Source organism: Pectinophora gossypiella, chromosome 14 (genome assembly GCF_024362695.1).
Source record: "Pectinophora gossypiella chromosome 14, ilPecGoss1.1, whole genome shotgun sequence".
Taxonomy (NCBI): domain Eukaryota; kingdom Metazoa; phylum Arthropoda; class Insecta; order Lepidoptera; family Gelechiidae; genus Pectinophora; species Pectinophora gossypiella.
Window position 1 is genome coordinate 6,391,228 of NC_065417.1, and position 238,265 is coordinate 6,629,492.

A 238,265-nucleotide genomic window follows, 5' to 3' on the forward strand; every position below is an offset into this window, starting at 1 on the left:
TCAAAATTGAATCACTTATAAAAGTATAAAATCCGGTGTCGGAATACGAGTTTGTATGAAAACCGGCGATGGGTCCAAGCGGCGGAGTGACAGTCGCCCCGACAGGCGCGAGCGTACGACTGACGGCGCGCGCGGTCGGAGTCGGCGCGAGACACCCCGCGCGGCGCGCCTCCACGGCCCTCGCCGCGCCGCTATACCGGCGCACGGGCGCGGGGTCGCTCCACAGCCTCCTTCATCTCAGCCCCACGGATCACATGGACACGTGCGCTCGCCACGGGCGTAGTGCGGTTATCGAGCGCGAGTACACATGCGCACTCCGTTGCACTATCGCCGAGGCTCATTCATTTGTACAGGTCTCGCCTCGCACAATACACACCTGAGCAAATAATGTGGAACTTCACAATAGACGCGTTCTTTCAACGCTGTTCAATTAGCTGGACCCGAACTACTTAACATTACACTTCATTACACAAGTCAACGCGTGCACTCTCCTGCCTATATTTGTTTACATTATGACTAGGAGACAGGATTACAATTTCTGGAACGCCTTCGCAGCAACGCGCGTAACGCATGCACTATATCATATTATAAAGTCACGTAATCAATCAATGTCAAAGTTTCTTCATCTATCTTCCAGCAATATGCTACGGTTTACGTCAGCAGAACAGTACGATAATATTATGCGATAAATGTAAGGATTTAAGAATTTGTGCACATTAGTGTAAGTATTGTATTAGACAGTGATCCTTTTCTATCATCAACATACCTAAATAGAGAATAAATAGTTAGCCAGAAGCTGACAAGTAGCTATTTTCAGAGGATGCTGCAAAAAAAATCATCACTAATTTAAGAGCCACGCTCTTATCGGTGTAGCATTTTGCATGCTACTTTTTTGGGAAAAATAATACAGTGGTTTCCCTCTTGCCTTCCGCCCCGCAGTACTCTGTCTCACGCGAGGGGGATGGCGCCCAGAGTACTTAGTCAAAAAAGTAAAACTTAAAAATCTGTATAATAATCAAACCTTCAACCAACCAACAATAAAAATGCATGCAGTCTCCTCAAGACATGTATCAAGGGAATTAAATTTTGATGGGACTGACGTAAAGAGGAGAAACAGGTTTACGATTCTATACAGTAGTATGTGTTAGTGACATCGTAACGAATATTGAGGAAGATGTTTCAGACCATGATTCTGGGTTAATGTCAAGTAGAATTTTCCGTCGCAAAATTCATGTTATTTTTTTATTTATTTTTTAATTATTTTCAATTCTATACTTTTGCGAATAATGACCTGAATCATCAGTCCCAAGTATTCTTTGCGATGTCACTTACATCCCGTACAAGTACATAGTACATGTAGCCATACAAGTAGGTATGGGTGTTAGTGACACCGTGACGAATACTGAGGGGGATAATTCAGACCATGATTCTGAATTGATATCAAGTGAAATTTTTGTTTTTATTATTTTCAGATCCATACTTTTGCCACGGAAAATTCCACTTGATATCAACTGAGAATCATGGTCTGAATCATCCCTCATAGTTTTCGTTACGATGTCACTAATACCCTGTATTTTGCTGAATACGACGTTAAGAGTGTAAATTCTGAAGTCGGCGCAAGTTTGAAAGAGAGACGGTTGAATAGTATGTTCAGCACCTGCATCCACATGAATTAAATAACCACTAACGGCTTCATGTTGCCTAAATGCCTACTAACACTGATAAGGGATTCCTTCATACAAAAGACATCAACGAGTTCATTGTTTTTCTTCCATAATGTGTAATTACCTATTTTCCGCCGTAACTTTAAAACTACTAAAGCCATTATAATGAAACTTGCTCTTTTTCTTAAGTTTAATAATAAAAAAAGAAATATTGCGCTACGAATAGTAGTTTCTGAGAAATTTGACAAATATTCACCCGTGAAATTTGTCACACGTGTTTCAGAAGCCCACATAGACTAACATGTACAAATTTTATGCATTTCCAACAAAATCACTGTATACATACGGGTCAAATTGATAACTCCCTTTTTGTTGAAGTTGATTAAAAATCGTCACAGATCACAGATAGATAAAACAACGTCAATAAGTAGATGGCCAGCTACTTAAATCAGTAGATAAACTGAAAGTTTATTGCCAAAATCGCTAAGGCATCGTATTGGAATCTGTACCGATTTTACGACGCCGATCCAGATTCCCTCGCCATTCTACAGCACTAAACCATTTGCAATACCATCAAATTGTATTACATTGTCACACATGCGAAGGGTGTTGAGCAGGGAGTGTCGGCGTGGGCGGCGAGGCTACGGTAGCGCGCCCACTTTTCCTTTCCGCGACGTTCACTGATCCAGATTACGTCATTAGCATATCTAGGTGTATTGGGCTATAGCCTTCGGTGGCTGCGTGGGCGCCAGGACCTACTATATCCTTCACAAACCCGCAAACTTAAGTCATTCATATTTAACTTCGTACTTTGTAACATTCTGACCGAGTGGTAGAGTCGATCGTAGGTACCTATTGCTCTGTCAAGCCACACTCGTTTTCTTATAAGTAGCTTTGACATAAGATAATTTCACGACTATATCCCAATTGAGGTAGTCAGAGGTACATTCATCGCAAGATGAACTAAAAGTACGCACACCTCACAGTGCTTTCTGTTCGACCAACAGGATAGATACAACAGGAGGACCCGTATCGTCATTTATTAGATAATGGTCGAGCCAACTGTGTCAGTGAAAACCGCACTTAAGACAAATGAATAACTCATTGGTGTAAATCCGTCACCGGGGTTCGGGACGCGCTCCTCGTTTGAGAAGCAAACCAATGAACCACAGGACCATAGCGGCTGTAAAAGTAGGTTTGATGGCATTAAAAAACGTTATTAAAAAAGTTCATTTAGGTAGTTGAGCATTAGTTTTCAATTTTACGTGTGTTTTTCATCTGCATTTCGTATGGAAGTTAACACATCTTCTTCTATCGTGTGGGTTGTGAGGTGGATTACCAACCTCATCAACCCTGGTGTCAGTTAACACATGATACACACTTATACCATTTGCCAATTGAGTAGGTAGATATTTTAATAATAATAATAAAACCAATTCTTATTTTTGTACTTCTTTCTATGTAGGCGTCTCTGTTCTTCCGGAATGCTCCCGGAAGTTGGTAACGTGAAGTTTACACCGCAAAATTAAAGGCTAACCAGCTGTCACCCCTACATTATGTTACCTACACTTCCGTTTTTCTACAAAGATCGATTGAATTCCAAACAAATGTTCATCATAACTCATAATAAAATCGAGTCACAGAAAAATGCAAACAGACAATGACAATGTCGTCTCGTGTTACAATTTCTAAACAATGTTACCTACTTATATACCTATGTACAGTCACTAAAAGTAGGTAAACGAATTAATAAAATATCAACTTTGAAGAAAACTTCTAAAACATGATGCGTAAACCCTAATTATTAGAATCTAAATCAATCCGGTTAGCAGGTAGGTACCTATATGCTAGTAAGTATACAACTAATTCACACAAATTATATCTTTTCTTCGGAACTTTATTCTTGAGGATCGCTACCACATAGGTATGACATTTCACAATGAGGGACTATCCAGGCTATGTTTCCCAAAAATAATATAGATGGCACTGTCGGGATTTAACATATTTCCTTCTGATATTATTACTTGGCCAGGAAAATGACCGCCGAGCGGTCACATCTCGGTTCACCAAAACGCATTGTTTGAAGCAAATTCTGACAAAAACAATCAGTATTGCATCAGCTTACTTCAATAATGGTTACTGCAACGAAAACACCGAGCCGGATAATTTATAAACCAACGCAATTGTTTTGCAAATTATATAATACAATAGTTACCTGAACTCCTTCCATTCCACCATCGTATAAAGTCCAACGTCCGTACGTGGTCATCTTGACACTTCACTGGACAACACACATCACCTTAAAAGTCCAAAACTTTGTTTCCAAGTCCAAACAAATATTTTTCCCACAAAAACTAATATTTTTACTTTTTTTTGACTCGTAGCAAACAAGTGTGCGCGGACGCAGTTTCGATACAGCTATGTGACATGGCCTCGAGAAATAAACTGTTTAGTGCTTGATTAGCACAACGTGTGCAAATCAGTGCCGGCGACCACTGCGCTGGCTCTCGCAGATTGGAACTATTGAAATTGATTGCTGCAGGCCACCGCAGGCACGTAACTAGGCGATAAAGAGACGAAAATTGTAAAGTACGTCGTGCTGCCTCCGTAAGGAACATCTTACCTACGAGAATTTAATCTTAACCCGATTAGAAAATTGTTATAATAAGCTTATAATAATAAAGGAACTGATTACATATCAAACAATGCAACGTAATTACGTGATTTGCTATTCTGTTACTTACCTAAATTTAAAAAGAAAATTTTGTGAATGTTTATTTGGCAGAGTAATCTTTAACCATTTAAGAGTGCTTAAAAATTCATTGTACTTATTATTTTGTATTTATTGTAGTTTTAATAAATTAAATCAACGTTCAAGACATTGGTATTATGTACATATTACCTGTTTTCTGACGATCTGTGGCTACCTACCCTCAAAGGCGTGTTCACCCTTAGATTGAACGAATTCGAAGGATCACGACACGACGACATCACAACTAACCTTACAAGACTTACAACTTTACTATCCCTTTAGAAATTATGAAAACGGCGTCCATGGTCTAGTGGCGGGCTCACGATCTGGAGGTCTCGGGTTCGAATTCCAGTGCGGACACAACACAAAAACCACATAGTGTTTTAGTTAGGACATAACAGGCTGATCATCTGATTGTCCAAAAAGTAAGATGATCCGTGCTTCAGAAGGCACGTTAAGCCGTAGGTCCCCGTTACTAATTACTGATGTAATTGTGTAGTCGTTACACGAGCCATCTCATAATAACACTAACACCAGGGTTGCTGAAGTTGGTAATCCACCTCACAACCCACACTTGGCTCAAGCGAGCTCACCACCTATCACGTAGGTCTGAGAGGTGGGTACTTAGTTCACGTTGCAATAGACCTCCGACTACCCCGGGATATAGTCAATCAATCAATCAATAATACTTTATTGCACAACGACATAATATACAAAGGACATAAACATACGAATAAAAACATAAGTACGTACAATAGTCAATAGTAGTAGTAGTATAGTCGTGAACTTATGTTTATGCAAATGTTAACATGGCATTTTTTAACGTGCCAAATACATCTCTGAGCGTTCACTCATTGGCATTATTAAGAAGATTGGATGAAATGGACCTTGCGGACTTGTTTACTACTGGCACAGTCGACACACATACACGGTGCACTGATATTAGACCCCATTGTTACACAATCACTGTGGGAGCAAACAATTGAATAAACACAACGCTAATAAATAAGCAATTTTAAAATCTGCCTCTTAATCACATTTTTGTGAATGCTCTTGTCAATGATATTACACACTTATGACGAACGTAGATGCTTCAATGCTGGATTGCAAATATGAATCAAAAATTTGAATCAGAAATCAGAATCAGAATCATTTATTTACGTCATTTCCCGAGGTGTTATGGCTGAGGAGAAGAAATGACAAGAAACTGCAACAGCAACACATCTTTTAAGTACAAGTTATTTAATAACTAGAGGAAACACGTTCAATAAGTAATACCAGACATTTTCATCATTTAGGTAATAAATAATCTTATAAGCTTTTTTACATAAATTTATTTTCTGACAAATTTAAAATATCATCTTGTATTTTATTGTAAAAACGATAAGTAATATACATACATAAAACCACGACTATTTCCCAACGGGGTAAGCAGAGACTGGAATTCCCTTTGCTTCGATCCTAATATACTTCTTTTGCTTTCTCCACTTTCATCAATAGTTTCAAACACGCGTGTCGGTTCATATGATAAGAATAAGAATAAGAATAAGAATAAAATAAATTTATTGCCAGTAACAATGTACATTTGCTATTTTTAATGTCATTCCCGATAAGAAATATACTTGGAACTTAAGTACAGCCGCAAATTCCTGATATCCGCGATAGCTCGGAGAATGTGTGACATACATCTTAGTGTTTGAGCAAATAAAAAACATAGAACACGTTCAGCTGCTTCTGTTCCCGGGTATGTCGTAAAAACCGACAGAGAGATTGTGTCCTCTAACATGTTGGACTAATGTTATGGGCGATAGGCTGACCATAAGGTTCATCATATCCATCTTTAGACTTCGTATCAACAGTGGCTGCAAGTTGTCTTTGATTACTTGTGGCTCTGCCCACCCCATTAGGGATTACGGGCGTGAGTTTATGTATGTACATCTTAGTGTCACGGGTTCGAATGCCAGCTCGGACTCTAAACCCTATAGTAACATATAAAATACGGTTCTAAAGTGGGTACATGATAATAATGAGCAATATTATGTACCCACTTAGAACCCTGTCGCACTATCATATTTGAGACTTACGGTTTAATTTGTCAAAAAAAGTTAATGTGACATGATTTCAAAGGACATATGTCGTGGCCATCTACATCATGATGTGGCCAACCAGTGATATTCTATTTCATGAAATATGACCATTTTCGTCGAACACATCATGAAATGATCAATTCTACGATCTGGCCACGACATATACATATTAGTACTCGTGACTTTGAGTTTGAATTCGTGTTTGGATCATAAGATTATGAATATCATTTGGTTTCCAGGATTTATGCTCGGTTAATGGCAATAGGTTGTTAACCTCCAAGTATTCTGTAATGGCTTTTGTTTCTTGTCTCGAGCCTATCACGATCAAGCCGCATGATGAAGAAGTACATTTCATATTGGATCTTTCTGTGAAATAGGTCATCGATATAGCAACAGATAATGTGAAAATGCTTTGGCTCATGTATCGACTCCTAATGCTATGTTTCTAATTTATTTGTACCGAAATGGAAGAACCAATAAAACAATCAAGTCGGTGGTAAATAAAAAGTTAATTTAAATGCAGCAAATTGAATTTAATCTTAAAGAGACGGACATTAGTAAGAGTATCGGAAACTGCTACGCTATGGCATCTATGACATCGTGTGTTGTATTTATCGGTTGCTACGTCGACTCATACGCAACTCCCTCTCGATCTCGTATTGACGAAGATCTGCTCGCTCCAGAAAGTCCTGGCGCTCCAAATACCTGAAGGAGTAGAGAACAATTTGTTAAATATTTGTTTTTAGTTTATTTATTTATTATCACCCCCAACCCGCAGTAGGGGTACCCCAATTGGGAAATTGGGGTTGTCAGAGGTACATCCATCACAAGATGCACTGATTACTAACGCTTCGACAAGCTTTCTATTAGACCAACATGATAGTCGAGACAGTGGTGCGTGTTCTCGCTTTAATTTGTCCAATATTATAAACAAGTATTACAGAACACTATAAAAGTGGATGATCCACAACAATAAAATCGGTACTTTGGTTTTGTTTGATGTTATGTTTGGTATATGATTGTATACCAAAGGGGAGTTGCGAGTCATTCCCAACACAAGTACTCTAGTTACTTACTGGGAAGTCTCGACAACAAACTTCGTTACAATTATGTGAAATAAAACTATTTTTATTTTTTTTTATTTTTTATTATGACAAACGTCATCATTTGAATCATCGATAATTTTGATTATTTACACCCAAAACCAAATTCCTCTATATACCTTTTAGTAGATGTATTGACTACATATAAACATAGTAAATAGTAGAAAGCTCGGTGATGCGTGCGTACTTTCTCCCTCTTACGATGGATGTACCTCTGACTGCCATGATATAGTCATGAGCTTATGATGTTTAATGTTTTATTTGTTTGTTTTGCTTTTGTGTTTCGTTAGGAGTGGGTGTACTATAGAGACTAAGTCTTCGAGGACACAGATGTGATACTATGTTGTGTTTAAATATTATTTGCACAACTTACCCATGTTTTCCTTTATTGTGACTTTGTATTTCCTCTTCAATTCCTTCCTCCTGTTTGTACGTAGCCCAGTCTAGCTTAGACTTCTCTAGGGTAGACAATTTGTTCTTCTGGTTGAGCTGGCCCAGCACGTTAGACAACCCACCACCGCGACTGCGCGACGGACCACCCAATTTTACTAAAATCGTAATTGGAAAGATATTATAAATTGTATAAAATATTTAGATTTTTCAATGTTTAAAGCTTTGATTACTTTTACGGAGGAGCTGGGTTTAGTTGAGCTAAATAATTTCATGCATAACGTTCTACGCAAAATAGAGCCTATTAATATACCTATATAAATATAGTAGTATTACTGCTTCATTTTAAAAGTAATGAAAACTCTTTATAGTTTTAATTACAGATATTTACCTGCAGCAGGGGTATCTGCTGCTTTGATCTTCTCCTTAATAATATTGTTTTCAACAACTATTGTTTCGCCGGCAAATTCGAAGATCCTCCGCTCCCGAGCCTTGTCATCCTCCTTATTTTGTTTAACATCAGCAGTTTGAGGTTTAATGGTTGAAACTGTTGGTTTTGGTGCTTCAGCTATGGCACTTACTTTAGGTTTAGGCTTAGTATCTGTTCCTTCTAGAAACTTCGCCCACAAATCATCTGCTTTCTTCTTTTCTTCTTCAGGACTTAACACTTCAGGTACAGGTTTTTCTTCAACTGGTGGTTTTACTTCTTCAACCTCTTTGACACCTCTCTTAGTTTTACGTTTCTTTTTGTCCGTGGCTTCTTCAGCGGCTTTTCGTTTCCTTGCCTTGTGTTCTTGTTCTTTTTCATATTGTAAATCGGTTTCGTCATCTGCCGACTCCTCCTCTGATAGTTGTTCAGGCTCTCCTGGTACGAAATCTTCGTCACTGTCGCTGCCTGACGACATCTGAAATACATTTAATAGATTGTTAGTTGTCTTAGTACTTTGATTTTAGATAAAATAAAATAACAAAGTAAAAGTTGAGTATTACCTTAAAATTCTAGATACATAAAAAATATATTCTACAAAATAAAGTTTTGTTAAATAAGAACATACAATTAATGTGATTAAATTACAATTTATTGAGTAAATAACACAAGGTTAAGGTATTTTCTTGTTGCGGTTCCTATTTTTGACATTAGATACTTCATAAAAGTTGCTTCCAGTCTTTGTCCGACGTTGAGCCCTTTCAATGGCTCTTCTTTGTTTTGCAGTGACTTTTTTACCAGCAGCAGTTTCACCTTTACGCCTTTTTCCTCCATGTGGGACTTCTTCCACTGTGAATACTCCACTGGCTGCTTCAAGCTTCTTTCTTTTTAATTCCTTAACAGTTTCTGGGTCATTTGTCAAATGATCTTCAACATCACTACATTCATTTTCATTCACATCACTATAAAATTCACTTATGTCTGATGAATCACCATCATCATCTTTTTCTTGTTCTCCAGTTTCTGAATCTTTATCTGACTCATTTCCATCATCTATGTTCTTTAGTTCTTCTGGAATATCAATCTTTTCAAGGGGTTTAACATCATCTTCATTGTCAAACTGTAGACCTACTCGAATTTTTGCAAAGTCTTGTGCTATTACAAGTTTATTCACAGTAAGTACTGGTTTGTCTTTTATATCTGCCTCAGCTTCTGGTTCTGTAACTTCTTGTAAAGCCTCTTCCTGTATTTTATTATCGTCAGATTTTGCTTCAGGTATACTTGATTCAACTTCTTTGTGTTTTGAGAGTGGCACTTCAAAGCCTTCTGGAGCTACATAAAATGGCAGCTTACCTCTCTGCCAATCATTAAGAACCATCCTTGCCACCTGGTTGACATCAGGCTCTCCTTTTTTCAATAATTTGCCAGTTCTAGCTGCCAACTTCTCTAAAAATTCAGTTGATGTATCCCAGTCATCAACTTTGTATGTTTTGATCATATAATCCTTGCGGACCCTCTTGATAACTTCCTCTATATAGTCCTCTGGATTCTGTACCAACTCAACTCTTACTACACCTTTAAGAACCTTTTCTGTATCAGTTTCAGCAGAAGGATAAACAATTCCTGGGCAATCTATAAGGAATATCCTTCTCATTAAGGTGATGTACTGCCAGACTTTAGTTTCACCAGCTATAGGGGCAACTTTGCACACTTTTTTAGATCTCAATGTGTTGATTACTGATGATTTGCCAACATTAGGATAACCAATCAATCCAACACTGATCTGTTTCTTGTCAATATGTAATTTTGCAAACTGACGCAGCAAATTAATAAGTGAGCCTTTACCAAATGGATGAGTTAAAGAAGCATGGAAAGCTACAGTAGGATACTCGGCACTTAGTATAGCAACCCAACGCTGGGTTACCCAGTTTGGAACCAAGTCAACTTTGTTTAAGATAAAAATTAAATGCTTATGAGGCTTTTCTTCTCTGAGGTATTTTTCTACGTAAGGACACCTAGTGCCCATAGGGTCACGAGCATCAAGCACTTGCAGCAGAACATCAGATGAATCTACAACTTTATATAGTTCATTCCATATTCTCTTACTCATTCCAGCACCAAATACCCAGTCTCTTTGCCCTTCCCTGACACCATCATCCTCCTTAACTCGGTCCACGTCTTTAGTTTCATCATATTTTTCAGAACTTTCTTCAACGGCTTTTGACAGTGAATGTAAATCACCAAACTTAAGGTTGACTCTTTTCCTTTGTTTTTTAGGTCCAAAAGTTTTATCAAAGCCCTCTGTATCTAGAAGATGAACTCTAGCATTCTTGGCCTTTTCATTGAGTAATGTGATTGGCAAGTTTGTGGGTTTCATAACAACTTGATAAGGATTTTTCACAGCAGCTCCAAATTCCTCCTGGAATTTCTGCAATGCATTTTGTGATATGACTCTAGAGTTACCAAACCATTTTTGATTAGGTTCCACGCGAGCCGTGGTACCAGAGGGCAACCAACCTTGGAAAGGCGCAGGAGTCAATATTTTTCCAGTTTTATCTCTTTTCGCCTTAAAATTGCGGTACATCTGCAACCTTTTGATGGTTCCTTTAGTTCTGGGGTTCCCTACACCTTTCAATCCTTCAGTCGGACGATCCGGATTCATAGAGTGCCCGGATTTGTTGAACCCCTGTTTCCGGGGTGCCCCCGGGGCTGACCGCACTTTTACCATTGTAAATGAAGCTTTTCTATTCTTTACACTATCTAACTTCCAGATTCTTAGCACTCACACGCGGTTTAGAAATTATGTTACAGGTTAGCATGCAAGCACGTACTCTTTTGACAGTTTTCGACAATGGGAATGGGAATTGATTTAATGCCAACTTCATGTCAATACCAAGAAATATTTCATCAAAATTAATAAACAACATGCTTACTTTGAATTTTGTGGTTTACGCCCTTACTATCACCTAATTACACCAATGAATAAAGTGTTATTTCAATTAACGAGAGCAATTTATTATTTACAATAATAATAAAATCCCACAACTAAAACTTGGAAAGCACACACAACGCTAACTTCAATTGAATGAATGAATGAGAACCATAGTGGACTTAATTATTTTTCTCTATTTGTTGTGCTCAATATTTTTTTTTAGTATACTAGTGTTGTAAACACTGCCGACCCGACATGTTCGACGAGTTTTTGCATCGTTACCGGAAGCGTATATACGGCATCGAGGTTCCATACACGAAGATATACGATTTTATTTTCTACAGCAAATCATTCACTCTCACGACGACTGTCGACAACTGTTTTGTTTGTTTTTATTATTCTTATATCTTACTATCGTAGAAGTGTCGATTCGTCTACACGACTTGTCAGTTTGGCTGAAACAAAGGCCTGAAACTGAAAGCTTACAATTTGGTACAAATATTGAAATAATTGATTTCTAGTTATAGTGTTAGATACATACCTATATGTTAATTGAAAGTGTTACATAAGTGCTACTTTTAAAGATAAACCATGGAGCCGAGTGGTACTACACAAATATTACAATTTATAATGGAAGAATGGAAATTACTATTATTTCTAACATGCATTTTCGCTTTGTACTTTTATTATACTAGTACATTTGACTTTTTTGAAAAGAAAGGCATTGCATTTATGAAACCCAAAATATTTTTGGGGAATTTAGGTCCCAGGCTTTTATCAAAAATATCTTTCCATGAATTCCAATTATATATTTATAATTATTTTAAAGGAAAACCCTATGGAGGTAAGCGCTGACCAAATACCTATATTTCTATATCTTTTCTTTTACAAAAATCTTATATTGTAAAAAGTGAAAGTATATGTGAAATTAGCTTTAATATTATAACCCAGTTATATGATCGCAAATTAAAAGTGAACACAGATAGTCTGGGAGGGAAAACTATTTCAATAATCACCATTTTTACTAAAAAACAATTTATTTAATCATATTTAATAAAAAATATTTTCAAAAAAAAAAATTTAATAATAATAATAATAATTAATTAAATAATTAATTATTTTAATTTAATAATTTCATAATATTTTTTTTTTAATTTAATTTCTTTGATTTTTTTTTTTTTTTTTTTAATATTTGTTTCTTGTTTATTCCTTGATTCTTGCTACGTTGAATTGTAACCGAATATCATTCATCATTAATTAGAAAGGTACTTACTAAACATGAATGAGTAATTTTGTTAATGTCTTTTAGGTATGTTTGAAGGAAGAAGACCTACTCTGTATTTGTTGGACCCTGACCTTATCAAGGCTGTGACTATTCGTGACTTCGAACACTTTGTCGATAGAAACGCTCTGAGGACCAATGAACCGAGATATATGAGTCGCTCACTCATTAATTTGAAGGTATTTGAACACTATTAAAACAGGTTTATAATCATAATAATTATTACAAACCAATTGCACTGTTGGTTGTGTTTATTTGCAATAAAGCATTTTGTAGTGTGAAAAACAATGAAATCAAACAGGGAGGAGAATGGAAAGGAGTCCGGAGCGCAATTACACCTTCATTCAGCTCTGCGCGTCTAAAGAATATGTTGCCTCTTATTGAAACCTGTTCACAGCAGTTGGCTGAGTTCTTAAAACAGTATGGTAAGTGATGGTTTCCAAATACACTTGCAATAAGGCTTGTCACACTCAAGCTATTTACAACAAATTGTCTTTCAGATGGTAAAGACGTCGAAATGAAAGACACAATTGGTCATTTTACATTAGAAGTTATAGGCGCTTGTGCTTTTGGCATCAGATGTGATGCTTTTAATGATGAAAATGCTCATTTTGTTAAGGTAAGATAAAATAATATGCAACAGTTTCATTACTACCTGTGACTACTTAACAGAGAATGTTAATGCATGAATGTTTAAATATATTTCTAGGTAGCTGAAAAGTTCAATTTCATGCCCAAAGGAAAGAGATTTCTTATATTCTTCCTTCTGATGTTTGCGCCTAAGGCATTCGGACTTTTGAACATATCGTTTATGTATCGTGAGTCAACTGATGAGCTGGTGAGAATACTTAAAGCTGCTAAAGCAGAAAGAAGGTCTTCCGGAATTAAGTAAGTATGAACTTAATATTAGAATTTAAAAATGTAGTTTGCTTTGTATGTCTAATGTTTATTGTGGTAAAATTACAGAAAGAATGACTTTCTCCAACTTTTGATTGAAGCAGCAGAAAAAGAAAAAAGTGATTCTGAAAACACGACATCAGAGACACGTAAGTCTTAAATCTTTAATATTGTTAGTACTGCGAATCATAATAACGAATATACCCGTGTCCTAAATACAATGTTTGTCATTGATACAGGTATGCCAGAACAATGCTCTTCTAAGTCTGATAGTTAATATTGTATTTAGATAAGAATGATATGAGTGTCTAGCTACTTTATCAAATATTGTGGAATGAGTTAACATATACATACATACTGTTTGTATTTTCAGATATGGATGACGATACTATAGACGCACAGTCGTTACTTTTCCTTATAGCAGGATACGAAACATCCAGCACACTCTTGTCTTTTGCCATCCACATACTCGCTACTAAACCTGACCTGCAAGAAAGTTTACGAGCTAAAGTACAAGAACAAACCAACGGAAAAGACATGAGCTATGAACTGCTTACACAGCTGCATTATCTCGAAGGGTTCTTGTTAGGTAAACAAATGACATTAAAAATGTATTGAATCCGATATTATATCAAATAATATGCTTTTAATATAAAGCCGGAAATTGAACCTGATACGCTTTTCCCAGCTGAGCTGTCTTCAAATAAATAAAATATACCTACTTGTATTTCAGAAACTCTACGCATGTATCCGCCAGTATCCCGAGTCGACAGAGTGTGCACGAAGAAATACATTCTACCTGGAACTTCAGTATCTGTAGACGTGGGAGATGTTGTGGCAATACCCGTATACGGTATACACATGGACCCTGACTATTATCCCGACCCACATGAATTCAAACCGGAAAGATTTATGTATGATGAGAAACGTGACCGACCTTCTCATTTGTTCCTAGCTTTTGGGGCTGGGCCCAGAAACTGCATAGGTAAAAATGAAAAATACTTTTAAAGCCTTTTAGCCTTAAAGTTAGACCGTTGGGCTTGCGATCTGGAGGTCCGGGTTCAATTCCCTAAGGGACATTATCTTTGGCAAAGTTACAGCATGCTGAATCATCTGATTATCCAAAAAAGTAAGGTGATGTGATGCTTTGGAGGTGAAGCCCCGGGACACAAGCCCGAACACTTCCACCAACCAACGGTAAAGTATGCACCGTATGTTGTCCATAGATTGTGAAACTGACCACCTATACGTATTTGTTTCAGGTTTACGTTTCGCCATGTTCTCTGCTAAACTAGCAATGGTAACATTGCTGAAGAATTTCAAGTTTTCAGCTTGCTCTAAAACCGAAGATCCCATTAAATTCGACAGCAAAGGTTTTTTGTTGAAAGCAGGTAGCGGACTGTGGGTGCATATTGAGAAATTGTAACTTGCATAATATCATAAAATATACTAATAAGCGTTCGGTTTCGGCATAGAATAGGTATATACCAGATATATGTGGTGTTTGGTTACATATATAAAATAGAAGTGAGAAAGGCCTTAGAGATTCTAGGAAAAAGACTAACCAGTAAGATACTCTTAAGAGCTTCGAAGACAAATGAGAATATTAAGGGATGAGAAAAATGTGCCAGTAGAAAATAAAATGTTATTTATTGTATTTTAGTAAATGCTGCAATGAAAAATCCTATAGTATCTTTAAAGATAGCATCAACCTGTCGAAGAGGGTCATCTTCTGGGCCGAATCTTTGAACCAGTAATCTGAAACAAATTATATATAATTACATGTGATATACCAACAATTAGTGTCATGTAAGTATTAAATATTATATAAGTATCGATCAACCTACGCATTTTCTCTAGTACAAATGTTATATTGCGAATCACAAAAAAGATTAAAGAAAGCAGTCACAGAAATTATAATTTTACACTATGATGGAATAAAAAATATATATATTAAATTTATTATGTAAGTATATTCGGAAAAATATTCGAGACGTGGTTTGTACCATTCATGTTTCAATTATTTTCGGAAGTATAAAATCTTGCCATTTTAAATAATCCTCAAATGTTACTATGATCTACTTTACTAATTTTACTTGCCTTTGGTCATCGGTAAGGCCGCAGTTTGCCAACCCGGGACCACCAAGTAGTGGCTCAGCAGGTATAAGCTTCATAAATGGAAACTTTTTGAGAGCCCATGCAACTAAAGCTTCATTTTCATCCACTGTTACTGTACATGTGCTGTAAACCAGCTTACCGTGAACTTTTAATACTTTCGCAGCCTAAAATCAGGAAAACGTATATTTAAATGTGGAACTATCACCTTTTTTATTGATATAATTATGATATTTAAATAATATATATATGGCACTTACTGCTTCAAAAAGTTTCCTTTGCATAAACTTGTAAGACTGAAGCATTTTAGGCGTCATTTTATTGTTTAACTGCGGTCTTTGGCCCAAACCGCTGCAGGGAGCATCTAAAAGTACTTTGTCAAAGGTTTTAGGCTGGAATGGTGGTTCACCATTTAATCCTCTTGTGTTAGAACAAATTTTCGTTGAGTCGTAGAAATAAATTTTAACACAAGTTATCGCTTGTAATTCACAATTTATACGAATTTTATCTGTTTTTAGTTTAGTTTTATCTATTGCAATAATTTTTGCCTGTAAGACAAGGTGATAATATATTACAATGTATTTTATAGATTTTATTATACACAATAAATTATACTATAAGTGCAAACCTGGTTATTTGACATTTCCGCCAAATGTGTAGTTTTGTTGCCTGGAGCTGCACACATATCTAAGATAAAATCATTAGGCTCGGCATCAACAACCCATCCACAAACTATTGATGGTAGATTTTGCAACAGAATCTCTCCTTTTGGACTTATTGATTCATTCACCACAGGCAGTCTTGAAGCTGGGAGTAATGTGTGGACGGCAATACCACTGAAAAGAAGGAAGTTAACTGTTATATTGCATTTACAGTACAGCTAATAAAGGCAATTATTTAAAAAATTAAGATAAAAAAATTGTCACCGGGGTTGAATTCCGTTGTCATATAATTCATAGCGCGACATTTTTAAAATGCCTGTGCCCACATACACTTTCTTTCCAGTGTACTTAATCTTCAAACCCCTCTTGCAGTGACCCTCCAAATCTCCATAAATATCGACTTTTTCACCTACTTTGCAATCTGGAAAATGGTCCACCGTATTTAAAAACTACGTAAATGCAGAGTAAAAATATTTTATCCACAATAAACTGTTTACCCAATGCTTACCAGGGGATAGACCCATGACTCCTGGTGCAAAAACATGTGCTCCTCTTAGCACAGCAGCTGCGCACAAAGCATCCACAACTACCTCATGTTCACATTTTAGTTTATCAGGAATTAAATAAGGAGGCCACTGTTCTACCACTAGACAATCAGGCCTCAGGAAGTAAAATTTGGGCAATTGAGAACAGTTCAGTTCCTTGCTTTGCTGGAAGATTAATAGTTATATAAATATTACTCTTATATTTATATAATACTCTTCGGCTTCTTGTGTCCCAATTTTAAAGATATATATATTTTTTGTGTATTACCGAAATGCACGGAAATAGGTTATATTTCCCGGAACTGAAAAAAGTTATTTTTTTTGGGAATTGCCGTAAATACAATACCGGGAATTCCCAGTGGCAAACCCCAGTAACCACAAAAATAAAAGTAAAGAATTCATAACAAATCTGCTTTTATTTGTATTTTTACCGGGATTTACGAACATGAAATTCCGGGATTAGAAAAGGGACTGGTATATAGGTACACATTGGCCTGAATTGAGACCGCCTTGCCTGGATGTAAATACCTATTAAAATAAAATTAAACTTACTGCAGACAAAAAATTTACTAAATTTTTCAAATCAAACTTTTTTAATTTATTTACTCTAAAAGTTGTGTATTTTGGAGGCTGTGAAAGCCAAATCTCATTACTAGATCCTTCCACGTGTTGCATAATTTATATGTGGTTTTATAAAATTTTATAGGAAATTAAGAATTTATTTATCAAAACATAACCTTTAAAATTTCTCTTTAAATTCTATTTTAAATTAAAACCAGTGTTGCCGACAGTAATTTGCTAAAATCCCCAAACGCATTGTCGAAATTCCCCACGTTTGGGGAAAGAAAAATGATAATTCCCCACATATTCCCCACAGAAATAAAACAACCAAAAATGTAGGTAAAGTTCGGTCTCTGTGAGAATGCATTTCTGACGTATGTCAGATATCACTAGTGTCACATTCACTGTAAAGTTCTTTTTAATATCTATATTTTCTAATTATATTTTTCGTTACGTTGAAGAGCAAATACCATCATTTTTTTATTTTTTACAGAAATTAAAAAATGTATTTTTTCCCGCTAGGTAGAGCTACTTGAAAGCTAAATTCTGCCGGTAGGTCGCGACGTATTCCATGTGATTTTTATTTCTGCCACTAGCCGCCTAGTGATAATAGATAATACTTAACGTTAAATTCACCGCAAGTTTCCGTCAAATTTTACTCTCCAGATTCTGCTGTAAACTTGACGTCAATATACGGCAGTAGTTGGACGGCAACTTGACCATTATTCTGACGTCAACTTACGGAATTAAAGGCTATCAGGGAAATCAATCAAGACTAGCAGAAATTTGATGTTAAATATCGCGTATTTGTGTTCATACTTAAAATCCCCGCATTTTCCCCGAATTGAAGCTCTCCCCACACATTCCCCAATCAGCTTTGCTTTCCCCGCAGTTTGGGGAATTCCCCACAGATCGGCAACACTGATTAAAACATTCATTCATTTTTTTTGTTGCCGATCTGCCGGTGGTAATATATCAATCTGACATGTCGGTCGGACGGCGAGGGAGGAGCCGCTGACGTGAAATTGGTCATACTCATGATCGGTCGTTGAATGTATGGTGCAACAAATGTGGAATATGTTACTCTATACTATAGAGTTATAGAACGTAAAGTAAGTGAATGATTGAACGAATAATTTGACAGTAAAAAAATAATACAAAAACAAAATGTCAGATTACTTGCTTCTGTCTGAGATTAAGTGAGATTTATCGTCGATATATTTTAAGAAATGCTCTTTTCCCTGCTAAAAATCTTTGTTGATTCTTTAGATAGTATTTACAAAATCTGAATAAATCCATCTAGTGAATAATAAAGGTGTTCGAAATTGGATGATACGACGAAGTGCTACGAAATTGAAATGTTGAAGTAAACTTATTATCAGGAATTTAATGAAATCGCACGCAGCCCCGATGCCTACGAGCATCAGGAAATGTAAGGCAACATGTATGACATGTTGTCAGAGTTCCGAGTATCTGAATTCGATTCCTTTGTGGATATACTGAAGTTAACTTCTGGTGACCCTCTGGACACATTTGGCGAGATGTGGTACCCTGTGTTTTTGTGGTCCTTGTGTTCTTCTGTGTTCGTGCATACCTGCGCTGCTCTCGTGTCGTTTGGAACCCTTAGAAAACATAAATATGGAAAGTTTTTCCCTGTTCTCTTAATAGTGTTTGGTGTTATAAACCCAGTGACTTCTGGCGTCGCAAGTAGCGCCGCAATTGCGTTCATATACCGAGCCGCTAACTTAGCCATGCCCCCCATACATGCTATGATATGGGGAATTGGACAGACTGTACTGGGAGCGGGGATTGGTTTCACAAGGATTCTAGCAACATTGTAACCCAATTATAGTTTTTGATTAGTTAATTAATAATATGTACCTCCTTTTAAAGTAATAATAGTCCAAGAAAGAAAATGAAAAGTCAATTATTATAGTTATTTGTATATGGGAATCATAAAGGAAAGGTGCTTATATGTATATTGATGCTGGATTCTCATGTATGAAATCCCATGTTATGTATAATCAGACAGCATGTTTAATACTCACTAGTTGTACTTTGATACACCTGCTGTATTGTTTGATTGTCCTAAACCCATAAAAATGTTTGTATATTGCAATAAAATAGTGGTCTTAAAATATGAACTTAATTTTTCAATGACAAGTCAACAATTATGTATAGAGAATAATTGGTGTGGCTATGTAATATCTAGTTAACAGTATTACGGCCTATAGGTAATTGGTAGAGGTGTTAAACACTGTATGGATTGAAGTTGCTTGTAAATAGTGTAAAGTACTCCTTTTATTATGACTGATACTCTGCAATACTATGTATGTACTCCCTTATATTCCATCCTTCATGTATAAAAGGAGATACATTCCATAAATTATCACTTTAACTTATTATATTACTATTAGTTGTCTGAAAGTAATGTAAGTCTAAAATTTTGACTTTTAAGGTTTCATACATTATGTAATAAATTGCTCATATTTATTTTTTATATGAAAGACTTCATTAGACCCACCGATAGGTCCATTACAATTTAACATCAAAATAGTTTCCTTATGACATCATAATTAGAAATGTTTATTTATAGATTTTAATGCCAAAAACACTTGCTATAATAGTCAAACTTGGTATGCACAAATACTTATGTTATCTTTGCATACTTGAAACCTATGTACTTACATACAACTATAGAATCATTAAGATGAAACATTTTGTATAAGCTCAACATTACTAGAAATAGGTGGTAATGATAAGCCACTGCATATTCCTGTTTGTGTACTTTCAAGCAATAAGTGGTGGGGGCTATATTTAGTTTTATTTTGATCCTAGTCACCATGGCAACATAGTTAAATTATTTTTTAAATTGATATTATTCAAAAAAATAATTGCTTATGAAGTTATGTTATACAATGTTTTGTCTAATTATTTTTTTAACTGGTGACATAAACTTCCTATTATTATTATTGTAATATAGTGCAGATATGAAAAATCATTGTTTAAATGTACAGTGTTTTATATTCGGCAAAGCTAGTGTGATTATTTTTCATTGTCGATATTTAGATAATGTATTTTATTATAAGTCTTGGTAATGGAGGAATAATTTTCCATATTTATCCAAAGGTAATAAACAACTTGAATTTTGTATATTATTTCCTTGTTTTTATTGATATTCTTAGGCCAAGTTTCATAATATAGTATATTACTTTTCTCCGAAATCACACACATTATTCTGAGAATTTAAAATATTAGAAAATAAACATATTCAATTAAAATACAGCTGAGTAAAGTTGTTATCACATCTTTAATTATCTTTTTAAGTTACAGACAATATAATAATGCAGATAGATCCATTAAAAGTTCAAGATCCATTTGTTATTTTTAACAAAATGTTGTCACCACATTTTTATGTTTAAGAAACACATTTAAAACTTGCACCAGTGCATTAAACTATAATCATATTACAACAATTATCTAAAATATAATAATATAACATGTAAAAGTATACCTGTAAAATATTGTATACATATTGAACACATTAATGGGGCAATGATTTTACAAAGTACTGCCATGTGTGTACTTAGAGAATCTTTTTCTAACTTCATGATATCTCAAGCTATCTTCATCTTCCTCATGGCTGACTTCATGAATGGTTTCTTCCAACATGAGAGGTAGTTCAAGCTCCTCCTTTGTCAAAGTTGTCTGGAAAGATAATATATTTTGGTAAATTAAAAATAAACCCTAAAGAAATCATACTACAGATAGTTTTTTTTTAAATAGAAACAATCTTACATGCAATTCCGTTTCTTCCCTTCTGCTCAATCTTCCGAGACGCTCTTGCAGTGACTTAGTTTCATCAGTAGCATCTTGTAAAGCAAGTTTTAACTCTACAATTTCATTTCTAGCATTGGACAACAACTTTTCAGTTGTTTTTAAACTTTCTCTCAACTCATTTTTTTCAACCTCTATCCTTGATTTAGCTTTGGTCAGACTTTTTATTTTATTCTCATACAGTTTTAGTTCTGAATCTGTTTCACACATTCCAGTAGTCATGCTGGCATGTTCTGAATGTAAATTATTACACATTTGTTTCAGATATGATACATTCTGTTCAAGGATTGTCTTTTCTTCAGTAATTAATTTGATTTCATTCTCTAGTGATGTTACTTTACATGTAAGTGCTGCAATACGTGTTGATTGACTGTCAATAATATTATCCTTATCTAGTAGTTTTGATTCCAAATTTTCTATTTTATTGATATATGTTTGCAATTGAAGAGATTTTGAGGCTGATTCACTTTCTAGAGAATGGTTAGTATTTTCCAATATATTCGCTTCTACTGAAAGACTAGCAAATTGCTCTAACATGTCAGACCTTTCAGCTTCTTTATGTGATAACATTTCCTCAATTCGCCTAATTTCAGCTACATAATGTTGTAGTTGCTGTTTCAGTCCATCAACTTCTTTCCTGGACTTTTCATATTCAATCTTAATTATTTTTAAATTGCCATTGGCATCAGCCAAGCTGTTCTGTAAGTGTTTGTTTTCTATAATTGCACCATCCAGTTTTTGCTGTAATCTCGAAATTTCACCATTTAAGAAAGTTATTTGCGCCTCATTATCTACTATTTTATGTTCAGAAACTTTATGCACATTAAGTTTTCGTTGTAGTTCAGATACTTCACTTTCCAGTCTATTTATTTCATAGGCTTGAGATTTCATTTTTTGTTCAAGAACACACATGTTTTCAGTTTTATGATCAAGTTCTATAATTAACTTATCACGCTCTTGGTCAACTTTCTTAATGTTATCAATTAAATTAGATTTATCATTTTTCAATGTTGATATTTCTGATTGCAATTCTTTGCATTTCCTTTCTAAAGCTTCAATTTTATCTGTGGATAAGGTAAGTTTCTTTTGAGTACATAATAACTCATTTTGAATTTCATTGCTGCTTCTTTCCGTTTCTAATTGTATATTTTTAATTTGGCTAGCTAATGTCTTTTCTTTAATAACGTCACTTTGCATTCTCTTTATCTGCTCCCTTAAAAAGTGACACTCATCTCTGAGGTGGTCTGCTGACGCTTTTCCAGTTCTTGTTGACATTTTATATGAACAATTTTCTTCTTCTAATCTCTCAATTTCTTTCTGTTTACATGCTAGATCTCTCTTCAACTTGTCTGTCATCTCAAGAGCGTCTTTGTATCTCAAATTATATTCTTGCTTATCTTTTCTTAGTATTTGTATTTCGTGAGTTAGGCTTTCTATTTGATCTTGAAGTTTTGATACTTCCCTTCTGAAATGATTATCAGACACTTCACCACACTTTTCAGTGTTTTTATAATGGCTTAATCTTTGACTTAAAGATATGTTTTCCTTTGATAATTCTGCATTTTCAGCATTTAGTTGACTTATAATATCTTTGTAATTTTGCTTATTTCCTTCCGTTTCAGTGAATGTCTTTGATTTTAATTCATCATTTTCTTTTTTAAGTGTAAGGATTTTCTGTTCACAATCACATAATTTTTTATGCAAATGTTTGACAAAAGCATTTTCATTATCATGAGAAGCATTTATCCGACGTTTAGGACTAACATCTCTATCTTTGCACTTGGACAAATGTTTATTGAAATTATGCATGGTTTCAGTTAATTGTGTTTGAATGTCTATAATATGCAGTTCATACTTCTTTCTCTCTTCCTCAAGCAATGAATGTAATTCAGCTTTTGTGGGGCATTGTTTAGATTCTTTAATGTTTTGACACTCACTGATAATTTTATTTTTCAATTCTGTGTTATCTTGTGAAAATATCTCAATTTTGTCTTGTAAATTCTTGTTTAACTCCACTAAATCTTTTATCTCCTTCTGTAATGCCTCTTTTTCTATCATCACTCTTGTTAAGGATTCTTGATATCGCTGACCATTATGCACAGGTGATGTCATCTTCCTTCTTGATAGTTCTCTTTCTAATTGAGAATTTTTTAAACTAAGATTTTCAATTCTGGCTTGCAAAAGATTAATATCATTCATCATTGCTGATAACCTTTTATTGCAGTCCTCTTCCACTTTTAATGCTAGTGCATCTACTTTTCGCAACTCTTCTTGTAAACATTTATTTTTGTCTGCAAGATTTAGAGCTCTTAGCATTGCTTCATGTTGCTTTTCTAGACCACTATCAAGTTCTTTTTTTAGCAAGTCATTAGAACTTTCTACTTCTGTTAACTGTTTCTTAAGTTCTTCAATTTTAGCATCAGTGTTTAACTTGCAACAATCTTTATTAATAGCAGTAATAGGTCTTCCACCTTCTAACAAGATATTCAACCTAATAATCTCATTATCTCTGTGTTCAATTTGGCTTTTTAGAAGTGCAATTTCATCAGAATACTCTTCATTTTGATGCTCTAATGCAGACATTTTTCTTGTGATTTCTATTGTATCTTGGCTATAATTTTTAGATTCATTGCACATACAAGCTTTATTAATTACCTCTACTTCCTTCTTTTTGCTTTTATTACGACTACTTTGAGTGTCTGCACACAGTCCTCTAAGGCTCATGTCTCTCAGATCATGCTGCAACTTTGTAATTAAGGCATCTTTCTTCATTATCTCTTCAGTCATTGATTTTATCTTCCTCTTAGTTTCTCTAGTAAGTCTTTCATATTCTTCCCTCGCTTCTATTAGTTCTCTGTGAAGGTGGCTGTTTTCTTGTATTAGCTTAGCATTCTCACACTTATAAGGTTCGGCTTCCAGCATCAAGACATCCCGCTGCTTGAGCGCATCTTTGGACAAATTCATATAGTGTTGTAAGCTTCGTGTGGTTTGTAGCAGGTCTGCGAGTATACATTCTACTAATGGAACAGCATCAATGGGTAAAGTATTATTATAACCAAGCTCTTCAAGCTTTAGTTTGAGGTTGAAATATGGTTCACCCATCTCGATGAAGACAGAAACACTGGGATGCTATAGAAACACAACTTGCTGCCGATCTATCAAATCGGGTTTCTCAAAATATCCCAAAGATGCTAAACATAACGGAGTTCCAAGTATGTAAGTACTTCATCATAAATCGAAAAACTCGTCCCCCGAAACGTATATTTGTTTGCAACTGTCAAAAAATACAAACAAACGAATGTCAAAAAAATAGAGTTTACCCGTTTCAAAACCGGTAAATGTTAAGATATTTTTACGGTTCATGAACTGTGCATAAAAGGTGTTTTATGATGGTGCTACGGCTTTGCTACGGATAATTCGTTGATATCATTCATTCATACATTCACTTTACGTACGTTTATTTGTCAAAAACATTGTCGTGTATTTCACATATTTTACGTACGAAAAATTTGCTTTAGAAATTATTAAAATTACTATAAATACTCCTAGGAATAATCTGTATCAGTATATAAAGGCGAGCCCTCGTATAGAAGTGTTTACTAGTGATGTTAGAAATCAGTTATAGCCATGAATCCTTATAAGGATGTGGACGATAGCTCTTTCTCTACTCCACCTTTTAGCTACGAGGATATAGCTACAAAGTTGTTAAAAGACCACTATTTCCTGACTGCTTTAGAACTGCACACAGAGTTGGTGGAAAGTGGCAGGGAACTGCCGCAGTTAAGGGAATTCTTTTCGAATCCTGGAAACTTTGAGCAGCATGTCTCTAGGGCGTCAGAATTTGTTTCTATGCGTAAGTTCTTTGTTTATAGTTTTTGTTGGATAAATGCGCTACGCAATAGTATATTCATTTTATATTCTATTGTATTTGTACGTAGTGTCGTCATAACGACGCAAATAAAAGTAACTATCTTTTCTGATACGTATTATACTGTCTACAGACCGCACTCCAAGTCAGGCCACCCTAGACTCTCTGGATACCGCAAGATATTCAGAGGATGGGGGTGGGGACCGAGGAGGGAGCGGGGGAGATGTGGCTGTCTTAGAGTTTGAGTTAAGGAAAGCCCGTGAGACTATTAATGCATTACGGGCAAATCTCACCCAGTTTGCAGGTAAGCATCTACAATATTGATTCTGCTATCTGTTGCGTTTATTTAGTTCTGATAAGTTTAAGTAAGCCAAAAAAGCATGATATAATCAATTACCTACTCTGTCTAAAAAATAAAAATTAATTGATTAATATTTATTATTTATTAATAGCTTAGTGAAGCTCAGGTAATTAGTTCATCTTGCGGTGGATGTACCTCTAACTAGCTCAGTTGGGAATGTAGTTGTGAACTACTGGTATTCTAACCAAAATATGCATTTTAAATATATAATACGTCATCTATCCACTCAACGAAACTGCTTATAGTCTATAGGACTGATTGTAGTTTAAACCAAGAAAAAAAAAAAATGTAATATTGTTTAAAATGTATTGCAGATGACTCTCCAGCTCTGGACAAAGATTGCAAGGACAAGTTCAACGAGAGGACCCTCAAACCTCATGAGAAGAGAGCTCTTAACTTCCTCATCAATGAATACCTCCTCTTGCAGGGCTACAAACTTACTTCCATTACATTCTCTGATGAAAATCCTGATCAGGTGAGCTAAGCAGCTTATTACATAACAAATGCATATTACCTACATACTACAAAATTGTTTCCAATATTAGAAAGGATAGAAAACATACAGCCTTACTAAAACTTTAATACCTAACCCATCAGTTACTCATTCCTAGTCACTACATAAAGAAAGAAAGTATTCATCTTCTGTCACATCATTTCAATCACAAATGCAGAACCCTGTTAAAAAAATTGTATTGTTTTCTTTAGTTTAAGTTCATTTTATATTTAGATTTATCAATTTGGTAGCAGTTCTTATAATAGGCCAATTTCTAACTAGTCATATCAGTTACTTTTTACTAAACATCATAACACGAAATTACTATGGAATTTGTATGAAAAAACACACTGTGATATCATAGAAAACATAATAAAATGTTTTAACTTATTTTAGGCATGTTTTTCTTGATCAAAATTATTCACAAACAAGTAAAATTGAAAAAAGAATTTTTTTTCGTTATTTTTAGCTCAGTCTTTATTTAGGAAATTCATAATTTATCTTGAACCTAGTACATGATCCAATTTTCATTAAATGAGCAATGTAATAATAATAAAAAAATAATATAAAATTTATATTAAAAAGCCAATATTAAAAAACATATTAAATATTTAAACAATCAAAACAGCAGACAAGCTAGACACCTTGTGATAACCTGTAACAACATTGTAACCTTATCATAGCACAAACTTTCATTTATCAACATAATCTGTTTCTTTTTACTAATTTTATATATTTCATTCCTTTTTCTAGGAGTTTGAAGACTGGGATGATGTAGGTCTGAACATGCCAAGACCGGCCGGTCTGGTGTCCTTATTCTGGGGGAACACCAGCGCACTGACTGTTCCTAAGGTTGATGCATCCACACAGATGGAAGAACTTATAACTTGTGACACTGGCTGTCAGATGGACATGGAAGAAAATGTGTGTGCTAGCTGTCAAACCTCCCTTGATAATGATACTGATTGGAATCATGAGGTAAGGATTTCCTTATTGTTAAAATAAAAACAAAACTTAATGAAAAATTTAACCGCTAACTGGATATCTAAATCTTACAATTTAATAGAGCAAAGGTCAAAAGAGGTCAAGTCAAGGTTCGCTAGCTCAGAAAAGGACAAAACTGGAGGGCTTTGCTCAACACTGTGATCTTTACTACTATATTTGTCAGCTGTTTACAAATTTTCTGTATTTTTACTCTAAACATAAAAGTTATGACTAATTTCAGGCAAACACTTGCGTCATTTAACATAGCTATGTTTACTGTTACCTGTTGTTTTTCCTTGTCTCACCTTGAAGTTATTCTGATAGGAAATTAAATGTTTATAATAACCTTTTCTTTATTGTGTATTACAGTAGGGCCAATTTAATAGATCACATTTGTAGTTGCCCTCATAGTCATAAGGTTTGTTTCATTTTCCATGTTTTTATGAGTCATACCATACTTAAATTTGATTTGTTCTTCAAGTCCATTTTTACTTACAGCTTTTAATTCAAGCAGAAGAAATAGAACTTCTCAAACTGAAAGTAATAGCACTAGAGACTGAAAAACTGAACTTCCAGAAACTATATGATGCTGCCATTGTTAGTTTAAACTCCCTCACAAGCCCTTCCGATAGCAAAGCGCTGGACCTTCAAATACCTGAAGACCGATTAATATCTGCCCAAATACAAGGTTCGGCCAATCAGAATCCCCAGTCAGTCAGTGAAACTGGAGAAGTCTGTCAGATGGATATGACTGAACCGACACCAATAACTAGTACAGCTACAGAGAACCATTATGGCAGTAGCAACTCTACCCACAGTGCAACACCTGAACAGTTTGAGATGATTGATAATGAAAAGAATAGTATGTAAGTATTAGCCCTTAAATTATTAATCCATTTATTTCAACCACCTAGGTCAGCCAAATGAGAGCTCTCAGGCATCTAGGCAACATGAGAGCTTTCAGCACTCGCAATTTAGCAGGGCATCAGCCACCTTACAATCCACACGCTAGAAGAAGGGCATCAGCCTATATACAGGGTGTTAGTGACATCTTAACGAAAATTCCACTTGATATTAACTGAGAATCATGGTCTGAATCATCCCCCTCAGTATTTATTACAATGTCACTAACACTCTGTGTATGTCCCACTCAAATATTTGCATGAACTGTATTATATGCAAATGTTGACACATGTTAGTGCTGCTCGATCGAATCAGAAATGAGGAGATCCGCAGGAGAACTAAAGTCACCGACATAGCTCGGAGAATTGCAAAGCTGACGCGAGCGAGCGAGGAGAACCGATGGCCGCTGGGGCGGAAAGGTTCTAGAATGGTGACCACGCGTCGGACGACGCTCAGTGGGTAGGCCCGCTACAAGGTGGACCGACGATCTGGTGAAGGTCGCGGGAAGCAGCTGGATGCGGGCAGCGCAGGACCGATCGTCGTGGAGATCCTTGGGGGAAGCCTATGCCCAGCAGTTGTCGTCGTATGGCCGATGATGATGTTGACACATGTTAGTATGCTGGCGCTAGAGATGTGACTGACCGTAAATGGTAGACTAATGTGTATATCTCATATAAGGCCTCTTAATTTATCGATTTTTATAGCTACAGTAAGAAGTCTAACAAGACCATCTACTCACAGACCTATGAAATAAATACATAAAATAATTCATAAATAAATTTGTGCATGGGCACTTTATGTGGCTTCTGTAATCATCCAAAGCCGTCGCCGTCAGACCACTTACCACTTACATCCACAGGGCAAGAAAAGAAGGTTCAAACACGAGTTCCTTCGACCCAGCAGTGCTGAACGACACAAGTATCCGTGATTCTCCGCGTCGAGGCAGCGTCACCACCCTGGATGAGACTCTGAGCATCAATGACGCCAGCGAGTGGACGCGAGTGCCCTATGAGTACTCCAGCATTGAAAGCACTAACAAGGAAATGTGGATTGATAGGTAAATTGCATTTTACAGAAGCTTATATCATGTAGTAACTGATATATAACGTAACTTATAATATAATTCCAGTACACTAATGAAATTCAGCTTGTCCTGTCCAGTTTAGAGCTTGATTCTCTATCACGTTACTCCTGACGCAACTTTAAAGTCGTGTTCTGCGTTCCCACTCTTTTTTCATCTGAATAGTTAAATGATAGATAAAATCTTTATTTAGGTTTAAGACGTTACATAAATGATATGTATATCCGTTTAGCAAATTTCTTTTGATCATTGCACCTTATTCTTGCCATATGTTTTACCCATCTCCATTTAGGTTTTTTTTCTTTTCCAGCGGTCTTCCGAGCAACTTGAAGATGGCAATATTGAACTGGTGTTGTGAGGCATTGAACCTAAACGAGCCTTTAGCTAACGACCTGTTGTCAGAACTGATCAACAATGACAAGCCCATCACTCTTACTGGACTTCTGACTTTGACTGCTGATACTCTACCTAGAGTAAGTATATCACTACATAGTATAAAACAAAGTCGCTTTTTCTGTCCCTATATCCCTATGTACGCCTAAATCTTTAAAACTACGCAACGGATTTTGATGCGGTTTTTTTAAATAGATAGAGTGATTCAAGAGGAAGGTTTATATGTATAATAACATCCATTAAATAGTGGAGAAATACTGTTATTTTTGAGGTTTTAATGTGATGTCGTAAATAATTTCATGTTTTCCTCAGCATTGCACCCGAGCGAAGCCGGGGCGGGTTGCTAGTTTAAAATATTACAAAATAACCTATGAGTGTTCTATTACTGGACATTATCAACTATTTCGCATTCTTCTCGGGTTTAGTTTCAATGGTCTTCACTCACCGCTAAATTATCGAACTTTGAGTGAAAAGAAAGATAAAACAGATCATGCAGTTGTGTATCGTCCCGGGAATACTGTCAGAAACGTCGAATGAATTATGTTCACTTAAACACAATTAAATATGTATAATTGTATATCCTGTGCGAATTAACTGAACACCTCGCGGTGATGACGTGATACTCATGTACAGTAAATGTATCGGTATATATAATTATAACTATGTACAACATAAGAGCGGAACTAGTGGCGTGACTTGTGTCTAACTGTTGACCTTGGCCGATTACACGGCGCGACTACTATCGCGAGTTTTGATCAGGAGCGACCTTTATCTGCGTAGATAGAATTTTCTGCGTTTATTGGTGGAAAGGTATTTTGACGCGTGCGTGGTGTTCCAGGTGCTGCCGCACACGCTGGTGGCGCGGCGCTGCGAGGCGGCGGCGCTGCTGGCAGCGGGCGCGGCGCTGCTGGCGCCAGGGGACGCACGCCGCGCGCGCACGCTGCACACGCTGCTCACGCTGGTCAAGCGGCCCACCAGGGCCGACGCCAGGGCCATCTGCGAAGGTCAGCTCTCCACACGACATCTATTCTACACGACATTACTAATGCAGCTATACTTGCCACGTTGCTTCTCTAAGCTTAAGAAAAAATAGTCAGTCCCCAGCGTCTTTTTAATTTGTATCTTGAGCATTAGGATATTTCAGAGACTTCAATTCACCTAAATTCTTATCTAAAAAATTTAATGTTCTCATGTAAGGTTAGGACCAACACTAAATATTTAGATTCTTTCATATATTTTATATCGCCAGCATTACGATTTTGACCTGTTGTAGACGGGGGACTGGTAACGGCGAAAGAGCAATCCGAGTTCTTTTACTAAAGCATTGCTATATCTGTTTCTTTTCAGCAACATGTCTCATAGTGAAGTGGGGTGGCAGCGGCGAGGTCCTGTCTTCTATAGCCGAACTATTGTCCTCCAAATCAGCCGAGCGACGGGTATTAGCCAGCCAAATCTGCGTGGCTATAGCTCCATACGTACCTATAGAGCTGTGCACGTCATTATTACTTAGCCTGGTCGTACTCATGTGTGAATCTAGTGAGCCAGATATAAGAAGTTTGGGCCTGAAGTCGGCATGTTTAATATGCCCAGTGGCGGATCACAAGTACGGGCAACTAGAGAATCTCATGTTTAGTTTCCTAAACGACCCAGTGGAGAAGAATGTTAAGGATACTGTGAATATCTTCGTGCCTGTGTTAGCGAGGAGTGCGATGACTGCAGGTGAGATATTACCTTGATATGGTGTGTGTCATAATTGATATTTTATCTGCAAATGAAAAAAGTTTTGCAAATTTTCACATTAAACACGCATTTACTTTTCAATTATGTTTTATAATGCTCCTGCTTAATGTTGAATCTAGCATTCTAACATTTTAATTTTATTTAGTAGACATGCTATAGATTGGAAGCTATACAAACAATATGTAATATCAATACAACTGGATACCCTCAGCAGACATGCTGTCTCAATTTTTTTGTATTATTTTTTTTCATTTTTGTGCCCAAACATGCAATCGGTCGACTGACCATAAGCAGTTGTTATGACTTGGTTTTAAGTGGCGTGCAGACTGTGCCTTAATTTTTTTTAGAATTACAACATTAAATTTTTGTTCCGGGTGAGAGCATCCAGCGCTCCCATTTGTCCGGCCAAGTAGTTAATGCCTGAGGCAAACCTACAATAAATGACGTCAAAAATAATTGCAATATTTAATTTGTCTTCTATTTCATTTCCAGGAAAATTCTCCTTAAGCTTATGTAGTAGAATTGTCTCAAATCTAGTGAAAGCAAGTACGGAAAACGACTTCAAGGCGGTCGTTTTATACTTAGAAGTGATGAGGGAATTAGTATTGGCCTCTTTGGCCTACGTAATAAATGTACAAATAGTTAGAGACGTTACCCTGAGCTGTGATATGCAAGTAAATTTACAAGAAGTGCCCTTGGAGGGGGAACAGGAAGGGTTCATTGACCTGCAGTGTTACATGACTGATAACGCGGACGCTAAAATGCTGCTTCTAACGATGAATAGCCTAATCAAAGAGAAACCCGATGTCAGATGGACCGAGTTGACGTGGTTTATTAATTTGTAAGTACTGTTTTATATCATTGTTCGTTGTACACAGAAACAGACACGTAAAATACTATAATTCCTAAAGATTTTTCTCAAGTAATTTTATAGTCGGGAATTATGCCCATTTTGCACATTCTCTGTAAGTTTGTAGTACACTTTGGTTCTTTCGCAAAAAATTAAAAGATTGACATAAATGGTCAGAAAATGGCGCTGTTTCGTTACTATCTTTCCAGAACTGTCTTTATTCTTCTTCTTCTATCGTGTGGGTTGTGAGGTGAATTACCAACCTCATCAACCCTGGTGTCAGGGTTATTATTGAGCCGCCAAAGGCCCCTGACATGGCTCATGTAACAACTACTTACTTACATTAGTAAGTAGTAACTGGGACCAACGGCTTAACGTGCCGTCCGAAGCACGGGTCATCTTACTTTTTGGACAATCATATGTGATAAGCCTGTAATGTCCTCACCAAACTAGGGATCACAAAGCCTTAATTAATATCCATTTTTAATTGAAATCTAAAACCAATTACAATTACTTTCCAGAGTGAAACAAATTCTAGAGATATCGACGAACAGCAAGGTGATAAATCACTCGTCTGCGTACGAGTTGATTATATCGCTATTCTATAGTTACGTAGACAACTTCACGGCGAACTTCACGTTGTACATTCTGAAGCCGATATTCAGTGAAATCATACAGGATTTGGAACAGAAGATGGAGAAGCTTCATACAGTCAACGTGGACAGTACCGTTGTGGTTGGAGTGTACCTGGTGACAATATTGCCTGCGCTCGAGGATAAGGCGCAACATGCCGAGTTTTTGCAGAAGTAAGTTTCATTAAAATATTCTGTCTTGTATCTTCTCTACTGGATTTTGTGTTTGTGAAAGAAAGAAGACAATCCCGGACGTGACCGGAAAGTCAGACGAGATTGTATCTCTCTAGTATATGTATACAGGATGTTAGTAACATCGTAACGAATACTAAGGGGGATGATTCAGACCATTAATATCAAGTGGAATTTTCCGTCGTCACTTACACCCCGTCCAAGTACATACAGGTAACCATACAAGTAGGTATGAGTGTTAGTGACACCGTAACGAATACTGTTATGTCAAAACACGAAATTCCTATGGAATTTGTATGAAAAAGCAACCTTGTCATAGAAAAACGTGACAAAATGTTGCACTTATTACATTTTTCTTTATTAAAAATCATAAATAGGTTAAATAGAAAAAAAAGGAAACGTTTTTGTCACCTTTAGATCTGTCTTTATTTAGTAATCAAAATTTGATAATTTATCTTTTACCTAGGAAATTACCGAATTCGTCGGATTTATCTCAAGAGCCTGCCAAAAGTATTTATGTAACCACTTTTTTCACTATAACGCGACGAAGTATAATAAAGATAATTCTGTCTATCTGTATAATATGAAACCATTGTATTTTCAGATGGGTTGTGTACAGCAGCATACGAGGGCTTCCAGTGAAAATTCTCTCCATACCACTCAAGTGGGTGGCCACGCACAGGGAGGACACACTCAACTTCTACATTCAACACCTTCGAGAATGTTAGTACGAACTTTATTCCGATCACCGTTAGCGCGAAAGAGACATAACGATCGTCTCTTTCGCGCTAGGCGTTGTACTATGTCTCTGTCCTGCTCATCAAGATAGAGTATATAGTATAGAGTAGAGTATAGAGTATTTATTATATTAACTTTAGTTTTACTTTTAGGTATTTATTTTTTGTTGCACCATCCCGCATCCAAGTTGTTTGTAAATGTTTGGTTCCTTTTGGTGGTTGCCTGGAAGAAATTGCTCTAGAGCAATAAGGCCGCCCAAATTGTACTGTATTCATGTGTTATGTCTGATTGTTGAAATTTATTTCTGTGCAATATATTTACAATACAATACAAATAAACTTTATTGCACCAAAATAAAAAGAAATAATATACCTATATAATATTATATTATAATACATTATTATTATTATTATTTTTTTGATATTTATTTAAGTATTATGATTTGATCAATACTTGTTTCCAAACTTGCAGTCGCAGCGAGCAGCTGTGAGAGTTCAAGCGGCGGCGGCATGCGCGCGTACATCGCGGCGCTGATCACCGAGCTGGTCAACAGCTGCGACGTGCACGAGCCCTGCCTCGAGCAACAACTGCTGCCCGCCGTCATCGCACTGCTGCACGACGACGACCCGTGAGTGATGAGCAAACATTACTAGCACAAAGCACTCCAGAGCGGTTAAAATGGCCAGATCAAAGCAATTCATGTAATAAAGCAATATTGCTATTTGACATTTGTTTGCGTTGCGCACTTTTATATGCGAAGCTATTCATCTAAGAAAGCAATATTGCTATTTGACATTTGTTTGCGTTGCGCACTTTTATATGCGAAGCTATTCATCTAAGAAAGCAATATTGCTATTTGACATTTGTTTGCGTTGCGCACTTTTATATGCGAAGCTATTCATCTAAGAAAGCAATATTGCTATTTGACATTTGTTTGCATTGCGCACTTTTAAATGCAAAGCAACTTATCTAAGAAAGTAATATAGCTATTTGACATTTGTTTGCATCTTTTATATGCAAAGCAATTTATCTAAGAAAGCTATATTGCTATTTGTTTGCTTTGCGCACTTTTATATACAAAGCAACTTATCTAAGAAAGTAATATAGCTATTTGACATTTGTTTGCATCTTTTATATGCAAAGCAATTTATCTAAGAAAGCTATATTGCTATTTGTTTGCTTTGCGCACTTTTATATGCGCAAATGTCAAATTGCTTCGATGTGGCCATTTTAACCCCCTGCTCGCCAAATAGACACGTTTCGAATCCCGGTGGGGACACATCACAAAAATCACTTTGTGATCCCTAGTTTGGTTAGGACATTACAGGCTGATCACCTGATTGTCCAAAAAGTAAGATGTGTTTCCGTGCTTCGGAAGGCACGTTAAGCCGTAAGTCACCGGTTATTACTTACTGATGTAAGTTCGTAGTCGTTACATGAGTCATATCAAGGGTCTATGGCGGCTCAATAATAACCCTGACACCTGGGTTGATGGGGTTGGTAATCCACCTCACAAACCACATGATTTTATTGAACTTCGAAAATCACAATGCCTTATACATTTGGGTGTAAATATGAAGTATAACTAATAAATGTATCTATTTGTTTATAGGGTGGTCCGCGAAGTAGCAATTACCGCGTGGGGTAGCGTGACTAGAAGCTGCCTTACCCGCAACCTCGCCTGCGAGGCGCAATGTTGGACGGCGGTGGAAGAGTTGAACTCGCGGCCTCTCAGCGGGAAGGAGGCTGCGCGCGCAGCTGAGGCCGCGGCTCTGTTGGTACTGCCCACTGCTGACAGTCATTCTGTGTCTGAGAAAGGTAAATATACTGTTCTGTTTAGTATGAACATAGAATTCAAACTCTTAGATAAATTAATACTCCCATTTACAACAATGGAGTTATAAAGATCCGGTCCTCACTCTATAGCTATTCAAATCTACAATAGCATCCCTAACTATATTAAAAATGAAGAGAAGTTCTCCTGTTTCGAAAAGCTACTAAAAACTATTTGTTAAATAAAGTCTTTTATAAGATAGAAGAGCTTTTTAATGATTATAAGTTAAATAAATAATATAATTTTATTGTTATTTAAATATATTAAATAAAGCTTAGTTACTGATAAGTACTTAAAAAAAATAATAGTATATATTTTTTTAGCTTTAAGTTATTGTTGGAATACTTTTGCGGTGCCCTTACAGGGTGTCACATGTTTGTACATTATTTACTTAGAAGAACTGTAAGCCACCATGTGACATGCAACAAATAAATAAATAAAAGAATAAGGAAGAATACTACCTGTAGAACGGCAATTCTCCGCTCCCCACCAGCAGCTGAGCTAGGTTTGCGCTCTCACTATATATTAAGTGTTAAATGCTTATCATATTTATAACATTGTAAAACATGTGTAGAGCAAATAAACTTTTTATTTTTTTGTTATATACTGACTTCATACTCCGCGTCCGCATTATTTGGACTCGCGCATTCGCTTTCCCTTCCCCCCAGTACGTCTATTGCCACTTAAGGCATACCTTTGTCGCCTTCAGTTTTTATTAAAGTGTGAACAATAAAGTTTTTATGTTTGTGGTTAGCGGTGTCGCTGGTGTGCTCGCTGTGCTGGGCGCGGCCGGCGGCGGGCGGCGAGGCGCTGCTGGCGCTCACGGCGGGGCTGCAGCTGGCCGCGCACCACGCGCCGCGGCACCCGCGCCTGCTGCCCGCGCTCAGGTACGCCCACTACCCACGGCTCGTACTAGCCTGTGCGGATTCACGACACGCCACATCATCATCACCAACCCATTAACGTCCCCACTGCAGGGGCACGGGCCTTCCCTATGGATGGATAGGGAGATCGGGCCTTAAACCACCACGCGGGCCCAGTGCGGATTGGTGGTTATTAACGACTGCTAATGCAGCCGGGACCAACGGCTTAACGTGCCTTCCGAAGCACGGAGGAGCTCGAGATGAAAACTTTTTTTTTGTGGTCACCCATCCTATGACCGGCCTTTGCGAAAGTTGCTTAACTTCAACAATCGCAGACCGAGCGCGTTTACCGCTGCGCCACCGAGCTCCTCAACACCACACATTATCTTAATAACGCACCTAAACACACCGAAGTCATCGCATTTAGCGGCAATATGCGGGTCGTGCAGCGCGGATAGGTGCCCGGCGTTGCATACGAAAATAATTTAATGTGAGGTGTGTCGTACCAGCGAACATACGTACGTAAACTCACGCCTATTTCCGCGTAAGCATAGACTATGGAATCCCATTTGCGTACCAGTGTTTCTCTAGTAAATTCGCACGGGTTTCTTTATCTTTATAATATTATATATTATCTTTTTTTTGAAGTGTTCGTAAATCGAGTCGAGGCAGCGTTAAACAAAATAGCAAGGTGACGGTATACGATGTTTAGCGACTTCTATATGTGTTCATATCTTGACTTAATATTATTTAATAAAGATTTCGGGTTTCTGTGTCGAAATAACAAACAAGTTTACATGTTACAGGAAACTAGAAGAAACGGTGCAGTCGCCGTCACTGTCGCAATACAAACCGGCTATAGAGGCGTTGCTGCACAACGTGGCTGGTCCGAGTACATTATCGGAAGCCCCGCGGGAACCGCAGCGCCCGGCGACCAACCTACAAGCCGCGCAGGAGGTCGGCCGCCGGGTCACACAGATGTTCCAACAGTCCAAGACCAATATACACTTACAGAGCATTTTTAAAAAGAAAACGTAGCGATATTTATTGCAGACTCGCAAACAGATACTGCTGAAGCGGTCGACTTGAGACCAGTCGCACTTTGGACGAATTTGTCTCGTACGAACACGCAGGAACAATCGCAATTTACCAATAACTATGGGAGCGCGCACACTGGACGCGAGTTGGTAGACGTACTCCAGTATTCGTTCATAATTCAAATTCATATTATCCATAGCACGACCTGCCTAACATCTCGCTGATGCAACCCCCTTCCCACTTCACCGCGCGGAACCCCGCCCACGCTTAGTGAGTCCCTATTTAACGTAACATGATTAGAATGACAGCAGGACAGAGATTAGTACATCCTCTGATCCGAAAGAGAGGATGGGTACGTCTCTTTCGCACTAAACGTGTACAGCGTAGTACGAAAGAGACGAGAGATATGACACTCTATAATGCTACGTTAAATAGCGTATAAAGCTGCGTACGAGTACGCACGTTGTGTATGGGCTATTACGTCATTTGCGCGAGATGTTAAGTTGACTCGCACCGGTTACTAGTGAAGGTCTGAAAATGTAAACAAAAACTACCGTCAGCAAAATAAAACTAATTCTAACAGTATAAGTATCGCAAAAGTGAGAGGGAGCAACACAATTATTTTCTCTTTCGCTCTTACGTAACCTATACCTGCTCTAATAGACTACTAAAGTCACCGCGGTTGTTTATATACATGCGCACAACTACATACTTACATGTAGACTTCAACTTATGGATGACGAAAGAGTCGCCGTGGCAAGAATCGCCTGTGCACAATAACCTGGGGGTTAAAAGGGCCACATCGAAGCAACTCATCTAAAAAGCAATATTGCAATTTGACATTTGCGCATATAGTAAGTGCGCAATGCTAACAAATGTCAAATAGCATTATTGCTTTTTTAGATGAATCGCTTCAATGTGGCCTTTTTAACCCCCTGTACAAAGTATTATAGTATGTGCACAGTGGGTCACAACGTCACAACTAAATGTTTGCAGGTACTTTTTGTTTATTTTTTAAGACAATTATATTTAAATTAACTTTTTTTTGTTACTAGACCAATCTCGTAAAGGTTGAGCATGCTCCGCTACGAGTCCAGACCGATTTAAGAAAACGGTTTTACATTATGGTCTAAAATTACGTATACACTTTTCCATAACGCGTTGATTTAGAAGAGATAGTTCCATTAAAATGTTTTAAAACTAGAAAGTTAAAATATATTTATATGGATGTGTCAAAGTGCTGTAATATATTAGACGAAAATAGTAATTAATGCGCAACAGAATATTTCCCAAGTCAGCTTAAAAGTTGCCAATAATGCCTATAACGTGCTTCAAATAACTCAATCTCTATGTTGTAGTTCCACCGGTAGATATCGTATCTTCACTTACATAGTTGACATAGAAGAGCCGTGGTAGCCCAGTTGATAGAACGGTTGCCTCTCACTTTGAGGTCGCAGGTTCGAATCCAGCACAGGCCTAAACCAACGATTGTCGAATTTGTTTACGAATTCATGTTTGGATCATAAATGATTATCACGTGCTCAGTGGTGAAGGAAAACATCGTGAGGAAACCCACATTCCCGAGCAATGCATTTTCGGAGGTATGTGATCTAACCTGTATTGGGCTGGTTTTCCCTTCGCGGGTTGAAAGGTCAGACAGGCAGTCGCTTCTGTAAAAAACCGGACCTGTCAAATCTTCAGGTTAGGTAAGCGGACCTTATGAAAAACGGGATAATGCTAGGGAGATGACTTACATAGTTGACATAATAATGTTAATAAACTCATATTAACTTAAATGAATTTAATGTACCCGAATATTTTATAAGTACTGGTATATTTTAATAGGTACAGTACAAAACTTAGTGCAATAAACACATTGTTATGTAATATAAAATATAATAAATACTATGCAACTGACAAAATTGTAGATAACAGCCATGAATTGACAAAACATTCCTGTATTATATAGTAAGTGCTTGTTGGTGCTTCCTTTTTAATATTTAAAATTTTATCCTTGTGTAAGTACTTATTATTTGTATTTTGTTTTTTTTTATATTGTAATTTCACCCATCCAATCATTATAAGTATTATTTTATTGTTGCTTTACGAATGTTTCTATTGTGAACGTTATTTAGTTGATGTTTATTATTAACGGGGTTTTAAGTAATTGTATTGCTTTATGACTGAACTGTAAGGCTCTGTAATTTGGAGTTATGTACTTATGTAATATTACTAGTTTACTGAATCTCGTTCTTTTTTCGAAAAGGTATAAATAATCGTTAAATGTAACATAGGCGCTGTCCCCACGAGCGAGAGAATCGCGGGGGTATTATCGTCATGCCACGTATTTCTATACTTTCTCCTTGGAGCCGTCTCCACACGGCGATATTATCGCGGCGATGTTTTGAGTGGCAATGAGCGCAGGAAACGTCATTACATACCCGCGGGCCCGTCGCGCGCTCGTGGAGCTCTCGCACCGAGAGCGTGGCGCGGCTGTCAAACGCAGCGTCATTTCAGCATTGCCAAGCTTTTTAAACAATAAGTGCAATGTTTGAAATTGAAAAGTCGTCAAGGAAAAGCGGGGATTCCGTCGCGGACACGCTGCGATTCCGTTACGACTCGCGACGATACCCGGCGGAATTATCGCTCGTTCGTGGAGATTCTCCGACGATAGAAGGGCGGACTCGTCGCGATTCTCTCGCTCGTAGAGACAGCGCCTAAGGCCTTCTTTTGTTTATGACACAACACGTCCCTCACTAACTACTGTGTAATGCCTGTTTGATGCTCCTTCTATCGTGTGGGTTGTGAGGTGGAATACCAACCTTATCAACCCTGCTGTCATTGTTACTATGCTTATATGAGCATGTTTTCTATCATTTATCGACAAGTGGCATAAAATGTCTGATAAAAGTGATATAAAATTTGCCAGTCAATTCTAATGATAAAAGCGATAAAAAATGCCAGTCATCTCTAAAAATAAATATGCCTTAAAGTAATGGGACTAAGAAGCAAGCAATTGTGTGATAATAGTTTTGATATGTTGCATACCATTCCCTGAACGTTAAACAAAAGTGTAATTCTTAATAAATATCTTATTTTCCAAAAGTTTTCCAAACAATGCATAGGTTGTGTCTAAATAAATTTATTTTACAATTTTCTGTGTCTTATTCTTAGCAAACAACTATTCAATTGTTTTACTTCGATTATTCGTGGGTAGAGTCAGTTATAACAACCGATAGGTATACTTTTACCTATGCTATGAACCTTTCTATGAACTAAGGTACCAAAGAGACGAAAGGTCAAAAATATTGCTAAGTCATAGTACCTAAAATACATGGAAATTTTTGGTACCACAGCTATAATCGAGTACTAAATAATCGTACTAACTAGATTTCCGTCCGCGACTTTATGTATCGTATGTTCTTTCCCAAGGGCTTTATCTCCGTACAGATTTCATCAGAATCGATTTAGTCATTTTAGCGTGAAAGCGTAACAGACAGAGTTACTTTCGCATTTTTAATATTAGTGGGGATTTAACCTAATTAGGGTTCTATACAAGAGATCTAAAGATTATGTTTGAGTTTATTTGACCATAACTTTCTTGGAAGTTCCCAGTTGGAAAGTTGTTTATATTTATTGTCTTTGTTTATTGCGAAGTTTTCGAAAGATTGCGTTGCACCTGCACTGGGGTCCGCATGTTTGACACAGCATGGTCCTACGTTATTATTACCAAAAGAGATAGCTTAGTATGATATCGATAATTCTATTTCGCTCATGGATTTGAAGCGAATCAAAGTGCAAAAAAAAAGCAGTAAACTGTCAATAAATCGTTTGTGATCTTAGGCAGCATGGACGTACGATCTTAGCCTGACCCTCAATAGGCCAATTGATGGGCAGAAGAAAAAAAAACATTTGTGATCTGTCAAAATAGTTGTGACGACACGGTTCGATCGTGTAGTTTTTCAACTGTTTTAATACTGTAAATAATTAATACTTTTCCTTGAAATTTCATATTCTGTGCTCATTTCGACAAGTCTACACGTATACGTAAAGAAGAAACCATGTCTGAGAAGCATTTACAGACCGGTAACTATTGAGACTATTTAGGTTAAGTTGTATTTTTATTTTTACAAGAATAGTTAAGTTCTTAGATAAATGTGGATTTAGTTTTTTAAATATAACTTAAGACGCCTTATATTTTCGAACGCATGTGTTAACATAGAAAGGAGGTGATACATAGCGATGTATGTTTTGGTTATCAGGTGATGCCCTGCCCCCTTACCCTGGGAAGTTGCGTCTATTTGCGATGCGCTTCTGTCCGTATGCTGAGCGCAGCGTTCTCGTACTGAACGCTAAGAACATCCCATATGAGACGGTGTTCATCAACTTGGATCATAAACCGGACTGGATCTTCTACTACAGCCCTAAAGGTAAGACTGTCGTTAGTTATAAAATTATAGGGTATGAATAAACAGAGGGAAATCTCTTCCCATTGTAACATTGCCACAAATCATTTTAATTGGAGGGTCCTTAACAAATTCAATTTACAATCATATCAGATTCCCTTATTCAAATAGTATTATCATTTATGGATTCTGATAAGATTAAACTATCTTGCAAGTCAGTGAGGTTTATATTTTCCATTTAATAAAAAAATACTAGAATGTTCCTTTTGCTTGAATGTTTCCACTCTAACGAGCTAGTGGCCTTATAATCAAACCTCTACAATTTCCTGTTTTTGTGGTTACTATTACTACTAGTTGGTTAATATTAAATTATATTCTATTACTATTTAGACATATTTGTGTAACCTTGTAACAGCTTTTCAATAATTTTATTTCACACACAAAAGGAATCCACCTTTTTAATTATTTATATCAATGTGTAAATTAACTGTTACAACCCTATTTTGAAAATAAAAAAAATATGAGTTTAATATTTAGTATTAAGCTCTGCTATGGGAACCAAGCTTATAAAATGGTAGGTTGAGAGTAAATTAATGTATGATTCCACCATTGCCATACACAACATGCCAGTAACTATCTCATACATACATAAATTCACGCCTATTTCCCACTGGGGTAAGCAGTGACTATGGAATTCCATTTGCTTCAGTCCTGGCATACTTCTCTTCCTTCCTCCACATTCATCAATTATTATTGTTTTACACATGCATGCCGTAACTATCTCATATAATCTATAAAACCGAAATAACATAACAAAATACCTACCACTCACTGATTAATCACGAATTCTCAGCATCTACAAATGTTAGGAGTCTCAAAATTTGCATGGGGGTTCCTCTTAGGGCGTAGGTGCTCACTAAGACGGGAATTTTGCGAAATTCAACCCCCAAGGGGTTAAAAAAAGTGTTGAAAATTTGTATGCACCTTTATTTTTAAAGTTAGAATTATGACGGGGGACGAAGTCGCGGGCTCACAGCTGTATAATATACTGACTTTAGTATAGCACATACATATGCAAACATTAGTCAATTAAAAAATCATGCCCAGTTGAATATATAATTTTTCATAAAACCAGGTACAGTACCAGCTCTAGAGTATGAAGCTGGGAAGGGCATATTTGATAGCAACATCATCAACTTCTACCTTGATGAAAAGTATCCGGAGCCACCCCTGCAGTCTGCTGACCCTCTTCGCCGTGCACAGGACAAGATGCTTGTCGAGAACTTTTCTGGTGTAAGTTATATATGACTAACATCTTGAGTGCCTAGATGACTTTATAGTTCTAATACATACAAATACTCACGCCCGTAATCCCTAATGGGATGGGCAGAGCCAACAGTGAATACATTTATGTTACTTATAATAAGAACCATAAAACATTTTAATATACAAACAGCTTGACGACTTCCCCTAGACAACTTAAGTACAAGGCAAGACAACTCAAGTACTTGTTGTGACAATGCAAGTTGGTTATGATATAAATGAAAAGGCAAAAATTAAATATCTTTCAGGTGCATACGCACCTAATATCTACCTTCTTAAGAGCTATTGGCTAATCTGTCTTACATTCTAAGTTATTCTATAATATGACCCATTAACGATTCTGTAAGCAGGACGCCTTAACGATCGCTTCATTCATCTATAGTGGAAGCTAAAGCTATTCAATGGCAATGCGTCATATGCGTCGCCATTACGATTCCACTGCAGTACCTATCATGAATGGCATTTAGATTTAACATTGTCCTTACCTGCTAATACAGGCTCAAGCAGCATACTACACAGCCGCCTTCAACTCGCAAGCACTACAGTCCAGCCACTTGGAAACCTATCAGAAGGGTTTGGACTTACTCCAAAAGGAACTTGAGACCCGTGGCACTACATACTTGAACGGAAATGAACCTGGACTGATTGACTACACTATCTGGCCATTCCTGGAGCGATTCCAAGCTCTCCCACTGTTGGGCAAGACTGATTTCGCGATTGACAAGTCTAAATATGCAGTATTGGTGAGTTTTAGTTAACATATTGCACTAAGTATTTTACTATTTTTCATATATTTATAATAATCATACACCTTGGTTATATACTAAACAATCAGTAGGTATAAAGCCTAAAATTGTTCTATTTTATTCACAAATCAAGTTGGCTGTGAATAACAACAGTAACCATTTATATATGTAGGTACTTAAAGAATAAATGCCTCAAATTATTGACAAAATGACATGTAAATTCTGATACATTTACATTTCGATAGCGACGTGTAGGGCGACAGTAGACAGCAGGCTTTTTATTATTTTCCTTAGCGAAATGAACTACCAACAAATTCGTGTTATCTTCCGTGGTTCTATTCTAAAACATATTACTTTTTCACAGGTAACATACATAGAAGCAATGAAGAATGTCCCTGCTGTGAAGTCGTATTACCTACCTCCGGAGACTCACGCTAAGTTTACCGAGTCCCGTTCCAAGGGTGATCCTGACTACAACATGCTCGATACCAGCGCCGTGTGCTGCATGCGCCCGCGTAAGAAGAAGGAATAAAGTGATATTTCATTACTTAAGTAAAAATTATAGGTACTTACACATTGATGTAATTTTCGAATCGCAATTGTTAACGCTAAAATAAAAGTACAAGGTATTTTAACTTTTGGTGTTGTTTTATTAACCTTTAACAAGTTTACTAAATATAAGAACTGCATGCACGTTAGTTAGGTGCATCCTTGTTTTGTTTATTATAGTGTTTTTTGTTTTGCTTATGCCGCACACTAACAAAAACAGGAGGGAAAAACATGTGAGAAAAATAAGATTTTTAGGAACCTGTCGCCAAATGAAAAATGAATGGATTTTTTAGAAAGGATTTTTTTACAAAAAGGAACGTCTAGGTCCCTGTGCCGAGGTTTTTCTTGCAGTTTCTTTTCCCCGGCTAAACAGGTTATGAGAAACTGCAGTAGTTTTAGGCGGATGAGACGTTCGTTATGTAAAAATTGACGATACTATGTTACCTACTGAATACAGATATATATGAATTTGATGATATTCTCCTATGTCTAGCTATTAGATAATATTTTTATTACATAAGTATGTAGTCGTTACGTGAATAGTTGTTTTTCAGCAAGGTCGGTCATCGACCTCACACAACCTACACGACAGAGGAAGTCGCTTTGTGCGATTTGCCCGACATAACTTATATACTTATGTTTATGGAATATTCTAGGAGATGCATCTACTTTTCATCTCTAGTCACGCTAATTCCGTACAACATAGCCACGCGGTTCGCAAACCGCCATTGAGGTATGGGTTTGAAGAAATAGATTAAGTTAATGTTATGATTTGATGTAAGTAATTAATAGGAAAAACATTTAATTTGATAAAATCTTGTTGTAAACCTCAATTGCTTCTTATTAAGTGGGGAGGTGTAATGTAGGTAGTATTAAGTTAATTATTAATATAAGTAATAGAGGGTAAGTTTGTATGTGTCATCCCCAGTCTCTCAATATACGTGTAACAGTACGGCCGTGATTTTATTCAAGAGCTCCTGTAGGATCGCCCGCCCAGTATTCCGCGAGACTTTCTAATCAGTAGCCAGGTGTAAAGTTTATACCTACACCTATAGATGTAAAACAACCGATTTAAAAAGTTTTAAACCAAATGCCGTTTTAAACCCCAAATAAATCGTTTTAAACCGTTGAAAATTCGCCTACAACAATAAAAGAACTGTGTTTTAAACTTCTTCATCATCATCATGATTCCAACACATAATATCGGGAGTCTCATATCCCTATTATAAACGCGGTAAGAACCCGTTATTATGTGTTTTAATTATGATAATAACCGCGTAAACTTAAAACAATGTATCATCTTCATCATCATGGTTGATTTTAGTTTCAAGCGGCTTTTTTCGTTTTAAACTGATTGGTTTAAATGATTTTAAATCGGCCTTACATCTATACCTACACCCCACGTGCCCAATCGTGTTTTCAAAGTTTGAACTCAAAAGTCGTATTCAATGATTTAAAGCCGGAGCCGAGATCCGATCCCGCGACACTACGAAGTTATTTCACACAAAATATTGTTTAATATCGACATGCATGCGCTCATGGCAAATACCATTATCTTGTAAATCACTATCGCATAAAAATCCGTAGGTACAAATTAGATAACTAAATTACACACGGTGCGGCTCGCCAGTTCTGTTTCTTGAACTTGGCTTGACACGCGACCGCGTGTCTAGATATTATGAAATTCATGATAAAAGGGCAGCGCCCATAGTTACTTTACCATACATATAAAACTCGTCATCGAGAGCAGTCGCGCCATTCGCCTGCGTTCTATAACTTAAGTGTTAATATACATACTGTATTACATAAAACTTCAACAAAAATGAGTGGTAACGCAATCAATTTCAACACAAAGCATTTGACGAAAGGTAAACAGTTTAATTTTTTACTTCTGTCCTCGTGACGTAGGTTCCCGTCCATCCCACTGCTGGGCACAGGTTCCCTTCAGCAACTGAAGGGAGTATTGGAAGTACTCCTTCTTGTTGCTCCACTTTCACTGCGGGTAGTTGGTGTTTGGGTTAGCTAGTATCAAAGCCAGTGTTCAATCCGCCCGAAGTAGATAATTATGCCCGTATATAGGTAGTAGGTACCTATAGGGTTTCGAGGCGTTTTATCTTAGTAAGAACTTGTTTGTAACACAATGGATATGGTAGGTATCAATAATGTTGAATGCACCAATTACTTATTAAAACACAGTTGCCTCGACCATTATAGACGCGATACGGCTCGCGACCTACCACGTTGATCTAACAGTAGGCTCGGTACGTTGGATGTACCTCTGACTACCTCCATTGAGATATATCCGTGAGCTTATGTTCTGTAAAACTGCTCATCGATAATGTCCCATCTAAAGTTGCCTGAGCCAAATGTTTACTTTGCAATCGTGAATCATGATTTACGAAGTTATGGTCTACGGGGTCAGAACTCACTGAACTTGGTGAGATTATAGATAATGGTGCTAATTCCTGTAAATACCATCTAATTTTATTTTAAGTTATATCTGTCATTTTCTTATCCGCCGAAAAGGAAAGGGACGGGTAATCGACAAGCATAAAATTTATAGAACACACGTCAATTTTAAGCACAAATCTAAACCAACCGTCTAAAAATTTTACATCCGTCAATAACCCGACACAGTTAAGTAGACAGCACGTCAAACGGATTGCATACCAGCGACGTACCTTTTGATTCGCCCGGGTTATTCATTCATTTACTCATTCTTCCTAAAATTAAGAGCTGTGAATCATCCGTCCCTTTCCTTTTCGACGGATATGAAAATGACGGATATAACTTAAAATAAAATTAGGCGGTGTCTGCAGGAATCGGGGCCAATATGTGGTAAGACGTCCATCCACATATTCTCCTAAAATGTTTGAGCAATACCTGTGTATATATACAGAGTGTTAGTGACATCGTGACGAAAACTTTGAGGGGTGATTGAGGCCATGATTCCGAGTTGATATCAAGTGGAATTTTCCGTTGCAAAAGTATGGAACTGAAAATAATTAAAAAAAAAAACACCAAAATGTTCATGAATATTCTGACTGAAAATTCCACTTGATATCAACTCAGAATCATGGTCTGAACTATCCCCCTCAGTATTCGTTACGGTGTCATTAACACCCATACCTATTTGTATGGCTACCGTATGTAAATGCGGGGTGTAAGTGATATCGTAACGAATACTGAGGGGAATGATTCAGCTGATTATTCTGAGTTAATATCAAGTGGAATTTTCCATCGCAACACCCTGTACATAGATTTGTATAGGGGTTAGGGGGTAATTATGTGACCTTCCTACAAATGTGCGTGCTTGGAGTAAAAGCGTTCAAAAATAGACGGTCGCGGGTTAGGATCAATATGTTTTCGTGATGCTAGAGTGAATAATTTAACGACCGGTTTTTAGACACCGAAAATCCCGTCCTTATTTTAGTATAGATAGGTACCTATTTACCATGAATGCTATTGCTTACCTATTTACAATGAATTGTAATCCTGAGTTGCTAAGAAACTAATTATTATTATGTACCTCTACCTACCTACCTACGACTATAAATCAAACTGTTAATAGGTACCTAATTAGGTAGGTGTAAGCCCTATATTCTTAATATGTATGTAGCTACTTATTTGCTAAACTTTAACCAGTTAAGTAGGTATTTTAAACTATTGAAGACAACGATAAGTATATGAAACAACAATACCCAATTTAATTATGAGTAGGCGCCAATTAAGACGTTTTAAACAGTGTTAATAAAATAGCAGTGCACTACTAAACTAGCTGACATTAGGTACGTCATCATGAATAAGCTTTCGTCAATAAATATGTAGGTAGGTATCTCAACTTAGAGCCCACGTAGCATTGTGTACAATAGACATAATGTTTAGTATTATTTAATAGTATTACCTATCTTGTAGAATCAATGACGAAAACACTGGCAAGGTCAATCGACCAACCTTAAAAACAAGTCTACATAGTACAACGTATTGCTCGAACATATCGCAAGTCACTGTTTAGTCTCGTTATCCGATTTTTATCAAATATTTTATTGCTCATTGCTATGAAGCTGACAAAATGATTGTGTCCACATTCAGTTTCGCGATGCATGTGTTAGTGTCGTCATTCAGAGTGCTCGCGCCTGTAGCTCATGTCTTAGAAGCGATGTTACCTCTTCGTCATATGAGTGTTAAAGCAGTGAAGGGGGCCATAAATTACAACACAAAGCATCTGAAGAAAGGTAACAAAGCGTATATAAGTCCATAGACAGTGCTTTTTAATCTTTAGTGAATGTTAAGTATTGTTAATTTATTATTATAAATCTTATTATTTACGTAAACGAGGTCAATCAACAAAATCAGATGAGGTTAGTTTTCCAAGGATCTAGTCACCAGATGTCGCTGAGACGCACCGACGACGTCATCAGCGAGCGATAATTACAAAACGCCTGCGTTAAACATGTTTTGTAAGGAAGCAATCTTGCTAATTTTATATGTCAGGCACTTGGGTTCAAACAAACAATACAACTTTTCCAAACTAAAGTTGTGGTGGTCTGAATACGAAATTGAATACCTTCAATACCAAAAGGGATCGCAGCTGTGAAGTACATTCAGACATGTTTGTGGCGACAGGTATTAGATAAAAAAAACACGAATTAGCCCGCAAGTCACCACTTGATAAGCGGTATCGTTTTATAACTTTGTTTTTTTTTTGTTTCAGGTGATCCTCTACCGCCATACACAGGCAAACTACGCGTATACTGCATGCGATACTGCCCCTTCGCTCAGCGCACTATCCTGGCTTTGAACGCTAAGCAATTGGACTATGAAGTAGTCAACATCGATTTGATGGACAAGCCCGAATGGTTCACCACTAAGAGTCCATTAGGTAAAACAAGAATTAATTTAATAAAACATCTACAATGTATTTTAGGACGAAAACTTGGCGTTCTCGAGTCTCAGAGATTCGAATGTAGCGTAGAAAATAATTAAAGGCGAAACCTACACATATCTTCGGATTCATCTGCAGAAGACTGCTAGGAGCCACATTGTATTAAAATTAGATTGTAGGCTTAGAGCAGGCCCACAATCACCACCCTTCTAGGGAATAATGTGCGCGATTTTTATGTCTAACCATTGCTCCACTAACTCAATGAAGCAGTTTTCTGGTGGGGTATGTTTGTGCCAAGCCTGTATCTGACCTCCAGCGATTGTATGGAATACAAACCCTTATTTACTGGTTGTTAAAGGTATTTTTTGTATTCAGGAAAAGTTCCTGCAATAGAAATCGAAGAAAATAAGACGATCTACGAAAGTCTAGTGACAGTGGAGTATTTAGACGATGTCTACCCACAAAGACCTTTGTTGCCCAAGGACCCAGTGAAAAAAGCCTATGATAAAATTATTGTGGAAGTCGCCACTGGGGTAAGAATCTATGTATATGAATATTTTAAGGCTTATTACAATAATTTTTAGTAAATCTACCCACCGAAGTGTCGTAAAGTCCATCTCTTCTTCTAATAATTTTATCCCCTGTTGGGATGTAGGGCTCGAAACAGATTTCCACTCCTCGCGATCTCTAAGTAAAAGTGCGCGCGCGCGTAAAGTCCATAGTCGTTTCAAAATCCAAACATTGTCTCTAGATATCCTGCCTTACGAGGATATAACTTATCACTATTCTGATATTATTACATTATTAGTACAAATAGATACCGTTTTAGGGACCAATACGAAATCGGTACTATAATTTTATACCGGTATGATAACGGTAGCGTAGCCCTTACCTCTTTTATGCCTTAATCTTTTCAAGCCCTGCCATTAATCAATCACTTAAGACCATAATATCCGCCACTGTTCGTATTTGCGCCCTTTGTTCATCATTGGAATCTTTAATATTTATTTAATCACATTTCAGTTAAGTACCTTGTTCTACAAAGTTATAAGAAACCCAGAAACGGTCACCGAGAATACGATGACTGCGTACCGCAATGCGGTCAGTTTCATCCAGGAGCAGCTAAAAAGCCGCGGTACCAAGTTTTTGGATGGTGGCGAGCCTGGTTACGCAGACTACATGATCTGGCCCTGGTTTGAAAGGATCTGGATGTTGCAAGATGTCGACGAGAGACTAAAAATTGACGGTCCCGAAAATAAATTACTGGTAAAGTTTTACGCTTTTACAATACGAATTGATATAGAAATCGTATGGTCACGAGTCACGAGCATTAATATTAACACATTAACTTTTTTGACAAATTGTACTGTAAGTCTCACTAAATATCAAATATGTTAGTGCGACAGAGTCCTAAAGTGGGTACATTATATTGCTCATGACTGTACACCATAATTTGACGAAAATAACGTCAGTCGCCATAATCTATAATGAACGAAATTAATTATTATGTTTTTATTCCAGGTTGAGTACATACAAAACATGCTGAAAGACCCAGCTGTAGCAGCATTCTTGGTACCAAAGGATATTCTATTGCAAGTTATGGAAGGCTATAGACCAGGAAACAGGCCCAACTATGACTTGCTGCTTGAAAAATAAATAAAATATCATATTCACTTTTCAATGTTTTGCTTATTTAAGAAAATACCACACAGAAAAGAAATTAAGAGAAGAAAAAATTATCTAGTCATAACTAATGTTAACTAAACATAATTGAACATAAAACAAACTTCATGTCTTGAACAATTATTAATAAGATGAGAATAAGCTAATACTATAAAAAAATGAAATTATGATTTTAAAACATGTTAAAACTTAACATACATAATTATGTCGAGATACTATTGCTAATGTCAAAATAATTGTTAGCAAATAATTAAAATATGAATTAGATGTCGATATTGTTCCCCATAATTATCTAATGAAAGATTGAAAACTACTTACAGATAGATAGCTTTGGCTACAAAATACTTGACAAACTTCATTTAAACAACAATTAAGATAAGTAGTTGTGATAATAGCAGGGTTACATAAAAAAATATACTTACTCAGTCTTTACTTTTTCATGTCAACTTACTTTGTTCTTAAATTAATTAGTCACACTTGTATTTCTCTACTAAAGCTTCCAACTTTGACATTATTTTCTTTAGGTCAGTATTTCTGTCCAATTTAAGATATGTGTTGTCTCTGATGTCATGCAGTTTGATCCACTCCGGAACTTGCTCAGCTAGAACTTTGATGTCCCTGAGCAAGTCATTCGCCGACACATTGGCTTTAAAACTGCTGTCTAACTTAGACAAAACAATGTTGAGATTCAAGACATTCTTTCTTTCAGTAACAAATATATTCCTTAAAGTCTTTGCTAGGTCTGGAAGCCGACTATAAATCATATATTTTTCTTCATGCTGTGAAGATCGTGTCATAGCTTCTAGGGCTTTAGCAGCTTGTTTTGCTTTAACTTTTTCCAGTAAAGCTGCAGGTAGATTGCGAAGTGCAGGGTTCATTATAGTCACGCCACTTGTTGAAGGCTGACTAGTTTGAGTACCAGCAGTGTTTGTCTTGGTGTCAGTCAAACCAGTTGCCACCTTCTCTTGTTCAGTTAGACCTCGAGCCTTAGCTTGAGCTAACTTCTCCAAAGCCCTCTCCATTTTAGTGTTACACTTAAAAAGTTCACGTGCTTTGGATAGTACATCCTGTGCTGTAGATAACTTCTCTGCATTAGGCAGTTCAGGTAGTTTAGCACTTTCTATCTCAGGCACTTTCTCTATCTCAAATTCAGGATGCCAGCGAGTGAGCTTGTCATCAGGTATTACCATGGGAGGATCCAGTGTCAATAAGTATTGAGCATGATGTTTTTTCACCAATTGAAGGAGGGTATCATAAAAATATCTACGCCTCTCTAACAACACACTTGGATTCATGATTTTGATATCAGTGGGGAAGTTTGGAGTGATAATCATTTCATAAGAATCCTTTTGTGAAGTTGCAAAGCTTTTAATTTTCTGGATCTCAAAGTTGTAGAAATCTGGCACTAAATGTTTTATCTGAGCAAGATGTTTTTCTGTGAAATTTCGTTTGAGCATTTCCTGGACAGAGGGCTTGAGTTTATTGAAGGTAATCTTCTCGTTCCTGTTGTACAGAAGGGCGACAACAGTCTCCATACCTCGGAACAGTTCAGCTAGGAATCTGTATTGATGTGGCAGAGGTAGGCTTGTGGATGATGAAGCCAGGGAAGCATGACGGATGTAAGCTGGTACCTGAATGAGGAAAACAATGCCATGTTACAAATATTATGGTTACTTTATAAATAAATTACAACTTCAATAGGAAAACATACCTTGCTTGGGCTCTTGATAGGGCTCACAATAACTTTTCTTGGAGAAATAAGAGGTCTCTGTTGTGGAGTGAGTGTGACTTCTTTCTGAGGAGATAGCAGCTCTTTGTGGACCAAGGACTTTTTACTTGGACTGTAAGTGAATAAACAAATTTATTGTAGTTATTACATTTTAAAGATAATGTATCAAAATGTGCAAGATGTCAGAAATTTACTATAATGTACATAGTGTAATGGCTATACGATTACTACACAATGACCAGTAACATTAAATAATAATTATATACCTGGAGGGTACTTCCAAATCAATAGACTTGAATTCCTTGAGATTCCTCTTATCACAGGCTGCCTTAACCTCTTGTATGCCTTTGCTCAGTCGATCTGCAGTGGCTCTCAATTCTGCAAGTCTGGAGCTGCTAGCTAACTTCTTTCTGATATCTCCAAGACTAAGTTCCTTTCGTGCAGTATTTACTACATCTGGTTTAGATGTTTCATTTGTTTTTGTGATATTACCGGCGTTTAATTTCTTCCCAAAAGCCGTTGAGCTCTTCTGCTCCGAAGTACTCTTGGTCGGCGACGACACGCTACTTGCAACAGTAACCTTACTTCGATTATCCAGTTTACATTCATTAGATAATTTAACAGGCAGTTTCAAGGACTGCTTCACATCTTGATCAAAGGTCTTAAGACCATTTTTACGCCGTTCTATATGCTGTTCAACGTGAAGAATTTTTGATTTAGAACTAACCATGTCTTCGGAAGCTGGCCTTTTTCGGCTATTAAAAAATGATGTGAGCGTAGTTTGCGACATGATATCTCTGGGGTACTACGTTACGACTTTTTAACTTTAATTATAAGTATTATAACTTATTTTTTTCCACTCAACACTTCACAATCCACCAGCAATCTTTCTGTTTTCCCTCCAAAAAGCAAAATTGTAAGCTTTGTTCGTTTTTTTTTTTTGTTTTGGTTTTCCCCGAAGGGTAAGGCAAAGGGAACTATGCCCATACAGCCATGTCTTACGTATTTTTTTTCTTGATGATTAATGAAATGATGAAAGGTGATGATGATGAAACCTAAGCCCCCACCCTCGGAGTAGACTCCTACTCCGAACCCCAAACGAATTAACTCGAAAGTCCGCATAAACTTTCGAGTTATGAAGCGGCTTCTTGACACGAAGCGAAAATAGGCAGATACACTTTGTTTATTGAATACTCAGTGGCGGATTTACCAGTAGGCTGAGTAGGCTGAAGCCTAGGGCGGCAGATTTTAGGGGGCGGCAAATTTGGCCCAAAATTTTTTTTTGTCTTACAGAAATAAAAAAGACATTATTATATAAGTAAGTACATAAAGAAACAAGTGACAAGAATTTTAATATTTTAGTATAATGGACAGTGTACTGAACATTCTTACGTCTGTACGGGCTTCAACCGAACATATTTTGCTAACATTACGCCCTGCTTTTGGTAGCGCTGTGCACTCGATTATTATTAGTGTGAAACGCAGCGGCGGCGTAGCGTAGTGGAGGCGGCAGGGGCGGCCCGCCCCGGGCGGGTTTTTAGGGGGCGGCAAAATTTCACAATTTATAATCTATATAAAATTCTTCTTCTATCGTGTGGGTTGTGAGGTGGATTACCAACCTCATCAACCCAAAAAAAACCCGTAAGTATATAAAAATGAAACCCGTTTTCCGTTGTCACGACATAACATAGAAACGGCTTGACAGATTCGACAAATTTTTTTTTGTAGTTTTCTAATAATCTGTACAAGGTTCTTACGGAAAAAAATATACATTTAATTTTTCATATTTTAAAAGACGCGCGTAACGAATATAGACATCATTAAATTTAAAACAAAAAATCTGTGGTCATTTGTAAATTGAAATATCTAAATAAAAGGGCGGCAAAACAGTCTTCCGCCCCGGACGGCCGACACCCACGCTACGCCGCTGGTGAAACGGTCACTCAACGTAAACGATACGTACTAGCCACGAGCGCAAATAAAGAAATAAATCTACTTAAACGAATCTTTGAGTTAACGATCAAATCCTACAACTACAACTGAAGGTGGAGCGCTGAAGCCGAAACCCAGCATTGGCCCTTATAACGTTTGGTCCTTCGAGCTACTATAGTGGAATGTTGTGTTAGTGACTGTGATAGCGAATCGGTGCTTTTGGCCTGCCGCAAGCGGGTCTCACCAACTGCATTGAGAAAGCGCACATATCACTGTGTAACTAGCACGTTCTTGTTCCAGCGAAGCTTTAACAATTGACGCCACGATGGCAACTAACATAGATCAACTCCTCGAGAAACAGAAGGTGAACTACGATAACATCAAGCAAATCACCTCCAACTACGCCAAGGATACTGTTCAACGGAAGATTTTCAGTTATCTAGAAAAACGTCTAGAGGCTTTGGAGGCTCATTGGGCTGAGTTTAGCATGAATCACGGGAAACTTGCACCACTCGTGACGCCTGACATGGACTACGTCATTCAAGTAAACGGTAGGTTTATACGACAAAACACGACAGAAGATGTTCAAGGAAAAACTATCTATATCTCTCATGTCACCACGCCCTACAACTGATGTCCAAATGAAAGATAACTAAATGGCAAGTTAATCTAAAGACAAGAATAAACATAAGTGCTTTTCAAAAATCGGCTTCTAAAATTAACGTCGAGACACTAATCGCCAGAAAACAACGCCTAAAATTGATATACCCGAGTTTAACGGAAACTATAACAAGTGGGTGTCTTTTTGCGATTTTTATATGCTAACGAAGTCGTAAAAAGTGCAGCTACTGAAATCTAAACTGAGAGGTGAACCAGAAAAGCTCGTACAGCATTTGAATATCAGCGCCGACAATTACGACTCATGCTGGGACATCTTTCGTAACCGGTATGAGAATGGACGACTCTTATGGTCATCATACATAAACACGGTTCTCAGTTTACCTGACATCCAAGCTGCATCGGCAATCAACTTATGCAGGACACTGTGAACGAGTGTATAAACGGCCTTAACACAGAAGTTTTGCGTCGTGCTGGTCTATCCGGGATAGAAGCGCTCATCATAAAGCATCGACTGAGATGGTGCGGTTACGTCTTGCGAATGGATGACAGCAGACTACCGAAAGCAGTTTTCTATTCCGAGCTCTCTAGCGGAAAGCGAAAACATGGTGGGCAATATCTGCGTTACAAAGACGTGCTTAAGCGCAATCTCGTGGCATGTGAGATACCAACAGTTAGTTGGGTGGATTGTGTTTGTCTTAGACCGGAATGACGCCGCGCCGTTCACAAGAGCGTCAATTTATTTGAAAAGAAGCGTTTACAAGATCTCGACGCAAAGCGCCAAATGTGGAAGACTCGATCAAAACCCACACACTCAATTCGTCAGGCCAGCTTTATTGTGTGCCGTATGACCGGATCTTCAAGTCGAAGTTCGGTTTCGCCAGCCACATCAGAGCCCACCACAACATCGATCCAGGATAGATATTCAGGAGTCACCGTCGCCGGATACGGTTTGGACGACATGAATTATGATAATTAGTACTTACATGCTGCTGTTTTAGCTCAACAGTATACATTTCACTAAATCGACTGCTGTAAAAAAATCTAGAAACTGACACAACTTACTTCACAATCATATTAATAACGGGAAAAAGCCGATGTAATGAGGACGATAGAATACAAATCCGAAAGTTGCAATTTTATTAACAGAATAAAAGTACTAATTAATTTGATTGTGAACTAAACTAGCGTATTGAATTTTAGAGGTCAGTAGGGGCGGCAAAAATTGAATAGCCTACTGGCGGCAAATTTGTAAATCCGCCACTGTGAATACTCCAATATAATAACACTCGCGAATGTCTTCCGACTAACTTAATGCGATCATCAACCACAAAACACCACTTCGTATTAATTATTTAGATTATTCAATGAAGAAAGCAACTGTCCCGTTCCCGTTTCCCGCCAAAAAGCCGTAAGCTTTGTTCGTTGAAAGTCAAATTGACACTATTGACAGATTGACTTTTTTTCTTCGTCTACTTATGAGTCAGGTTAAGATCATGAGACCATACTGCCTAGTCATCAGTAAAGAAAATTGCTTTATCTTTTGACAATCTGATAGTAATAATAAAAGTTTATTTCTTACTTATAAGTATAAATAAATATATTCATATTTTTCGTAACAATATAAGTCTAATATTATTTAGTATGGGAGACAGCACTAAGCAATCCTTAGACGCAACCAAAAATCTAATAAATATCGGGGTCATGGCGGCAGTCTATGTTTATTTGATTTTTGATTGCGTCTAGGGATTGCAGCCGTTGTAGTCAGCACCGGTGCCAAATCCATCCAGTCACCGTAGGAGTGGTACCCACTCAAGTTTACATTAAAATAGATAAAAAATCAAAAGTAATTTAACATAAAATAAACCGACTTCAAATTCTGTCTAATAAAAGGTAAGCAAGAATTATTACCTACTTACTTAGGAAAATGTTAGAATCTCGGCGAAAATCAAGAAATAATCAAGTGCGATAATGCCTTAAGGAGTTCGAATTATTGTCGAATATCGACCTCGGTGGACCTCTGGTTGACCACAATGTTAAATAACTTCTACTTTGACTTCTAGTCTTCTCGTACGTAAACTAGAGGTAAACTACCAAATAAAATGACGTCTAATCAACCGACAACGATGGGACTTCAATAATCATTTAATTGTATAGTGTTTTAGTAATACGACAGTTATAAAAGCGACACAACGACTGAGTATTTAATATTTCAGAATCGTGAAAGTGGGAATTTGATTAACATAGTAATGGAGTTATTAACGACATTAGTTCGATGTTTGTGACTAATACAATGCAATCTAAATACCAACGTCGAAAAGCAGCAAAACTAAAAAAAGTTGTCGGTAAACATGATGATAAGGTGGGAGGCGAAGAACATGAGATCACAGCTCAGATATCAGTGCCCCACGAGGGTGGCTGGGGATGGCTCGTCGTCTTCTCTGCTTTCTTCAGTATTTTCATACTGGATGGAGTCGCCTACACGTTCGGCAGTATGCTTGCAGATATCGCTAAAGATCTTAAAGTATCCGATTCCCTTGTAGCTTTAGTGAACTCTACAGCGGTTGCATTATATTTTATCGCAAGTCCTCTAGCTTCGGCATTTATAAATAGATTTGGTTTTCGTGAATGCGCTATGTGTGGTTCAATTATATGCTCCTTCGCTTTATTAACATCATATTTTACAAAGAAAATCGGATACCTCTTTCTATTTTATGGCATAATTGCTGGATTTGGATACTCTTTGATAAATATGTCCTCTGGGCTGGTTGTTGGTTTTTACTTTGAGCGATTACGATCAGTTGCTTTGGCCATAGCAACGTGTGGATCCAGTTTTGGTGTTATGAGTTTATTTCCCGTAAATACATATTTAGTAAAGCTGGCTGGATGGCGCACAACAATGTTGTTGCATTCTGGATTGTTTGGTATAATTTTCTTCTTAGGTATGGCTTATAGGCCCCTACTTTCATTCACTGTGACGAAAACGGAACAAGATCCCACCCGCACTGTAGCCTACCTGCCAAGTGTGACCAGCGCTGTGGTTCGCCCGACCACCTCGCGAACCGGGGTACAAACCCCAAAACCTACCCTAGCTCCTACCGCCACCGAACGATTATTCAGTGCCGTCTCTAATGTTAACTTTCCAATGGCCGCTGCAGTGGTAGAAGATATTCAGCCTCCTGATATGATACCGACGGGACACGCAACTACGGCACAAGCAGGCCCCTCCAGCGCCGTCGCTAGATCCAAATCCAGATTAACATTTACCGCGCACGGTACTGAGGGCGCTATATACCAAAAACAATTGCAGCGTGTGGAATCTATTATATCTAAAGCCAGTGATAAATCTAAAGCCTTCGTCGAAGTATCAATAATAAAACCACCGACTACAAAAAAGAAGATGGGGTTTTGGGCTCGGCTTTTTACATGGGAACCACGTGTTCCACAAGCTCGACCTTTATACCGAGATGATGCTTTTTATGAAGGTAAATTGACAGACCTTCCAGCATATCAAAAGAGTATGGTAGACACAAGTGCGCCAGGTAGAACTGGGCTGGAGTACCAGATGGCAGTGACGCGCGCAGTGACCGTCAACGACCTGCAGGAGCATCGCGGGGTGTTCACCACTGCACTCAGAAGAGTACTTGCCACTATGATGGATCCCAACTTGTTGAAGAAGAGTTCGTTTTTACTGATGTGCTGCAGCGGTTTTTTTACTTATTTAGGTTTCTTAGTTCCTTACGTATACTTGCAGGATCGAAATCTTAAAGCAGGGGTTGATGCCTCTCACTGTAATCTATTTATAAGTGCTATCGGTTTGTCGAACGCTATTGGAAGGCTGGTGTTGGGCTCTTTAGCTAGCAAAATAGATCCAATATATCTGTTTGCAGTTGGATGTACCGTGGCAGGTCTAAGCACTATTGTCTCAGGTGTATCTTACAACTTGTACTACCAATATGCCTATTGCTTTGTTTTTGGTTTTTCTATATCAAGTGTAGCTTGTTTGCGCAGTATTATTTTAGTGTCATTGTATGGCTTAGATAAGTTAACAAATGCTACCGGTATGATGTTAATATTTTTAGGTTTAGGCAATTTAGTAAGCACGCCGATAGCTGGTATACTTAAAAATACGTATGGGTACGAGCTAGCTTTTACCGTTGCCGGGGCGTTTATGACTGTGAGTGGTCTGATTTTGATCCTGGTAAAATTTTTTGCTGTTAGAGAAATTAAAGCCCAGGCTCAACAGGACACTATGAAAACTAAAATGGCGCAAGGAAGGCAACAGAGGAAATAATAATAGTCTTAATTTTTATTATTTATATACCTATAACAAATACCTATTGTGTACTTTTTTTTGTAAAAATCATAACAATCAACTTGTGTTGTAAGCTATATTAAAATACTAATTGCAAAAGAAATGTTTCATTGTGAGTCACACTAATTTAATTTGCAAAAGCTTTGGCCGAGTAAGTAAGCCTTCTAAAATTATTAAAATACCAAACACATCGTAAACCATTACTTTTGGACAGGTCGAGCTCTTGAACCTGTCTGATCATAATCCAAATGGATATCTAACTGAATAAATACCAAGTTTGCTATTACCACAGCTATTACGGACTCTCTGTACACCACAGACCTGCAGCTAAGAAAGACCACACACCACACGCAGGTCCGTGTTGCTCTATGACCGTACCCAGATATTTGCCTAGATACTAAGCACAGAACAGAAAATGTAAAGAGAACGTCTTATTGGCATTCTAAATTATGGCTGCCATCTGCCATCGATATCTGACGGACGATGATTCAGTTAACGTCAAAGGCAAGAAATATAATAATAAACCAAATCAAAGGCTTTGTCTGGTTTAGTTATATTAATATACCATGACACCAGACATTGGGTTGTATATTATGTACTCCTATCAATAGGTATAACGTTTAATTTAATATTATCGTGTAAACTTTACACTTTACACTGTAAAGGAATCAGATAAACAAACAAGATGAGTCAAAAACAAACTGAAACCACCTCGAGAGGAAGAAAAAGCATCGTTGTGGCACCGAGCAAGAACCGTGCCTCTATAGCGGGCATGACGGGTACAGAGGAAGCAGAGATCGTCGCGCAGATCATAGTGCCCAGCGACACCAAGTGGGGGTGGGTGGTGCTTGCAGCTGCTTTCGTCAATGTCTTCATTTTAGATGGCTTCGTGTTCACGTATGGCGCCCTCTTACCCGACATTAGTAAATCTCTTGCGATTCCCGATTCATTAGCAGCTATGATCAGCTCAGTACAAATTGGGTGTTACTTTATGTCAAGCCCAATCTCTTCTGCATTAATAAACAGATTCGGGTTTCGTACAGTCGGCATGGTGGGTGCGATAGTATGTAGTGTGAGTCTGTTTATATCAAGCTTTGCAAAGGATTTAGTAACACTAACGATGTTTTATGGTTGTTTTACTGGATTTGGATGTTCTCTCGTAAATATGAGTTCTTCATTGATCGTGGGATTCTACTTTCAAAAGATTCGAGCCTTAGCTCTGGCAATTGTGACATGTGGCTCGAGTGTTGGAATTACGGTATTGTACCCGCTCAATAATTTTTTAATAGGAATAGCTGGATGGAGCACAACTGTCTTACTCTTCGCCGGATTTCATGCATTAATATACTTTTGCAGTCTGACTTTCCGGCCGTTACCATCCGTAACTATTTCAAAAGTTGAAGAGGATGGAAACCCAACACGTACAGTGACGTACCTACCTAGTACGGTCCGTGTGCCGAGGCAGCAATCAATCAAAGGGAATATTCCCGATGCTGTCGCCCCCACGACCACACAGCGCATATTTGGGACAGTTGAGAGCACATATTTTCCTACTGCTGCTGCTGTAGTTCAAGAAGAAGGTGGTCCCCAACAGTTACGTGCAGGGACATCAACAGCGCCTACTTCCCCCCAAACTCGACCGTCCAGGTTGGTAATATCAGCACAAACTGGAGTCTCTCAACGCCAACTGAAACTTGTGCAATCAATGGTATCGAAAGCTCATGTACAAGAAGCGAGACCAGCGCCAGTACAAATTGACATAACTGTAAAAAGTCGTAAAAAGGCTACATGTTGTGGACGCTTGTGTAGCTGGGAATCAGATGCACCTGAATCACGGCCAATGTATCAAGATGATGTTTTTTACAATGGGAAAATAGAAAAGTTACCAGCTTATCAGAAGAGTAGAGCAGATGTACCGGAAGAAGAGAGAACGGGATTGGAGTATCAGATGGCAGTGACGCGTGCGGTGACGGTGGCTGACATCAACGAACGGCGCGGCGTGTTCACCACAGCCGTGCGCCGAGTGCTCGCCTCCATGATGAACCCCCAACTATTAAAAAGAAATTCTTTTCGACTTCTCGTCGCGAGTGCGACGTTGTCGTATGCGGGGGCGTTAGTGCCTTACATATTCTTACAAGATCGGAACTTGAAAGCCGGCGTGGACCCCGTTCACTGTGCATATTTTGTGAGTGTATTATCATTATCAAACTTCGCAGGTAAATTAATCCTCAGCTCGCTAACTATGAAATTAGATGTTTTACCAATTTACTATAGTTCATTAATGTTATCGGGAGTAATGACAATATTATCGGGAGTAAGCTACACTTTAGTGTACCAATATTTATATAGTATTCTGTTCGGTTTTGGGATTTCCTCTATAACATGTTTGAGAAGTGTTGTAATAGTAACGGTATACGGTCTGGAAGCTTTAACAAATGCCACTGGTATAGTAGTAATGTTTATTGGTATAGGAAATTTTTTTAGTACTCCACTAGCAGCCGCAGTCAAAGATGCGTATGGTTACGACTACGCGTTTTATATGTCAGGCTTGCTTATAACAATAGGCGCTCTTCTGGCGACCCCCATGAGGTGTTTCGCAAATAGAGAAGATAAAGCTGCGGTTGCTAAGTAATAAACACCTTGTCAAACCCGATTTAGTTATACGTACATACTCTGAATAAATACGTGCTACTTCCCAAACACAACGTTTTTCTTAATTAGCGTTGATCTTCCTACCTACGTAAAGTAATAGAATATAGTACTCTGTACTCTTAATCCCTAATAGATAGATCCGCTAATCCGCGCCGGATGTCGCTATGACAACTCATGGAAGAAAATGCCGATGACGACGCGACGCTACCCTGAGTACAGTCCGATTCCGATACAGTACCTTTACCGAGGTAACCAGGTCACAGTTCAACATTCAATAAAGAAACTAGTGATACTTAGGTATAAAACAAAATAAGCATAATCGCCATACTTTGTTGTTTATCTTAAGGAACATTGTATATACTGTACCATTATTGGATGTAGTTTTGAGTTGGACGTAATTCATTTATTTTTTTCAACTCACTTGCTCGTAACGTAACTATTTTATTACAGTTTTTTTTTTCCTATCACCACCTTCAGGTTTCTTCAGGTTAGGTAAGCGGATCCTGTGAAAAACGGGATAACGCTAGGGAGATGATGATGATGATGACCACCCTATCACGTCGGTGTAACAGAAAGCTCGGTGAGGTGTGCGTACTTAGTTCATTTTGCGATGGATGTACCCTAGATTACCTCAGTTGAGATATTATCGTGAGCTTACGTTACGTTTTTTTATGTTCAAGTGTCATGATCACTCATATTTTAAAGGAAGTTGAATTATCTGCAAGTAGATATCTCAATATCTAACATGAATATTGAAAAGCGCGGGAAACTTCCGAAATTGGCGGTCGTGTTTTTTAGTGAAAATTTAATTTAATTGATTTCGTGTGGGTTCAGTGGAGTATTTCTGTATTATTTTATCTGTTAATTCATATTTATATATATTCTTCTAAAATACTTGCTGCTGTGTAGTGGTAAGTGAGTTTTTCTTTTTACTATGGGGGTTGATCCCCCCGACGACCCCGGTGGCGACCGGGATCGTCATCGTGTCCCTCATGTAGGGATGGAAGTTATTGTTGACGATACTTCGTCAATGGATACGGAGGACGGGTGCTCCTCTCAAGTCAGAAAACGTGTAAGACCCTTGAGAAAGATTTGCAAACATTGCAACAAAAAGCGCAAAAGTAAAAATGGTAAAAACGTTTCGGGTGTAGACAAGTGCAATTGCAATTCTGACGAAGACAATTCTCTTTTATCAACAATACCTGATCCTCCACCTCCACCACCAACAGTCACAGTAACTAATCAGCAAACCCAGCAGCAACAGCAAGTTGGTAGGAAATATGTTTCTTCCGACCTAGCACCCTATGTGGTGCACATTCAAAAGGAGCAGTCTACTCCTGACGATCCTGTTTCACTGCATCCCATTCAGTTTGGTAGCGTTCTAAAGAAAAATATGATTAAAAACATAGTGAACGGTAGCTTGAAACGGATCGGCAGAAATAGACTATCCATGGCCTTTTCCACATATTCTGATGCTAACGCTTTTATTGAAAATCCTTGCCTTGCCAGCCATAGTTTGAGAGCTTTCATTCCAACCTTTATTATCACACGGATGGGTGTTGTCAGGGGTGTCCCTGCTGACTGGCCTGAGGATGAGATTTTGGATAATGTGAGTGTCCCCATTGGTTGTGGGAAAGTTCTTAAAGCTAGGAGAATTAAAAGTAAAAAAATTATAAATGGGTCTCCAGAATTTACTAACACTGAAACAGTTGTTTTAACTTTCGATGGACAAGTACTACCAAAACGTGTGTTTATGTGCTATACTCCATTGACTGTCGACTTGTACATTTATCCAACCATTCAATGTTACAGCTGCTGCCGTTTTGGTCATACAAAGGCTCAATGCCGCTCCAAGCCTCGCTGTTATAAATGTGGGCAAGGTCACACTGCCGAATCTTGTTCAGTAGAACAAGAGGATGGATCATGCTGTCTTTGTTCTGGTTATCATTTTGCCACTAGTAAGGCTTGTCCTGAATTTTCCCGACAAAAAAATATCAAAGTGTCAATGGCTCAAAACTGCATCTCATATTTAGAGGCTTCCAAATTACACCCCGTTGTCTCCAAATCTTTTGCTGACGTTCTTAGAACTTCGCAACATAAACAATCTCAAGATGAGGCTGCTAACCCAGCAGCTCGATTGTCCCCATCTTCCAGCTCATATAAAAAAACAGTTTTCCTTAAGCCTCGTGCTCCTCCTACGCCTTCGGCTGGGTATGACCGGGCTGCACATGCATCTCTAATAAAAGATTATGATATACCTCTATCTTCACCAAATGGTTCTGCTCTGAAAAATGATAACTCAGAAAATGATAAATCAAACCAACCCATAGCGAAATTAATTTTGTCTCTTATTGAGCTTTTGTTTAAATCCAGTTTAATTCCCACCAATTCTATACCGTCCCACGTTGCCCAACTAATTGAAAACACTGTGTCTATCAATCCCAATAATGGATCAGGTACTCCTACAGTGGAATTGTAGAAGTGCTGCTGATAAAAAACCTGAAATAATATTTTTAATTAATAAATATAATCCTTCAATAGTCTGTCTCTCAGAGACATGGCTTTTGCCTGAATATTCTTTTAGAATATCAGGTTTTAATATTCTTAGGAAGGACAGAGCTAGTGATGCGCATGGTGGTGTTGCCATCCTTATCAATAGTTCTGTTCCTTACAAACAAATATCTCTTCCTCCTGTAAATAATGGTGTTGAAGCCATTGCTATCTCTGTAAATAATGTGTGTATAGTTTCTGTATATATTGCTCATCCTACTTTAGCTTTGTATAGTGATCTCACTAATATATTAAAATGTATACCAAGCCCTTTTTTAGTACTAGGTGATTTTAATGGCCAGCACCCGGCATGGGGAGGTTCATCTAGACATATTTTTTATGGAGAAGAAATGTTGCGAATTTTAAATTCTCTCAATCTCTGTATTTTAAATGATGGTACTCCTACTCGGCGTACTGGCCCTGACGAGGGCCCTAGTGCTCCAGATCTCTCTATATGCACGCCTAATCTTGCTTCTATTCTTTCGTGGTCAGTTCACCCTTCTACTTGTGGAAGTGACCATCATCCCATAACTATTAAGTTTCCTTCGTTACATCCAATGATAGCTCCGAAACCTACTCCCCGTATGAAATATAGATTACCTAGTGATTGGTCTGCATTTAGTCAGCAAGTTGACAGTAAAGTTTCAAACCTCCCTTCTGTCTGTATGGGTAATGAGATGGCTTGCTCTGAGGCTCTTGTCAAAGTCATGATTGAGGTTGCAGATGCTTTATTCCCAATTAAAGTGGGCGGCTCCAGAAAAATCCCCTGTCCACCTTGGTGGGACAACGAGTGCACAGAGGCTATAAAAAGAAGGAGGGAAGCAGAAAGGGTTTATTCCTGTTTAATGACATCTGTGAACTATGAGCTTTACTGTCAAGTGGCACGGGACACTCGTAAATTTTTGAAAAAGAAGAAGTTTGAGGGATGGAGAAGATTCTGTAATAATATTTGTCCAGATGTTAATGTTTCTGTTGTTTGGCAAAGCGTTAGGAGATTCAGGATGGGTGTTAATCCATCATCTAGAGGCTCTTTATCTTCAGAGCTAGCTGAACAATTCCTAGATAATCTAGCTCCTTCTTCAGTTCCTGAGTTACAAATTCAGTGCTTGCCAACTTCAATTTCTAATAATTTATCAGGATTAAATTCACCTTTTTCCATGTCTGAAATTAAAGGCATTTTAACAAGTTTAATTGACACGTCACCCGGTCAAGACGGTATACCCTATTCCTTTTTCTGTAACAGCAGTGATAAAACTTTAAATTACTTCTTAAATATTATAAATTCTATTATGTTGTCTGGCAACATTCCTCTCTCATGGAGGTCCCAGTTAGTAATACCTATCTTAAAACCAAAGAAACCTCCTTCTGACGCTTCTTCTTACCGACCTGTTGTTTTATCTTCTGTACTGGCCAAATTGGCAGAACATTTAGTCAAAAATAGGCTAGAATGGTATTTAGAAAGCAATAGATTGCTCTCTGAAAGTCAGTTCGGCTTCAGAAAGGGCAGAAGTACTTCTGATAGTTTGAGTCTGTTTATGACTGACATTAGACTGGCATTTTCAAAAAATGAATCCATCCTCTCTGCTTTTTTAGACATTAAAGGTGCCTATGATAATGTTGTTATTTCTATTCTTCATAAGAAATTAAAATCATTAAATGTTCCGGAAATGCTCACTTCATTTATTATTAGAATGCTGTCAGAGAGATCTATAAGTGTTACACTAGATGGGTCCCAGATATCTAGAGTTGTTTGGCAGGGATTACCTCAAGGCTCAGTGCTGAGCCCTTTACTATATAATGTATATACTTATGATTTAGAGGATTCCTTAAGTAACTCAGTTAATATTTTACAGTATGCAGATGATCTTTTATTGTATTGTTCAGGTAAATCTGTTTCTAATTTATGTAACACACTTACAACATCTCTTGGTATATTGAAGGGTTGGATGAATGATAATGGCTTAGAATTATCCGTTTCCAAAAGCAATGTAGTGCTTTTTTCTCGTATGAGATCTCCCCCTGAAATTAATGTTTTTTATGATAATATCCCCATGCCTGTAAGTTTACAATGTAAATTTTTAGGAGTTATACTGGATTCCAAACTTACTGGTATCCCACATTGCAATTATATTGAGGCTAAATGTGAACGGAATCTTAATATTATTAAATGCCTCAGAGGTGTATGGTGGGGCGCTCATCCTACTTCTCTGAGAATCATTTATAATGCACTAATCAGGAGTGTGATTGATTATGGATCTTTTTTGCTGGAACCATGTAGTGCTGCTGCTTTAAATAAACTAGATAAAATACAATCGGTAGCTTTAAGGATTGTTCTGGGCGCAATGAAGACTAGCCCTATTAATGCAATGCAAGTAGAGTGTGTTGAACCCCCTTTACAACTGAGGCGGCAGTTTCTTTCAGATAGTTATTTATACCGTTGTTTACAACTAGGTGACCACCCACTTTTAACCAAGCTAAAAATCCTCTCTGAAGAAGTCAACTCCTCAAGTTACTGGACTCATAAATGCACTCCTTGTTTAATTAATAGTTATCAAAAATTACTGTCAATTGATACGCCAATTCATAACTCAATATGTTTCCCTCTTTACACCTCAAACTATGAAGCCCTTGTTTATAAACCTGATGTTCGTTTAAACTTGGGTATAACTAAACAAACTTTTGAGGCATCCAATGTTTTCAATTTCGTTCTAGACACGGAATTTGACAATAGCACTGACAGTTGGCATCATGTTTTTTTTTTTTTTTTTTTTTTTCTTTTTGGCATGACGCGGTTTGCGTATTTGCCACCGACAAAACGAGGAAACATTTCATAAAAATAAAAGGAATTTAGTAAAACATGAATTTAGGAAGAAGGATCAGAGGATAGGGATATATAGGATAGGATTATAATTTTATATCATTAACACAGATAAATATGGATAAGAATTTATATATATCAAAGTTATTATATGAAAGAAGAATCGGGATACTAGTAGGTAAAGGGATATTTATAGAAAGTAAATTACGATATAAAAAATTTGTGTTATTAATAGGACAAGCAAGAAATATGTGGTTAACATCGGCAACGTCCAGCCCACAGTCACATATAGCACAGTCTATTATACCAAATTTAGCGAGTTGAGCTGGGCTACAAGTGTGTCCTAACCGCATACGGATAAGACAACTTGTAGCCCTTTTACTAAATTTAAATCGGAAAAACCACGGTTTGGAAAGTAAGGTAGGTTGGATTAAAGCATAAAATTTGCCTTTGCTTCGACTACTTTTCTTCCATTCGTCTTTCCAGGCATCGTGGAGAAACGAAGCAGGAAGTGCCATTAAGTCATGGGAATAATTTTTGTAGGGCACCATGTCACCACACTCTATTGCATCCTTAGCCAGATGATCAGCTCTATCATTCCCACCAATGCCACAGTGACTGGGAACCCAAGCAAACACCACTGAAAAGCCTAATAAATGGCACCTGTGAAGAAGCTTTCTGATTTCTATAATGATGGGATAAACTATTTTTGATTTAAAAGGAAATTTAGCCAAAGCCTGAAGAGCACTTAATGAATCAGAGAAAATAACCGTTTCTTTAAGTTTGACCGTCAAAATATAATCAACGGCTTTAAACAGACCAAAACATTCTCCTGTAAATACTGAAGTTTCGGCAGGAAGTTTAATCTTTTGGACTATGTTAAATTGTTGATGGAAAACGCCAACACCAACACAGCCACTTTGACACTGTTTCGAGGCATCAGTAAAAATGTGGTGAAAATGAGACCAATCGCGTTCCTTGACAAAATTGAAAGAATGTTTCGCCTCTGGTTGATTCTTACTTATTCCAATATTGAGATGAATGGAAGGGGTTAATATTAGGGAAACGAAGCTACTACAAAATAGAGGGTAAACTACAGTTTGATGAGTAGGTGCTTTAAGGTAAATAAACTTTTGATAACTTTTGACTAAACAAGGGATTGATTTATGTGCCCAATATGTCGTCGAGTTGACATCGTCAAACAGTTGTTCTAACTTACACCGTAGAGGATGATTTACCAACTGAAAGGCTCTGAAAATAAATTTATCCGATTGATACTGTCGGCGTAAGAATAAAGGAGAATCATTACATTCAATTTGAAGACAATTAATGGGGCTAGATTTCATAGCTCCACATATTATCCGTAACGCTTTAGACTGAATGGTATCCAGCTTTTCGAATGCAGTGCTATTACCAGGAGCCAGTACAAAAGAGCCATAATCTATTACACTTCTAATGATAGCATTGTACAAAAGTTTAAGAGTAAATGGATGGGCACCCCACCATACACCTGACAAACATCTTAGAATATTTAGATTACGTTCACATTTACCTACTACGAAATCACAGTGGGCCTTCCCTGTTAAGTGGGTATCCAAAACAACACCTAAAAACTTAACTTCATTCTTAACCGGGATAGAATGGCCATCATAGTAGACAAAGAAAGGAGGAGGAGCTCTCTTTCTGGTAAATGCCATAACGGAACTCTTAGATGGGGCTATCTCAAGGCCATTTGAATCAAGCCATGTTTTAAGACCAGAGAGAGCAGAAGATAAAGAGGAACACGCAACAGGTATATCACGATCTGTGCAATAAAGCAACAAATCGTCAGCGAATTGAAGAATACTTATCCTGTCCCCGATTGAGGATTCTAAATCGTGGGTGAAAATGTTATATAATAAAGGACTCAATACAGATCCCTGTGGTAAACCCTTCCATACTAGTCTTGAGGCTGAGTTAGAGTTATCAAGAGGCAAATTAATACACCTCTCAAATAACATATTATAAATAAAATTGGACAGAATATTTGGGACATTCAAAGCCCTAAGTTTAGACAAAAGGATTGATAAATCAACACTATCATAAGCAGACTTAACATCTAAGAAAGCCGCTATGACGGAATGGTTAAGCGTAAAAGCTAATCTAATGTCAGTCACAAATATAGCAATGTTGTCAATCGTGCTTCTACCCCTTCTAAAACCATACTGACTGCTACCCAACAACTTCCCACTTTCAATGTACCATTCAAGGCGTATCTTAACCAGATGCTCTGCAATCTTCATCAGAACTGAAGATAAAGCAATGGGTCGGTAATTGGTAGCCTCAGAAGGATCTTTATTTGGTTTGATAATGGGGATTATTGTTTGGATCTTCCAAGCAGATGGGATATTACCAGTGATTAGAATTGAATTGATAAGTTCAAGAAAGTATGAAAGGGCCCTATCATTTAAATGACTCAAGAAGGAATACGGGATCCCGTCGCAGCCTGGGGCAGAATCTTTTACCTGTGACAGAACACCCTTGAGCTCGTCAAGAGAAAAAAGACTGCCGATACCAAAAGTAGTCGGAGATATAGCCGGTAATATAATGTTCTGAGGCACAAAAGGAGGCGCCAGCCGATCCAAGAAAGGATCAACCAAAGAGGAAGGAAGGAAACCTGAATAAGTATCTCGAAAAGCGGATCTAAATCTTCTGATATTCTGCCACACTAGGGATGGCCGAGAATCAGGAGACAGAGCCAAGCAGAATTCCTTCCAACTTTCATACTTCTTTTTCTTAAATAACTTTCTAGTTTCTTTCATAATTATAGATAATGAATTAAAATTTTCATCTGTAGACAATTCACGGTACATTATTTCTGCTTCCTTTCTCCTTCTGATAGCTTCTGTGCAATCACTATCCCACCACGGAGGGGATGGGATGTAATCAGAGGGTCTGCTTTTTATTGGGAAAATTTCATCGGCGACTTCAATAAATGCTTTGGCAAATGCTTCAGCACATTGTGTTTCAGAGTCCTGATCAACTTTGGGAAGAGAGTAAATTCTACTTTCCAATATAGAACTAAAAGTAACCCAATCCGCGTTACTAAGATTATGTTTTAGAAAGGAAGAACGCTTAATACTAGGGGTCAACCGGAATGGAAATGTGAGAGATATTGGGTAATGATCACTACCGTAAGTAGATGATAAGGGGCTCCAGCTAATTGTAGGGGCTAGAGATGGAGAGCAGATAGTAAGATCCGGAGCACTAAAACCTTGGGCAGGAGAAGTTCGACGGGTTTGAGAGCCATTATTTAATATACATAAATTGTGGGAATCTATAAGATCCAAAATATGGGAACCATAAGCATTTGGTGCAGAACTTCCCCAAGAGGGATGTTGGGCATTAAAGTCGCCTAATAAGACGAACGGCCTAGGTAAAATAGATATGATAGAATCTAGTTCACGAAACACTGCTGAACAAGGTTTAGGTATATATATAGATACAAAACAAATATTATTTACAATAGCTGCAATCATAAACAAATTGGTACTATGAGAAGGAAGAATAAAATGAGAAAAATTAAGAGGATGACGAACAAGTAGAGCTACGCCGTCATGACCATCAGATCTATCTTCTCTGAGGCAAGCGTAACCTGAAATCTTAAATGTATATTCAGGTTTCAGCCAGGTTTCCTGTAAACCTATTATAAAAGGTTTATATTTATTTACAAGATGAACAAGTTCATTTTTTCTAGCATTAATGCTTAGACAATTCCACTGCAGTGCAATGGCCAACTGGTCCATTAACGGATGGTGTTTTAGAAAAAGTGTCAAGTAAAGACGCAGCGTTGGACGGTACATTATTATTATTAACATTACATTGGGACAATAATTTAATAAGAGCCGTAATTAAATCTGTGATTGACATTTCAGATGTATTATTATTTTGGATGATCGCACATCCATTGGAGGGTGCAGGCATATTCCTATCAGCAACCAAGGCAGCGTGAGCTACCTTATCGTAGCCAACTCCGGGTTTAGGTAAAGATTTTCTTTCGGTAAAAACAGTTTTCTTGTACGAGAAATGATTATTGCTGGTATTGGAAGGTTGACTGACATTTTCTATGGTACTACGAGAAGCCGAAGCCAAAGGCGGCACGCTCGGAGATGACAATAAAGCATCCGCATACGATAACCGAGATATAGGCGGGTGAAGCTTAGCTGCTTCAAGATACGACAGGCAGTTCTTAGCCATAGATTCTTTTATAGACCTTTGTCTTTCAAATTCTAAACATTTTTTGCTATTTGCAAAGTGAGGACCTTTACATAAGCAACAATAAGCTTGTTCTTCTGACACTGCACAACTTGCTCCTGAATGTCCTTGACCGCATTTGTAACACCTTGGCCCAGAATGTGCACGACAGTTATCTTTGACATGACCAAAGCGGCAACAATTGAAACATTGTATTGTCGGGAAAATGTACAACTCTACAGGTAAAGAAGTATAACACATAAAAATGCGCTTGGGCAAAATTTGTCCGTCAAAAGTTACCACCACTGACTCAGTAGCTTTGAATTCAGCTTTACCTTCAGTAATTATTTTGCGTCGTATTCTTCTAATTTTTAATATTGGGCCGCAACCAATCGGAACATTAATGTTTGCCTGGACTTCATCATCTGACCACTCTGATGGCACACCACGTACAATACCAACCCGTGTAACGGAAAAGGATGGAATGAAAACTTTGTAATTTTGCTCTACTACAGCTGGATTATTCAGAAATTGGTTGGCATCCATGTATTTTGAAAACGACAAAGAAAGCCGATTTCGGCCAATGCGTTTCAGGCTACCATTTATGATACTTGGCACAGAATGATTCTTAAGGAATTTGCCAAAAGTAACTGGATGCAGTGAAACACTGTCCTTGGGATCAGTTTGCTGTTTTTGAATGTGAACAATATAAGGAGCTGCATCGGATTGTACAAATTCACCTCTTGAAATGGGATTTGTTAAAGACTTTTCAGGGTTGCTTAGGAATGGTTCCGGTTGTTGGCTAGGAGATTGAGTGGCGGTGACGACAGGCCTGCTATGAGGAATTGTATGAGGAGCTATAAATTCAGTCGACTCTAAAGTAGTGGAGCATTGACACTCATCATCTCTATTAACCATGGTATTTCCGTGTTTGCGTTTATGTTTGCGACTTCGCTTATTGCAGTGACTACATACTGAAGTACGAGCAAGACGTTTACGAGATTTACACGTACTGCGATCAACGGTTATGGAGCCATCAGTATCCATGCCCGTATCCACGCTAGACTCGTCATTTTGGGATATAGTTACAGTGTGGCTTACATAAGGTGGGTGACCAGACCCGCCCGGGTCTGGATCCCCCACGGGATCCATAAGAAAAATACAATAAAAGACTTACCAAGAGTCCAGTATATATATGACACAGAAACTAAAGAAATAATAAAATATATACAAAAATAACAATTTATAGAACACTATACACAATATTTATAGATCCTACTGATCCAAATCTTACAGAAATCTACTAAAATTAGAAAATTAACACAAAAAGCCAAAAAACACGACCGCCAAATTCGATGTTTCCCGCGCTTTTTTCAATCATGTTTTTAGTGATGCGTCCAAACGATCCACAGATAATAAAGTAGGTGTTGGCATATATCACTCACAATACGATATAGTTCAAAAGATTAAATTACCTCCTGAGAGTTCTGTTTTTACTGGTGAAGTTTTTGGTCTGTATAAAGCGGTTGAGTATGTACTTTTAGCTAAACTTAGGAAAACTATAATCTTTTCAGACTCAATGAGCGCTCTACAATCTCTATCTAAATTTTTATTTAAAACAAAACTTATTAGTCCATTGATAATAGAAACCAGAAACATGATTGTTCAGTGTGCTGCAAAGGGATTTTCGATTATTTTTGCCTGGATTCCGGGACATAGGGGTATCCGTGGAAACGAACAGGCTGATAGGCTTGCTAATGACGCCATTGATTGTGGAGATATGGCTTACTATAAAATCTACCCTCATGACCTTCTTGCTCTACCCAGAGTGTATCTACGTGATTCGTGGAGGGAAGTGTGGTCTGTCAGTTCTCAAACAAAAGGAAAATATTTCGCATCTATCCAACGTGAAATTCCTGCAAAACCCTGGTTCTCGCGGTTGCTGTTGGGCAAGACGGCATCGTGCATCCTGACTCGTATGAGATTAGGTCACGTTTGTACGTCTGCTCATCTAGCTAAATTTCATATAGTGGACAGTGCTTTATGTGAGTGTGGTGAGGTGGAGGATGTGGATCACATCTTCCTGAATTGTCCTAAATATGATAATGTTCAACTTTTTCAGGGACTTACACATTTACACATTCCTTTTCCTACTTCTATCCAGATCCTTTTATCTTCAAATAATCCTTCAGTCTATCGTTTATTAAGTATGTTTATTAATACTAATGATATTAAAATTTAACTTCCTCTTTTTATTATTATTTTATTATTATTCCTCTCCTGATCCTCACCTTTTCCAAATTCCGTTCCTATCCGGTATATTTTATTATTGAAAAGTTTCCTCGTTTTTAACGACTGCACAGTAACAACATGAAAAGATAATTATTATTGAAGACTAACTCACGATTTATCACTCAAGATTTGTCATTGGCGCATCGCTAGCCGCGGAAGCCAGAAGAAAAAAAAAAAAAAAAAACATGAATATTAACTAGATTAAAGTTAAAAGTTGCGAAACGATGGAATTTATATGGACTATTAATTTACCTGCACTTTTATCGTTTAAGCAAATGGGCATATAATTTAAAAGTATTTTAATGATTTAAAATATTATTAAATAGAATTAATATAAATTATTTATAATTGTAAATGTTAAACAACTAATTAATTTATTTAAAAAGTAAGTAAACAGAAAAGGCGGGAACGGAAGTGACAATTACGCGGCGAGAAAAACAAATGAATAACGGGGTTGGATTGGTTCCCCGACCGACTTTTCTAGGAGACGTTGGTTGTGGAAAGAATTACGATGGAAATTTATAAATAGTCGATAAAGTCACCCAATTACAGTGTTTTCTTGAAACACTCTTACGTCCAGAAATTAAGGAATGAAAATAGTAAATAATAGTTTCGGGCAATTTATATCTTTCTATTCTTTGCAGACACTACTTGGACTACTGCGTAAGCTGTGTATGGTAGCGTAGCTACGACTTACGACCACTTCGGATCCGTTATTGCACAGAGTCGGAACGGATTAGAATCGGAGTAGAGTCACGTCACGATATAAGTCCCGCGGCTGAAAGCGCCGGCGTAGCAGTATACCTACTTTGCCAAATTTGTATAGAAAATAAAGCAATACGACGGAATCTTGACGGATCCTAAGTGGCCGTAGACTCATAGCTGTAAAAGCCGTACCTAGTACTGCTACATATGAAGGAGACACCCTAAAATCCGCGGACTTGTTTCGTGGTACCTATGGTTTTTAATTTACTGCGAAAACGCCTTAGTACTTTTTTTTGGAGTTTTGGTCTTGGTTGCAGAGATTTTTAAGCCAATTTTTACCTAAGCACAGATAATATAGAGTTTAACATAATATTTATTTATTTCATATGGCAATACAATATAGTGTGTTCCAGTTTCTGGCACATTTTTTGTCTCGTTTTTTCACCAGAGAAAATATATAAACCTGTCTTATTAGCACTTACAAATGTTAACATTTTTACTCATAATTTGGAACACAGCACCAGTCGTTCTCAACTTCTCGTTCTTGTTCGAGCGAGCCGAGCGCATTTTGTTCTGCGACCGGCCGCCATACTCAAACAAAAAGATTGAAATGAAAAGATAAATTTTGTATTTATTGAAAGTTATTGTGAGTGTTTTAATTTACTAAATGAGTTCTAAATCAGATGTAAATAGAAGAGTGCTCGCCATTCAGGCGAAAAAGAAGCGTCACAAATTGGGAAAAAAGAAAAATCGTGACGAGGAACACGGTACTGGTGGACAGGGAAACGGGGTGCGCACCCAGAATCAAAGTAGGCTGGAGCCCACACATAGCTCGTCCAACGAGACGATCGAGGAGGACGAGGACGAGCAGTACGCTAGCGACGACGAGGAGCAGGAGGACAGCGCCGACTACTGCAAGGGCGGCTACCACCCTGTGCGCATCGGGGACCTTTTCCTCAGCCGCTACCACGTCACTCGCAAGCTCGGCTGGGGACACTTCTCCACCGTCTGGCTGTGCTGGGACCTCGTTGATAAGCGATTCGCCGCCCTTAAGGTAGTCAAGTCAGCACCTCATTTTACCGAGACTGCTCTTGATGAGATCAAAATATTGAAAGCAGTCCGTGACAGTGACCCCACCGACCCTAAGCGGAACAAGACTGTTCAATTACTGAATGACTTTAAGATAACAGGTGTGAATGGTACCCATGTTTGCATGGTGTTTGAAGTTCTTGGTCATCACCTCCTAAAATTGATTCTTAAATCGAACTATAGAGGAATCCCACGAGAAAATGTTAAAACCATCATAAGACAAGTGTTGGAAGGTTTGGATTACCTGCATACTAAATGTAAGATAATTCACACTGATATTAAGCCTGAAAATGTGTTAGTTTGTGTTGACGAGACATATATTCGAAAACTGGCAGCGGAAGCTACTGAGTTACATTCCTTGGGCTTGAGGTTGCCCAACTCACTTATAAGTACTGCTCCAAAAGAATTTCAAGAACAAGTTGTCACTGCAAAAATGAGTAGAAATAAAAAGAAAAAGTTAAAGAAGAAAGCTAAACGTCAGTCAATGCTACTCAAGAAGCAGATGGAACAGATTGAAGAGATGGAGGAGCAGAAGAAACTTGAGACCAGTGAGTCGGCACCAATGTCACAGGACAATGATGACTCTCCACAGACTCCAGAAGAGGCTAGTGTGATTGAAACAACTCGTTTGGAAAATGAAGGCACTGTGAATGGATGTGCTGATTCTCCTAGAGCTGATGATGAAGCATTTGATGCAGACGCCGATGCAGTACAAGTTCGAACTAAACAATATGGTTGTGGAGATGATGCTGGGACACCTATGTCAGAGGGAGAAACAACTGACACACCTCCATCTTTTAATTCTCAGTCTACAAAAGGCAAATCTGTAAGCAAACAACCAGATCCTGCATTTGATGTCTGTGAACTTGAAGTAAAAATTGCAGATCTGGGTAATGCTTGCTGGGTACACCGACACTTCACTGAGGATATCCAGACAAGGCAGTATCGTTCCCTGGAGGTATTGCTGAGTGCTGGGTATGGGACTTCTGCAGACATTTGGAGTACTGCTTGTATGGCTTTTGAATTGGCCACTGGAGACTATTTATTTGAGCCTCATTCTGGAGATGGGTATAGTAGAGATGAAGACCACCTTGCTCATATTATAGAATTGCTAGGTGATATTCCGAAGCGTATAGCAGCTTCAGGAAAGTATTCTAAAGTGTTCTTTAATAAGAAGGGAGAGCTGAGGAACATAACAGGGCTGAAACCATGGGGTTTAGTGTCTGTGCTTACGGAGAAATATGAATGGAGTCAAACAGATGCTGAAGAATTTGCAGATTTCTTGAAACCCATGTTAGACTTTGATCCTAACCGACGAGCCACGGCGTATGAGTGCCTTCAGCATCCTTGGTTAAAGCAAGCTGCACCTGAACAAAAAGAGTCTGAGGAATAATATACACTGCTCTCTGTCTCTATTCAAAGTTGAAGGTTCATAAAATCTGTCGTGTTGATACATGACCTATCAGTGTTTTACATTTTAATCAAAGTTTATTTGTGAATTTCTTTTGTGAATAATTTGTATTTAGATTTGTTTGTTAGCAGTCCTTGATTTGGAAAATATTTTGTATGCAACAGTTGGGATGCTCCTGATCCTAGTTTCCCTGTACCTTTGGTAGTGATGTATATAATACACACTACTGAAGTTGTTTGTGGCAGTATGGTTGAATTTTAGTAATTGGCATTAACTTAGACCTACTAAATTACCCAATCTGTACAGATAGCTTTAGGAAAAATTGTGATGTATGACATGTAGACAATATAGATTTGTCACATTAATCTTTTAGGAATTTATTAGTTGACATAGCTCTGCACTAAACCACCTAGGAAGTGAGGAAACTAATGTAATAAAGTCATGCATGCATACTGTAGCCATCAGGTAGTATGTTCACATAGTTTAAGTTTGTGTTTTATCACTATCACAATAAAAAATCTCATAATGTAAACTTTAGGAATAAGACAGTATTTGTAATGCCACACCTCCGAGACTGCCTTTTTATATTTCAATGAGTCATCTAAATTTAACAATGGCTGGAATGCAGCTATGTAAGTGGAGGCAGTGACAGTGTCCTCAAAACCAAGCTAAGAATTGTATTATTTATTATAGTAGATCCCAATTTACATGACCATGATTTGTATTAATTATATCTGCAAATTTACATGAATAAAATGTCAAAACGAGCTTGTTATTGTGGATATTTTATTGAAAAATAATAGGTATGCACTGCAACTTAAATCACAACATTCTCTAGAGAAGATTTCAAATTGAGGATTGCAGTTACAAAAACCATTGTCTATCCATGTTGAATAATTATGTTAAGGGTTATCCTTATTGTTTTGATCACAATTGTCATACTAGTGCAGATGTTTGATGACCAGCTGGAAATGAAGATTTTAGAGAACTTTCTATCTCAGTCCTAATATTTTATTACGCACATTGTCTAGGCGCGACCGGAAACTCTTCAAAAGACCTAACTGGCAGCTCCCACCATGTCATTGTATTGTATACGTGCAACAAGGGAACATTGGCGAGAAATAGATACGACGACGTCACGGTAACATGCACACATTGAAAGCTTCAATTGGCGGTATATCCAACCACATGCGTAAAAAGGAGAAGTTCCAGGCGGTTGGATTTGACGATAATAGAAAAAGTCCGATAATGTAGGTACCTACATAACTGTTAATTCAAAATTGTACTGAGATGATGTTTTTGAGGTTCACCATAATAGTTCTAGCTGTGTTGTGACATGTCCTAATTAAGCTGAAAAACATTTAGGCGAAAATTAGGTACGCCCCAACAGGCGTTAATTCATTGATGTATAATATGTTACTAATTGGTCAGATTTCGTCTTTTCTGGCATTACATAGCATCACGCCTGTATCCCCGAAGGGGTAGACAGGAGGGGAGGTCTGATTTGATTTTGAAAAATAATGAACATTATGCGTTTTTTGTCATATAGAACTTATTTAAAGTAATACAGGGTGTTCATGTCATCGTAACGAAAACTGAGGGTGATTCTGAGTTGCAATCAAGTGGAATTTAACGTCGCAAAAGTATGGAACGGAAAATAATTTAAAAAAATACAAACATTTTCCGATATACTTGATATCAGCTCAGAATCACGGTCTGACTTCATTCAGTATTCGTTACGGTGTCCTAACCTAACCTAACCTAACACTGTATAGGTACCTATGTAAGAGATTGATAAAAATAAAACTTCGCCTTTCCAGCAACACGCTCGCCCCCTGTTACATGGGACTTAAAACATAACTGGCATGGAGTGGGTGTATGTACCTATATACTATACACCTCTCCCTACCCCTTCGGGGATACAGGCGTGATGCTATGTTTGTTTTACAATAACACTGCCAATCGAGTGATGTAACTTATTAAACCTACTAGGCATACATACAATATAAATAACACTTCACCTGTATATTTATCAAAGCAAAAAGAAATTCAATAAAACTACATAAATGCATTAATTTTGTCGTTAGGTCATTGATCTACCACCAACTAACTACCTACCTACCACTCTATATTATCGTAGCATAGGAAAATAAGATTGAATTTAATCATTTTACACTGATTTCTACTTCTAGATTAGCGTCTTGACCCAGTCATCTCGCCTGATACATCTCGTCGGTTTATCGTGTCGCGCGCGGTATGCGGACAGCATGCTATGAGTGCGTCGCTAATTTCATTGGTTTGTTTACTTAGTTTTAAATTGGTCTATGTTATGTACCAATCTACTTTCTCCCTTTATTCCTCCGAGATCTTGTCCAGATTGTGTATCTGATGATGTTAATAAATGTCCAGTTAGTAGGTACTCGCAAGTTGGCCACATGTTTCTAGAGCTGGATATTTGCAAAAAGAAAAGATTAGGATATTCTTGCGTTTACGGTAATTAAATTTACTTCCGGTGTTCGAGGAACCACAACAGCTAGTGGATGTATGGCATGAAAAATAAGTTGCACTGAAAAACTTTATTGACAAGAGTAGACTGTTTAAGCGACAACACCTTTGCCAGCAAATTGTATTTATTTGGTATTTATGATATTTGTCATGTTCAGGCACATGTCAGTCAAATAACACATGATTTGGCTGTATGTATGGCTATCCTTTCTCTAAGCCGTATGGGCTATGTTCCCTTTGCCTGTTCTACGGACTAAATAGCATAAAAAAATGCAGTCAAAGTCAGTTAATCAGGGGCTTTTTGGCGGGAGGCGGGAACGGGACAGTTGCTTTCTTCATTGAATAATCTAAATAATTAATACGAAGTGGTGTTTTGTGGTTAATGATCGCATTAAGTTAGTCGGAAGACATTCGCGAGTGTTATTATATTGGAGTATTCAATAAACAAAGTGTATCTGCCTATTTTCTCTTCGTGTCAGGAAGCCGCTTCATAACTCAAAAGTTTATGCGGACTTTTGAGTTAATTCGTTTGGGGTTCGGAGTAGGAGTCTACTCCGAGGGTGGGGGCTTAGGTTTCATCATCATCACCTTTCATCATTTCATTAATCATCAAGAAAAAAAATACGTCAGACATGGCTGTATGGGCATAGTTCCCTTTGCCTTACCCTTCGGGGAAAACCAAACCAAAAAAAAAAAAAAATCAGTTAATCAGCTGTTCTGCCTTAGCAGGTTTTGTACATAACTTATTAAAAAACATGAAAATGAGTTCGAATTTGCAGTTTATGTTAAACATAATATTTTATTTCGTTTGGTCCTACCCTAAGCTTTGATTTATAATGGTGAGTTGAAGTTATAGAATAAGATAGGTAAATAATTCTCGATTTTTGGTTGTAGTTATGTTATTGCTGCAGTTTACGACACTGTTTTAGCATAGTAAATTAGTAACTTATACATCAATGGTTTTAACAGTGTGTCAATAAATTATGTAGCTATAAAATTTATGATTTTACAGGGAGGTATGAAAAGCAGTCAACCTATCTGCCTTCTATGTACACAAAACACAAAGCTCAGTTACATATATGATACATTATATTTGTATTCCTTGGTCCTATAGTAAAAGTAAGTATACATAACAAAAAATACTGTTCTATAAGATTTCAAATAATGTAGATTTTAATGATTCTTGTTTTTGTAGCACTTACCCATGCTTAGGGAAACTCAGAAAGAGAAAATTTAAATCGAAAATTTTCTGACTCATGGACAGGAGAAGGAAGCCTATTGTGCTTATTTTATTCGTTTGTATATGTCCTTACTTAAGTCTGTGCAATAATGAATTATTGATTGATTGAATCATTTCTATTTATATAAATTTTAAGTTTTTCATATTGAAATTATATTATATTTCAGGTTACAAGCCGAACTCAATCATGAGAGGGTTAAGGCATCAGTTGCTTTGTAGACTGACATCTAGTTGGATTAAATACTTAAAGCGAAGGTCAACTGTGGGGTTGTTCTGTATTTTTCTTCTTCTGATACTGATGAGATGGAAGCTACTCTGCTCAAACATGCAGCCTCTACAGCACATACAGAATGTGGTAAGTATGCAAGTCGCTGGAATTTATATTGTCTAATAACTAATAATTATTATCTGAAACTAAATAGCTTCCTGCTTTAAAAGTTTAAATGTTTTAAACAAAGAATCTATTCCCAATCACGTCACATGTTAATTGTAAACATTGGTAAAATTACATAGCATAGTTTTCCTTTTCAGTGTAACAGCTACACAAGTGGTAACTCAGTGGGAAACCTGTGTGGAGATCTGTGTCAAGCAAGTGGAGTGCCTTCCCTCTCCTGCCACAACTTCTACCAGGAAAAGGAAGCCGTCTTCTCTGGAGCCTGGGGGAACACCAGTGTGGTATTCAAGTCAGCAAAAAGATCCAATGATGGCGATCTCCTGTACTGGTTAGATGCTTCCAAAAAGAGAATATATCCCACTGAGGATGATTTCTCAAATATGATCAAGAATCAAATAAAATCAAAGTTTAATATTGTGATCAATGAAATTGATGCACATAAAATGTCCTATGTTGTAAACAGTGCTAAATGGCCAAACAGACATACTGAAATGGAAAATGTGTGGTCACTCATGCAAGATAATGAATACCTTGCATTGGTTCTGTATGACAAGTTTGCTGTATTCCCTAAACTAGTAGGCAGTTGTGGTACCCTGTACGCTGTGCAAAAATTAAATTCCATATCTGGTTTCTGGCATCTGATGACTATGTACGATAGCCAAGAAGAGTGGTTAAAAAGAATTAGAATAGCAATTCTGATATTAGACTTTTTGATGCACTTAGAAAGTGGTCTTCCTGAGCCAGTGCTTATTTGTAATGTCAAAATGAACCACTTTGGCGTGACTGACGACTTTAAGAGAATAATGTATCTAGATTTAGATTCAGTCCATCCCCTAAGTATAGCTAATAGGATGACGGGCGATAGTTCTCAATGTAAGCGACACAGTGATTGTGATTATTTGAATTGTCGGTCCTTTTGTAACTTGATTAGTAGGAGGTGTGAGCATGGGGTGGCGAATAACAATCTGCAGATAGTGTGTGAGAGAATATTCCTAGGGTGGGTGATGTCGGGGCGGGTGATGGTCCCGGGGCTGCTGCTGGGCCCGCGCGCGCCGCGCGTGCTCGTCGAGCTGCTCGAGCTGTGCGCCAACCCCGCCAACGAGCGCGGTACACCTCGCTCGCCCGCCACTAAAGAAATACGAAAGAGGCTGTACGATCTACTTGTCCACATGACATATTAGTACACACGTCTGTGATAATTTTGCTCCTTACACGATTTCTAGTCATTAGTGTGTAGGTAGGATGTTATAAACAATTACAACGTTTCAGCTTTAATATTTTTGTGATGTTCTTTTTTATTATTTTAGGCCTAAGCTTTTATTATTATTATAATCCATACTGTTTACATATTTTATTTTATATAATTGTATCAGTTAAACATGTATCACCACTAGATGGCGTTAGTAGCACTATACACATTTTCCTAAAATTTTACTCAATATCCTGTCTTCTATCTAAAAAACAATAAATAAATGAAAAACTATTATAATATTAATTAGTCTATTACTTCATTTAATTGTAAGTTCATGCTTAATCGTTATTATCGAATTATAATTTCCAGCTAGGCGCGGTTACCGTGTACCGCGAGCGCTGCTGGCCATATTTTTATAAAATGCGGTTGTCATTGCGGTTTTGTAAGGCTGCAAACTGTAGATCTGTTTAACCTCCTAAGGTGGAGATTTCCAGACACAATAGTTAAACAATGGGATTTGGATTTTAAAAGAACATTCGGTCTTACGTCTAAAGTTTATATAGGCAGGCCTCAAATCATCCGTCGAAAGGGGACGGAGCAAACTCCATCACCGGTAGTCCACTGCCGGTTATTTGGTGGAGAAACCTTAGACCACACACAATCTAGAAAAGTTCGTTTCCTAAATTAACCGAATCGGGAATCGAACATTTTCTTCTGGTGTTATCGTCTAGTTGTAAGTAAGCCAGGATAAAATTTTGGGAATATTCTCCATAATCATCATGCTTTACAAAACCGCAAGTAGGTATTACTCATTTTATGAGTTTTTAATGGTCAACATTCGAATTCTGGACTCAGGAACATTCGAATGTTGCCACCGCTTTCGAGCATGTAAGAGAAATCGACTAAGGGATTATCTACGTCCTACATAATCTCTTCTCTCGTGTGGAATGTGATGAACTCTGTGGGCCAATGATCGACCTCACCAATCCAGGTCCCGCAATTTCAAAAGTGACTGCAAGATTTCTGATGACATGTGGCTTGGCTTACACCAATAGGAATTTCGGATGTTTGTTTCAGTTACGTAGGTAGGTATCTACCTAATACGAATATTAGTGGGAAGATAGGTAATAGAGGGTGAGTTGTAGGAAGGTGACAAAACTTGGGCAAAGGTGGCAGAGGTCATGCGAAGATTGGCAGTAGCAGTGCGCGCTTATACGCATGCGCGGCGGTGACGGGCGACCTTCTCGCGTCCTCCGTCGCCGCCAGTCGACTGGGCTCGCGTCCGCGCCACTTCGCGCGTCTCATGTAAACAGCACTGAAAACTCTCACTTTCGCTTGTTATCGTCGCGCTGGACTACGCGACCACTTTGTGTTGTGATGTAGCTTCCCTCTTTTGGATTTTGAAGTCTGCAAGTCTTCAGCGAGCAAAGGTTTGTCTATTCTTATACTTTATTTACCTTTTTTCAGTAGGTACCTGGCTACCTACTTATCTAGGTATTTAACATTCTTATTCGTTATCTAACTGATTAGCCGGTTATAATAGTTAGCTGTAGTTTTTCTTTCCAGAAAAGTCGTTTTAGTTAAAGAGTTATCAGGAAATCGTGAGATCTCACGCCGGTGTACCCATATGCGTAGGTAGGTACCGACATAGGTGACATGACCTTGACCTGTTACCTGTAGGTCAATGTCCGGCAACGTAGTGTTTGTAAATAGGTAACATTTCTGTCCATTAATTTAATCTTATCTACAAATATGTGACTAATGTTGCGTCATTTTATTGTTAATGTACCTACCTAGGTATGTACAGAATAAAATTTATAAACATTACATGCTAGAGTCATGTATTTTAAAGTTTGGGTCATTTCATGATTCGTTGATCTGGTGGATGATATAAGTGCGTGGGACCGGCGAGTTCACCGCATGATTATTGCATTAATTTCAGCTAGAAACAAGAAAGGTTAACTTAATTTGACATACCTACTTATTCGGAATTGCATAAAGCGGTTTTAACGCATTATCTTCGAGATAACCTACCTATTGGGTAGGTATGCTTTTTGCACGATACGATCATTTTTGTAGCATATGCGTAAGGTTAAAAAAGACTTGCTAAGATGTTGTTACAGAGTAGGGAAAAAGATACTGAGCAGGGAGGTTGTCTTAATAGTTCTTTAGGAGACATCCAGAAGGTTGTAGGTATGTGTAGGTACCTACCTATTTTATTTAGATTACCTATGGTTAGCTTAGGTGGTATGTTACACAACATTAGATAGGTATGTGTGACGTAGGTACCTAATGACCTAGTAACAAAGAATGGGCACAGGTTTGACTTCTTGACCTACATAATAATGTCTATGAATAGGCTAGTATCTAATTAATCAAATCAGTTACTTTTTACTAAACGCCAAAACACGAATTTACCTACCTACCTACTAAGGAATTTGTAGTAAAAAGCATATTGTGACGTCATAGAAAAAGTGATAAAATGTCGGACTCATTATTACGTTTTTCATAAATTCATAAATAGGTAAGTTAAATAGAAAAAATAAAATGTTTATCGTTAGTTTTAGATCTGTCTTTATTTAGTAATCAGAATTTAATAATTTATCACCCTTAACGACTTTTCTCTCAGCGTTTTTCGAGTTCGATTATATAACATTGTCCGGCCAAGTAGTTAATGCCATCTGCGGCAAATCTACAATAAGTCACGTCAAAAAAAAAAAGATTATATAACACATCCACTTATTTTGTTCACTTATATAACACTTATAATGTGCCATGAAGTGGGATACTTAACAAAGCTGTTTGTTTATGTACAAAAATATGGATAGATTTTTGTGCACCTAGGTTCAAAATGTACTATTCAAGGCGTACGCGGTGGTCTATGGGACACCAATTCCCTAAGGTCTTTGTAGCAGCACGAATTCAACCAATCATTAAGTACTTATTTGATTTAAATTATATTCACTGGATACGGAAGAGGTTGAGACGTCAGCGACAATAAATTACAATCAAAGGGCGGGAGCTGCGCACGAGTGTTTAACAGGGGTGTACTTCTATATCCTATACTCTCCTAACGGCATTTCTGAAGATGCAAAAGACGAAACGTAAATAATAAAATCATAAAGTAAAACCGCAGTCAAATAATTAATTTATTTCATTATCTTCAACGAGGGACTTTCCAAGGAACGTTTTTCAGAATCAGTATAGATGGCGCTATACAGTTTTTCTTCGTTTCACGTTCAATTTTCATGGATAACAGACATATGCATCTTTCATCTTTGTTTTTGGGTATAAAATCCAATGGAATCCTAAATATGATAGAGGCGAGAATGGACTCTGATGTTTTTGGCCGGTTCCTGGATCTGCACGTTAAACGGGTAGACCGAGGGATGGGCTAATTATTATTATAAAATTCCCACGCTACATCATTGTTGTGTACTAACATAGTTTGTAAGTTACATTGTTACTAACAAAAAAATGGGCACTATTAGTCTGAAATAAAAGATTTTTATTTTTTATTTATTTTTATTTTTTTTATAAAAGATAACACTTTTCCAGCCACAATTACATCTTCTACTCATTATTATTCTGATCAAAATATAGAGAAGCAATATAGGTAGCAACACAATTCTATACATTATGTGGTCCAAATATCAAGTAACAATTATTTTTATATATGCTTCTGCCATTACATTGTTATTGATATTTCGGAATAATTATGTACCTAAGTAATGAGCCATCCATATTGTTTTTGGTGAGCCTCATTCTTCGAATAGCTAATTAGTTACGATCATGATTGCCATGCAAAATGTATCTACCTAATTTTCCTATGCTGCACTTTGGCGCGGGTAATACTTTTTTCTTTTAATACTTTTATAGTTTTTATACCGCATGGTTTTATACTTACACAGTTGGCTCAACCATTATAGACGGACCCAGACCTAACACATTGGTCTAACAGAAAGTTCGCGAGGTGTGGGTACTTAGTTCATCTCGAGATGGATGTACCTCTGACTACTCCCATCGGGTTATAGTCGTGAGCTTAAGTGTTGTCTTGATACAAAACTAAATACATGTCTGTTCAACTGAACATTGCGTGGGTGTCGACCGCCAGCCCATTGCCGATGTCTCGCCGATAAATTGAGCCGTGTTACTACCAGGAGACAATACTCCGTACTCTGCATTCAATGCATCTTCAATAACATCAGCGGCCTGCGCCAGGGAACAATAACACGATAAACAGAGGCCTTGGGGTTTCACTTTAAAAACTAAATAAGAAAATCGTTAAGTACCAACAAATAGAAACAATACAATACAGAAATACTTTATTGCACACAACATACTAAACGAGTTTTACATAAAACATACACGAAAGTTACAGTACAGTATCTGGCAGCCTTATTGCTAAGCAGCAATTTCTTTCAGGCAACCAGTGGTAAAAAAAAGAAACATTTATCATAATTGGGTGAGGGACGGTGCAATATCTAAGTAGTATAAAATACCTACTAGCTTAAAATACATAAATAAAAAAAACAAGATATAGGTACTTACATAAATTCATGAAACATGAATTTCGTATCCATAATTAATACCTATCCATCCATTGGGCTAGAAGACTTAAGTATAGTGACAATACATATCATCACGCCTGTATACCCGAAGGGATAATCAGAGGTGTACAGTATATACACTCCTCCTTATGTTTAGTGATTATAAACGAAATAATACTTTGAATGACTAAACCGAAGATACTTTATCGATTCTTTGCGGATAGATTGGAGAAAACTTCAAAAGTTTTGTAAAATCCAAATAGTTACCTATAACCTGTTTGGTACATTATATGATTATGTATTTATTCGTACGTGGATGTGAAAACTAGGTACTTGTTCCAATAGAATTCGATTCCATTTGTTGTTACCGTTCGAGCAAGAGAACAATGTCAACTTAGCTGTTATCGTATCGAGAAACCGAGGTATTTCTCTGATAGACTTACAAATGTTCATAATCATAACTTCTTTGCGCATTTATGACGGACACCAGTTTTTAATTTTTTTCTGCAAGCACCTACTTATTTTTGCGTGGATTTCAAACTTTTCAGCTTGATATATCCTGAGTTTGTCGAATATATAGCTATCTCATGTCTACCACCTATAGTGTACCTACTTGCTCCTGTATTATTTATTTGCAGCACTCGTAGATACAATTTTACAGGCGTGTACTTAAATATCCTGACAGATGGCAGCAGTACCTGTCAGTACTATTCAGAGGCGGAGGACAGGAGTTCTAGTCATCATCATCAGCCGTATGACGCCCACTGCTGGGCATAGGCCTCCCCCAAGGATTTCCACGACGATCGGTCCTGCGCTGCCCGCATCCAGCGGCTTCCCGCGACCTTCACCAGATCGTCGGTCCACCTTGTAGCGGGCCTACCCACTAAGCGTCTTCCGACACGTGGTCGCCACTCCAGAACCTTTCCGCCCCATCGGCCATCGGTTCTCCTCGCTATGTGTCCTGCCCACTGCCACTTCAGCTTTGCAATTCTCCGAGCTATGTCGGTGACTTTAGTTTTCCTGCGGATCTCCTCATTTCTGATTCGATCGAGCAGGGAAATACCGAGCATAGCTCTCTCCATTGCCCGCTGAGCGACACCGAGCCTCCTCACGAGACCCATAGTAAGCGGCCACGTCTCACTGCCGTAGGTCATCACTGGCAACACGCACAGGTCAAAGACTTGTCCTAGGAGTTCTAGTACGGCTTTGAAATAGACTACTCTGGGCGCCATCCCACTCTCGTCAGACAGAATACTGCGGGGCAGAAGGTAAGAGGGAAACCACAGCTCTATTTTTCCTTATAAAAAGTAGCATGGAGAATGCTACACCGACAAGAGCGTGGCTCTTAAATTAGTGATGATGACTTAAATAAGCTAGTTATTTTGTTAGTACATACACATACCATTGTTACTCACGCCTGTAATCCCTAATGGGGTGGGTAGAGCCACAATTAATCAAAGAGTAAGTTGGAGAAATGCGTTTTCAAGATATTCCGAAGTCTCTTGCTTCTTACCTTTTGCTATAATTTTAAAAACAAACAATTGTTTCAATTCTAGTTAGGTATATTTATGGGTACCTAAATCAGACATTTAGTAATCGCATTATATCCATAAAGGCAATAATAGAGTTAAAGACGGATTCATTCAGATAATAATAATTGTTCGGAGTATCTTATTAATAGATGCACTTTAACGGTCATTCTCTATGAATCTATTTTTAGCCATCGGGTGCGAGTGGGAGAAGCTAGTCACAGTGGATATAAGTCTGGAACCTGTCTGGAATGCTAAACTCCGTCTCGACGTCGTAGTCTACTAAAGTCAACGACCTAACAGCTGTTTTTCTAAATCGGAGGTTTAAAAGGCAACATTGACCATTCCATCAAATTCTAAAGCAAGAGGTAATGCTATTTGACATTTGTTTGACATGACACACTTAGTTTTATGTAAAAATTGCAAATATATAAATAAACAGAATTAATTTCTTTGTAAGACGAAATGACTAGGTACTCTGGGCGCCATCACACTCGCGTCAAACAGAGCACTTCGGGGCGGAAGGCAAGAGAGAAACCACTGCCCTATTTTTCCCAAAAAAAGTAGGATGGAGAATGCTACACCGTCAAGAGCGTGGCTCTTGAGTTAGTGATGATGAAGACAAAATGCTAAATGCGCGCTTTCCAGTTCCAGTCTCAAATAGCCGATCTAGAAAAGCTTTACAAATACCATGAACAAATGAAAATAAATCGTCTTCTCCATATCTCTGCAATTACTTTCCAATGTCTATTCATCCATTTTTACAGTTATCAGGTAATAGATAAGACAGCTTAATGTTGCCTGGGGCGATAACAATTTTCACAAATTGACGCTGCCTTCCCCGTAATAACAGGTCAGCGACTATGTTAACCATGTCTTTCCGCTACTTCACTGAAGTGGATATTTTTCATTGAATTCCGATTTCTCTACCTGACTTTAAAGGTTTCCAATCTTTATTGAAATATCTGAAGTCTTAAAGAGCAGTAAATGCTTTTGTTGCTTTAAGATTGTAATGTATAATTATTTATTGTTGCTCTGATTATTGAACACTTCTAGAGGGGTTGACTACAGCGGACGTTGTTTATAATTTATCTATAATTAGTTCATCATAATCTCCCTAGCATTATCCCGTTTTTCACAGGGTCCGCTTACCTAAGCTGAAAATTTGACATACATACATACATACATAAACTCACGCCCGTAATCCCTAATGGGGTGGGCAGAGCCACAAGTAATCAAAGACAACTTGCAGCCACTGTTGATACGAAGTCCAAAGATGGATATGATGAACCTTATGGTGATAAGGGATCAGCCTATCGCCCATAACATTAGTCCATCATGTTAGAGGACACAATCCCTCTGTCGGTTTTTACGACATGCCCGGGAAGACAAGCAGCTGAACGTGTTCTATGTTTTTTATATGCTCCCAGAACAGCATAGAAGCAAAATTAAAATAAATTTAAATTTGACAGGTCCGGTAATTACCTATAGTTATTCAATAAAATATTTTGACTTTGATTTTAATCTGGCATTAAGAAAGAACAATACAGCATCACAATATTCATAATCTCCGAAATGCGTATCGTAAATCAATAAGCAGCTGAGCGTAAGTTATTCAGCATTTATTTTTGAATTCCAAACAAATTCTTCGTGTTGACTACCACTGACGACGGTGGACGGACCACCTAGGAGTCTAGTTTTTGCCCTCTGGATTCTGGAGCGAGTGTTGTATATGATTGATATCGACAGAATCAATTACTGCGCCGGCGCAGTTCAAGTGCGGCCATTTGGTTTATGTGGCATTCATGCCGGGTTGCCAGGGGTAAAATACAGGCCAGAGTGGGCCAGGCCGAAAGGTACACAATATTCCTATATTGTGCCCCTGCAGTCAAATAACTAACTAATAAAATCGCAGATAACATTTCTTTTACTAACTTCTAAGTTTTATTTCTCTAACTTTTACATTTTTCCGACAACCAGTAGGCTAAATGAATAAAACAGCTAGACACAACAAAATACGGCTTAACGTGACTTCCGAAGCACGGATCATCTTTCTCTCGGACAATTTGGTGATCGGCCTGTAATGTCCTATAACCAAACAAGGAATCACAAAGTGATTTTCGTGATGTCTCCCCACCGGGATTTGAACATGGGACCACCGGATCGTGAGCCCAACGTTCAAACCACTGGACCACGGAGGCCGTTAAAACGAGCAAGATGAAAGTTTATGAAATTTGTTTTTACCTTTCGTAGATTTGCTTTCAATAGGTACTTGCCCGGATGTAGACGGATACCCAATCCCTGTAGCTTGTAGAAGTAAATAGTATAATTTAGTCCGGTCCTGCTTACCAGCTGCATAATTTCAACAAAGCCTGGAGCTTTCCAGTCCCCGCTAAGAACCGTTTGTGTGCAAATTCCCGTGTGTGATTCATGAATCTATTATATGGATTATTGCTAAAACTACTGGTAGACAACTGTCTGTTGGTTTGTTTGACCAAGTAGCGAACACCATTCCAGGCAAATTGATAAGTCGCGGCACTCGCGGCAAAAATAAATACATCTGTTTGGTTTGAGGCTTTGGAATGTGTTTGAATTATATTATTATAGTGTAGTAAATAAAGTGATAACAAAATTGACGTACCTAAGCATGTCAAAGATAAGATCTTAATACTCCATCGACGAAATGTATTTACTCTATAATCCTGATAAAGCTTTCTCCTTGTGATTATTCAATGTTACATGGATAAACAACTACCGTAGATTGAATTCATTGAATATCAGCCGCTCAACAAAAAAGCGCCAAGTTTTCGTCGCATTTTTGTTTGAAACGCGGTATCTAGGTAGTTGTATACTTCTGGTAGGTACACCTATTAAATTTCGATACCTAACTAGATATATATTTTTTTAAATTTTGTACTTTATGTAGTGTACGTGTATAGTTGTGAATAAAACTTTGATAAAAAGCCGCGGCCTCTTCTACTCCTTGTGTTAATTTCTTTTCGACTGCTTTCCCTGTAACGGGTATCTCCTACCTAATACTAAAAACTACTGGTAATCGTGCCTTTCCATCTCCATCTATCATCATCTATTTGACATTTCTGTGCATTGCGCACTTACTTTTATGTGCGCAAATTGCTTCGATGCAGCCTTTTTAACCCCCCTGTTAACAATAAAAAAATATTTGCCTGCCGCAGGTGTGTCGATAGGTATCGTGTTGCTATGTGCGTCTAATAGAGGGTCTCATTTCGAATCTCTCATAAAAATCTCATTATCACCCACCAATACACGAGACTCCTGTCGTAAGAAACCGGATCGCGACCCCATAAACTGAATTGAGCGCCTATGGGAAAGATTATCGGAGATATTGGGTACAGTTTTTTAAGCGCATTCCTATTTAAGATCAATGTGTTTACTGGAATATTATGACCCGTGGTATCCTAGTTGGTAGAACGTTTGCTGCTCTCACTTTGAGGTCGCAGGTTCAAATCCAGCATAGGCTTAAACCAATGATTGTTGAATTTGTTTTCGAATTCATGTTTGGATCATAAATGATTATCACATGCTCAGCGGTGAAGGAAAACATCGTGACGAAACCCGATATTCCCGAGAAATGCATTTTCGGGAGTATGTGACCTAACTTGTATTGGGCTGGTTATCCCTTCGAGGGTTGGAAGGTCAGACAGGCAGACGCTTCTGTAAAAAATCGGACCTGTCAAATCTTCAGGTTGGGTAAGCGGACCCCGTAAAAAACACGATAATGCTAGGGAGATGATGTCCTTACTGGAATACATAAACAGCCTATAATAATATGAATACGTCCCACTGCTGGGCACAGGCCTCTCCTCAATCAACCGGAGGGGGTTCCTTACTAGAATAGGTATACAGAGTTAATGAGGAAAATAATTTACTAACTCGCAGCATTTGTTTTGTACGTATAATTTTATCTTACAATACATCGTTGCTCTGTATGATGATAAGTTACTAGGTGAGAACCCTCAGCGCTCCCCGTTTGCCCGACCAAGTAGTTAATGCCATCTAATCTGAGGCAACCGAAAAAAGAAGGTGAAGTTACTACGTACAAAACTTTTTTTTATGTTCTATTTATCCCTATTTGGCCTGTTGTGTCTCACTAAAGGATAAAAATAATGCATTAAACATACCTCATGTTAATATTTTTTTTATGGTTATTAATAAACATATCGATAAAACTGTCTGCTTTTTATAACATCGATAGAGAAAGTACCTAAGTAAGACCCAACCTACCTACGTTCTGAATAATCGCACATAATAATAACTTCCGTGGTCTAGTGGCTGTTAGGCTCCGAGTTCGATTCCCGATGGGGACAAACAAAAAAAACATGAATGAACCAAAAAAAAAAGAGTATGCCCCAGAGGATGCATGTGCCCAGCAGTGAGTCATAGAGATAGTCATGTAATAGGTACCTACACGGTTTTCCCTTTATTTATTAAAAACAGTCTTCTTATCGTGTGGATTGTGAGGTAGAATACCAGGCCTATCAACCCTGGTGTCAGGGTTATTATTGAGCCGCCAAAGGCCCCTGGCATAGCTCATGTAACGATTATTCATTTACATCAGTTAGTAGTAACCGGGACCAATGGCCTAACGGCTTAAATCAATCATCTAACGATAATATTTGTAAGTTGGTTTAAATTATTCAAACTTTTCCTTAACGATATTGAAGTTGGCAGCAAAGGAACAAAGAACTTTTATTTATAAGTACCTACTTATACAAACATAGGTATATGATACAATATAATTTTAAATTGGACGCGACGAAAATGTTAAAAATATGCCAGACCCAAATCCTGTTAGTTTGTTATTTTGGATCGACTCCAAAGAAAGAAGAATTTTGCATTTGCTTACACTCGTCACGGCGCGTTTACAGACTCGTGTATGCAAAAACGTATTTAAAATCATGTCGGACATATTTAATGTGCTTTGTCCTAAGGGGTACAGATTCTTTTTTTGATGTAGATTTGCCGCAGATGGCATTAACTACTTGGCCGGACAAATGGGGAGCGCTGAAGGCTCTCACCCGGTAAGGGGTACAGAGGAAAACGAAAAATACTATCGTATTTAGAAGGTCTCATAAAAGTTGGTCTTATAAGTATCAACTAGTGCTTAACGGATTCCATCGCTTACCTATCCAACGCACACGCTGGTTAAATCTGTTTATTTTAACACATAACATCACCTCACCTGTATCCCTAAAGGGGTTGGTAGGGGAGGGGGTGTAGTACCTATAGTACACCCACTCCTTTCCAGCTATGTTTAAGTCCCATGTAACAGGCCACAAATACTGGACACTACGTGATATCAATTATCTATAATACAAACTCATAAAGTCGAATTTAGTAGTTTTGAGCCCTAGACAGGATTCGAAACACTAATTCTCCACGAGATGTAAGTCATGCGTTATGTGAACAGGGTTATCACAAATCAAGTTTATTTTAACAAAATACACTATAAGTTCTGATCCCTCTTATATACAACCTCATTTAATCCTCATTGATCTTCTTATTGTGTGGGTTGTGAGGTGGAATACCAACCCTATCAATCCTGGTGTCAGGGTTACTATTCAGACGCCAAAGGCCCTTAACATGGCTCATGTAACGGTCACTTACTTACATCAGTAAATAGGGACTAACAGCTTAACGTGCCTTCCGAAGCACAGATCATCTTACTTTCGGACAATCACTTGATCGGCCTGTAATATCCTAACCAAACTAGGGATAACAAAGTGATTTTTGTGATATGTCCCCACCGGGATTCGAACTTGGGGCCTCCGGATCATGAGCCCAACGCTCAAACCACAGGACCATGAAGGCCGTTATCTTCATTGATAATATTATAATTTTATTCTATTCTAGGTAGTTGCGTACCTATCTGATGTATCTGGAACAATTTTACGATCCAGCCTTTACATGTTTATTTTCAATGGATATATTTAGGAGAGATGACGGGAAAATTACGTCAACATTCTTAATGTTCACGAGCACTAACCAACATACATGAAGTTTTGTGTTCCAAGAAGTACATACGTTGAATACACGTCTTATAAACTCATTTGTAGACCTACCTTTATGAAAACGTATGGGGTACTCCTATTCTTAAGTCCTAACAGCCTCCGTGATCTAGCGGTTAAGCGTTGGGTTCAGGATCCGAATCTCGGTGGGGATTACTCACTTACATCAGTAAATAGTAACCGGGACCAACAGCTTAACGTGCCTTCCGAAGCACGGATCGTCTTACTGTTGGACAATCTGGTGATCAGCATGTAATGTCCTAATCAAACTATGGAGCACAAAGTGATTTTTGTGATATGTCCCCACCGGGATTCGAACCCGGGGCCTCTGGACCGTGAGTCCAACGTTTAACGACGACCACAGAGGCCGTCACAAATTTACAGTAAAGACAATTAATTTAAAATTACTTAATAAGTAATCTATTTATCTGCTGAATGACCGAAACCATGGGTCTTTCTGTATCTTTCGAATGGACAAATACGTCTAGATAAAACGTTGCAAATACTTACTTAAATTCATCTATCCACTTGTGATACATTCGTATTCATAGGCGTGTCCGTATATTTTCGATTTGATAGCTTCATTCATCATTCTACTTTCACGTTTATAATCCACTTGCTTCATTATCTATCGTATTTTAAATATCGTGTTTCTTTTACGATGCCCTAAATAAGTACTTGATTTTAATTATAGTCGGAGTTCGAAACTTTTGATTCAGATTATTTATTTATTAATACAGGTCTTGAGGGTTAGAGCGTTAAGCTCACGATCTGGAGGTCCGGGTTCGATTCCCGATGGGGACATTGTCGAAATCACTTTGTGAGACTGTCCTTTGTTTGGTAAGGACTTTTCAGGCTTGAATCACCTGATTGTCCGAAAAAGTAAGATGATTCCGTGCTTCGGAGGGCACGTTAAGCCGTTGGTCCCGGCTATTAGCCGTAAAAACACCTCCACCAACCCGCATTGGAGCAGCGTGGTGGAGTATGCTCCATACCCCCTCCGGTTGATTGAGGGGAGGCCTGTGCCCAGCAGTGGGACGTATATAGGCTGTTTATGTTTATGTATCAGGTGTGTGTGTGTGTCTTGAGAATGTTTTATAACATGCATACATATGAATGTAGAAACTGAACTACATACATACATACATACATAAACTCACGCCCGTAATCCCAAATGGGGTGGGCAGAGCCACAAGTAATCAAAGACAACTTGCAGCCACTGTTGAAACTGAACTAACTGATCAAAAAACACACTAGCGAAGCAAATATTTGTTTTACCGTTTACTTACTTCTTTATTTGTGTCTCCAAAGCCGGTATAATATTGGATTAATTCCGGGCAGACTGCCAAACTACTAATTTATACTATAACATATATGCAATAAAAGCATTTTTCACTTAATTTTAGTTGTATTTTTGGATTTAAGAAGTTGAAAAGTCCAAGAAATTTTCTGTCTTTGGTCCATGGTACTAGTTAACTAAAACAATGTTATCACGAGAAAATAGACGGCCAGCGAATTACAATTTTACTGTGCTTTTCCGGTCCATATAACTTTGTGCCTTTGAAGTCGTTGTCCTCCTACTCGGCGCAGGCGCAGTCATCTAACGGTTACTAAAACGACTATAATGGCTCGTTTACACTCTTTCGGTGGCCGTGTTTGGTTTAAATTGAATCTTTCTATTGAATGCTAATCTGTTCTGTACTGAATAGCATTCTCTATTTTTTTGATACAGGTAGGTATTTCATATGTAACTAGTACCTGCTTAGTCTCATTTTCAGCAGTTTTATATATTAGCACCGTAGTCCAAAATAAGATTGATATTATGCTAAATAAAGATGTCCCGCGTACATTTCACAACTACTTGTTCATCCTATGATTTCACACTGCTTCTTTAGTGCACGTAACACTAACTGATATTAAAACAATAATACTTATAAAATAATAATAAAAAATAAATTAATAATTAATTGTTGGTTTTTTGATATGAGGAGAATAGAATTCGAAAACGTTATTTTTATAAAATTATTTTTGTAGTACTTACTGCAGTATGAATTAGAACTTGGTTGCAGCGTACCGTAAGCGGCGTGAATCCCCGTACAGTGTTATGTAAGAGCAAATTGCTACACCTGCCCGCCCACGCTCGCCGGGTGCTAGGAAGTCCCGCTTTGTACTTTGGCAGTTGCTGTCACACCGCCTGCCAACTATGTCCCGATCAGCTGATCTGCGCAGCCGCCTAGCTGCCGGCTAAACTCATGACTTTCTATATTCTTTATATGCACTTGAAATTATAGGTCGTGTTTATAATCTTACACTGGTTGGAATTTTTTTTTAATGTTTATATGCGAGTGGATTGATGGCTTGGTTCTAGCACCTCCGGCCAAGTAGTTACCATCCGCGGCAAATGTACAAATAAGTCACGTAAAAATAGGTAGTAGCTTTCATTCATCACAAAGGGCAGAAATTTGGCAGCCGAATGATTTCTTTACTGGGATTTCGAGTATCATGAATAAAAGAACCCTACTTGGTCACTAATATACCTACTAATGGCAAGTTGCGCAAGAAAGAATAAACGATTCACCTCTTTATTCGATTTACTTACTTGATTCGGTGTTCGTCCTGATTTAAGGTAGGTAAGTACCTGCTACTATTTTATTTAGGTAGGTATTCATGTCATACACGACGGCAGCTTTTCTCAACTCTTTTATAACTGAGAAATCCGAGTGGACGATCTGTAAACATATGTAATAGGTATTATTAGGTAAACATGATATCTTAACAGTTTTAGATGTACTTAGATATTAGGCCCTGTTGCGGGGAATATAGCCTAACTCGTTGATCTGGGACGGTACAGATAATACTAAGTAGTACTTATATCTAACACCCGGAAATAAATATAGTTTATTATTTATTAAAAAAAGTGGCTGTGACATATGGACGGACAGACGGACGGACAGACAGACATGATGAATCCATAAGGGTTACGTTTTTTCCGTTTGGCTGCGGAACCCTAAAAACCCGACAGAAACTCAAATCGAAACTAACCGTACTTTATGTATGTTTTGCCTATGTAGCTCATGCAGTAAATGTCGTAATATTCGTTAGAAAAAAACTCAATTTGACAGGCTAAAAATTTAAACGGTTTAAAAGTAGCTCTATCTCTTTCTTGAACTTATTTTAAGTGAACGACGGAACTAAAGAGCTTTTAAACTAAAAATGGGTTTACATAGTTTGTGTCCACCCGATTAGGTACCAGTGTATCACATTTAGTTTATAGCTAAACAGTAGATAAACAAACAACTGCTAATCGTTAGTATATTAATTTTCTAGGGTAATAATACGGACAGGACAGGTAGTATTTTGCCTAATCGCATGTGCCATTAGTTACAATAATTCTTAGTTTGTTTGTCAATAGCTGTCATAGAGAGTAAATTAGGCACGTAAGTAGGTACTTTAGCTTTAATTGCTGTACATAATATAGCTTGGTAATGTTCGATTTTGCTTTTGTTTTGTTTGGAAAGGTTTTATGTAGGGTAAAGAGCAGATAAAACCTTATATATATTCAATTATTCATGTACTTAAGTGTATTTCTAGGAACTTTATCATCTAACATTATCCCGTTTTTCACAGGATCCACTTACCTAACTTGAAGATTTGACAGGTCAGGTTTTTTTACAGAAGCGACTGCATGTCTGACCTTCCAACCCAAAACCAGCCCAATACAGGTTAGGTCACATACCTCCGAAAATGCATTTCTCAGGGATGTGGGTTTCCTCATGATGTTGTCCTTCACTGCTGAGCACGTGATAATCATTTATGATCCAAACATGAATTTGAAAACAAATTGGCCTTTGCTGGAACATCAAAGTGAAAGGTAAGCTGAGAGAACCAACTGGGCTACCACGGTACTAAGTATATTTTAGAACTCAAGTGATTAATCACTACATACTATAAAACAAATTTTTTTCGCATTTTCTGTCACTATATCCCTATGTACGCTTAAATCTTTAAAACTACGCAACAGATTTTGATACGGTTTTTTGAATAGATAGAGTGATTCAAGAGGAAGGTTTATATGTATAATAAGATCCATTAAATAGTGGAGAAATATTGTTATTATTGTGGTTTTTAATGTGCTGTCGTAAATAATTTATGTTTTTTAGCATTCCACCCGAGCGAAGCCGGGGCGGGTCGCTAGTGTTATATATAGGAAAGGATTGCCTGAGTGGTTTTGAATAGTTTTGATACATTTTACATATACACCTACCTACACGTCAAAGATTTCGAGACAAGTGTCAAGAAATACGAAGCGTTTCAATCGTTCTGTTTACATTCATATTACCTTGCTACGTAGTAGGTGCCTAGAGCTTATCTCCTGAACTAATTATGCTCTTCCAATTGACCCTGGATTAGAATTCACTACAAAATAATAAAGTAAACGCACAGCACGTCCCGACCCGGTGTCTGGTAACGTATTTACATTAGATAACTTAAGACAAATATATTTTGAGTGGAATATTCCTGACTAGACAAAGGTCGTTGTCTACGTTAACTGTTAATGATCGATACATTCATTCATTGATTTAGTTTCATAAAGACGATACAGACGCCTAAATGTCTAAGTGCTTAATTTGGCTTTGCATTATTCCAATTATTATTATTGTGTTTGCATTATGATGGTTGTGACGTTTGTCCCGCCCATCAAATAGAGTAAACAGCTGGTACTTTCTAGTGTTCATCAAGTTTTGTTGGTTTTTTTTTGTAACGGCCTCTGTGGTCCAGTAGTTGAGCGTTGGTCTCACGATCCGGTGGCCCCGGGATCGAATCCCGGTGGGGACATACCACAAAAAACACTTTGTGATCCCTAGTTTGGTTAGGACATTACAGGCTGATCACCTGATTATCCGACAGTAAGATGATCCGTGCTTCGGAAGGCACGTTAAGCTGTTGGTCCCGGTTACTACTTACTGACGTAAGTATGTAGTCGTTACATGAGCCATGTCAGGTACCTCATAACCCACACCATAAGAAGATCAAGTTTTGTATTAATTTCTCAATACATCGACGGCGCGAATTGCAATTTTATTACCGACTTCAAAAAAGGAGGAGGTTCTCAATTCGACCGTATATTTTTTTTTTGTCATAAGCCATCATAGCATGCCGCTAATTGAGGTATTTTTTAATGTATGCGTACAAGTAAACTGAGTACTTGAAGTATTGATGAAAATTATACTTACTTCTATTATAAGTAAGTACTTTAGCGTAAAAATGGATAGTTAATTTTCACAGCTATCATATTGAATTCGTAGACGAGGTCATTAACATGTGGTTGGTATGGTTGGTGCACTCTTTTGTTTATTCTCTTACAACTTTTGTTTTTTTCTCTAACTTAATGTAGATAGGTAGATATACCTCCGGACGAAACTGCTTTTGGATGCATATAAGTAAGTGGCACAAAACCCAGTAGGAAGGACCTATAAGCAAAACAATAAATATAATGGCCATGTAACGAGTAACATGACCCCATGAGCAGTATAACGTTGACTCTGCTTGTGTAAAGTATACAGTGGAACAATGAACAGGAAAGCACCCCGACTGGGTTGTGCCCGAACAATTCGTATTTAAATTTATTGTCGGAGGTCGCGGTGCGCCTGCGCCGGGTAACATTCATTCGTCCCGACAGCTGTAGGGACAGTTAATCATTTAAGGACATCTGACATTACCTCCTTAGCTCTTTGTATATTATTATTTTATTATTACAGCCTCTTTTGAAGGTACCTACATCCCCTGGTAGAGACCCGGCCAAGTAGTTAATGCCATCTGCGGCAAATCTACAATAAGTCACGTTAAAAAAAAAAACCTGGTAGAGCTTTGCGGCTTTCGAACACATCCCGCTTAGGGACGGTATAGAAAAGTATCGGCGTCCGAAGGACGTAATATACGATCCCGAGGACCCGATTACTCTAGCCATAAAGGCAGCCAATTAGTATACCGACCCGTCGGCGTGGTCGACGATTTCCCTCATTCAGCGGTTATCGCTATCGACCCACTAGGGTCGATTAATTCTTTTAAATATTATCCTCTCAGACGACGCCCGAGCCGAAGTTTGCGCCCAATTAAGTACCTCAGGCCTGTTGTCGTAAATGTTGTACCGGGTGAGAGGCCTTAGCGCTCTCGTTTTTTTCCGGCCAAGTAGTTAAACAAAAATATAGGTAGGTACCTACGCAAATTCTGGGAAGAATAAAGGGAATTCTAACATGATCCACTGCAACGTTATAATAACTAGTATAATGTTATAATGTTACAAGTATTATAATGGAACCGTTACACATTAGTAACATATTATATTAAGTCGTTACTTATTAGTAATAAGTAATAAGTTATTACACCATAGAATTTGAAGTTGTTTAAAAAGTTCTGGTCAACAGAGTTATTGTATGAGCCATTGGCTAAGATATCTTTTGAGGAAAATTAAGTATTATTTTTTTACGTTTCTGATAGATAGTGTTGCAATTTACGGGAATCCCAGTATTGATTGTTTAATGCTATAATTATACCTGAGTAATCTAAGTGTGATATCGTGGACCACGATATCACACATAGTGTCATCATTCTTTGGATTCGATGATTGGTATCAATATCAAGTCAATATTGATTCTGTTGGCTCGCGAGCAGCTTTTCTTATTAGCATTGTCTATTGAGCATAGATCATGTTTAAATTTGTATTGCACTGTCTGTCTCGATAACAAGGATATTTGAAAGGCAAAGAGTTTTGGTCCTTTGGAACATGTTGATATCGCATGTCTCGGTATTCGCGGTTATCTTCATTCAATAGTACAGTAGAGGAGTTCGTACATAATGTTTCAAGACACTTGGTCGTCAAGCAGCTCTTATTGCGCCGTTTTTACTTGCATAAAACACCATATGCTGTAATATTATCACAATAGGGACTAGTCCCTCTTATTAGTAGATTTTTAAAAATGGTATTAAAATCTTATAAATAAACATTTCATTTTATAAAATTATATTTTTTCATTAATTTTCATTATAAATACACAATTGTAAGCTTCGTATATTATTAATATTAGGCTGTTTGGCGCTTGGCGCGAAAGCTCTTTCTATATCTGCGCGCGCACTGCTAGGTAATTCAACCAGAGATAATAGAATAATAACCGACCGCCATTGCCTTTTTTTCACAAATATGTCAAATATCTACAGTTATATTTTGGAAATTATATTGAATTCTTCCTCTCGAGTGTTTTGATAAACGTACCTAATACCTATGCAACACATGCGCGTTTATAATTTCGTTTAACTCTAATAAGTGATATACTGACAAGAAGATTATTATGAGAAGAAGATTATTAATTTTCTGACCAAGTAGTTAATGCCATCTGCGGCAAATCTACAATAAGTCACGTAAAAAAATATATTATTAATTTATACTAATACATGCTGCCGCAATATTTGTAAGTTGGTATATAAATCAAGTGCCTACCTGCATGTTTGCTACAAACCCCGCCCGCTGGTGATCTATCGCCCCTACACTCTACGCTACAGAAAATACCTTGTAACCTGTTGGAACTTACTAGCGGGTTCTATAACTTGACGATGTTAGCTGTAATTAGTAATTATTTGTTAACATGTTTCATAGAACAACCCGTTATGCTCAATTACAGAGGGCAAGCTTTTTATCATCGACCAGGAAGCAGGTCTACTGCGAGTAGGGTCTGTGGTACGCCAAGACTTTGGTCTTGCCTTGGCTTTGGGTGTGTCTTATCTGCGTTGGAAATATTAATTATGTCCGTATAAAGGTTCGACGGATTTGTGTTAGACTTATTATAAACTATCTTGGACAAAATAGAGCGCAACCACTCTTTCAAAGTCTTTAATATATTATGTGACTTCGCATTATTTAAAATTGGTCAGATTTTTCCTTAGGATTGGAAGGAGAGACCTAGATTCTTAAATAAGTACATAAATCACGCCTATTTCCCATCGAGGTGAGCACAGACAATATTGAATTTCATTTGTTTCCATCTTGATTAAATTTTGTTACTTCCTCTATATTAATGAATCGTTTAATTAATTACACGCGTGCCGGCTAAGAGAAGATCACACTAAACCTTTCTAAGGATATTCCCAATTTGGTTAATTAGATTACATTCCTAATGGGTTGGGTAGAATCTCAAGTAATAATTAAACTGGCAGAAATTTACGGAAAAAAAACAGGCGTTTTAATTTTCACCAGGTAGGTTAGGTTAGTAATAAACGGGGTAAATACTAGAAAATAATAGACCAAAGAATAATTTATAAATGTATGAACTAGCAAGGAAGCAGCATAACGCGAATGTTTGTATAACTGAGGTCGAGGGAGTCAGACTCGAATCTGAGACGTGCGGTCAACCGCCGCACCCGACACCGCGCCACCATCCACTTCTACGTTTCTATTGACGAGTGTGCGCGCGCGCACGTCTGTATACATTTATGAATTATATAAATCAAGGGCATGTAAAAGTTATATGTCGCATCATACTACAAAGTTTAGGTACTTAGAGAAAAACACGCGATTAGTCATGTATACCTAGACTGCGCCACGACGCGACGTAAAGATAAGAAATATTTTTATGACGAAGTTAGGTTTCCCAAGGTTCCATCATTTAAAGTCTAGATAATTCTTCGCATGCACCTGTATACCTATGTTATTTGTACCACCCAATGGGGTACGCAGAACCACAAGTAATTTATTTAAATCAAATTCGGTCTGCTAAAGTCATCAATAGTCTAATCGTAACAGACATAATTGATACTTATGTCTTAGGGTGAAGGCAGTCTCGAAGCTGAGATTGGTTTATTACTACAATCCTTACACACACCACTTGGAAACTACACTAGACTACTGCTAAGTACTTACCTACTTACTTACTACTTGCTAGTTTTCCAAACATGTAATTTGTGAGAAAATTATTTCACCCATTATTACCTAGTAACGACCTCCGTGGTCCAGTGGTTGAGCGTTGGGCTCACGATCCGGAGGTCCCAGGTTCGAACACAAAAATCACTTTGTGATCTCTAGTTTGGTTAGGACATTACAGACTGATTGTCCAAAAATTATGTGCCTAGGTGTAATAAGAAGGGTCACTATTGATACCCAAAAACAAAGATAAAAGATGCATATGTCTGTTATCCATGAAATTAGAAGTTTAAACCAAGACAAAAATGTACAGCGCCATCTACAGTTTTTTGGGGGAACGTTGCCTGGAAAGTCCTTAATTATTAAAAGTATGCGTCATTTCGTCACTTATTCTCTCGTAAACACAATTAATCAAAGTTTGTGAGCACAGTGTTTGTAAGTTGTATGCAACAAGCAACTAATTAATAACAAAATGTTCCTCATTCATCACGACATATCGTCTGTGTGGGCTTCACGAAACCTCGATAATGCACATTCCGTGCGTTACAATGTGACTTTCTTCAAGATATGGAGATAGTAGTGCAGTTATTTATATGCTAACTAAACAACCTAATGATTCTCGTACAGATGAATTATCATTAGATGCTTAATTTGCTTAAATAGATAGGAAATGACAACGACTTACACTGACGAAGGTATTCAAGAATGTACAGAAGAAAGTACAGTTAGTACAGTCATGAGCAATATAATGTACCCACTTTAGGACTCTGTCGCACTAACATATTTGACATTTAGTGAGACTTACAGTTCAATTAGTCAAAAAAGTTAATGTGAAATGGTACCAAAGTGTATATATTAATGCTCGTGACCGTACTCACGCAGTAACATCAGCCAACCCTGACACCAGGGCCCTTCTATCCCGAGGTCCACCTATTTAGTTCACCTCGGCAATGGACCTTACAATTACAATTCATACGAAACACGATCGGTACTCTGAAAATTGATGTCTATGGACTTCTTTTTTTAATTACTTAAAGACATGAGAATGATCCACCTAAGTACAACACAGAGAGTGTAGGGGTTCTTACTGGTACTCAACAAAACCTTAAGATAAGTAGAGACGACTTTCCATACTGCGTTCCGCAAAAACTGTACAGATTTTCCTTCGTTTAATCTTCTCATTTCATGGATAACAGAGACATGCATCTTTTATCTTTGTTTTTGGGTATAAATGACTCTTATTTTTATGCTCAGGCACATTTACATCTCCCACCCGTTATTGTTCTGATCAAAATAAAGAGAAGCATTATAGGTAGCAACATAATTCTGGTTCGTGGTCCAAATGTCAAGCAACAATTATTTTTATATATGCTTCTGCGATAATCAGTTACCTAGCTATAAATTCAGAAAGAGCAGGTTAAAATCTATAACAGCATGTCGGTATTCTACAGTCTGCACTTCGGGGAGTGTGCCCGCGATCTACACGAGCTCATTCCAACATCCCCCTTTTATCTTCGGACTTCCATACGTACGGCCGGGTTCCATCCCTATTTGATGGATATATCAACTATTCGCTTCGCATCGTCCTTCATTATGCGCACTGCTAGGGAGTGGACTTCTCTACCGTCTTCTGTATTTCCGAATGCATATAACCCGGGTGCTTTCAAGGCCAGAGTGAGTCAAAGGTAATAAAATAATAATTTGACAAATTTTAGGTATAATGACGATCAAATGACTCGACCATTGCTATCACACAATTTTTCACGATAAAACGACAATGAGTGTATCGGTAAATAAAAGCCTGTAATACTGCACCAGTGTGGTATGACATAAAGTACATGGCAACACCCTCACATGTATCAACCACAATCAAATCTGATAACAGTAATCGATTTACGACATGTCGCCACATAACGGCCACTTGACACCTTTGCACTTCTCTCATTTTACCAATATTTGCTCCTTGAGTCCATTAAGTGTGTTTGTGCGATGTGCGAGAGGCAAGTACACAGCTTATTTATGCCTTATTCCTCTAATTGAAGTTGTCCAAACTTTGCACAACCGAGCCAATATTGGTAAAACGACCATTTTGAATGTTCGCCTCGGGAACCGACGATGTTTTCTTGGGAATGCAAACTTTTGAATTTACTTGTTAAAGAATTGCATGTTAGGATTAGGTTCCACGTTTGTTAAATGCATGTCTATTGAATTTCTAAGTGTTATTCCAAATATTCAATTGGATAAATTGAATAATACCCAGACTTGGTAGGGACCCGTTTATCTACTATATCATGTTTGAAAACGTTGATTCCTTGCATTGACTTACAAGTTTCGGAATTCTTGAGATCGGGCGTTGCTTAGAAAATTGTCTTTATAGCTAGTACAAGACTAAGCGATTGGTCGTCTTACCTGTTGCCTACCCCAAGGAACGTTATACTATAAAGAACCCGTGTAGTTCTATTATGTTGGGCGTATCTATGTTTATACGACACTCTTGCAATCAATACGTTATGAGACGTTATGTAGTAGTACATAACATTACTACAAGTCGGGTTTCGTCCTTCGTTTTCGTCTGGCTGAGAGTCCTCAGCGTTTCCCATCTGTCCGGCCAAGTAGTGAATACCATCCGAGACTAATCAACAATACAAAATATTGACATCGTAACGAAAATTTTGATGGGTAATTCAGACCATGATTCTGAGTTGATATCAAGCGAGATTCGGCGGAAAATTCCACTTGATTAACTCAGAATCATGGTCTGAATCATCCTCTCAATACGACCGATGTAAAGAGATGAGTTTTCAACGTGCTTGAAATGTGGGTATTTCTTTTTCCGTCCAGATAGACGCATGCAATAAACCGGATGTTATATTTTCGATATAATTCATTTAATATTAATATTTTATCATTATACTTTATACCTCGGTCAGTTTTAACTGTAGGTATGCTTTTCTTCACAATATTAGAAGGTTGTGGCTTGCAAGGTGTAATTTCCGCGCCTAATGGCGTTATGATGGGTAAGTACTAATTGTTTAACAGCATTTCTAATGCGTACGAAGCTTTGGTACGAAGTCACTACACAGGCTAAGAATACACTATATAGCTGATTCGAACAAGTATGTAATAAAACTTCCGTCGATTTTTCTAGACGATCTTGAACAGGATAGAGAGCGTTTTAACTTTGCGTTTTCGTGTTTGCATTTCTGATTAACGAACAGAATATAAGTGTGTGTGAAGCTCGCGTCGATGTATGCGAAAGAGCGTTTGTTTTTATATGAAACCATACTCATTCTATAAATCTGGACGGATGTTTCTAGCCAAATAAATATCGTCTTATGAGTAAAAACACGTTGATTCTCGAACTTGTTTGTTTGGAATGTCGGCTAACGAACGTATAAAAACGCATTTTATCGCGGATATCGTATCGTTGCATGCGAAAATAAATGCGTGTGCCAAATGTTCGCGTCACCGCCGCCGCCCATCGCCTGCAGTACCACTAGAGACGTGCCGTTCCAGGGAATATTCCCAGTTTTGGAACGTTCCCGGCAGTAAAAAGGCGCGAAACTTTAAGAGCTTTATTACCTTACCTAACCTTTAGGCAGATAAGATCAGAGTACAAGAAAGAACAATTTAAAAACGAAAAGCAGTCAGTGTTCTTACTATTAAAAAGTTTTTACAACGGGAATATTCCCACTTTGGAAACATTCCCGGGAACTGGAATCACTGAGTACGACCTACTATTTATAGATAATGTGACATTGTTTTATTTGCCACAACTGTAATCGTACTGTACTTTTCCATGCGAAAATCGTTAACCTCTCCGCGATAAGAGAGAGAGAGAGTGCTGTATTGCTCGTGTCTTGTACTTAGCACACTTTATATAAACTAAACGATTTTTATCTTTGTTTTAGTAAATGTTAGTGGAACCCGACCTCCGAACTTTTATTCGATTATTGAATTATTAAAAACTAAAGGTTTTATAAACTAAAATTATTTATCTCCTAGCTAAGGGCAAGTGTCACATGCAGACATAATAGGCGTGTTTTTTTAGTTTATTTTTAGTTACTATCACATGTTATGAAAGGTTTTTAACAAAGCTGATATTACTACATGTTTATTCCAGTGTACAATCGGAATTACCATATATAATACCTATATATATAAGGCAAGCTCAAGGACCATTAAGTAGGTCTTCGCAGAAAGTGTATTTTTTCACAGCGCGACCTCTCCTCGATCACAAGATGTCGCCATAAAATAAATATTGTTCCTTCAACAATATATCAATAAGTCCATGTATAAATAGAAATGTGATATCGCGAGTGGCGGGGTGGGGGAAAGTTCCTTGGATCCTGAGTCCTGCGCGGGAGTCAGTCAGTACGCGACGCGACACATCTCTGCTGCGCTACACACAGACAGACAGATTATATTCACCGTGTTACTGTTAAAGGCGATATATAGTTCGTGGTGGAATTGTGCATGTGGTTGTGTTTGCGATGATATGGATTTGCGGGTAAGCATCTAAGCATGCTTTCTATTTTGTAGATACATTTTATATGTTGTTAGCGAATTCCTAAAAGTACTTACTTTCATTACACTTTGATGCCGATGTAGATACAAACGAATAATAACTTAATGTCAAATTGAATTAAAATTAAGTTGGTGTCTGCCAGCATCACCGGCACCATACATTATTATATACACGTGTATTTATCGTATTTCTATAAATACGTAAGATCACGCCTATTTCCCATTGCGGTAGACAGAGACCAGGGAATCCCACATACTAAATTCCACTCCCATCAAAATCTTCGTCGCCGGTTTAGAGTACTCTTAGTCTGCCTTACAAATAATGCCATTGACATTACCCACGAGGTATAAGAAACTATTTAATCTAAACGAAATAATTTGACGCTGTGACTGTCTAGACTAATTGGAAATCGAGTAGGCAAGTACGATCAATAGACAAAAGGGAGGTCTTTATTCTTTATCTATTTGACAGCCGTTCTTTGTCCACCCTCGGCCCGACTTGCCGCCGGTATCCGGCCACAATCACAGTCTGCGCATGACCCTCCATTATTCATCATTAACGTGATTTACTGTCCTTGCCAATCAACGCATTTCTTTCTCTACACGACTCCTGGCCTCTGAACGGTTTTAAACCTTATTCATAAGTCGAAACTGCACATAATTGATTGAAAGTAATAAAAATATTATTAAATATGTACCATATCTACCTACACTTCTTATCTGTGACGTTCAGAAATAAATTGAAATGTGTAAACATTTAACACCTATCGTATAGAACTGTTATTTTTATACACTTATTTTGCCTTTTTCTTACAAACTTTCCATTGCACACATTTATACTTTTTTTACTGGAATTTGCGTTTAGGTAAGTATTTATCTGTAGATTAAAGTTTGCTTCGCCGCTATATGCTTGTTTACTAGCATTATTATTAACGTAGTAATTGATATTATCGTAATCTTTGCCCTCAGTAGGTAAGCAGCAATAAACGTGCATTGCTTGTTTTTGTTTACAATTTTATCTAATTACTTTATAACTAAATCATTGCAATTAAATCGTGTATCAACACTTATCTGTTTACTTGTCTGTCGAACTTTTGGCTTTATTAGAATCTTTTTTACAGAAATTATGCCTGTGCGAACATATATTATGACTAGACTTACGAAGCGGTCCAAATACGTGACGGTTACATTTTTTTCGAGATTTAGAGCCGGTATTCTTATGGGTAGCACGCAGGTAAATAAATCTACAAAAAACCAATCGCTTCAACTGCATTCGGATATGGTTCAATGTTCCTTTTAGTAAGAATAACGATTGTGACGCATCAAACCGTTTACAAACGATTACAGCTGGTTCCGTGTAGACTGTTGGCGTAGGCCCTACGACCCGCGATGAAGATACGTGCAATTCCTAGTAGTTGGCGATGAAATGTGCGATATAAGTGCACAGTTATGATATGTTTATCCACATAGCATGCTGGGAATCGTGATCTTATGCTCATTAGGCCATTATCGCTGTATCCCTTGTGACAGCATCGTATGGCCTGACCCGCGCCCCGTGCCCTGCGCCGGCGCATATATTTCAGCCCGTTATTTACACGTACTAGATAACGCTTGTTATTCTCGGAGAAAGCAGCAGATTGCACGATAGCGAGCTGTTGACACTGCAAATGGTGTAAACTAGGAAATAGGTATCAGGTTGTAAACGAGTGTCTAGCCGGCTGTGGCACTTTGTGGAGCACGAAATATGCATGTACTTGTCTACTACTCTACACTTAGATAGTTTGTATGTACTTAAGCCTAGAATCGCACATTAAACCGTTAGTTTACTATGAATGATAAAAGCTGGTTGAACAAAATTATAATTTTACACGATCTAGGAAGTAATTAACATTGCTAAATATTAAAAACTTAGATCACATCAATAAAATAGGTGTTGAAATTTTTCCGCCCGCCTTAAAATTGCAAAACTATAATGTGTATCTCGAACTCTTACCCACTCGAGCCTCTTTCTGTCTCATTAAGTAAATAACAACGCAGGGAATGTTTTGTAAAGATAACCCACTCTTTTGAAAAACAGATTAGTTAGTGAATAACAGAATAAAGTTTAGTGTACTCAAACTCAAAAGTATTCAGTAGGTAACATAGTTTCACTTTGAATCGTCAATTATTTTTATATCAGTAAGTACTTAAACATATTTTTATTGAACGTTTCATCCGCATAAAACTATTGCAGCTTCTCAATCTGTTGTACAATAATGTTGTTACACAATTTCAGTAATTCATCATCATCAATTTAAGAGCCACGCTCTTGTCGGTGTAGCATTTTCCATTCCAGTCTATCAAAGGCCAATTCCTTGACTTCCCTATAAGACACGACGTTAACCTTTTCTTTAATCTGTTCCATGTAAGCTCTTCTTGGTCTTCCCCTTCCTCTCTTTCCTTCTAGCTTTCCTTCTATGATGTTTTTTAATTTCAGTAATCAGGCTACGTAATATTGGTTCCCAGACGGTTATTTCCAACTCCTAAGAATTTCCATTTTCTAATTAGTCACTTCTTCTCTTCTTCTGATTTTTCTCTTCTTATTCTTTTTCAGCGCCTTGTAGTAATCTTCTATACAAAGTTTCTAAACTTTGTGTTTGTTAGTTGTTTGTACTTGTTTGTGCGCACCACGCTTGTATCCCTGAAGGGGTTGGCAGAGAACGGGCACAAATTAAGTACACCACGTGAAATCTCTAGATATTTGTGATACAAACGTGAATTTCTGTTTAACTACACATGTTGTGTTCTCACTTCTTACCTTCTGTCCGTCCTCTGTGCACATGACATGATCTCTATCAACGAATAATTGCAAATAATTGAATCGTTGCCATCTAAACCAAACGATATTATTCTGCCAGACTATTGTCGTTGTAAATCGAGTATTCAAAATAAATACTCAGCTATTTTCATAATACTTAGTAAAGTGGTTCCGTACAAGGTTTGTAATGATCCTGTCCTGTATGGGAGAGTGGCTATTTCCATAAAAGTCTAAAGGGTCTGTAGTAACAGTTAATTGATGTTCGAGAGTCGATCCGTCGTGCCGATATGTTTTAATGATGCTCTTATATGAAGTTGTATCGATGCTAAATAATACCGTCGAATTGTTTCCAGTATTTATAGGTTGCTCTGCCTTGAATCATGGGAACAGATAGCACTGTGTGGTACAGAGACTGGTATTATCAGGAACAATCTTCGTTCAATAATCATTATTACCTACGTTTTGCATTTTCGAGCTTATGGTAGAATTAAATGCATTACATAATCGTCGTTTTCGTATAGGTTTATTACGGATTGACACTGAATTTCAGCCGTTGCTATTAATTTAAAAAATAATTGAATTGAATTGTACTGAAAATCATACCTGCTTAATTGTAGATTAAGACCATTATCGCATAATTATGTGAATTGCATACCTATACAATTTCACAAGCAAAACAAACTAGAGTAGGTGCCTAGTGCAAGTATTCGGTGGTACAAGTAGTCCATCTAGTTTGTGAGGTCGGTCACGCTGCGCGCGCGTCACGCCCCGTGCGCTCATGACGACGCATGCGCCGGGCATCCTCGGCCCGGTCGCCCGACGCGCACTGATTGAACCGTGCTGCGAGACATGTGACAATCACAATCATGCAGCCCTGTTTACATCCTGAAATGCGCCGTACACTAAGATTGTATGATTTATCAGATGACTATTAACCGCCCACGACCTCCGCTCGGATGAATGACTGCATTTCTCTCTGTAGTCGTAGCGGGACTTAGCTACGTAGGTACCTAGGTAACTAATTTATTTCGAGACTGTCTGTTTCACAAATGTATCTAATTTTATATTTTTATTTATTCTTGATGGTTTCTTGGCATTACTTAATAGTAAGACTGATGTGGAATATTATTTTAGCGAGGGGTGTGTTAATTTTCTTCCTCTTTTCCGATTTTCGTTTAAGAATAAAATTATGCAAGTATATATTTTGATCTATCAGAGTGAGAGGAAGAAGAAGATAATTATTATCTTCTAGTCTTAGGATTGTGTTGCATTCACTTTTTTGTTTTAAACTATAATTTATTTATGTGTCACACCATTATTTTTGCCCTAACCCGGCCCTAGAGGGGACAAGAGTCATCTTCTCTGCCCTCCATTGGGGCAATTTCTGTCCGGCGCGTCCTTGTCGCGGGGGTGGGCGCCTCTTACTTCAGTAGGCCTGAGTGAGATGGTAGCTGAGTTCGAATAGGGGCCCAATAGAACCCTTGCCCAGGTAAGAATACGGATGAAGACGAAAGGAGCAAGTCACAGGGAGTATAAGCTGGAACCTGACAGAGGGCAGCAGTTACTGTCAGTTCTATTCAGATGCGGAGGACACTATTCCTAGTACGGCTTTGAAATAGTCTACTCTGGGCGCCGTTCCACTCGCGTCGGACAGTACTGTGGGACAGAAGGCAAGAGGGAAACCACTGTCCTATTTTTCCCTAAAAAGTAGCATGAAAAGGAATACTACACCGACAAGAGGGTGGCTCGTAAATTAGTGATCATGACATTAATATAAATTTAAGCATAAATTTATATACTTACCTATGGAAATTAATCTGCCTGTAAAAGATATTTCGATAATGAACCTGTTTAGATATTCAAGCGCCGACAATAGTCGTGTGTTTTTTTATGCAAAAAGAGTGGTGGCTAATCATAGCGTTCTATTTCGGCGGGTGTCGCTGAAGGTTGCGGGTGTGCGTGTGCGCCGCCCACTGGCAAACAAGCCCGTTAACGGGACGTCGACCCGTCCTATTGCATTTCCCTTTTCATTGTGAATTTCCGAATTTTCCCTAGTTTTGTAATTAGCTGGCTCCTATAAGCTTTCAAACTTTTGTCAACTAAGCGCCTGTTTCATTCTTGCTATAAACTATCTTATATAAACTATCTTATGGCCTGTCTATCAATAAGTACAGTCAGATAAATCGTGTCCTGCCTTCCTGCGTGCTAACACCTGCACGCAGGAGGATCTGATGAGCGCTGCAGATAGCGCCATACTTGTTACCAATATTTGGGCCGATACTATTTAGTTTGCCATCGACACGATAAGAAGAAGAAGTCAGATCTTCCAGTTAGATAAGCTATCAAACACGTATCAGCAAATTATGACACAGGTACTATGTAATTATGTTCTCAAAAGTCTTAGGTACAAAATCTGCACGATACCGATGTCGCAATTAGTGGTATAGCTACAAGTGTAAGGAAGAGTAAGGTGTGAGGCAACAGGCGGAAAAACAATTGCCTCATTTTTTTTAATCAAGGATAAGACATCTACTGAATAAAATGTTAAAGTGCATTCACACAGTACACTTTTTAATGAGATCATTTATGATGTAAACAGTTACATAAGACTGAAGGTGCCCTCCGCCTTTTATTGGGCGTAATCATTATGTTTACGAGTGGGTATGGTCGTCAGTACCTACGTAAGTAAAATAATTCTGAGTTACCTATTTATGGATACGAGCTATTTCGATAGTTGGTGAAACATGGGTGGCGTGTTCAAATTAATTGCGCTGGAGTCGGTCCAGCTGTTTGATTGGTGGTTGACTTTCTCACTGTATGATTACTTTTATTTGTACTTAAATTTATAAGTGTCCATTCATTCGTCCATCGTAAATGATTATCTGAGCTTTGTGATCGCTTTGGTTATACAAGAGATGATATTCGTCACTTTTTTTTGTTCTTTTTATTCTTTGGTTCTTTTCATTTGATGAGGAAACCTTTTGCTTAATACGAGCTTAGTTGGTTGTTTTAAATGACTACCTAGTTATTTATTATTCTTTGCTTCAACAACTGGGGGTTTGGATTAGGGTACACGTTATTATTAATTTAATTAAATCAAATCAAATATCCTTAATTGCACACAAACAAAACATACAGAAATTTAGCAATAAGAATAATTAATTAATTTAGCAGTAAGATGATCCGTGCTTCGGAAGGCACGTTAAGCCGTTGGTCCCGGTTACTACTTACTGATGTAAGTATGTAGTCGTTACATGAGCCATGTCAGGGGCCTTTGGCGGCTCAGTAATAACCCTGACACCAGTGTTGATGAGGTTGGTATTCCACCTCACAACCCACACGCTAAGAAAATTTGGCAATAAAGCAAAAGGGCGGACTTATTGCTCTGAAGCAATTTCTTCCAGGCAACCGCTACCGGGAATCAGCCATAAAAACTTGGGAGCCAAAAACTTAGATGGATATTAATTCAGTTTGTGAAGAAACTTTTTCTCTGACTGCTTTACCACATCTACTTTTATTGGTATTTCATTTCTTAATAATACCAGTTGAAATTATTACATTTACATATTTTTTCCATAAAAACACTTTTTGTGACTACTTACTGCAGTTATTTATGATTATGAACCCTTACCCCTAGTAACAGCGTGATTAGCAAAATGGACATGAAACACGCTACGGCAAATCAAATACTTGTTGGTTTTGTTTATAAGGCATCCTGACCCAACTTTCTATTTTCAGTTAAGTAGGTACCTACTTGTGATGTCGAAAACAAAAAGGGCAAAATGCCTTTATACAAATTTATTGAAGGTTTATTTTTTAATAATAATAGGCTGACGACGTTTGACTACAATCTCACCTGATGAGTGACGATGTGGTCTAGGGTGGATCACGCTTACCTACCAAATGCCTATTCACTCTTCTACTTAGATTATAACGAGTTGGAAAAACAGACGACATCTCATACAAAATCAACAAATCACGTCTTGTATGTTTTGTTAATAGGTTATCTACATTTGAATACACAGTCACCGATGCAAATGCTTAGGTATGCATAAACAATTTAAAAAATGAAAGCTTTTTTTTGACGTGTGACTTATTGCCGTAGATGGCATAACTACTTGGCCAGACAAATGGGGAGCGCTGAAGGCTCTCACCCGGTACAACGTTTACGACAACAGGCCTGAGGGTGCCCAGTTGGGCGCGAATCTCGGCTCAGGGCGTCGTCTGAAAGGAAAAATATTTGAAAGAATTAATCGACCCTAGTGGGTCGATAGCGATAAGCGCTGATTGAGGGAAATCGAGGGCTGCCTCTATAGCTAAAAAATGAAAGCATCTTCACGAGCACTGAAGTTTAAACAATAATATTATTAAGTTTATCAATTAAGAGTTAACAGAAGATAATGTATTTTTAAATATTTAATAAAACGCACGGGTAGGTTAGGTATAGATCGTACTTTGTTGCGTATTTGTTTATTAGTAGGTGTAGGTATTTTGTTATGTATTTAATCTATCGGGGTTAATTGTTAAAGGTTGGGGACTCCTTTTGTTTTGACAAGTTCATATTTATTGCCTTATCATAGATTTACTGTTACATAGTGTAACTGAAAATTCAACCCCTCACGTGCAATGTTATTTTTCGATAAACACGTTGGAATTTCTGTAATTACATAGAAACACTATAGCAAGCAAAAATGTGCCCCACATATGGGACATGCACGTATGAGTCTGTGGAAGTTGAAATGTGGTTCATACACAGTGAACGTGTTAAAACTATTGTAGGTTTCACGAGAGAAGGCCGGAAAACAGACTTGTTTTCGTGATTTTAAAGAATTTAAAGCAAATGAATTCAAACTTGCAAAATACGATAGCTGTGTAATAAGTGTGTAAGTAATTAATGCCATTTAGATGACAATTTGACAAAAAACGTTTTCGATGGAGCTTTGAAACATTCTTTTTAAGCTTTACTACTTACATATTACCTACTATATACCCATAATTATAAAATAATACTTAGTTAATGTAAAATGTGTGAATGCGTGTGTGCGTGTGTCGTCTTATAGGGAAGTTAAGGAATTGGCTTTTGATAGACTGGAATGGAAAATGCTACACCGACAAGAGAGTGGCTCTTAAATTAATGCGTGAATGTAAAATGAAACATTTCGTTCAGTTGTAATGATTTGCAAGTTTACTTACTTTTAATCAAATATTTTTTGTAACCGAGATAAAACTCTGTTGTAGATTCTGCGTAGAATTATTATGACTTGTCGATTAGTTTCATTAAAATCCGTGAACTTATTTCGTAGCGTGGCTTATTATTATAGACTTTGTTTATTTATTAGTTATTTTTTTTCGTTTTTCTTTATTTTTAGTCTTCATTTAGTAATGACTGGTCTAGTGGTTAGAGCGTTAGGCTCACGATCTGGAGGTCCGGGTTCGATTCCCGATGGGGACATTGTCGAAATCACTTTGTGAGACTGCCCTTTGTTTGGTAAGGACTTTTCAGGCTTGAATCACCTGATTGTCCGAAAAAGTAAGATGAATCCGTGCTTCGGAGGGCACGTTAAGCTGCTGGTCCCGGCTATTAGCCGTAAAAAACACCTCCACCAACCCGCAGTGGAGCAGCGTGGTGGAGTATGCTCCATACCCCCTCCGGTTGATTGAGGGGAGGCTTGTGCCCAGCAGTGGGACGTATATAGGCAGTTTATGATTTATGATTTTATGATGATTAGTAATGATACTGTTGTTGTAGTTTAACAGTGCAGTGGTGTTAGTAACACCGTAACGAATACTGAGGGGAGTGACTCAGCTCATGATTCTGAGGTAATCAGTAAATCGGTAAATAGTAAAAGGAAATTATTTTCTATTCCATACTTTTGCGATAAAAAACTCCACTTGATATTAACTCAGAATAATGAGCTGAATCATCCTCCTCAATATTCATTATTATGCCACTTACACCCTTTACAAGTACGTATGAGTGTTAGTAACACCGTAACGAATACTGAGGGAGATGATTAAGACAAGACGGAAAATTCATGATAATTTTTGTGTTTTTTAATTATTTTCAGTTCGATACTTTTACGATGGAAAATTCCACTTGATATCAATCAACTCAGAATCATGGTATTAGCGAGCGAAATATCACAAAATTATAATAATGTAAAAACCTTACTTTACACCACCGTTGCCAGATCTGACGCCAACACATGTTATGAGACATTCCTTAAAGTTTTCGTTACGATGTCACTAACACCTTGTATTTGTGTCTACAAAGGCCGGTACACAAATACAGTAGTATTTAAATCATTGTTGCACTGTGAAATTGTTACTTAGTAATAATATAGGTATGACAAGTTTGTATTTTGATTTTGATTTCTAAAGTGTTGTATCATGTACAGTTACACGCGGCACAGGTTAGATATTTTTAGATTTGCAGACGAGACTTTTTTATCGCGAATTATAATTAAAATAAACAATTGTAGTTTATCAGTGCAAAAATACTACTATTTTTGTGTACCCAAAATTAAGAGCATTTTATCTATTACTTCACACTTAACTTTATCTATCACACACGGAGGTAATGTTACCGAAATATTTATATATTCTTTCGTCACGTAAACAAGATAATTTGCAGCTATTTTTGATGTTGGTGTCCAAAGATAGCTAGGTAAATATGATGCACTGTTTATTGACAGGGGGGTGTCCCCTCGATTTGTGTGACGATGATAAACAATGTTAGTTCTTCTTACGCTTTATCTTACTTTTTCTCATGGTTTTTTATTAACGGATCCCAAGGTCCCGGTTTCAAATCCCGTTGGGGACATATCACAAAAATCACTTTGTGATCCCTAGTTTGGTTAGGACATTACAGGCTGATCACGTGATTGTCCGAAAGTAAGGTGATTCTTGCTTCGGAAGGCACGTTAAGCTGTTGGTCGCGGTTACTACTTACTGATGTAAGTAAGTCGTTACATGAGCCATGTCCGGGGCTTTTGGCGGCTCAATAGTAACCCTGACACCAGGGTTGATGGGGTTGGTAATCCACCTTACAACCCACACGATAATGATGGTTACTTATTTATTGTTATCCTAACATTTAACTGGGCCACAAAATTACATACTTACTGATTTAATTGAAAATGTGTAACTGTTTTAAGTTGAAGTTGTCTGGCGAGTGTGCAATGGGTCCAGTGCGTTGTAGCCTCATGTCGTGGGTAATAGGTGTGCTGTAGGAAGATGTAGGGCTGCTCGTGCGCTGATGCCATTTCCTGGTATCTACGAGAATGTATGTAGTGACAGAAGACAAGGCTGTACTAATGTTGTTAGTAGGATAATTATTGTCGTTTTAAACTTAGCTTTATTTGTTATTTTATTTCTTTATCAAATATCAGAAATTGTTTTATTCAGTACGTGATTTCTTTGATAGCAATGGGAGGTTTTCTTTTTTAGAATTAAAAAAAATGTTCTCAAGACTTCGTTAGATGGCGCTTATCAACTGCGTTACTGGGACATTGCCAAGATGCCAATGATAAATATAAAAAAAATAGACTTCTCTTCTTATTTCCATTCTTTCGGGACATTCTGATAAGATTCTGTTTTATTTTTTCTTTATTTAAAAACATAATAATGTGACATGTACGTTTCGTTTTTTGATTTAAAAAAAAACACATACGTTCGGTTCCATGCAGTATCCTACTAAGTTCAGCGTCTATTCAGCAGCTACGATAAAAAAATAAAAAGAAAATCCCTCATTGGTCAGGCAATTCCCACTCACGATGAAGCGTGTTGGTGTTATCTTGACGGATTTAGTGCCGCTGGAGTCGGTAGGGTAGACTATCCGCTGAGCTATGTGGACAGATAAGCCGAAACAAAGATATCGTGTCCTGATTAGTGATGGGCAGGGAAAGAAAAAATTGGGTGGGAAAGAAAAAATATCGGGAAAATATGGGAAAATAAAATAAACACCCGAAAAATTCCCGAATCATGGGAAAATATTTTTTATTTAATTGTTTTTAATCTTATTATTATTTGTATGTCGTTTCCATGTCTCGGGTCGGGTCTGTCATGGAGTCCCGGACTTTTGGAAGGCGTGCGTGGGGCCGAAGCCAACACGTAGAGGCCCCTTAAGACAATTTACTCTAAATGTGTTGTGACACCAACCGGCGATTATCCCTGTATGCACTATGGGAGTGCACCCAAAGACAATCCCTGGTTCGTGTAGGACTATTGCAGATTATGGGAACAAAAGGAACTGGGCTATTGGGTTGGGGGTTAGTGAACCTATATACTGGGGCTATGGGGGACTATGGCGCCTGCTCGACCAATGTTAATAACAGAGATACATTGGGCAGGCGGTGACTCGTCACTCACTGGTTGGGCCACCTATCTAGCCGACGCGACTGGACGGCAAGGCAGCAACAAGGTTGTGAGCATCTCAGGGTGTCAAGAGGTGTACACCGCTTTCTGCGAGGCGGTTTACCCGCCTTACCAACTCGCGACTTATGCATCTTTCACTTCCACCCTGCGAGCGTATAGCTCTAACGCCCCACTCTGGCTGGCCAATGAAGTCAAGCCAGAGGTGAGAGTCCTGCGGCCCCCGCTAAGGTCCACTCCGGCCAGCCAGTACTGTTACCATCTTTGTTGCTCTTCTTTGGACTCTCTCTAGTAGTGCAATGTCCTTCCGATAGTAAAGTCTCCATATTTGAAACCCATGTTCTAACAGCGGTTTGACGTAAGTAAGTTTTGTAAAGCCTAAGAAACAATTCCGTATCTATATGATAAAAAGCTTTTCTAATTATGTATAAGAGGGAGTTATCCTTCTTAGTGATTCCAATAATGTGTTCGTCCCACTTTAGATTATGTGTTATCGTTATGCCAAGGTCTTTTTGTTTTTTAACACACTCGAGAGGTTTTGAGTCAATGGTGTAACTCAACGTGGGGTGGTTACTGCCAACATGCAACACAGTGCATTTGTCTACGTTTAATGTGATTAGCCAATCTCGGGTCCAAGCAATTACTCTATCAAGATCATCTTGGATTATATTATGGCTAATAAGTGGATTCCCTGTTATTTTCGTGTCATCTGGAAAGAGTGATATATCAGACATGATACCATGTTTAAGATCTGTAAGGTAGATACTGAATAAAATAGGTCCTAATACCGATCCCTGCGGCACACCGCTGAGGACTTTTCTGGGAACAGAGTATGATTCTCCGATGCGCACAGAGAATGTGCGATTTGACAGGAAGTCTTCAATCCACTTCACGACATTGCCTCTGATTCCAAAGGGCTCTAATTTAGCAATCAATGGTGTGACAGGAACTCGATCAAAAGCTTTTTCATAGTTCAAGTAAATAATATCTGTAGGTATTCGTAACTCCCAATTTCTTGCACAAAACCATGTTGCTCCTCGATGATGACATTCTCTCGTGCCAAAAGCATCCTATATATCCTATAATATGTAGATATCTTTGCATGAAATTATTAAAATCGAACATTCCATTCAAAATATATTTCCAATTAGATCATCGGCTTTCCATACTTTGGCCGGCCCAAATTTGAAAGTGCCGGTCAGAGAAAAAAAATATGTCAAACCTTTCGAGTAGATTGTTCTGAACATTTTTTACTATGACACCAGACGTGTATGACCATTAGTTTGGCTTTAATTGGATTTTAAAATTCTTGATTTCTCATTTATTTTGTATGAAAATAAAGTGCTTTGGGTAAAAAATGCGGTACGGCGGATTACAAAGGACCTTCAGAACATTTAATAATCTGGCGCAAAACATTTTTGACCGTTATCTTGACTTTTTATTCGTGTCTCTTTCCGTTTTGGTTTAAATGGGAAAAATGTCAGCCAGCGAAACAAAATAAGTCAAATCTTTTGGTAAACGACGTATTTTTACTATACTACCAAATGTCGACTTTGGCTTTTATTGGACTTTTTAAAAAAACTTTTTTTTATACATTTTAACAATGACAACAAGCAGAGCTTTCCCAATGACTAGTTATTAGTGAGATAAATACTTTGTGTTTTTGTTTTGTATGTTGTTAGGTGAACTTCTATATTAATACTATCTGATTTTAGATATGACGTTGGCTGTAGTTTTTGCATTCGACTCAACGTTACGGCCTAAGTTTAGGTTGAATTATGGTATTGATTCACCTTGACTGTAAATGGTTACCACCCTCCAAAGATAAGCTTGCCATCTAGTGACGAAACTCGTATATTGGCATGACGTCTGAAGTATCTGTTAGGGAAAACAGGAGTCGGGTAGTTGTACTTTGCAAATATGCCTATCACAATGTCCTGGTGCTACTCGGCCGATAACATAGTAGGTACCTCTATCACCCCACTGTTTATTCCTTGTATACACTTTTCTTTAAAAAAAAATAGTTTCTTAAGCGTGTATCACCATCAGGTAAGGTAGTGGTCAAACGCAAACCTACTTTTCAAAAGACGACCACCATATTACGCCTTTAGCAAGATAGTTACATTATCACTAGATAAAACTTTTTTGATTTTTGGAAAATCGAATTAAGTTCAAAATATTGGTCATAGTCGTTTAATGCCATAGTAATAAACATTCTGACGATCTTTTAAATAACGCGCCTGTTATATTTTATTTTTATACAAAATGAATCAAAAATCAAGTTTTTTTTTAAATCCAACAAAAGCCAAACTAATTAATGGTCATACACGTTTTTGTCATAGTGAATAATGTTTACAGGTATCTTCTCGATAGCTTTGACATGTGTTTTTTGCTGACCGGCACTTTTCACACAGAAACTATAACGTAAAGTCCAACAAAAGTCAAAATAATGGTCATAGACGTTTGGTGCCCTAATAATAAATGGTAAAATGGATAAGTTCTAACGGGATATACAAATATTGTTTCATGGCCGGCACTTCACATTTACACCAAAAATGTATGAAAATTCAGTTTTTTTTTAATTCGAATAAAACCGAAAATATTGACCCTACAGCTTTGGTGCCATAGTAATAAATGCTCAGACGGATAAGTTCTAAGGATATATACCATTATTGTTACTTGGCCGGCACTTTACATTTTCACCTAAAATGTATGAAAAATACAGTTTTTTAAAATCGAATAAAACCGAAGATATTGACCCTACAGCTTTGGTGCCATAGTAATAAATGCTCATATGGATAAGATCTAACGGAATATAGCAAAATTATTTTTTGGCCGGCACTTTGACTTCTGGGCCGAAATCCGATGATCTCCTTTAAGTATTTTAAGAGTTCATACGACACTACGACAGAAGATAAATTGGGCATAAGTAGGCATACATTATATTTAAATGGTCTTTGTTGGAAATCCTTACTTTTAATACAAATATATGCGATAAAAAATATTTTCCCTTGAAATGGGAATTTTTCGGGTTTTTTCCCTCAGAATTGGGAAAATTCCCAAAACGCGGGAATTTTCCGGGTAAGAACCCAACACTAGTCCTGATAGACTCGGGATAGCATCTGTTTAGAGTACTTATTCATTCAATTTGTATATTGTTTTGTATATTGTGAGTGTGGTAATGTTTGTCAGCCCACGTAAGTGTACACTGTTATATTTTTAAATAGATGTCCCGGTGAACTTCGTATCACGTTTAAACATTCCCTGGACTTCAACGAATATTAAAATATTATTATTGTATCTGTAATTCTATAGATAAATAAAATATATGTTTATAAGTTATTTACTAAAAAAAATATATTAAAAGACTAAAATTAGTCAAATCGGTTCAGGTGTTCTCGTGTTGTAGCGAGACTAATGAACAGCAATTCATTCATTTATATATATATATATAGTATAATTTTATATAAACTCAAAACGAATGGACATGGAATCATCATGATCATCATCATCAGCCCATTAACGTCCCCACTGCTGGGGCACGGGCCTTCCCTATGGATGGATAGGGATTGTAATGCAAGAATGAAATAAGAATAATATGTGTAAAGGTTCAGTACAATCTACTCTGAACCGGCGTGCGTCTATAATACGATTGATAAATGTGGAGGAAGCAAGAGAAGTGTGTCAGGATCCAATAGTCTCTGCTTATCCCGGTGGGATATAGGCGTAATTTTATGTATGTACTCCAATAAATGTCCACCGAAGCTGGGACGGGCCGCTAGTTTCTAATAAAACACGTTAGTATACTAGCTTTAGCAGCTTTCAATTATCGCGGTAAGTTCACTAAGTTCGTCGCTGGGTTTCGAAATAGAATAAAGAATCTGTCTCTTTCATTTAAGTCAGTCCAACGCGTGCTTAAGCGTGGAAACAGCGTGGTACAGAAAGATATACCAGATGCAATAGGTGGGTAAGCGGAGCTTTCCCAAGTGGTCATGTTAAAAGGACAACTGCCCGCTATATAACCTGAATGAGTTATTTGTCCTGAACAAAAAAGTTGTTATTATTTGTAAAGCTCGGTGATGCGTGGGCACTTTATTAACCCAATAGGACTATAATTGTGAGCTAAGATATGTTATGTAATTGTCGAATATTACCTGGAGATTGCTATTTATCAATAAAGCCGTGCATTGCACTCTCTATTTCTAATTTGTTTCTTTAACTTTCTATTTCCCGAGTGTGCTATAAAGTATTTGTTTTTATGATTTGACTTTTTTCGACACTGTGATTTTCCAATCTAGAAAATATAGAAACCCAGCAGAGACAGTGCGCCGGTCATGCTAAGCCAGCAGGAGTCAATGTATGTGGTCTTATCTTAATAGCTGATTTAGCGTTTATTCCTCGAAAACCAACAAAACGGTTATGAACAGCCGGTGAGCAACAATGCACCTATTATGCAGTGGAGTTATCGTTGCATGTCTGGTGGAGGTTTATTACGAAGATATTGCGGACCGCGCTCGTAACCTCCCGGGGCTGCGCGTAGGCAGCTTTGTCGGCGTCGTGACAACGGAATTGATCGGCCCGGTATACTTGCGCTAAGAGCACGAAACCTTATCGAAATCCGCATGGAAATTAGAGCTTAATGGCATAGTGCTGGTGTATGCTAGTATTGAGATGTTGGTCGTAACCAGAAAGTATTGGACTTTGCAGCCTTGAGTGCTAATATCCAAAGATGCTGATTCAAAATGCTAACAAGACTCTATAGTCGATAAGTATGTCAGAGAGAGGTTACTCCTTTGATGTTGGCATCAATCATTTTTATCCCTGTTTTGAAACATAGAAGCGTAGTTTTACACCTATAACTGTGTTGGTATCCCAACATACCTGTGGTAAACATTATTGGCTTTCAGCGGCCACAGGGTAACGACCTAAATGGAATGCCACTCGACGCATTTCGTGTTAGGACATTCCTGAGCCTAGGTAGGCTTTGACAGGACTAACAGCTATCTATAAATAACACTGCTTAGTTAATTGGGCCATTTAGATTTACAATGAATGAGAGCAAGCAAATAAGGACTATTATTATGAATAAGTGTTCAATATATCTTACTGATATAGTGGAAGCTTCATTAACGAGTTTTATTATCATTGTTAAAAAATATTGCTCTGCCAATGTTTATTGTGTTGTGTTCACACTAGTTTCATTTATTTATTTAAATACTTCGCACTTTTATAATAATACGTCATGTGAATAGCAAACAATTAATTAAAAACTAGAAAATGATTTTCGTGACAATTAACACTTTTGTGACAAATTGTTTTTAACATGTACATTAGGTAAGTAGGTACATACAAAATATCACAAAATTAAAACATGACTAAATATTGTACTACTTTTATATAAGCGTTTTGTTACTATTTAAAAGCTCGATAGACTTTGAGATTATTAAATATTTACTAGAATTATAAAATAAAAGAATTATATATAAAAGAACTAATAGAAGAAGTCTATGCTTTAAATAATAAATACAAGCTTAAGTACTTATTACTTAAAAGTTCAATAGAGTTCTATAAATGATTGACGAACTACCTATTTTGACTCCACGAGCCCTTCTGTCAAACTAATTCTATTGTTATCATAGGAAGGAGAGAGCGATAAGCCGAGTTATGTCTCCAGCTTAAAGTTCTATGAATATTTTTAGTGAACCGCTTCCGGCTCGATGCATTGCGCCCACGCACCCGGTCGACAAGCGAGAGTATGATAAAAATAAATTGACAAATATCTTCACGCCAATTCCATCTGTGTTGCATATAGAGGTCAACTCTAGTGTCAGTTGTTTTGGTCAATTTACCAGCAAAATATAGCAAAGTATTGACCTATCTAAGAATATTAATTTCTGAAGCATTGTAAAAATAATTAAGATTTGATTTGACATTTGATGATTTATCAGCTTGCGCCCCTGCGCAAGCTGCGTTTGGGGTCCCATGGTTTTTATATAGGCTTAGCGAGCCGTATCACATCCCGGCTACCTAATGGGCCACCATTAGCCATACCTAAGAGCAAGTTGTTACATACATTTTGTGTTTATAAATGCCGGTAATATTTTATTCTAATTAATGCTATGATGGCATTATAAGTGATTATTTAAGCTAAATACACGGATAAAATTGTATAGTGGATTCGAATTATTATGATCGATTTCTTTACGGATGATCTTTTCTTGGAGCTCGGTGGCGGAGCGGTAAATGCGCTCGGTGTGCGATTGTTGAAGTTAAGCAACTTTCGTAAAGGCCGGTCATAGGATGGGTGACCACAAAAAAAAGTTTTCATCTCGAGCTCCTCCGTGCTTCGGAAGGCACGTTAAGCCGTTGGTCCCGGCTGCATAAGCAGTCGTTAATAACCACCAATCCGCACTGGGCCCGCGTGGTGGTTTAAGGCCCGATCTCCCTATCCATCCATAGGGAAGGCCCGTGCCCCAGCAGTGGGGACGTTAAGGTGATGTGTTTCAGTCAGCTAGGTAACGCTGCGTCAGTAGATGGCGTTACTTCTGCAGTTTTCGTATTTTTTTCCATTTATTCGTTTAGTGTTGAGTTCTGACCCAGTGAAATGTTAGGTGGCGAAATCTTACATACATTATCTTTAAGTTAAGCTACAATTTTGAAGTATTTACTGAAGATATCATATTGAAACATTGCATCAAAAGTTGGTGTCATTTCAATTTGTGTACAAACACGAAGCTGTCACACACACATGCGAACTAGGTTAGCTATTAAAAGAGATGCATAATTTGAAGTCTACTTCTAACTTCTAAATGGCGCATTTGGTAAAGCAGTAGCCGCCATTCTTAAGGTTCACGGTTCAAACCCAACTGCATGTTTTAATTGTTTTTACTTTTTGTATTTTTTTTTACAATTGAATTTGGCGAACCCGTCTATTTGTTACGGAATTTTCAAAAATTATCACTTTTATCAATAATATTATAATTAAGTATACAATAATTTACTTTGCACTAAAGTACCTTCCGTAAATTCCGTATTTTTTATTTTGTAAAATTCTAACAGGCATTAATCGCATCAGTGAACATGCGGCTAACTAAAAAACTACTGAACGGATTTTCATACGGTTTTCACCAATGAGTAGAGTGATTCATGGGCGTGCTTTAGGGTTTATAATTTATACAAGTATTTTTTTTGTATAAAATGGTTCAAAAATGATGATGAATGTCAAACATAATTATCGTTACAAATATAGCCGACTTGGAGCTTTCGGCGAAAACGCTGCCTGAGCCCATTGAGATATAACAAAACAACGTATGGTTGAATTGTTCCTTTTTTGTAGGTATACCGAAAAGTCCACAATATGTCATAATAATTATATTGTGTATAAAGAATTGTGTATATGTATTGTATGATTTTACAAATAACGAACACAGTACAGTAATAATAAGGTAGATTTTTCCTAAATTGCGTAGGTTCAAACTTTGTCGCATCGCGTTTGAAAGATGTAATAGCGCTTCAGGACGTCCCGCAAGCACGGCGCTGATGTCGCAGTATCCGCATATAATTATTATGACTTGTCATTTAGTTCCAATAAAATCCGCGGGACTTCATACGTATGTCAGTGACAGCTGGTGATAGCATGCGGGACACTTAGCACCTAATCGAATTCTATGTTGTTTTCGCGCCCAGTCCAGACGACTCACAGCGCATTTCTGGACATATATTTACGCGTGGTGTTTATTGTTAGGTTAGTTAGTTCAGGTTAGGACGTCTTTTTATAACGAGGACGTTAAAAAAAGACGAGGCTGGGACGTATTGAAGTAGTATTTCCATATATACGCGGCCTGAAATGGGCTGTTTCGGGGACCTGAACTGGTTGCTGTCGAACTTATTATCACGTTTTCTTGATTAAAATTCATAAATAAGTCAAATAGAAAAAAGAAAAAAGATTTTATTTAGTATTAGATCTGTCATGATGTCTGTGATGTTTGTTTATTATACATAAGAATTTCAAAATTTATCTTATTTTTTTTCCCAAAGGGCAAGGCAAAGGGAACTATGAACATACAGCCATGTCTTGTGTTTTTTTTTCTTGATGATGATTAATGAAATGATGAAACCTAAGCCCCCACCCTCGGAGCAGACTCCTACTCCGAACCCCAAACGAAGTAAGCGGCTTGTTGGCGCAAAGCGAAAATAGATAGGTACACTTTGTTTATTGAATATTCCGATTTAATAATACTATCGGGAATGTTTTCCGACTAATGTGATCATTAACCACAAAACACCACTTCGTATTGATTATTTAGATTATTCAATGAAGAAAGCAACCTTCCCGTTCCCGGTCCCACTAAAAAGTCCGCGGCAAAGAGAATATAAATAAATCTGTATGTTGGATGGAAAAACAATTAATTATAAATGACTACTATTTAGGCCGGCAACAACTTCTTTTTTGATTTGGTTTTCCCCGAAGGGTAAGGCAAAGGGAACTATGCCCATACAGCCATTTCATTTTATGTATTGATTTTTTATTATAATATATGTCCTCTTTTAAAACACGGTATTTACCCATTATTTAAAAATGTTTAAATAAGATACGTTATTACAAAAATATTTTTCCAATATTCCTTTTCTCAGATTGTAGTAAGTATTTTTAGTTTTTTATTTATATTTATTCTCTTCATACAAAATCTCTTTATAAATTGTCACTGACATTCTATTACACTTGTCAAGTAGTCAAAGCCTTTAGAAAAAAAAAAAACTATCACGCACACAAACTAACATTGACACCTCTACACGCTCAGCAAATACACTGTAATCTGCACCACTACAAATGTAGAATTGATCAAAATTGAGGGTCTGAAATATGGTACTTCTCGTATTCGGACCCTAAATTTTTGTTAGTTTGCGAAAATAATACACCAAAATATTACTATTTATCGGTTTTATAACAATATTCCTCTATCCGTTTTCCTGTAGCACTGCATCAACTTTTGTATGGAAAACGAATCACCTTAATGGGCTGGTGATAGTAGATCTTTTCTTGCTTTACATGAACTTTTTGTTTACCACTAGCCTGCCAAATACTTAATGCCATTTGCGGTAAATTTACAATAAATCACGCCAAAAAAAGAAACGCGATGTAGAACTAACCTAACCCTACCGTTTTTTCAATTCTGGTCCCCACCACCTAAATCTATAAACAACCATGGGTGTGGGATGTCTATACCGCTTAGGAATTCTACTAAAAAATATCGGCACCCGCAGGACGTAATATACGATCCTGACGACCCGGTTAGGTAATCAAGCCAAAGAGGCGGCCAATCGGATTTTAATTCTTATCGCTTTGGGACAACTAGAGTCGTATATTTTTTTCAAATATAATCCGAGAGGATAGAAACGAGATGTAGCCGAAAACGAATTTATTATTTGTCTATTACAGAACAAGCCGTGAGACAGGACGTCCAGATACAAGGAAAGAACTGTGGTAGAGTGCTAGAGTGAATTAGAGAAAGTAACAAAGTGTTTTAGAAATAGAAAAGGAAGTTGTTTTTCTGTTACTCAGAAATGAGATTCGAATGTACGCCCACGAATATAATTTTGATTCTCTGACTTTTTTACAATGTGTAGTGTTGTGCCAGGAATTTACGTACGCCGTGATATCACAGCTCTAATTATATCCACACATTCACATTAACTCGAGGGTACTGTCAAGGCGACACTGACCTAGCCGCCGCCGTGTTATAAGGATCTTGAATAAAATTGATTGTATGGGACAGCCAATCTGGCTGGTATAGAATAATATAAATTCTTAGACTTCCCAAACGATTGAAGCTGTCTCTTTTAATGCCAAGACACAGAGATTGTTGTGAAATATTTCATTGTTTATAAACGATTCTTTAGCTCAACAATGAAGGCAAAATCAAGTCGGCTGTGGGCTGTGTTTTGGCACTGAACAGTTCATTCCGAGAGCCCTCACTTTCCGGTATCTAGTTGTAATTCACATCATGACAATAGGGTAGCTTGCGTCATTGCTTTTTACTTGTGTATTCAGTCTAAATAATATACAAGAATGATGTAGGCATTACTGCTTTAGGTCGTATTGTCACACATCGAGGTGATGTTGTGGTCCAACGCGCGAAGTAAGGATATCTTTCAGTAGTCTAATAAGTCCTTTTAACATCCACACCCCATTGTTTACCTATTGTGCCTAGAAACATAGACCTTACGAGGTTAAGCAGTAATATCATGATATTCGTAGAAATTAGAATAGTTACTGCACGAGCAGTCTCGTAATGAAACATTTTCCGTGTAGATCAGCAAGCTGGTACGAATTATGCTCGTACTTCTAAAACATCATGTAGGTTGATGGTGACTCAATTGACATTACTTAATTTACAAAACAAACTAGGTACTAACTAATATTAAATAATGTATGCTATACAAACCTTGTAATCATTTTTCAGGCATAGAAACAAAGTAATAGCGACTAGGTTGCCAAGTTACGACGCTAGCTATAAGTACCACTTTTCTTTATTAAGGCGCCGTTATAATGTATTGGGTATCAGTTTACATGGTAATTAAGCGCATAGCAATATCTTGCAGATAAATTGCATAAGATAGAGTGCGTAGATACAATCCTTTAAAGGAAGGCGGGCGGAGCATTGCCCTCGCCTGTCTTGGCAGTCGGCTAGTGCTAAAAATAAGTCGAAAGCCTAATAAATACGGTTGGGAAAGCTCGTGACAGGCCACTAGCTCGATACACGACAGTCCCCTGCAGTAACTGTCTATTCGGGAAAAGTAATGGTGATACTTCGAAATAGAAGTCACTTAGAGGACTCATACGAATCTATTCACTGCGTTCCCAATGTGGACGCGTGAAGATAAACTGACCAGTAATGGGAGTTGCACTTCGTATCGCATTTAATCGAGTTCCTAGTTCATCTCGTACGGTCACGAGCATTAATATGTATACAGTTTGGTACCATGTCACGTAAACTTTTTGACAAATTGAACTGTAAGTCTCACTAAATGTCAAATATGTTAGTGCGACAGAGTCCTAAAGTGGGTACATTATATTGCTCATGACTGTACGTGTAGTTTGTTTTGCTCACTTGTTTTCTTACTTACTTTATTGTATGTAAGATGCAGCTGGTCACATCTATCGTTAATGTGTCTCACAATATCCGTGACCGTGTTATCTAATATTATTCGACGTGTTGCAAGTAACAGGTCACAAGTTGATATCTAGGTCTTCCGCAATTAAAGTATATTTACCGGAATTTCTCTAGTGTATCGATACGTGATATTAATCCCGGAACAACGCGCGGCATAGACGTTTTTCTATGCATTTTCTCTTCTCAGCCGGTTGTAAGCTCTAGTAGCGGAGGTGTAGTAACTAATTAATCCTTGCAGTATAGCATTATGGAAATGTCAAACGAGATTATTGAAGTGAAAGTAGAATAGGTGGGCTGATATCGATTGATACCAGAAGGAATTTGTCTCGACGTAAATGATAAGCTTAAGTGTATCTAGTGACAAAAACAATATCTTAATGCAATGTATTTTTACAGGAATTTCATTTATTGAGGTTTCAGGGACGATTTCGTAGTCGTCGATTGAAATCCATCTTCAAGGAACCTGTGCAAATCCAGTTTCTTGACTTTTGCAATTCTTAAAACAGTATTTTGTAGGTTAATTGTATATTTCGTCAAGTTTTCCGTTCGTTTCGCTTCATCTTGTTGTTCGGCGCCGACGGCGGCGCCAAGACATCACACGGCCGGCGCGTGCGCATCACGCAGCGACAGCGTGCGGTTTATTTATACTTACGTGGGAAATATGTGTAGGCAATTACTCGGTTATCGCATGTATCAGGGATTATCTGTTACAAATATATGGTACATAAACATGAGTTAATTAGGTAAGACATTTGTAGTGATATGTCTCAAATAGGCGCTGAGTACGCGGGGCGCGCAGCCCGGGGCGCGCCGCTCATTCGCACGCTGCGCCCGCGACGAGAGGCCGCGCGTCAAACTTCCGCCGGAATATATTTTGTCTATCGAAATCTACCCTCAATATTTCGTAAATATTAGTAAAGAAATAAATAAAAATAAACATAACAATTAATTTTGTAAATAATTAAAGTCGTGAACACGCCGGCACCGAGTGACAGTTATCTTTAGTGTCTTAATTAATTATAATAAATGTACCAATAAATAAATATCCTGCATAGTAAGTGGATGATATCGCCCAGTGTCGGGCCGCGGTCGATGGAACAGCTGTGCACGCCGCAGCCAGACATGAGTTCCTCGGAGATCGAGTTGTCGTTGGAGCGGCAGATACCTGCCTTGATTAACAAGGTAAATTTAATTATTTTGATCATTGACCCTGTTCTAATTTACTTCTCCCTGCCCCCAAGGGCAGGGTCCAAACCTATGTTATAGGAATTAAGCGAACGCTGATCCAATTTCCCCATAAGAATTTCTTAAACTTTTTTCTAATAGACGAATAACATAACAGTATCCATTGACGCGATTGTACGGTTAAACGAGATTAAGTCGTAAATTACCTAAACAGTGACTGAATTCCGGATGCTATTTCCATAATAAGTAAGCAATGTAGCGGATTTGGTATTTTTAAATAAAAATTGAATGCGTTCGGTAATCCGATGATGTATTTGACTTTACAAGTGCGTTGACTCATTGTGATGATAATCGACTCTATTAAATAGGTAAATTACGTATAAATGGTGTAGTTGATGTTGCTAAGTGCACATGGATATGCGGCGGCGCCGGCGCGGGCGCAGAACATTTGAATAACTAATACCTTTCAAGTCTCACTCCATTTACCAGGAGCCTGCAATTTTATGCAAACGGGCTGGAATAGGCCGGTTTCATTCTAGCCCTTGTAAATGATTGGGTAAGCCGGGGTTGACTTATGTCGTGTTATTACCGGCAAGACAGAAAGGACTGTAGGGGGCTGGTTGCTGGCCATATATAATGAAATTGATGGATGCCGGGAGACGTGGGATGACCGCTCTTGCTATAGGAATGTGGTTCAAGAACTAGTTAGTACCAACATGTGCGAGAACATGACTTTGTAGGAGTCCTGCAGGGGGTCTTAGGAGAAACACGTTTTGTTGATACATTTACATTTGTCTTCATACGGACCATTACACATGCAACTTAAGTTAATATATCGCGGTAGGTGGAGGTAGGAAAACGCAGCTTTTGTCGGGTCTGCACGCAGCTTTAGAGAAATATGACTGAAGACGACCATATTTTATTTTATTTATTTATTTTTATGTTTATTATCCCATGAAAATAATAATATATGGCGTTCGTCAGACGTCAGACCCTATGGTAGCTAATTACCAACACTTTTGTACCTAATTAATTATTTTGATAAATGGTCAATTATCCCAATACGCGTAAGGGATGTGTAGTTTATAAGTAATGCGTATTCATTAATGATATAAAGTCAATAGGTAGGTACATATATATAGATAATGCCATGACAAGGTTAAAAATCTTTAGCCAAGGGTCAATCACGTGCATAATAATGGGCCCTTGTATTTCATAAGTAGGTATGCCAATAGTTCTTATAAATATTGAAAATCTCAAACATAAACATTTTTTTGTTTTTGTTTACCCCGAAGGGCAAAGTAAAGGGAATTATGCCCATACAGCCATGTCTTATGTATTTTATTTCTTGATGATGATTAATGAAATGATAAAAGGTGATGACGATGAATGATGAAACTTAAGCCCCCACACTCGGAGCAGATTCCTACTCCGAACCCCAAACGTATTAACTCAAAAGTTCGCATAAACTTTTGAGTTATGAAGCGGCTTGTTGGCACAAAGCGAAAATAGACAGGTACACTTTGTTTATTGAATATTCTGATATAATTACACTATCGCGAATGTTTTCCGACTAACTTAATGCGATCATTAATCACAAAACACTACTTCGTATTAATTATTTAGATTATTCAATGAAGAAAGCAACCGTCCCGTTTCCATTCTCGTCAAAAAGTCCTCAAACATAAACAATAAATATTAATTAAAATTTCCATAAGGAAATGAATATTCATATTAATTTCTTTCTAGTAATTAATGTGCGTATTTTTTTATAGGTTATTTAATATAGCAATTACAAAAAAAATACAAATTCAAACTGTCAGTGTAGTAGGTATTATATCATTATTAGAAAGTGATTCAATATAAAATCATGTGTGCTGATCATTGACCTTTCTTTGACTGTCTACAAATAGTTATCTAACGAAGGTTAGGTATATCAACACTACGCCAAAATACACACATTAACAAGATGTATTTACATAATGTATTGTTTAAAGCATTCATTGGTACACATCATCTAATTTTAATTTAAGTTATACCTGTCATTTTATTATACGCTGAAAAAGTAAGGGACGCGTAATCAACAGGCATAAAAATGAAACACGTCAATTTTAGGCAGAAAAAACAACCCTCCCAAAATTTTATATAATAATAATCCTCCAATATATTGGCCAATAATCCCACGGAATTAAGTTGACAGCACACGTCAAACGGGTTGCATATCAGCGAGATGCCTTTTTATTCGCCCGGGTTATTTATTCATTTTAAAATTAACAATTGTCAATCACCTGTCCCTTTCCTTTTCGGCGGATAAGAAAATGACGAGTGTAACTTAAAATAAAATTATGAGGGTCCTGCAGGAGTCAGGGCCATAGTATGGCCTTTTTAGAAAACCTTCTCTACCTACTGAGGAGGCTCCACCGTGCTTCTTCATTATTTGTTGGTGGAATTCACGATCACCCATCAATGATTGACCAAACTTGAGGTTACTTAACTTTATCGTAGTTTAACCCAGTGACAATTATTTTCGGGTTTACGTTCTTAACTACTGACCTAAGCCTAAGCTCACGACTATATCCCCATGGGGTAGTCAGAGGTACATCCGTCGCAAGATGGACTAAGTGCTCACACCTCACTGAGGTTTCTGTTAGACCAACGTGATACCTACGTACCTGGCTATTCAAAAAATACCATTGTCGTCGGGGGTGCCCCGAAATCTTATAATAACACTTAAAATATTTGATAACAGTCACTCATTGTTGATAATACGATTAAGCCTTGTCTATTGTCTTATCTGGCTGTAATTGTCACGTATTCGTATTCGATAAAGCTAACGTGGGAATTAAAATTAGTCTTATTACGAGTAACCTGTTCAAATTAAACCTTAACAAGAAGATATAATTTAAATTTTCTATATCGATTCGATTTTTTCTCACTCGTCTTTCTATTTTCTAGTTTTTCCCGGGATCATTGCATTCCTCTAACATTTATTGAATGTAATGTATTCATACCTTTATAAACTGATAGGTATTTAGTTGTCTAATTTAAATACATGTACAATACCTAGGTACATCATCATCATCATCAGCCCATTAACGTACCCACTGCTGGGGCAATGGCCTTCCCTATGGATGGACAGGGAGATCGGGCCTTAAACCACCACGTGGGTCCAGTGCGGATTGGTGGTTATTAACGACTGGTAATGCAGCCGGGACCAACGGCTTAACGTGCCTTTTGAAGCACGGAGGAGCTCGAGATGGTCACCCATCCTATGACCGGCCTTTGCGAAAGTGGCTTAACTTCAACAATCGCAGACCGAGCGCGTTTACCGCTGCGCCACCGAGCTCCTCAATACTTGATTATTGGATTTTATTTATTTTTCTTTGACTTGAGGAAGAATACTTGAGTCCATGAGGGGAAATAGCGCAATGAAACCCTTATTGTAGATTTAAAGCTATTCATCGGTAATTTGCACCACTATGAGGGTGACATTTTCTGTTAGAAAAAACCCTTTTCAAAATAAACGAAAAAAAGTATGTGACATTCTCTTACAGTCCCTATTCTATTCAAAATAGTAGAATATGCTTCACACTAACGGTAAAAAAAATATTCATGTTTGTTTAAGTAATCAATTAAATCAAAAGCTAAAAGCCGTCTGTCAATTACGTGGATTTCTAATCAATATGGTTGTTTAATTGTAGTTTGAGACATTTGTTATGATAAAGTAATGTGGAACATGTCATGCATTGATAAAAATAGTCCAATATTTATCTGCGGAGGGCAGTGGGGCCAGATAGTGCAATAATGTGCGCCTGGGCAGACGCGTGATCGTACAACGTGGGTCTGTCTCCTCCGTGGAATAACCCAGAGTAGGTTTTTGTTTTTAGTCTTCTTTGCCTCTACCTTTTTGATGCAAGCAGCAAAGGACTGGAAATGTCTGTCGTCGTCTGTTTTTCCAATTCGTTATAATCTGAGAGTCTTCAAGGCTAGAGTGAATAGGCATTTTCTAGGTAAGCGTGATCCACTCTAGACCACATCGTCACTCATCAGGTAAGATTGTGATCAAACGCGAACCTATATTATCAGATTTGAATGTGTTTTGCCTATAAATGTAAGAATATTAAAGGTGATATGCTGCTGTTATATGGGGCCAAAATATTTAGGAGACGTTTATAAGACCAAGTTTTAAAGGAGGTAATTATCTTACGTTCTTGGAGCGTAAGCCGTAAATAAGAGAAGGAACATTCAGAATGTAGTATTATTTAGTAGTTTATTTATATTTTTAGTGTTACAACCTACCTATCGCCAAATCTCTATAGGTACACCGGAATTCTAGATATAGCTGCATTTATGTATAATCAGTTAAGTACTATTTGTAGGTATAGCTGCTTTGTTTATTACCTAACGTGTTTTCATGCAGTAAATAATTTCATTTCGTCCACTTTTGAAAACGGAATTAAAACAAAATGTTATTATGAGACGTCTGGTATCCACGTTAGGTACCGAACAGCCAAATGAAACGAGAAAAATAATATCAATTGAGATATTTATATCCATCACGCATGTTTTTAATGTAACATTAGTTATACACACTCATGATTCTATAGATTTTTCTTGTAACGATGAAATGTTGTAGTGTCAAATGCTGGCAACCTGTTGATACTATAATATTATGATAAAAAATTGCAAGGAAAGAAGCTTTATCGATGACTCAGAAATTATCAATGTTGTTGTGAGATAACTTTAATCTAATCTGCCGAAGATGTAGTGAAGTAGCCGCCAAGGGCGCCCTTTATATTTGTGTACAGTAGTACGAGACTGGTTTCCATTACATCACAAGACCACACAACACAAGGTGCTGCCCGACTCACACTTGACACGGAAGACGGTCGTAAATATTAACGTAAAACTATTTTAGCGACATTTTGACAAAGTCTTTATCCACGTTTTACACTTTATCGCTGTGTGTTTTAATATTATTCCATGAAATATCGACTGTCGGTGTCAGAGTGTCAGTCTATACAAAAATACGCGATGTTTCACTAAAACATAAATCAAATAAGTACCTAGTGCAACTAAACACTTAAGCGACTAAACACTAGCTAACAAATACTTAAGCGAAAATTCCAGCTTTCCAGTTATTTTACACTTACTTCGCTTTTTGGCTCGATAGTGTATCGCGTATCCATTGAATAACCCGATAATGTAGATAAGAAATAAATAGAAATATCTAGAAATTATTAGAAAAACTTAAGGTCGAATGAGTAATCGGTTGCCCGCTACTGCATTACGTTTAATTCAATATGTTTATCGAGTCTCTTGTCACTTATTTATAATTACAAGAATTTTATCCAATCTCTCGACACACTCAGTAACGCCTGTCATGTTTACAAATACAATAGAAAGGTGTCGTCGCGTTTGCTTTGGTCCGTGTCTAGCGGTAGTCAGTCTGTCCCCAATGGTACACAAGTTCAAATATTTAAAATTCAGAATAAACATTACTTACTTTAAATTCAATTCACGTATTACCTACTTGATCACGAAATGCAATGTGAAATTGACTTTCATTGGTTTTATAATTATTTTTAGAGTCAATATTTTTTGCTTTTGATTTGAAAGACCCAATCTGTGGGGGAATCTCTAATATGTGTTGATATTTAGAAGTTTTCTATGCACTGTTTTTTAAAAACTGTTTTATATTTTCTCTTTAGGAATATGTCGATCAATTGTTAACTTACGATGTGACACGATTTTTTGTGTTGGAGATTTTTATTGATTATCAAAAGTTTGTGTTTGATTTAGCAATGTAAGTAATACTCTAATATTTTATATCTTGGTGATCTCAGACGGATCTGTGCGTTTCGCCAAGCACTTATGGCATGTAATCCTAACTACTCGATACTCGTGTAACATTTTTACAAATCGAAAGGCATTTTATGTCGCGGTATAGAAAGCTGCAAGAGTTTTCTTCATAACCGGTCCCAGTGGGTCCAATAGTGCATGTTGCGTTCACAATGCATGTAGGCGACGAGGTGGGGCCTCGGATCACTGGAAATTATAACGTTTACTAATAGCGAAAGAACACTAGTTATATAGCTTGCTTAGTGAAATCTCTCTTAATTGAAAACTCTCGACAAGTTCTTTCACACACGAGCATAAATAAATATCACATCACAGGCAAGGATTTCCCAATGATAACTCCATTCTGGTCATGCGCCGAATAGCCTTACAATACCTAGGCCTTAGCCTTACTGTTGCAATAAACTTTTATTGACCGACAAAAACATTATACGCGACGTTTTAAATAACTCTGGTTTTGGCACATTTTAGTTTTCCCAACCACATTAAACTCAGTGATTTAGCGGGACCATTATGCCGTTGGAAGTATTGGCAAACGAGACCAGCCATTGCCAAAAAAATCCTGGTTAGGATGTTTCACACACATTCGTTCCGCCTTCCTGGTGCGTTGCACAAAGAGGCGCTAGTGCCAAGCACGTGGGATTCGGTTATTTATACGTTGAACGGGCGCGGGGTGTCTGGACTGCGCGTGCGCCTATTTCAGCGCAGTGAAAGTCACGGGACTCCCGCTCAAATAGCTCATCCCGATGGCTCACCTTCCAACAATGAGAGCAATGCATATAAAGGATATCCTAGAAAATTCTGGAACATGATAGATCAGATCACATCCCGTTGAACCGTAAAGTTTACACGGGGTCTTGCAAAAAATATATACTTATAAAAAAGACACGAGTAGATTACGATGTTTACTTAATTAAAATTTAGCCTAAGAACAAATTACAACCTTGAGATTCGTTATATGAATCAGTATCATAAACGATATTTACTTGACCCGTAGGTAACTATAAGTAACTGTTTTACGTGTAATTTTTATATATTATATTCAACTGTTATTTGATTTTTGTCTGGACGTAAAACTAAATTGTACTTTTTTGAGTGCTGAGTAGTGAATGTATAAAAAAAAACCTCACGTAAAAAAAAATACTTTATTTATTTATTTATTATCGCTTATCATTCAGAACCAGTTGTTTGTATTGACGTAGGTAGCCGCCTAGTTGCGTTTGCGTCTATAAAACGGTAATCTGACATTGCGATATCAATCGCAGTGGCGTGATCTTTGCATACTTTCTACTTTATTTTTCCCCGCTTGTTTCTCGTGGGAATTTTCAAAACGCCTTTATAGGTTAAAAACTTGTCTTAAAATTGTTTGATAAGCACTTCACTTTCATAAGAGGGCGTCCTTTTAAATATACCCTAGTCTTAAAACTTCAAAGAAGGTAACAACGGCACACTTACCTTAAATACACGTAGAGTCAGGTTCCTATGTATACACGAGTCGAAATAAGAAGTCGGATTCTGTGTTCTTGTGAACACTAACGATGAATTTACTCTCTTATCTTTCCCTTATTTATCGTTCTTACCGATTAAATGTGTAGGAAAGTGAAAAGAAAGAAAGAGAGAACACTATGGAAAGATAATGAATGGGGATTTGGTTGTTTATGGTATGAATTCAGGATGGTTAATGAATAGAACGGAGGAAAGTTTTTTAAAATATAAAATGGTTGTCTATTATTAGATTGGGGTCGGAATGTGAGGGACATTTGTTTTTTGGCAAAAAGGAGAAAATAAAAAGAGTCAAAATAAATATCCCTTTTAATTCTATATCCCACATACGTGCATATAAGTTCACCTAGCACGGTCAGAAAATGTGCTAACCCATTTACTATTTTCGTAATTGAAATTAGGTTTGTGTTTGACTACCATCTCACCTAATAGTAAGTGAAAATGTGGCCTAAGTTAGTACACACTTGCCTAATAGATGCCTATTCACTTTAGTTTAGAGGAAGAGTGAATAGACATAGCAGAAGGAATCTAATACGTTATCGGCCCATCAGTGCGTTCACCAGGGCACTTGTGTGTATTTTAATGCCCTGCGTGCAAAAAAAAACTTATGATAATAAACCGTATCGTAGACACTTTGCATTATGTTAGGTTATATGATAATGGGTTTACATAATGTTTTTTCTAAGTTCATTTACCCCTGAAAGGAATGTTGATGAGATGTTATTGCAGACATGTATTTACTCAAGCCGGTTGTGACTATTCAATGATTGTATGTTGTCGAATGACCGCTACTCGCCCTCTACGGACAGACGATCGTAAAAGTCTACAAACTCATATACATTTTCTCAAAATGGCCGTTTTTTGATTGCCGAAAACAAGTTAATAAGGTTAAGCTTATAGCATTTTTATTGATACAAAGATGCCATGGCTAAGATTATGTCTTGAGAATTCATTTTCCTTTTGGTTTCCATATATTGGGGACCCATGATTTCATTTTACAAATGTGCACCTTTTTATTAAATAATTAAGTTATTAAGTATCTCTTGAATCCATAACTTATGTCATTATGTGCGTAATATATCGAGGCAATTCACTTTATTATTCACCGACACCAAAACTTATCCAGTATCCATATTTATTTAGCAGTCGATAACTACTTTTTTATACTTGTTTTCGCAGTTGTTTTATACGACATACCTAATTATCTTTTGTGCATGATTGTAATCGTACGATCAGTTGCGGGTAACTTTCCAAGATGGCGGCGCTCTGACGAACACGTTACCTAGCTGTATATTAACATCCCGTAATTTAAACTTAGAAAGATGACGCAATGATACGAATAATAAGGTTGACTTAGGAATTACTTAGTTTAACTTAGAGAAGTTAGACTTAGTTTAAAGCGACTTTTATAGCTGGGAAACTGTGAGTCATACTAACGTAGCATTGGACATATAATGAAAGAAGAAAGATGATCGCAGAATATATATTATCTAGCTCTCTTTGACATGTGATAAATATAATGGTGCTGTAATATTAAAAAAAAACTAGAACATCGTTCTGGCTCACGGAATAGAAGAAAGAGGTTGGAAGGGCCAAATGAGCGCGAAACACGCGCCATACAAAGTATGAGCAAATTTGGAGCAAATAGTTCATACTTTGCAATCAACTTTGCACTCCGCTCGTCCGCAAACTTTACTACGAACCGAGCTCCGCGATAGTATATTAAAAGGTCATCTTATGCATTATAACATATCTCTCTCTTTAATTAAGAGTTGCGATCTTGTCGGTGGAGTAATCGCCATTCCTCTCTTCTTCCCGCCAAAACCTTCACCTCCTGATACGACACGACCTGCACCTTCTCCTTTATTTGCTTCATAAATGCTCTCCTACCTCTACCCCTTCCTCTCTTCCCTTATTTTTTTCCTTCTATAATGCATTATAACATGCAGGGCAAAAAATCAAATATCGACTATGATGCAAGGAGATCCCTTCTTATCACAGGAAAGAAAATAAAAAATACTTTTGTATGCAGTATTTTACGAAAAGTAATGGTAAAATTGCAGTCTATCACATAAAATATATCTACATTGCATTTCTGATAAAGTGGCTATGGAATTTGAGAAATAGTAGAGCTATCGTGGTTATCTGTTTGCAAGAGCAGTAGTAAAATAGAGCAGGGTTCTCACATAAAATGCGCGTTAGGGCCTTTCCAACTTCTTTCTTCTATTCCGTGTTCTGGCGCCATGGTACGATACGACAACGGTCCAATCCAAAATAATTTAAAATAGTAATACATTCTGAGAAAGAGATTGTAATCAAGCAACCAAGCCGTGTATTCAAATCACAAAATCTACAGGTTTTTGTTTTCCTAATTTGGTATTTAAATTCCAGTTAGTAATGTTGAATTTGCGTCTGCGGGTTGTTGACATTCAACATGGTTACTTGTATGGAGTGTTTATTTGGACAACTGTTTGTACATTGTTGATACGATTCTTTCTTTATATACAAATATACATACAAATATTTTATTGGATAAACATGTAGAAAAAGATCACATGACAAACGCACATCACATGGTCACATGCCTTGACATGTGAGGTGTCATGTTAGAGAGAAGAGAAAGGAGACAGCGATAAGGAGACTACAACCAGTTGTCGGCCGACAACAAATTGAAACTGTCTGACATTGTGAATCAAACCAATTAAGTGCCAACACAATGAATTAATTGAAACATTGCGGTGACGGCATAGTGACAAACGTAAACAAACCTAATAATACTTTTATTACTAAGTACGTATATTGTTAATAATTATCAATTGATGTTTATTTTCTGCTTGATATACTATTATAATAAGTGCAGTGGTAAGAGCCCTGGTAGCCCAGTTGGTAGAACGCTTGCCTCTCATTTTGAGGTCGCAGGTTCAAATCCAGCACAGGCCTAAACCAATGATTGTCGAATTTGTTTTCGAATTCATGTTTGGATCATAAATGATTATCACGTGCTCAGCGGTGAAGAAAAAAATCGTGAGGAAACCCACATTCCCGAGAAATGCATTTTCGGAGGTATGTGGCCTAACCTGTACTGGGCTGGTTTTCCCTTCGCGGGTTGGAAGGTCAGACAGGCAGTCGCTTCCGTAAAAAAACGGACCTGACAAAACCTTCAGGTTAGGTAAGCGGACCCTGTGAAAAACGGGATAATGCTAGGGAGATACTACTATATAGGGAGATAATAACTGTAGGAACACTTGTTAGGTGTTTGCGCTATCACAGTCGAAGAATGAGATGGTGAGGCAATGCTCGGCCGTCGGTGTCTTCTAAATGAATAAGTCTTAGGTATGAGTGTGGAGTACTGGAACACTGCTCCTTATCTTACGGGTTCAGCGACCGCTTATCGACGATCTTCATTGGCGTGACGTTATTTAACGTGCAATAATATTGACAACATACTGTAATTATCTAATCGATTATCAAATTACGCCACAATGTTTTTACTTTTACAAGACTTTACTTTCATTGTATTGTTAATATTCATGTTTTTCTCTGGCATTGTTATTCTATTCTTAATTAATTTGATAACATTTATAACCTATTTTGCTCTGGTATCTCGCACCGGTTTGTGAACCGCTTCGTAATGTCGTCTTATGTTCATAATGCACTTTATTTATTGCGGGCGAAACACTCATTATGTAAATGGCTGAATACTTACTTCTAAATGAGAAGATTAATTTAATTACGGTATTAAAAATGAATACCTGCTGATAATTTAATTTAGCATTTACAAAACTGAAGATGGGCTTTACATTGCATAAATACAGGGTGTTAGTGACATCGTAACGAAAACTTTGAGGGATGAGTCAGACCATGATTCTGAGTCGATATGAAGTGGATTTTTCCGTCGCAAAAATCATGTATTTTTTTAGTTTTTTAAAATTATTTTCAATTCTATACTTTTGCGATGGAAAATTCCACTTGATATTAACTCAGAATAATCAGCTGAATAATCCCTCTCAGTATTCGTTACGATGTCACTTACACCCCTTACAAGTACATACGGTAGCCATACAAGTAGGTATGGGTGTTAGTGACACCGTAACGAATATTGAGGGGAATGATTCAGACCATGATTCTGAGTTGATATCAAGTGGAATTTCCTGTCAAAAAATTCATGTTTTTTTTGTGTTTTGTTTTTTTATTTATTTGCCTATCCATACTTTTGCGACGGAAAATTCCACTTGATATCAACTCAGAATCATGGTCTGAATCATCCCTCAAAGTTTTCGTTACGATGTCACTAACATTCTGTATACTGGCCATTGAACTTCTCACGGAATGCCTATACCTATAGGTGTATAACATAACTATATAAGATAAGCTCACAGCTATATCCCAATTGGAGTAGTCAGAGGTACATCCACCCAGGTTGTGATAGAGGCAGGTGTAGGTAGGTATATATAAGTAATAATAAGTTTGTACATATTTACCACGCTGTACCAATAAGAACATAGACTCGACTATAGAATAAGGAATATACGTACGTACCTATAGAACAGCAACTACGTATAGAACGACAACTCTTCACTCCCCACCAGCAGCTGAGCTAGGTTCACCTCGCCCCCCTCGGTCTTACTTTAGTCTTCAATCGTATGGCGTCAGACGTCACACAGATGCGCGTGTACGATAACGTCAATGTGTAGTGTCTCTGTAAAACGAAGTGTATTCAAATTCTAAATTCAAATTCTTGTGATACGATACTTTTATGGTTTTTCAGAAACTTTTAGCACGCTCATGGACAGCGATAGATCGGAAAGTCCTGAATAGGTGTTATTCGCCCTTTTGTTTTATTTTTCTTTTGTTGCTGAAAATTCGTAGAACAGCATGAAGATTAACATAATATATATTTTGTAAAGAATGCATTATTTGTGTCGATGCTTCGTCACTCGGTTATTCATTCATTGTTCACGGATTGCACAAAGATGTGTGAGAATTTAAACACCTAAACTCCCTAAGGTAGGTACGTACGCAAACTATACAATACACAATTTGTATTTTAATACATTCGTGAAGAAGTACATACATACATAGTAAGGGTTTGTTTCAAATATAAGTAATGTGTAGTTGTATAAACCATACATCCCGAATAACTTTCCCTTAGTGGCGCAGCCATGGTGTCCTGAGGTAGGAGAAGGTCTAGGTTCTTCAATATTTTTACCAAGGCATGAACATCATTGCAAATCTTTTATTGATTCCTTAGTAATGGAACGTTGTCTAGGATACAACTATTGTCTTCTTTGGAATTTGCTTGGATGGACAAATATTATGGGCAGGGTTATGTATGTACAGTCATGAGCAGTATCGTGTAGGTACCTATAGGTACCCACTTTAGAACCCTGTCGCACTAATATTTTTCACATTTAGTTAGAGTACAGTTCATTTTGTCAAAACAGTTCATGTGACATGGTACCAAAACGTATAGTGATAGTACTGTCATTTTTGATTTTAAAGCACTCACCCTTTTTGTTTGTATAGTACGGCTTTGAAATAAACTACTCTGGGCGCCATCCCACTCGCGTCAGACAGTACTGCGGGGCAGAAGGCAAGAGGGAAACCACTGCTCTATTTTTCCCTAAAAAGTAGCATGGATGCAACATCGACAAGAGCGTAGCTCTTAAATTAGCGATGAGCACTCACCCGTGCTTAGGGAAACTCATAAAAAGAATATTAAATCAAAAAAAATCTGACTCGAACAGGACTTGGACCCGCAGCTGTTGTCAAGGCGGGACGAGCGCGTGACTACTGTCATTTACTTACATAAGTACATAATTTATGCTATATGGTACTCCGAATACGTAGGTATTCTCCAACCAGTGCAGTGAAGTCTTTTCAAGCGGTTTAAAAAGCTTGTTTATTAAATTATTCTTTATTTAAAACGGAATTCAGGTGCATCTAGAGGTTATCGTTGTTTATACTTTGTGATGAATAGTTACTTTCACTTAGTTATCTCCTTCACCTTGACAAGTCTTCTGTTTGCCACTACTTATATGTATATCGTTATTCTGTGATATACCTTAAAGCTCAATGTTAATTGCTTTTTGAACAGTAAATATTTATATACGAGTTATATCGTGGATGTTTAGGTATATTTGAGTGCATATTTTGGTACTGATATATGCGATAAGAGTGTTATTTCGGTTCGCGTTATGGTTTACATACATTACTCATGCAGAAATAAAATAAACTTACTCCCTGGTATGACCGGTACGATTGTTCTCCATGTATTTATTACACTCACTACACCTACCTCAATGCAATTTTATTTACAAAGAGAAAATTAAATCGAAAACTTCGAAATCTTTGGCACTTGAAACCGCAAAAAAAAGCTTTTTTAATTTTATCCAAATAACATATGTATAAACTCAAGCTCGTAACCTCTATTGGATTGGACTATTGAATCGTCAGCAGTTAGCAGCCATTTTTTGGTATTTGCGTCCTAAACTAGACAATTATAATGAACTGTGTAGTTTACTGTACGAAATATTCGTGCATTTATTTTTATGTTTTATAATGTATTCGTCCAGTAAATTTGAGCTACTTGTGCGTTCAACTGCGACCATAATAACAGCGCAGGAGTGAGTCCGTTTATTTATTATCCATCATGAGAGGCGCAGGCGCACATCTCAAGCACCCTGGAGCACTGACCGCTCTGATTGGATAATGTCGGCCGTGCTCGATTGAACTATATTTATCTACGAGGGGCCTTAAATCATACCTTGATTGGAAAGACCTTGGCTAGCCCTTCAGTTCCGTCTAGATTTTCACACCACTCTTATTGTACTACGGCAGCTACCTACGATGTTATTGAGCGCCGCTGTCAACGTGCTTACATACCTACGTCACTGGATATCGTTATTGAAGCCCGTCCACACTCCGACAGCTCATCATCTCCCTAGCATTATCTCGATTTTCACAGGGTCCGCTTATCTAACCTGAAGATTTGACAGGTCCGGTTTTTTACAGAAGCGACTGCCTGTCTGACCTTCCAACCCGAGAAAGGAAAACCAGCCCAATACAGGTTAGGTCACATACCTCCGAAAATGAATTTCTCAGGAATGAGGGTTACCTCACGATGTTTTCCTTCACCGGTGAGCACGTGATAATCATTTATGATCCAAACATGAATTCCAATACAAATTCGACAATCACTGGTGTAGTTCTGTGCTGGATTCGAACCTGCGACCTCAAAGTGAGAGGCAAGCGTTCTACCAACAGGGCTACCACGGCTTTTACCGGACAGCTATTTGGTGTTATTTGTATCATTCAACAATGTTAAACGACGCCAAACGCCGATTTATTCGTCTAAGAAGTATAGCTCATTTGACGTGCGTTAATTAACAAGTACAATAAAGGTAGTTTTCACCTGTCTATACATAGTTTTCAAGTTACGACGGATATATTGAGCACATACGTCATAACCCTGCCCACATTACACTTTTGTTCTGGCTATTCAGGCTCAATGAAATGAAGTCCAAACAGTCCAATCATCACAAACCCGCCTTCTACGTCTCAGCCAAGTATTTCAGTGACTAAATGGCCTCTTTCGTAATGCTAATTATTCTTTTGGCACTGAATATTGGCCACGTTGTGTATGCGATCATACCTATACCTATATTAGACAAATGTAAGATAAGCTCTGACCATGTAGTCTGTGTGGTTGCGTTCATCTAGAACTATTGGAAAGAGGTAATAGAAGACGTAGTTGTACGGTTCAAATTATATTTGCCACGTCACTCTCTCAACATACGTCACTCAATTCAATTTATCCAACAACAATGCATTCAGTGCTCAGTAAACTAAAGTGTCCAAAAGTGGTAGGATGTTTTCCTTTTGCCTGCGTTTGCGCACGTCAAACTGTCACGTGCGATACGCTTAATTTCGCCACGGCTGCGTGCTCAGACCTAATTTAGATCAATTTCGGACTGCACAATAAAACGTTTGACCGCTGTAATTGTATAAACTAAACAAGCGACTACGTAAAACATCAATTTAGTCTTAAATGAGTGACATTTCTTTATCAATAATGTGTATTGCCTATAAGTGCGTCAATTTCCACGCCTAAAGTTCCTGTGAATATGCATTTCATTACAAAACTGTAATATGTTCTCGTAGTTTTCTCTGAACTGAATTACTGAATCTTTTAGCGCGTTATTTATTGAAAAAGATTATGAGTTTTCGTGAAAAAGTTTGTGGCTTCGAATCGGGTGTTTCCTCGACCTGAAACCCCATTTCAGGATGTTGTTGCAGTCGCAAATAAAGAGGTCAATCATATTGTTTCTAGAAGATTCCATACAGACCTAAGCTTGCAGGAGTTCTTTACCATGTTACGTCACAGAGCGAGGTCGGGTCTCAATGCCCTAGATTTGGGACAGTGTCATTACCTCACAAATGGGTCGCGTCACGACCTTCAGCGGACGCGATGCGTCTGCAGGAAAAAATAGCTTTTACTTGCGCGTTTTGCTAAGGAGACTAAAGGACCTTGGACCATGCTATGAATTCTTCAAACATTTTTCGCACTTATTATAAAAAAATAGTGCGGCATTTTTTTCTATTCTCACAATCAACTCTGAAATACCTTGACACATTAAGACTTTAAATGTTTTATCTGTTTATCGCCTTTGATATTAAAAATAAAAGTCTTATTATAAAACTGACAATCTATAATTTGGTCTACTTATATCTCAATCATTATTTGCATCAGTGTCATAACATTATTATATGATTGCAATCCTAGTACCGCCGGGTAGGTTCAGCTGCGCTTCTGCCAAATTTTTCATATCATATGACGTCTGATACTTCTATAAATATCTGGGCATATGCAATAACCGGATGTAATTTATGACTAATATATGCCGATGAATGATAAACACCATCCGGAGTTTTCTCCGAGTTCTTATAAAAAATCTCGTTTATCTTAGTATGGAATTGTAATTTATCCTGTAACATAGGAAGGTACTGAGCTTGATTAATGGATTTCCAGTTCCCAGTTTCCATGTGATATTGAGCGACACACACGTGTACCTACTTGTGTACGCGGAAGGACTAAGAGGTCAATACTAGAACATAAGTACAGTCACCATGGCCACACTAGATGCAGTACCTACTTATGCCTGGACTATTTATTAATATAATTTCTATTTTATATATGATTATGATTAATATAATCATATTGAATTTGTATCTAAGACTTCGATAGTTCTTAGCTGTAGGTAGCGTATCTTCATCGCCCTAATATTTTTTCTTACAAAATGGCAGTGCGACAAAGTAAAATTAATTACCTAATTAAATACCTACTTCAACAGGCTTAAAAAAAGAGATCGCACGTCAGATGATAACAGCATGACAATGTAGTACACCGCTGATGATTCGTACTATAATTAAAATAAAGTCCATGTTTACCTACAGGTTTATATATAGCATAGATAATTATATTCAGTGACACACGTAATAATCATCATACCTTTTTTTGTATGCTTGATGTCCTTATCAAAGTATTTGTTCATTATCTTCACAACTGCTAGGGATCATAGTGAAGCTGTGCAATAGTTATCTTATCGAGGTCGTTCACTCTTGACATTCAACTTTCATGTCATGATTATCACGACTAAATAGTCATTCATTTGCGTAAATCATTTGTTTTAGTTTTCTGCGAGACATTTTTTCAATATTTTGACAAGTCTGCACAAAACAGTCTCGCAAATAGTTGGCTCGGAACTTCGTTTTTTCATTTAGTTTTATTATTTTCGTATGAAAACTCAATAGCAAACGTTGTTGTCGAAAGGAATGTTACTTACATATTGCTATTTATAAGGGAACGATGATGTAATGGACATAATCTAACGTGAGTGACGTGGTTGTTCCAGACGCAGATGAGCGGAGATCGCGCGGGGTCGCAGTGCGGGCTGTCGTCGCTGCTGCCGATGTCGTGCCGCGGGCGCGCGGCCGCGTTCGCGCGCGACCTACACTCGCGCCTGCGCAACCTCGGCGCTGCACAGGACGAGGACTGCGAGAGCAGCTGGCTGGCGCGCGACAACGGCACAGCCTCCCCACACCACGCAGCCGGCTCCTCCGCGCGCGAACACGACACCTTCTACGACTTTGAGCTCGAATGCGAAAGCCCCTCCAGCCCCGTCGATGAATTCGACGCCCCATTTGCAGAACGTTCCCCCACTGACGATTCGGATCCCCCTTTTTACGATGTCGAATCAGATTCAGAAGTCAAAGAACAAGCGAAACAAATGCTTCAGCAGCAGGCCGAAAAGAAGAAAAACGGATTCAGATTCTCGACGGCATTTTATACGGACAGTTCACCAGTGAAGCTACAACCGGCGCCTCGAGAAAACGGCCATGTCGATAAACGACTTTTTTCTCCTATCACATTCGAGGGATGCGCTCGACAAAATAGTCAAGATGAAATCGATTGTACAATAAGGCCGTCACCTGTTACGGACACCGATCGCCTTAGTTTGCCTCTTAATCTAAGTTCTACTATAGACAGTGATTCAGAATTCGAATCGGCCAAAAGTGAACCGTCCGATGAAGTGCTTACCGATGAAAAACGACTAGAAGATGTTGCCGAAGAAGTAGAAAGCTTGTCACTCAGGGAAATTCCGTCACTATCAGAAATCTCAAACGAAGAAGACGGACTTAGGCAAACGACTGAAAATTTAACCATAGAAACAGAAATTAACGAACAGAAAAACGCTTCTCTAGAAATAATAACCAGTGAAGTTGCTGCTGATAAAGAAGTATCACCTGTGCCAGAAATCGAACCTTCCCTCTTATCCGTGGAAACAAATGTCGATGACCACGACGAGGACGATGACAGGCCCCAGAGGGTACGTCGCTGCTCGTCATTAAAAACTGGGAAAACCCCACCGGGCACTCCGGGACGCAAGAAAATAGTCCGTTTCGCGGATGTTCTTGGCCTAGACTTAGCGGATGTCAAAACTTTCATGGATGAAATTCCTGTGATTCCAAAGTCCGCGTACGACGACCTATCGGGATGTGATGTTCAAAATTCTCCGCCAGCACGACCGCCACAGCGGTTTGGCACCTTGACGCTGGTGCCATTGTTCCAGCTGCCTCGTGACGTCACCGACAAACTCGAGACGCAGAACGTGTGCATGGAGAGCGCCCGCGTTTGCGATGGCGTACACGTGTCCGTCTGCGGCTCCGTGCGGGTACGAAACCTGGACTTCCATAAGACTGTTCACATTCGCTACACGATGAATCGTTGGAAAACATACACGGATTTACAAGCCACATACGTGCAGGGTTCTTGTGATGGTTACTCGGACCGGTTCCAGTTCGTGTTGTACGCGCCGTGCATATCGTCCGGGCAGCGGCTGGAGGTTGCAGTGCGGTTCCAATGTAAAGGCCAGCAGTTCTGGGACAACAATAGCGGCGCGAATTACTGCTTCGACTGCCTGGCGCTGGGCGCGGGTGCGGGCGGCGGCTCTGGTGGAGCAGCGGGCGGCCCGCTGCACCCCACGGTGGACTGGCACCCGTCCTTCTACTGACGCGGCGCGTGCGCCGGTGAGCGCCGGCTGGCTCCGCAGCGGCATCCCCGCGGGCCGGGGGAGGGCGCCCGCTGCTAGTCACATTCCTGTGCCTGCTCCAGCTGTCATCATCGGCTCCTGGGCGAAACTAAGCACGGCGCCCCAAATTGTTGAGGCTTAATTTTGTAAAGCGTTTTTGTGATATAAAGTAGAATAGTCGTAGATAATAAATGAATCAACGAGTGAGCGACTCGTACAGAGTGCCATTTCAACGACACGTTTCGAGTTAGTGTATATTTTTTCGAATTTCGTTTCGTAATATTATTTGTAGCGTATCGTCCCGGTGGACAATAAAACGTAACGTGAGCGGAATGGATGGCGACACTGTCGGCGCAGGCGCACTGTTGTCTGTACTGTACATAAAGTGAGAGATGAATTCTGAATGATATTAATATTTTAATACATTTTTTTTTCTACTCCTCTACTTTAATCTGGCATTTAAATAACCAAAAAGTCTAATTTAAGTACATACATAATTAAACTCTTTGAAAAAGTGTACGCTCTATGGCCTATAAAAGCATTGTTTACAAAGTGTAACTGTACTATAATGTCGCCAAAAAAGCATTGTTGTTGTTTTTTTTTTTTGACCTGGAAACTGGCACCTTTACTTTGTTTGGTGCCATAGATATACTATAAAAAAAAAGTATACATTTGCCGCCATTTTCCCGCGCGTTGGAAAATAAATTGGAAAATTTTTGTGTTTCGTTTAAAATTACGTCGTCGTAGAAAAAGTATTGTATGCAACGTTGTATAACTAGGTCAAAAAATGCTCGTGGCGTCTCTTATTGCGATGTTCGCCAAGGCTCACATCGCAACTCACGCCACTCGCATTTTTTGACCCTTCTTATACAACTGTTGCATAAAATACTATTACGAAACTATTAGCCTTATTTTATAGTTGTATGTCAAATTATAAAAGTATCACCTAGATAGAAAGATTTACTCACGATAACTATGAACTGTAGGTAAATGCCAGTTATTATGTTTGTACGCTAATAAGGTGACAAAGTATATCATCTCCTATTAGACGTTATAGGAAAATCTTGAATTTTAATCTATGTCTGATTATGTGAGAAGAATTAATGAGATGATAGATAGAATCCTATTTATTATGTTATAAGAAACCGCCATATGAGAATTTCTTGAAAAGAATATAATCGAAATATATCAATGTTATGAACTGGAAACTTTTATATTTTTATATCAAACTCAATCTTCCGAAGATTTCCTGAGACATAGAGAACTGATAATAATGTTGATTCGGTATATTGAGATTTTAATCAACGAGTCTATTAGAAATTATTATTAAATTATTATTACTTATAAGCAATATATTTAGAAATAATTTTAGACCGTTTTCTATTTTGTATGTACCTGAATTCTTGAAATGTGGCCATATTAATTTTATATCAATCGAAACTCCATCTAAAGAATTTTTATAATTATTTGACACTTGTTTTATTAATAAATATCTAATAAAATAATGTGCATAATAATGAATTTTGTTGTTTTAATCACCCAGAAATGTGTAAATTATTCTGCATTACTTAATGGTTTTTTTGCGATCTTGTACTTTGTAAAGGGGTAACAAAAATGAAAAACCTCAGATCATAATTACAGTGATTTAATTTACAGGTTAGGTTAGGTAGACACTTAACATTAATTTATTGGCATATTATACAAAGGCGAAGTATGTATCTATAGGTATCACAATTATTGGACAATCTCGAACTAATCAAGTAAATTAATTTACAAAATAAATTAGTAAATAACACCAAGTTCAAATACAACTTCTGAAAAATCCAATGTTATTTTACTTACGATACACGACAAATACTATACGATAAATTACATTGTTGACTGTAATTTGAAGTGTAAACTTGTATTATTAAGTAAATAAATGATCATTTTCTGAGTTTTCGTTTATAGGAGATCGTATTTTAATTTAGAAAATTGAACTTTAGTTTACGTTACTTCTCGGCAATTAGTTTAGCTTAACTTAATCAAATATAATAGTAAACTATATTGCATTTTTGCGTAATTCGTTCATTATTCTACCGAAACTACTACTTAACTTAAATTTACAAAATAAAATTGTTAAAGAATGTAACAATAAATAACCAAATCACACTTATCGTATCGTAAATTCACTAGTACGAGTAGAGTCACGCATCGAAGGAAAACGTCCAACAATCACAACAAAACGTAAGTACTCTTTTCCTCAGCCATTATACGTATAAATATTATTATTTATAAAACCTTACAAAAATATAAAGTCTCAATTCCAATACTCATTCAATTCCTTGAAAGAATATTTTAAAAGTAGTTAGTTTAAAATTTCACTTGGCTAACACACTACCGTGCACCTATTTTGTTTCTTTTTTGATACTCTGAAACGTGTTTTTCTTAATTATAATTGACATAGAGTATAGTTTCATAAGCCTCATAATGTTGTTTCATGAGAATATTTTTCTTGCTTCAACAGTCACGAAACTGAAAAATTTTTCACGGAACTACCTACGATTTAATTACAACTAGCGATTCTTTACACTTTTTTACTTTATGTCAGTATGTTAAAGCTTTGCACTGTTGACACAATAAATGCAATCCTAGGGGCGTTTCAAAACGAGTGACTGATGATACTTCTTTATTTATTTAAAACCAAGGCTGAGTAGTAAGCTGAGCTTATGGAAGATTGAGGGTGATTGAAAAAGTAGTAAGTATTGTATAATAAACAACAACATATTTACTTAACTTTTCGCCCTTTCTTATCTTTCGTTCCTTTTTACAACAACAAGGCTTTTATGATTTTATAAATTGCTGCTGTCTATATTTTGTTCCATAGCGAGTGGAAAACCATACCCTGTGGTCGCGATCCTTAGCAGTGAGGGAACGACGAAGAAGAAGAAGATAATTTCTTCAATATATAAGTTAGTGTACTGTCATCGTGTTTACATTTGTTTAAATTAAAAGTATAAATATTCTGTCTATATAGGTCATGTTAATGGATATAGGCTTCCCCTTATCCTACCTCGCTATAGCACTGCAGGTTGGTGGAGGTGTCTGGGTAGACTGCCAGTTGTCAAGTTTTTAAGCCGTTCGATTTGGCCCTTACTCCACAAAAGTTTGATGGAGTACTATACAACTTCCGTAACACAGACTACAGGTCATTGCATTGACCTTTTATTCATAATTAACAGTAGAACGCTATTAATCGGGACATTACTTGAGGACCTTCTGTCCTGGAACGTTTTAAACAGTATTGTATTATTCACTCGTGTTGAACCGCTTGGTGGCGGTGTGGGCTAGAGTCGCCCGAAGGGTTGCGACCTTCGACTCCTCGAGGTCGTAGGCAGCACAATACTGGGGTCTCTTAGTGCCTTCAGTTGTAGATACAATCTTTGTTTGCAGAACTCGTAGAACTCAATCTCCCGCGTGAAGTTCGCGCGGACCATCTGCTTCACTGCCTCCGAGACCGGCGGCTTGAACGTGTTGCGATTGATGCGGTTGAACGTATTGAGGCCCTCTGTTGATCAATCAAAGATATAAGTAATTTATTTGAGTAATTAAGGATAAGTGTAAGTATCTATATTAGTAGTATTTATTGTTAGCTGTCGATGATGTTTCTAAGCATAAAAGGTTTTCTTATAACAATTATATTTACATAGCGAAAATCTTGCTCTTGAAAGTTTCCTAGATATAGAAATAATATTAAGTAATTTTAACTTTCATATTTTTTGTATTTAAATATAAAAGAAAGAAGAACATGAACAGTAAGAATAAATTATTATTTAGCAATAAAGGTGATCTGCATCACTGCGCAAAATAAAATACAAGGCGTTTAGGCATTTACTTTCAAATGGTTTATAAACCATAGGTATGACCACTCAATAAACAACCCGCAGCCACTCCAGCGCTCTTAAATGTATATATGTTGGAATTGGTAACCGCAAAAGTTACATATTATTATTATACATCAATGTCACATGATGACAGATTATAAGCGCACCGTTCAAATAAATATACTTACTCCAGTACATGTCGGAGGCGCCGGCGAAGAACTTGGGCACGTATCTTTCGAGCGCCGTGAGCGTGGAGTTCATGTCCTCGAGCACGCCCACCACCGCATATTGCTCCTCCACCACGCGCTTGGCGCGCTGCATCGCCTCCACTGAGTTGAAAGGCCTGGGAAAATAAAAGAATATTCCTTTTAGTGTGAGTTAGTATACATTAATATACATAGTTTATGTATTATGAGCTATAAACTCACTGTGGTCCTGTGATTTACCGGCTTCTTTCTCTAACAAGGAGCGTCGAGCAATGAGTTATTAATTTATATTAAGTGCAGTTTTCACTAACACAGTTGGCTCGACCATTTCAGACGGCGATACGGCTGACCATCACGTTGGTCTAACAGAAAGGTCAGTGAGGTGTGGGTACTTTTTTAGTTCATGTTGCCATGGATGTATCTCTAACTACCCCAATTGGGATATAGTCGTGAGATTATGTTGTGTGTTATGTTATTATGAGCCATTACAATAATATATCTGACAGGTGATAAGGTCAGTTATCAATTTTACTGCCCACAAGAGATGATGATAAGGGTTCTATATGATGTTGGAATTAAAAATTGTTGTGATTTCGAAACTTTTATTATGTTAATTCTGAGAACCAAACTTTTAATGAGTTAAATGGTAATCTTGCAAATAGGCTTCAGAAGTTTACTTTTACAGACTACAACAGTATAGAATTGCTACTCGCTTACCACCTGACTTGTCTTTCATAGCAACATTCGAAATGGAAACTGACGCGATTGCTAGATATTTTATAACAGGCGCTTTGATCACGCTTATTGGATTATAACCCAAACTGCGAAGTTTGTGGGAAGAGGAAAGATACGTACCATATCTTATATGAACGTACCCGGAACGCCTCACAAAGGCAGTTTTTATTTAAACAAATATTTGATTTATGCTTTCATTCACAACTTAACAGCATTATATCTTAGGCTGTTGTGTTTACTTCATCTTGCGATGGATGTGTCTTGGTGGGCAATTGATACGTTATGTATGAACCTTTACAAGGCAATGAAGTTTATATTTTTAAGTACGTACATGCAGGGCGCGTCATGTCCACAGAAGAACAGCGTCTGCCGGCGGTGGTCGCCGATGCCCGCGTGGGTCACACCTTCCTCGTAACGACACTCGCGGTCGCCACTCAGCACGCACGTCTCAAAGTCCTGGAATATCATCATCATCATATACACAGAGTGTTAGTGACATCGTAACGAATACTAAGGGGGATGATTCTGATTCGATATCCAGTGGAATATTCCGTCGCAAAATTCATGTTTTTTTTTAGTTTTTTTTTTTAATTCTTTTCAGTTCTATAATTTGCGACAGAAAATTCCACTTGATATCAACTCAGAATCATGGTCTGAATCATAAGCTTAAAGTTTTCGTTACAGTCACTAACACCCTGTATAGGAATATCGTACCGAAAAAATATAGAAAGTCTACTTAATCGTACTAAAAACGATGGTAGGTACTTTTCTTGTACGAATAGTTTAATTATGATTTTGAATTTTTTGCTGCACTGCAATTTAAATCGAAAAAATACTTAACGACTCTTTCTTTACATTGATAGTTTTTAATAATTTATCATTTTCATTTTCTTGGGTTCTATACAGCATGGGACTGAAAATGTAACAATGCAAATTCATGAATCTTCATTCAGGAAATTCCACATGATATCAAATCAGAATCATATCCCAAGTTTTGGCCTCGTGATCTGGAGTCGGCCTATAAACTCCGGGCGGTCAACACATTCTGAAGATGCTTCGTGGAGGTGCGAAACATGTGTCGATGAGTCATCATCATCATCAGCCGTATGACGCCCACTGCTGGGCATAGTCCTCCCCCAAGGATCTCCACGACGATAGGAGACTTTTAGCTATGGACAGTTTCCTTCTATGCAGAGTATCCGTGTTACAGAAATGTACACTGTGTACAGTCCTTTCCTTTCTTGCGTATATATGCTAGAAATCACATCAAGTGAAGAGAAACTCCTAATCAAAACTCGAAACTACTTATTGGCGGGTGAAACTGTAAATGAACCATGATTTATCATATTACAGGTCCTAACTAGTCAACCTTAACTATTCAAGAACTCAGGTATTATGAACTAGGTTAGTAGAATTAGTTAGGTCTATGGAGTTTTCAACTACTTTTAATAAATAAATACTGCCGGCCGTAACTATTATACAAATATTTGCTTCAAAACTTGTTTAGGTATTAAGTTTCCTCATCAAGAGAAGTAAATGTAATTAAAATAACAGAACCAATTTGTATATTAAAAATAAATAAGTGAAAGAACGAGTGGGACAAGAACATGCCCACTTACTCAGGATGCTTTTTGTGGCACTAATTAAAATGTTACAGTTTTTGCGGCCAATAACCCGAAACTAATTTATTTTTTGTCCGCCCCGAACTATCTAAACATTGACGTATCCAGTTATAGGCGCGAGGGTCTCGGACAATGGGTCCGGGTGATTAACAAGGAAGACGCGCCCACGAGACGATACAATTTATTTTCGTAATAACTTGGTGTGAGCTGTCAAAACAACGCCAGCGGCACCAATACCACCATCCAACTATATTATTCTATTCTTAGATATACCTACAGGCATTTCCTCCATCCAATTTACAACATCCAGAACAAACCACACCATCTACTTTACCTAGATTCCAGATTGAATTCTACGATGAAACCGTTTCATTTCGATTAGAATCCGATTTTCAGGTTTTATTGGAGAAGATTTACCTGCACTCTAATACTAGGTCACAAAAGAAGCACAATACATCTATTTTCTTTGTACACCTTGACTTCAGCACGTACAACAATAAGAAGTAAACAAGCGTCTAACAATTGATAGGTGCTCACGCTCTAGAATAGCGAAATAAATGCATATTTATTTTGTAGATAAAGAGACTTTTTCTCATATTTTCGCCGCCATTAAAGCCATTTCAATAATACTTCTAACTTAATTGAAACATTGCAAAGTTCAACATGTCAAGACAAGACAATCAGATAAAATATAAAATGTTAGAGCGCTTTATTGACGAGTCATTCTGCGTCAACGTGAAATAATACAAATTCATTCGAAAGTAGTCCATCTAAGTAACTAAAATATGCAGTTTTGTTACTTTTGAGGAATTAATAAAGTATTATGACACAAGTTAAAGTGCTATTAACGAGCTATACCGCGAGGTAGCCGTGTGTCTAGCATAGTGCTAAGTCTAATCTGAGTCTAAATGTCTGGTATTGAATGTGTTCCTCTAGTTATTAAATAACTTGTAATGTACCCTCATTGATTTAAAAGATGTGTTGCTGTTGCAGTTTCTTGTCATTTCTTCTCCTCAGCCATAACACCTTGCGAAATGACGTAAATTCAAAAATGTTACATTGACCTTCAACAAGTTTATCCATGATAATTACGTTGAATAAATGATTCTGATTCTGATTCTGATTCGAATCGTTAAACGAGACGTAATTGAATGCTATCAGCCGATAACTAGCAAACCTTAGAAAAAATACTTTTTATAAAGTATGTACCTAGTCTGCGTTCCTAATTAAAAATACCTAGTGTATAAGTACCTAGTTCGTGTCACCTCCTAAGGTAAACAGAATGATTAGATAAAATGTTGGTAAGTTTAATTGTTATAAGTAATACACCTATTCTACCTCTACATATTATATTATTCATCTCAATCGATTGGCCTTCTTTTGCTCTAATGCGATATCGTGATCAATGATTTTTGTACATTTTTTCTCCAGTTATGTCAGTTGGGCATCACAATCGCAGGTCGTGACCGACTCATTGGTACGGAGGAGAGATTTAACGGGATCCGATTGGAGATATCAATAAAGCCAATGATGACTTTGATCTGTAGATTGTATTGATGCTGCGCTACTGAGGATAACAATGGATCATTTGACAATGTCTCCTCTCACGCTAAAACTTCCAGTAGCTATTACCGAGAAGGTATTTATATAAGTGACGTAATGATTACATTTAATATTTAAACCGGTTTATTTGTAGGTATAACAATAAGTTTTTATGGATTACTATCTAAATCAAATAACGTCTTTCGCCTATTAATTTTTCGAGATTTTATCTTCAAAGTGAACTCATAATTATTTTTTTATTTAGGTATCTGCAATTGACTTGTCGATCTAGAATTGTTTGCGAATTCTGGAACGTAAATGGTATAATCGTAATAATATGGTCAAGTCGACTCCGCAAGACCGATCAAATGTGAAATTTCAAATTTCACACGCAATGAACACGAGGTGCAAATGATGAAAACAACTATTGTTTTCGGAATTAAGTAGTGCGATGTGTAAAAACAAACTATGCCGATCAATTATATAATTCGGCACGGTCACGCGGCGCCGCGCGAATTACACGCTTCATCTCGAGCCGTGCGCCCGCGCAGCTAACGGCGCGCAGACGTGATAACGCTCATCCGCCAATTGACGTAGATGGGCCGGATAATGAACACGCTCATCGAAGGTGTAAACCAATAATTGGCCGAAAAAACACTGTAGACTACTCTATTAAAATTGCGTAGCGTACCTATCCACTTTATTTTAAACATGACTTGCGCTTTCGACATAGCTGTTCTTTTACGACGAAAAGGATTTTTTACTGTTTGGGATATTTAGAACAGGCGGATTAAAAAGGCCACATCGAAGCAATTTATCTAAAAAAAGTAATATTGCTATTTGACATTTCTTTGCATTGCGCGCTTACTTTTATATGCGTACCCCAGAACTTAATATTTTCGTATTTGCAAATAATATATTATTTTTTTAGAAGAATGGCAGTAAATAGAGATGATCAACAAATAGCTCACCTTTCTTAACCAGTTGGGATCTGGCAGCGGCAGGTCAGGGAAGGCCCGCTTCCTCTCCACATAGTACCAGGGCGCGCGGACATAATAGTACCATGATATCACGCGCTCAACCGGGTCGCGAACCACGTTGATGAAGATCGGTGACGGATAGCCGAACCTGGAATATCATTACATACGTTTAAGGTTACATTTTCTTCGTGAAGATGCAACTAAAAGTAGGCTGAATAGTAGTTAATTTACATATAAAAATGGAGTCTGCTTTCTGTGCTTTCTAGCATAGGTCAGTAGTACCTACCTACCATAATGTCGGAAAATCCTTTTACTAACATTATGTTCTTAATATTACCCAAGTCTCTTTAGATGTGCTTTTGTTCTATGAATGGCTAGCTTATATCTATTTGTAAGTATGTACTTATTTATTTAAGGTTCCGTGCTTTCCTCAATAAATAAATATTACTTAACTGTTTGTTAATTCAGTAGTGGGTACGGCATAAATATAATAGATTTCGTTAAAAGTAGGAACACAGGTTTGTATGGAACGGATTGTGAAAATTTTACAAGCTTAGAGTCATATTCGATCGTATAAATGATTTTATGCGTGAATATTTTACTCAACTAATAACAGTACTTCTAAAATTGGTCATAAACAAGTGAGTGTAACAAATTTTATGCAGCTACTATATTACTTAGCAGCTACATTTTATAATATCATAAATATTTCCTAGTGTAAGAATCGAAAGTAATCAGCAATTATAATAAATAAAATCAGTTCCACTGCCTCAATAGATACATTGTAAGTTAATCGATCCGTTCCACTCAGGTTGCACTTTAAACCCGGCAGCGAATCAATGGAGAGAGAAAACGCTTAATTGTAACATTCCCACCGCACGCCCAAAACAAGGTTTTATTCTGCTCCAATAATAGTTGGTTGCTCTACAAACAATAGAGCAATTTTGCCGCCTCTCCACGTGCTCAATAAAGGTTGTAATTACAGCTAACTAGTTGCGGATCTTCTTCCATCTGTTTGTAGGTGAGAAAAATATAAGGAAGGTCTATGACGGGACTGAACATTGCTATGTAAATGAAGACAATTTTATCATCAGCTATAAAATAGAGAAACTGAAAATTTTAAAAATAACTACCAACCAAAATAGGTTAATGTGTTCTTACATGCTCTTGCATGTAAATACCTATTTTTTTTATTTTTTTACGTGTGAACGTAATTTGTCAAGGTCGCTACGCAATACTAGTGAAATTGTCTAATTATAGGACAGAAACTTTGCGATTCGTTTGCTTAAAAAAACATCTTCGTTAAGCAACCTGTCTGATTAAGCGATCTTCACTCCTAACTGATTAGGTATCCTAGCTCAGTTTCTCACTAATCGTCGGTGGGTAATTACGTCCGTTTGATACATTAATCATGGCGGTGGCTGTCGATAGAATAGGTGCGTGTGCGCAGCGGTGGCTGCGCGGCGGCGCGCGCATCGTTGATTGATGCGGCTTCTCTTACGACCGCGCTGCACAACCGTGTCGGAGTGGTGAGAAATGGAACAGTAATAACATCTATTTACGGTACAATTGAACCTATACATACATTGTCAAGAGCCTTAAGACAACAATGGGATTTATTAACCATAAGATTTAAGGTCTTATCTTGTTGTTTAACGGATTGTAGGTAGGTACCTAGTAATTTTCGTATATCTTTGATTAACAGACATGTAAGAGCAACTTTGTATACAAATATTTGTTGGTAGGTTGTTAATCTTTCACCTTTCACAACTTATGAGTTGTAAAGTCGATGTAAAATAGGAATATTTAAGATATCTACTTTTACGACGCGATGCGAAGGAACTATCTACTTCCCTTAGTTTAAGTAGCAGTAGTTGGTAAGAAATGATCTATTAAGTTATACCCTTTAGTATACGGCTTCAAAATCCTCTGTTATCTAAATTAAATCTTTAATCACACCTAAAACACATTAATCGGACATATTTAACTGACTTATGGTCTTATCTGTTTGGTCAGGACATTACATTATGATCACCTGATTGACCCTGACACCAGAGTTGATGAGGTTGGTAACCAACCTTTTAACCTATACGATAGAAGAAGAACTGACTTATGACTATGATATTGTTATATAAAATTGGCCAATGTGTTATCTGCTCCAGAGATGAAAACTCTACCAATCCTGTGTTATGCAAACAAGCTTTATGGCAAACCCGTCCTCAAGACTGTTCACCAGTGTAACGTAACACGTTAGCTATAATGTGCATGACATAATAATGTCATAAAATTGATATAGATTACATTTTCATTACCACCACTGCCGTGCAGAGTTCGTGCATCGCAGCAATTATATGAAAAATGCAATAAAATGATGCCATCAGTGATAACTCAACTCAGCGATAAAATATAACGTTATTATAGCGGTTAATACATTGTCACGATAGATTCCGTAGCATGTGTAGCGATAAAGAAGAGGAACTCGCTAGCAATTAAATAAATTTAATGGGAAATGCAATTTAAGGAATTAAAACTATTATAAATTAACACGAACATAGATAAAAGGTAACCTCACCTACCTCCGTTGATCAACGAAAGTTTTTAAAGATTATGCCAAAAGGAACACCAAACACAAACGATGCCGCGCGGGGCTTTAAGAATTTTGAAGAAGCTTCCTAAATAAATATTCACAAATAGCGGAAATAATATTTAAAAAAAGGTTCTGGAATATAAAAAGAAACAAAAGCAATTTGGTTCTTCGCAGCCGTAGATATTCCGTCGATCCGTCCGTCTCGTAGGGACCGTTGAAGCGATACAGCTTCAGGTCAGGAAACGGGTAACGGCAAGTGACAGGAACCGCAGAGTCAGAGCGATCGTAGCAACTTCGCAGTCGCAACCCGAATCATATATAGGATCCGTGGGGATGGGGCGGCTTCGCACACGATGTAGCTCCAGGTAAAAACCAAAACCCAAGGGGATTTCCCTTATCTACAAAGATAAATAATAAAATAGAAAAGAGGAATCAAAGAAAAAGAAGAAAGAAGAGCAAACCAACACGAACTTACCAGGGAAAATGAAATACTATAATTATATCACCAGAAATTACGTTTTACGTTTCACAATTAAAACAGCATGTTTAAAAACACATACAGAACATTAAATTAGATTTTCCAGATAAAATACAAGAAAACCAATAGTCAGCCACAAAGAATATCTCTCAAATGTCAAGAAACAAACAAACAAACCATGGAGACAAATTCATATTTCAAATTTTAAATATAGCATACGTCCAAAAAGCCAGAAAAAGAAAACTTGATAAGCAAAAAGATTGCGCTGCAGCAAAATTTCGCTGCACATGATAGCGTTAGGGGAAACACGCGCGTTACGCGTTATATTTATGTATTACTTTTATATTTTTATAACTACTTAGATGTAAAACCACCACTACCACTTTAGAATAAGTTTATCATGTAAATGTCTTATAAATTTACGTGCAACAAAGTGTTTATTATTAGTAAAAATAAGAGAGATTACGCACCTTACGTTTACATTGAATAATAGCCAAAACCTGGTTAAAAAGTAGATGTAGGAAATTAACTTCGTGTAGGTACTAAATTGGATTATTACCTAAAGAAATCTTACTCGATACCTGCGACTCAACATTACACCACTTTTGCTATACTCGGTCCTCAAAAACTATCCCTTATAAAGACATACTTATCATTAACCTAATATAGTAGGTAACCATTTAGAGTCAAGGCTTCCTTAAAACATCCATCTAAGTTAGCTATCTCGAGCTTTCTACGACCTTTCAGTTATGGCGAAACTTTACCATGACCTTCCACTAAGCTTTGCTGCACATTATGCCTTATATAACTCTGACCTTAAGGTCTCATTGAAATGTACATATACGTACATAGATACTACGTATTATTACAAATCCACTAAAGAACAATCGTAGTCATAGTACCATATCAGCATGACGATCATTATGTGGTTGACTTGGCATATATTCTAAAGGAACGCGCATTGCCTGTCGATTTTATAGCACTGAGATAGACCGAAGAACAAAGGTGTATAAACCAACCAACCAAATACCATATTCTATTAGTGATCTAAAAATAGTTTATTAAATTCGCAACAGGTAACTAGACTGATCATGCCTATTAATGAGTAGGTAGAAAATTTCTAAAATTAACATGTTAAAATACCACTTACCTACCTACCTATATACCTACTTTTGAAGTTTATTCATTTTACTAATTAGCTATTGTATATTTTGACATGTATTGTACTTTTCACACCTCTTCATATTTTACATTCGTGATAGCCCGAAGGTCCTTATTATATGTTTAAATTAACTTAGACACGTGAGAAGTAAGCGTTACTACAAAGTAGACACGAGCAAGTTGCTTTTTTTGGACGTGACTTATTGTATATTTGCCCCGAAAGTGAACTTCTTGACCGAAATAGCAGGCAAAGTATATAAAGTTTAATTCAATTTATTTCAATTAAGTACGAGAAAAAACTTAGTACAGAAAATATAAATATTTGCCATCATTCTTTACATATTATCATATGCGTGTATTTATTACATCATTACGTTCCTTGGTATATTATTTAAGTTATAAACTTATCTCCTGTTCAAGATAAATTACAGTCATTCCCTTAGGGACAAGTCTAATGTCGTTTGAGTGTATGTTAAGAAATGCTAACCCGCTGTGTTATTTAATAGATTTGAATATCTGTTATATTCAAAGTTCCTATTGAGCTGTGTGTGTGAATGTGATGTTTCTCTATCGTTGTGATTATCCTGTACACAATAAAGTATCCGTGGTACAGAACAGCGTTGTTTCCTGGTTAGCACGGCGTTGTCAAAATCTTTGTGAGACTGTCTTTTGTTTGGTTAGGAAATTTCGAACCGAATCACCCTCAGATCATCTGAATGTCCGCTATGTAAGCATAATAATAAAATAATAATAATATAACGTTTATTTCAGACCAACACAAATATGTATAACAGTCCATAGATTATTAGTAGGTTAATAACAATTAAACAAGCAAGCAAATAAAGCAAGTATTTTTTTTATTTGACGTGACTTATTGTAAATTTGCCGCAGATGGCATAACTACTTGGCCGAATAATTAGGTAGCTATATTTGTCTTAAAGCAAGTAACAGTGGTTACTTGGGCTATGTTAAAGCCGTAGGCAGCTTATTAATAACTCTGACATTCATGAAATCGGTCGTCAATCTTTTACCACACGATGACGTTTGTATTGTAAATGGTAACCTTATGATTACAGTCCCGATAAGTACGTCAATTGCCATGTAGGTACTTACTAAAATAATCCTCACTTTTGTAATCTGTTTATTGTATTGCTGGTCCCAGTATTTAGACGTAAAACATCTCCGCCAACCCGCAGTGGAACAGCGGGTGGAGAATGCTCCATACCCTTTATTTGTTTGTAAAATATGTAGGTATTCCTTACTTGGTGAAGTTGGTATAGCAGACGTGTTTGGCGTAGGAGGCGGGCAGGGGCAGGGAGATGACTTCCTGCACGAGCGCCAGCTGATCCGGCGGCGCCAGCCGGATCGTCTCCACACGCTGCACCGAGTCGCGGTGGAAACCTGGAACCGTACACATTTGGAACCAATTAATAAAAAAACAGTGTCTAAATAAGTGTTATCATTCTTGTGCTTTTCACTGGGTGTATTTTTTACCTGACTGACTCAGAGGGAGAGTTTTCACACGTTCATGTTATCCAACCTAACTTAGATAGGGGCAGGAGGATGATAATGACCCAGAGTGAGTGTTTCATTATACGATTATGGACTTACCCAACTTACTTATAATGAAACCTTCTCTGTTTACAAGAGTCCATCCGTCCTCGTCCTGGTTGTTGAGCTGCCAGTGCTCCAGCACCGGCACCACTCTAAGTCCCTCTCTGATAAATCTTCGTGAATTGATGTATGAAAGTCATACCGAATCCGTTCCTGATGGACAGTCGCCGCAGCATCTCCATGAAGGTCTGGCTGCCGACCTTAGGCACCCGGTTGAATACCAGCAGCTCCACGCCCGCTCTCGCCGTGTTGTTCAGCTGCCACGGCTCCGGTAGCGATTCTTCTATGTCCGTGTCCGATACGGGTTCCGGACCCGTTTCTATCGTGTTCTGATTTCTATTGTCCTGTTTAAAAGAAAAAAGTTTAAGGTAGGTAGTACAATAATATTGGTTAACGATTGCAGCCTTTCTTTAGATAAAGGTTCGCTTGTGTAGGTTTCCATAGCTAACAATACCTAAGTAAGTAAATTGATATATTTTTGGACTTAAACATATCACATAGATAAATTATAATCGCGAACTACCTACGTGACCAGAGAGAATACCAGATTAATCTATTCGTCAAGAAGTCGCGTGTTTTCTAGTTTTACTTTTCTAATTAATCAGAGCGCGAAATCGGCTAAATACGAATGACAAAGAGTTAGGATTGACAATCAACCGTTAAAAGCGTTTTTTTCTCAAATAAATCTGATTTCTCTTTGTAACATGAAAGAGCACCATGTTCTTACAACAATTCATCGGATTCGTGGGAAAGGTACGAATTTCCGGCTTAGTTATATCCATAAATAAACTAAGTATACCAATAGAGAGTAAACAAGCCCAACCTATGGTTTGATTCAATTACTACAGCCGAGAATGATGGTATTGGTTGAAAATGTAGATCTATATCGCGGTGTAAGCGATAGTTAGCACCGCATAAGGCAACTCTCATCACGCCGCCGGTGTTTGTCCAACAATGGTAGTAGGCTGTTTCACTTCGTCGTAATAAGCCATAATTTACATATATTACCACTTGGTAGGTACTCACTCTGTATTCCTGCGCGGAAGCGAATGCGTGCTCTGTGCGATCCGTCGGCACTCCTGTAACAAAAAAATAAATAAAACGTTTTATCTCGTTCTTTTATTCTAAGTAAGTATTTCCAATAAAATACTTTGAAATAAATATTAGAAATTGTCCAGTCGAACGAGAAATGCAATTCAAAAAATAATTATACGATTGTCAATTGTTTCCATTTATTAATTTTATTTCTTTTGCGAATGCTCTTTATTTTTTTTTACCCTTTCTCTTTTTCATTTCCAGTCTATTGCTGGCCAGTGATATAATGTTACATTCAATCTTTTCGAATCAATTTCAAATTAATACAGAACTCTTTGGACGTCGACATTAATGTTAAGGAAAAAAACTGTTTTTACAATTTAGTTATTTCTTTTTACAAAATTTCGAGGAATTAGATAATAACTGACCGTGGAACTAATCGGACATTAACGTAGTAGTACAAAAACCACAAGACGGCTGCTATTTATGAAGTGTCATTTGGCAAATTATATTACTTATAGAGGATAACTTTAGAAAACTGTCTGTAGTACTATAGAAAATAGAGCTTCTTTTTAAGTAGTGCGCAGTTCAATTAAGCATTACAACTTTTAAAGCCTTCTCAGTTTTATGTAGGTATTATCAATAATAAATTTATTTTCCTATAAGAACATAATCGGAAAAGTATAATTATAATGAAGTACCTTTCTATCTGTATAACTTATCTACGTCACTTTTAAGTAGCTTAAGCTGGTTTGTTAAACACTTTGTTAAATGTTCTGTTTTGTAAGTTGTTCGGTATTTAAATAAATAAATTGTAAACTGTAAACAAAGTTACATACAATATATATTGTCCAAAATAAAATAAAATAAAAAAAATAAAAATAAAATACGACAGGTAAGATAGGAGAGCTTGTAAACGCGTCAGTGACAACTGAATTGGCTGCGACTAAATATTTCTTCGTCAATCCCTTTGTGTTATCTACGCCTTCTATACTTGATTAAGACCTGTGTCCAGTCGTAGGATGTATAAATCCCGCCTATGCAAGACCTAGACATCAAGTGTAGATCCAGATAGGGCATAAATTCTCCGTAACACGGAACGGGCCGGTAAATCACGAGGAATGGTCCCGCACGACACGACCTTCTATCCAGAGAAAATTGTCTTTCGCGAATCGGTAATACGAAGTATTGGCCAGCTAGCTGACTATGACATAACTGTTTTGGTTATTTTGAACGATTTAGGGTAATTGTAGGTATATGTAAACAGATACAATACTGCAGTTTCCAACTAGTCAAATCAGTTACTTTTTACTAAACGTCAAAAACACTAGTTATGGAATTTGTATGAAAAAGCAACCTGTAACGTCATAGAAAAACGTGACAAAATGTCGCACTTATTATTACATTTTTCTTTCTTAAAATTCATATATAAGTTAAAAAGAAAAAGAAAACGTTTTTTGTCACCTTTAGATCTGTTTTTATTTAGTAATTATAATTTCCTAATTTATCTTTGAGCTAGGAAACTACGTACTTAATTGTATGTATTTTGTACAAAGTTACAAAAACTAGTTTTCGTGGTTCTGCACAATCGACACCCAGCCTTTACATGTACCTCTACGTCTGAATGATTGCCATTATTTATCGTTTACAACTCCGCTTCAAAAAAAAATCGGGAGATTTAATAAGAAATCCAGCCCGGAAAGTAATCTAATCACTTAGATATCAGCTGCTTCTCATTCTGATGAATGTTAGGACCGCCTAACACCCTGGGCTTAAAGCTTAATTATGAGGCTAAAGGTTGTTGATTTATAAAATATTTTAGGATGTTTGTTTCAATGTAAGTAAAGATTAAGGAAATTGTATATTTTAGGTAAACCGGAGTGTTTTAGTGTTCAAAATGCATTTTATAAACGATGAAAATTGTCTCGGGAATTCGCCATGGCATGGTAATACAAGATAACACGACGCTAGCTAGTTTAGAGCCTACGCCGTCTGTGTGACATAACTGTTGTGGCTATTTCGAGCACATTTAGAACACTAAAATATTTCAAGGAAAGCTGCAAACATAGAGGCTACTCGACAGTTATGTGGTTACTAAATAAGATAACGAAAAGCACGTAGATGAAGCCAAGTAAAAAATACTAAGTGCTTAAAATATTCACGCACGTTATTCGTAATTTCGTGGATGTAGTAAAAAATAGACGAAGTGACTCTTAGTTTTTTAAGTTTTATGATAAAATATTATGCGCTATATACTTACCTACGTATAATGAAGAAGATACGTTACTTAGTGTTATTTTAAATTATTGTCAGTTCCATATTTTCACGACGGAAAATTCCACTTGATATTAACTTAGTATTCAGTACGGTGTCGCTAGCGCCCTGTAAGTATGTAACCTTTGGTTTGACACACATCGTTTAATTCTATTTTAATGTTTAATTTCTTTAGAACCTCGATAGAATCATTGTTAGTGAACGATGCAGCCATATAGAAGAAAAAGTTGAAGTTAATGAGGGGTTTGTTCTTAATTCATATAATAATAATAAACAAATAAATATAAAATAAATAAAATTAAATTAAAAAATATTAATTTAATATCTGTTTCTGATTAATTACGTTTTGTAGCCAAAAACGACAACTCTTATCTCTCAACAAAAAATAATAATAATTGGATTGTTTTTATTAAGTAATTATACTTCGTCTTATAAATAATATGAATGACTGTCTTAATAGCTTTTTTTTTTTGTTTTGGTTTTCCCCGAAGGGTAAGGCAAAGGGAGCTATGCCCATACAGCCATGTCTTACGTATTTTTTTTCTTGATGATTGATGAAATGATGAAAGATGATGATGATGAAACCTAAGCCCCCACCCTCGGAGTAGTAGAATTAACTCAAAAGTCCGCATAAACTTTTGAGTTATGAAGCGGCTTCCTGGCACGAAGCGAAAATAGGCAGATACACTTTGTTTATTGAATACTCCGATATAATAACACTCGCGAATGTCTTCCGACTAACTTAATGCGATCATTAACCACAAAACACCATTTCGTATTAATTATTTAGATTATTCAATGAAGAAAGCAACTGTCCCGTTCCCGTTTCCCGCCAAAAAGCCTGTCTTAATAGCTTTTAGCAGCTTTTAGCACTCGTATTCTTTCTTACGTTATTGGGGACCGCCATAAAGTCTAAACAAAAAAAAGCAAATTAAAACCTCCTTGGACTGCGATTAGATAGTACCTACACCATGGAGTAAATAATGTAAATAGCTACAGATAACTAGTACCTAATTACACTAAAAAAATAAAATACTTAATTTTTAGGAGAAGAACTTTTAGAAAATAAGTAGGATGTAATTAATTACAATTTTTTTTTGTAAGCAAAGATGACACTTTTTATTAGGCAACCACTTATAAAACATTTCTTATTTCTGAGCATTGGTGGAAATTGGCAAGTCACATATAGCAATTCAGATATAGGTAACCATACTCGATCACGTGGCGATAATCTTTTTCTATCGTGTGGATTGTGAAATTCGAATTCAAATTCAAAAATATCTTTATTCAGTTGGTAACATAGTTACACTTTGAATCGTCAATTTTTACATAACGAACGTCTCATCCGCCTAAAACTACTGCAGCTTCTCACAACCTGTATAGCCGGGGAAAAGAAGCTGCAAGAAAAACCTCGGCACAGGGCCCTAGACGTTCTTTAAAAACATAAAAATAAACATAAAATATTGAGGTGAATTACCAATCCCATCAACCCCGTTGATGCCCTGTTGGTGTTGATGTTGCTGTTGTTGTGGCGATAATGGGACCTAGTGTTGTAAATGGGAAAAATAAGGGCGAGATACACGTAATCCGGTAGCGGGCAGACGAGTACGCCACAAATTGCAGGAAGACAACTTGCGGTCACTTTTGTCTCTAGTGTCGTGTCACTGTCTACAACATTACCACAACACTTCATTCTGAATATACACACATAAATTCATACATAAACTCACGCCTGTAAACCCTAACGGAGTATGGACACAGCGGATCGCTGGGAAACGAAATCTCAGATGAATTCGCTGTAATAATATTTCTAGTTTGGTACACATTAATTAATGTAATGACTTGTTTTAGCAAATATCCAGTAATTAATGTGCACCATTACACAAGGATGTTGACCTTCCGGAATCAGTAAGTACATTTGATAAAGCCATGATTAATTATTTTTGATAAAAAGTGCTTAATTACATAGATACCTATTTAAATGTGAAGACAGTTTTAAGTCATTATCATCTATCTAGCGTTTCTCACAGGGTCCGCTTACCTAACCTGAAGATTTGATAGGTCTGTTTTTTTTTACAAAAGTGAGCTGTCTGACTGACCTTCCAACCCGCACACAGACAACAAAAACAAAACAAAAAGACAAAGGCAACAAAAAGGTTTGTTAAAGACAGTTGACCTATTGACTGTAATAGTTTTCTTAAAGTATAATAATTCGACTGACTGGACTAAGTAGGTAACGGCCTTCGTGGTCCAGTGGTTTGAGCGTTGGGCTCACGATCCGGAGGTTCCGGGTTGAAATCCCGGTGGGGACATATCACAAAAATCACTTTGTGATCCCTAGCTTGGTTAGGACATTACAGGCTGATCACCTGATTGTTTGAAAGTAAAATGATCCGTGCTTCGGAAGGCACGTTAAGGTGTTGGTTCCGGTTACTATTTACTGATGTAAATAAGTAGTCGTTAATGAGCCATGTCAAGGGCCTTTGGTGGCTCTATAATAACCCTGACATGGTTGATGGGGTTGGTAATTCATCTCACTACCCACAAGATAGAAGAGAAGAAGATATGCGGTGTGTCAACTTAAAAAGGTTAAAGGGATCTGTCACACTAAACACAGTCCGCTCGACCATTTTAGATGGTGATACGGCTCATTACCGCTATCACAAGAAAGTTCGGTGAAGTAGTTTATCTTTCGATGGATGCTGATCAGCGCAATGGGGAATATAGTCGTGAGCTTATGTTTATCTAAGTATATTATATTTTATGTTAATAAGTATATTCAACTTTCATGATTCACACGGCATTACAATAAGCGTTGTTATTTTCTTATACAAAATAAAAGAAGAGCACGCGGGAGGTGTGAGATCAGTTTTACGACATCAACAAAACTCGTAATTGGTCCAAAAAGTAATCGCAAGTGGTCACACGGTACAGGTTTGGTGAACGATATATTACAATATAGCTTTTGTCGAGTTTGGGCCATTTCCCGTGGAAAGAGAAATGCCGACTTTCGCCTTAGATGGTCGGCTTCGATAAGCTCGCGAACTAATGGCCTTTTGTGTTCTCGTACCAATAGGCCCTAACTAAGTAGCGCGTGCGCAGAGTACCCAGATTAAGATTATGATAAAATGTGCCGATCTGTGTAATGCGCGGAGTGCCGTTAGCTGAGCAAGCCTGGTCAAGATGGGTTAATAGGTCCTTTGTTGCGTACAACTGTAATGTTATAATAAACTAATGACGCCCATGTTTTACTGCTAACGATGTGATAAAACATAGGTTCAAGAAAGGGCGCGTAATATCTCATCTTTGCTTGAGATGGATACCTTGCGCTGATGAAACAAATATTCAGAAGACTTAAACATATAATTATTCATCACACCTTCAATGATATTAAAATTACACTACTTACATTTGAATTGCTACTTTCCAGTGAAATGCACTTGCTATAAGCATTATTGGTATAAAATCACGGCTATTAACGGAAGATGTTGCGCAATGTCAGCAAGAAATGCAACAAAAAATCTCTCGGATACCATTAGAGAGCTCTAATAAGATGCCCCCGAAGTGATCCACAAAAACTGCCTCTTCAATTCCAGTAATAATGGTGACTAAGAAAATAAAGAGCAACGCAGCTTTCCTATTTAGATGAATGTACATAGGGTGATAACTAGTCCGTTACTTGTGAGCAAAGATATTATATTGAGTTACGTTTCTTTCTTTTCTACTTTAATTAAAGTTACCGCTTCATGTTTCCGAGTCTCCTAACAGTATTTATGCGTCAACGGGTTGATTAAATTGAAGTGATAGTTGTCCAAATGGGCACCCCGTATATAAAGTAATCATATTAATGAGGATAAAAAGTCCACAATCAGCTCGGCGTAGCGGGGCGCATCCGGCGCACACTCCTTTGTCATGATGCGGAGCCGACTGCGTCTCGGAACCACGACCTGTCACTATTGATGTGAAAATTGATACTTAAACGGTATGATCGCGAACTAAATTATGTCGATAGGTATCTATTGTACAAGCCACTATCGCCTCAAAAGGCCAACTTTCTTTCTGCGTGCGATTTTTGAGAAAGGCAATAAAAAGTAAAACGTGCTGGCGTAAAACAGCCGTGACCAAGTTATCACTTCGTGATTTATATTTCAAATATCAAAAAGTAAATTACAGATGTAGTAAACTTCATTATCTCCTTTGATAATTTCACAGTTTATTCAGAAGTAATAATTATAATAAAACTCATTATGTAGGTAATCTGTTAATTTATATTCCTATAAATGAATGCTTGAAAATACTTGATTTGAGATTGAGCTATAAAATTTTGAAACCTTTATTAAGTACTTATATCAATAATGATATTACATATTATCTAGGTATATATCAAGTCATTCCCTTGGTTTATAGACATTCCTTGATACATTGACTTTGTAAAGATAAAATTTATAGTCTCGCAAAGGTAGAGGAAAGTTTTATTTTGTTCGTGAATGAAGACATTTAGACAGTAGGAGTAGCCGATGTCCGTCGCGTGACCGTCCTAATGAAGTCTATTCCAAGTGTAATGATCGCTATCAAGCGCGCGCGCATCGACGCGGCCGGCACCCGCCGCAGGTGCCGTGACTCACAACACACCCGCCGAATGTGCCAAAGAACAAAAAAAAGCACTTTACACGTCTACAGATAGTCCCACCACCTACAACCCGTCATTACTCGGATATTAGGGATACGCTTTGACCAAATGATGATGCTGCGTATTAAGTCATTATCTCACCTTCTATTGTTGATTCGTCTAGTCTACGTTCTCACTCGGCCTGATCTCTTAAAAATACAAAGGAAAAATGTTGCTTCATGCACCTATGTAATTTACAAAGATATAATGCACTAATCCATTAGCTGTCCCAATTTTATTGATATCGCGGTAGTCATCGTAAAATTTAATTAAAGCTTCCAGTTTATATTTTTATTGTTCAATGGCACGGGATCCTTGTTTTCTTTGTTAAAACAAAGTAACGAATCAATTGTAACTGTTTACGATTTTTTTATTGGTCTTATTGTTATCCAGGTACCTCAAACGTAGTGTGTTGTTGATGATAATATATCTATATATTATATTTCAAAATTCATGAATTTTAACGTGTTTTTTTCTTGAAATGCATTAAAAAGTATATCTTTCTGTTTACAACAAAATAAAGTGTTATAAAAATAAATCAGCTTACGCAACGGAACGAACCACACACAGCGTTTAAAACTCTCGCTAGCGCGAAATCGCTTTTAAAATTACAGTAAGTACTATTATGACTTAGCGCGTTTTAGTTTTTCTCGCACATTTCCCGGAAAATGCGCACAAGTGCTCCACATCACTGCTCAGGACGTCCCCGAGCCAGTTTTTACATTTTAATTAAATCTCGACCGTTTCCCCTTAAGTGGTTGTCTACTAACGGTTTAGTTTTTTTCCAGACAACTTAGTTCAGTGCACCCTTCATACGATGTAATAACATGATAAACTTCGTCAAGTTGCATAGCGACTTAGTAAGATGGTGTTTACATGGTATAAAAAGACGTATGCTCAAAACTGATAGCTAGCATTTTCAAGGTTAGCCCAGCTGACGTCATCCGACCCTGCGTTACCATTTCGTAAAAAATACATTTTCCACGTCCAATGTTTTTAATTTACTTTGCAAGGATTTTTTTTAATTTTAATAAAAGATTTACTTGGTTTTAATGATTTTTGTATACGTGACAAATATTAGTAATTAAATACATTAGTCAGTAATTCACTTAATTTTCAATAATAAAATTCGCGTCCTTGGAATGTTGGAGATACCAATTGAATGGTAACACTTATGTCATCAATGGGCTAGCAATGGCAGCTTGTTATAGGATTGAGCATACCTGGTCTTCTTATACCATGGTGTTAAGTATACTTAATAAGCCTTTGCATAAAGGAGAAGGTTGTAGTTTAATAATGTCATAAGCAAGAACCTAGAGTGTTGCAAAAAGAATATAAGTTCGCATTCACTTTACTATCTACTTAATAAGACTGCGACTGTATAAGTCTTTAAAATGATAATCCTCTTACACGTAGATAATAAAAAGGCTACTCCTGAGTATTCAGTACTTAAGCATGCGCCTTCTCATTACAAAACATGTGTGCAAACCACTTTTCAATTATGATGACGGTATAATGGGCCTTAACTATTATATTTCATCATAAAACATCCTACAAATATTTTACGACCAAACTGCTAAGTATTATAAAGAATAATAAAGGAGAAATAGTGCCATTAAAATACGATATCTATTAGTTTCCTGGTAGATCACGGTTTATAATTCCCTGGAGGAGTATAAATGTTAGAATATCAGGTGTCTACAATATAGTAAGTACCTACTTTTAATGTATAATGAGACAAAGAAACGGATATCGCAGTCACATAACTCAGTGCGCCAGACAGTATTTGTGTAATTACTGTCTTTGGTATAACAGATAATATTTTAAACAGCCTGTTATAAGGTAGTGGTGCTTTTAAAAATACTTTAGTTGTGCTTTTTATCTCCACCAGAATTGGTGAAAAGTTACAACTTTATACATTCATCATCTTCCTAGCATTATCCCGTTTTTATCCCTGCTTACCAAACCTGAAGATTTGGCAGGTCCGGTTTTTTACAGAAACGACTGCCTGTCTGACCTTCGAACCCGCGAAGGGAAAACCAGCCCGATACAGGTTAGGTCACATACCTCCAAAAATGCATTTCTCGGGAATGTGGGAGCCCACATTGTTTTGTCATCACGATGTTTTCCTTCACCGTTGAGCACGTGATAATCATTTACGATCCAAACATGAATTCGAAAACAAATGGACGGGACAAAGGGACGGCGGCGATGGCATAAAACCTACGAAAGGATCGGCAGAATAGAATCAAAAAATCCTCTTTTAAGAGCCATGTAATCACCGAGTTGTCTTGTCCATAGACACTGTAATACTAGACATTTGCAATGGACACAATTTATACCGTGAGTCTCACAGGATAGAGGAGAAATGGCCTGTCTGCCCGGGGCGAAGGCGATCCTATCTGCGATGCACAATCTGGATGGTGCATTATTTATGCAATCTCGCGATGTAGCGCCACAACACAACGCAGTACACTGTACCACAACACGCCGCCGCCTGCTCTAATACCGCCTATCTCCCTAACTACCTGCTAGATCTTATCGCGAATGAAATGCCTATCCGAGAGTCACTTTCTTTCTTTTATCCTTACAGCCACACTTGATTGGATAATACTCGATCATCACTGGACTTTCTTTTGTTTTTCTCGAACACTTTTGCGATGATTGCGACGCATGGTCGTTTTTTATTCGCTTTGTGCGTAAACAGAAATTATAATGTTTACGGCTAGGTTAGTTACATCACAGCTGTAGAAATAGTTCCTAGAGAAACCATAGCAGTTATATTATGTCAACTATGAATTCTATAAATAGGGCCACTTATTTTCCAGTCATTACGTGTACGTCACGATACGTCGGCTTACCGCTGTATAAAAAACCCGTGAATGCGCAGAATCCTCGTGAGAGCGCCATTATCGAGATCGTATGATGATTGCGCAGACGCAAGCAGCCGTCAGTCAGATCGCCTAATGCCTCCGGCGTGCTACAGGAGCAAAAATGAAGGTTTATGTCTGTATTAGAGCAACTGTTTGATTTTTGATTCTGAGAGATTTCATCTTCGAACAACCTGAGCATAAGGGTCTTATATATTTATTTAATTTTGCTGTATCGCGTGCGGAACCGATTATGAAGTAATAACATCCTTTCAACTAACATTCATCTTCACGATACAATAGTGAATTGAACGTCCTTAAGAACTTATGTGCTGACTGAATAATGAAGGAATGCAAGAGACGGTGTATGACGTACAAAAAGTATTTATGATTCATTTTCTATGACATGTATTATGAACACACGACACAAATTACGAAGCCAATTTCAATAGCGAGCCTGCATCGCTCTTATGAAGTTATTTACTTCAGCCGCACAATAATACTTCTACATGCGCAATATTAATCGCGGTTATTCCTTCCCTTTTTCTGTAAGTTGTTTTAGTTGGCACCTTCGATCATATTATTATTTACGATGGAACGTTGGCAGGCAGGAAAAGTAGAACAACATAATATTTTAGTATGTAAGTAATTTAGTATGTGCAATAAGTACGCTAATAGCTTTAAAGCATTCCAATCTACTTATGACAAGTGCATTGCTTATACCTATTATATTGGGTTGGCCAAGTAGTTAATGATATCTTTAGGCATTTGCGGCCTACAATAAATTACGTCCCGAAAAACTTACATTATATTGTATGTTTGGTATGAGACTTAATAAGCTTTTACAAATCTTAGCTAATTTGTTTCATAATAACTTCATCATAGCAAATTGAAGACCAGTCTAGATTATTTCGAGTGCGTAGGAAAGGCAACAAACTTTCTAATTATAATTGACCTAAGTTTCTCTTTCTGTGGCGTATTATATTACGAGACATTATGTTTCAGCTAATATACTGGAAAGATGATGTAATACGTGTAATTTAGTTCTTCTTTAAGTTCCGTACTGAAATTGGCAGAATGGAAGTCATATACTGATAGAGTACTGTCTATCTGGTACAACTTCTTAACTAAAATCGTCTTACGACGAAAGTTGAGGTGCCTGCTGAGTAAAGAAATTGACCTATCTACTTTCCCTAAATACTTAATATTCGTAATAAAATAATTACCTACTACCTACTTTTATCCGTCTGTATATGTCCTGTGTTTATGTTTTTACGCAATAAAGAATTATTGATTGATTGATTTGAAAAATAGATGACGCTGTTCAGACTCAACGTGATAATTACTTATCTTCTCATTGCTGTGGGTATATAATATAATTAATCAAAAATATAATGTAACGGCAGAGCCATATATAAAAATAATTGTTGCGTTATATTTGCATAAGATACTCGTACGTATAGAAAGAATTGTGTTACCTCTTTTACTCCTCTTTATTTTTATCAGAACAATAATGGATGGAAGATGTCTTGTGGCCAGGTGTAATAACAAGTGTCATCTTTTATACCCAAAAACAAAGAAAAAAATGCTTGTTTGTTATCCATGAAATTAGAAGTTTAAACGAAGACGAAATTATATAGCGCCATCTACATTTTTGGTCATATACTTAAAGGGAAATTTTACTGCGAAATTATTGTTGGTTTGCCTCGATGCCACTAACCACGTGGATGTAACTTTACCTTGTTCGACTCACACTTTGCCGTGTTTTTGTATAAAGTTGTCTCGGTAACTGTGAGTGCACTTTACTTGCAACCGTTGGTTAATTGTGAAGAATTTTAACAAGAGCAGCATACCCACCGTTTATGTGAACTACAAGCGGGAATTTTTGTAATAATTTACAAAGAAGTATTTAATCGTGAACAAAGGCTTGTAGTCAAACAGTTTATATATAAAAATGCGCTCATGAGACATGTTTTCATGTAAGTACCTAAGAATCCTTTTCGTCGTTTGAATTATTTGAGGCATGACAGATTTGAATAATGACAAGACTACTTACAAAATTTACAATCAAACTCTTTTCCTATAAAGTCGTATAAAAGTAGATACATACACACGCACCTTTGTTTGGTTGTTCGTACACGTAGTTTTAGTTATTCTATATTCGTAGTAAGTAATTGAGGTATATTCGTAAATAGCTACAATTTACTACCAAGAGACGTCCTTGTCAAGTTAAATTATTTATTTTTTAACATGTCCGCTGTTCCGCTACTCGAAATAATGGGGAATGAACAAAAACTGAATGTAATTCTTTTATCGTATATTAAGATAATAGTACGGAACTGTTTTTGTGACAAGCATGTAAAAAGCATTCAACATGCGTTAACGTAACGACATTTTAATGGATCCTAAATTGAAGACCATGACAGATGGATGGACTATTGCAACTTGCAACCATCGATATATAAACGTAAGATTTGATACACTTAAAAAGTTATTTATAACCATATTTTTCTAATTTCTGTATTTTTTCTAATTTTCACTGTTTGCCCGTAGACCGTTGTATCTAGGAAATGCAGTTCCGACTCGAGAGCGCAAATTCGACACCCCGCGGGATTGATATTTCCAATCCCAATTTCCGGGATTGGAAATATCAATCCCGCGAGATCCCGAATTTATTAACTAGAATAAAAAATAAATAAAGCTAGGATGGCTGAAAACGATGAAAACTGTTTGGTTGTGATAGTGAGGTTGATTAAAACACAATATTTTTGAAAGAAAACGAATACCATTATTCTTCAATATTACTAACTAAATAAGTAACTGTACCCTAACAGGATTGATGAGTTCAATTGTGTATACTTTTGTACCATTTCTAAGTACTACATGGAAACAAAAACAAAAATTGTTTTGATTTTGATTGATTATTATCCACCGGAGTAAGCAGAGGCTATATAATCCCATTTAAGTTCTTTAATCCTGACATACTTATCTTGTTTCCTCCACATTCATTAAGGTAAGCTTAGACGTACCCGAAAAGCAAGTTATAAATCTACCCACGCCGGTTCATAGTAGATCGTACTACACCAACAACAACCACCAACCGACAGCAACAGTATCCTAAAAATATGGCACCAACATCAAATACTGTCTTCAATCTACGTCATTACTTTCTAAGCCGTACCTGGCAGGGACAGACATAGAGCCAACCTGCATTATGTATCAGTAACGTTAATGCCCATTCTAACATTCTAGGAACTGAGTAATCAATCATCTTGGATTCAAATATAAGTTCTTAATAGCCATTTTGAACGTGTACACTAGCCCTAGGCAAAAGAAAAATAAAAATACACGCACGTCGCGTAAGATTGGATAAAAATCTTTAAACATGAAATAAACTATTAATTTATTTATTTTATTGTGTTTTTTTATGGAAAACCAACAGTTACAAAATACATTAAATAGACAACAAACATAACAGTTGAAAACTAATTACAAGTTTCCACTGATAACCCTATACTAAATAAATAATTCAATATAATAATAACGCCAAAATAATAAATAACTTTATGATAATTCTTATTGAGTATAGACATATTTCTATACCAGCTAGCAGGAATTTAATTGGTATAAATATATAATTACTTATATAAAGAAATCGATAAAATGTAAAAATCTCGCTTAGATTAAGAGAAATAGATTGCTTTAAATTACTATTAAAGTGAGGTAAACAACATTAAAACGGATTGCAATGTCCGAAGGATCCAGAGTGAGAAGGAAGGGTAAATAGGGTAATGATAATTACACTCGAACTTGAACTCATTTAACAAAGCTTGGTGTTGATTTATTTAAACATTTATAGGTAATTCAATAGAGCAGTTCCCGTTGGTATCGAGCAGGATGGAACATTATGAGCGCGGGCGCAGGTTCGATAGGTTAACCGATACACTGCGCGCTAACGAGCTACAAGCGCGCAGCCCACCGACACACAATAAGGCTTACTCCATAATAATATACCAGATTACACTTTTGTCGTATAGATCTACAATTTACCAATCAAGCCAAAAGGACTGTTGGCAATAGAAACAAATTTAAAGAAACTAACATTTTTACTTTGGCATCACAATATATCTACGAAAACTTGATATAAGTACTTAAGGAAAAAAGCATACGGGATTGTTTGAAAAAAATAGTGATCGGCACATTGTTCGTTTGGTCATTCGTCAGTTGACTGCATAAGATCACTAAATCTTTAAAGGGGCACTGTATAGGTACTATTTTACAATAAGATTCCCATTGACATTCAGCTTATTACAATTGAATATGACATTCAGTATTACCTTTGAACAGTTTCAAGACAGTAATTAAATAGAAACTTTGTAAAAAAGTTAATGATTATTTAGAACAAATATTAGGTGGTCAATTTACTAAATTGTATACTTAATAATATTTTATGTTTTTATTTAAAAAGAACGTCTAAGGCCCAGTGCAGAAGTTTTGTGCAGCTTCTTTTTCCCGGCAATACAGGTTGTGAGAAGCTGCAGTAGTTTTAGGCGGATGAGATGTTTTCGTTATGTAAAAAATGACGGTTCAAAGTGTAACTATGTTACCTACTGAATAAAGATATTTTTTTGATATTGAATATTTGTGGAGTATTGCATTCATAATCCCGACTGAAAAAAAAACTAGTGAAGACGTTTTTGAAAATTTATTGAGCATTTAATAATAAATCAGCAATCACCATTGATAGATGTAAATAAGGTAACTATGTAGTCATGAAGTACTTTCTAATATTTTGGGCCAGGTAGCTATTTCCAATAATAGCTTGTCGGAAATAAAAAATACTTAGTTAAGTTATTGTCATCCGAGACAAATCTACCTACAATATACGTCACGTCATATAAAATATTCAATTTTAACCGTGTCTTTAATAAATAATATGATTCACCCAAGAACCCGTTAACAAATTCAGAGGTCTGATCCCAACGGGATTCGAACCCGCGACATTCAAATGTTAGCGCGTGTTCTACCTCTCAGCCATCACGGCTTCCTCGAATTTGTCGTATATTCTCCCCGATTACGATCCAGAGAGGTTGTTGTCCTATAAATTCTGTTCTTCACGATCACATCATGAAAGTTAACTTCACTACCTACGTTACAGGCACCATAATTTTGATACTGGTTATATCTACTGGGAACATAAAATCTTGATATTTTATGGAGATGAAAATTTCCGGAAGCAGCAAATAAGACTCACCGATTGAATTTTGTTTGGATAAGTATTGAATACTCTCTCTCTTTATTTAAGAGCTGCGCTCTTGTCGGTGGAGTAATCGCCATTCCTCTCTTCTTCCCGCCAAATCCTTCACTTCCTAATACGATACGACCTCCACCTTCTCTTTTATTTGTTTGAATTGAATACTACTATTTGTATTGAATACTACTATTTGTATTGAATACTATTCGAGGCAAATCTACAATAAGTCAAATAAGAAATGGCAAAATGAGAAAATTAAGAGAAACAAAGTAATTATTATCATCAACTTTATCATCATAATTTCAGCCATCTGCAACCTTTCAGCTTTGGCCATACTGGGAGACAAATAATGCACACACTACACGTGGCACACTTAAAATGATCATTTCGATGATATCCAGCACTTAAGAAAGTATCTGTACTTACACTAATGTTATTATTTCTCTAAAGTAACGTGTTTTCATTATTATATTAACAGTAATAATAACATAAACATTACACAGAAAACAAAATAAATAAAAACATTTATGAACAAACTTTTGAATCTTAGCTCCCAAACTAAAGTTACTGTGGGTGCCATGTGGGTGGTTTAGTTACACAAAGTTACAAGTAAGTACATTCTAAATACTTCCAATTACGTATATCCACCTCCATACTGAGCTCTCTTATAATCTTGTTGTCTACTTTGTCCATACTTGTGTTTAGTAATTCGAAATATTCCCTATGTAGAGGCGGCTTAACTCAGGTATGTTCGTGGAATGCCTCTATAGTGCTCTTGAATCACATCGCTCGGGTAGGAAGTGATCCTCGAGTTGAACTTGGTGTTGTTCTCACATTTCTAAGTTCATTGTTGAAATGTGTAACTAAATGTGTGTTTGTATATGAACTATGAGTTGGAAAAATATTTCCACTTGCATACAGAAAAATCAGCCCCCTAGCATTGTCCCGTTTTTCACTGGGTCCGCTTACCTAACCTGAAGATTGGACACGTCCGGTTTTTTACAGAAGCGACTGCCTGCCAGAAACAAGAAACCTTTAAAGACGATGAAAAATATAATGTTACGGTCAAAAATCAAGGGGAGGCTTTTGTCTAGCAGTGGGATTAAAAGGCTAGATAAGATAAGGAGATTTGTGATGGTGTATCAATAGGACACAACCATCTAGAAACCACCATCACCACCAACGCGTCGTTGCCAATTTAAAAGCTCTTATGTGTCGCTCTCACCAAATTACTTTTTTGTCAGGGTCGAATAGTATTTTGCTCCTAAAACATTCAGTACAAACTCTTATGTAAGTACGTAAATATCAATTATCTTTTAATATTTTTTAACACAGTCATACAAAAAAAAATTCAGGGGGAAGTATTTTTTAATTTCTGTAAAATTGGCTACGACGTACGGGAAATTATTTGGTATTTGGTTGTCGGCAACAAATTAATTGCGCACCTCTAACCTTTATACACTTTGTTGGTGGCGCCACCATATTCCCCTGAGTGAGTTGGGCTCTAAAACAAACTAGATTTCCGATTAGACATACGCCTTCTAACCTGAGGCAACAATGTTCTCCACATGAAAAATAAACTATTACTCGACTACCCGAGAACGCTTCTCCAAGACTGATAGCATTATTCCTTGTTTTATTTACTCTAACCATCGAATAATAATACTGCACTAGCATTTCATAATCCTGAATGCAAGCTTACCCTGAGGCAAAGGATTGTTCACCGATATACGGCCGAGTTCAATTAATTGATGCACATGTTTTAACAATTTATAAAAGTACGACGTATGTGGTCGAGGTATTCATGAATATAGTAAGTAACGTTTGCTTTTATTTATTTTTTAAATGCAATTTTCTGTAGCCACGCAATAATATTTTACGATTCTAGCCTGTGATGTTATCGCAAATTAAAATTAGAGTCTATTGGGCGACGTGAAATAGTAACATAAAAAGTGTAATAAGTAAACTAACCTAATTGTTTCTTGCACAAAGGCGGGAAAGCAGGAGAGTTAAAAAGATCACACTGAAGGCCTGAAGCAATTCAAATAAAAAAATAATATTGCTATTTGACATTTGATGACATTGCGCATTTATTTTTATATGCCTTTAGATTAATTGCTTTCATGTCTCGCTTTCCCGGCTCTGTGCGCATCATGCTCAAAAGTTAATTAATTAAGTATTCAGTATAAATAATTTATAGGCTGCAAGTTCTGAAACCCGTAATTCGTTTTATTTTTTTATATATTATTTATTGAACTCATATTAATAAAAACGAAAACAAAAAGACAAGCTGTATGTGTGTGCATTATTAATGACTGTAAGTATATTAATTATTTTCATTTGTTCAACAGGTGATATGAAATTGTATTTTTGCTTACCATAAATAAAAAAAGCTTGGTGTCAAAATAAAAACCTTACAAGTTATAAATACTTACTTAATTTCAAAGTTCTGCACGACTTATTTTCTAAGCTATCCATCATTAATGGAATCGTGCGCATCAGGCTACATCGGTATTTGTTTAGCGTACTTATTTTGCTTTCCAAGGGTTCTCGGTAAAAACAGAGCGAGTCGAAATTCTGAGAAGCAAAGTGTTTAACATAAGCACGTGGTCGGCGCGAGGGCAAGGTAAAACGGCGTTGTACTGAGAAGTAAGCGGCGCAAGCGCAGCGATATCTCATACTAGATGGGCGAGAGTACTCTCATATTGTATAGGTAGGTAAGTACATGAGTTGGCATTGTATTAAAGCTTCTTAGAAGAGTAATCTTTTGGATTACGCTCCATTTCCTGACAGGTTTGTAATTTGTAAGTGTATGTGCTCATCGGTGGGATGCGTACAGAATGTTTACACAGGTGCTAAGTGTAGGTGTAGTACTTACTGATTTGGAAGAAAGAAAGAAGTTCGACAATGATACCTTTTTTATCTTCTTTGTGATTGCGACGAAAAGGAAACAACCGAACACGCGAGAATAGAAGATGAGGGGAACTCTGCGCATCGCTTGTCTTTGTATGTATATAACCAAAGATAATACAATTCACTACGTTTTATATGCCCACGAAAACGTGCGCTTTGATACACCAATTGGGTCGGGCACTAGGTTCAAGATAAATTATGAAATCCTGATGACTAAATAAAGGCACATCTAAAAACATTTTCTTTTTTCTATTTAACTTATTTATGAATTTTAATCAAGAAAAACGTAATAATAAGTCCGACAGTTTGTCACATTTGTCTATGACGTCACAGTGTGGTTTTTCATATCATTTCCATAGTAATTTCGTGTTTTGAAGTTTAGAAAAAGTAACTGATTTGACTAGTTAGAAACTAGCCTATTGTACTTAGAAGTTATTTGTATGAAAGTGGGCTATAATCGTAAAATAAATTGTTATCTTTAAATTACGGCAGTAACTTACAGTGTCAATATGACAAAAATCTAGTTCAGCTAGAAATCATCGGTAATAACCTGTCTGGATATTGGAGGTCAGTGCTGGTAATGACATTACAGCCGTGACTACGATCGTCTGCGCTCACGCCGCCGCGGCTGTGGCGGGGGTGACGCCGAGTTGTTGATACTAAACATTTTATCGCCCATCAAATCACTTGCGGTAACGCTTTGACGCTTTTTATAACTTACGTGTAAGTTCTAAGTTAAATATCTGGTTTTTTAAACAGGTAATGTTATCTGAGGCAAAATTATCTTTTTTTTTATTGGGAGCTTTTAGTAGTAAGTAAAGGCCAATTACAAGCTACCACAAATAAATTAAAAACAGTTATTTAAAGCAATTCATCTAAGAAAGTAATAATTGCTATTTGACTTTTGTTGACTTTGCGCATTTATTTTTTGTATGCGCAAATGTCAAATTGCAATATTGCTTTTTACCCGACTACCGGAAAAATGTTTTTAGATGAATTGTTTTAATGTGGCCTTTTTAAACCCCCTGTTCTTTGCTAAATGATATGAGCTCTACATGAATCTTCGCTAAACCGCGAGTTAATATATTATATTAAACCTGTCAATGTGTCTAGTTGATCGCCCGCCGGGTCGTGTCATTTGCGGCGACGATTTTATGCGATAATTTCACGACCTGCAAAGTAGTTTCGAGGTTAATGTCTTCTTTACGCGTCGAATTTGCGAATTTAGACAGCTTGTACTGTATATCGTCTACGAGTCTAAACTTTTATCAACTTTTATTATTGGCTTTAAAAGTACCTATTTGTATGACCATCTGGGGAGGCATTGAAGTTGTCAGACGACAACTTTATAAGCATGTATAACAATTTTAAAAGTTATTTCTATCGACGTGAGTCGTGACGTATTGTAGATTTGCCACAGATGACATTACTTTTGCATTTACGTTGTGACTTGTATATTTACTTTGTGTAAATTGTTGAGGTGGCATTATGTCCGCATATGTAGTCCTACGTCATCGTCAATGACATATCGGAGCACATATCGGATTGGAGCGGAGCCACCTGATACAGGCATCCTTCTTGCTTAAAATTTTTGATTTTTTTTTTTGATATCCGAAAGCATCGAATTTAGTGCAATACCGTTACCTCTGTTATGTAAATAGAAAGTGCCACATAACGAAGCAAGACGGCACTAATAACAACATTATGGACAAACTGTTGACCGGAAAATTGTACATGTTATGCAACAAAGTCGTCTGCTCGACTTTACCATAGTGTATAATGACCCAAAAATCTAGAAATAAATTGTTTCTATTCCAAAGGGCCGAAACACAAAAAGGAAGTGGACCATGATGCTATGCAGATAATTATATACGCATTTGATAAGAATGTCTATCTCGTATGTATTTCCAACATTGATTTGTCTAAGTATGATTGCGTTATGGCTTTGCTAGAAAGACCGTAGCTAAAATCGAGACAAAAAAAAGGAAAAAAACGGAAAAAAAAGAGAGAGGGAGGAGAAAAAATTTAATTACTTACTGATAACTAGAGATGCACCGGTTAGGCTATTATCGAACCGAATATTTAGCCGAACTATTTAGTTTCGTGTTAAGTCTAAGGTAAATCTTCATAGCGTGCTTAATATTGCCGGAACCATCTGTGGAAGTAATCAAAATAACCAGGAGGGTTAAAAAGGCCACACCGAATAGCGATCTAAAAAAGCAATTTGACATTGGCGCATATATATAAGTGTACAATGCAAACAAAGCCCAACTAGGCACCCTCAGGCCTGTTGTCTTAAATTTTGTACCGGTTGAAAGCCCTCAGCGCTCCCCGTTTGTCCGGCCAAGTAGTTAATACCATCCGCGGCAAATCTACAATAAGTCACGTCAAAAAAAAATGCAAGCAAGGGTCAAATAGCAATATTGCTTTTTTCTTAGATGAATTGCTTCGTTGTGGCCTTTTTAACCCCTCACGTCTTTATATTTATAACTACATACCGTTTTTTTTAAACGGACCACCGGAAGATTGACAGTTTACCAGCAAATGGTGAAACAGGCGTTAACTTATGTAAAAACAATGGGAAGTGACCTCTCGACTGCTATCTGCGCGTGAATTGCAAAACAAATAAGTATAATGATTACTTACAATACAGATTACCAGCATCTTGAGAAACAGGTAGTTACCTAATAACAACTAGCAGATACAACAATGACTTTGTAAGATTACTACACAAGGACAAAGGGTATCAATAGTTATTAACTACCCAGAGTTTTAACCATATAATTTTTGTTCACATCTTTTATCAGATAAAATATTATTTTTTTGCTTAAATTTCTAAGTTATTATATCGGTTTAATCAGTTCGGACTATTAGCAAAATTTACACTAATACCTAACTCTTTTTTCGGACGAGAGCCATCAGCCTCCATTTTTCCGGCCAAATAGTCAATGCGAACATAAAATAAAGTCTTTTTTACCCGTGTGACTACCAAGCCTTACTATCAGTAGTAAGACGTAATTTCAAAAAAAAAAATCGTGGTAGGCAGTAATACGTGGATAAGGTGGTTGATTGTACATGTACTTATGTGAAAATATCCTACACCTATTGTTAACATATCATGTATAATTGTTTATTATCCTATGAAAATAAATAAATAAATAGGCACATACAGTGATGTGTCCGGAACGTTCGCGGCAGTAAAAGGCGCATAACGTATGTAAAAAGAGCTTTATTACCTAACCTTAGAAAAAAACCAGAGTACAAGAAAGAACAGTTTGAAAAAGGAAAGCAGGCTGCTTATTAAATATAATACAAAATCGTTTCATGCGGAAAGCCACGGGAGCTCCGTGGTTCCTTCGCAATGAAAATCTGCACATTGACCTAGGTCTGCCAACCATTGCCCAATGGCTCAAATTAGCTTCCAAACGTTTTTTCGATTCTGCTCCGCACCACCCAAATCCCCTGGTAGTTGCGGCTTCCGAATAGATCCCGCTTAGGGACGGTACTGAAAAGTATCGGCGTCCGAAGGACCTAATATACGATTCCGACGACCGGATCACTCTAGCCATAGAGGCAGCCAATCAGCTCGCGACACCAAACACTTCAGGACCCCGATACCGACCCCGCCGGCGTGGTCGACGATTTCCCTCATTCAGCGCTTATAGGGTCGATTAATTCTTTCAAATATTTTTCCTCTCAGACGACGCCCTGAGCCGAGGTTCGCGCCCAACTGGGCACCCTCCGGCCTGTTGTCTTATACGTTGTACCGGGTGAGAGCCTTCAACGCTCCCCATTTGTCCGGCCAAGTAGTTAATGCCATCTGCGGCAAATCTATAATAAGACACGTCAAAAAAAAAAAAGAAAAAAAACTATTAAATATTTTTTACAACGAGAACATTCCCACTCTGGGAACATTCCCGGGAACGGCACATCACTAACACAGCGTTTAGATATTATACCTACCTACATCCATAAGTATAGGTTATGTAGGTATATTTTATGGTTTCTTCAGCTGGTGACTACAGTGTGCCACACAATGAAATCACAACATAGAAATAGAAATAGAAATACTCTTTACCTATCAGATATGCATTATAGAGTGAAATCGTAAAATGTGATGATGATGATGCTTCACAGTCGATTTCGACTACAGCGACAGCAGCTGGTGGACTCATTGACGGTTGTCATTCAAGAGCTTGGAAAGTCTGCTCTCTGGTGTGCTCTATGATGGCTCGTATAGCCAATTTTATGCGAGAACGTACATTTTTTTTTGAAGTGACTTACTGTAGATTTGCCGCAGATGGCATTAACTACTTGGCCGGACAAATGGGGAGTGCTGAAGGCTCTCACCCGGCACAACGTATAAGACAACAGGCCAGTTGGGCGCGAACCTCGGCTCAGGGCGTCGTTTGAGAGAAAAAATATTTGAAAGAATTAATCGTCCCTAGTGGGTCGATAGCGATAAGCGCTGATTGATGGAAATCATCGACCACGCCGGCAGGTTCGGTATCGGGGTCCTGAAGTATTTGGTCTCGCGAGCTGATTAGCCGCCTCCATGGCTAGAGTAATTGGGTCGTACCTAATAGTTGTCGTTATTACAACATTCTATTGTAAATGGTACCTAAATTATACAAACTCAGTTGATAATTTGAAGAGTTCAATTGACAATTGAAAGACGCTGATTAACTAAGATACTTATCGCTTTACAATTCGTTTAACAATATGGTACAAAAAATGACATCAGATATACCGAAATGCCCATATTTACTTAACATAGTATACATGTATCTATACTAATCTTCATATATCGTGATGCATTCCTTAACCGGCTATACCCAGACTAGAGCCAGAAACAAGCCATGGTATTCAAATGACTCCATACTGGGAACACTTCGGGCACTCCGGAGCAAACCGAAGCAGATCAGGGCACAGCGGGGCAGCCCCGGGCAGTGACGTCACAATGGCGAGGCTGTTAAGGTGTCTGTACACCATGCAAGTAACTGCTATAAGCATTGATTTACCTATGTGTTACTTTAGCAGTAACTACAGAAGTCCAGTAGTTGAGCCTAATGCTCACGATCCGGGTTCAAATCCCGGTGTAGACATATCACAAAAATTACTTTGTGATCCCCAGTTTGGTCAGAATATTGCTGGCTGATCACCTTATTCTGGTGTAAGATGATCCGTGCTTCGTAGGGGTTACCTAAGTGAGTATAAAGTCGTTGATGACTTGTGACTCTTGCTCACCAGTTAATTGCATGGTGTAGAAGCACCTTTATTTCCGGGTGCGCTCGCGCAGGCAACGACCGCCCTTTCGATACAATGCGACGGACGAGTATAGTACGGTCAGGTAAATGTCACGATAGAACTTTAAGCCCTGAACGCTATTCATGACTGACACTAGAGATTGATGTTTGTTTACCATCGCCAAATACATAACATAACAAATACTTTATTGCACAAACAGGAAAATACAAAATACAAAACAAAAGAAAAATAGAATGAGTACAATACATTATTGATAATGGTCCCGATTCCTGCAGACACATCCTAATTTTACTTTAAAATTCTACCTGTCATTTTCTTACCCGCCGAAAAGGAAAGGGACGGATGATTGACAACTGTTAATTTTAAAATGAATGAATAACCCGAGCGAACAAAATAGGCATCTCGATATGCAACCCGTTTGAAGTGCGCTGTCAACTTAATTCTGTCGGGTTATTGGCCAATGTAAAATTTTGGAAGCGTTATTTAAATTTCTGCCTAACATTGACGTGTGTTCCATAAATTTTATGCTTGTCGATTACCCGCCCCTTTCTTTTTCAGCGTAAGAAAGTGACAGGTACTTATAACTTAAAATAAAATTAGATGGTGCGTGCAGAAATCAGCACCAATGTTTAGGTTGTTAAGTTGAATAATAGCTATATTGGTTTGTAACTTTATACACAGAGGTATAAACTCACGCCTGTAATATCCAATGAGTTGGGAATAGTATTCAGAAAACAAGTTGCAGCCACGTTTACCTAAAATGACATAATAGCAAAAGAAGTAGACGAGTAGAAGAGTTATAAAAACTCGAAATTTTTTAACTTGCTTGTTACTATTAAGATTACTTATTGCATCAAAGAAGTATGTTACGAGATGCGCTTCGAAGTTCCAGCCAGCAACAACAAAATTAAATAAATAAGTACGTTCACGAGCATTAATATGTATACACTTTGGTACCATGTCACATAAACTTTTTTGACAAATTGAACTGTAAGTCTCACTAAATGTCAAATATGTTAGTGCGACAGAGTCCTAAGGTGGGTACATTATATTGCTCATGACTGTACGTATTATCATTGCAACTTATATCAACACTTATATAGGTTTATCTAGCACCATATGGTACGCGAAGTTGAATATTCATGTTATTAGAAATCGTCGTATGTCACGTAACGGCTCGGTTTTGTCAATCCAGGAAACACAAAAGCCTCCAGTTTTGTATTATCCCCAGATTTATGCGGTCGCGCGTATCATATTACATGAAATGCTATGAAACGTTTCTTTCGCTGTAAATGGCGATTGATCGGTACCTATCCAGTCGTAATTTCTGCACCAACTTGCGACACTTCGCCCGTCAGCGCAATATAAATAATATAATTATATTACTTATGCCTAAGATTTATACTACTAGTAAGTATAACCCTATCTCACTAGGACACCATGTCGGGTGACACCACGAACGCGCTACCAATAAAATGTAGGTATACAGCTGCTCATCATCCCGGGCATGTAGGAATCTGTCACTAACATCATTACACACGTACATAAACTCACGCCCGTAATCCCTAATCAAAGACAACTTGCAGCCACTGTTGATACGATGTCGTATGCTGGATGTGATAAACCTTATGGTGATTAGGGATCATGATTACATGATGAAACATTACACGGACGATGCTTCTCCTGCTACCATAAGGTTTATCATATTATGAGTCTTAGAACTTTGTGTTTAATCCTTTTTATTTTCTGCCAATACATAATGAATTGCGATTTTTTGCCCGAAATATATCACTTCACCAAACTTCCCTACGTATACACTTTGCATTTCTACATGGCCAAGGAGAAATGAAAACGGGAACTAGTATGACTGAAACCTTCTAATGGTAGCTAATATTTTTAATCGAAAGTATTTATTGGACGAAAGGCAATAAAATTCAATAAGTAAGCGCACCGCTTTACCTTCTCTTAGAAAGTTCTACTTTATGACTTTCTCCCGAGTGATCGGAGGAACCTTTATGATAGTGTTCAAGAGATGCGCAAAATATACACGCCAAAGGAACGGAGATAGGATTTATTACTTGTTTCACAACTCTTCAACTTTCCTAAGCCATACTTAATGTACTTAATAAAATAAAACTTGTTTATGAAGTTTGATATGCCAAAGCATGTTTCAATTGAAATTCAATTCAAACAATACTTACTGATTCTAGATAAAACGATAATAATAATAAATAATTATTAATTTTATGAACATTTGTGTATGAAAACATGACCAGTCACGTCCTGACTAATATGATGTGATGTTAATCTTTCTTCTTTAGGAGCTTGGTGGCGCAGCGGTTAACGCGCTCGGTCTGCGATTGTTGAAGTTAAGCAACTTTCGCAAAGGCCGGTCATAGGATGGGTGACCACAAAAAAAAAAAGTTTTCATCTCGAGCTCCTCCGTGTTTCGGAAGGCAGGTTAAGCTGTTGGTCCCGGCTGCATTAGTAGTCGTTAATAACCACCATCTGCACTGGGCCCGTGTGGTGGTTTAAGGCCCGATCTCCCTATCTATCCATCCATAGGGGAGGCCCGTGCCCCAGTAGTGGGCAGGTTAATGGGCTGGTGATGATGATGTTAATCTTTCACTATTGAGTTCAGTGACTGCAAATTGTCTTTAGACTTGTAGCCTGTCTTCGTCGGTAGGTATTGTTTAGACACCGTTGATTTACACACTCATTATACGTAGTTTTACTAGGGCAGTCACTACTTGGCCAGATGTCCATAGGAACAACAAACAATATAATGTGTACAATGTAAACAAGCCAGTTGATCATTGAAAAATAATCAATAAATTAAAACAATATCGTAAGATATTCTGGACATTTGAATGGTAACTCGCAAATAGAATAAGTACGGTACAGTTGCAATACTTTAGTTGTACAAGTACCACTCTGCGCCCGCGGCCGCTGCGCCCGCGTCGCTTCCCTCGACGTTATGTATGACCATTTTCCGCGCTTTGTCTCCTCGTTGCTCTCTTTGTAATACTAGCTAGAACTAGCCTGCAGTCTCCGGACGCGAACAAATGCACCTGTTTTTTATGCGCATTTATGGATAACTAGAAACTGGAAGATATCTTCATAGCTTTTATGGTAGATTAACTCAGTGAAGCGCTTTAAAAGGCCTTAGATTATAAGGCACGGCTGCAGGAGTGATTTATCATAACGACGGGTTTTGTTGTCTCTTTTTATGTTACATTATATGTTGTCTATTAGGACTAAAGAACAAAAGCTTGCGAGTTAACAGCTTTATATGGAGAGATGCGTCGAAGACACTACACTATTTAGACTAATTACTACATCCATAATTTGTACTCACTGTAAATAGTTTCTAAATAAAATAATAATAGTTAATAATAATAGTGTAATAGTTTCTTGAAGATGGGCGTTTGTAGTTTGTTTTCTAAGAAAACAAAGATAAGAAAAAGCTTAGAAACGAAGCTGTCCTAGTTTAATAAATGGGATGCTATCTATTGTTTGCCGGGAACAATAACTGGATTCACAGCGGTGCATTTAATATGATTTATATTTATGAAGCATGAAATGAGGATCTGGTGAGCCGGGCTGCGGTGTTCGGAGGCGATAGGGAATCTCAATGGTGCAGCTTGGTAACGGGATCGCGCGCCGGCGCAGGATTCACTGAATCCAGTGTCACGCCTGTCCACGGCGACGTGGGGATTGGGATAAATACCTTATTATAATGTTAGACAGGTAAGGTCATGCACCAATGTGTTATCTGTATCTTAAGTGCGATATTTATTTATTTATTTAAAATAAAAAAATCTCTTGATATCAACTTAGAATCATGGTCTGAATCATGCATCAAAGTTTTCGTTACGATGTCACTAACACCCTGTATATGTAGTTGTTGTCGTCATCTCACTGGTGTGAACCCGTTTTCACGGGTTCGCTTACGTGAAGATTGGACAGGTCCATTTATTTTCAGAAGCGACTGCCTGTCTGACCTTCAATACAAATACACTTTATTGCACCAAAATAAAAAGAAATAATTACAAAAAGTCTCTTAACTAAGTACATGGCAAATGGCGGCCTTATCGCTTAAAGCGATTTCTTCCAGACAACCATAAGGTGAGGAAAAAGGTAAAAAAAAATTACCTTCGTACCCGCGATGGGAAAACCAGCTCGCCCCCCACAACACAGGTTAGGTCTCATTCTTCCGAAACGTTCTTCTTCACTGCTGAGCACGTGATAATCACCCATTATCCAAATATGAATTCGAAAATCATTGATTTAGGCCCGTGCTGGATTCGAACCTATGACCTTACAGTGAGGGTCAAGCGTCCTTTTCACTCGGCTACCATGGCTCCATACGACATAAATATGTTATAGTTTCAAGTTGTAATACTATTTCAAATGTTATATTGCTTGTTTTATATCCATGTTCACAGTATAAAAGGTGTGTTCAGCCATCGAAATAAAATCTTTTTTACGGTCTGGATGTGTCTCGGGGAGGAAATAATTAACATGCAGAGTAGCAGTTCGTTCTCGTGTAATTTCCTACGCGACGAGTAGCCTTCCAGCTAGTCATCACTACCACGTAAAACAGGCCTACTCAGTATCATTCAGAAGATCTTATTACAGCATGGTTCTTCCGTATCGGCCTTCTTTTCTCAAGTAAATAAAATCTTTTATAGACTAACATTCGAGGTGTGTGAAAATTAAAACTTGATATGATCGCTTTATTTCCCTGGAAGTTATTTACAATTAACTAAATTAAATTCTTTTATAATTATAAAAGCTAGAGTAAAAAAAAATAAAGGCTATTATAATAAATGAGAGACCGCACAGGGAGACCATTCGTGTAATAGCAGGCTGTGATTTCTAATATAGACTTTATGAAGGAATTGGCAAATGTAAACACGTGTTTTTGCGGCGTTCCGGAGCGGTCTACGACCTTTCACGGTGTGGTCACCCGTTCTACGTTCATTAACATAATAACCCGCGTTATGTAATCCGATGATAGGGTGGCGTTGGGGCAATTTGACGTCTCGCCGCCCGTCGGTACTATACGCTCGCCTACACCAATCAGCCGCATAATTGCTACGTTTACAAGATAAGTGCTAGGTATAAAATAATTCGATAACTAATAGTTATCGTTCAACCAACCAACACTTTAAGATAGTTGGAAATCTCCTTGTATTGTGATGATGGTAACCGAGTAAATACCGTTTATGTCGACCGAGGAATATTGAATTTGGTAAGCTATCATTTGCGCTACCCTATATTCTTAGTAAGCCTATCTTCTCGCAGCGGGAGAGGCGTGTAGCATTCCTGCGATAGCCTTTACTTCGGACTCGAAGGATAATAATGGCAATTTTGTAGATTAGATAGTATTTCCCTGTATGTACATGACTTCCCCAGTCCGTGTCCAATCAAAGCGCAATCGAGAGCACTCAATAAGGAAGTGGTGCGCGTGCACATGTCCGTCCCCCGCGCCGGCGCTGCTGCGGTCGCGATGACATGCTGACTCACCGCCGAACCTTATTACCCTGCGGTACTGACACGTTCGTATTTACCGCTGTTGCCGACATTCGAATTACAACGTAAATAACTGTAACTCAAAGTTACGTGTTATGTGGTAAATGTAACGCAAACGACCATAACATGTGACTACGCGTCGATACGCTTGCTGATTTGGCGAGAGGCTGGGAACGCGTGAAAAACTGTTTCCACTGTTTGGTTGTTAGTTTTTTATTGAACCGCGACATCGATTTGTTTGTTGACTCGTTGGAATAGAACGGCCGCTTGGAAAAAAGATTGATCGAATTAAATGGATTCGAAACCGCATTTTCCCAGGGTCCGGTAAAAAGTATCGGAGAGGCGGTGAACGGTATCGTGAGTCAGTGAACGCTAACGCCATGAAATTATTTTTTCGTGGTAGTGAAAGTTGGTCCGCTCCTGAGAGTGCGCGGCGCATGCGTGCATTCGGCATGTTACGGACTTCATTCATGCCGACATCCAACAATTCCGTAACGGAATTGTTGGATGTATATCTGTCATTAGAGACTGAAAGAGACATTACAAGTTAAAGTCACCTGATAGTCTGAAAAATAAGACCAGGTCCTAGGGGGTTAAAATTGCCATATCGAAGCAATTCATCTGACATTTGTATGCATTGCGCATTTACTTGTATACTTATGCGCAAATGACAAATAGCAATATTGTTTTCTTAGATGAATTGCTTCGATGTGGCCATTTTAACCTCCCTGGTTACTACTTACCTACTAATGTTATAAGTAATCGCTACACGAGCCATTCCAGGAACCTTGGAACCACACGGCAGAAGAAGAAGAAGCTGTCAGCTATAGAACTGTCATATTGTGTCGTAATAAAAAAATGTAATCAATTACGAAAGTAAAGTTTGTGTATCACTTAACATATCAAGTGTTAGTTGTAACGTCGAATTAAGATATCCCAAGGCGTCGCATTTCATAATTCCAGTGAAGTTCTTCTTCTTATCGTGTGGGTTGTAAGGTAGATTACCACCCCATCAACCCTGATGTCAGGGTTACTATTGAGCCGCCAAAGGCCCCTAACATAGGTCATGTAACGACTACTTAACCTACATCTATAAGTAGTAACCGGAACCAATAGCTTAACGTGCCTTCCGAAGCACGGATCATCTTACTTTCGGACAATCAGGTGATCAGCCTGTAATGTTCTAACCAAACGAGGGGTCACAAAGTGATTTTTGTGATATGTCCCGGGATTTGTACCGGGGACCTCCGGGACCTCCAATGAAGTTTAAACCTCGTGACGATGTAGCGGTCGATTTTGAGTATGATAAGATATGAAGAGACCGAATTTAATTTGTTACTGTTTGTTACTGATTCCCTAATTTCACGCTGTCAGATACTTCACAGTATGCTCCGTGTTATTTTTTTGAGTGTTAATTGTGTTTTCCTCAGCATTACATCGTGTAGTAACTGTTATCTGTGTAATTACATCATGTTTCACAGCGTGCTGCATAATGAGGAAAATAATCACAGAATTATAGAGTTTTAACGTTAGATGCACAGATAAATACTGAGTTTCAACTGCAACTTACTATCTAAAGTAAGAATATATTTTTGCTAATGAAACACAAAGCTTATTTATTTTTTCTTCTCCGTAATGGCTGAGAGATGGACGATTAAGAAAAAAGGTAAGTAAGCTATTTCCTGTCTTACTTTCTAGGTAATATGTGCATGTTTTGCAAAATATAAATTCTTAATATTTACTTATTAAATGCCGTGTGAGGCTTAACGGACTGTGGCGATATTATAGGTCTTTTTCAATTTGCATCTGATCAACATTTTTTAATTAAACTTCATAAACCGTGCAGCTAGTTTTTAAAATTTGCAAATACAGTTTTATCACAAGTTGATCTACGAGCATAGTTGTAGAAAAAAAATGGAAGCGTTTAAGTCATCTGATAAAGCAGGATCATGATGTTAAACTAGCGATACTGACTGTCAGTGAGGTGGTTGAAGGCGGTGACGTCATCGTTGAGTCGCTGCATGCGTCGCAGCTTGGTGCTGAGGTCCCGCGTGTGCAGGAACAGGAACAACGTGCAGGAGACCGCCACCAGCGCGACCAGCTCTGACGTCCTGCAGGCAATGGAAAAATATTCATTAACATAACATAAATTTCCCTCAATCAACCGGAACGAGTATGGAGCATACTTCCACCACGCCGCTCCGCTCACTAATACAGCACATTTATTAATCATCATGATTATGGATTCTCGCAAGATGAACTAAGTACTCTGACTTCATCGAGCTTTCTGTTAGAACAACGTGATAGGTAGTGAGCCGATAGGGAACGGGTGACTCAAATAGGAACATCTCCCTTGCCTCATCCTTGGCGCAAGGTGCCTCCTTCACGTCTTCTTAATACGATTTATGCAGAGTCTGGGTAGTAGTAGAGTAAGGAGTAAACTTAAAGAGACTATAATAACTATAGTGATTATCATTAAAAAAATACGCAATGAATTAAAGGCACATACAGGTATTTACAATAAATTTCAATTATTATATACGTAGAACATAACGTAAGTACTTCTAATCATCCCAGGCATGTCCTAGAGATCGTCTAATTATCTATCATTTGCTATTAAACAGTTACCCGGACAAGTAGTTAATATTGTATATGGCAACACTGCAATAACGTCAAAAAAAAATAACAGTCCACCCTTCTCTTTTCTTCGGCGAGACGAACCTCCTCTTGTCTCTATGCAGTGCATCAATATCAGATTTATATATATATGTCTACCAGTTGTTTCTCGATACTGTCCTTTGACGCTGTGGCTCCCATATCGGCATATAACCATAAGAAAAGGTGCCGAATTAACATATGTAAAGGACCATAATACATAAACATGATAGATAAGTGTCCTTACGAGAATGGCGATATAAAGTTCATTGTTTTACATCGATGTTCGGTATCAAACATGGAGTTATAACCGATTGTACCCACAGGAACATTATGCGAACAGGACAATAGATATGTAAAACTGATTAAGTGTAAGTACCTTTTAGTCTAGTGATGACAATGAATACTTGAAAGCATCCTGTCATTAATAAGAAAGGATACTACTGAGCATCTATCATACGGCTGATGATGATGATGATGAGCATCTATCTACGTTACTACCGGCTTGTGTACAGACATCACGTTGAAGGTAAAGAATTCCATATAGGTTTAATAACAGATAAGTATGAGAGTAGAAAATTGAAGAAGAGATACGAGTTTGTGTGTGTGAGTTTGAAAAGAAGTATAGTATATGTATAGTATAGGACATGAAACAGCCTACTGTCAGTACAGGGCCCTAGTCCTAACTAGGGCCCTGTGCTGGGAGGTTTTCTGGCCACGTCATTCCCTCAGCGTTACAGATTCCGATGTGGTAGTAGTTTTACAACCAGTTACATGATATGTAATTTAAATTTTTGACGTTCAAAAAGCTCTGACTATGTAAGCCAATTTTGAAAAATAAATATTTTTTAATATATTGAATGTGTGTGTGTTATTCAGGGTGTCAGTGACATCGTAATGAAAGCTTTGAGGGATGATTCAGACTATGATTCTGAGTTGATATCAAGTGGATTTTTTTGTTAAGTATGAAAATATTTGCTGGAAAACATATAACAGCGTAGAAGGGCTGATAAACAGACTGGTTCCCATACCGGTCGAGTTGATAGTACTAGTAATACTACGCATAGAAAGTGGTAAATGTGAAATGACCATACATTGCTCGGTTGCCGTGCGTGTGCTACGATATAAACGGCTGATGATCACTGAATTATGCTGTCATTGGTTACCAACCTTTCTAAATGTGTAATTTATATTCCTTCTAAGCCACCTTACGTAATAGGTGGAGGATCGTGTTTTGTATGTTACCTTTTGTCGTAATTTTGATAGGACATCGTGTACTAACTTTCAAATAACGCTACTATCTAGATATCAAGTTACCCGACTCACAAAATCTATTCTTTTTTTTTTTTTTTTTTTTTTTTTTTTTTTTTTTTTTTTTTTTTTTTTTTTACTTATATTTACTATTTTATTATTTTTATGACATGATATTCTATAAGTACAAAAATTGTTGTAAGTCTGTTCGTATACTACATTTTACTGTTTCTAGCATGTGAAACAAATTAAAAATTATCAAACACTGTAACTTCTCGCCTCACCAAAAATTGTACGCCTACCGGCACATCACAGCGCAGCGGTCTTATTATTATCTTTGTAACATCTACCCACTGTACCTGTGTGTCACAATAAATGATTTTGAATTTGATTTTTTTACTATTAAGTATATTTCGTCTAATTATCTTATTAAGCCTGAAAAGTCCCACTGATGGGCAAAGGCCTCTCCGTTAGAATATTAAATGTATGCTAAGGTAATTTATGCTCGCTCCGCTTCTAGTTATGGGGTTAACAGCCTACATAAAGGTAACAGTCAAGTAACAGCCTATATATCAGAAATACAATAATTTATAACCCTGTTTATACTTACTATAAGTCGTAATGCAATTCTGAAAGGTTATAGGCCATTATAATCCGCATTAACTGGCTGCTTGTAAAGTGGCGGCTCATTTACCGAAAGTGCAAAATAGTACAAAGTTACTAACGGATCCCCATTCTTTAAAAATAATACAAAAGTTAGTGTTCTAGCTTTCACGAGTTTTAAGCATATACCTACAGTATAAAAACAGATAATTTCGTACCTTCACAGGACATTTTAAAAACTCCAGACCAAAATTCTTGGGTTATAAATAGAAGCAAGAGACCAACCCTAAAAAAGGCTACTTATACGTACTTTCCCAATGATTTATGTACAGAACACTTCGCAAAGACCGTTGTAAAGTTTAGTAAGTACATTACTTTACAGGCTTTTGATTAGTCTTTTTTATTTTTTACTGAATTGGTAAGGACATGTAAATAGTGAGCAAGTTGTCGAGAAACTCGCGTGTTTAGAAGCGCGTGCGACGTTCGTGCGCGTGCGCGTATCTCCGCCGTTCTCGGACATGCGCGCAGACGTGGAGTAATGCGCGCTGCCATGCGCTCCCAAAGACAACGTCTTAAGGCCAGTGTGACGCGAAAGTAATACGTCTTTTCAACAATCGTCCGCGTTTTGTAGTCAGCCGTAACGCGGCGTATTAGGCATTTATGTTTCGTGACATCCAGTTTAAACAAAGTCTACATACTTAGCCTACATAAGTTTGTAGTTTAATTTCTCTCGACGTTAAATTGTCACACATTTTTATTTAGTTTTCACTTTTACACATTCTTGATACGCATTACTTTCGGGCTATAAAATCTTTGCAACCTTGTTAACACTAATTTTGTACAGTTATTATGAGCTGAAGACAAAGTGGAATAATAATTAAGCTGTGGTTAAAACCCGTAACTAGCGAGATATTAGCATGTGGAACGAGGGGCAAATGTAAACAAATGAAGTTAATTGTCGCCGTGAATTCGCGAACCGTTGTAATGTGCCACATTATAGGCCAAGCACATTCCGAGAAAATACAAACTTAAGTTTATATAGAAACCGCTTTGAAACAGTGAATTTCTTTCGATTATTTTCTCTAAATAAGAAACATTCCAATGTAAACTTCGTGTAATGTTGCGTAAGTAATTTCTTGTTTTACTTTTCTGAATTCCGAAGATTACGTTCCGCCTGCATTATAATATTTTCATTTTCAGCTCCTGGTCTATACCATCGCATGAATGATTAAATTAGATCGCACACCAGTCGTTTAAAAATATAAAAACAACGGTATTCCATGCAAAATTGATCTTATCTCAACGTCTATAAATCTAATATGTCCTTTGACCGTTGAATTCACGCATATAATTATGGTTTCTGTAAACACGATTATGTAGATGGTTATTTTCTTTTAGTCGAACAAAAATATTTAGTAATTATTTTAGAAAAAAATCGTCACTAATATAAGAGCCACGCTCTCGTCGGTGTAGCATTCTCCATGCTTCTTTTTATGGAAAAATAGGGCAGTGGTTTCCCTCATGTCTTCCGCCCATTAGTACTCTGTCTGACGCGAGTGGGATGGCGTCCAGAGTAAATACATTTTAAAGCCGTATTAGGACGAATGGTACTGACAGTCAGTGCTGCCCTCTGTCAGGTTCCAGGATACAGTCCCTATCGTTGTCCTTCATTGCCATACCTATGGCTCCCATCTCCGCAAAAAAGTAATTTAATATAATATTATAAGTACAAAATGATGATAAGGTGTAAAAATTACTTACTATAGAATATTAAATTCGCTTCAGGTCTTCCGCTCAAGTAGTTAATTCCATTTGCGAAAAATCTACAAAAAGTCACGTCAATAAAAAATGCTACAGCTCTTTCTACGCGGCCTGAATTCTTTTAATGTATGCAATGACAAATTATATAGTATTTATCGCTTTACAAGCTAGTCATACCAAAATCCGTTCTAATTCATAAGCAAACATTTGCAGCTTCTTTACATTAAAGAATACCACATAACAGTGTTTTCTGCTTCGTTATAAACACACACGCACAACTCGCTAGTGATCTACAAAATTTCATATGCTAGAGAAATTCCATATTTCCACAATTGTAGAAGCAAAGACATTATTCCATAATGCCGCGGAGTAATACGAGTAGATACGTCCTTCATAAGACCGCAAGAGCATCGTGGCGGTCTCAATCGCAGCTCAAACAAACAGACACGACATTTCACTCTGTTAATACCGTATTATTTGACCATGATCTTGCTGAATGAATACCTCTACACAGCCTTCCTTACTTTGAGTTTACTTTATACTATCGTTTGGGTTGATTAAAATTTCTCTAGATCAATGTTCTACATAAGTTTTTTTCTAACAACAACAACTACTACTACTTACATTGGTTTTTGAGACTGACCTGTCCAAATTCGAGATGGCCCTAGAAATGGTTTAGTACGATCTAAGTATTGTGAACCGGCGTGCGTGTATGAATCGATTGATGAATGTGAAGGAAGCAAGAGAAGTGTGTCAGGATCGAAGCAAATGAAATTTAGTCTCTGTTTACCCCGGTGGGAAGAAGTAGGCGTGAGTTTATGTATGTGAGTATTGTCGTTTTCTATAAAGCTACTATTTGTATGAGAGAGATTATGCTCATCCGAATTAGCAATATTATGTACTGAAATGCAAGTGAGTACAATACGAGAGTCGTATTTTTTTTACAATTTTGCAGATTTTTTTGTGTGAACTTTATTTTCTTTTAGATAAGTGCAACAAATAAGTAGTTTGGTTGTTAGATGAAATGTAAAGGGCAGTTTATACGCAATATTATCTTATATCAATTTAGAAATATGTTAACAACCCTATCGGCTACACGGTAAATTTTAATAAGTAGTTGGATGATGAGATGACTATTATATTATAAGAGAATCTTATCTTGTCTTGTACACTACACGTTAAATGTTCTCTTGATAGAATGTATGTATCTGTTATGATCAGAATGATAAACGTTCCGACTAGTTGCACTCTGTTTGTACACGGATCGAAAAACAATTTCTAAAACGCGATGCCGCTACATAGTGATGAATTATCGAATCACTATCAGTCACTCCATCTATAAATGCACATGAATCAATATCACACTATGAGACTCTCTCTATAAAATATTCCAAACTAGTATTCCCATACATAACAATCATAAATCTTGTAATATTGTATCAATTAATTGATGAAAACGGCCTCCGTGGTCCAGTGGTTTGAGCTTTCGGCTCACGATCCGGAGGTCCCGGGTACAAATTCTGGTGGGGACTTGTTCAATTATTTCTATTAAGTACATATAGACTGGTTGACTTATTTTTATTTGAGTATAAGCTCGTAACAATAGGCCAGTTTCCAACCAGTCAAAACAGTTAAGTTCTTTTACTAAACATCAAAACACGAAATTACTATGGAATTTGCATGAAAAAGCAACCTGTGATATCATAGACAAACGTGATAAAATTTCGAACTTATTAAATTTTTCTTTATTCATATTCTTAAACAAGTTAAATAGAAAATGAATACGTTTTTTGCCACCTTTAGATCTGTCTTTATTTAGTACTTAATCAGAATTTCATAATTTATCTTTAACCTAGGAAACTATCCAATTATTTATGATTCGAAAGCTTTTATAGTTTTCAAACTTTTGAAAATGGAACTACCCATAGAGTCTGGATTCCAAACAAGAGCTATAGCTAGTATAGAAAGGCCTGATTAATGCTGCAGGTTCTAGAGTGTGGGCTGGATGTGAGCCGAGAACAGTCACTATTGGAAAGTTGGGTGCAGCCGGGCTAACCAGCTTTCCACCTAGATGCACTTTCTGATACAATGACCGAGTAAACAAATACCCTTATTATTGATCTCTCGACTTTACGACGCCGAAGAAGTGCTTTATGATGGCCGTCAATCACTTGAAGAATAAAGGGACAGTTGGTAAGTGCTGTACTTCAACGAAAATGGAACTTTCACGAACCAATCACTTTATATTTTTGTTAAAGTCGAAGAACGTTGAAATTAAATTACGTCAGCTCCGAAATGCTATTTTTTATGTCAATCGCGACACTTTATAATTACAATATCAATAAACACTTGACATACTTATATAATAATTCAAAAACCGTCGCCAAGGTTTTTCTTATAGCTTCTTTTCTCCGCCTATACAGGTTGTGAGAAGCTGCTCTAGCTTTAGGCGGATCAGACGTTCGTTATGTAAAAAATTACGATTCAAAATGTAATTATGTTACCTACGAAATAGAAATATTGAATTTGAATTTTGAGTTTGAATTTCAATATTTATAACGTAATAGCTATAAATGACGAGTTGTCAATCCATCAGTTGACCAACGTTTACAAGCAAGATTAAATAATCGACCTGTGCCGTTGCCACCATTCTGAATTCGAATGCAATTGAATTTGAATCGAGAAGTCACGTTAACTTTTTAACCATCATTAGTAAAGCGCAGCAAACGCAGTCTAAGGTCAGATTAAGCTAATGGCCGCAATAAAAACTTTTTTATTGTCTATAGTCTGAATTATTGTGAGAGTGGAATCGTGGGGCGCACGAGAAATCGTGGTGGCGCATCACGCGAACTCCGGCGCAGCGGGTCAGCTGGTCACACCAAAATCAATGGGACCAATCAAAAAAGTTAAGTGCAGGATGTTCAGCCAATTTAAATTTCTTTTTCTAATCGCGTAACGGCAAATTTAAAACAGCAATTTTCTGTTATATTGAACCTACTTACTTCATACACTACTCATAGATTTGGCTAATGAAAAGTAAATAAAATTGCTTCTCATTATTGAAAACATAAGCTACTCCTAAGCAATTTCAAACGGTTCTTTGATTTGGCTTTTGTATTATTAATATTTTTACCAATAAAGCGGAAACCAAACTGTGTTATCAAATAGGGAATAGCAATTAACAATTTAGTGACTTGTAGCAATATTCAGTTAGATCAATAGGTAGTATTAGCAGTATGCTAATCACTGGCCATGTATGTCATGTCATTAGAACATACATACCAAATTAAACAATTCCTTGTCATAATAAATTATAAACATATTTTAGTATAGAGTATAGAGATAAATTTAGTTTTATATAAACATACATAAACATAAACAGCCTATATACGTCCCACTGCTGGGCACAGGCCTCCCCTCAATCAACCGGAGGGTACCGGGTAGTTTTATATACTTACTTAATAAGTTTTGCACTAAGTATTGTTCCGTCCAAGTAGTTAATGCCATTTGCGGCAAATCTACAATAAGTCACATCAAAAAAAAAAACACTCTTGTTTTTCTATGATCATTGAGGCGGATAATAAAATTCACGGTTAAATTCAATCAAGGAAACGTCAAACCCGTGAAAATAAAAAGCCCTAAGTAGGTGATTATATAAAACTTATGTAACTCAAAAGAAGATTTAAAACAGAGTAGAACATTATTTTTATAGTGGAATCATTCTATCGTCTAGAAAATCAAATAAGGGAGTAGGTAAGTATTATGCATATTGTCATACTTCCCTCACAGACAAAAAGGCTTTTAAGAGTACAGTATTCTGGTATAAGCCGGTCATTAAGAACACATATTAAGGACATCGATCGATCAATCAGCGCGTGCCACCGGGTACGCGACATTAAGCGCACGCGCACAGTAAGTGCGCGAATTGTGATTATAAGTCTCACAGTCAAAGAATAAGGAAAACTAAGTCACAATGTAAAACGAGTCTTTACTGTAAACTTGCAATTTAATTAACTACTTAAACATAAAAATTATACAATTTGATGCTGTTGGTAAATTGTTATTATAAAAATGTAAGATTTGTCGAAGCAAAAAGAAAAAGAGACTCAAAATAACATGTCAAACACATAATTTAAGATTTAAGTAATCGAAGTGTAAATTTTCAAACAAGAAAAAATCACAAAAATAATAAGTGCGAAATATTTCCCCCAACAGTTAAAAGGTAAGGCCGCGGTGCATTAAATTTGACATTTACCGCTACTGAAGGACGCATTGTAAGATAGATAGTATTGTACAACTGCGCGTGACCGTACCGCATTCAAGTATGTTTCCACGGCGAGTTTTCGTTGAGATACGGGTGAGATATCGGCGGCGTCAACTACAATGACCAATTATGAATTGTAAAAACATTTCAACTTGCGAATAAAACTCATAACAGATTCTTAACACATGAGTAAAGATAAAGGTGCGTATTTAGAAAAACGATTAGGTTTTCTGGGAAATTTAAGCTACTAATAAAAACAATAATAGTTGAAAATTACGGAAAAATAATGAAATTGCGGAGAACGCACAGGACGGCGAAATATGGAAAAAGAAAGAGGAGGCTTTTGCCTAAAAGCAAAATTAAGATAGATTAAGTAATTTAGAATAGAACAGGGGGTTAAAAAGGCCACATCAAAGCAAATCATCTAAAAAAGCAATATTGCTATTTGATGACATTGCGCACTTACTTTTAATATGCGAAAATGTCAAATTACAATGTTGATTTTTAGATGATCTTTTTAACCCAATTGTTTTCATCAGGATTGTAAGATCGAGTAACATCTCATTATGACACCATGGCCTCAGTCACGCCACCAACAGAACGTAGATATGTTTGTTGCGCAACCCAAAACAAGACTAATATCAACTGCATTTATTTTGTTGGTCCATGGTGTCCTAGTAAGATAGGGCCCTTAAGTTCCACCAGTCTCTTATATAATTTAACTCACACGATTTTAAATTCAAGTAGCTAATAAAAACCATAAAATATATCAATCGGAATAAATAACCAAGAACGTAAACTAGAGCGGAAAGAAATCGGCATTATTTGTTTAAGAAACGGAGAAGATTAAAGCACCTGCATTACATTATAGAAAATGCTTCTTTACGGCGTATGGTCTTTACATAATTATGAAAATAGTAGTTACTAATGATATGGGAATATGCGGCAATAGCTCCCGGGTGCGCCCGAGTTACACAAGACAGCACTTTCTAACCATTTATCTCACTTGACTCATAACACAAATTCACTGATTAACGTAAGAATCTTCGCAAAGCAACTTTAAGTTGGATTTCGTTTGAAGTACGAAAAGGACGCGTTTGGAAATACGTTCTCTTTACACCTTTTATGATCATGACAACACGGAAATTGGAAGTCTTTATATTCGCGTCTCGAATGCAAACTGTTATTACAGGTAAAATTATGCTGTAAAACTCAATTTTAGGTCCGCTGATGTGACAGCATCGACGTAATAACACACTTAAACTTTAAGTACTTCATAAAGTGTAAATAATATGTAAAAAGAAACTAGCTACGTATAGTTTTAGATTCATATATTATATGTATATTCCGGGAGAGATTTCTATTCAATTACGAATCTAAAAACAACAATTTCTTAAACCGATACACTTATTTGTTGACCTTCGCAATCATATGAAACTAAGTGATATCTAAGCACGTTCATCTTATCTTTAGAACAGTTTGACCCAGTGTGCGGTCACATGACGGCCTCTCACTTTCGGCGTGGGACCCGCTATGATCCGCGTCCATTGTGCCACCCAATCTGACCACTTTTACTTTTACCCATCTTCACTAATCGTAAACACGCTCGCTTCTCCAAGTTATGTAAACCACTTGTAACATGCTCGTAATCAGCATGTAATGAAATACTCATGTATTAATAATTAAAAGTGCAAATAAGCACAGGTGTTTGGTCACAGTATAGGTATATTTGGTCATATGACTGCTTTTATTGATGAAAGATAAAAATATAAAGCCTAAATTGTCCCGTACTGTTTAAGATCCCGGGAATATCATAAATCTACTAAGGTCAACATGGGGGAAATTCTATTCGTCTCCCTAGCATTATCCCGTTTTTACAGGGACCTCTTACCTAACCTGAAGATTTGACAAAGGGACTGCCGCTCTTACCTTCCTTTTCTTTACCTTCCTTTCCAACCCGCGGAGGGAAGACCAGCCAGGTGAGGTCACATACCTCCGAAAATATATTTCTCGGGAACGTGGGTTTCCTCACGATGTTTTCCTTCACCGCTGAGCACGTGATAATCATTTATGACCCAAACATGAATTTTGAATGGAGGAAATTCTATGGCTTATTAAAAACATCTCTCCGCTCCGCTTTGATGGACAAAAAGTGGCTGTGGAAAATTGCCTATTAAAAATTGCAACAATAACTAGCTTGTGATGTGTATGTACATTTCATTAGCAAGAATAGCCAATACGTTGGTGGCGATTCTAGTAAACACAAACTTAATTTTAGTTTAATTCTACCGTTCTACAAATTGAGCCATCCTTCATTTCCGATAAGTGCAAGGCAGATATATAACTAATTATACAACTGTCAAATTAAGTTAAAATTATCTTGGTTACCACTACATAAGTATAACGTACTTACACCTACATTATACTTTACAATGCATTCCGCTGCGAAGCAGTCAAATGGGAGAATATTTCCAAACTAAATAATATGCATTTAAGTACTTGCATAACATTAGGATGAAAGCACTAAATACCGTACTAATATAAAAAGGAAAGAATCCAAAATATAAAAAGCAGATTTAGTTGAAGAGCTTTGAAAGGTTAAACTTTATGAAAGTGATGGCGTATATGAAAGTAATGTCTCATTCATCACTTTTATTTCAGTTGTGCAACGAGTGAACGGCAAGTAAGTATTGCAATATTGTGAACGTGTCATCACAACCGAAGACCGATAAATGTCATCTACCGGAAGTAAGTCTAGCTTCCGGTTCTAAGTTTAACTTGTTAATTGTCAGACGACGGTTCAAAAGCTGCCGTTTGTCAAAACAGTCTGACATAATGTTTTTATTATTCTCAATTCAAAATATAAATGGGTGTTCTATAGATAAAAATTGGCTCGTGTACTAAGTTCAAGATAAATCATGAAATTCTGATTATAATACTAAATAAAGACAGATCTAGAACTGTCGAAAAATATTTTCTTTTTTTCTATTTAACTTATTTATGAATTTTACTCAAGAAAAACATTATAATAAGTCCGATTTTAACACGTTTTTCTATGACGTTACAGTTGTGATTTTTCATACAAATTCCATAGTAATTTTAGTGTTTTGACGTTTAGTAAAAAGTAACTGATTTCACTAGTTGGAAACTAGCCTGTTCTTCCGTAACGGCTATAATGCATATAGTTTCTGCCAAGAACAATTTAGACAATCAATTCTTCTTGTTGGCCTCTTGGTTTTCGTTATCATAAAACTTATTTTGTCACTTTATGTATGCCTACTTACTTCAATTATAATACAAATATAATTTATTGCATCAAAATAAAAAGGACTAATTACAAAATACTCTTAACTAGGTACATGGCAAATGGCAGCCTTATCGCTTAAAGCGATTTCTTCCAGACAACCATAAGGCGGGAAAAAATAAAGTAATAAAATAAAGATAAGTAAAAAAAAGTAGAAAAGTAAAGTAGTATAACCAAAGTTGAATGAATAAATCATCTTCCATAATAATAATCAATGTCATCACATGAAGTAAGTAAGTAATTACTAATTATAGAACTCGTGATAAGTCAATCAACGACTACAGTTGACTAGTACACCAGTGTGCCTTCTGACTATGACGTGACGTGACGTGACAATGACGCAACTTGACACAAAGCTGCCACTGTGACACATCCGCTTCTGTGCTGTCTGTGATCCCACTAAGTGCCCACTGCGAACCCACTGTTTTTGCATATTGTGACTATTCTAGATGAGCACAAAACAATGCAGTGTGGCACTGTTTTGATTTGACTCATGTGATTTGAAAACTTTAACAGAAGTAAGTTTAGATCGCTCATATTAACAGAGCTATCAAGAATCTGAATTTGGTTGCTGTCCTATAATTTTGTTACACTTCATATACGTGACATCGTAATGAATACTGAGGGGGATGATTCAGACCATGATTCTGAGTTGATATCACGTGGATTTTCCTGTCCGAAAATTCATGAAAATTTTAGGGTTATTTAAATTATTTTCTGTTTCATAGTTTTGCGACGGAAAATTCCACTTGATATCAACTCAGAATCATGGCCTGAATCATCCCTCAAAGTTTTCGTTATGATGTCACCCTATATAGATTAATGTAAACTATTGCAGCCAAACAACATTTTTGTTCACTAATCTTTATACTTACACATACTTGTAAAATCGTTTATTTATTTGTACACAACATGACACACGGAGAAACTTACAAAGAACAGATAGTACAGCTTGTCTCTAAAACGAGATTTCTTCCAGTTGACCTACACGAAAAGGAGACATGCATGCATCGTTGTAGCTAAATCTCAAATGTGTTTGCAAAGAATTTGTAAAAGAAAATTCTTCTCGCAAATACTCGGGCAAACAGCAAATGAAGTTACAAATGAAAAGAATTCGCAATAGATTCACATACGGTGTGCAATAGAGACGCATTCGTGGCATGAGAGCCATGTTGACATAATTTCTTTGTTTTCTACTAGTAGGATCACTATTCATTCGTGGAAACCATAGAGTACTCCATAACTATATGCTATGAGTTGATGAAGCGACTGTTGTAGGAAGTAGCAGTAACTGGGTACGGTGAGCCGGTGATTGGGTTCGACTGCGAGTATCTGGTAACGCCAATAGGCGGTAACACATTCATCAATCTGCAACTGTCACGCACGCTACTAAATGTAACTACATGCAGTGGAACTTATGCATTGCAACGCCGCACCGCATAGACAAGCTGCTTTATGCTACCTAACCAGCTAACACAAAACAATTGCTTTAAGATGATCGATGTTACTTTGAACGCCTAACAAAGTTTTACTAGCCTTCAGAAACATCCCGTTATCAGAAAATTTTAACTACCCACAAAACTGACAATTTGATACGCAGTTCACTAAGTGATGGATGCTCAAGCACCAACAGATTGTAACTTAACAAAATTACGAATTAAACAACATTAGCACGAAATTTGTGTTCACTATCGAAAATACGTGCTAGTTGTGTTGTTAAAATGCTATTTCCGACCGATTATGTGCACGCTTTTCTGCCCGGAACATTCACTAGTTGCGTACTATGCATACGAGAGTAATCGCTTTGGCATTTCACTTAACGAGAAAAAATCTTAAGTAAATTGAATTGTAATCGTTTTAACTGTATCTCTATTATTCAGATTGCATATCCCTCACAACGGCGTCTACAGTTATGAGATCATAACAAGAAGATATATATCTAATATCGAGGGAGGTTGTCATTCATTCATTATCATAAATAATTTATACGATCCACCGATCATGCTTTTATCGTCTAACCTCTACATGTACGTACCCTTAATTGCAAATTGCTTGCATACATTCCTTTTTAAAGCATTACTGTTATCGATCCTACATCTATTATTTTTTCCAGACTTTTTGTAACGGTGCAGTGCTTTTTTAGCACTTTAATTTTCACGGTTGTACGTTTTTTTTTACATATCGTTCGGGATTGTTGCGCCGGCAAAACAAATTAACGGGCAATCGGAATCCAATCAGATGTAGATCGTCCGCCTGATATCTTCATATTATCTCGGCACATTCGATTAAATGCGCGAGTGTTTAAATTAATCAAACTACTTCTGTTTGGACATGGTTTTTTACTCGGCGCCGCTCGCGGAGTGGTTATTTGTTTATTTTTTTTCCTTTTCAACCATTTATCTATACCGCAATAATTGAAAAACAAGAAAACTGCAACTACGCTATTACGTGGAGCTCATTTAATTGTTTCTCGCTGCTGTTAACGGTTATGACAGAACATATTTTCATGCTGTGGTGATGTGTAGAGACTCGCCGTATCTTCTGCAATAAATTAAAGTACCTACTTATTGAAACTTGTAACTATCAGATATCTAATGTATTGTGTGTGTTTATATGTATTGATTGGGTTCGATTTCGATTCCCGATGGGGACATTGTCGAAATCACTTTCTGAGACTGTCCTTTGTTTGGTAAGGACTTTTCAGGCTTGAATCACCTGATTGTCCGAAAAAGTCAGATGATTCCATGCTTCGGAGGGCACGTTAAGCCGTTGGTCCCGGCTATTAGCCGTAAAAACACCTCCATCAACCAGCATTGGAGCAGCGTGGTGGATGCTCCATACACCCTCCGGTTGATTGAGAGGAGGCCTGTGCCCAGCAGTGGGACGTATATAGGCTGTTTATGTATGTATGTATATGTATTAATTGATAGGCTGTGTCACGTAAAGTTCATCATAAGTATCCATCTTAGGACTACGTATTGTCATTGGAGAAGTAGTGGCTTGAAATGGTTCGTGTAATAACCTATTGCCGTGTCACCCGTATGCTTCGCGAACTTAGCTGTCACATTGCCGTGTATATATATAAGAAATATTAGCATTAGCCTCCCACTCTTATGTGCTCTGACTGTTTGTACTGTAGAGCATTAATCAAGATAAGTGCCACCTAATGGCTCCGGAATGAATCATTGTACTATAGATCATTACTTAAGGAATGTTACTAAATAAATCATCATTAGACAAGTTTTTGTATTTGCTCTAATATTAAGTACAACTGTTATATGGTAGTGGTTCATAGTCATTCTATGTAATGTGCATGTGTTTCATATATATTTAAATGGTGTGCTCATATGCTCGCAATGTGCGAGGATTTTTCCCAACAAGATTGGCTGTATAAGCCACATGCGAGCAGATGAACGTCGGAGTTGAAGCAGTCGCCGTAGCCGAAACCGGCTGGATCATATCATCATGAATCATATCATCATCTGTAATGTGGCGGATTGTTTGTTTTTCCTATCCAGAATGTCTTTGGCGTCTCATTTAAGTTGGTGATATGTTTGAATATGGAGTGCATGTAATGAAGCCACACGCCTTTATTGTTACAGGTACTGTCACGAGCATTAATATGTATTATACACTTTGGTACCATGTCACATTAACTTTTTTGACAAATTGAACTATAAGTCTCACTAAATGTCAAATATGCTAGTGCGACAAAGTCCTAAAGTGGGTACATTATATTGCTCATGACTGTACCTACATGCGTAGCGTAAATCATGATATGATTTACACGCACACATAAATTTAAGAGCCACGCTCTTGACGGTGTAGGGGAAGACAAAGAAGAGCTTATATGGATCAGATTAAAGAGAAGGCGAACGTCGTGTCTTATGAGGAAGTGAAGGAATTGGTCTGTAACAGGCAAGAATGGACATAATTTACAACACTCAAAATAAGTTTAAAGATTAAAAATAATAAAAAAGTTTATTTAGGTAAAACCTACGACACACATATGCAACAATAGATAGATTGTCATATGTTTTTTTTTGTAGTAAGTAGATAAATGAAACAGTGCAATTGCATGTCCTTTGTGTAAATAAAATGATAGAAGAACAAAATGAATAAGTACTTACCTAACTAACGGCTTGAATCTTACCTACGTCAATTTTCACACCTATTGTTTCAATATATTTAACAGAAAACTCAGATACAGATTTTGGTTGCCAAATGCCAAACAGTTATATAAATGTCATGAAAGTTATGTAAAATGATTCAAGTACTCATACATTTCTAAAAGTAAGTACAGTCATGAGCAATATAATGTACCCACTTTAGGACTCTGTCATACTAACATATTTGACATTTAGTCAGACTTACAGTGCAATTTGTCAAAAAACTTAATGTAAGTAAGTAAGTAAAATGTTTATTTTTTCATGAGAAATACAGAAAATATGGGTACAATAAAAACCCCACAAAACCAATTCCTCGGTTTGTCTGTGGGAGTGGAGTTCGCTTAATGTTATTATGTTTAAGATACTTAAAGTTAACTTACAGCTAAGAGATCTTTTGCATGAGATGTTTAAATAAAGATTTTGTAAATTTATTCATATGTGACATGGTACCAAAATGTATGCATATTTATGCTCGCGACCGTACCTATGATAGCTGCTTATTTAAATGAAAGCACGAGCTCGATCCATTACTTTTTTTGCCCATCCTGACATTGACACGTACCTGACACCATCACTAATGTGCGAAACTAAACACCGGTCACAACACACAGATCAACCCGAGATTAACTGACTGACAACACAGACAAGTTTTTTACAAGTACTCTTTTCTAACATTTAACTTATTAATCAGCTGTCATGTATCACGCGCACGCCGTAATTATAAAAAATATTACAGCTATTAGCGCGAAAATTTGATTGGTCAAAATATTAATAAAAAGCTAAACAGTAATTATTAGGAAAAAACTTTGAACTCTGTTACCTACTGTCACGATATAAGAGCCAACTTTGTGTGATTGTTAACTTCTATAATGTTAAGTATGTATTTTAGGTTAAGGTATATATTTCTAAGGGTCTTCATTACCTGGTGTAACTAAATAATGAATCTTTATGGTGTACATACATAGAGTAGGGTAGTTTTCAAGTAGTCAAATGAGTTACTGTGTACTAAACGTCAAAACACGAAATTACTATGGAATTTCTATGAAAAAGCAATCTGTGACGTCATAAAAAAACGTGACAAAAGTCGCACTTATTACCCCCTCCGGTTGATTGAGAGGAGGCCTGTGCCCAGCAGTGGGATGTATACAGGGTGTTAGTGACATCGTAACGAATACTCAGAGGGATGATTCAGACCATGATTCTGAGTTAATATCAAGTGGAATTTTCCGTCGCAAAATTCATCTTATTTTTTTAGTTTTTTTAAATTATTTTCAATTCTATACTTTTGCGATGGAAAATTCCACTTGATATTAACTCAGAATAATCAGCTGAATCATCCCTGTCAGTATTCGTTACGATGTCACTTACACCCCATACAAGTACATACAGTAGCCATACAAGTAGGTATGGGTGTTAGTGACACTGTAACGAATACTGAAGGGGATGATTCAGACCATGATTCTGAGTCGATATCAAGTGGAATTTCCTGTCGGAGAAGTCATGAAAATTTTAGAGCTTGTTTAAATTATTTTCCGTTCCATACTTTTGCGACGGAAAATTCCACTTGATATCAACTCAGAATCATGGCCTGAATCATCCCTCAAAGTTTTCGTTACGATGTCACTAACACCCTGTATAGGTTGTTTATGTATGTAAACGATTTTGTCATCTTTAGATCTGTCTTTATTTAGTAAGTACTACCCAATTATAGGAAACTATCCAATTATATGACATGTACTGTATATGTTAGTAACCTATGTATACATAATTAACAAATTACCTGTGAGTCAGCGGAGGCTTCTATCGCTATCCCAAAATGTAAAATTGATTAAACGATCGCAAAGCTATGTATATTTATAGTATATATGAATATTATACACTATTAACATACCCTATACAATAACAACATAGGTACACAGATAATGGATCATAATACAACTGTTACTATTAATGGACTATTCATCAATTACAAATAGGTACTTAATCATTTGATTAATTTAAAAAGCAGCAAATAGGCCGATAACACGGTCATTTTTCCTCCCACATTATGTCCGTTACATCTTGAAGCGAGCTGTATTGATCGATAGACTTTTTTGCCCGTAAAAACATTATGAATTAACCATAGGCTCTGTTCCAAGCCGTTGATTATGGAGCAAGTTAATCTATTTAAAGCCACTAACGATCTCCTACGACTTTACTTGAAGAAAACTTTGTTTTTGCTAAACGCAATAGTTAATACATTATGCGTTTTTGCGAAGTCTATCCCGTAGTGAACAAAGTTCTTATAACTGCCGATGTCTTGAATAAAGACGTAAATCGTGCAATAATGAAGCTTCTTAAGTATATGTTTATTATTTAAAAAGCAAACGTACAGATGTAACACCTACTTGCTTGTAAACTGTACTGCTTGCCTGTTTTACATTCATTTAATTGAAAGTGCGTCACCTCAAATTTGAGAGTTACGAATTTGCACAATATTAAAACATTAACAGCTATCTTCGCAGAAACTGATAAAATAATCCTACTTTCTGTATATTACTTGTAAGGTATTATTAGTATCTACCATTAAAATGTCAATAAACCAACAGATATTTTTATTCTAAAACTATGTAGTAGTATCGGCCGTGTGAATAAGGATGTGGCGAGTGCTCAAGTGTGCCGAGGAAAGCGCACCACACCCCTAACGTGCACTAATGAAGGTAATCAGATCGCGGCATAGCTTACTGGTAACCCACTCGGCTTGTGGTTACACTGGCGCCGGGGACGCAGTTGTTATAAATGTATAATTACTCTGTGACATTTAAGGTGTATGGATTACGTTTACCCGTAGTATAATTAAAATTGCATACTGATTAATTGACTAGACAGCTCTAGGGTTCCTTAGTCAACTTGGAACCCTTAAGTTTGACGTGACCCTCTCAATTTATATATGTCACGTTACACCTTATTAGGTAGGTACTAAAACATAATTTTGATAATTCAAGCAACCTGGGGTGTTAAAAAGGCAATTCATCTAACAAAGCAATTATTTGATATTTTTTTGCATTGGACACTTGTCAAATTGCGATAGTTATTGCTTTTTTATATGAATTGTGACCCGAATGTTTCCAGAAAATATATCTGGGCCTCTTCAAGGCAAGAGTGAACGGGCACTTTTTACTAAGAACTGAGCATGTCCCTGCTGTGACATTGTGGTCAAATGATTGACCTTCAATGAAAAAAAAATGACCATTCAGGACTTATAAATATATATTTTTAAGAATATAAAATACAAGCTATAAGATAGAACTACTAGCTTCTAGCTAATTCCGGAGCCTTTAGGAATAAGAGAATCGTGTGTGTGAACAACAAGGTAATTCAAGTCGCCATTGCTCTCTGCTAACCCGCTAAGTATCACTTGGTATGTAGGCTGGCGCCTTGTTCATCATAATTAAAAACCGTATACAGATAAGAAGTTGTTACCGCGATGTGCGAAAACATAAACATAAACAATTAACACTCTAATTGACTGTTTAAGTGTTGAAATTATTGAATCCATAAAAGTCTTTTTATAAAAAAATTATAACATTTTCAAAATATTTTTGAAAAAATGCAAAAGAAAGGCGAATAACCTTTGTTATTGGGCTTGTAACTTGTTGTTTTGACTTATGTATTGTAGACTTGTCGCATATAAGATTAACTACTTGGTTGGACAATTGGACTTGCTGAGGGCTCTCACCCGGTACAAAATTTAAGATAACAGGCCAGAGAGTGGCAAATCTACAATAAGTCACGTCAAAAAAAAAGGTGTACGTTGCATAATACAATTCATTTTTATTCCACAACCTAGCTTAAGAATAGATGTGTTGTGCAATAATTGTCTGAAGACACAAATAAAGTAAAAAAATACGGCTAATGGGCGTATTCCTTTTTATAAAAAGCATATACTGCAACAGGGCGATGGTAATTATGATAATCATTTTAAACTCGTCACGTTCATAACTTTATTTTTTAATATAAGTAAGTAGAAATAACATGAAGCCATGCAGTTAACCATAATTGTCCTTACCCTTATTATGAGTTATGACTAACGACTACAAAAAGCAAATTAATTACTAGCGAAATTGTATAGAAATATTTCTTATCAGTGCTCCATAAACCTTTTTTTTGTTTTGGTTTTCCGAAGGGCAAGGCAAAGGGAACTTATAACTAGTCCGCATAAGCGGACTTTATAATCTAAATAATTAATACGAAGTGGTGTTTTGTGGTTAATGATCGCATTAACTAGCAAACATTCGCGACAGTGTTCACAAAACACCACTTCGTATTTATATTTACTTATTCGTATTTATTTAGATTATTCAATGAAGAAAGCAACCGTCCCCGCCAAAAAGTCTCTGCTCCATAAACCATGAACATTATAGGGCGCGTTTAGTAGAGTTACTATAATTGAAAGGAATAACCTACCACGCTGTTCTACTGCGGTTTTGAAAAAAAAAACTACTTGCAAACCGTTAGAACTGATGATCTGAAATCTCATTAGGCGTGTAGGTAATTCTTATTCATTCGCCGTGAGTCATGTCACTTTTTAAATTTTTCATAAGTATAAAGTTATTCATATAAATTTCACGTTAGCCGCTCACTTGACAGATTTTAATTAAAAAAGTAAACTGCATCGTAAAATGACAAAGTAATTAAAACTTAAAATAAAATGCATGTCAAACACTTCCATTAACTTGTCAACTGTTTTTTAACATTTTGCAGTTTTTATTGCGAAGAGTGCTTGTGCATAAAATGTTATGAGGCTGCAGTAGAATAACATTACATGACATATATGTAGAATTTTTATATAGTAACATACAGCAATTGCTCCCGTAACTTTCTATCATCATCTTATTGGTGTCCCATTCTCCATTCTTGTCTATCAAAGACCAATTCCTTGATTCCGTCACTTTTACAAAACTTATTTTGGACAGTTTTCCGTTTACTACGTTTGTACGTTACACTAAGTATATAAAGTATATGGGTCGGTATAAAGTGCGTGAATCTTTAAAACTGACTAAATAAATGTAGTTTAAAATTCTTACGCGTATTTTGTAGCTTTATTATGAGAAAGGCAATCATAAATATTATAATATGCGTAATTTCAACCCCATCAATGCAGCTATTTATGATAAATTATGCGCTTTAAAACATACCTACCAAGTCGACGTAGATACGAGACGTTTATGTACATTTGCCAACTTTCTATGCCTCTTATAAATTCTTAGAAAATACTTCAAATAAGTAAATAGATTTTGAGCAGATATATACAGAACAGTCAAACACCAGTCAGTATTCATCAACATATGAACTACTAGTTTTGCATACAAAGACCTGTTGTTTCCCTCTTGCCCTCCTAAATTGACATGGTCATTGTATTGTCTTATGGAGGTCATATGTTTAATTTAATATTTGTCTAAAATCAAAACTCCTACGTCGTGCTGTAGACTAAAGGAGAACTTAAGTATATGGTAACTAGATAGAATAGAACCGCCGCGTCGCAACTTCCCATGCTCGACCCGTATTAGACATAGCGCGATGAAAAGTTCCTTTCAGGGTTCGTATCTCTTACCCTAAAGGGGTACTTATTAAGTACATGATAATTAGAATAAATAACAAAATATCACAAAAAAATATATCGATAAAAATGTCGGTGGATTGGTCAAGCCTTTAGAAGACCTTTGGAACACCCGTCCCGCTCTGACTTGGGGTGCGCGTGGAAAATCCAAAAGAGTTAAAAACTGGGAGCAAGTTACAGAGGCTGCAAAAGATCGCGAGGAGTGGAAATTTGTTATTCGAGTCCTACTATTGAAGGCTATTTTGTAGTGAGCATGCGCTCTGACTCGCTGTCACACTTTATGCGCGAAGCGCGTGCGCCACATTATAATCACGCGTCTGCCTATGACACGCGCCGCGTCGTCAGTGAAAGCGCGTGAATCAAATTACCCACTTAGATTTTTCGGTCTTCGTTTTTGCTAGCCGTAAAATAAATCCTCTATTCACGTATATAACCTAATAATTTGCACTGCACTCAACATTCCATACTAAAAATGGTCATCATTCAATTTTGATCTCTTGAATAACATGTTTCGTTTTGACATAGGAAATACATAAATAGAAAATAAAAGATAAACATAAAGAGTACAATAGGTGGCATTATTGCTAAGTAGCATCCTCTTCCAGACGAGCTTTGCATAGGAGGTATTGAATATTATTTGATATACTTAGTAGAATAGTTTGGATAAGTATAAGTAGTTAATTAAATGTCAGTCAAATGTGCAATTTGTCACTTCAAAAAAACAGTCCGCAGTCACATTTGAATGCAATACATCGCGGCAATCTGGCGCAGATTCAAAATGATGGCGGACATAAACGCATCTCGTTATACTGAAGACAGGATGGAAACCTTAACAAATTACCGTGCGAACGCGACGAGTCACACTGTAAATTGACAAAAGCCTAATAAAAATACGGTAGTGACATGTTTAGTACACAACAGACTTGCGAACTGATGGTCTGTACTACATATGGGCACCTTAATACAATGTTTCAATGTGAAACACGGCTATAACCTTTTAACGGTAAGAAGTCACTCAATAAGTGTGCCAAACAAAAGACATCAACGCGCTCCGAAAGAATATTATTAAAATTACACAAAAATAGAAGAAAAATACCTATTCATATTTCAAAAATATATTGTTTTTTTATTCTTTTATTTTTTTAAGTCCGATGATTGTACCTCCCTGTCTGATATATATTTGTCCTAATTATTATATTTATATTTATGCAATAAAAAATAAGTTTGTACTTTACCAAGCCAATACTTTGTAATCAGAAAAAGTAAATGTTTATGTAAATATGATTATGTTCGCAAGCTAAATATAGAGTCTGTATTATAGAGCAATCTACAACATTAGTTACGAAACACCAATTCCGCATATTATTATCTAGTATATAATTTATTTTAACAGCCGTGTTACTAATAACATCCTATGTTGCGAACGTATATATTCCATAACATAGACAGAAACAGAAAGCTCGGTGAAGCGTGGGTACTTAGTTCATCTTGCAATGGATGTACAATCAAACAGCAAAAGTGCAGTCACTGAGCCCAGCGAATTATTTGTAAACAGTGGTGAAATTATGAACGATTAGTTGTCATAATTATAAAATGTATGTTTTTGTAGGTGTTTTTGGTCTATTACAGAAACGACATGTAACCAGGAGGTCTTATGACCACTTGCGCAACCAGTTAATTTATTACTTTGCAAGAAACTGATTGGACTTTTGCACCTTATCGTACCTATGACTAGCCCAATTGGAAATGTAGTCGTGGGCTAATGTTACTTGGCCGAACAAATGAAGAGCTCTGAGGGCTCTCACCCGGTACAAAATTTAAGACAACAGGCGAGAGGGCGCCTAGTTGGTCGCGAAACTCGACTCAGGGCGTCGTTTGAGAGAATTATATTTGATAGAATTAATCGACCCTAGTGGGCCGATAGCGATAAGCACTGAAAGAGGAAAATCGTCGACCACGCCGGCGGAGGTGTTACATTCCATAACGAGTGCTGTGAACATCATTCACTCTATGCTTCTTGTCATCCAGGGCATTAAAATGATATGATACATTTAATCTAAATGAGATATCTACCAAAAGTGGCTGCAATTGTTTTATAAAGCTCTCCCCTTCAGGCGCTTATTTACCAAAAGTTTGCTGGTTGATATATTGATATCACTTTTGTATAAAAAAATCGCGAAACCAGAATTGACGAGAACCGACAGCTTTTGTCAAGAAACAAATTAAACTATCGTAACATTTTATTCGATTCCGTGATATATAGTCTCTGCTTACCCCGGTGGGAAATAGGCGTGAGTTTATGTATGTATGTATGTATGTGATATATATTTTTTTTACCTTTGATGGGTTGCTCTTGGCCCCAGACTTGCCCGAAGGCATTAACGAGGCCTAAGATGGAGCGAGCTCGCCCAGAATATTTAAGTATTATCAAAACATATTATTTTAAGAAGCAACTTTCATAGCATTTTATGAAATTTAAGCAAATAAGCGGCGAATATCCGATGACTGCTAATCATAACTATATATTAATAAGAGTGTATTTTCATATACTTGTGAGTAATACTTATAAGTATATATAAGATAAAAATAAATGAACAGAAATACTTACAGAAAAAAGAGCACAACTGGCAACCTAATTGCTAAGGAGCAATCTCTAATAATACTGTACGTAAGCTGTAGGTGTTTTTGTCTCAACACTCTGTTGGCAAATTGCAATAATGCAACCTTCCGCTGCATCAGCCACGCACAATATGCTCTGATTCTCACACGTTGCATTTACTACCTAGCCGGTAACACTTAGAATCCAAATTACAGGTGACGCTCAGTCTCACGTGAAAGAGTACTAATTAACAGTAAGCAGCTTTGTCTCCGCTGGAACTAGGATGAGGAACTGTGACGGCGAATTAAAAAATAAAGATAAGTGATAACAACGCAATGTGGAGTTGAAAAATTTCCGGCCAAGTAGTTAATGCCATCTGCGGCAAATCTACAATAAGTCACGTCAAAAAAAAAAGGAGTTGAAAAAATTTAGAACTCAAACGACTATATTCCAATTGGAGTAGTCAGAGGACCATCCGTCGCAAGATGAACTTAGTACACACGCTCATCGATTTTTTTTTTACGTGACTTATTGTAGATTTGCCGCAGATGGCACTAACTACTTGGCCGGAACGCTCATCGAGCTTTCCGTTAGACCAACGTGATAAGATCGAGCCGTATCACCACCTATAATGGACGAGTCAACGGCGTTAGTGAAAACTGGACATAAGGTATCAATATCTCATTGGTGCAAGTCCGGTACAGGGGTGCGAACCGACGCTCCCCGTTTGAGAAACAAGCCAGACCAACTCACACACACACACACGTCCTAAGGGACTTCAAGAGTGTCTACAAGTTGCCTTCTGATTACTTGTAACTATGACTAAATATTTTTGAAATCAGAGAAACCTTGAAAATGGGATATAAATAAAAATCATCATCACCAGCCCATTAACGTCCCCACTGCTGGGGCACGGGCCTTCCCTATGGATGAATAGGGAGATCGGGCCTTCAACCACCACGCGGACCTAGTGCGGATTGTTATTAACGACTGCTAATGCAGCCGGGACCAACGGCTTAACGTGCCTTCCGAAGCACAGAGGAGCTCGAGATGAAAAAGCCTTTTGCGAAAGTAAATAAATAAAAATAATAGAGTGTAAAGATTATTAAACTATAAAAAAAATACAGTCTCATTACGAAGATAGAAAAGTTTTGATTGCTTTAGTTACTTTAATTACAAAGTTTTTATATTATTTTATTATGGTATTTTAAACTAATTAAACTATTAACATTGCATTTTATGGTGGTTTATTTACAGTAAAAAATTACTATGATATAGATCCGCTATACCTACCTCTTTATTATAGGTAGTTTCTTTACATAAATTCATATTAATACTCTATTATCAATTTGAATATATGTACATAAAATACCTATAATAAAGAGGTACAGGAGGGTACAGGGGATTGTAATCAACCAGAGTAAGTTTAAGCCGACCTAGCGGATAGTAAATTAACTGTGTTTAATTTACTGTTAATAAACCACCATAAAATGCAAGGGTAATTAGTTTAAAATACCATAACAAATAGCCGAAGAATTACTTCTTCCACATTTCCACGTCACGGCGTCGTTTTAACGTGAAAATTCACTTCGACTATTTGTTATGGTCTTTGGGTATTTTTGGTATTTGTATTTGTTTTGTAATTTTCTTTTCAATGTACCATTTCTTTATTATTATTATTTTATGTATATTTATACGCCTACATGCAGGCTGAACACATTACAACATTGTTATTTGAATTATTCTACCACCTTTTTGTATATTATGCGGTCTCGCAAATCAATTGATTTGATTTGATTTGAACGGAATCGCTACATTTTACGACGTGGTCAGGCCCCAATCTACTCGACAAATATTGTTTTAAGTTCTTCTGGCGGCGTTGCTACATATTTATTTCCTTTATAGGATATTTTTATTCACACAATAATTAAAAACAATAAAAAAGTCACCTTCTCCAATGCTCACATCGAGGTAAGGCACCCAACAAGCTGGCAGCATTGACTCTCTGAATTGCCAAACTTATCAATAATTTACCCAACTTAACTTATCTTTCCTTTATCAATTACTTAACATTTCATACAATTGTAGAAAAAAAATGGAAATTCGTAATAGAGCGAGTAAGAAAGTCTCGCCACAACCGATCCTATGAATCAAGCTCGAACCCTGAGACGGTTGTGGTTGACGACTTGCACATCCTGCTTTGCGAAACGGAACCGTATTGCGTAGCGTTATGGGTTATGCTAAGATGCGCAAGAGTTGCGGTTTCCGCCGCGTGCCATTGTCTTGCAGTTATCTTGGATATGTGTCAGTATTATAGCGCGATGCAACGTGACAAGTCCGCCTACGTAGATGTCTGATTAGCTGCAGGGCAATGACTTTTTAGTTGATACTATTTTTTTTCTTGACGTGATTTACCGAGATTTGCCTCGTTTGGTATTTAATTTACTACTTGATTGGACTAATGGGGAGAACTAAAATTAAGATAGATAACATGTCTTAGAATACAAGACAGTTAATTAGGATATAAACGAAAAAGGTTACCACTTCGGCGCGAAGCCGACTTACTTAAGTTGAAATTGGTAACATTTATGTTTAAATATGAACTAGGTACATTAAAATCCAATGATGCCAAACACCACATAGACAAGACATGTTGGTTTAAAAACCTCCGAGATTGATTCGGGTTGAGAACAGGTTCACTATTTTGTCCCGTTTGACTCCTTTAAGAGAGAGCAACGAAAAAAAAAGAAATGTACTTAAGGAATATAATATTTGAGGCGACAAAAGAATGGATAACACGGTAATGTCATGAATCAACCGCGAGCACTTATCTGTCTTATAAAAATCATCTTAATCACGACGGAATATAAATTATAATTACTCATTAATAAGTAGATTTAAAAATGTCCGTTCAGCATACAATTAAATACTTTCACAAACCATTAATTTCAGGCTTATCGATCAAAACACGAAATCTTTAAAAGCAGGTGACAAGTAGGTCAGTGCCGAATTTTCCGACACATTTAATAAAAAGCAGGTGTACTATCGTAAAAAACTGATTTTTCCAGTCTAAAAACTAAAATACCTTGTCGAATGTCTAAAGAAGAGCAGTCCACTTTCTATCGAAGGCAATAATTGATTGGAGTCAATCGGTGTGAAGTGTATTCGGAAGAAAGTGCCCGATGGCAGAGTCGCGACACCTTGCGTGCACTGAGTTTTAATACCTCGTCTACGTAAAGTGGAACGACCATCGCGATGTCATAAAATTTGCACTCTGATACCATGGCTTTCCCATAATTGTCACACACAAGAGACCCACTCTTTTTATTGCTGTAATCGATAATATAGTGATACCTTTTCTAAAGCATGAATAGATAACGGATATATCTATGCTGAGAAGAATAACAGAGATTTGTTATGCACTGCTTCACTGCGTATTCAAAAACTAATACAAGTTTTTAGGTTAGTAGGCAATGGATTTTCATTAGAATATCATCTGTTTGAAAACATAAAGACTGACGCAGGTAATTTCAATGTCAACTAGATAAGAAACAATAGAAACAGGGCTGCGTGGTAACGTAGCACTGTCAACTGTGAACGTGCGTTGCATCTAGAACATTCGACAATCATTAAGCCACAGTCATTAGGTCATTACCGCAAGAAAGCAAAGTAAATGCACAGATACATGATATTCATATGAATGGAAAGAAAGTAGACGTTCTTCCGCAAATCGTTCTTTTCCGACGACATCACCTTTTAATCTCGACTTGGAAATTCGAGAAACCGTGCGCCCCAGTTTTAAGAAATTGGCGCGTAATTATCAAATTATCTTATATGGCTCAGATTCTCACAACATATACCATGGGTTCTTAAAACACGGAAGGGCAATTACTTATTTTTGTTTACAATCGGTAGCCTTATTATCATACTCAGAGAACGGTTCGAGCATCATTTACAATCACTTTTTAGGGCTTACATTCGCATTAAGCTGGTCTTTTTGGGGACGGGACCAGACTTATTTACAACCTAGCGCTTGATATAATTTGTTCGTGCACTGTACGGAAGTCATTATACTTACCATCAGCAATAAAAACTTGTCGACCCATTAGCCGAGTTCTTCAGAAACCCGAGACAATCAAGCGAGCGAACCCGCCTGATACATCCGAACGGTAAGCAACACCAACAAAAACACCACTCATGCACTGACCCCGGCAACCAAATTATCTAACTGTTGCTCAATTTTGGACCCAACACACGCAGACCTCTCAATAAAAGAGCCCATTATTGAACTTGAATTCCAATACTATTGTTAACTAGATCGGGGCGCCCCAACTTTCAAACTGTTTAGACGAAAATTCCAACGCTCAATTCTTTTGTTAATGTTTAGTTAGCCATGCGCAGAGGTATGTCTTACTTAACGCTCATTGTGAAGTAGACATGAAAAGGTTAAGTTTCGATACAAAAGAATCATCCTTACCGACATCGGAGACACAGAAATCTCAGTGAAATACAATGCCGGTTATTTTCTACTCATACATGATAACATTGCCGGAAAACTCGTATTGTCTCATGACTGTTGGTAACAGACTTATGGTTGCAAAAATTCGTCAAACACGCTTTCTGATTTCGTATGCTAACGTAAACGTTCTTTAATACAAAAACTATTGTTTAAGTGTTGTTTGTCTAGTTGTTTGTTATGCAAAACTGATGTGCATTAGATGGTGGCGGCAATTTTATCGGCTCATTGACATGAGCTTTACAAAAAGTATAATTTCATATCAATCGATAAGTGTGTAGGGTGATGTGTTGACGTGCAGCTATTCAGTTATTCGCTATTACAGTATTGTGAGGGTCGGTAGTGAAGCGTAGCTGTAACGGTGCGGGCAGCATGATGACTACGACCTCCCCTAGTCGCGCTAATACGCTATACACCGTATAAATAACTTGTAATCAATGTAAACGCTGTAACAATGATCGATAAATATGTCTAATAGGTATATTGAAGTCTGATAACGCTGTGAAAAGCTCCCGGGCTCATTTTCCTAATGTGCAACTATTGTTTAAAGACGTCTATAGTCACAGACTATATTTTCCATTTAATGATTATTTCATTATTTATTTAAATATCTACTCTTTTTAGTATTAAAGACACTGCAGTACAGATGTCATCTTCATCAAAGATATTTTCACAAATCTAATATTTACTTACACGAACTTGTCGAGAGACAAGAATTCCAGAAATGCACAATTTATGCAAACGAAACTTTCCCCTTACTATTAGCATAGACAATAAATAGAATGTGTTTACTAGTTAGCTAACTCGGCTAATACGTTCGGAACATTAGGAGAGTTGCAAAAATTATACAACAGCTGTAAAATTATGCATATTGTAGAAATGCAGCCGGTGAACGGTAATAAAGACATATTTATTACCAATGACGCATCTGAGCGTGTATTATGGCAACATTCGTAATTTAAAAATAAAACGACGTAACGTGTCTAGACTCGGGGAAAGTAATGGTCATCTTTCTTTTCACTCGCCGAATGATACACGCCGGCGTGGGTGCAGCGATTTCGTCAAATGGCTAATAATAGTAATTGTATCTGAGCGTCTTCTATTTCAAATTAAAAATTGCGTAAGTACATGAAATTAACTCATAAAAAAAAGTTTATTTCGTTTACAATAACCTTAATTAACAATAATCAGGGTTGGAGCCTGCTAGTAAGTGCAAAAACACCTGTGACAACAGGATCCGCTCCTCCATAGCCATTCTTAATTATACAACATATTTTACCGCTTATGTTGGTAGTTACTTTATTTTTACAAGGCAATTAAGTTCAGAGTTCTTAAGGAACATTGAACGTACTCATCCAAACTTTGATTAACGTGGAAGGAAATATACATATAAGTACATTTTTATAATCCGTCAAACAGGAATGGATTGTACTTAAATACTTAATTCTTACTAATTCATATGTTGTTCTACCAACAAACTATTTTATAGTTTGGCGGAACTTAAATATAATCAATAAGTATGTTATCTTGAATAAAAGTACTTAAAAAAATACATAGATTTTATCATTCTGAGGAAATGCATAGTTTTATATTTAAAGCGACTATATATGAACACACCCCGGATCGTAACTCAAGCGTCTTGTCTTCTTTATCTGTACTACATACAGTGGCTCACTCCGTATGTATCGACAATTGGAGCGTAAACGCAATTTCTCGGCAAAATATTTCTCCCGCGATCGACGCTGAAGCTGAATTCAGATTAATATTCTAAACACAGTTGTCTGCAATCCATACTGTTTTTGTTATAACGTTATAGATGACGTTATCTACCCAGATGTGCAACACGATGTAACGTACTGTTATTATACTTTCAACACATTAATTCATCTGAATGTAGGTAATTCTGTCTATGAATAGTAAAATGTGGCATGTGTCGGAGCAATACATCAGACTTTTACTCTCCGAAGAATAAATAAAAAGGACCGTAGTGTTAACTGGTTAATAAGTCTTCGCGGGCGGAGACGATTAGAGGGAGAAATCTGTTAATTGCAACTCTCGTCACGAGACAACAGGGTGCATTATTACAACGACTTCCGTCAAGTTTATTGTGTTAATTAGATCAATCTCCGACAATAGCGAGCGATGAACCGCGACTATTGTCGGCGACAAAGAAACGTGGTCAAAGAAACTAGGAACACCATGGCAGATCAATAGACCAAAAGAAATTATTAGTAGAAACGCGTTTGTTTACCATAATAACCATAGTAATTACGACGTACACGTCTATGAAATAATTGCTATAATTCTTCTCACACAAGAAAATGCATATACTTAAGTTGTAAAAGCTGTGTTCATACAGCGGATATAGGAACAGAGAATGTTGTGAGTATTACGTACCTATTTGTATCACGGAGTTAATTGTTAGGTATTATGAAAACCTGTATTTGTGGTTATAACACAAAGAATTGAATCGTAAAAAGAAGATGGGTAAGGTATTTTAATAGTATAAAAGAAAGACATTTAATTTTCTTACTTATTAAAACAATACAGGCTACGATACCACATCATAAGGCTATGATAGGCAGGTTATGATTGAAACTTTGTCACGAACTTCAAGAACATAATTACAGGTTTGTAATTTGTTGTTGTAGAAACTGAAAGAGTCTAAATAAGAACTTTCAAAAGAACTAATTGCTAGAGATACTTGCACCGCGTATGGGTACATTGACATCGCTGTCAATATCACCGCACTATTGTAGGAAAGGTAACAATGCGCCGCCGCGGGATGTGACAAAAACTGTCGCGGCGTGAGTCGTTCACCCCGAGGAAATCGCAACATCTGCGAGTAAAATCAACTCGAGAAACCATCGCCAGGAACTAATCGATATTGGGTACGCCCATATCTGGGATTTGTATCGATTATTCGGATTAGCGCGCCCGTGCGCAACCGCACGGAAACAGACGTCATATTTGAACACTGAAAATTTCCGAGAAGACTTTCTATTTCAGACCACGTTCTAGTTTCCGCAGACGCGATTACCAGTCATTATATACAAATTCATATACTTACAAACAAGACGTTCTTCATAACACACGAAATGTTCCTGACTTACGATGCAATTTAGGCTTTGTTCCGCGATGTGGCCGTCTATAGAGAGGCTGATCAGAATATCGAATGGAAACAGATCCGCAACTAGGGCGGAGCCGTGCCGACGGCAGACAAGCTGATGAATGACACGACCGTCGGCATAATACTATCATTGTCATTAATAATTTGGAATAACAGCTTCTCAATTTTCAGTCGATTATCGACGTAATTATAGGTACGTCAGTTGAACTTCGCTCATGCCGAATTTTGTGGGTCATCGAGTTTTTGTTAAATTAGAATGGGGATAAGTAATCCATGTATTTCTGAATGATTGGACTCGGCGTCATCCTAATTAATTAGGTAAGTACATATCCATAATATATTTTTTTATTTTCTAAAAATTTCAGCATCAAGTTACAACTTTTAAGATGTTTGTGATAGATAGATAGATAGATTATGATGGATTCCTATTTCTGACCTATGCTTATAAATCCTGTAAGTATTATAACTTGTCTGTAGGTAATTCTTTCGTTATTCCGGTTTCGTTGTAGAATGAAAATAATGGATTAGCGATAAAGATCTATTTGACATTGTTTTATTGTAATTTCTTCAAGTCACGCAAATCAAAGAACATTTATAGTTCATCATTGTTGACTGGAGGTTTTATTGAGAATTATTTCTGCATTCTAGGAAAAGATTGTGATTGGTAGTTACATAATATTATATTGTAAATTTTTACTTTAGTGACATGTTGCCAGCCAACCGCCTGTACGCCTGTAAGTAACTACTAATAAATCCTTCATGTTAGACACAGAAATAATATGCCTTTGTTGACCTGTATGACATATTTGTAATGATAAGTAGCATATAACTTTTTCATAAGTTGTGGATAGGAAAACATAATGAATCCAGACATTTTAAAAGCTGTTTAAACGCAATACCAATTATCCAACAGGCTCCACCAGACTGTGTTTTATAACACGCGTTAAACTGAATAAAAACCTCCATAGTGCTGTAGTTACGTAGAGACGACAGCAAGACTAATTGCGCCTGCGCTTCCTCCACGTTGTGGCATATGATCTATGTTGTTGCTTACTAGTAGATATAACTGGACATCTTTTACGGAAGTACTTAAGGAGTGGTGAGTTTAATATTTACACAATATTCTGCGGATTGCTGATTTTCGGTCTCATATAGGTATGAACCAGGAATTTACATAAACAAATGAGTTGAGTGAGGCGAGACTAATTCGTTGCATGTCTCTATAACTAACTACTATAACCGTAACTTGCAGTCCGCATATCGCGCGGAACGGGATAAAAAGAGAATTGGTTTATTTATCGCATAGCCAACAGCATCAGCTTACTTATCACACCGCGCACGATATGCAGGCGCTATGCTACAAGCCCACGATGACTACTAAACAAAATTAATGGATGACTTGGGAAAAAAATATAGTGCTGATTCAATCTTGACAAATTCTTCGCATAATTAAAACACATAATAACGGGTTCTTACCGCGTTTAAATGGGGATTTGAGACTCCCGATGTGTTTTAATTATGATAATAACCGCGTACTTAAACTTAAAACAATGTATAAATTCTTCGCATGTCTCTCTGCTTGGCAGTAATTTTTTTTTGGACTTGACTTATGGTAGATTTGCCGCCAATGGCATTAATTGCTTGGCTGGATATATGGGGAGCGCTGAGGGCTCTCACTCAGCAATATCTATCGGTATTTCGGTATTTTTTTTTACCTTTGATGGGGTTGCTCTTGGTCCCAGACTAGCCTGAAAGCATTGACGAGGCCTAAGATGGAGCGAGCTCACCCAGAAGGTGCCTGTTCACTCTGGCCTTGAAAGCACCCGGGTTATTTGCATTCGGAAATAAAGAAGACGGCAAAGAATTGCACTCCCTAGTAGTGCGCATAATGAAGGACGAGTATGTGGTTTATGAGGTACTCACCGCTTGGGCACGCTGATCCGTCGCTGCCGGAACAGGTGGTCCATTGTCTCGTGTGCACTGAGCACTCTGATGGACTGTCCCACACTAAATGCAGGAAATTATTAACTTTCACTAGATCTCCGCCTGCCAGACATACACTGTTCACGTCTGTGTTCACCTACCGCACTAATGTTCACTCTATGTCCACAATAGCTCCACGTTCGACTCGCTTTACAGTTTTATAGCTTCAGTGAAGTTTATTTGGTCTATTTCCTACTGATAAACGGATACGATTTTATTAGCATCTATCTTTAGCCATCCCGCAGTACTTTTAGCTTCATTTAAGTATACTGTGAAATGAAAGAAATTAATTCGCTCTAGAGTGGTAGAAAAGATCTCAAATTTACATACGTATATACCTATGTGAATAATGTTTCAAGGTTAGAAAAGAAACTGGACTTGAAGCAGGCGAAATAACCATAACTTTTTTTACCCTAATTGGGATGTAGTCGTGAGCTAAGTTAAGTATTTTTCAATAAGAGAATGACAGATTGATTCTGCAACATCATTTTCATCCACTATGACAAAAAGAACTAGATTAATTGTAAGTACATCAATATGTAATGAATAAAACATTAGCCGTAAATCAAACAACTATTTTTGGATATTTGGTGATTCGCGTATTGGGTGAAAGTGAACGCATGCGCGGGCGCCGGTCGGTCCCGCAACTCTCTTCGCGTTATTATTACCATTTATTATAACTCTTGAAACACCTTTATAAACGATAAAAATATATTTCATTTTAATTACATTCCGATACTAAAAGAATTCAGTGTTGCATTTGCTATTGGACTATAAAGTTTCATTGCTTTCTTATTCTTCATTCCCGTCTACATAAATGATACGCTTTCATTCGATTTAAAAGACATTCAAGCTAACTAGAAGGTAAATACGGCTATAGTCTTTTACCTTCTTCACAAGAGAGGACGATGAAGATTTAAAAATAGCTTTATGTTTATTAGTTAAGTAATAAAGTGTACTTTAGAGTTTTAATAGACTTTTAAGAAAGTGTACTTTAAATCTTTAATATATCATGTATGTAGAAGTAAAATATTTTTAAAGTCAAGAAAATCAGTCCATGCAAACTTTAACGCCAAACTCGTAACGTGACATTGCAAACATTTAATAAATCACACACAACTTGTGTCGTGATTAACTTTGTTATTTAAACACACAACTTTACTTGTCTATTGATTTAGTGCTAGGTGTGCGTTTACAATTTAAATTGGAAAATGAGTATAATTTTCCTGGAAGGTCGCGAGCGCGCTTCAAGCTCGTCGAAGATAAGCAGCGTTTAAATACGAGAGCGATGGACTCCACTTTACGCAGCCAACGTCCATTAAGTTCATTTTCCACTTAAAAGGTTCCTATCTCTGAAGGGATCCGGCACATTACCACTCTAAGTTCGAGAAACGGTATCGTGTGCAAAGAGCTTAATAAAATACAACCTATTGTCCGCCAATGTGCGTATTTTACATTCGTAGCGGATTTGTATTTACTATGTATAAATTAAGCAGATTGTAACAACGGTAACACACGTAACGAAAATAATTATTATTTACGCGAAGTTAACACTGTAAACGATTAATAGAAGATAACAGTGATTGGCGGAGAAACAACGCGAATTCCTAGGATTAAAACACACGGGCGGAAAATACTACCAAGCAAATTACTCCATAATAAATAGGCAAAATAATTATTTATTAGAAGTTTCAAGTATATCTTCTTCTGTCTTCTCTTACGGCGATACGGCTTACCATGTTTCACGTTGGTCTAACAGAAAGCTCAGTGAGGTGTGGATGTAGGTAGATAAGTAACTCTAACTACCCCAATCGGGATATAGTGGTGAACTTATGTTATGTTGTCTTCTCTTAATTTTCGTTTTGAAAGCCAAGATAATGCGTATTTCGGTATCGGTTTTTCCTCGCAATTATGGTTCAGATTATGCCGCGGTGTTATATTGTGTACCTATGTATAACGCAGACCAGAGCTATCCCGAAATAGTCTTTATTGCTCGGTTTTTCTCTGCCCACCTTTGTTAATACTGTCTTGAAAGAATTGCGTTTGTACAGGCGTATATGTGTGACGTTAGATCATAGATATACTTTGAATGACAACGCGAGATGCCTTTGAACCTCAGTCAGAATTCACATATAAATCTGTCAGCGACAAAACCCAATCTTTCTGCTATTGTAACCGTGGGAGATACTTTACATTGTAATCACCCTGAACTCTGTGAGACACCTTGTTAAAGGATATTCTGTATGCGAATTATTTCCTTAATTAGATAATAAACATCATTTGTTTTTTTAATTATATAGATAAATAAAAAATCAAATTACGTCACGTCACCCTCCACGCATCTTGAGTAATCTACAAAAGCTAGATTACTGAATCATTCTACCACTGTCGATAGCCTAGACAACACTCCAAAGGATTTACTGTCCGCATCAAAGGAGAATAATTTAATGTAATCTACCTAGACCGTACCTACTAAGTACGTGCTTAATAGGTAAGTTTCAACTATAAAAATAATTCAACCGGAGTAACCAACATTCTCAGTTACTTATTAGAAAATGTATAAGTAGGTAGCATAATGAACTGTAAGTTTGTAATGAAGCAACGTGGTATTAGAATGCTCGACCCAGGATGTCTTTATAATATTTACTCAGAAGTGAGAAATTTTTAATGGAAATCTTTATTACGTTTTTAAATTTAATAAGTAACTTATATTACTACTTGTAGTTACATAGGTAGACAATTTTTAGAATACATCAAAATGAATAGTTTGAAGATAGAATGCGCTCCCGTGTATACCACCTGGGTCTCTGATCGCGTGACGCGGCCCACTGAATTAATTGAATTCGCCGGGATCGCGGGCGATTAGCATAAAAAGTTAATTACCCTCCATCGTGCCACTCTTATCACTTCACCTTAAAGAAACTCTAAGTACTGAGGGATAGCATCACAGACTAACCTTTTAATTGCAGTTAGAAGAAGAGTTCTATGAAAAGTGCTATTTTTATAACCCATAAAAGCAAAAATTCCTAATAAATCTCAGATAAATAAACATTAAAAGGGAGTCTTGACTTTATTCGCTCATTAATAACTTCAACTTTGACTACAGCTAACTTAGTGACTTATCTATACCTACTACACAAATATTAACTCGGAGGGAAAATTTATTAATTATTCTTTGACATAATTATTATAAACATTGTATTATTATTACCATCATCATCAAGTGAATTTTAAAATAAGTATCTACTTTATTTATAAAAACTGAAAAAGTAATCAGCTTTTCTAAAACCAATGCTTCAATATTTCCAATTAATAACAAAAAAGTCCTTTTTAGTTTTTTACACACTTTATAAAAAATCACCTTACTTATAGGTATTTTTTTGAATTCGGAATAGTTATTTTGTTTTGTTTCACGTAGCATGCGCGCGACTTTCTACGCGATGTTTTAGACGCGGACGATGCCGAGGCGTGCGGCGTGCGGCCTCGGGGCCTTATGTCGGAACACTAGCGACTACCCACCGTAGAAGGCTGCTCGGCTCACCACTCACAGCCACTTGCCTGCTACCTACCACTCTACCACCCGCCAGACGCACCGGCTCCTAGGGGTAACTTTTATCAGTAATCTAAGAAAATTCGCCAAAGGGAATGTAGCGACTTTAAACAACGTAAGTGAAATTAATGCTCAAAATTAGCGGTGTTACCTATGTAGAGTATATAGAGTATATTTTTTAAATTTAATCAACCTATATACGTCCCACTGCTGGGGACAGGTTTCCCCTCAAGCAACCGGCGGGGGTATGGAGCATACTCCTCCACGCTGCACTGTGGGTTGGTGGAGAATATAATTTAGGAAACTTTGTAATTATACTTACTTACCTACTATATTACCTAAATGTCATAATTTATGAGTGTAGCATTTTCCTGATAAGTAATTATAAATCTGAAACATGTCAAATGGACAATAAATTTAAAGCGTGTCGCATAATTTTATAATCATTAACGTGGAATAATAACTAAGGGGAGTTTTTCCACGTGTGTGATTAGAATGAGCGCAGATCGTTGTTCGAGGTGCGCACGCGATCATAGCGACAAATTATCGGCTTATCCACTAGTTATTGTTCATAAACCGTTGCCTGCGCCAGATTCGCCCCGAAGATTTTCAATTCCGCGAGAAAATTTATATTTTTCGGTCTAATTGCGAAATGGTAAATACTGGAATTGGTATAACGGTCGACTGTCATTATACTATCATGATTTGTAATTGCCTGATGCTGTTCATATTCAAATAATCGCTGGGCGGATGGCTATATCCGACCTCTTTAGTTATTATTTCCTCATTACAGATTTTTGCCTAAAGCGTGTCTAGAACTGTACGCCGCCGCGCCTGTCTGGGTTCGATAGACAGACTGTAACCCCTGATTAAATTAAAAACTATGTTAGACGTAAAAAAGAAGCACATTTGCTTATAGTTCATTACTCCTAGGTTTATCTACTATTATTTTATATTATCTCGAAAATGTCTAACATAAAGAATGATCGGTGGCCTCCGAGAGCACCCCACTTGATTGCGCAGTCAAGTAGTGAATGCCATCCGAGCAAAATCTTCGTCAACAGCTTCTCCAGACGTCAGGTCTTAACACGAGTTTCGTCGCTTGGAGGCGAGGCTTTATCTGGAGGGTGGAAACCAGCCACGGCCGAAGCCTACGACCAGTAAATGCGTCGCTTGATTAGCACCATCCAGGAGATGTAATTATGTTACCTACTGAAGAAAGATATTTTAATAGGATTACGAAAGCAGTATATAAAGCGAAGGTATAAGCGAAGGTAGGCTGGCAGAGGAAGAACTAGAAGGACGTATATTGACCAAATTAAAGATGTCCTTAGGAAAGGGTCAGTCTACTCTAAACCGGCATGCGTGTAAGAAACAATTGATGACTGTGGAGGAAGCAAGAGAAGTGTGTCAGGATCGAAGCAAATGGGATTCCTCAGTCTCTGCTTACTCCGGTAGAATATAGGCGAGAGGTTATTTATGTATGTACGTTAATTTCAACCAAATCAAATCAAATATACTTTATTGCACACAACATACAAAACAAATTTACACAAATGGACGATAGATATAGAATCAATCTGAATTTCGTTAAAATTGTGCTGTAAATTGAGATATAAAGTTAGTTAAGTATTACCTAATTTAAAAGTTAAGTTTAAAGACTTACTTATGTACAGTCATGAACAATATCATGTACCCCTGTCGCACGAGACTTACCTACGGTTTAATTTGTCAAAAAGTTAATTTGACATGATTTCAAAGTGTATATGTTATACATATTACTATTAGTAGGTACTCTATATATGTATTAGTAAGTATAGCTTTTTACGATAAATCGCTCCTACTGTAATAAGTGAGCGAGGCCTATATTATTTAGATAAACCGTAAATTCAACAAAAACGTGCCCTGATTCCTTTGACAGTAAACACATTGTTGATTTTAATTGAATTTTCAACCGACAATGCATGCTCTATGATTGATGCAGCTGTTCTACTTATTTTACATTATCAACGTGAATATATTTTCATAGCAAAATAAAATCATTACGACTTCAGAATTTTTAATAAAAAAAAACATAATCTTTACTTTTTATAAGACAGATTTTGAAGTCGGTTTAATTTTTATAAATTACTTTTAATTTAGGTAACACCAATAACCAGGTACCTACATTATCAAACGCTCAAATGAAACCAGACCTTATAATCAATTCGTTTAATGTATAGTCGACACACCCTTGACCGTTTACTAATTTTCATTAAAATTTTTCAAGTGTTTACGCTGATTCTTGTTCCAAAGATATTTATTTGTATATATTAATGATCTATAAGGTTAGGTTAGCGGACCCTGTGAAAAAACGGGATAATGCTGTCCCTAACATTCTCCCGATGATGATGACTATTAATGATCTCTAAACATTAGTGTAGTCGAAACACAAAATTCATAATGATTTCATCATTTCGTCTCCCTTATCACCATTCGACAATTATAAAAACTACTGAAACCGTTTTTTATTAAACTTGCACTATCGCTTTAGTAGTGATGGTATATAATCCGATAAAAATGCAATACTTACATTCAATAAAATTACCTCCAACAACTCCATATTGCCTACTAATATAGGTACCTAACACTGATAAGGGCCTCCGTCATACAAAAGACATCAACGAGATGTTTTTGCAAAACTAATGTTAATCATAAAATAAAACTATTAAGCCGATTTTGATGAAACTTTTATTTATTTATTTATACTTATATCTAATAGTACAAACACATCACCATTACAGGCAAGCCCAATGCGATGATGGAAAAACAAGGTACCTTTAAGAAACCAAATAAACATTCATACAAAATTAACAAAAAAAGAGTCATCGAGTAAGAATTATTGCAATACGATACTACACGGTACTCCTGTGCAATTTAAGTGTTTTTTATAAACATAGACTATATCCCTACATGACTATAAAGTATTACAGTCATGAGCAATATCATGTACCCACTTTAGAACCCTGTCGCACTATCATATTTGACATTTAATGAGACTTACGGTTCAATTTGTCAGAAAAGTTAATGTGACATGGTTTCAAAGTGTACATACATACGGGTCAAATTAATAATGAAGTAAGTTAATTATTAAGCTAAATAATTAAAATAACTTGAATATCTCCCCACATTACTTGGTCTGTACCTAATAACCATCGTTCCCGCACTGTACCACACCACTCGTGGTACATTAGCCGCAATAAAGCTCCAGAGAAAGTTTCATCCTCGTAGTAAGTTCGAAAGTGCTCGTCACAACTAAGTATATTATGGATTATAGCGCCTTTATAACGACACCGTTATCAGTAGTGACAGTGGTCAGACCTATTTCGCCACTTTCCTTTACAAACATTTTAAAGGTAGGTAATTATTAAATTACTTTTATGTAGCTGTCTATAGATATGGATTATAAGAATGTGAACCATTTGAAGTCCATACGAGAGAACTAAGTAGGCAGTAACAATTACTTAACGAAAATTTGAAAATGGAATTCTCTCATCTGGATAGTTACTTCTGTGACGGAATAAAGAATGCTTCGGTGACCGTTTCTCAGAGAGTTTCTGTTTATTCTTCTTCTATTGTGTGGGTTGTGAGGTAGATTACCAACCTCATCCCCAAAGTCAAAGGCCCCTAAACATGACTCATGTAACGACTACGTACTTACACCAGTGAGTAAGTAGTAACTGGGACCAAGGGCTT

At 37.2% G+C, this 238,265-nt stretch overlaps 15 protein-coding genes across 30 annotated transcripts; 9 read left to right on the plus strand and 6 right to left on the minus strand.

The window, feature by feature from the left end:
* Positions 1-7,015: 7,015 nt before the first annotated feature.
* LOC126372324 (uncharacterized) lies at positions 7,016-11,293 on the minus strand. Its single transcript, XM_050018025.1, has 4 exons — positions 9,133-11,293; positions 8,388-8,901; positions 7,980-8,154; positions 7,016-7,208 (listed from the first exon to the last, which is right to left on the minus strand). The coding sequence occupies exons 1-4, from the start codon at positions 11,149-11,151 to the stop codon at positions 7,115-7,117; spliced, it is 2,802 nt and encodes a 933-aa protein (XP_049873982.1). The 5' UTR covers positions 11,152-11,293; the 3' UTR covers positions 7,016-7,114.
* Positions 11,294-11,640: 347 nt separating this feature from the next.
* Positions 11,641-16,276, plus strand: LOC126372301 (cytochrome P450 9e2-like). Its single transcript, XM_050017992.1, has 9 exons — positions 11,641-12,199; positions 12,665-12,816; positions 12,939-13,062; positions 13,138-13,256; positions 13,347-13,525; positions 13,604-13,683; positions 13,908-14,123; positions 14,268-14,519; positions 14,797-16,276. Exons 1-9 carry the CDS (start codon positions 11,947-11,949, stop codon positions 14,958-14,960), a joined length of 1,539 nt encoding a protein of 512 aa, XP_049873949.1. The 5' UTR covers positions 11,641-11,946; the 3' UTR covers positions 14,961-16,276.
* Positions 15,166-17,616, minus strand: LOC126372308 (tRNA (cytosine(72)-C(5))-methyltransferase NSUN6). The gene is made up of 7 exons (XM_050018001.1): positions 17,409-17,616; positions 16,820-17,021; positions 16,576-16,732; positions 16,278-16,485; positions 15,910-16,197; positions 15,635-15,816; positions 15,166-15,292 (listed from the first exon to the last, which is right to left on the minus strand). Exons 1-7 carry the CDS (start codon positions 17,529-17,531, stop codon positions 15,184-15,186), a joined length of 1,269 nt encoding a protein of 422 aa, XP_049873958.1. The 5' UTR covers positions 17,532-17,616; the 3' UTR covers positions 15,166-15,183.
* A 750-nt stretch (positions 17,617-18,366) lies between these two features.
* Positions 18,367-20,575, plus strand: LOC126372322 (transmembrane protein 170A). The gene has a single exon (XM_050018023.1). The coding sequence runs from the start codon at positions 18,860-18,862 to the stop codon at positions 19,256-19,258; it is 399 nt and encodes a 132-aa protein (XP_049873980.1). The 5' UTR covers positions 18,367-18,859; the 3' UTR covers positions 19,259-20,575.
* Positions 20,576-20,708: 133 nt separating this feature from the next.
* LOC126372290 (centrosomal protein of 135 kDa) lies at positions 20,709-24,638 on the minus strand. Its single transcript, XM_050017966.1, has 2 exons — positions 21,216-24,638; positions 20,709-21,125 (listed from the first exon to the last, which is right to left on the minus strand). The coding sequence occupies exons 1-2, from the start codon at positions 24,354-24,356 to the stop codon at positions 20,979-20,981; spliced, it is 3,288 nt and encodes a 1,095-aa protein (XP_049873923.1). The 5' UTR covers positions 24,357-24,638; the 3' UTR covers positions 20,709-20,978.
* A 77-nt stretch (positions 24,639-24,715) lies between these two features.
* Positions 24,716-40,378, plus strand: LOC126372289 (RAB11-binding protein RELCH-like). Its single transcript, XM_050017965.1, has 16 exons — positions 24,716-25,107; positions 25,256-25,426; positions 25,798-25,958; positions 26,730-26,954; positions 27,459-27,826; positions 28,723-28,920; positions 29,255-29,417; positions 30,176-30,341; positions 30,685-31,056; positions 31,570-31,918; positions 32,449-32,733; positions 33,356-33,474; positions 33,961-34,117; positions 35,102-35,307; positions 36,078-36,210; positions 36,993-40,378. The coding sequence occupies exons 1-16, from the start codon at positions 24,882-24,884 to the stop codon at positions 37,222-37,224; spliced, it is 3,531 nt and encodes a 1,176-aa protein (XP_049873922.1). The 5' UTR covers positions 24,716-24,881; the 3' UTR covers positions 37,225-40,378.
* Positions 40,379-41,132: 754 nt separating this feature from the next.
* On the plus strand, positions 41,133-44,338 carry LOC126372316 (pyrimidodiazepine synthase-like). The gene is made up of 5 exons (XM_050018017.1): positions 41,133-41,310; positions 41,487-41,654; positions 42,766-42,923; positions 43,451-43,696; positions 44,064-44,338. The coding sequence occupies exons 1-5, from the start codon at positions 41,286-41,288 to the stop codon at positions 44,229-44,231; spliced, it is 765 nt and encodes a 254-aa protein (XP_049873974.1). The 5' UTR covers positions 41,133-41,285; the 3' UTR covers positions 44,232-44,338.
* Positions 44,339-45,948: 1,610 nt separating this feature from the next.
* LOC126372314 (pyrimidodiazepine synthase-like) lies at positions 45,949-50,814 on the plus strand. Of its 2 annotated transcripts, none has more exons than XM_050018013.1 (5): positions 45,949-46,116; positions 48,963-49,130; positions 49,509-49,666; positions 50,157-50,399; positions 50,655-50,814. In XM_050018013.1, the coding sequence occupies exons 1-5, from the start codon at positions 46,071-46,073 to the stop codon at positions 50,787-50,789; spliced, it is 750 nt and encodes a 249-aa protein (XP_049873970.1). In that variant the 5' UTR covers positions 45,949-46,070; the 3' UTR covers positions 50,790-50,814. The 2 variants fall into 2 exon arrangements, with proteins under 2 accessions (XP_049873970.1, XP_049873969.1); XM_050018012.1 differs by lacking the exon at positions 45,949-46,116 and adding an exon at positions 48,202-48,483.
* Positions 50,631-53,471, minus strand: LOC126372298 (DNA replication factor Cdt1). Its single transcript, XM_050017987.1, has 3 exons — positions 52,812-53,471; positions 52,528-52,657; positions 50,631-52,447 (listed from the first exon to the last, which is right to left on the minus strand). The coding sequence occupies exons 1-3, from the start codon at positions 53,333-53,335 to the stop codon at positions 51,284-51,286; spliced, it is 1,818 nt and encodes a 605-aa protein (XP_049873944.1). The 5' UTR covers positions 53,336-53,471; the 3' UTR covers positions 50,631-51,283.
* A 1,331-nt stretch (positions 53,472-54,802) lies between these two features.
* On the plus strand, positions 54,803-59,389 carry LOC126372658 (uncharacterized). The gene is made up of 2 exons (XM_050018507.1): positions 54,803-55,028; positions 57,420-59,389. The coding sequence occupies exons 1-2, from the start codon at positions 54,803-54,805 to the stop codon at positions 59,387-59,389; spliced, it is 2,196 nt and encodes a 731-aa protein (XP_049874464.1).
* A 3,434-nt stretch (positions 59,390-62,823) lies between these two features.
* Positions 62,824-67,362, minus strand: LOC126372323 (uncharacterized). 7 transcript variants are annotated; one of them, XR_007567144.1, is made up of 5 exons: positions 66,720-67,362; positions 66,531-66,631; positions 65,213-65,773; positions 64,448-64,561; positions 62,824-64,346 (listed from the first exon to the last, which is right to left on the minus strand). XR_007567144.1 is itself a non-coding variant. In XM_050018024.1 (5 exons), the coding sequence occupies exons 1-5, from the start codon at positions 66,808-66,810 to the stop codon at positions 64,329-64,331; spliced, it is 336 nt and encodes a 111-aa protein (XP_049873981.1). In that variant the 5' UTR covers positions 66,811-67,362; the 3' UTR covers positions 62,824-64,328. The 7 variants fall into 7 exon arrangements, 1 of the variants encoding a protein (XP_049873981.1); XM_050018024.1 differs by having other exon boundaries at positions 65,762-65,773; XR_007567145.1 differs by lacking the exon at positions 65,213-65,773.
* A 7,835-nt stretch (positions 67,363-75,197) lies between these two features.
* LOC126372299 (SRSF protein kinase 3) lies at positions 75,198-77,935 on the plus strand. Its single transcript, XM_050017988.1, has one exon. The coding sequence runs from the start codon at positions 75,328-75,330 to the stop codon at positions 77,140-77,142; it is 1,815 nt and encodes a 604-aa protein (XP_049873945.1). The 5' UTR covers positions 75,198-75,327; the 3' UTR covers positions 77,143-77,935.
* Positions 77,936-79,982: 2,047 nt separating this feature from the next.
* LOC126372306 (divergent protein kinase domain 1C) lies at positions 79,983-82,794 on the plus strand. Of its 3 annotated transcripts, none has more exons than XM_050017998.1 (4): positions 79,983-80,504; positions 80,678-80,784; positions 81,073-81,260; positions 81,437-82,794. In XM_050017998.1, the coding sequence occupies exons 2-4, from the start codon at positions 80,745-80,747 to the stop codon at positions 82,478-82,480; spliced, it is 1,272 nt and encodes a 423-aa protein (XP_049873955.1). In that variant the 5' UTR covers positions 79,983-80,504; positions 80,678-80,744; the 3' UTR covers positions 82,481-82,794. The 3 variants fall into 3 exon arrangements, with proteins under 3 accessions (XP_049873955.1, XP_049873954.1, XP_049873956.1); XM_050017997.1 differs by having other exon boundaries at positions 80,678-80,735; XM_050017999.1 differs by lacking the exons at positions 79,983-80,504; positions 80,678-80,784 and adding an exon at positions 80,872-80,945.
* Positions 82,795-83,752: 958 nt separating this feature from the next.
* LOC126372300 (glycogen-binding subunit 76A) lies at positions 83,753-150,877 on the plus strand. Of its 3 annotated transcripts, none has more exons than XM_050017991.1 (2): positions 83,753-83,921; positions 148,861-150,877. In XM_050017991.1, exon 2 carries the CDS (start codon positions 148,867-148,869, stop codon positions 150,517-150,519), a length of 1,653 nt encoding a protein of 550 aa, XP_049873948.1. In that variant the 5' UTR covers positions 83,753-83,921; positions 148,861-148,866; the 3' UTR covers positions 150,520-150,877. The 3 variants fall into 3 exon arrangements, with proteins under 3 accessions (XP_049873948.1, XP_049873947.1, XP_049873946.1); XM_050017990.1 differs by lacking the exon at positions 83,753-83,921 and adding an exon at positions 107,913-108,038; XM_050017989.1 differs by lacking the exon at positions 83,753-83,921 and adding an exon at positions 131,176-131,581.
* Positions 150,878-152,166: 1,289 nt separating this feature from the next.
* Positions 152,167-234,463, minus strand: LOC126372309 (heparan sulfate 2-O-sulfotransferase pipe). 5 transcript variants are annotated; one of them, XM_050018003.1, is made up of 10 exons: positions 234,347-234,463; positions 230,921-231,175; positions 197,121-197,257; positions 166,352-166,404; positions 165,468-165,669; positions 164,974-165,112; positions 159,477-159,633; positions 155,673-155,797; positions 154,589-154,743; positions 152,167-154,084 (listed from the first exon to the last, which is right to left on the minus strand). In XM_050018003.1, exons 2-10 carry the CDS (start codon positions 230,962-230,964, stop codon positions 153,864-153,866), a joined length of 1,233 nt encoding a protein of 410 aa, XP_049873960.1. In that variant the 5' UTR covers positions 230,965-231,175; positions 234,347-234,463; the 3' UTR covers positions 152,167-153,863. The 5 variants fall into 5 exon arrangements, with proteins under 5 accessions (XP_049873960.1, XP_049873963.1, XP_049873962.1 ...); XM_050018006.1 differs by having other exon boundaries at positions 230,921-231,249; XM_050018005.1 differs by having other exon boundaries at positions 234,342-234,463.
* Positions 234,464-238,265: the final 3,802 nt, after the last annotated feature.

Excerpts from the sequence above, each read along its gene's own strand:
- LOC126372324 (XM_050018025.1), bottom strand. The coding sequence starts at position 11,151 with ATGGTAAAAGTGCGGTCAGCCCCGGGGGCACCCCGGAAACAGGGGTTC. Across the intron at positions 8,902-9,132 it reads ACTTTTATGAAGTATCTAAT|ATGTCGTCAGGCAGCGACAG; the intron begins GTCAAAAATAGG and ends AATGTATTTCAG. Across the intron at positions 8,155-8,387 it reads AGCAGATACCCCTGCTGCAG|TAAAATTGGGTGGTCCGTCG; the intron begins GTAAATATCTGT and ends TTACGATTTTAG.
- LOC126372301 (XM_050017992.1), top strand. The coding sequence starts at position 11,947 with ATGGAGCCGAGTGGTACTACACAAATATTACAATTTATAATGGAAGAA. Across the intron at positions 12,817-12,938 it reads GCTCACTCATTAATTTGAAG|GGAGGAGAATGGAAAGGAGT; the intron begins GTATTTGAACAC and ends GAAATCAAACAG. Across the intron at positions 13,063-13,137 it reads TGAGTTCTTAAAACAGTATG|ATGGTAAAGACGTCGAAATG; the intron begins GTAAGTGATGGT and ends ATTGTCTTTCAG.
- LOC126372308 (XM_050018001.1), bottom strand. The coding sequence starts at position 17,531 with ATGCAACACGTGGAAGGATCTAGTAATGAGATTTGGCTTTCACAGCCT. Across the intron at positions 16,198-16,277 it reads CGGAAATGTCAAATAACCAG|GCAAAAATTATTGCAATAGA; the intron begins GTTTGCACTTAT and ends CTTGTCTTACAG. Across the intron at positions 15,817-15,909 it reads AAAGGAAACTTTTTGAAGCA|GCTGCGAAAGTATTAAAAGT; the intron begins GTAAGTGCCATA and ends TCCTGATTTTAG.
- LOC126372322 (XM_050018023.1), top strand. The coding sequence starts at position 18,860 with ATGTATGACATGTTGTCAGAGTTCCGAGTATCTGAATTCGATTCCTTT.
- LOC126372290 (XM_050017966.1), bottom strand. The coding sequence starts at position 24,356 with ATGGGTGAACCATATTTCAACCTCAAACTAAAGCTTGAAGAGCTTGGT. Across the intron at positions 21,126-21,215 it reads GGGAAGAAACGGAATTGCAT|ACAACTTTGACAAAGGAGGA; the intron begins GTAAGATTGTTT and ends TTATCTTTCCAG.
- LOC126372289 (XM_050017965.1), top strand. The coding sequence starts at position 24,882 with ATGAATCCTTATAAGGATGTGGACGATAGCTCTTTCTCTACTCCACCT. Across the intron at positions 25,959-26,729 it reads CTGATGAAAATCCTGATCAG|GAGTTTGAAGACTGGGATGA; the intron begins GTGAGCTAAGCA and ends TCCTTTTTCTAG. Across the intron at positions 32,734-33,355 it reads CATGCCGAGTTTTTGCAGAA|ATGGGTTGTGTACAGCAGCA; the intron begins GTAAGTTTCATT and ends TTGTATTTTCAG.
- LOC126372316 (XM_050018017.1), top strand. The coding sequence starts at position 41,286 with ATGTCTGAGAAGCATTTACAGACCG. Across the intron at positions 41,311-41,486 it reads TGAGAAGCATTTACAGACCG|GTGATGCCCTGCCCCCTTAC; the intron begins GTAACTATTGAG and ends TTTGGTTATCAG. Across the intron at positions 42,924-43,450 it reads TTGTCGAGAACTTTTCTGGT|GCTCAAGCAGCATACTACAC; the intron begins GTAAGTTATATA and ends CTGCTAATACAG.
- LOC126372314 (XM_050018012.1), top strand. The coding sequence starts at position 48,321 with ATGATTGTGTCCACATTCAGTTTCGCGATGCATGTGTTAGTGTCGTCA. Across the intron at positions 49,667-50,156 it reads TTGTGGAAGTCGCCACTGGG|TTAAGTACCTTGTTCTACAA; the intron begins GTAAGAATCTAT and ends ATCACATTTCAG. Across the intron at positions 50,400-50,654 it reads GTCCCGAAAATAAATTACTG|GTTGAGTACATACAAAACAT; the intron begins GTAAAGTTTTAC and ends TTTTTATTCCAG.
- LOC126372298 (XM_050017987.1), bottom strand. The coding sequence starts at position 53,335 with ATGTCGCAAACTACGCTCACATCATTTTTTAATAGCCGAAAAAGGCCA. Across the intron at positions 52,658-52,811 it reads GATTTGGAAGTACCCTCCAG|TCCAAGTAAAAAGTCCTTGG; the intron begins GTATATAATTAT and ends ATTCACTTACAG. Across the intron at positions 52,448-52,527 it reads CTATCAAGAGCCCAAGCAAG|GTACCAGCTTACATCCGTCA; the intron begins GTATGTTTTCCT and ends TTCCTCATTCAG.
- LOC126372658 (XM_050018507.1), top strand. The coding sequence starts at position 54,803 with ATGGCAACTAACATAGATCAACTCCTCGAGAAACAGAAGGTGAACTAC. Across the intron at positions 55,029-57,419 it reads CTACGTCATTCAAGTAAACG|CAAAACTAAAAAAAGTTGTC; the intron begins GTAGGTTTATAC and ends GTCGAAAAGCAG.
- LOC126372323 (XM_050018024.1), bottom strand. The coding sequence starts at position 66,810 with ATGAGCGCCCCACCATACACCTCTGAGGCATTTAATAATATTAAGATT. Across the intron at positions 66,632-66,719 it reads AATTGCAATGTGGGATACCA|GGGGAGATCTCATACGAGAA; the intron begins GTAAGTTTGGAA and ends CATTAATTTCAG.
- LOC126372299 (XM_050017988.1), top strand. The coding sequence starts at position 75,328 with ATGAGTTCTAAATCAGATGTAAATAGAAGAGTGCTCGCCATTCAGGCG.
- LOC126372306 (XM_050017997.1), top strand. Across the intron at positions 80,736-81,072 it reads TACACAAAACACAAAGCTCA|GTTACAAGCCGAACTCAATC; the intron begins GTTACATATATG and ends ATTATATTTCAG. Across the intron at positions 81,261-81,436 it reads TACAGCACATACAGAATGTG|TGTAACAGCTACACAAGTGG; the intron begins GTAAGTATGCAA and ends TTTCCTTTTCAG.
- LOC126372300 (XM_050017989.1), top strand. The coding sequence starts at position 131,462 with ATGATATCGCCCAGTGTCGGGCCGCGGTCGATGGAACAGCTGTGCACG. Across the intron at positions 131,582-148,860 it reads TACCTGCCTTGATTAACAAG|ACGCAGATGAGCGGAGATCG; the intron begins GTAAATTTAATT and ends TGGTTGTTCCAG.
- LOC126372309 (XM_050018003.1), bottom strand. The coding sequence starts at position 230,964 with ATGGACCACCTGTTCCGGCAGCGACGGATCAGCGTGCCCAAGCG. Across the intron at positions 159,634-164,973 it reads TGCTATACCAACTTCACCAA|GTTCGGCTATCCGTCACCGA; the intron begins GTAAGGAATACC and ends ATGATATTCCAG. Across the intron at positions 154,085-154,588 it reads CGCCTCCGACATGTACTGGA|AGGGCCTCAATACGTTCAAC; the intron begins GTAAGTATATTT and ends ATTGATCAACAG.